The sequence below is a fragment of the Homo sapiens genome, chromosome 14, assembly GCF_000001405.40.
Source record: "Homo sapiens chromosome 14, GRCh38.p14 Primary Assembly".
Taxonomy (NCBI): Eukaryota; Metazoa; Chordata; class Mammalia; order Primates; family Hominidae; genus Homo; species Homo sapiens.
Window position 1 is genome coordinate 101493934 of NC_000014.9, and position 240917 is coordinate 101734850.

At 48.9% G+C, this 240917-nt stretch overlaps 1 protein-coding gene, 6 long non-coding RNA genes, 1 other non-coding gene and 1 pseudogene across 14 annotated transcripts, besides 24 other annotated features; 4 read left to right on the forward strand and 5 right to left on the reverse strand.

The window, feature by feature from the left end:
* Window positions 2076-2664: an enhancer, noted in NCBI's record as "H3K27ac-H3K4me1 hESC enhancer chr14:101962346-101962934 (GRCh37/hg19 assembly coordinates)". NCBI's record gives its function as "activates a minimal SCP1, AML or CMV promoter by ChIP-STARR-seq in primed H9 embryonic stem cells {active_cell/tissue: H9 hESC(primed)}" and the evidence as "EXISTENCE:reporter gene assay evidence [ECO:0000049][PMID:30033119]".
* Window positions 12968-13948: an enhancer, noted in NCBI's record as "H3K4me1 hESC enhancer chr14:101973238-101974218 (GRCh37/hg19 assembly coordinates)". NCBI's record gives its function as "activates a minimal SCP1, AML or CMV promoter by ChIP-STARR-seq in naive H9 embryonic stem cells {active_cell/tissue: H9 hESC(naive)}" and the evidence as "EXISTENCE:reporter gene assay evidence [ECO:0000049][PMID:30033119]".
* Window positions 27770-51733, reverse strand: LOC105370673 (uncharacterized). Of its 2 annotated transcripts, XR_944222.2 has the most exons (7): window positions 51181-51733; window positions 49950-50067; window positions 48255-48472; window positions 46030-46143; window positions 31084-31204; window positions 29286-29471; window positions 27770-28876 (listed from the first exon to the last, which is right to left on the reverse strand). It is a non-coding gene; the product is annotated as an uncharacterized LOC105370673 (long non-coding RNA). The 2 variants fall into 2 exon arrangements; XR_007064344.1 differs by having other exon boundaries at window positions 48255-50067.
* Window positions 28337-28868: an enhancer, noted in NCBI's record as "H3K4me1 hESC enhancer chr14:101988607-101989138 (GRCh37/hg19 assembly coordinates)". NCBI's record gives its function as "activates a minimal SCP1, AML or CMV promoter by ChIP-STARR-seq in naive and primed H9 embryonic stem cells {active_cell/tissue: H9 hESC(naive and primed)}" and the evidence as "EXISTENCE:reporter gene assay evidence [ECO:0000049][PMID:30033119]".
* Window positions 28869-29399: an enhancer, noted in NCBI's record as "H3K4me1 hESC enhancer chr14:101989139-101989669 (GRCh37/hg19 assembly coordinates)". NCBI's record gives its function as "activates a minimal SCP1, AML or CMV promoter by ChIP-STARR-seq in primed H9 embryonic stem cells {active_cell/tissue: H9 hESC(primed)}" and the evidence as "EXISTENCE:reporter gene assay evidence [ECO:0000049][PMID:30033119]".
* Window positions 31348-32181: an enhancer, noted in NCBI's record as "H3K4me1 hESC enhancer chr14:101991618-101992451 (GRCh37/hg19 assembly coordinates)". NCBI's record gives its function as "activates a minimal SCP1, AML or CMV promoter by ChIP-STARR-seq in primed H9 embryonic stem cells {active_cell/tissue: H9 hESC(primed)}" and the evidence as "EXISTENCE:reporter gene assay evidence [ECO:0000049][PMID:30033119]".
* Window positions 33848-34679: an enhancer, noted in NCBI's record as "H3K4me1 hESC enhancer chr14:101994118-101994949 (GRCh37/hg19 assembly coordinates)". NCBI's record gives its function as "activates a minimal SCP1, AML or CMV promoter by ChIP-STARR-seq in naive H9 embryonic stem cells {active_cell/tissue: H9 hESC(naive)}" and the evidence as "EXISTENCE:reporter gene assay evidence [ECO:0000049][PMID:30033119]".
* A 195-nt stretch (window positions 51734-51928) lies between the features above and the next one.
* On the forward strand, window positions 51929-54031 carry LOC105370674 (uncharacterized). The gene is made up of 3 exons (XR_944224.1): window positions 51929-52014; window positions 52527-52727; window positions 53145-54031. It is a non-coding gene; the product is annotated as an uncharacterized LOC105370674 (long non-coding RNA).
* Window positions 58288-66489, reverse strand: DIO3OS (DIO3 opposite strand upstream RNA). 6 transcript variants are annotated; one of them, NR_152589.1, is made up of 4 exons: window positions 66319-66489; window positions 64700-64901; window positions 63716-63886; window positions 63366-63561 (listed from the first exon to the last, which is right to left on the reverse strand). It is a non-coding gene; the product is annotated as a DIO3 opposite strand upstream RNA (long non-coding RNA). The 6 variants fall into 6 exon arrangements; NR_152593.1 differs by adding an exon at window positions 65867-66092 and having other exon boundaries at window positions 63366-63886; NR_152591.1 differs by having other exon boundaries at window positions 63366-63886.
* Window positions 58296-59495: an enhancer, noted in NCBI's record as "CDK7 strongly-dependent group 2 enhancer chr14:102018566-102019765 (GRCh37/hg19 assembly coordinates)". NCBI's record gives its function as "activates an origin of replication core promoter dependent on BRD2, BRD4, P300/CBP, MED14 and CDK7 cofactors, with strong dependence on CDK7, by STARR-seq in HCT116 cells {active_cell/tissue: HCT116}" and the evidence as "EXISTENCE:reporter gene assay evidence [ECO:0000049][PMID:35650434]".
* On the reverse strand, window positions 66354-66489 carry MIR1247 (microRNA 1247). Its single transcript, NR_031649.1, has one exon. It is a non-coding gene; the product is annotated as a microRNA 1247 (primary transcript).
* Window positions 66490-67561: 1072 nt separating this feature from the next.
* On the forward strand, window positions 67562-69519 carry DIO3 (iodothyronine deiodinase 3). Its single transcript, NM_001362.4, has one exon. It carries the CDS (start codon window positions 67564-67566, stop codon window positions 68476-68478), a length of 915 nt encoding a protein of 304 aa, NP_001353.4. The 5' UTR covers window positions 67562-67563; the 3' UTR covers window positions 68479-69519.
* A 3335-nt stretch (window positions 69520-72854) lies between these two features.
* LOC105370675 (uncharacterized) lies at window positions 72855-73911 on the reverse strand. Its single transcript, XR_944225.3, has 3 exons — window positions 73616-73911; window positions 73408-73481; window positions 72855-72917 (listed from the first exon to the last, which is right to left on the reverse strand). It is a non-coding gene; the product is annotated as an uncharacterized LOC105370675 (long non-coding RNA).
* Window positions 126205-127012: an enhancer, noted in NCBI's record as "H3K4me1 hESC enhancer chr14:102086475-102087282 (GRCh37/hg19 assembly coordinates)". NCBI's record gives its function as "activates a minimal SCP1, AML or CMV promoter by ChIP-STARR-seq in naive H9 embryonic stem cells {active_cell/tissue: H9 hESC(naive)}" and the evidence as "EXISTENCE:reporter gene assay evidence [ECO:0000049][PMID:30033119]".
* Window positions 128214-128770: an enhancer, noted in NCBI's record as "H3K4me1 hESC enhancer chr14:102088484-102089040 (GRCh37/hg19 assembly coordinates)". NCBI's record gives its function as "activates a minimal SCP1, AML or CMV promoter by ChIP-STARR-seq in naive H9 embryonic stem cells {active_cell/tissue: H9 hESC(naive)}" and the evidence as "EXISTENCE:reporter gene assay evidence [ECO:0000049][PMID:30033119]".
* Window positions 128771-129327: an enhancer, noted in NCBI's record as "H3K4me1 hESC enhancer chr14:102089041-102089597 (GRCh37/hg19 assembly coordinates)". NCBI's record gives its function as "activates a minimal SCP1, AML or CMV promoter by ChIP-STARR-seq in naive and primed H9 embryonic stem cells {active_cell/tissue: H9 hESC(naive and primed)}" and the evidence as "EXISTENCE:reporter gene assay evidence [ECO:0000049][PMID:30033119]".
* Window positions 129391-129904: an enhancer, noted in NCBI's record as "H3K4me1 hESC enhancer chr14:102089661-102090174 (GRCh37/hg19 assembly coordinates)". NCBI's record gives its function as "activates a minimal SCP1, AML or CMV promoter by ChIP-STARR-seq in primed H9 embryonic stem cells {active_cell/tissue: H9 hESC(primed)}" and the evidence as "EXISTENCE:reporter gene assay evidence [ECO:0000049][PMID:30033119]".
* Window positions 129905-130416: an enhancer, noted in NCBI's record as "H3K4me1 hESC enhancer chr14:102090175-102090686 (GRCh37/hg19 assembly coordinates)". NCBI's record gives its function as "activates a minimal SCP1, AML or CMV promoter by ChIP-STARR-seq in primed H9 embryonic stem cells {active_cell/tissue: H9 hESC(primed)}" and the evidence as "EXISTENCE:reporter gene assay evidence [ECO:0000049][PMID:30033119]".
* On the reverse strand, window positions 134416-237373 carry LINC02320 (long intergenic non-protein coding RNA 2320). Its single transcript, NR_184269.1, has 6 exons — window positions 237121-237373; window positions 141383-141555; window positions 140510-140746; window positions 138973-139182; window positions 138480-138653; window positions 134416-135471 (listed from the first exon to the last, which is right to left on the reverse strand). It is a non-coding gene; the product is annotated as a long intergenic non-protein coding RNA 2320 (long non-coding RNA).
* Window positions 172537-173036: an enhancer, noted in NCBI's record as "H3K4me1 hESC enhancer chr14:102132807-102133306 (GRCh37/hg19 assembly coordinates)". NCBI's record gives its function as "activates a minimal SCP1, AML or CMV promoter by ChIP-STARR-seq in primed H9 embryonic stem cells {active_cell/tissue: H9 hESC(primed)}" and the evidence as "EXISTENCE:reporter gene assay evidence [ECO:0000049][PMID:30033119]".
* Window positions 184004-184490, forward strand: RPL26P4 (ribosomal protein L26 pseudogene 4; annotated as a pseudogene).
* Window positions 195402-195565: a silencer, noted in NCBI's record as "fragment chr14:102155672-102155835 (GRCh37/hg19 assembly coordinates)". NCBI's record gives its function as "represses an EF-1alpha promoter that drives an FKBP-Casp9 reporter gene in an ReSE screen in both phorbol 12-myristate 13-acetate-treated (for megakaryocytic differentiation) and untreated K562 erythroleukemia cells {active_cell/tissue: K562 | K562(+PMA)}" and the evidence as "EXISTENCE:reporter gene assay evidence [ECO:0000049][PMID:32094911]".
* Window positions 211810-211869: a silencer, noted in NCBI's record as "silent region_6093". NCBI's record gives its function as "represses an Ori minimal core promoter by ATAC-STARR-seq in GM12878 lymphoblastoid cells {active_cell/tissue: GM12878}" and the evidence as "EXISTENCE:reporter gene assay evidence [ECO:0000049][PMID:35858748]".
* Window positions 211950-212069: a silencer, noted in NCBI's record as "silent region_6094". NCBI's record gives its function as "represses an Ori minimal core promoter by ATAC-STARR-seq in GM12878 lymphoblastoid cells {active_cell/tissue: GM12878}" and the evidence as "EXISTENCE:reporter gene assay evidence [ECO:0000049][PMID:35858748]".
* Window positions 212080-212349: a silencer, noted in NCBI's record as "silent region_6095". NCBI's record gives its function as "represses an Ori minimal core promoter by ATAC-STARR-seq in GM12878 lymphoblastoid cells {active_cell/tissue: GM12878}" and the evidence as "EXISTENCE:reporter gene assay evidence [ECO:0000049][PMID:35858748]".
* Window positions 213756-214526: an enhancer, noted in NCBI's record as "H3K4me1 hESC enhancer chr14:102174026-102174796 (GRCh37/hg19 assembly coordinates)". NCBI's record gives its function as "activates a minimal SCP1, AML or CMV promoter by ChIP-STARR-seq in naive H9 embryonic stem cells {active_cell/tissue: H9 hESC(naive)}" and the evidence as "EXISTENCE:reporter gene assay evidence [ECO:0000049][PMID:30033119]".
* Window positions 224511-224716: a silencer, noted in NCBI's record as "fragment chr14:102184781-102184986 (GRCh37/hg19 assembly coordinates)". NCBI's record gives its function as "represses an EF-1alpha promoter that drives an FKBP-Casp9 reporter gene in an ReSE screen in K562 erythroleukemia cells {active_cell/tissue: K562}" and the evidence as "EXISTENCE:reporter gene assay evidence [ECO:0000049][PMID:32094911]".
* Window positions 228303-229243: an enhancer, noted in NCBI's record as "H3K27ac hESC enhancer chr14:102188573-102189513 (GRCh37/hg19 assembly coordinates)". NCBI's record gives its function as "activates a minimal SCP1, AML or CMV promoter by ChIP-STARR-seq in naive H9 embryonic stem cells {active_cell/tissue: H9 hESC(naive)}" and the evidence as "EXISTENCE:reporter gene assay evidence [ECO:0000049][PMID:30033119]".
* Window positions 228463-228542: an enhancer, noted in NCBI's record as "active region_9042". NCBI's record gives its function as "activates an Ori minimal core promoter by ATAC-STARR-seq in GM12878 lymphoblastoid cells {active_cell/tissue: GM12878}" and the evidence as "EXISTENCE:reporter gene assay evidence [ECO:0000049][PMID:35858748]".
* On the forward strand, window positions 236504-238592 carry LINC00239 (long intergenic non-protein coding RNA 239). The gene is made up of 4 exons (NR_026774.1): window positions 236504-236554; window positions 237424-237535; window positions 237855-238043; window positions 238303-238592. It is a non-coding gene; the product is annotated as a long intergenic non-protein coding RNA 239 (long non-coding RNA).
* Window positions 236939-238138: an enhancer, noted in NCBI's record as "P300/CBP strongly-dependent group 1 enhancer chr14:102197209-102198408 (GRCh37/hg19 assembly coordinates)". NCBI's record gives its function as "activates an origin of replication core promoter dependent on BRD2, BRD4, P300/CBP, MED14 and CDK7 cofactors, with strong dependence on P300/CBP, by STARR-seq in HCT116 cells {active_cell/tissue: HCT116}" and the evidence as "EXISTENCE:reporter gene assay evidence [ECO:0000049][PMID:35650434]".
* Window positions 237181-237240: an enhancer, noted in NCBI's record as "active region_9043". NCBI's record gives its function as "activates an Ori minimal core promoter by ATAC-STARR-seq in GM12878 lymphoblastoid cells {active_cell/tissue: GM12878}" and the evidence as "EXISTENCE:reporter gene assay evidence [ECO:0000049][PMID:35858748]".
* Window positions 237971-238070: an enhancer, noted in NCBI's record as "active region_9044". NCBI's record gives its function as "activates an Ori minimal core promoter by ATAC-STARR-seq in GM12878 lymphoblastoid cells {active_cell/tissue: GM12878}" and the evidence as "EXISTENCE:reporter gene assay evidence [ECO:0000049][PMID:35858748]".
* Window positions 238593-240917: the final 2325 nt, after the last annotated feature.

Consider the following 240917-nt stretch of genomic DNA (forward strand, 5'->3'; position numbering starts at 1 on the left):
AGCACTGTGGAAATCAGTGTTGTGATTCATCAAAAAGTTGCATGATGAAACGCTGTCTCTACTAAAAATACAAAAATTAGCCAGGCATGGTGGCACATGCCTGTAATCCCAGCTACTCGGGAGGCTGAGGCAGGAGAACTGCTTGAACCTGGGAGGCAGAGGTTGCAGTGAGCCAAGATCGTGCCACTGCACTCCAGCCTGGGTGACAGAGCGAGACTCCATCTAAAAAAAAAACCTAGAATTACCTTGTCATACAGCAATTCCCAATACCCAAAAGAAAACATCAAACATCAGGGACTCAAATGAATACTTGCATGCTCATGTTATCACAGCAGCATTATTCGTAAGACTCAAAAGGTGGAAACAAACCCAATCAACGAAATGTGGTTTCTTCACACAATGGAGTGTTATCCAGCCCTAAAAGGAAATGAAATAATGACATGCACTGCCACACGGATAAATCCTAAGGAAATTATGTTCCGTGAAATAAGCCAATCAAAAAACGACAAATACTGTACAATTCCATTTATATGAGGGACCTAGAATAGTCAAATTCATAGAGACAGAAAGTAAAGCAGAGGTTACCAGGGGCTGGCAGGGGAGGCAGTAGTGGGCAGTTGGTTAATTGCACCGAGTTTCAGTTTGGGAAGATGGAAAGTTCTGGAAATGGATAGTAGGGATGGTTGCACACATTGCGAACATTCTTGATGCACACCTAAAAATGGTTAAAACTGAATTTTATGTTGTGCGTGTTTTACCACAATTTAATACAAAAGTAATGCAAAACACCCATGATGAAAAAAATCAAAATTTTAGATAAAGACAAGATGAGCGCCATGCTGAGCCATATTGGAGCCTAAGACCAAGGGGGACACCACTGAGACTGATTCTGTCTTTATTTAAAATTGTGATATTTTGGTCATTCTGGATTTCGATTCTTAAATACTGCAGTAACCTATGATTTTTCTAGATTACTGGGTTTAGTTTTGGGCCCAAGGCAAGTGCCTCACTCTCCTCACCCTCATTCTGGCCCTGAGGAATTCCGTTTCCAGCTACTGAAATTAGAAGTGCTCCTCAGTCCTCCCACAGAGCTGATCGCAGTCACTCCATCCCAGCAGGGCAGGCTGTAGGGAGGGGCGCTGGGTCAGGGCCAACCCCTTGCTCTCTGAATTCCCCACTGCAATCACTCCACAGAATAAAACCAAAGGCCTCCCGGAATACTACTCAGCCTTTAAAAACAAGGAAATTCTGACGCTTGCTACAACATGGATGAACCCTGAGGACGTTATGCCAAGTGAAATAAGCCAGACACAAATAGACAAATCCTGTAGATCCCATTTACACGAGGTACCTGGAGGGGTCAAATTCATGGAGCCATGTGGGGAACAGGGAATGGGAATTGTTGTTTGATGGGCAGAGCTTCCGTTTGGCAAGATAAAAAGTTCTGGAGTCAGATGGTGGGGATGATTGTACAACAATGTGAGGGTACTCAATGCCACACTTAAAAATGTTACAAAGGGGCTGGGCGCAGTGACTCATGCTTGTAATTCCAGCTCTTTGAGAGGCCAAGGCGGGAGAGTTGCTTGAGCCCAGGAGTTCAAGGCTGGCCTGGGCAACACAGTGAAACTCCATCTCTACAACAAATTTAAAAATGTATCTGGGCATGGTGGTACACACCTGTAGTCTCAGCTATTTGGGAAGCTGAGGTGGGAGGATCACTTGAGCTCAGGAGGGTGAGGCTGCAGTAAGCCATGATCACACCACTGCACTCCAGCCTGGTTAACAGAGTGAAACCCTGTCTCAAAAATAAAAAAGGTTAAAATAGTAACTGTTATGTATATTTTACCACAATTGTGTGTGTGTGTGTGTGCATGTGTGTGTGTGTGTATGTTAAAGAAAAAGGTAAAAGGCAAACAAACCAACAACAACAAAAACAAACCGAAAGACAGGCCCTGGTCCATGACTCTCCAAAGTGGTTTTGCAGAAGAAGCATTCACAGTGGAACCGCCTTTCTCTTTTACCCTCTGAGCTCCATGGGCCAAAGTCACTGTGTACCTGGCCCCACTTCATCTGGCCAGAGGCCACTGTTTGTAAAGCAGCAAAGATAAATATTTTCCACCAGTTTGGTTTTTAAAGTAATTATGTGTTTTGTTCCCCAAACACTTTTTCTAATCCTACGTTGTCAACCCTCCTTAATTCAGAAAATGCACCGGGACCACTCCTCAGGTCTCCCTGCGATTCAGTCACCAGTCACAGCTCTGCTGGGACCGCACACTGTCCCCCACACATGCCGCCCTTGACTGTTGTGACAAAGAGCTTCCAAGAGCATCAGCATAACAACAGCATGCAGAGGCTGCAGGGGTGAGTGGGCACCGATTTACACATCAGACAGTGGGTGCGCCCCAAGCCTCCACGTGACTAGCCAGGGTCCTGTTGCTGGCCAGGCCTTCCCCTGTGGAGTCTGGCCCCTCCTCCATCGCGCTGGACTTGTCCCCCTGCATCTTAACCACAGCCCATCAGGCCCCAGCCCCACGACAAGTAACGCAAGCAAATAGGAGTTCAGGGTGAGCCCCAGCCCTGTCCAGCCAGGACAGGCTGGCCCGCCGGGCCTGTTTGCTCCTCCCTGCAGATGAGGTTGGGGGTGTTCATGACGGGGGAGGGCAGAACCCCCTGATAACAGAGCTCTACTGGCCCGAGATGCTTCTGCAGAGCCGGCGTGGCACCGTGGCCAGCACCCACTCCCGGCGGGGGCTTCACCGAGCCCAGCCGTCCTTCCCAGCGGGCTCCACGCTTCTGCTTGGTATGCGGCAGGGGTCCGTGACAGGGTCCAGCCGCCTTCCCAGGCCATTCGAGTCAACTCCAGAAAGGCTTTTTGTTGTCATTACCACCCTCAGCCATTAGCAGGGGCAGTTTTTGTCTTCCCAAATGGGAAAGTATCTTTTGCTTTTCTCTTTTGACACTGACTATTTGGCCTAACGCAGGGACCAATTAAACTAATTAATCCCCAGGCACTGTGCCGATGGAGAAACTAGGCTCTCACACTTCAGATCACTCCAAAGGAAGTAATCTGATTGTTGCATCATTTGGGGACCCTTTGTACAGCTCTGACCTTTGTAACCCAGACCAGAGACCCCAGTCTTCCAAGTGGCCCCTCCCCAGGACTCCGGGGCTGTGTGTCTTGCATCTCCCCATCGGCCACCTCCTACCCCCACATTCAGGGGCCATCAGACCCTCCCACCTCACACATCCTCACCTAGGATACAAGCCAGGCAGCAGCTCCAAGGGGAACCGCTTGTCACTTCCATGAACAATTAGCACTTTCTCTAAGAAGAGGAAATAAAGAACCCCAAATACAGGGGGTGGGGGGCTGAAGCTGTGCAGCTCCTCAGACTGCAGAGGGAGAGCCGTCAGCTGAAAGGAGAGTGCTCAAGGTGAAGCTCAAAGGCCCCTGGAGTCCTCTAGCAAGGGCGGCTCAGCTCCTAGCTAACGGGTGCCTCGTCAAATGCATTTTCTTCATGGACAACAACAGAATTTCTTTGGCTCCGGCAGGGAAGAGCAGCTGTCCACACTGTTTATTCAAATACCATCCTGGCAATATTCCGATTTTTTTTCTCTCTCTCGTCCCTGCAGGATCTGAAACTATCAGTGGGGCAGTTGGAAGCACGTCTCTACACATGGTTTTCCAGGGTGGTATCTTTGCAGCACGCAGAAATCCTCTTCTGAAGAGTCCTTTGCTGTATTCCCCCGTGCCTCCCCACCCCCACCCTCCCACCCCCGCTAATGGGCATGTTTCCGTGAACACTGAAGACGAAAAACATGCGATTTTGAATGTGTCTCTTTCACGGTCACACATTTCTTTTTATTGTGCATCTTGGCTGAGCCACGCTTTAAAATTCCCAGCAACCGTTCCCAAGTCAGTTTTCAAAGAGTCTTGCACCTTTGACCCAATAAAAACCAGAGAGAACTGGACGAAGACTTGTGGCATGTCTCGGAAAGCATTTTGCTAATAAAAGTTTCATTTCTTTCCCTTTGATTTCCCATTGCTGCTTGGCGCCCTGGGCTTGCTGACCGAAGGTTCGCTCCACAGCCTTGCACACACTGTACATCTTGACAGGCACCGTGATCCAAGGAGAACTTTGCACAGTGCTGTGGCCGCAAGCACTGACAATGCGTAAAGCTGTGTTTCCCTGTTACTTTCAGAGGACCTGTCATTTTCAGGCCTCGATGCACCCCCGTGGGCCTGAACACCGCCCTCCTATTAGGTCTCTCTTGTTCAGTAACTCTCAGGGGCTCCCAGGCCTTCCAAATTAAGTCCAAGGCCTTCAAGAGGGTGTTCTGGGCCCCATCAGCATGCCCAGCCTTCCTGGCCAGCCTCATCCTCCAGCCCTCCCTATGTGTCCACACACTGGTCTGAGAGGCTACTCACCATCCAGCAAAGAGCCTGCACCTTTCTGGGCCTTTCCTCGTGGGTTTCCTTCCCACCTCGGCCCTCGCACCGTCTCCATCTCAGCCTGCTCACCTCCCACTCCACCCCACACACAGGAGTCTCCTGTTGCTGTCATAACACATCACTACGAACTTGGTTGCTTAAAACAACATACATTTAAGATCTCCCAGTTCTGGAAGTGAGGAGACTGGGATGGCCTCAGTGGGCGAAAATCAGTGTGAGCTGGACTGGTGGTTTCTGGAGGTGCCAGGGCAGAGTCCATCTCCTTGCCTTCTCCAGCTCTAGAGGCGCCTGCACTCCTTGGCTCATGGCCCCTTCCTCCATCCTCACGGCACATCACTGCCACCTCTGCACATCTACGGGCGCATCTCCTGCTCTCTGTGCCCCACCCCCACCCCCCCGCCTCTCTCTTTCCCTATGAGGACCTTGGGGGCAACACTGGACCTGTCAGAGGATCCAGGATTATCTTTCCATGCAAGATCTGTGGGCCCTGGTTCAGCCGAGCACAGCACACAAGCACCTGGTGAGCACCTTCCAGCTCACACCTGTTCACCTCCACGATCCCATCTTGATTTCCCAAAGCAACTTTTCCATTACCTAGACAAAATGTTTCATTCCGTGTTATGGGTAAAACCACTGAGGCCCACACAGCAGTAAACATCAGAGCAAGACAGGGCAGGAAAGTGAAGGCTCAGGGACCCCACAAGGATGGCCAGAGGGGCTTGTCAGTCTCACCCAGGGAGGCCTCGCTCCCAGGGTCAGGCCCAGCTGCTCTGATGCAGGCGTCCTGGCCCTCAAGGCGAATGGCCACAAATGCCCGGAGCAGGTCAGCAGCTCGTTCCCAGCTCTGGATTCCCAATTCTGAACGCAGTCATTTCACAGTTAGAATGAAGTCCTCACCTCCCTCCGCAGACCTGCCTCTTTCCCAGGAGCTGCCTAGTGAGAAAAAAAAAAAAAACTGGGCTGGAGGACAGAGGAGCCAGCAGACCTGGGTTGGAGCCCAGTTCCACCCCTCTGAAGCCACGTGGCCTTGGGCTGGAGCAGGACATTTAGTGTCCAAACAGCAGCACACGCTCCCGAAGGCCATGCACACGCACACGCACACGCACACGCACACGCACACACATACACTCACACTCAAGTGGCTGGACTTCTTTGAGCCCTAGATCCCTCCTCACCATGGAGTATGAGTGGACCAGCATGTACACATTCCAGGCCCTAGACCTAAAAGGAAGGGACAGGGGTATTGCCTCCACTTCCTTTTCTCAGCGTGGCCCTGACTGGAACGCGCATGGGATGGAGGGAGATGCAGCAACCATCTTACGCCGCGAGCTCAGAGTTCCTTGTTGAGGAGAGCAGTGCAGCAGGCTAGATGGCTTCCAGGCTCCCATGGTCTTGGTGTTGCCACATCATCCTGAACTCCTCGTGTTTCTAATGTTACGTGAGAGAGAAATACACTTCCATCATGTGCGAGCCCCTAGCTGGGGGGAGTCTTTGCTCTGCAGCCAAGCGCCTTTCTTGGCTATTACAGGTTTTGCCTCAACCAAACCAAAACTCCATGATGTGGGCTCCACAGACCAGGGCTTCCGTAGTCCAGGACACAGATTTTCTGAGGGACAGTTGTCGACCCTTGTTGCACCGTGGAAATCCTTTCATAGAAACATTCCCTGTGGTGCTTAGAAGTCAGACCACATCCTGACAGCCCTGGAACTCTAGAACTGGTTTTGAAAACTCAGAATGTAGGTGTGTGTTGGCTGCCACTTGCTTCTTTTAGGAAGTGATACAGGAGAGCTACAAAGATGGCTCTGTAGGAGATAAGAGGCAGGCTCCAACGTCTAAGCGCCTCCCATACACAGCTCTTAGCCGGGCAAGGGCAGCCAGCCCAGGAGCCATCATCTGTAGAGGTGCTGCTGTCCTCCCGCCCAAGCCTGCTGGTTCAACTCGCTACCCGGGAGTTACCATTAAATGAGCGAGAAGAAGATGGGCCAAGAACAGAGGCTTGGAAATAAAAAAATTAAAAAAAGACTTTTTAAGCACAAAAATCCAGCTCTAGACAAGATCTTTAGGTGAGTCCATGTGCAACATGGAACTGACCAGGTGCAAATAGACCAGGAGCCTATGACATTTTAGAGGACATTCTATTGCCAAATAAACCAGAAGTGTGGCTTTCAAAAGCGTGGGGTTTTTTGTTCTTGTTTTTTTTTACATTTCCCCCCACTAAAAAAATCCCTGGACTCCCCAAACCCACATAAGCCAGAAATGTGTGATGGAGGTTGAGCTGCTGATGCCCGCCCAGCTGGGCACAGTCATAGCCATGGACAGTGACTGTGGCCTTGGCCCTTCCTCTCTCTTCCAGGGCCTGTTTCTGTAGCAGTCCTGCTGCTCCTGTCCCAGCATCATCTATGAAGAGGGGCTGCAGACCACTGCCTTTTATGTTCAGAGTTTGTGGCTCCCTGCTCCCAAGGCACTGCCTCAGCCAGGATGAGGGGACTGCACGTCCCCCACAGATCCTGGACTCGGAGCTGGACACAGGGGAGGGACTGCAGGGCCAACCCCATGTCAAGGAGCTGAGTGTCTTTAGAGCCCAAAGAGAGGGTCTGTGTGTATATCGGGGCAGGGGGCCCAAGGGGGTGGACACGATGTAGATTGTTAGGCATCCCCCCATATCCATCTGGCCCTTCCTTCTTTAGTAACAGGACCCATGACATTTTATGAAGGCCCAGAACCATCCATAAGGTGATGTCCCCAGCCTCCCTTGAAGCTTGAGGTGACTGTGGATGGGATGGGATCTGGAACAAACAGCCCCTTAAGGAAAGAGCCACACATCCCAAGCTCTCTTCTCCCTTTTCTGCTGGCTACACAGTGGGACTGAAGGCAGACAGAGCCTTCTTCCTTCTCGAGCTACAAGGTGGGAGGTGCACCAGGGCAGCAGTGCTGTGATCAAAGGAGCCTGAGCCCCAAACTCCAAGGAGCTGCCGCTTCAGCCCTACACGACTCATGTCGGAAGAAAGAAGAGACCCTTCCTTGTTATGCTCAGAGTCGCACTGGGATCTCTGTTACGGCGGCCAGCCCCGTGATCTAACCAATACGGCAACAGTGTCTGCTACGCGTAGGTCCCAAAGCACAGGCTGGGGAGGGAGGGGACCCTGCGTGGTTTGAGGGTTTTTTGGGTTTTGTATATCTTTAACCAGGAATAAACTGTCGTGTGATTTCTGCCACTCCTTATGTCTCCCTCGCAGAGGACAAGGCTGCAGCGTCAGTCTCCATAGCGATGCAGGAGGCGCTCTGTGAAACTGACACAGGTTTACACACGGATGAAGTTACTGCTGCTGGAGCCCGACTCCCCCAGCTCTCACCTGCTGGGTGGATGATTTGCTTTTTGGGTTCGGTTCTTTCACGAAATACTGGACAAGCTGGGATCCTCAGATAATTGATTCATCTGTGCCTCACTTTTATCATCCATAGAAATGGAGCTCACAGCCGTTGCTGCCATTTGGGGTGGTGGCTGGAATGAAACGAGGTGGTGTGGGCCAGGCACTTGGCACAGGGCCTGGCACTCAGCTGGCTACCAGCACGGCCGAGTGCTCAGGGTCCCAGGAACCCCGAGTCAGAAAGCATCTGAGATGCTGCCATCTAGAAGCACCAGGGAGAGGCCTGATGGGGGGACCCAAGCCGAGCCTGGCAGCTACGGGGGGGAATAAGAAAAGCTTATCAGGGACATGCAAAGTCCGAGGTGCCAGAGGTGCCCGAGACGAGGTGAGGTGACCAAAAGAGAGGGGCCTGGAGACAGCAGTGTGCAGCCATGGAGGCTCAGGTACCTGTGAAGACATCAACTAGAAGGAGGCATCTAGGCTTGGATGGGAAGCAGAGAGGTCTCTGGCCAAGCCCTGGAAAGCAGTGGCATTGGGAAGAGGACGAGGAGCTGGACAGATGATGGAGCAGCAGCAAGGCAGGGCTGACCACATCCAGTCCCCTATTGGGGTCTCACAGTAGGGCCACTCGGATCTCCCCATCTTCAGCACCATTCCCTCCTGGGCCACGGGCTCCAGCAGAGCAGGAACCATGTCAGAGTTGTCATTCTATCTTCCAGGGTCTCTGTTCCTTCAGTAGCCTCCCCACCTGTCTCCCTGCCATGAAACACAGAAAGCGACCTCATCACTCCTCTGCGGAGAGCCCTCCAACAGCCCTGCACTGTGCAGTAGGTGCTTAGTAAATGCCTGGTGGGTGAGGGCTTGGCATGAAGTAGGTGCACAGTCTGCATCTGATGAATGAACATAGCAGGTGCTCAATAAATCCTCAGTGCACAGGAACCTGTCATGTAGTAGGTGCATAGTCTATGTCTGACAAATGAATGTAACAGGTACTCAATACATGCTCAGCAGACGAGGGCCTGGCACGCAGTGGGTCCTTGGGTCTCGTGCTCCGAGGGAATCCAGGGGCTCCGTGGCCTAGCTTACTCCACACTCCCCCCTGGAAACCTTGGTCCCCTGGCTTCTCCTTGGCCACCTCTGCCAGGATCTGGGTGTCCTCAGGAGACCCCGAGAAGCGGGTGCCACAGAACTGGGAGGCAGTGTTCCTTTCCGTCTTCCCATCGGGCTAAGACTCAAAACAAAACTGTCAGATTTCAGAACATTTCACAGCAGCAAAAATAACTGCACTTGGGGAAAAAACATGCAGACACTTCTCAAAGTCATCTAGTCGCTTCAACAATGTGCCAAAAGCTTCTGGAATTGACAGGTTCGGTTTGCCACGCACCAACTGCGCCTACCCCTGCCAGCCTCGTCTCCCTAGGCCCCCAAGCTCCTTGTGTGCCAAAGCCCCGGCACAGAAAAGGCATCCAGGGGGATGCCCAGGAGCCACCTTTGCCCGGCCCTACTAAGTGCTGATCCAAAGCCACGCCCAGGATCCATAAGCCACAGATGCCAAACCCAAGGTGGCTGCAGCAGGGACAGGAAAGAGGAGAGTAATGTGTGGATAGGCACCTGATTACCTGCCGGGCACTCCCTGTCTGCCCCCTCATTGGATCCTCACACCACCTTACGAAGAGGGTCTGCCCACTTTATAGACAGGCACTGGGGCTCAGGGAGAGTCCTCAGGGCAGAGGCAATTTCTTTCCCGCAGAGGAATTCTGGCCGGCCTCTTGCTCTTTTCTCTCCTCCTTCCAACCCAAGTTGGCTGACCCCACACCTGCCCAGCCGAGATCATCTCTCCCTGCCACCTGGGCAGCCTGGTGCGACGGCATGGTGATATTTGTGCACCGGATATGAGCAGAAGGACAATGTCCAGTGCCCCTGTTGTGCCCTCTCCTCCTCCCGGGGGCAGCAGGAGCTGGAACAGCATCTCAGGTCCAGTGGTGGAAGTCACACTGAGAGCTGCAGAGCCACAAGAGGGAAGGAGCCTGGGTTGCTGAGGCTGGGCCACTGTGCTGGAGGCCTGGATGGCACATCCCATCACCAAGGGTTAGGGACATGAACACTCAACCTAGGTCACACACCTGGCAACAGATTCGGCACAGCTGTCTCTGTGGTTCTGTATCAGGAGCCCGAGCAGGGCAACCTTGTTGGCCCCATGGAGGAGGCTGGACTGTATCCCAGGAGGATGGGGGCTACTGGACAGGAGGGCATTGAACAGGGCAGTGATTTGGTCCGACGTGTGTCTTTCAAAGCAACTGTGGCCGCTGTACCCAAGTGGATTGAAGGGGACGGTCGGGCCTCTGAAGAGTGAGAGACAGTGGTGCTTACAGCTGGGTGATGCCAGAGATGGAGAGAAGCAGAGAGATCCCAGACATGTTCTGGATACGGACACGACAGATGCAGAGGAGCGTGAGGAAGACCCCGGGGCTGAGCCCTAACCTTGGCTTGAGCAGCTGGGGCTGAGTTGGCGCCATGGACGTGGCAGCAGAGAACGCTAGTGGAAGGGCCAGCTGGGAGAGGCAGGTCAGCGCTCAGCTCGGGCGAGCTCAGTCCAAGATGCTGGGAGGTAACCAGGGGGCGATACCGAGTAGGCAGGTGGGTTTCAGAAGATGGTGTGGGGGTCTAGGGGGAACTCTCAGGCTATAGCTGGCAGTGAATACCGAGGGAGGCAATGGAGTCAGCTGAGAGGAAGAGTGCCACAGAGGCGTGTCTGGGCGGGCCTCTCACAGCGCCCACGCTTAGAGGTTGCTAGAAAGGGAGGGGGCCTCAAAAGAGCCTGTGGGGAGCAGCCAGAGAGGGAAAGGGAGGCCACATGAGTGTGGGAGCCAGAAGTCCCGAGAACAAGCCACCTCCTGTGTCAAGGCCGGAAGAAGAGGCCGCTGCATCCTCTTCAAGAGAGGCCACACCAGATCCGCTGAGAGTGCGGCCGCGGGGGAGGAGGGAGTCGGGGCCTGGCTGCAGAGGGTCTCGCAGACGGGGGGGACTCCGTGCACATCATCCCTTGGAGAGTTTTCCCCAAGACAGAATGGGGTGTGGAGAGCTGGCAGGAGGTTGGGGTCTGGGAGGGGGCATTGAGAGAGGAGGTGCAGGGACACGTGAGCGCCAGTGGAGCCCAAGGCTGCAGGCGGCTGGGGCCAACGCAGCTGGCCTTGTACAGGGCTTGGCTGATTTTCGGCCATCCTCCACTCTAGACCACTTTTTACTTCATATTTCTCTTAGATTCAATCCTAAATACTGCCACTTTTTAAACCTTGGCCTTTTTCTAGGCAATATTCTCAGTGAAATCAGATTTGCTAGGCTATTTTTTTTTTCTAATAAACGTGAAAACAAATATGTAACTATGCAAAAGGCCCATCCACGCACCTCAACGTGGCCTTGGGACCCACCAGGCCTACCTTACTTTGGGAACTCAGGAGGGAGGAGGGCGGCCAGCTCAGTCCCTGGTGTCAGGTGGCTGGGATGGCCTCCCGGCTCCATCCCTCACAGGCAGGTTACTGAAGGTCCCCAGGCCCCAGTCACTCATCTCCCTCCACAGCAGGCTTGGAGATGGAGGACAGCAATCCACAGACAGCCCTTGGCAGAGCCGGCAGCTGGCTGGCCTTGTGAGGTCTAGGCTCAACCAGGGTCGCCACCGTTACTGTTGCCTAAGATGCGGGAGAGCCGCGACCCCGGGGGTGGCCCCCACGGACAGTCACCGGACACCTGTGCTCTGCCAGCTCCACTCTGGCCAGGGTTGTGATATATTCAGCGAGGCTCTGGAATATATTACAAACCATGAACTGCAGAGCCTCCCATGCCAAACATGAGCATAGGCAGAACCAGAGTGTGGCCAGTCTACCCACCCCTGGGGAGATCCAAGAGTCTCAGAGGATCTAGCAGGGAGAGATGCTCCAAAGTGCAGACAGGCCCCGCCCTTCCGGGGGTGGGTGAGGGCTGTGGGTAAACAGCTTGGTACAGAGGCTGCCACCGGCACCCAGGAGAGGGTTCCAGCTTCCCCCGGGGCTGGGGACACACGTTGCTCCTGGGCTCTGTCTCCAAGTGAGAGGTTATATAACCATGGCCGTTGCAGCAGCCCCGCTGGCTGGGCCCTTGCTCCTCGCACGAGGGCTAGAAACAACCCTCCTGCCCCCTTTTCACCATTTTCTAATTTGGTCCTCTCTGAGCTACCAGGATCTGCAAATAAAACGTCACACTCCTTTTCTAAAGTGGCTTCCCGATTATCTCCTTTTACAGGTAGGAAACTGAGACAGAGAGAATCCCATGACCAAATTGTGGAGTAGGACCAAACTTTAAAGGACAATGAGTCCAATCTTCTCCCCATTTGACAGATGTGGAAACTGAGGCCCAGCAGGGCAGAGAACTAGATGCCATCACCCGGCAAGAAGAGGCCATGGCCTGTGTGGCTGCCAGAGGCTCAGGAAACTGTTCTCCTGGGACCTTGCTGTCCAGGCAATACCCCACTGCCATGCCACAGGGGCTGCTGGAGACCTCACTTCCCTCCCTCCTCTGTAAAGCGCCCCGCTCCTTGCACGGCAGACTGGCTGGGTGGTGGCTAACCGGGCAGAGCAGGAACCAGCTGAGCTCAGGTCAGAGGGCAGAGCTGGACTGGCCAGGCAATGTGTGTGATTCTACACTGGCTGAGCACTTCGCAAAGGGCACTGGATTCCAACTGACCGCAGGAGAGCCCAGGCCGGCCCCTCCTCCTCTACTCAGCACCAGGACCCAGCCAAGCCAGTGACCCAGAGGGGCTGGTCTTGTGCACAGATAAGAAGAGCCTGCGATTCGCAGGCTGGTCACCTGCCCCGGGACAAATTAGGCCCACAGGGCAAAGGTGAGCCCCTGCCCAGCCCTGCTCAAACGACTTCAAGTTCCAAACTCATCAGGTCCAAAGAGCAGACCCAAACATGCTTCTCTAAAAATGTGTTGAGAAAGAAGATTCTCTGTTCACACTGGCCCTCTGCCTGCTTCCACTTTGGGGTTCTGGGCAGACTTTTAGAAGCAAACTTCTCACCAATTACCAAGAGCAAAACAACTCCCAGAAGATCTGAGCCAGTGCCAGGCAGAGCAAGGAACAAACCCCTTTTGCAAAGAGTTTCCGCTCGGTCTCTGGAAATCCCAGGAGATGCCCCTCACATTGGCACCAGCTGCATCCACAGCCGACCAAGTCCCTCTCCACCCTGCCCCCGCCCACCCCAGCCCCTCGGCTGTCAGCAGCCAGCACCAGCTCCCCACGGACATGCAGGTCCAGCACCCCGCACTGAGCAGGCAGGGCAGCCACCCTGGGATGCAGTCGCCCCCCATCCCTCACAGTCACTGCAACTCTTGGGATTCTGGGCACCAGGGCCAGGGCTCCGCCCCACGCCATGCAAGGACGGCATGTATTCTGGGACACGGTCTTGGAGGAAGCCAGAGACTGACAAGGAGAGGAAGGCTCCAGAAGGCGAATCTTTCCTCATCTCCCATCACGCTGTTGCTGATCAATTAAAAGGAAGAACAGGAGGAACGCACTTCAGACGCGCTCTGCTTGTGGCTACGGCCAGGGAAGTGGGCCTCGCCGTGTCCCAGAATGATCCCAATACACTCAGAACGGGGCCTTTCTGGAGCAGATTGGAAAATCCCCCGGAGCGGGTGGGGGCCTTGCCAGCTGCTTGGGAAAATGTCTTTTCAAAGCTTAAGGCCGTCCTCTCCTCATTTCCCTCCCATTCAGGCTGTGAGCTGCGCAGCCCCGTGCCGCGGGAGGGAGGCAGGAGCCTCAGAGAGGAATCCAGCCTGTGCCCCTCACCTTTGCTCAAGGAGGCTCCACCCAGAGCTGGAGACAGTCCTGGCCAGAGACAGTGGCAATCTTGCAGGATAACAGAGGGCCGAGCACTGTGCTACAGGGACCAGAGGAGAGGTGCAAGATCCAGGAAGGCTTCCTGGAGGAGGTGGCTCCTAAGTGAGTAGGAGTAAGTCAGAAAATAAATGAGGGAAGGAAATCCCAGAGGGCAGGAGAAGAGGTGCAAAGGTCAACAGTGTGAGCAGAAGTGACTTGTGAGCAGGGCTGCGACACAGCATGTGTGGCAGTGAAGACAGAGTAGGCCGGCCCTAGCAGAGAGATGGCTGTAGGAAGAGTGGACAGGCAAACTTGGGGTGGGGCATCTGTGCCAGAGTGTGGGCTTTACCTGGAGAGCAGCGGGAGCCTTGGAGGGCTTCAAGTAGGAGGTGACACAGCCAGGGTTCATGTCTTGGAAAGGTTACTCTGGTAGCCACAGAGCACAGGGCAGAGTGGAGAGAGACAAGCCATGGGGGGGAGCCGGGAACATCCTTTCTGATTCACAGCTGAATATTCCCCACCCTCTCCACCTGGCCCCTTCACCAGCCTCACAGTCCCTGTGCTATGATTTTCCAACCTCTGAGCCTTCACATATGCTGTTCCTTCTGCCTTTCCTTGCTCTCTGACTGTAGGACAAATGCTCAGGGGTAGGCAGGATGGCCTCCTGGTTCACCTCCCTGTCCACCCCTCTTCTGGCAGCAGCCTGGCCATGCCCAGGTGTGACAACTCTCTGGTCGGGAGTCGAACTTCGACCTCCCTGCCAGGCTGGGAGCCCAAGAAGAGCAGGAATGTGCCTCTTCCCCCTGAATCCTGAGCCCTCAGGCAGAGTGAGGCATACGGGGAGTGGGGTCTCAAGAAAAGCTTGAAATGTTGGATGAAAGGGTGTCCCGGGAGGCCTGCATCTGAGGTCACTGTGAATCCACATGGCCTTGCCTCTAGCTCGCACCCAAACAGACCAGCCCATGGGGACGAGTTCAATTTGCCCATCCTGGGCAGGATGACAGAGACTGGCTGAGTTTCTATTAAACCATCTCCCTTTTCCCTATAGCCCAAAGCACCCTATGGCTGAGTGCCACCTGGTGCAATGCGCTCACCCCTTCAGCCTGACCCCTAACAATGACCCATAGGTCTGCTCTCACTCTCCCCCGCCTACCAGGGTGATGGAGACACCCAGTGGGGGCTCCAGGGCCCTAGGGGTGGTGGAGTGGAATTCCGTGGGAGCCACCCAGCGTCCCCATCTGGGAAAAGAATGTCCTCCCCCACCTCTGGGTGAGCTGAGTGGCAGCTCTCTGCTGCTGGCCCTCTCCAGAAGGTGACTCGGTTGAAGAGGGCTCCCTCACCCAAACCATGCCCCTTCCCAGCGGGGGCCAAAGCCAGTATCTGCCAGCAGGGGGGTCTCAAGGGCCCAGCCCTCCACCTTGGCCTGGGTCACTCTGGGTAGCCTTCCCAGCTGTAGAGCTCCCTGTGGGGTCATCTGAGGATCCCATAGAAACAGCACCATGGCCCGCCTTCACTCTCCCTCTGCCTGGCCCTGCCATGGGAATTGATGGCAGGTGGCCGTCAAGCCCATCACCACTTCGGAGTCTGCTTCCCGGGAAGCCCGGCCTGCGACGCATGGTGCCAGGAGTGGTCTAAGCATACAGCCATGGAAATGGGACTGGGGAGTTGATCACCCACCCCCTAGCTGGCTATGACCCCTATTGCTGGGTCCAGGTGGAGCACAGGAAGCTCTGGTGGGAGGAAGACCTGCAGTCACGGAAATGCTCACCAGGGCAGACGGGGCTGGTGTTTGGTGAAGGGGAGTGGGGGTGGTGAGATGCAGCCGGCATCTGGGGATACTTGGGGATCCGGGGAAACCGCAGCTGTAGGGAGAGGGGAATGGGATGTGGCTGTTGCACAGCTCAGTCAATGCTTGACTGGACGTGATTAACCAGCAAGGAGAGGCCACGTGTGGGGAAAGCCACCAGGCCCCCTTGGCAGGCCGCTGATCACAGGACTTAATCATACCAAAGGCCGAGTTTCCGCCCCAGGCAGTTCTGCTCTGCCAAGGTCAAGACCATGGTTGAGAACCATTAAGTCCCTGACACATGGGACAGTGACTTCTGAGTTGATGCAAATTCCCAGAATCCCCTGCACTCCTGGAGCCTACAAAAGTCGCCCACTTGTCCCTGCGAAGGGCAAACGTCACTGCTTGCAGAATTCTCCTCACTACAGGACAGCAGGCACCCCCTCAACACTCCCCTCCACCGACCCTCCTGGCCTGGAGGTCAGGGCGCAGCATAGCTCCTCCAGGATCACGGTGGAAAGGGGAGGGGACCGGACTGCAGAGGATTTGACACTTGGCCAGCACAGGACTGGATTCTGAGGTGCTGGCCACGGGAGTGGGACATAAAGTTGGATGAGGGAGTTTCTCGCTCTGGGAGCACTTTCCTAGGGTGTGGGATAGAACACCCTGGCGAGCAGCATGGGGGATGGTACAGACACACTGGCAGAATGGCACCGAGAAGCACGGAGAAAGTGGCAGCCCACACTAAGGGAGGTGTCGATGCCAGAATTGCTGTGGCAGATGGTGGGAGGATTGAGCAAAAGGTTCAGAGATGTGGGCGTGTTATCACGGGTACAACGCAGAAGGCCGAAACGTCCGCCGGACAGCTACTTTCCATGGGAGGACCTGGAAGATGCACCATTTACCAAAGTACCCAGGAAGGAACCAGCACCCCTGAGAAGCTCAGCAGCGGCTGTCCTGTATAAGCTGGGACTCACTGGGGAGATACCCTTTCAGCCAGGCTCACTGGCAGCAAAGAAGCTAAGAGGGTCCTGAAACAAGAGAGGGAAGAGGGCTGCGCTTCACCACTGAAGCCAGGGGAAACAACGACTGTAATGAGCAGCAAGGTCAGACTGGCAGCCGGGGGGCCATGCAAACAGTTAATCTAGCCAATAGAACATGGGCAAAATGGGTGGGCAGCCAATGAGAGTCAGGCACAGTCTGCACCATGAAAAGAAATCAAGAATGGGCCATCAGGATACTGAAGACAGTGGCCCCAATTAAAGGTCACAATTCTTGGCCCAATTTCTGATCCTGAGACAGTTTTTAGACCAGGATCCATTGACTGAAGGTGCAGCCAGTCCCCAGGAGGAAGGACCCTGGACCACCACACGTGTACGTGGTAGTAGCTCCCCGGATCTTCCCCGTATGAATCTAAGGCGACTTATCTGAGTATCTTTACACTGGGGAAGGGAGAATGCCCAACCATTTGGAGACTGTGGACACGGAGTTTAAAGTGACTCTGACACCAGAGACTGAATGATCCTGTTAGAATGAGGCCTGTGAAGCCTACATAATAAGTTGGGTCCTGACCCAGGTGGGGTCCCCATGAGTCCCTTGGGTCTGTGGACCTACCCAGTAGTTACTTCCCTGCTTCTTACAACCCTCACCTTGGCCTTGTCTGAAACTATCTTCCCCCACCTGGGTCAAGAGAGTAAACTAAAAATAACATCACTAACAGGGGAATGGCACAAATGAACATCATCTTTAAAGACCTAAAGGATGCAAGGGTGGTAGTCCCAGCATATCTCCATTTAATTTTCTGGCCTGGCTCCAGAAAAATCTGAGGGATCTTGAACAATGGCAGTAGATTAATACAAACTCAACAATGTAGTTGCCCCAACTGCAGTTTCTGTGCCAGATGCAATTTGTTAGCAGATTCATATGGCTTTGGGTGCATGGTATAGGGCCATTGCATTCTTTTTGAAAGAGGCTAGAAGACAATTTGCATTGACCTGGAATGGACAATAGTATACATTTACAGTCTTGTGATGGGGCTGTGTTCTTGCTCCCATCTCTGCCATGTTATAGATAAAGGTAACCCATAGGTAAGCCATGGAGGTGAGCAGAGTGCAAGCTGAGGCTGAAGGGAACTTAGACAGTAGAGAAGGAAGATAATGAAGGTCACTTGCAGCCCTAAGGCCAGCTGCAGCAGAAGGGCTAGAGTTTGTCCATTTACCTTCCTCTTCTGTGTTCCTGTTAGGAAGAGAGGCCACCAGAATCCTGAAGAAGTGGTCCCAGAAGGCATGTGAAGAGGTGATTCTGAGCAGTCAGGGCCAGCCTGTCGTGAATGCTGGTAGCTAGAAGGGCTAGTGCTGCCAGTCCACCACCCTCAGCTCTCAGGCCTCTGGGACTGAGTTGGCTGAAGAAAGCTGCACATGGCCATGCCTTCTCGGGGGGCAGCCCACATCCAGTGACTGGTCAGTGTGACAGCATAAAGGCCACCCCCTTCGGCCATACTTAGAACCATTCTGAAGGGCTGTCCCAGCTCCCGAGACCCCCATGGGGTTGCGGAGGCCTTGGTGAGACTTCATTGCAGCTCAGCCTCCCCCTCTGCAACATCTGCTTCCTTCCTTTCCTTCCTGGCCCAGAAAAGCCACTGCCAGCCCCTCACAGACCCGTCGGGTAAGACGGCACCAGCCTCATGGTTCTCATCACCCCCCACCCCGGCCCAGGTCCACCCCATGCCCCACAACCCCCTAGCGGCTGGATTTTCTCCCCCTGACTCACTGAGGTGTAAAGTGAACTGCCTGAGCCGAGCTGGGCAGCTCCTTGGCCAATTTCAGTGGCGTGTGCTGCATAAACATTCCCGCCACTAATGAAGGCCTCTGAAGAGGCCTGCTCCCGGGGGACCCCCGGCTTCCTGCTCCTCGGGTGTGGTGTGGGAACAGGAACATCTCTCGGGCGTCCTCATTGGGGGGCAGCTGGAGTCCACGGCAGCGGAGCAGGCCGTGGCTGAGCAGGCCAGGCAGTGGGGGCAGGCCAGGAGGAGAGCCATCCCAGGCCTCAGGAGTGCCAAGCCCACCGCATCCGCTCAGCCTGGCCACGCTGAGCAGCTGCCGTCCACCAGGCCCTGCGATGGGTGCAGGAGTTACAGGTGAGGAAGCCCAGGCTCAGGCCAGGGACCACCCAAGGTTACAGAGTGGGGAAATAAAGGACCTGAGACTGGAACCCGGGCCTGGCTGCTGATGGTGTTCCCTCCCCTGCAGCTCAGTGTGGCCGACAGGCCCCAGGTGGAGGACGGGACCTTCTCCACACACCTTCCCGATGCCCAGGGAAACCTGGTCTTAGGCGTCTGGGGCACTGCTAGCTGTGTGTGTGCCAGCATGTGTGATGCTGGTAATGCAGATCCCACACCTGGGGGTCCTGCCTGGATTATCCTTCCAAGCCCATCTGGGATACTGGAGTCCCTGCCTCCAGGAAGAAGCACGAGAGTCCACGAGCTTTAAAGGAAGCAAGGGATGCTCACCTCTGCCCACAGCTGTTGCTCTGCTGGTAAAAGGCTGTGACCTGAGTTTCCGTCCTCTGCCTTGGTCACCCCACAGGGCAGATGGTGTTGGGACCTCAGCTGTGCCATACTCCTCCTGGGTGATTGCAAGTAAGGGACTCTGCCTCTGTGGGGCTCAGTTCTCACCCAGGAGAGCCACCAGGGCTGCAAGGCACTCAGGTACCTACAAACACCTGCTGGTCAGGCGTTTGCACGTTAGACTCCTCATCTCTTAGACGGCCCCCATGTGGCCCGAATCTTCTTCCAAACTGCGCCACCTTTGCTGAGAGTTGGATGGGATGCACCTGGGAAGGCATCTGGATTCATCACATGGAGCAGGGGACCCTTTCAATCAGAGACCACTTCCAGAAAGGTGCGGAAGCAGCCACTGAGTGCTCTCCCGCTACCCGCCCCCGTGGGAATCTGGCTTTAAGCCTGGATCACAGTGAGGAGGGCCTTTGATCTTGTCTGGGGCCAGAATGGACTAGAACGTCCACATGCAGGGGACCCACAGCAACCCTGCAGGATGCGCCTCTCCCGGGATCTCATTCTCCCCAGTGAAAGCCTCTGAGGTGCTTGGGGCCTCAGAATGCAAGAGGGGCCTGGGAAGTTGGAGGGGATTAGGATTTGGGGCCTTGAATACCAGTCTGTGGAGTCTGCGCTTCTCATCGCCACCCCACCCTGGGTCAGCCTGCAGGAGCAGGCACCACAACGCCAGCCCTGCAAAGAGAGCACCCACTGAGCTGTAGGCCGTGTGGGGCCCCCAAACCCAGTCCCAGAGGTGAAGGACAAAGTAAGGTGAGGTCAAGCATGTCCCATGCTGCTGCTGTCTCCCTAGAGGGCCACCTATCGCCCTGAGATGGGCTCCAACCCTTTTTGCATCCAAATACTGTTCCTTTGTGGAGTGACGGTACCAGTCAAGGGTAGCTGGCATTTTGTTTTTGTTTTCAATGCTCTTAACTTGGCAAAATACGAACTTGGCACCCTACGACAGGAACTAAAGTTGATTTTTGAAATTTTAATTGTTTGCGAAATCCACGGGCCTGGGACTTCGTCTGAATCATCTCATTTTGTTCCTACAACAGAACCCACAGGATGGGGCACAGGGTGCCCACATTGCAAGTGAGGAGATGATGGGAGGGAAGGGCCTGCCAAGGTCTCACACCATGGGGGACGGGGGTGCGGCTGGAGCTCCCCTCCCTCCCTGACTCGGCCCCACCCCACTGCTCCCTCCTGTCCTAGGACCAGCCCCCACCCTCCTCAGATGGAGGCCTCTCTGGTCCCATGCGGCCAGCAGCAGATGGAAGGACAGACATCCTGGCATTGGCCTCCAATGTGGATCAGCCTGCCCTGACTGAGGGCTCCCCTGCACCTCCCTTAGCATGTGGCTGCCACAGTGAGACCCTCAGCCCCATTCCTGTCTCCCCTGGCAGGTTGGAAAGCCAGCCCCCAGAACAGGCACTGCGCAGACTCAGCGCTCCTGGCCCTGCCAGCCCACGGGCCCCCTCCATGTCCAGGCTCCAGCCCACAGACACGGAGGCTTGGCCTGGGGTAGTGAGCCCTGGGTCCTGGGCTGCCCTACCTGGGCTATAGGCAGCCCCACTAACCTGAAATGGCCTGGACAGACTAAAGGGTCTAACTGCAGTTACTCAATGAGAATGAGGACAAGTTGTTTGCTGTGGCTATGTGCCAAGGGCTCCAACTGAGGTCTTGCCTCTCCTCGAGAGACATCTGGGAAGGGAGAAAGCGTGTCTGCACCAGGCCCCTCAGGGGCAGCCCCATCCTCACCACTCCATGCTCTTCAGGGCAAGGGCGAGCTCACACTGGCCAACCTGCTCCCTCCAAGCTTTTCCAGTAAACACCAGACTCCACAGACTGGTATTCAAGACCCCAAATGCTACCCCCCTCCAACTTCCCAGGCCCCTCTTGCATTCTGAGGCCCAGCCAGATGCCACCATCCCCTTCACTCATGCTGTCCCCTGTGACCGGAGTGCCCCGCCTCCCCTCCCCCTCACTTACTGGGTCTGTTCACCCCGCCCGGTCCCAGAGTCAGCCCAGCAGCACTCCCACCTCCCTGGTGCCTCTCTGGTGCCCCCTCTGGAAGGTCTCTTCAAGCTCTGAATCATGGTGGCACCTTCTCAGAGGCTCCATGTTTTCCTCTGTAAAGCAGGCACGGCAGTAGTGCCTAGCTTGGAAGGCTGTTGTGCGGGCCAAATAGGCAAGACAGTAGATGTCAATCTCAGTGACTCATGCTTATTAGCTGCTCAGTAAATGGGGGGTTGATTGGGAACATGATCACTGCTCGTCCCCCTTGGCTGTGGGAGGTGCTCCCTTCTCCACCCACTCCGCAAGTGCTGGCCTTTCCTGGAGCTCTCTCTGTATCCACTGGCCTTCTTCCTCTGCCACTCTCCCTGAGCAATCTCACCCTTTTCATGGCCTTAGCCACCATCCATGTCTGTCCTCAGCAGCCTCTCTCCTGGGCTCTACAGTGGCGTGTCCAGCTGCATTCAGACACGTTCACCTGGATGACCCTTAAGGGCCTCGAGTCAGCATTTCCAACACAGACACGCTATCCATCCCTTCTGACCTGGCAGTCTCTGCTAGTTAGGTGCTACAATATTGTTTCCAACACCACTCTTGATACCAAATCCTGTATTCTTTAGGAATGCCTTTGGCTACAAATAACAGAAGTCTCAGTGAATAACGAGTGGCTTCAGCAGAGTGGTTTGTTTTTCTGGCATAACAAGGAGCCTGTGGGTCGGTGCTTGCTGGCATGGGTCTCCCGACCTGAGGCCGGGCCCTATTGGCTTCTTCTGGCCTTAGCTTCATTGTTTCAAGATGGCTGCCCCCGCTCCAAACATTCAAACAGTGTTCAAAGGCAGGAAGTAGGAAGAGGGGCGGGAAGGGCACTCCTCTTCACATAGCTTCTGTCTTGAGGGAAGACAAGTCTTCCCTAGAAGCCCCCAGTGAATGTCCCCATAGATCTCATCAGCCATAACTGGCTTACATGGCCACTCCTAGCTGCAAGGGAGTCTAGGAAGGCAGCATCCACAGTGGTGATCCGCACTGCCCTGTCACTCTTGCCAGAGACCTGTACCCTCCCCAGCCCCACCTGAACAGCCAGCACCCCCACTGCACTCTGCCTTCGCCCCCTCCTCAGCATCACTGATGCAGAGTTCCCCCCCCGCCACCCTTTTCTGACACACTCTGGGTCCCCTTCAGCTCTCTCCTGGCCCCCAGTCCACCTGCTCCAGTCCATGAAACAAGAAAAGTGATATTTTTCAAATCCAAACCTTTCCACAACCTCTGGCTTCTCTGGGAAAAGTTCAAGCTCCTTCATCTGTCTTCCAAGTCCTCCTGAATGGGCCCTGCTTATCCTTCCACCCTCACCTCCCACCATTCACCAATAACACCCAGACTTAGTATAGATCCCCCTTAAGCCAACCCTAGTCAGGGAATGGAGTGCTTGTGGTTTTGGTGGGCAGGGACCCCAGGAAGGGAGCAGGAAAGTTAGCCGGGCAGGAAGGAGCTAAGAAGAGCGTGCTGAAAAGCACCTCACCAGGTGGGGAACCCAAGCTGATCCCCGGTGCAGAACGCTCATGAGGGGCAAGGGAGCTGAGTACTTACTCTCCTCTCTCAAAGATCACTGGCCGACGGCTGCTTCTTGAGGGGCAGGGTGGGAGTGAATTCTCTGGTTCCTGTGACTTTCCAGACTGACTGCTCCCTCGGGCAAAGGGTGCAGACTCTTGCAGCAGGAGCGTGGGAGAGCTGGCCAGCCCACACCCCATGTGAGGCCAAAGGAGCACAACGGGCATGGGACAGCAGGTTCCCTCCCAGGGTACCCACCTCCTCCAGCATCCCCATGCTGCTGTTTGAGGCCCCACACCCCATCCAGTCTCTACCTGCCCCGCCAGGATGTTCCCCTCCCCGTCGGCCCCACCCACCTTCAACCCAGCCCAACCGAGCCTCACTCCTTCTCTGGGACCGAGAACTCACTTCTTCCCCCGGTGGAACCCCATTCCTGCCCAACCGCAGCCCAGTCCTGCCTTGAGCCCTGGGTCAGTCTTCAACCCCTGCCCCTGCTGCGGCTCTGGGCCTAGGGACTTTCCCCAGCTCCCTGGAAGGGGAAACAGAAGAAGGGAGGGAAATGGAGACCAGAAAACACTGCCCCTCCCAGGTGCTGGCTCCAGCAGGCAGAAGAGCAGAGACTTGAGGGTCACCCACTCCACTGCTGGGAGTTGGGGAGGGGAACTGGAGACTGTGGCACTGAGGAGGGGGAGGACAACTTGGCCAGGACAGACAGAAAGCCCAGCACCTCACTGCAGCGTAGGAGACGGCTGACCCAACAAGGAAGGAGCAAGGTCTCTGGAGCCACCAAGGCTGGGCTCAAACCCCTTCACCTTGCTGGGTCTCAGCCTCCTCGTTAGAATGGGTACAATCACCCCACATCATAGGCTGGCTGTGAGGAAGGCACAAACTCAGAAGGCCCAGGCAATGGCCAGCAAGCCAGGCTCAGCCCAGACCTTGGAGGGCCAAGAGACAGGCTGCCCCAGCCTTCCTGACACAGGTCCCCAAACAGGCTGGCCCACCCTGGCTGCATGCCTTGCTTCCAAATTGGAGCTCCCGTTCAGTGTGCAAGGCCAGGTCCAAATGTTGTCTGACTGGGGCTCCAGGCAGAAAGGGTTGCTTCCTGCTCAGGCCTCCTCTCTTCAGTTGTCCCGGGGGGTGCCGGGGTCCATATCCTCACCAGTCCACCCCCAAGACTGGCAGCTCCACCAGGCAAGCCTGCATCCCCACTCTCCCCCTGGGGCCCAGCACAGAGAGTGCTTTCTCTGCCAGTGTTCCAGCGGGGTCGGGTCCTCGGGCTCAGCAGCCCAGCCCACGTGTGAGTTCCGTCTCAGGGCTTCTCCTGCACAGACAGCCCCACCCCAACCCCAAAGGGCAGGACAGGGCTGAGGGCGTCCCAGATTCTGGGAGTTCAGGGACCACGGGCCCAGGGATCTGTCCCCTCGTGGGCCAGGGCTTCCAGGTGTGTCCTTTGGGCACATTCCAAGCCTGCTTCCCCAGATTCCCTCGGAATCCAAGCGACGGGAAGACCCTGAGAGGCCACCTGAAGGTGGGAAGGTGGAGGCACCAAGAGGGCAGGGAAGTGTCAGACGAGGCACGAAGAGGCCACACTCGGGCTGGAAGCTTCTCCCTCCAGCCCAGGAGCTCCCTCCTTCCCGCCTTCTCAGCCGGTGCCCTCGCTGAAGCAGAACCAGCCTTTCAAAGCTTCCTGGGCTGCAGGAAGGAGCCTGGGGCCTGGGGCCAAGGCCTGCAGCCATTCTCCTTCATTGAGCCTCAGTTTCTCCTTCAGGAAGTGGCCATCGGGGGCTCCTGGGAGACCTCCAAGCTTTAGCAGTACACACTGGGAGGGAGGTCGGTTAGAAAGGGCATGTGTGGCCTGGGGTGCCCTATGATGGAGAGGAGACCCTTCCCCAACTCTGTGTGTCCCAGGCCCATCTAACTGGCCCGTGGCCTCTGGGTGACGGAAGGCCAGTGGGGACAGGCGCAAGCACAGTGCAATGGAAGCAAGTTCCCAGGCCTCCTCCCCACTCCGAGGCCTCTTCCCCTGTGCCCATCCCTATCCCCTGGGGTTCAAGGGCTGATGGGGAAGGTGACTGAGGGCTGGAGAAGCTGCAAAGCCCAACCTCTTCTGACCTCTGCAGCCGGGTGGCGCCCGCGTATGGGCACGGGAAGGCCGCCAGTCTCACCAGCTGTGCCCTGGGGTGTGGGCCGCTGTACACCCGGCCCATGAGGCGGTCCGTGGGAGCAGCTACTTGGGCAGAGGTGGGGCTGGGAAAGCCCCAGGCTGTAGGCTGGGTTGGTGACAGGCGGCCCAGTGCCCAGGCCGAGGACAGGACACTGTGTTTTGATTATTTCCAGTTTCCTGACCCCCAAGTAGTGATTTAATGTTCCTGTTTACTCCGACGGTTAGAACAGGAGGCGGGACCACTAAGCCGGCCTCCCCTGGCGTCACCCCCAAGACTGCCAGTAGGAGTTTTGTGGCCAGAGGGAGCAGAGGATCCCAGGGGGTAGGCACGAGGCCTCTGCGTACATCAGGAACTCTTGCGATTGACTCAAAACTGAGCTTTGCATACAGCAGGTCCCGGGGAAGCATTGCAGATTGCAGGGTATGGCTGCCCACAGGAAGTGAGGCTGGGTGACCCGCCCCAGCAGGCCCGAGGGGCTCCCCCACTGTGGGGATCCAGGGCCACAGAGCTCTCCTGGCCTGGTTAAGGATGGCTTCACCCTGGACCTCCCTGACATTATCCAGGGCTTGGACTTCAGCCGGGCCCATCTCCCCCATGGCATCTGAGTGTCTGGAAGGCGCTGCTAGGCAGGCAGGGCCAGCAGCCCGTGGCTGGCTGGGAGGGACTCCAGAAGTCACAAGCCCAGCCCCTAGCTTCTGAAATCTTGGCACATGGGGCCGGCTCTGAAAACCACTGGAAATACAGTTTTTCATGGCATCCTCTGAGCATGCATCTACATACAGCAAGCAAAGGGTGTTCATGCGGGAAATGATGACCCATGGGTTTTTTTTTTAAACCAACATGAGTTTGTATCATTTGTTAGCAGAATATTAAAATGTCAATAGGTTTCAGCATAGGCATGTCCTACCCCACAAGGTCTATGCCTTTATTCAGAAAGCATCCACCTAGCAGGCACTGGGACCACGCAGACCCGTAAGAGGAAGGAGGGCGGCGAGGGAGGCGCGGAGGAAGGGCCTGGCTGGGAAAGCCCCTCTTGGAGAACCCCTGAGGGAGCTGCAAGGTGAGCACCCCAACCTCTGCCTTCAGCCCTGCCAGGTAGTGGGGCCAGAACAATCGCCGGCCCAGGCAGAAGTGAGGGGGCGAGGACGGTGCCTGCGTCTAGTGCTGCCACGACTCCCTCTTCCCCTCTGTCCACTACCGGGGTGACAGCGAGGTCATGGAAGGCAGATGTGGGGAGCCAAGAATCCCAACAGCATCGGGTCCCCTTGAGGATGACAGGGACCAACTTTTCTTTGCCATTTCCAGTCTTCAGTTGGCCTTGGACAGAGCCCAAGATCTCATGAGGAAGGAGCAGAGAGGCCTTTTGGTGTTGCTGCAAACATCATGGGGCCCAGAAAAAGACGTCACTGAGATCCTGGGACGGCAGCACTGGAAGGGCCTAGGACATCACAACCCCACCCTGCTCCATCTTGACCTCAGTTTCCCCATCACTGGAACCAAACATGAGCTCAGGCTCATGTCCCCGCAAGTCCCCAGTCACCCACCGTAACTGAGTGGGATGGAGACGGAGGGGTTCGTTTTGGGGGGCACCTTGAGAGGCCAGACATGACCAGGCCCTTCACGTACAGCGGGGCTGTTCCCCAACCTCCCACCTGGGACAGAGGCTGGTGGTGATGCCCCAGTTTGGCCTTCTTCACACCAGGAGTCACACAGATCTGGTGTCCAGCCCCTGCCCCATCACTTACAGCTGTGCGGCTTTGTGTAAGCACCTTGACCTCTCTGAGCCCGAGGCCACTGATGCGTGGAATGGGAATAAGTCATCACTAAGTGGACTTCAGAGTCTGCAGCGGCGCCCTAGATCACAGCGGCTCTGAGAAGGACTCAGAAACTGTGAAGGACGTGCACCTGGGAGGAATCCCAGCTACCAGGGCCGGGCTCGCCTTCCCTGAGCACGCAGTGATGTGAGGCGGGGGCTGGGGGTGCAGACCCAGCCTGGAAGCCCAGTCCTGCCGTTCGTTCGTCAGGTGTCTGCTCCTCTGAGTGCTCAGGGTGGGGCTAGAATGATACTGGAGACCAGCGCCAGGCCTGTGCCCCGCACACAGCAGGCGCTCGGGAAGTGCTCAACCAGAGCAGGCGCACGAGCAGAGCGGGCTTCAAGAAGCAGCCCAAACGCTACGCCCTGGAAACCTCCAGGCCCAAGAGGTCAGACCTGCAGAACCCAGGGAACCACGCAGCCCTAGCCGCAGCCCCACCTCAGGGTGACCCCTGGGCTGCCATTATGCCTGGAAACACTTGGACGGGTACCTAGCGGGGAGCTGTGGAGCTGTTTGTGGAAAGAAGTGAAACAATGGAAGCCAGCTCATTCTGAGCTGAGTCCCTTCTTCCAGAGTGGTGATTTAGAAGGAAAAAAACATTGCCCAAATCACAGCGGCAAAATCCTGCAATTGCCAGAGAAACAGAGGTCGGTGGCCAAGAAGGATTGCAACACAATGGCCTGGGAAGACGTTCACTCGTGCCAAGCCCTGAAGGACCGAAGCTCAGGGCACCTTCCTGGCTGCCTGGCCTGGCCCCGGGGCCTGGAACCTGGACCCCTCACCCTGGATGTTCAAGTTCTACCCCCAGGGATGGACAGCGTGCGACTAGGGTGGCCACAGGACTCCACAGTGTGCAAAGGGGTGCCCCGGGAGACTCCCGGAGCCTTTGAGCGTGGGGGTGGGGATGAGGACATCTAGAATCAGGAGGTGGGGGAGGGGCTCGGACAGGTTTCAGGGATGGCTAGGGAGCCAGCTGTCTGCCTCCACATTGGCACCAGCGGTCCAGAGCTGTGGGCAGGAAGCCTGGAGGAACTGAGAGGGGCGGGGGGCCCTGTTAGGAGACACGGGAGAAGGGAGGGAGCCGGGCATTGCATTCCTGGAAAGGGGCCCTTGGTCCATACCCCCCCAGACCCCCATGGCCCCAGCATTGTAGCCACAGCTCAGCCAGCCACCCCCGCCAGCCCTCCCACGGCAGGCCTTCCTGGCCATCCCCTGAACCGCGTGGGCCCGTGCTGCCAGGCTGCCCGGACTGGCCAGCTGAGCTAGGGATCATTTCCTGGACCCATTAATCACTGGATCGGGTTCCATGTCGGCAACAATAGCTCAACCCCAGGCCAGTTGGCCTCCGAGTCTGTCGACCCCCGCTCTGATGCCCCAGCTCTCCAGGTCTTGATCAAGGCGGTGGGGTTAAAAGTGGCCATCGTGACTGTGTGCTGCCCACTTACTGTGTGCAGGGCCTGGGAGATCCCAGAAGAGAATGAGGCCAGTGCCCAGTGAGGACCCGGGGGCTCATGTGGGACAGGGAGCTAGCAGGGATGTCTAACACACAGCAGCACCCACAGCTCGCAGGAGGGGCTGATACTCACCAACCCCACTCTGCCGTTACCTCCCTCCCCAAAACCCACATGTCTGATGCCCATGGCCCTCCACCAATAAAATACCGGAAAGGGAAAGGAAGGAAGAGGCTGCAAGTTCATCTGATGTCCAGACACTGGGTGTGGCAAGTTTCCCAGCAAGTGAGCTCACAGTTGGGAGTGGAAGCCCCCATCCTTCGGACCAAGGTCTTGAGAGCTGCAGCCTCAGGTGCCAGCCACGGCCATCACCCCTGCAGTCCACAGCTGCTGCCAGACAGTCTGAACTCCTGAGCGGAGTCTTGAGTCTCCGGGTGGGAGCAGAGCTGTTCTGGATGGCCAGTCTCTTCTAAGCAGGGTCTACAGAATCGTCCGTGGTGGGCAGTAGCCACTGTGGCAGGGCCTCCAGAGTGCAAGTGCTCAGATTTGTCCAGAAGCCCTGCCGGCCTCCAGAATCCTCAGGTGTGGAGGACATGGCATCTGCAGGCCTCGAAGGAGAGCAGGATGGAAGGGCAGGGGTTCCACTTCAGGTGTAAAGCACAGCCCAGGCAAAGCCAGGAGAAGGAGCTGTGCCCAGTTGAGAACCGGTGTTGTGGGCACACAGAGAGGGCTGCGGCTCGTGACAATGTGAGCAGTGGAGTCTGGGGCAGGGTCCCAGCGCCGTGGGCCCAGGAAGATCCCAGGAATGCTTGCACTATCCCGGAAGTGTTCCTTTGGGGCAGTGTGGGGTGGCAGGGCCTTCCTCCTAACAGGGCTGCCACCAGATATGTGCATGTCAGGCCTCAGTGCCCTTGTACTTGGGCACACGGAAGCCCAGAGAGACAAAGCATTTCCCCAAGGCCACCCAGGGCCCTCGCCACAGAACTGGTCCCCACATGTTCTCCCAGATAGACGCTGCAGCCATCTGACCTGGCCATCTTGCTCAGCTTGTCTGAGGGGCAGGATCTCACAGGCAACAACCACACAGTTAGCGACTAAGGCAGTCACCAGCCCCTGTGATGCCTCTGTGATACTTAGAGAAAGGCACCTCCCCCAGGAGGAGGTAGCCCCCCTGGGGCCCACAGGAATGTGGGGATGGGCTGCATCCAGTGCCCTCACCCCTGGCTCAGCACACCCCCACAGTAAGAATCCTGCCACGGTGGCGGCTGTATTTTAATGCTTACCATGCAGCAAGGCCTTGACGGTGCTTCCACAGGGCCCACCTGTGTACTGGATTCTGCTTGTTCAGGAGTGATTATATGAGCAAAGTTTGTCTCCCTGTAAGCAATGTGCAGGAGGATCCGGTTGTGTTTTGCTCAGCTGTGTATCCCAGCAACAAGTGTGCCCAGTAACAAACACTCCACAAACACCTATAGAACGAAGGGTCTCTTTTAGCCCTAATCAACCCCATTGTACAAATGAGGTTGGAGAGTTGACATGACTTGCCCCATTCATGCAGCTGCAAGTGGGGGGGCTGGAACTCCCAAAACCACCTCTTCCAGACCCACCTGAGATCCCTCTGCTGACGGGGGCAGCCTCCCAGCCAGCAAGAAAGAGAGCCCTGTTCTACCGTTGACTTGTGATGTCCCTACTCATCCCTGAGCCTCAGTTTCCCCTTCCATAATACAAGATGTTTCAGCCCAGTCATGTCCAATATCTTTTCCTGAGACTCTGCACTCTACAGTTTGAAACCGGAATACTAAACCTACAGCATGCATGCCCTAGCTTGTACCCTCCGTACTCATGGCAGACATCATCAATCAATCACCAATCAATCTTTCTCACTAAGCTCATATTAAACAACAGAATCCTTCTCCACATAGTGTACAGGGCAACCATTGGATCAAAAATGACACATAAGATAAAACCTCTCAGCTGGCCAACATGGTGAAACCCCATCTCTACTAAAAATACAAAAATTAGCCAGGCGTGGTGGTGCATGCCTGTAATCCCAGCTACTCAGGAGGCTGAGACAGGAGAATCACTTGAACCTGGGAGGTGGAGGTTGCAGTGAACTGAGATCGTGCCACTGCACGCCAGCCTGGGCAACAGAGCAAGACTGTCTCAAAAAAAAAAAAAAAAAAAAAAAAGATAAAACCTCTCTACCATCTCTGGCCTTCCCAAGGGAAGTCTCGGTGAATGGTGACTTCTGACTCCTGCTGGCAAGGAGCCCCAGGCTACACTGCATCCATGCCTGTCTCCCCATCAGACCCAGAGCCCCATGACCCAGCCACAAGACCCAGGCCCTGCATGCACCCTCAGAAAAGCTTGCCAAATTGTTGTCTCTGATGATTCCTTATTTCTGAGTGTGTTTAATGCTAACACCTCCTTAAGTATGAACTCAGATTTCATCTCGTCTGGAAATCCCCCTAAGATTTCCTCTCCTGTGTGAGTTAGGGATCCCTGTTGTGCCTCTTCTAACAGTCCTGCTCTCCTTCAGCTGATCAACAAACACACAGTGTTGTATTTAGGTCGGTGCAAAAATCATTGCGGTTTTTGCCATTAATTTTTTTTTTTTTTTTTTTTTTTTTTTTTTTTTGAGACGGAGTCTCGCTCTGTCGCCCAGGCCGGACTGCGGACTGCAGTGGCGCAATCTCGGCTCACTGCAAGCTCCGCTTCCCGGGTTCACGCCATTCTCCTGCCTCAGCCTCCCGAGTAGCTGGGACTACAGGCGCCCGCCACCGCGCCCGGCTAATTTTTTTTTTGTATTTTTAGTAGAGACGGGGTTTCACCTTGTTAGCCAGGATGGTCTCGATCTCCTGACCTCATGATCCACCCGCCTCGGCCTCCCAAAGTGCTGGGATTACAGGCGTGAGCCACCGCGCCCGGCCTTTGCCATTACTTTCAACGGCAAAAACCGCAATGAATTTTGCACCGACCTAAGTGTTTGAGTCTGTGAAGACACTGCGACCGTTCTCCAAGCCCAAAACCCAGGCTAGAGGAAGGTGAGTGAGCCTGCAGTGAGTGACGGGGCCGACTCACCTGCAAGCATGCATGGCTCATTCATTTATTCATTGACCAGGTGCGTGTTCCTGGGACACACAGGGATTCCACGCAGGCACCATCCTTGACCTCTGGAACTTACACGTTGGTGAGGAAGAGACTATTTAAGAAACAGTTATACATATAATTAAGTGGCCATAAGTATGAGACTGTTTAAGAAGGGGACTGCGAAGGGGTGGCTCCCTGAGGCTCTGATGTGTGGTCAGAGCCCACCTTCTTTCATCGGTCTTCTCAACCACCACTTTGCAGAGGCCCCAAGAGGGGAGCATGCCCAAGGGCCCCCAGCCGGGAAAGAGAGGCAGATGCGGGTACCCAGCCCCCAGCTTCTCTCTGCGGTCAGACCCCACACTCCCCCTCAAGGAGAAGCATCCGGCACCAAGCTGGGCTCCTCTGGGTCTGCCTCCAGCTGAGCTGGGGACCAGGAAGCCATCCCCTGGGAAACAAGGTGCCCTGTGGGTGGGAGTCAGCCCCAGGCTGCCGGTTCTGGTGGCAGGGCTGATTCCTTGTGCAAGGGTGACTTCAGCTCCATGAAGAGGGTGGGCAGGAGCTGGCGGGGGCAGGGGAGAGTCCCCACTCCAGCCACACCTCGCCAGCACAAAAAGGTTGGCAGAGGAGTCTCCCCCGGGCCCCTTCCACCAGTGCCACTGGGTTCGTGCTGCCGTTGCGGTGCAGGGAGGCGCAGCGAGCAGGTCTGACAGCTCCCCCACCCACCCCCCTGCCAAATTGTACTTAATTATAATGATAAATGATGGCAGGCATCCACGACCACATCGCAGAACATGACAAACACTCCACGTCGCCGAGCCAACAAGCCCCGCTCCCCCCACCGCCGTGTTTCTGAACAGGAGGCTGAGAGGGGGTTATCTGAGGCCACGGCTGGCTCCAACGGGGCCTGGCCCAGTCTGGACGCTGCCTGCCGGCTCAGGGTGGGCACTGCTGGGTAGCTGAGGGCCTGAACCCTCGCCCACCCCGTTGTCCCCGAGCATCACCTGCTCCTCCTAGCAAAGCTTGCCTCTGCGCATGAAAAAACAGCCCACCGCCCTCGGGGAGGAGCTGAGCGAACACACTCAGCAGCCACTTTCTGGAGCCACACTGCCCACACAGGCGTCACCAAGGGGACCCTGAAAGGCTCTGGGGAGGCCACAGAGAGCACCCAGGGTGGGCGAGGCCTAGGAGCTCCTCTCCCTGACCGCAGCAAGTCTTCCTCACTCCACAGGGGTCGTGAGCATTCCTGGTACTGCTGGATCGAGAAAGGCATTTATCTCCCCTGGGAGAAGTCCCTGATGTGGATTCCAGCTCTACGAGGTGGAGGAGGGAAGGGGCCTATGCCTTTCCTCCTGATCATTGCCGCAGGCAGGGCTCCGGGACAGCGTGCCGGGGTCCTGGTCCCACCATGTGGCTTTAACATGACTGACCGCCCAGTGCTCTGTGCGGGCGTGCGGCCTCATCCCCACCACTCCATCTGCGTGGTGAGCCTTGCAGCGTCTGAGAGACAATAATAATATGGCAGCTGCCGCGGAGGTGGCCCTTCAGCGGAGATGTGATGTGTCAGGCGGCGAACCAGCAGAGGAAGGGTGACCATGCAGATGGAGCCTGTGTTTAAGGGCTCAGGGTCAAAGACGGCCTCAAACACACACGGGCAGAAATCACCCGAGAGGGGAGGCTGAGTGGCAAGGGGCTGAAGAGGGGGCTTGCCAGGGAGGGGAGTGAGCCCAGGCAGGCCCCATGGGTGGCAGGTGGATGGCAGGAAGGAGCTGCCTCCATGCTGGGGAGGGACAAGAACCTGGCCTATGGAGATGGGAGCAGAGATGGCAGGTGGGGCCAGTGGAGGGCAGTCACAGGACTTGGGGACAGAGGGAGGTATAGCGGGAGGAGAAAGATCTGATTTGCACAACCAGGAGGATAGTGGTTCCACCCGAGAGATGGGGGTGGCCCAGAGAAGCCAGTCAGCAGGGTGTTTGGGCTTCCCAACCCCCGCCACCAGATATCTCAGCACAGGCACCCAAGGGGCAGCTGGGGACACGGGGCAGCCTGGCCTCAGCAGGGAGGCCTTGGAGCCAGCAGCATTCAGCACCTATCCATGTTCAAGTGTGGGCAAGGTGGCCCAGGCAAGGTGAAGGCAGCGAAGACCCAGAGGCCCCTGGGCCCAGCCCCTACAGGTCAGGAATGAACACCCCGAACAGAACCCCGCGCTCTCTGGAGTTCTGGGCTCAGGATGGGCCTGCCAGGGAGAAAGGAAACCAGAGCGTGAGGTCCCAGGCACCCGGAGAAGAGAAGGTTTCAGGAGGAGAGGTGTAGATAACCATACTGAAGGCCACTGAGAGGCCTGAGAAGGGACCCCTGGGTGGCAGGACAGAGGAGCCATGCCAGTCAGGGCCCATAGGAGACATTGGCCCACACAAATCAGGTGACATCAGGAACGCCTAGTAAAGAGGAGGGTCAGGAAGGTGTAAGGAGGGTGAGGGCAATGCAGGGCCTGCTTGTCTTCCAGGGTAGTGACAGCAGGCACAGCTCCTCCCCACCTAGGTAAAGAAGGATGAGGGGAGGGACAGTTACTGGAGGCTGGAACCCAAGGGTGGAATTGGGTGGAGAGGACCCCAGGAGGGTAGGTCCTTTGTTCAGGGGAGCAGCCAGCTCACAACACTCGGGCGGGGGGTGGGGGTGCTGGAGAATCAGTACCCCAACTCACTCTCTACCCTCAGTGTCTGGGCAAACCCAAGCGGAAGCCAGTGGGCCCGAGTGCCCTGCACCACCACGGGGCGACTGGGACCCCCTCAGGACACGGAACAGGTAGCAGGCCGTGTTCTTGGAGCGGTTCCCAGGGGGCACAGCAGCCATGGGCAGAAGCCTGCTGCAGGGAGGAACCCTGAGTGGAAGACCTCGAATGTAGATTCTTCCACAAAGAGGAGGAAGGAGCTAGTAGGAGCTGGGGAGGCGGAGAGTTGAGGGCAGGTTTTGCTTTTGTTTTCTAAGTGCCTGGAGAGCATGGATTCAGGAGCAGAGAGCAGGGACACAGTTGATTCAGAGAAGACGTGGGAGTTGGTGGAACTGACAGCGTGATGAGAGGGAGACGGATCGGGTGGGTCTGAACCCAGCGACCAGGCCACAGGGAGGGCCCAGGTGGGTGTGGTGGTTTGGCGGCAGGTGTGGCAGGGATGGTCTGCATCAGAGGGGAGTTTGCGCCCGCCGGCCCTGCCACCTAGCTCTGTGTACAGGAGGCTCAGGGCTTTCCCAGGGTGGGGTCCTGCCAGGTGGGAGTGGCAGTGAGAGAGCTGAGGACTGGCTCAGCGGGACCCGTCCAGAGGGACTTGACATGGCAGGGCTGGGTGGGAGGGAAACTCAGAGAAGGTAAGGGGGGACGGGGGGCTGAGGTGGCAAGAACCAGGTACAGGGCGTCCTGAGTTGGGGGTTGGGGTATGGCCAGGGGAATGTTGGGGGACCCAGGCTTTCAGAAGCAGAGCACGCTGGTGTTGATGGAGTGTGGTGTGTCATGAGAGGGATGGGGAGGCACACGGGAGGGCTGTGGGAGCCGCGGGGCCTAGGACTGAGAGGCCAGAGTGGTGACTGAGGCACCCACAGGGATGTGGAGACTTGGGGGACAGCCAATGCAGGGTGAGAAGGAAGACTGAGGCAGGGTGGGGGCAGGCTGTGGCTGGCAGAAGGGTGGTCACGAAGCCCCAGGGGAGAGGAAGGCAGGGGTGTGGGGGCTGGAGCCACAGGAAGGTGACCTGGGGAAGGAGGAAGAGGGGTGGGCCTCCCCAGAGGGGCCGGGAAGACGGTGTTGACTTGCAAGGGGGGATGGGGGGGCACATCCAGGCTCCCTGGGCATCCTCAGCCCACTGCACAGATGGGGAGACTGAGGCTCACAGAGGCAGAAGACGAGTGTCCACCCCCAAGGCCTAGACCTGCAGAACCCAGAAATGCCTCTCTGAGACCCCACTTCACACACAAGTCCCCCACTAGATTGTTTCTGCTCTTGTTGGTGGGGGAGGGAGAGGAACACTGGGGCAGGGGGCCAACCAAGGGCCTTTGGAAAGCCCTGCCTGCAGGACCCGGGGGTGGGGAGCATGGCAGGGGGCAAGCCCAGGCCTCGTGGGGGCAGAGAGGGGGGTGTGTCTGTGTGGAGGACAGAGCATGCTGGCTGGGCAGGTGATTGTGAACGCAGGGGTGCCCGGTGTCTTTTGGGAGGAGGTTGCAATTGTGTCTCCAGGCAGTGTGGGCAGCGGGAGGGGAGATGTGGGGGCACGTGGGGTCAGCTGCTGTGAGGGCTCTCTGCAGAGGGCATGGAGGGCCCAGGGTGGCCAGGGGCGCGGGGTGATCTGGGGTGCATCGGCAGCATGCACACACGTGAGCCTGCGTGTGGGAGGAGGGAGGATGCGGGTGGGTGGGAAGTAATTAGCTGGAGCCTGGTCTCCCTGTAGAGCCTGGACGCCAGCCCATGTCTGGCAGCCTCATCTCTGCCTGCACCGCCCCCCACCCCTCAGTCTTACTGTGGCTCCCCCATCTGCCCCAGAGCCCCTGGCAGCCCACCGGGGACAGTCAGGCAGTCCTCACTAGGGTCTTCCCATCACTGCCAGCTGGCATGGGGCAGGGGTCAGCACAGAGATGATGGAGGAGGGCAAGGGAGGCTTCTGGTTTATCTCTGAGGTTCACATCCCCACGCTGGCTCCTAGAAGGCACAGGGGCGCTACCCAACCAGCCCATGATGGTCCACATGAGAAGCCCATGGTGGAGGGAAGAGAAAGCACTAGCCCAAATCACAGAGCGTGTGGGAACAGAACCAGTTCTGCAGACCACCCCTACCCCACCCACACCTCTATGCTCAGGATCTTCTGGGGAATTCAAGCTCCTGGGCCAGCCTGGGGCAACAGCTGGGCTATCTGCCTCAGACTGGTCCTGCCTCTGCTCCTAAGGTCACCTAATGCTTACATCTGCCCCTCTGAGGCAGCTCCTCCCCTCTCACCAACCCCAAAGGCAGCTCCCACCCCTACCTACCTCACAAAAAACAAGGCAAACAAAGAGTTAAGAAAGGCAGGAAGGACTAACCCAGCCAACCAAGTGCAAAGCCGAATGCCCCAGGGAAACAGGAAAGGGGCCCCAGTTCTAGGGCTACAGGGAACGAGAGGTGGGCTCTTCCCCTGGCCCTGGCTCCCAGTTGTCCTGGAGCAAGCACGGGCCTCTGGATAGAGCCAGAGGTCATCTAGGACCTGGGAAGGTCATCTAGGACCTTATCTGCCCACACCCCTCCACTCCTTTCCACTCCATTCTATGTGATTAATATCAACTCAACAACTATTCAATGCAAGAAGCTAAGGTGCATCCCCAGCCATTTCTCCATCTTCCATCATCATACTGCCATCTGCCCATCTGCCCATCTGTCCCTACACACCTCAGTCCATCAATTCATTGGTCTCACCAACCAGCTGGTAAACATCCTGTGATTTATCCAAATGGGTCCATCCATCTCTCTGTCCATCCAGCCTCCCATTCCTGTATATAATTCTGTTCATTCATTGATACAGCCAACCACTGGTCCACTCAGCCATCTGTCAATTCATCCAGTCATCCTTGGATTCCTCCACCTACCGATCCATTATCCACCATCCACCCACAGTTGACTCATCTATCCATCCATCCATCCATCCATCCATCAGTAGATCCAGCCAGCCAGCTATCCAGCCACCCATGTGCCCATCCTGGGACCCTTCGCCCATTCAGTCATCCATGGGTCCAGACATCCATTCATCCACCCACTCACCCATCATGAACATCAAGCACTCGGGCCCCTTCAGAAGTCTGAGGAAGGCCAAAGCCCATTTTCTTCCTGGCCCCCTCAATTGCGGCTGACCCCAAACTGTGTGTCCTTTCCCATCGCCTCTAGGCTTGCTGTCTGTGTACAGAGGTTGTTCTGTGGGTTCAGCCTCGGCTTCCCTCCTGGCCTACCAGACAGAAACCAGGAACAGCAAGTGATCCCACAACCACTTCCAGTGAAGGTGGTGACACCGCCCTGCCCCTGGTCCCTCTGACCGTATCCATGCATGACGAGCAGGGGACCTCCAATCCTCAAAACCTCCTCCCCACTTTCTGTCCATGCCCTGGATCCCATTGTAATGGCATCACATCAGCAATCATCACCCTCATGTATGTGGCACTTACTTGGGCCAGACCCTGTTCCGAGCACTCTACACATATCTGCTTACTTGATCCTGGCCATCACCCAGTCGCCCAGTCATCCTGTGAGGCTGGCAGTGCTACTACCCCCATTTTACAGACAAGGTGCAGACAGGTTAAGAGATGACCAATGATGCTGGTGTTGACTGGGCCCTGCCTACATGCCCGGCTATACTATGCTTCACATACATCATCCACTTAATCCTGGTGGAAATGGGAGTCCCTATTGCTGTCCCCATTTTACAGCTGGGTTCACTGAGTCCCAGTGAGTCATCCCAGGTCACAGACCTGGAAAGCGGGGATGCCGGAATTTGAACACAGCTGTCTGACTCCAAAGCCCATGCGCTTCACCAGCCAGGTTCCTGCAGTTGCTGCTGCAGCTGATATGTGCCCTGGAAATGGGGTTGTGGGGAGGGTGGCTGAGAGCCCAGGAAGCATTGCCCATCCCATCTGCAGGGAACACAGGGGTCCATCGGACCCCGGGTTGGAGGGCTAGGGAGATCTGGGGTCAAAGCAGGAAGTAAAGCCAAGAGGGAGGGAGGTAAGACAGAGCCAGGGCAGAGCGAAGAAGGACACTGCCAGGGGCAGAGTGGTGACGGAGCCAAGGATCTAGCCAGGTGATGGGCAGAGGCCTCACAGAGGGTGGGGGCCCCACAGAGCCCCCTGGCTGGGTCAGGGTCTCAGAACTGAGTCAACTAATGGGCCTACTACAGGAGTAAGAAGTGCAAGACAGGCGCCGGCATTTTCAAAACCTGTTCCAGACCTGAGCACCGTTCGGGAGGTCTCATCAGAGCCCTACCTTGGGAGCAAACCCAGGCAGGGATGCCTCAGGTGGCATTCAGGAGGCACTCAGCAGTCACTGGGTACCACGGATGCCTGGCCTCCCCAGGGCTGTGGGCATCTGGAAGTTGCAATAATTAAATCCCTCCTGATTATTAAAACAAGACATAATACTGCAGAACCTTTTGGGAAATGAAGGAAAATGTGAAGAAGGAGAAAAACTCATCTGTGACTTGTGCCCAGGAACGCTGCAGGCTGCTGAGACGTGGCTGCTGGGATCTTAGGAAACGGCTCACTCAGAACCAGCCCGGAGACTCCGCCAGCCCAGAAATATGCTCGTTTCCCAGAGAGGGCTGTGTAGACACCTCCTCAGGAGAGGCAGTCTCCACCCAGGCCTCTGCTTTTCACATGCCCACTCATTCCTTCACAAACATTTATTAAGCACCTGCTGTGTGCTGGACTTTGGCCTGCCGGGGGATCTCCTGGCCAAGACAGGGGTGGGGATGGTGACAGGCATCGTGGTGAGTGGTGGCTTCCAAGCAAGCAGTTTCGAATCCCTGAGACCTCATACGGTAATGTTTTTGAAGGTGTGATTAAGTCAGGATCTTGAGGGTAAGAGGTGATCCTGACTTGTCGGAAAGGGGCCCTAAACACCGTCACCAGCATCCCTATGAGAGCCAGGCAGAGGGAGAAAGAACTGTGAAGACAGGCAGAGACTGGAGGGATGTGGCCACAAGCCAAGGAAGGCCAGCAGCCACCAAAAGCTGGAGGAGGCATCCTTATGGGTTCCCCTCCAAACCTACCAGGGTGAGCACAGTCTGCAGACACCTTGACTTGAGCCCAGTGAAACTGACTTTGGACTTCTGGCCTCCAGAACTGGAAAAGAACACATTTCTGTTGTTTTAAGCCTCTAAGTTTGTGAAGATTTGTTAGTGGTTGTAATAGTCAGGGTTCTCTAGAGAAACAGAACCATCAGGCTGTCTAGGGAGACAGGTTGAAAGAAATAGAAAGAGATTTATTGTAAGGAATTGGCTTTCCAGATTATGGAGACAGGCAAATCCTGAGATCTGCAGGCAAGCCAGGGACCCAGGATTGCCGATAGTGTGGTTTCCATCCAGAAGGCCAGCAGCCTCGAGACCCAGAGAGGCTGATGTTTCAGTTCAAATCCCCACCCCCACACTGGCTCCTAGAAGGCCCAGGGGCGCCGCCCCATCCAGCCCATGACAGCCAAGTCCAAAAGCAAGAAAAAGCCAATATCCCAGCTCAGAGACAGACAGGAAGCATTATCTCTTACTCAAGGGAAGGTTGGCCTTTTTGTTCTATTTAGATCTTCGGCAGATTGGAGGAGGCCCACTCACAATGAGGAGGGCAATCTACTGAGTCCATAGATTCAAATGGGAATCTCATCCAAAAACACCCTCACAAGCACCCCTGGAATAATGTTTGTGTGAATATCTGGGCACCCTGTGCCCTAGTCAAGTTGACACATAAAAACCAGCCATCAAAGCAGCTGAGGGAAACGAACACAGCTTCATGTGCCAGGATAAGGAGTTCTGCCTTGGTCCTGAGGACAATGGGGAGCCATAGAGGAGTATCCAGCAGGGGGTACACCAGGGTGAGGCTGGGCAGGAGGGAGATCCTGTGTGTCGTGGCTGAAAGAGAGATGGGGAGGACGCCCGGGCCTGACAGAAGGGTGGAGAGACTCTACATACATCTATCTAGGAGGTGGGATGAGCAGGTCTGTGTGGTGAGGGAGGGAGAGTGGGGGTGACATGCAGGTTCCTGGGGCAGGTGCAGGCAGATAGCACGGGAATTGTGGGTTTTGCTTTGCAGGGGTGACCAGGAAACCCACAGCATTCACCTCTCCACCCCACATCTGCACAGACACCCATCACGGGGATGTGCTAACCCGGCGAGTGTGGCCACCAGATACTGGCCCATGCGTCGGGACAGCCACCAGCCCCGGCCTAGGAGTGCTAGCCCTTGAGGGCGTGACCTTAGCCAAGGCCCAGATCACCTTAAAACTCAGGACTGGGGGTGGGGGGGGCACTGGGCCTGGGGGAGGAGAGGCTGAAAAGTGTCTTTTTTCCTGAAGAAGACAGAAATCCTCGCCTCACCTCAGCTGTAATAAGCTAATTTTCTCTTCTAAATGGGGCGTAATCAAATTCAGCCCCATAGCCTCATTTCCAGGCAACTTTATTCATTGTTATTTTTATTCCAAGAATTCCTTGGCATTTTCTGGGAGCCACTGAAGTGTTTAATAGCTGCCTAAGTAACGGCGTGCCCTCTTTGGAGCAAAACTGAGGAGCAAAGATTCCTAACTGGGGAGGTCCTGGAAGGACATGTGAGGTCAGCTGGCCCAGGTGTGGGAATGAGGCCAGGGTGGCAGGCGCCAAGGGGCACCTGGCTGGCTCAGTGGGCAGGACCCAGGCTGGGCCGGGGCCTCTAGGTGGTTCTGAAAAGCCTGAGAGCTTGGGCAGAGGAAGCAGTCAGGGGCCTCTGGGTTGGTAGGGAGATGAGGCAGAGGTGCCATACCTGCAATGCAGAAAGTAGGGGGGTCCTCAGAGCTCCCACTCTCCATGAAGACAGGGCTCCAGGGAACAGGGGGCTAGCATCTGCAGCTCTGAATCTCCATTAAGCCCAGCTTTGGGGACCACAGGCTTCTTGGGGTGGCCCCAGCCCCTAGCGAGGAGTCGCCAGGCCTTTCCCACGCCTTCTCAGAGGCCAGACCACAGCACAGGGTGGAGGAGACCCTGTCCTACTAAGAGTGGGACAAGGTCTGCACCTCCTCTGTGTCCAGGACAGGGACACCGGGCAGCAGCAGAGGGCCAAGGATGAGCAGACAGAACAGAGGCAGCACCAGAGTCCAGCAGGGAGGCAGCCACCATGGTCGGCAGGGTCTGGGCTGTGGTGGGGGGACAGGGGAAACTTCAAGGCAGACCACACAAAGGTGGCGAGTCCACCAGGCCGAGGGGACACTTGGATGTCCACAGCTTAGATACAGAGGAGGGGGCAGTGGGTGGCTGAGATGGACTAGAACTAGGCATCAGGGGAGGTTGATGGAACTTTGAGGAACCTGAGGAGGTTGGAAATGCTGGAGCCGAGAGCCGATGGGGCAAGAGGTTAGGGCTCACCTGGCTAGGGCTGCCCAGCCACTGCCAAACTCCATGTCCCCTGACCATCCCCTCTGACACCTGTGTCCAGAGACAGGGCGTCCACTGCCCCCAGGAGTATTTTTTAGCTTCTCCGGGTCCCCTCCATCCCCACTGCACTTGGCCACCAAGCCCTCCTGGGCACTGTAAGGAGCTGTGAGACCACGGTGGGTGCGGCCAGTATGGTTCTCATTCATGTTGCTTAAATCATTAACTGGCTCTTTTGTAAGAGTCATCTGACGTTCAGGAAGTCTTTTGATGCCTTTCAAAAGGCTTTTTTATAAGTGTTTCTAATCCTTTTCTCTTAAAAACAGGAAGTTACACTTTGCAACCCTAAACACCAGAAGGTCAGAATTTGGTTGGCGAGGCAGATGCCACAGGCTCCGGATGGCTGTTAAATCTGCCCAGCCCTGGCCCAGTTCTCGGACTGAAGACACAGACAGGGGCCCAGGAGGAAACGGCTGGGCCCAGACCACCTCGTGGGTGATGCCTCCCCAAGAGAAGATGTGGCACACAGGTCTTCTCCAGGGCCCCTCCCCAGACAACGGACCCCCCGCTGCCCAAGCCAGAAAGCCGGGTGTCGTCCTCAGAGTCCCGTCTTCCTCAGCCCCACCCCCTGCTGCTGCCCTTTCTACTCCCTAGATCTGGCCTCTCCCTCCCTGCCCACTGCCTGGAATGGTGCTCCAGGGCCTTCACTTGCCTGTACAGGGCCCCCCAGGACTGGGTGGGGGGCTGCTTCTCTCTCCTTCCTTCCCACCTTTCACTCTCAGCTCCAACCCCAAACCACACTGTGGTCGCCTGGCTATGCCGTACCCTCACACACGCTGTTCCTCTGCCTGGACACCCGGCCTCCGCTTTTCCATGCAGTGAACTCCTACTCACCCCTCAGGGGCCCCTCCTCTAGCAAGTCTTTCCTCTTCTAGACTCCCTTTCCCCTGGATCCCAGGGCCTAAGTGCCCTGCCCTGGGCCTCCTTAGGAAAGAAGGAGGGTTGTATCTACAGCCTCTGTGCCTTTCACATCTTCTCTTCAACATGTCTGTGGGAACTGAAGCAACCAGCTCAACTGATGAATCTTAGCAGGAAACTATCTCACCAAAAGAACTTGGCCTCCACTCCATCTGTGCCCACGCCACCCCCACCCCCAGAGACCAGCCACTCTTGGCCACATTCCCCAGGGCCAGGCCTGCTGCAGCACCTGCTGTGTAGCAACTCTGGTCCAGCCATCCTTTCCAGGGTGGTGGGAACCCAGCCCTGCCCTGGAAGAAGCAGCCCTTTCCCCTGTTGCAGGATCCAGGCAAGTGCTGGGGCATCCAGGTCAGCCAGGCCAGCAGGGAAAGGGGCTGGAGGATGCGCAGCTCTGCCGAGGACGGTGTTCAGTATGGACAGAGCTGCCCAAGGCAGTGAAAGGGGGCACCCCATGCCCAGAGGTGTGCCTGTCCTGCCCCATACACCAGAAACGCAGTAAGCATGCATGCCCTCGATAGGAGTTGGATTTGAAGAACTGCCAGCTCCCTTCCAACTCACGAGTTGATTACCTGTTCATTCATCAACAAGGAGGTGCTCAGCCCTGTTGTGATAGATCAGAAGTTGGACCTGGTGGCTGGGGAAACAGAGGTGGACCAGGGACAGTGCTGCCCTCCAGGAGCTCCCAGCCCATGGACTAACAGACCCAGAAATAAACGATCTGTCTAGAACGCTAAGCTCCATCTTGTTCACCACTGTACCCCACAATACTAGGCACAAGGGCTGGCATACAGTAGGTGCTCAACAAAGGTCTGCTGAATGACTAAGTGCTGTGATCGAGGCCCCACCAGGGGCTGAGGAGCCCCAACAGTATGTGGAGGAAGGAAGGTGAGGAGAGACCTCCTGGAGGTAAGGTCCCCAGGCTGAGCCCTTGGCATTCCCAGCTAATGGATCTGCTGGTCCAGGGCCAGCCAGGAGGCAAGGAAAGCAGGGTGCAGCCCCGAAGACACAGGTGGGCTGAGCAACATGACTGGGATTCTGTGGAGGGTGCTGGGAGACCCTGGGGTGCGGGGCCAAGGAGCAATGGGACCAGGTTTGTCTTGTGGAACAAGGATGGGCTGCAACATGTGGGAGACTCTGGGGCTGGGGACAAGGACAGCCCTGAGGGGATGCAGTGGGTTTGGCTGCATGTGGCAGGCCCAGAATGACAGTGGTTTAAAAAATAAGTTTACCTCTCACGGAGAAGTTTGAGCTGAAAGGTGCCCTCTGCTCCCCCAGGTCACAAGGGCCTGGCCTCGTTCCTGTTTCGGGGACTTCCCAGAGCGGGGCTCCTCCTGGGTGGGTAATCTGCTCCTACCCCATTGGACAGACAGAGTCACATGGCCACATCTAGCTGTAAGGGATGCTGGGAAAGGAATCTGCCAGGGCAGCCAGGTTCTGAGAGGAATTTTGTTGTTAGGGAAGGCGAGAGAGAGGCTGTTGAGGGACAACTGTCAGAGGCTGTATCATGGGCACTGATTAGGGAGCACCTCGTGCTTTCCCTCTGGAGGGGAAGCATGGGGCCTGGGCCGAGACTGGCCAGGATGGAAGGCCTCTAGAAGGTCCCTGAGTGGGGCTGGGGTGTGGTGGGGCTGCCCATGAGATGAGGAGCGCCAGAGCTGTGCAGGCAGCGTGGGATTTGGCAGAGGGAGGGCTGCGGGTTGCAGAGGTGAGTTGGGCCTTTTTGAGAGCGAACTGCCTAGGGAACAGCCCTTGGAGGTGTCCAGGTGAGGCTGAGGTGTGGGACCCACCTGCAGGCAGAGGGCTGTGCTAAGGGTGGCTGGGCCAGGAAAGGCTGGAGAGAGAGGGGACCCTCCGGGGTTCACAAGAAGGAGGGTAAAGTGCAAAGGGGCCTCCCGTAGCTCCAAGGAAGAGGCTGGGACCACTGCGAGAACGGGGAGGGAAACCGTCCCTGAAGACAGTTTCCAGGAGGACAGAGGAAGAGGTAGAGGCTGGGTGGGAGGGGCAGCAGTGTCCCCTTCTCAGTAAGTCCTCCTACAACCTGCCTGAGAGCTCCCTCTGGAAGAGGTGGGGAGGAAGACAGGAGGGGAGGCCCCCAGATGCAGGCCGGGAAGCAGAGCCATCGACCCACCTGAGAACAGCCAGCCCTTAGCCTGAGGGGCTGGGACAAGGTGTATAGCCTGGTTCACTCCTTGGGACCCCGAGACCCCACTCCCAAGCCTCAACATCCCAGGCCCCTCCCAGGTGACAGCTGGGCTGGGGAAGGGGTTCCAGATCAGCCATCTCTTTCTCAACTCATGGGGGAGGGGTGCTAACCCCCAAGTGGGATCCTGTACAAAGGCTTCATATCCACAATCTTATTTGACCCCACAACAATCCATCCTACAGAAGAGGAAACCGACGCCCAGAGTGGTAAAAGGCTGCCCACGGTGGCCCACTTAGGCAGTGTGGAACCCTTGGCCGGGTGGTGGCACGGGATGAACACTCCCATTCCCCTCTTAAAGTCAGGGAAGCAGAGGCTCAGATAGGTGCACAGCCTCCCTCCAGGTCACACAGCAGGTCAGGTCTATGCCAGTGCTGGCGCGGTCACCCCAGCCGCTGTCTTTCTAGCAGCACCCTAGCTCTGTGCCATGTGGCTGCCCCTCAATAACCAGGAGAACAGAGCAGCCTGGGTGAAAGGGAGGGCCGAGGGCTTCAGGATCCTTCAGGATCCCCCAGGGAAGCCCAGCTGGTCTGAGAACTCCATAGGGGTTCATCTGGGGACCAGAGAACTGGAGGGGGGCTGTGCACCTTCTTCTTTACCCTACTGCTCCACTCCCCTCCTGCCAACAATGCCATAGCCTGGGCTGCCTCCACCACTCCCCATGCAACTCTGGGGGCCTGGCCTGGCCACAGACCACCACTTCCTGGAAAGAGTAACTGTTCCTGGAAAGCTGGAACTGCTGCCTCCCCAGCCCAGGTCGCCTCAACAGTGTGCAGAGGTCAGCTCAACCGGCAGCCCCGGGCCCCTCTGGGATCCCTCACATTTCCAAGAAAATTGCAAAACACGTAAAGAACAAATGGTCCTCATATCCCTCCCTCAGTGGCTTAAAAAGGAGTACTGGGGATCCGGGAGAGAGCTGGGAAGATGCCACAGGAGGCTTCCTGATCCCCCAACCAAGTGCATCCCCAGGCATTCTGCAGCCAGGACACCCTGGGAGTGTGCAAGGTGGGCAGGGGAGGGCAGGGAGGAGGCAGCCAGCTCCGGGGGTGGGCACCTCCTTGGGGGAGGGTGGCTGAGACTCTGACGCACTGGAACCTTCCTGCAATGGAATAGACAGAGCCTGTTCCCACCCTCGGCTTCTACCTCTCCCAGCCACAGGCCAGCCTCAAAGGGCAGGAGCCAGGATCCATTTACCCTGCGGGGATGGGGGAGAGCAGCTCTCAAGGATGGCCTCTGTTCTGGGGCCTCCCCCTGTGTAAGCCCTTCCCCCTGAGGGCAGGCTGCACCCTGAGCTCCACGTCCCAAATGGGACTGGGCAACCGGACCAGAAACTCCCAGATGCTTAGGTACAGCACACGCCCTCGTGGAGCCTCCGTTTCCCCACCCGGATAGTCCAGAATTTCCCAAAAGGAAGTAACAAGACAATTTTGAAGGGTATCCAGAAAAAGTTGTTTTCTATTTCAATAGTTATTTATCTATATGGGTTGAGAAAAATACATACATAACTAACATATCAAACCCAGGGCTTCAGAACCTATCACGTAGGTCATCAGTATTTAAGTTTAAAAAGCAAGTTGATTTTTTTAAAAATTAAGCAAATATTCAAGTTGACGATACAAGAATACAACATAAATCAAGTTGTGAGACTCCGCTGACCTGTATTTGTTGAGCAACGACTAAAATCTCCCCATGTCTACGTCACTGTTATTTTGCATCTTGTCGTGGTAGCCAACCTGGTTGCCTGACTCACGCCAGAGACCACGCAGCAGCCTGAGGAAAGACGTTCAAAGCAGAGAGAACAAAGAACTGAGCCCTCTTGGAGCCTTGCGGCTCTGCATTTGCTGAAGATGCGGCCCTGGAGTGCTGCTGGTGGAGCACCTCGGAACAGGACAAGAGGGCTGAACAGGACAGGGCCAGGTGGTCCAGAGCCCACCAGCCTGGCCTGCCTGCCCCCTCCCTGTGGTGGCCCTTGAAGCGTCTATTCATTCTGTGAAACTGTCTGTGTCTGCAGAGGCTGGAAGCCCCCCAAGGGTGAAGCCTCCCAGCACTCACCAACAGCTGAGTGCTGTTATCAGCCTCCCAGCACTCAGCGCCCACCTGGCAGAAAAGGTCTCAATGGATCTCGCTGAATAAATGAAACAGGGAGTCTGGGGACCTGCGAGCTCTGCCTCCAAATACCCAGTGGGCAGAGGGTCAGCCATGTTTGGAGGGCACCAAAGAGAGCCAGGAGAGCCTGGGTAGCCAGGGATCGTGGGCTCTCTTCCCTCGGAAGTGTGGGAGCAGAGGCTGCCGGGGGCAGGGCTGGGAGCTGAGGCCGAGAGTTGCAGCTCACAGCACTGAGTAGGACCAGGGAGGAAGCAAGTGCGGGGAAGCGGCCCCAGGATGGGGTTGGGGCAAAGATGCTGCCACTATTACCTCCCCACTCTGGGGCTCCCATGAGATCTCCCTGTCTGTCCCTCCTCAGCCGCCAGGGCCTCTGGGGCCACAGGCTGGTTCAGCTCAGGGCAAACTACACCTGAGAATGAGCAGAGAGGCCATCCTCTCAGCTGGCGATCCTGGGCCCCAGTTGCCCTCAGGGGACCCGCTGCCCTGCCCCGGGCCCAGCTTGGCCATATTGTCTTCTATTGCTCAAGAAAAAATTGTCATCTTGGGCTGGGGGTGCTATCAGGCCCCCATAATCCATAGATTCAAGTCCAGAGCCCGGAGCAGGGCCTCTGGGGCCCTCCCAGTGAGCTGGCTGACCCCACCCTGCTCCTGGCCCACACTCCAGGCTCCAGACCCCAGACCCTCAATAGGTCCTCAGGGCTGCCCGAGGCCAGGCCCTGCTCCCAGGAACTCACAGAATCGAGGACAGAGCCTCACGCTTCAAATCATGCCGCACAGTAGGTGCCTGGAGAAGTTGGGGAGGGAGGTGAAAGGACCCTGCAGACGGCGGCTCCACGGCAGGGAATTCCTGGGAGTGCAGCTGGTCTGCACAGCTGGCTGGTGAGGCAGCGGGTGCAGGCTCCCCAAACACTGAGGGTGGGCACAAGGCTGGCAGAGCCGCACCTGCACTCCTCGACACACTGCTCTCAGCTAGGCCCTGCACTCCCCTCCGCAAGTTCCCTTCCAGCTCCTGACATGCTTATCCCTGCTCCCAATCACACAGAGCCATCTGATTGGCTTAGCTTGGTTGGTTGGTCTATTGGGCAGAGTCCAGCCCTCAAGTCAGGTGCCCATCCTCATCTACTCAGAGGCCTCCCCTAGCTCTCCGAAGAGCCCACATCTCCTGGGTGGTCAGGGTAGGTACCAGGCAGGTGAGGGCGTGGAGGGCGCAGTGAGTGGAGCTTCTCAGTGCCTGAGCTGGGCCAGAGCTGATTGACTTTGATTTCTAAAATGACACCCGGAGTGACACATCCGCAGTGGCAGAGGCAGACCTTGGTGAGCCTGGCAGGCATCTTTCAACTCCTCTGCTCCATGATGGAGTGGTTCTGGGTCTCAGCCAGCAGTACCTGTAGGTGGCCCCTGACTCCTGGCTTCTGAGTCCCTTCCCTCCCCTGCCCATCCTGGCCCCCAGCCCCTCCCCAGGCCAGCCCCCTCCTCCCAGCTGCAGCTAGTGCTTTCATTCACCCTCTGAGCATTCATTCACCCAGCCCTTTTTAGGTAAGAGGCTGGTTCCAGCCCTGAAGGAGAGGAGCCTCTCCCTGCCCCGTGGAAGGGCATTAGCAACAGCCATGTCCTAGCCCCTCCACCCGCTCAGCCTCCAGGCTGAGGCAGCCTGGCCAGGGAGTACTGACCACATCCACATCTGGCCATGGCCTTCCTCTTCCTAATGCCTCCCATGGCTCCCCATCACCCTCAGATAAGGCCAGACCCTGTGGCTAGACTTGTGTGTGCGTTACCTTCCATGGCCAAAGGGATTTTGCAGAGGTGAGTAAAGTAGGGATCTTGAGATGAGAGACGATCCTGGGTTATCTGGGTGGGCCCAGTGTCATCACAAGGCTCTATTCAGTGTGGAAAGGGAGGCAAGACAGCAGGAGTGGCGTCAGACTCCAGGGCGTCGCTGGCCTTGACATTGAAAGGGGGCCATGGGTCAAAGAACACAGGTGGCTTCTAGAAGCTGGAAAAGCAAGGGAATTGATCTCCTCTGGAGCTTCCAGAAGGAACACTGCCTTGCCAATCCACTGTGGACTTCAGACCTGCAGAACTGTAAGGTCATAAATTGGTGTTGTCTTAAGCCCATTTGTTTGAGGCAATTTGCTATTACAGCAACCATAGGCAACTCCTTGACGGGTCCCCAGGGCCTTTCTGATTCAGCCCTGCTGATGTCCCAGCCTTGGGCGAGCCCCTCCCCTCCCCCTTGCAGTGAGCTCCCTCGTCCCCGTTCCCGCTCCCGCTCCCCTACTTCCTGGGCTCACCGCACCTTTGGCCTTCGCTCAGGCGGTCTCCTTGGCCTGATACAACCCTTCCCAGGGCCTGGCCAGCAGCTCCTCCCCCACACACCCATCCCAATGTCTCCTCCTCAGGAAGGGCCCCCATCCGCTGAGGGCTTGGCAGTAACCATCCCCAGGCCCTGGATCACCACCCAAGACTCAAGTTCTGCCTCATCATGGGCCACGTGCCCACCCGGGTCAAGATGGGGTGAGGCCCCTTAACTGATGGCCCTGCCCTGATCTAAGGGCCAAGGGAAGGGCTAGAACTTCAGGAATGCAGAGTTAACAGGTGCCCCTGCCCTCTCTGGTCCACCTCCCAAGGCTCGGTCACCTCGTCAGAGTAAGTCTCGCACTGGCACCCCTGTGTGCCCTCACCCAGCTATGGGTTCCTGAAGGGTGGCTCCTGGGTCAGAGTGGGGCCTGTTGCAGTTTGGACTCCCCCAGAGCAAAACCTGAGACGAGGATGTGGGTGCAGGTAGTGAACCCAGGAAGCTCACATGAGAAAGTGAAGACGAGGAGGAGATGGGGGTGGGGGCGGAAAACCAAGAGAGGTGCACTAGGCAAGTGGGGCTCAGCCACTGAGGACCCTCACATGGGCCCACTCGGGCCCCTGGTGGCTGAGGGTGTCACCTGCTGACACAGACTGCCTGGCATGTTCCTGAGCAGGCTGGGCAGGGATGCGTCCAGAGGCAGGTGCTGGAGTGAACCAAGGACACCTTGCCAGGAATCGTCACCTGCAGCTGCAGGTCAGCTCAGAGGCTGAGGTCTCAGGAGGGGCATGAAACTCCCTGCAGGAAGACAAGGCCCTAAGTCGGGAACAAAAGAGGCTGGGAGTGTGGATTCCCTGAGCACACGCACCACAGACCCACAGAGGCCTCCAGAAAAGTCCCTACCCTCTCTGGGCCTCAATTTACCAGCTGTGAAAGGACCACCTCATATCCTCCCAGAAAAAGAAAGAGGAGAAAAGAATGATGGTGAAGATGAGAGACTGGAACTCTTGTGCACTAAGTTAGTGGGGATGTGAAATGATGTGGCCATTACAGGAAACAGTGTGGCAGCTCCTCAAAAAAGTAAAAATAGAATGAGCCTATGACCCCGCGATTCCATCTCTAGGTACATGCCCAAAGGAATCGAAAGCAGGCTCTGGAAGAAATACTTGCGCACTCATGTTCTCGGCAGCATCGTTCACAACAGCCAAAAGGTGGAAGCGACCCGAGTGTCCCCAACAGGTGAACAGATCAACAAAATGTGGTAAATCCATAAAATGGAATATTATTCAGGCCTGAAAAGGAAGGACATTCTGAGACATGCTGCAACACGGTTGAACCTTGAGGACATCAAGCGAAGTGAAACAGGCGAGTTACTAAAGGACCAATCCTGCAAGATCCCACTGATGAGAAGCACCTGACGTAGTCAGACTCATAGAGACAGGAAACGGAACGGTGCTCGCCGGGGGCTGGGGGAAGGGCAGAAGGGAGAGCTGGTGTTCAATGTTTCAGTCCTTCAGTTTTGTACAATGGAAAGAGTTCTGGAGATTGGTTATCCAATAATGTGAATACCCTTAGCACTACTGAGCTGCTACTTAAAAATGGCTAAGACAGTAGCCAGGCTCAATGCATAATCTGGTCACCCCAGCTACTCAGGAGGCTGAGGCAGAAGGATCTTTGAGCCCAGGAGTTCAAGCCCAGCCTGGGCAACATAGTGCTCATTGTTTTTATCTTAAAAAATGGATAAGACGGTAAATTTTATGTTACATGTATTTTACCACAATTAAAAATTTTAAAAAGGTAGTGGCTTTGAACTGCACTGTCCACTCAAACTAATTTTGTACAGTCAAGGAACTATCAGTTGATCACTGTATTACACCGAAGCTGAAGGGAACCCCATTCCCAAAGCAGGAGAAAGCAGGGCTGCCCAATTTGGAGTGGGGGTGTGTTAGTTCGTTTTGTGTTGCTATGAAGAAATACTGAGGCTGGGTAATTTATCAAGAAAAGAGGTTTATTTGGCTCATGGTTCTGCAGGCTGTACAAGCCTGGCCCCAGCATCTGCTTGGCTTCTGGGGAGGCCTCAGGAGGTTTTTACTCGTGGTGGAAGGCAGAGTGGGGAGCAGGCACACCACACGGTGAGAGAGGGAGCAAGAGAGGAGGAGGGGACGCCCGGCTCTTTTAAACAACTAGGTCTGCCACGAACTGATAGGGTGGGAACTCACTTATGACCGTGGAGAGGACGCCAAGCCTTTCGTGCGGGATCCACCCCCATGACCCAAACACCTCCCACCAGGCCCCGCCTCCAACACTGGGGAATCACATTTCAGCATGAGATTTGGAGGGAACACACATCCAAACCATATCAGGATGGGACCTCAGAGCCCACCTTCTCAGCCCCTCACTCTTACCTCCGCACCGGGTGACCCTTGGCACTTGGAACTCCCATCTCCACACCTCTCCAGCCCCTTCCAGGCAGGTGGGTCTTTGAATCGAGGGCTCCAAAGGTAGACAGATGCATCCTTTCCTGACTTTCCTGGCCAGAGTTGGAGGAGCCCTTTGTTCTCCCCTGGAGGTTTCCGAGGGATGAGGTCTGGCCCACAGAGCCAAGAGGTATGGGTACAGGGGAGATGAGGCAGATGGGGCAGTAGGTGGGACTCACCTGAAGGGGCAGCCGGGGCTAAGGGAGCACATGGGCAGCCTCTAGGGGCCCATCTTTCTGCAAAATTCAAAACTCCTAGAAGGGAAACCCCGCCTCCTCCTCTACAGCCATTTCCAGGGATTCCAAGGTCGTTCATTTAAGTGTAAGAAAAGTCCTGGTGGAAAATATTTGTTGTTACAAATGGAATGTTTCCATTTGGTTTCATTAAGTCCACCCCCTCCACCCCACCCCACTCCGGGGAAAGCTGGGGATTGCAAGGAAGAGGAGGGTGGAGGAAGAGGGGTGCTCCCAGTAAAGCCATTTCACCCGGAGAATTCAATCTGGAGAGGAACCAACGTGCAAGAGTGCCTCTGTCGCCATGCCCTTATGTGTGTGATGTCATCCGAGCCTCATTCTGCAAGGAGGACTGTCACCCCCATGTCACAGAAGAGGCATCAGGGCCACTGAGCCATTACTGACTTCCCCAGCATCCCACAGTTACGTGGCACGCCCAGCACTCAAACACACAGACACATCCCTCTGTGACTCCAGAGCACCACAGGCCCTAAAAAGCAGTCTCCACGCCGCGGCTCGCCAACCTCTGGTTAGTAACCACTTGATCATTCTGCAAACAGCTGATCAACTTCTCTATCTGGATCTATTTTAACTAGGATACATTTTGGCTACTGTAAGAAATGCCAAAATAACAGGATTAAACAGGACAGCGCCCCCCCACCCCCACCCCGCCCGCCCCCCGCATAGCAGGCTGAGCTTCAGCAGTCTAAAGCTAGCGTGGTGGTGACACGGGCACACAGGCTTTTTGCAGCTTGTTGCTCTGTGATCCTCAACACCCAGCTTCCCTTCCATAATCCCACGGCTGCCCCACTCCTGCCATCACCTCATTAATCCAACTGTGGGAACAGGGAGAAGAAGCGGGGGAAGGCACCTCTCTTCCCCCTAAGGTCAGGAACCCGAAGTTTCACAGGTCACTTCTTCTGCGTCATTGGCAAGGATTTGGTCAGATAACTACGTGTAGCTGCAAGGGAGGCTAAGAACTTGAATCTTTACATGAGCAGCCACGTGTCCAGCTCAAAGCTGGGATTTCTTTTACTTTAGAAAGAAGAGGAAAACGGATACTGGGGGCAGCCAGCAATCTCTGCCACTGGGACACAGTCTTCACCCCTTTGCCAGGACCATGGTGAGCCAAGGTCATGGGGAAAAGGTAACTGCCATCTGGCGGGGAGAGAGGTGATTGGATGAGGAATCGGAGGAGGCTTCCTGGGAGGTCCGACATTTCGGCTAAGCCTCGAAGGACAGGTAGGGCTTGGGAAGTTGAGATGAAAGGGAGCTCCAAGAGAAGGTGCAAGTAGCCAACTTGTATGGGTGGGAAATTCTAGCTCAGTGAGAGAGCCTGAACTTTGAGCCAGGAGACCCGAGTTCGAGTGCTGATGCACAGCCCACACAGCCGTGCACGGGTTTCCTGAGCCTCAGGTGGCTTCCTCACTAAACGGCTGGGGGTCCTCAGTACGTCCCCTTGCAGGCCTGCTGGGGGGGGCAGGCATGTGGCAGGGCAGCTGTGGCAACATTTCCCTGGGCGGCGGGGGTGTCAGTTCAGTGTCAAGCAGGGACAGGGGCTGGAGCTGAAAAGGGAAGCAGAGACCCCATCTGGAAGCCCTGAAGGCCAGGCCAAGCAGTCTGGATGTTTTTCAAAAGCTGCAGTCCGTTCCATGGTAGGGCAGCCCCGCAAGCAGAGAGCGACTCTAAAACATGAAGACATCTAGAAGACAGAGAGGAGGAGATGAGATCAGAGATGTAGAAACCCAAGAGGAGGCAGCTGCAAAGTTCCCAGGGAGACAGCATGGAGGGGATCAGGCCAGAGCCAAGGAGCCCTTCCATCCCAAGCAGGCAGTCAGGGAAGACTTCCTGGAGGAGGCAGCCCGAAGCTGTCCCAGCCAAAGCAAGAGCTGTTTAGAGCCCAGGGAGTGGGGCTGCGGGGAGGGTTTGCCCTGGAGGGGACCAGCCACAGAAGGAGGGACCAGCCAAAGCCAGGCCATGCCCAGGGACAGACAGGCCCCACCGCTGCCTCGAGATACCCCTACCCCAGCCAATGTGAGCACCTCACGGAGCACAGGCTGCACCTGGCACCACATCCCCATCCCAGTGAATCTTCCCAGTGACGTCACAAGGTGCAGATCCTTGCCCAATTAATGGAAGAAGAAGCTGGAGCCCAGAGAGGGTCGGCCACTTCACTGAGGCCACACAGCAAGGATTTGGGTCCGGCAGTCAGAACCAGTGTACCCAGCACTATTTGACCCTTCCTGGGGCCGGGGGTGTCATTCAGAAACACTCTGACATTATCGTCCTGGTCTCTGGAACAAGAACTGCTCTATCCACATCCCATCCACAGCCATCCCTTACAAGACAGGGACAGAGATGGAGTTACCCCATTGGACAGAAAAACAAACTGAGGCTCCAAGAGGTGAAGTCGCACGCGTGGGTCCGCGGCCCATCGGTGGCCGGCAGGACTTGAGTCCAGGTCCTTCTGACTCCGTGTCCTGATTCTCGGTGATTCTTGCTGAGGCCTTTCTCTCCCCTCCTACCCCTCCTCCCCCCCCCCACCATCGCTGTTTTCCTGGCTCCCTCTCAGGGAAAAGAACATGCTCTGAGTCTCTGTTTCCCTGGGAGAAATCCATTTTCAGAATCTGGAGGTGTTGAAATGTGTTCTTTTTTCCTCTCCAAAGAGCCCTTCTTGAGGACAGAGGTGCCCCCGGAATCCCTCCAAGGCCAGCACCGGCCGGGTGGGGGGTGGGGATGCTGCCTGTAGGGGCCAGGTCTCGGAGACCCTTATTCACCCAGGACAAGGAGCAGTGGGGGCACTTCAAGAGCTCAGAGCACACCCTGGCCCCCCAACCCAGGACCACCCGCCCTGGCCTCAGAAGACCCCACTTGCTATCCCTGCCTGGTTCCTGGCAACAGGCTTTGTGGCTCCCAGTAGCAGGGCAGTCACTGAGCCTGCCTGGTGGAGGTGTCCAGGGGAGGGTCCGTGGTCTCCACCAGACTGCCACCCTCCCCATGACAGCTGGGCTCCAATGGTCGCGGTCGCAGAAGTCTCTTGCTGTAAGGAGCCCAGCCCTCTCTGTGAGCATCTCCTAATGCGTGCGGAGCCAGGCCCTGGGGAGCACGGGCTGGTGGGTGCAGGGGCTGCTTGCCACGTGGGGAAGGAAGGAAAGAGGCTGGGAGGGGCAGGTGGGAAGGGGCACAAGTGGATGAGATAGAAGGGGAAGAGGGAAGGGAGGAAGAGACGGGGGAGGGCGGAGGGAAGGGAAGGGAGGAAAAGGCAAGGAAGGAGCTGGAGAGGGAAGAGGAGGCGGGGGGAGGAAAGGGAAGAAAGAAGGAAGAAGCAGGGAGAGAAAGAGAAGAGAGGGAAGGGAGGGGAGGAAAGGATGGGGGAGGGGAGGTGGTGGCTTGGTGTCCGCATACACCATCATCCTTCCTTCAGGCCCTCTCTCCCAGTGCACTCCCCTTACACTTGCCCAGATGCCTCCCTGCCCTTCCTCTTTCAAAATGCGCTCCAGCCTGGGGCCTGGGCAGCACCCCACCTGTCCTGGCCTCTCCACCCAGTGCTTGCATCTCCTGACCACAGCTTCCTGCAGCTGGACTAATCCCTCTCAGGGTTCCAGTCCCTTCCCCCAGGCTGCCCTCAGCTCCTCCAGGTCCCCACTGTACTCACCCCCAGTAGGGACCCCCAGGAGGCCTCGGTTCTCGGGAAGCAGTTCCTGGGTCTCCTAGAACCTATGTTCCAAAATTGTGAACCCGTGGATCCCACAGGCCTGGAAGGCCCATCAAGGCCAACCTACTCAGGACCCACTCCCCAGACCCCCACAGCGTCCCCGAGGAGGGACTCCCGGCCTCCATGTTCCGAAAGGAACGGACAGAGCTGGAGCTCAGGCACAGCGAGTCCATCGCCCCCAAGACTGCATCTCCGGGGACAGCCCCGAGCGCCCGGCACCTGCCTGGGGGATGACACAGGCCCCATCTGCCTAAGCGTGGTGCCCAGACCCTGGGACTGCAGCCTTTCCCATCCACGTGGGACATGTCCCAGCAAGCGGCAGCCTCCTCGTCCTTCAGGGTAAGTTCTCCAGGGCTCTCCAAGAGATTCTCCCTCAAATGCGCCACGTCCCTTCCCTCCTGAGGGACTTCCATGCTCCTGGCCTCCCAGCAGGTCTCCCTGAGAAAGCTCCTGGCCACCCTGAGATGCCGGGATTTTATCTCCAGGGCAACAGGAATCACTAGAGGACCTGAGGCGACAGCACCGTGGGAGAGATTTGGTTTGTGAGGCGAGGGAGGTTGTCACTAGAGACTGGGTCCGTGCCCGTGCTAGGGTCCCACACGCTGCTCCAGCTTGGCTCACAGCACTCCGGCCCAGCCACCGAGGACACCAGGGGACCCAGGGCCAGGATGTCCATGGTGGCCTCAGGGAGCCCCACTGCAGGTGGTCATGAGGCTATTCTGCCGCCCCCCACCCCACCCCCAGTGCGAACCCACAGAACCCTCTACATCCCCAAATGCATCACACTGAAACTCCAGCAGAGTGATTGCTGTACGGGTCATAAAACTACCTGTAGGAAGCAAGTCCCTGCAGAAGCCCCCAGTATCATCATCCTGTGCTGCTGGCCACAGGGGAGAGAATCAGGACCAGGCTGTGCACGGGTTTATAAGGACAGCCACACAGTCTTCTATGGGTTACAGCCCCACCTCCTCCCGGACCCTCAGTCAGTGCTCTGGGGCCAGCATCCAAGCCAGCCAGTCATTCCAGCACTCACCTCCCAGACCAATAGCCCACAGAATAGGCTCTAGTCTGGGTCATCAGAAAAGTGAAAGTGCTGCAGATGCCAAATGGATGGATGGATGGACCGGTGGGTGGATGCAAAGATGGATGGATGGATGGATGGATGGATGGATGGATGGATGGATGGACAGGTGGACGCAAAGACAAATGGATGGATGAATGGATGGATGGATGTACTGGTGGGTGGATGCAAAGATGGATGGATGGATGGATGGATGGATGGATGGATGGATGGATGGATGGTTGGATGAATGGACAGGTGGATGCAAAGACAAATGGATGGATGAATGGATGGATGGATGGACCGGTGGGTGGATGCAAAGATGGATGAATAGATGGATGGATGGATGGATGGATGGATGGATGGATGGATGGATGGACAGGTGGATGCAAAGACAAATGGATGGATGGATGGATGGATGGATGGATGGATGGATGGATGGATGCATGGACAGGTTGGTGGGTGGGTGGATAGATGGATGGATGGATGGATGGACGGATGGATGGATGGATGGATGGATGGACTGGTGGGTGTGTGGGTGCATGGGCGGATGGATGAACTGGTGGGTGGGTGGGTAAGTGGATGGGTGGAGGAATGGCCTGAAGGGTGGGTGGGTAGACATGCTATTCTACCTCTCCACCTCCTGGTTGGACTTTGGACACATGCTCCCCTCAAAGAGCCTTCATTCCACAGCTCTGCAAAGGGCACAGAGATCCCTACTGCAGGATTAACATGTGAAAACACACTAAGCTTAATATCTGGCACACAGTAGGGACTTAATTAAAGTTTGAAAACATCCCTGCTACTTCTGCCTGCCAGGCAGAGTAGTCTGTGCCCCCATCACTGTGCTCCTGAAAAATAACTCAGCATGGATTTTCCACAGTCATCCGGGTAACTCCATCTCCAGCATCTTGAACTGCTTAACTGCAACAGGCTCCTGTCCCAAATAAAACCACCCGCCCCTCCCAGGAACAGCCACCCCCTAGGAAGGGAAGGGAGACAAGGCTACAGAGCCCTGCTTCCAAGGGACCCCCTACTCCCACCCCAACCCTTCTGCCCACAGAATTACCCTGCAGACCAGCTCCCAGGCTCTTAGGGTGAGGCCATTAGAATCATGGAAAAGGGTTCACATCACATACCCATCCCCCAACCCTCAATCCCTGCACGCTCCACCCCCCACCTCCACTGAGGGGGGCTTGCAGAAGAGGAAGAGGCAAATAATTAGAGGCAGAGACTAGGCCTGTCCCCTCTTTCTCTCCATGGCTCACTCTCACCCTTACTCTGTCTCTCTACAAAGAGACTGAACCACAGCCCTGGGTGGTACCTTTCAAATCCCAAGTCCAGCCTCTATGGTACAGATGAGGCCACAGAGGCCCAGGGGGGCAGGACAGCACCCAAGTCTCCTGGCAGGACCATGGCCAAGAGGGATGCTGGGTCATTCCCTGGTTTGTCCCATACGTCTGTGCCCTTCGGAACACAAGAGACCTCTAGCCTCCCACCCTGTCCCTGAAGCTGCCTTCCTACGGCTATGGAGTCCACCAGCCTTGGCTGCGGTTGTGGTAAGTGACGTGGCAAGGATCTGTCTTTCCCTCAAGACAGGCCTAGGTCTGGTCCAGCTGGAGCACCCGGATGGTGGGTGACGAGCACATGATCACCATCAGAAGTCCCAGGGTGACGCCCTGGCTCACTCCCTGTGACAGATTGCAAAGAGCCCTAATCTTCACTTCTCCCTGCACCAGACCCTTGGCTGAGCAGCCTCACCGGGCCCTCTGCTCCCATGTGAGTGCTCCCCCATGACTGCCGTGAGCCCATGCGGGGTGAGCAGACACAGCACAGGCGGCTCCCTGCCGCTCATGTATGGGGGCTGCTTTCTTCATGTGCCTCTGCCATTGCGGTGAGATCAGGCCTGGGCGAGTCTGCAGATCAGAGGCGTGGAGCAGAGCAGAGCGGCCACCACCCCAGCCGGGTCCGCCAGGGAGCCTGCCCTCGCTGACCCCTGGACCCACTAAATCCCCCGGCACCTGAGAAACGAGCACTCATTGTTTCGTGTTTATTTGTTACCCAGCATTACAGTGACAAAGATGATGGACAGAGCCCTCAACTCACCAGGTAGCGCTACCTGCTCTGAGATGTGCCAGCACAACCCCTCATGCAACGGAGGCTGAGGGAGGCGAAGGCCTTGTTCAAGGTCACACTGGAAGTTGGTCCAAATCCAGAGGCCTCTTGGGACCTGCCCCCACGGTGAGCTGGCCTGGCAGACACAGGTGAGTCCAACTCTGCCCTGTCATCCTGGAGCCACAGTCTGGTGAGGAGGATTGAGTTGGGGAGGGGTAGGTATATTTGGGAATGTGAGGAGGAAGGGGCAGTTGTGCCAAGCCCTGAGGGATGAGATCAGTTTCTGCAGCTGGACAACGAAGAGCAGGAAGGCCCAGGCTTCTTGGTGGAAGGACCATCCTAGTCCACTCTGACCTCATAGCTACAAGTGCTACTGCATTCACAGCCCCTGACGCTGAGGCCAGGTGCATTTCGCCTGCCACCTTTCCATCAGGCCCGTAGGACACCTGCAAAGGAAAAGCAGGTAACTAAGAGCTGCAGCTTGAGCCCTGTGTGCTGCCCCACCCTCCATATCCGAAGCTCCCCATAAACCCATAAGGAGAGGCTACCATGACTCTTTCACAGATAAGCAAACTGTGGCCCAGAGAGGTTCCAGACACGCCCAAGGCCACATAGCCTCTAGGAAGCAGAGTCGGAATGTGAACCCCTGTCTGTGAGATTCCAAGCATCCCTCAGAAAGGCGTGGTCCTCGACTGGCGTTGGTGCCCTGGCACAGCCCAAGGGCCTTGGAAATGCCATTCTCAAGGTGTTTGCCCTAAAACAACGGCCAGAGAACTTCAGGCCCTGTGTCTGCCAACTACAAGGGCCTTGAACCTGTGGCCACAGTTGTAGACACTGTCACAGGCCCAGGCCGCAGCTTCTGCCATGCAGGTTCTGGCTGCCTTCTCCACCAAATGGGAAGTGCTTCCTGTCAGCAGCCGCCTTCCCCCCACCACTGTGAAATTCCCAAAGCAAAGCAAACAGCCATGATTCCCAGGATGCCGAGGCTCATGCCTCTGACCCCCAAATCCCGAACATCTCCTGAGGACCATGGGCACCTCCAACTTAGCATATGTGCCCAAAAAACTCAGCAGCCTCCCCCATAAACCTCCTCTTCTCCAGGGTTCCCTCCCCATTGTGCAAGCCAGAGGCCAGGTCCTGGTGTCCCCTCCTCTTGGCCTCCCCTCTCCCCACCTCTCCACCTCCCTTCCCTCACCAGGCAGGCTCCTTCTGCCCCCAGACTACCCTGGTGAAACACCTCTTGCTAACTTGTGAGTGTGAGTTGTGGGGTCAGACCTTAGCTATGCATCCATAGGCAAATCACTTCACCTCTCTGAGCCTCAGTTTTGTCATCTGTAAAATGGGGATGATAAAAGCCTCTCTATATCCTTAAAAGGTAGAATTTTCTGGCACACGTCATAACTTCTCAAGAAAGAGCAGCTTCTACTATTGTCACTATCCTTGCAGGGAGTGCAGTGAATGTGTGTGTATCTGCCAGCATCTCTCCTTCCCCATCCAATCCAGGATCTGCTCAGTTTCTGTGAATGGGGACTTTTCTCTCCCAGAGATGGGCACGAGACCCAGATCCGACCAAAGAGAGCCGACCCCCTCCCTCCTGTTTCCACCAGATTTCTGCCATGGGAAATGATGCTTTCTCATCTGGGGATGGCCAGGACAGGTGCTACAAGGACTCCATGAGCCAGAGCTTCTGGGGCCATCTCACCCATGTGCAGAGAAATCCACCTACAGTGACGTGGACGCAGCAGAAGGCAGGAGCTGACAGCCTGCGGGGCAAGGTGTTGGCTGCACCTGTTGAGTGCCTGGATACACCTGTTGAGTGCCTGGATGCAGCCGTGCCTGAAGGCATGGCTCCTCCTGGACTTTTCACTGACTGGAGCCAGTACATTCCTTCTTCGCTGAAGTTGGTGTGGATTAAGTTTCTGCCATGTGCAACCCTAAAGGGTCCTAACAAAACACATGAATGGGGGATAGGAACGTGCTTGGGACCAAGAGGTGTCACAGAGCTGGGCTTCTGTGATGGGGAAGCCCTGTGACTTGTTGACCTGGCAGGGCCCTGGTAGGAATTCTGTGGGAAAGGAGTGGCCAAAGGTGGTGGCCCCTGGCCATAGCTTGTGAAGTGCCCAGAAGCAGGAGTCGTGGCTCTGGCCCACGGTGCTGGCTTATGTTGGGGGCTCAGTGCCAGCCACTACTATTTCCCTACAGAGCACTCTGGTGCCCTGGGCACTATTCTAGGGGCTGTGCGGACGTGCCCCCACCTGTCCTCACAACACCCTCCCTAGGAGGTGGGCTCGGATGTGCCACCCATTTTACAGAAGACGAGATGGAGGCGCAGAGTTCAGGTAACTTGCCCGAAGCCACCCAGTGAGGATGTGGTGGCGTGGGCATGAAGCGGCACCTGTGCCGGGACACAGCCGCACAGGCACAGCCTCCTCTTGTCCTTCGCTGTCCCCCACCTGCTCAGAAGGTCCTGCAAATGACTCTTGTCCCCCTACGAGAAAAGAGCCCACAGTCTCCTACCCAGGCAGGTGCAGCTACCACAGGTCTGTTGCCAGGCGCCGGGCTTCAAAGGGGAGAGGCAAAGAACTGGAAGGCTGTCCCTCTGCCCATGGCCACCTCCTGAGATGCCTCCCAATTTGGCCCCACTTACCAAGTGTCCCTGCTACCTCCTGGAGCACCCCCATCCCACCCCGCCCCACCCTGCCCTGCCCCTGGGCCCTGCCAGGCTGGGGGGCTCCTCGGGGGCAAAAACATGCCTGACTCCTTGTGTGCCCAGAGCCCCTCCAGGACCAGTGCTTGAGTGGAGGAGGCCTCCCTAAAGGTCAAACGGTCCAGGAGGACACCTGCCACCACAACACAGCCCTGGGCCTGCAGTGTAGCATCATCAGTGAACACACCACCACGCACATCACCGTCACCTCTTGCAGGCATCTCCGAGCCACAGCCACAGCAATCGAGACTCCCTCTCCTCTCCGAGCTCTCTCCGTACACCTCGTCTCACTAACTTCACACAACCCTGGGACATCTGTGCTCTGAGGATCCCAAGCTTCAGGCTTCAGCCAGAGCCCTGCGTGCCTCCCAAGCAGAGGGGCTGGGTTTCCGACCTGGCGTGGCCATGCACAGGCATGCGTGTGGCTCCGCTGCACCGCCCGTGTTTATCTTCTGGACACCGGGAATCATAGCCAATCAGACTTTACCACCAGGGTAATCAGGGCAAAACCTGCAGCTGTTCCATGGCCCAAGCGGAGGACACTGCGGCTGTACTTTGTCCCCTTATGGGAAGTATATCCTTCCTCTTGTTTTATTTTTTCTTCTCACTTGTGGTATCTTCTGGCATTCCAAAGCTTCTTAGAGGAATCCTGAAATCCACTCTGGAACAAGGCTGGGTTTAAGTAAACAGACACACACACACACACACACACACACACACACACATACACATACACACACATACACACACATACACACACATACATACACATACACACATACACACGTACACACACGTACACACACATACACACATACACACATACACACACATACACATACACACATACACATACACACACATACACATACACACATACACACACATACACACACACATATACACACGTACACATACACACACACACGAACTCACACAGGCACACATATAGACTTTACACTTGCCCCTCATGTCATGGTGAACACAACACATTCAAACATTAGGCCCGCCTCTCCAGTGAAGAAACTGAGGCTCAGAGAAGCACATGGACCTGGGATGCCTATCTGCTGGTCGGTTGAACCCCACCTTTTTCCAGAGAGGATCACAGATGGAAAGGAGGGACTGACTCGCAAGGTGGCCCTCCAGCCAGCCTCAGGGCCCGGCTCAGAGCAAGATCTGTCTTGGCACAAGTAGCCCAGCATCCCAGTGCCCCACCCAGCTCCAGGCAGGACCCAGGCACCCACAGGCAACCTCTGGCAAGGCATCATCCTGTGCCCTGGGGTCTGGCTGAGCACCAGGGAGCACAGTAGCACTCATGCCAGGAACAAGTCAGAGCCCAGGCCGGGCTGGAGGGCCCTGAGCTGCGGCAGGAAGCGGGCAGGCGAAGGCGGTACTGGGTGGAAGTGGCAGAGCATGAGGCCAGGTAGGACCAGCACTGGGGCACCTTCGTCCTCAAGTGGGGCTCTCAGCAGCCGCAGAACAGCAGGTAGGGCCAGAATAGCGTCTCCTAGAACTTCCTAGGACCTTCTGGCGTGCAGAATGACCCATGGGGAAGGCACTGGAAAGTCACCACCCAACCCACTCCTGATGCAGACGAGACCTGAGGAAGGGGCCAGAGATGCACAGGGTCACACAGCAAGTAGCCAGGGCACTGCCTCCTAGGCCTTCTCCTCTCCTTGGCCGGGAGCCCCAGACCTTCTCCAACCCCCAAATGCTGCCAAACACCTCTGCTAGATCCAGGCCCTGGGGCCCTGACAAGCTGTCCTGGCTGGGATCCCAGCCTGCCCAGTCACCCCAGAGTCCCGCCACCTCCCCTGTGCCTGCCTCAAACTCCCAGAGGGATGGAGGTCTGCCATGTTGAGGACACCGCTCAGACCAGAGCTCTGGGTCCCTCAGCCATCTCCCACCCCATCCCCTGCAGGGTGTCCCCATGATCAACCTAGCCAAGTGTTTGGATAGAAGAATTCATTCTTAAAGTAAATGAGAAGGGTAAATACCTCCGTGGGAGGGCCCAGGTACCCGTGGGAAGACCTGTTTAGCCCAGAAAGGGAAACGGATTGGCCCAGTGACCAGGTGATGGGTGCATTCACCAGACACCACGCCCCAAGGGGACTTCCCAGGAAGTGTTGTCTGCTCACAGCGGCAGGTCCTGACCCACCGTGCTCAGCCCTGGCTGCCAACATGCCGCCCCAGCTCACTGCTGCAGGTGCGCAAAAGGACAGAGTGAAATACCCTGAGTTTCTCCCCAAACAAGGAGTTTTCAGTAAGTACACACCGCACTCATTTACTCCATTCACAAAGGTTTATTGGGTCCCTGCCTGGTGCTGGTTTGGGTTAGTCACTGTAGAGGATCCATCTGGGCCAGCCTGGGAGGGGCAGGTCTGGAGTCCGAGGCAGACACGAAACCGGGGGTGACACCCAGGGGCTGTGGAGGCTGCCATGCTGAGGACAGCTCTGGGAGGACCGCTGAAGAGGATGACTAGCGGGTGGGGAGTGGGGTTCAGCCATCTCCCGGGAGCTGGGAGGGCCCAGGTGGAGGTGAGGGCAGCAGAGGAGGAGGAGGAATGGGGGTCTCCAGGTAGAAAAAGGGAGCAGGGAATAGCATGAGTGGAAGCCCAGAGGAAGGAAAGTACCCGGAGGGTCTCTGTGCTTCAAGAGGCCAGTGGAGGGGACAGAGACAAACGGCCAGTGGTGAAGCAGGGCTGACACCCTGGCAGCAAGGACACTGAGGCACACACCTGCCATTCACCAGCACTCTCCTCCAGGTGTGCACCAGCTCCTGCCCGAAGCCTCAGGAGGTCCTCCTGCAGGGGAACACAGGGCCACCAGAACCCACCCCACCCCAGAGGGAAGTCTCAGTGACAGCCTCTCTGGGCCCTGGGAGCTGCTCTACTGGAATGGAGAGAGAGGCTGTACCCATTGCAAACCCGCCTACCACGCCCCGCACTGGGGCAGTGAGGTCCGGCGGGGGGGTCCGCACCAGGGTTCACCAAACCCTCCCTTTCAAGGGAAGACTGCCCCAGGAGGATGGGCTTGGGATCAGAAGGCCATCCAAAGGCCAGCCCTCCCCTGGCTCTGCCAGGGCCCTGCTGCCTGTCCCCTCCCCGCCTCTCTCCAAGTTGTTCCTGGACACCAAATGGACCCCATCCAACTTGTCCCTCCTTTTCTTTCCCCTGCCCGCCCCCTGCTGGAGTTGTAAGAGGGCAGGCAGAAAGGGAGGTGGGGGAGGCCCAGCCAGGCTGGGGGACAGGAGAAGCAGCCCCAGTTCTAACTCTGCTTCCCCCACAGCAGAGCCTGCCAGGCCCCCGAGGGCCGGGACCTCTGGGTGATGCCTGGCACTCCCCTAAGTCACAGGTGGAGCTGGGCCTTTGGCCAGTACTCTCCCTCCTGACCACTGGGATGGGACAAGACAGTAGGGGCAACAGGTAGGAAGGGCCAGGTCTAAGGTGAGCTGGGGGTGCAGCCCTAGAGAGAGGTAGGAAGGAGGGACAGGGGTTGCTCTGGAGGAGAGAGGGTTGCTCCAGAGGCAGAGGGAAAAGACAACTGGAGTGGGAGTCAGTGAGCCAGGTTCTGTGTTCCAAAGGCCAGCATTGCCTGGACCTTGGGTCTGTCCTCACCTGCATAAGAGGCTGCAGGAGCCAAATGGGCCTTCCAGCCTTGTCCAATATTATGGAGTCCCGAGGTGTGGAGTGTATTCTGTGGGCCCAAGAAACAGCAACAGATCCCCAGAACAGATGACAGCCCTAAAGAAAGGCTGCTTTCCTGAGCATCCCTGGGGCTAGAAAGAGTGTGGATCAGGTGCTTCCTATTGGGCTGGGCCTGCAGAGGGGACAAGAGGGGCCAGTCTTACAGCCACCCAGACCATACTTTCCACACACATGCACATGCGCACACACACTTGCACACACACACACACACTTGCACACATATGCATGCACATGCCACCAGATCTCAGCCAGCACAGAAAGGCTCTCCCAGCCTTAGGTGGCTTATGCATTTTCTGAAACTAACTGTGGGAAAAGGGCTTGGGGAACCATCCCATGTGCCTGCACCAAATGCTGTGTGGGTGGGGCAGGACACAAGCCCTACACTGACACCTCCCAGAAATCAGGGAATCAGAGCTTGAGAGATTGTCCAGTAAAAGTTGGAACCCTCAACACCCCTTGACTCTGCCCAGGAGGAGCAACCTCAGAAGCCCCCCCAAACCTCCTCTCAGAGACCTGCCGAGTAGGAGGCTTCTCTCTCTACTCTCCTCCCCGCAAAAAAGAGGCCAGAAAAGAGGATGATTGGCTAACTCAGAGGTGCCCTGATGGAGGGGAGCAAACAAGGGGACTTCCAAGGAGAATTCCCTAGCCCACCTGAAAGACCCCTACCCAGAGTGGTGAGGGGCAGCTTAGGAGCACTGACGCAAGGGGGAGAGACCAGGCTGGCTTCCCTCTACGTAGTAAGTTCCTGGGGTGTGCGCCCCTGCCCCAGACAGCAGAGAAATCGCCTGACTGGGAGATGGAGAAGAGGGGCCACCTTCTCATGCCACCCCGCCGCCAATCCTCCAGGCACACTCGGGCGCTTGACCTGCTGAAGCCTGTAGCCTCAGGTCCAGTGAGGAGCTCACGGGACAGAGGGCCCTACCAGAGCCACGAAAACCGGAGGGGGGGACCTCCGCCCAAGGCAGGCGTCTCTGCGCGCCCGCTGGGGCCCTGGTCCTGCAGTTGGCTTCTCCCGACACGTTCCTTCGCTGCCGAAAGCGATTCGCCCGCGCTCTACCGAGCCCAGCCAGCTCCTACCTCGGCCCGGGCGGCGAGCGCTGTCTCCGTCCCGAGAAGAAGTTTCGCGGCTGGTCCCGGGGCGGCAGGCGCACGGGACGCTGGCGGCGGCGGCGGCTTCCGACTTGGGCTCAGACCCCGCCGCTCCAGACAAGTCCCCGCGACTGCGACAGTGTCTCGGGCAGTTCAGCTCCCCAGACGGGAGACAGACCCTCGCGACCTGGTTCAGGCCTTGCCCTGGGGGACACTGCAGTCCAAGGCGAAAGGAGACTTGCTCCCGGCCTCTGGGTCCCTAGGTCAAGGCACCTCCCCGCCCCGCCGCCCCTGAGCCCAAGTCGCCAACCCCGCGCCGCGCGCAGCGAGGGATCAGAAGGTCTCGGACGCCGCGGCAGGGCCGGCCAGGGCCCCACGAGTTAGGGAGTTGCCCCGCACCCCTAAACGCTCAGCACCCATTTACGGTTGAAAGTACGCACTTGACGCGTCCGGGCGCCTCCGCGGTGAGTCGCGCCGCCGCTCTCGGGGTCCGCGAAGGTGGCTCAGTTCGGGCGCTCCAGTCTCGACGTTCCCGGGGTAGAGAGCAACGTCCGGGGACGAACGGGACGGGTGCGCCCAGCGGCCGGGGCTGCGCTGGGCGAGGCAAGCGGCGAGAGGGGAGCGCTCCGGCGTTCAGGCAACAGCTACCCCTAGTGGGAGAGCCGCCCGGGGCCGGCGCCGCCCCGCGCCCGCTGCCCCGCGCCCCACGCCCGTGGCGCCCCGCGCCCGGGTCGGCTGGGGGCGCAGGGCCGGCGCCGCTTTCCCCAGCTCTCCGGTCTCCGGCGCCCGGCGGTAACCCGCCCGCGGGCTCTGCCCTCCGCACCTCTCAGCCCGGCCCCGGCGGCCGCTGACCCAGGAACCGCGGCGCCCCGCTGGAACGAGATGGGACGGGGCGGGCGCGGCCAGGGCGGCGCGGGCTGGGGCGGCGCGCGGCAGCCTCGGGCAGCGGCGGGGGGCGCGGAGCGCGGTGTGCGTGGCGGGGCGGTGCGGGGGGCGGCCGTGTGCGAGGCGCGAGTGTGAGCGCGCGCGGGAGGCGGGCGGGCGGGCTCCGGCAGGCGAGCGGCGCCCGCGGGCGAGCCAGGAAGGCGGCGGGAACGCAAAGTTGCCTCCTCGCTGGCCCGCGTCCTCGGTGGGGCGGGAGCCGGGGCCACCGAAGCGGCGGCCGCGGACCCGGCCTCCCGCGGCACCTGGGCAGCGGCCCCGCACGAGCGGCAGCGGCGTGGGCGGCGTTGGCGGCGGCGCGCGGGAAGCGAACCGGAGCTCCGGCGCGGCTCGGCGGCCGCCGGGGAGCTCGGCTCAGGTGCGCGGCGAGGGGGGCGCGGGCCGGAGCCAGGCGGCGGGGACCAGGGCGGCGCGCAGCGCTCGCGCCAGCTGGAGGACCTCCCCAGCGGACGCCCAGGTCCCTGGTCGGGCTCCCGGTCCCCAGCGGCAGCGGCTGCCGGAGTCCCCCGCCCCCGAGAGCTGGCTGCGGGGCCCGGGCCCGCCCCCACCGGCCCCAGGCCCGGCCGCTCCGCCCTCCGCCCGCCTGCGCCCGCCCTCAGCCCAAGATTTCTAGGGCATTGGCCGCGCTGCTGGGTGATCCCTCCGGGCTCAAGTTGCAAGGGGGCGGGCCGGGCCGGAGGTGGAGTCTCCCGCCAATTGAAGCCTCCGCTATAAATTGAACTCCCTGCACTGCTGAAGCCCAGATGCCTCGCCAGGCCACGTCGCGGTTGGTGGTCGGAGAGGGCGAGGGGTCCCAGGGGGCTTCGGGGCCTGCAGCCACCATGCTCCGCTCCCTGCTGCTTCACTCCTTGAGGCTCTGCGCCCAGACCGCCTCGTGCCTCGTGCTCTTCCCGCGCTTCCTCGGCACGGCCTTCATGCTCTGGCTTCTCGATTTCTTGTGTATCCGCAAGCATTTCCTGGGCCGCCGCCGCCGGGGGCAGCCCGAGCCCGAAGTGGAGCTCAACAGTGAAGGCGAGGAGGTGCCTCCCGATGACCCGCCCATCTGCGTGTCCGACGACAACCGCCTGTGCACCCTGGCGTCGCTCAAGGCGGTGTGGCATGGCCAGAAGTTGGATTTCTTCAAGCAGGCGCACGAGGGCGGTCCGGCGCCCAACTCCGAGGTGGTTCTGCCCGACGGCTTCCAGAGCCAGCACATCCTCGACTACGCGCAAGGGAACCGCCCGCTGGTTCTCAATTTCGGCAGCTGCACCTGACCACCGTTCATGGCGCGCATGAGCGCCTTCCAGCGCCTGGTCACTAAGTACCAGCGCGACGTCGACTTCCTCATCATCTACATCGAGGAAGCGCACCCCTCCGACGGCTGGGTCACCACGGACTCTCCCTACATCATCCCACAGCACCGGAGCCTGGAGGACCGGGTCAGCGCAGCGAGGGTACTGCAGCAAGGTGCACCCGGCTGCGCTCTGGTCCTCGACACCATGGCCAACTCCAGCAGCTCGGCCTATGGCGCCTACTTCGAGCGTCTCTATGTCATCCAGAGTGGCACTATTATGTACCAGGGCGGCCGTGGCCCCGACGGCTACCAGGTCTCTGAGCTGCGCACTTGGTTGGAACGCTATGATGAGCAACTGCACGGCGCTCGGCCCCGGAGGGTGTAAACATCCAACGGACAATTGACTGAACTTGGTGGGCTGGGCCTTCGAGCCTTCGAAGCCCACGTGCAAGCGCCTCAAACCAAGTCACGCTTGGCGAGGCCCCAGTGACACTGATGTGCTGAGCCACCATTTCAGACTGAGTCTGCACCCTCAGCCACATGAACAATCTCCCCTACCTCCCTGGGACTCTGCTTCTGTAACTGTCTCATTCACACCTGCCTGGCTCACTGGAAATCCTCTTTTGAGCGCGGGATATGGCTTGCCCTTGTCCGTGTGCCCCCAGGACTTTGCCTCTACAGCATTTTCTTACACCCCCTCCCCAGCGTGCCCTCAGCCAAGTGCTTTGGCCCGGTGCTTCCCGCAGCTGCACAGAGACCTTGGCCACGCCCGCGCGCCCTGAGCGCAGCTGGGTTCCAGGAGACTCTCAGCTCAGCTGAGCTAGTTGCCTGGCACCCACCTGTCGCGCGCGGAGAGGGGGTTCCCTGTTGCTTTTGTGTCTGTTTCCTGTCCCTGGTAGGGGAAGTGATGTCGTGGATGGGGAGGGGTGGGCAGGGTAGTTTCCCCCGCTTGTTTTGGGTGCACAGGAGCCCCACTGCTGATGACGAACTATCTCTAACTGGTCTTGACCACGAGCTAGTTCTGAATTGCAGGGGCCTCAAAGCAGCACCTAAACCTTGAGGGGGAGGGTGCTCTGGGTTTCCGTGAGGTAACCACCTTAAATGGGAGGGAAGTTGGGGTGTCTGCTTTGGGACCAGAGGAAGATAGCTTGAGAGGCATTGGCGAGGTTCGCAGCGCCCCAGGGAGAGAGAAAAAGCTGAGACTCCTGGGGAATGACGTTGGGGTGATGGAGTCCGGGGAAAGAGAGGTGGGGGGAGAGCCTGAGGTCCCCAAGTGAGGGGAGTCCTAGGCAGAGCTGCTGATTGTGGGGCTGGGAGGTGGAGGGCCCCTGATTCGAAGGCCATTTGGTGAGTGTTTTGCTGGAAATATTTCCTGTATATAAACTTCTTTCAATCTACAATAATAAAGGCTTGAGGTAAACTGCTTTCTGGTTGCCTTTGGTCCCTTTATTTTCTTTTCCCTCTGAATAGCGGCAGGAATTAAACACAAATCCCTCCCTCGCGTCCCCATAGTGACCTTGGGAAGCGGGACGGGAAGGAGCCTAGGCTGGCAGGGGCGCTGGAGGAGGATGGAGGAGGAAGAGGGTCTGCGGCGGTGCCCGGGGCGCTCCTACAACCGCACGCACCCACCTGGACGGGGAACTTAGCTGCGGGAGAAGAGCGAGGTAGCGGAGCGCCGCGGGATCCTGGAAAGCGGCGGGAGAGGCAAGGGGGCCCTCTCTTGCTCCCGCGCGCGCACACACAGACCGAACAGATGCAGCTGCCCCTGCAGCCGCCGATCCAACTTAACTGAGTATCCGGCGGTGTGTGGAGGGGGTTGGGTGAGGTGGAGGGCGAGAGGGGCTTTGGACCCGGTACAGCCTGGCTCCCGACCGCTGCAGGCACCACTGCGCACCTGACTCCTCCCTGGCCCCCTTCCGGCACCTGCAACCTTGCCTCTTGCCCACCCGCTCCAGGCAGCTGAGGTCCGCTGGAGGCGCGCCTTGGCAGAGGGGCGCCCTCACTCCAGCTGCGGCTCCTACTGCCGGGCCAGCGTGCTGCTGGGTGCGCCCCCTGCCCAGGACCCCCCTCCTCCTGTCCCTCCTCCGCTTCCCCAAGCTCCAGTCAAACCCCACCACCCGCTCCGTGCTGGGAAGCAGAGGTGGGAGGCCGCTGGGATGAAGAGAGAGAGACCAGGGAGAGGTGAATGGTGGATTCCAGGGCTGGGGCGGGGATTCGGGGCCTTAGGCACAGGTCCCCTCTTGCAGTCACGGCCAGGGGCTCGCTCTCGCGCAATCCCCGCCCTCACTGTCTCGCCTGTTGCGCCCGGAGTGAGGGCGACCCGGGGGACGCGGGATTAGCTTAGCCCGCAGCCCCTGTGCCAGCGAAACCTTGAACATTAAGTGAAAGGTGGGGGACACAGTGAAAGCCGCTGAGGCGGGAGTGTACGGATCCAGGTGAGGGGACTGGGCACGGCAACTTCCCTGGCGCGCCAGGACAATGCCTGGGAACCCAGGATTGTCAGGGTCGCCGGGGGTGGGGGTGAGTAGTGTCGGTTTGCGCGCTTGGATGTGAGCGCGGGTGTACATGGCAGGGTTGGGTAGGGGTGCAGAGGGGCGCGGCAGGCAGGATGGAAGAGACGCCCCCGTTCAGCCAACGGCGTCCCTAATTCTGCGCCCAGCCCCCGCGCTGCTCCTCCGTAAAAACTTTTTGAAACTGACATCCTAAATTTGTGGATTTTTTTTTCCTTTAAAAGTATCTCAATTGAAAAATAACTTTAAAGAAAACTTTGGCACCCACGAAATTTCTGCATCTCCTCCCCACTACCACCAACCCCTACCTACCTCCGCGAACGCTCCTTCTCATCCCGAAACCGCCAGGAAGCAAAGGAGATCGCGGCAGGGACGCGGCCCGGCGCCTGGGAGAGTCCTCCCTGACCTCCCCGCACGCGCGGCTGGCCGGGACTGGAGCTTGGTGGCGCGGAGGGTGGCCTGGGACAGCGTCAGCCTCCCGGCCCAGCAGAGACCGCTCCAGCCGCTCCGCGTCCCTACCGGTGGCTTGGGGGTCCCCTTGGACGCGCCAAGCGACCTCTCCTACCCGGAAAGCCTGCGCCCCCTGGGCTTCCTGGAGCTTCCCAGATCGAAACTCCAAAAAGCGCTTTCGCGCCGCAGCGCCGGGACCTGCAGCGCCAGCCACTCCCCGCACGGGCCGCACTCGCTCTGGTCGCAGCTCCAGGGAAGTCCCACCACCCCCACTTTTTTTATTTCTCTCTTCTTCCTTCCCTTCCTCCCTGCTTCCCCTTCATCTTTCCTTTTCTTTCTCTCTTACTTTCCCCTCCTTCTTTTTCTGTTTCTTCCTTTCCTTTCTTCTTTCTCTCTTTTCCTTGAAAATGTCCCCTATGAAAGCAATGCAAGCTCATTGCCGATACAACAGAACTCCGAGAAGGAACTAAAACCAACCCAACTCTTCCTGCGTGTGGAGCCCCCTCACTCCACACTTGTCTCTCTGTGTCCCTCTCCCTCACACTTGCAAATACATATTTTGAAAACAAGGGCAGGGTGGTGTTATACTTTTGTAGCCTGCCAGTAACTTCTTAATCCCAGGGCGCCCCTTCTTTCCTGCACCCTTCTTTCCGTGTCCATAAATAAGTCTTGAATAGCCGCGCATCGCACTCAATTGGATGACCAGCAGGGGTCCATGTGTGGGCATCCCAGATGTTAGGGATGTTTCATTATTACAAACAAAGTCGGGGTCAGCAGCCTATGAGCGCAGCTCTGTACCCGGTTACCCCAGCTAGTAACGTGTCTTAAAGTGAAGCAGCTCCGACGAGAAGTATGTACACCTTTAAAGAGATCTGTTTTGCCGCATTTTGCTGAGCTGCCTTCAGGAAGCCTGTTTGACTTTTATTGTTTTGTATTTTCCCATTGCTCCCTCTCTCTCCCTTTATTTTTAAGTGAAAAATTACAAAGACAATAGTTGAATCCATCCTCCATATTAAATTTTAAAAACAGAAGAACACAGAGCAGAAAATGCAAACCCTCCCTCAGAGCAGGAGCTTTCAAACTATAAATCAGGGCCCAGCAGCGGGGCATGAAATCAATTTATCAGATCAAGTCAATAATCTGTCAATAATTGGAATCAAGTCAATAATCAAGTCAATAATTGGAAGAATGAAATAAAATAAACACAGTAAGAATAGCAGCGTACATTTCACCTAGGGTAGCTGGAGTTTCTGCAACTTTGGCTTCAGTTATACCTATCACGTGTGAGTGAGTGTGTGTGCATATGTGTATGTGGGAGTGTATGTGTGAGCATGTGTATGTGTGTGTACCAGGTGGTTGAAATGAAGCGTATTTCTCCTGAGGGATCAAAAATGTTTGCAAGCCACCACCTGATCATCCCCATTCCTCCCTCAACCAGGACAGCCCCTGGTGACTGTTGGGTGCGTTTCTCTCCAGATTCTATTTCACATATTGACCATCCAATATGTAATATTCTCAGATGAGAACAAGCACATTCTCAAACATATTTTCCCTAATTGCAATCATGCCACATAGTGTTTGATGACACCACCACCCCCCCACCCACACACACACACATACGTACTCTGTTCTCATGCCGTTCCTACCCTGGCCCCCTCACCTGTCAATCCATCTAATCTGAGCAGGTCTGCACCTGTAGGTTGATTTGTGCCTGGCACCATCTGGATGGCTGAGGCCCCTTGAGGAATGCTGGGATCAGTGGGGAACAGAGTGAGGAGACAGCCATTGCTGGTGTCGCAGTTGCCATCACCCTCACAATTAGTATCTTTTCAAGGTCCAGTGTGGCCTTAGCAGATGGTTTAGCCTTGAGCAAGGAGAGAGAGGAGGGGCATTAAAAGAGTTCATAGAAAGGGTCTTATTTGCCCCTCGAAGGCACAGGTGGCTCCCCAGGACGGCATAGATAGAAGGAAGGGCATCCCTGGCAGAGGGCACTGCCAGTGCAAAGCCCTGGAGGCCTGAAGGTGTATGTCATGTTCAGAAAGCAAGGAGTCCTCAGTGCGGCTACAAAGCAGGAGGGTGACAAGGGCAATGAAGAAGGGGAGAGGCAGAAAGGGGCCCAGCCAGCTTGAGAAGAGCTTTAGGCACCAGCTTGCAACTCTGCTGAGCCTTTGGGGACAGAAGCCTCTGACAGTAAGGTGGGGCAGGCAGTCAGATGGGGAGGAGCCATGGGAGGCCTGAGGATGGGGCTGGGGGCACATCCATCTACCCACCCCGATGGGGGTGGGCAGGTGCACTTTCAGGGCTCAGGCTGGCATCTCCACCTTCCATCCAGCAACTCTCCTCTAGGAACTTACCTGGAGGGAATAACCAAACTGGTGAGCAAAGGGGTGAAGAGGTACCAGGAGGTCCATGGCCCCCTCTGATCCACCTGCAGGGGAGCAAGAAGAGCAGGGAGTGACATTGGGGCACTTGCTCCGGGGGCCAGGGGCCAGGCAAGTGAATTATCAGGACGACCTGATTTGGTCATCCTAACACTCCTCTTACATGAATATGACCACTCACCCCATTTCATCGACGAAGACACTGAGGCTCAGCATGTTTGGAGTGAGCTGGGCAAGGCATCATGGTCTGACCTGTGTTCCTCCAAAGACTTTGTTCCCCAAAAGTCTTTGTTCCCCCAAAAGACATGTTGAAGTCCGCATTTTTGAGGAAATGCGGGTTGTTTGGAGATAGGGCCTGGAAAGAGGTGAGTACATTGAAATGAGGTCATTAGGGTGGGCCCTGATCCAATATGACTAGTGTCCCTAAAGAAGAGATCAGGATACAGACACACAAAGGAAAGACCATATAAGGACACAGTAAGAAGGTGGCCATCTACAAGCCAAGACAGACCTCAATAGAAACCATCCTGGCTGACATCTCGGTCTTGGATTTCCAGCCTCCAGAACTGTAAGAAAATTAATTTCTTTTGTTCAAGCCGCCCATCTGCGGTATGTTGCTATAGCATGCCCCAGCAAACCAATACGCAAGGTCATGTACTACAAAGTGTTTTTGACCATAGGCCCGTCTGACCCCAGTGTCTGGGGGTTTCACTTCAGGCTCCCCAGCATCCCTTGCAGAGGCTAAAACAACTCAGGACACTGAGATTTTGCAGTCTAGAGTGACAGGAAAACTCAGCTTATAGGACAACAGGCCTGAACCGGGGCAGTGAGTGTGTGCTCTTTTATAAATATCTGCAGAGACGCTCACACACATACAGCTCTAGAAAAATCTACCCCGAGGTATTCGCAGTAGTTGTCTTTGTGTGGGTGGGATTATGAGTGTTTTCTTACTTTCTTCTTGTTGCTTCTCTGTAGCCTGTGATTTTTCTGTAGTGAATGTGTATTCCTCTTATGGCAGAAAAATAAAACGCAAAACAGCAAAAACAGTGGCTTTGGTAAGTGGAATCCTGGAGGCGGGGAGGCCAGGCCATGAGGCAGACAGAGGTTCTGGCTGGAGATGGTGGGTTCTGGGCTAGGCCTTGGGTAGGAGATAGAGAGGTGGAGCCGGGGGAAGGGGAGAAGGAGCAGGGCAGTGCTATGGCAGTGAAAGGCTTGGGGGCACTGGGGGCATGGCAGGGGTAGGCCTGCTGAATAAAGTACAGGACACCCAGTTAAATCTGAATTTCAGATAAACAATTAATACAAAATGTTTTTAGTATAAGTATATCCCATGCAAGATCTGGGACACACTTGTGCTAAACAATGATTTGTTTTTCATCTGAAATTCACATTCAGCTGGACAGTCTGGATTGTTTGTTTATTTTTCTAAATATAACAGCCCTGAGCGGAGGAAGAGTGGACAATGGTATAATCTGAGGCCCTGGGAGGAGCGGTCTCAGAGCTCAAAGGATGGGTTGAGAACAATGAAACCATGGTCCCTGAGGTCTTCGGTTCCAATTTCCAGAAATAGTTGAATGCCTGTGGCCAGACAGAGGCCCCCAGACTCTCCAGAGACTGCATCTGATGACCTGGGGCTAAGGAAGAAATGACTATCAGCACAGCCAGCTACATAAGCTGCAGGGCTCAGTGCAAAATGAAAATGTGGGGTCCCTGTTCAAAAAGCAGGGGAGGGTGCCACTAAAGCTACCCCATATAAAGCCTTTTCCTTTCTTCCATGGCATCTCAACTCGTCATGGTGTTTATTTGCTATATAATTCATTACAAATAAAGAAAAAGTAACATTTTAAATTATGTGTTAGTCTGGGTTATTCAGTGAAACAGAGCTAATAGGAGATAGATAGACAGATTGATTGATTGATTGATTTCGATTTACTGCAAGGAATTGGCTCATAAATATGACCCCAAAAGCACAGGCAACAAAAGCAAAAATAGACAAAGGAGATTGCATCAAACTAAAAGGCAAAAGAAACAATCAACAGAGGGAGGAGGCAACCTAAGGAACGGGAGAAAATATCTGCAAACCATGCATCTGATGAGGGGTTTATCTCTGAAATAGACAAGAAACACAAACAAGTCAATAGCGACAAAACAAATAACCCCAGTTAAAGAAAGGGCAAAGGCTGAAGGTGGTGGCTCACCTGTAATTCCAGCTTTGGGTGGCTGAGGTAGGGGGATTCCTTGAGTTCAGGAGTTCAAGACCAGCCTGGGCAACATGGCAAGACCCCATCTCTAAAACAAAAAAAAATTAAATGGGCAAAGGACCTGAATAGACATCTTTCAAAAAGAAAACATACAGATAGCCAACAGATACAGCTGATCCTTGAACCATACAGGTTTGAATTGCAAAGGTCCACTTATCTGTAGATTATTTGCAATCAAACACAGGTCGAAACTACAGCATTTGCAGGATATGAAACCTGCATATACAGAGGGCAAACTTGATTTTTTGTATATGTGAGTTCCACAGGGCCAACTGATTTTGTAAATCTGTGAGTCCTGGACCCACTCCCCTGTGTACACAGAGGGGTGAGCATATGTGAAAAAAAAAATGCCCCACATCACTAATCATCAGGAAAATGCAAATCAAAACTACAATGAGCCATGACCTCACACCTGTTACAATCGCTGTCAAAAACCAAAAGAGATAACAAGCGTTGGGCCGGGCGCGGTGGCTCACACCTGTAATCCCAGCACTTTGTGAGGCCAAGGCGGGCAGATCACGAGGTCAGGAGATCGAGACCATCCTGGCTAACACGGTGAAACCCCGTCTCTACTAAAAATATAAAAAATTGGCCAGGCGTGGTGGCGGGCACCTGTAGTCCCAGCTACTTGGGAAGCTGAGGCAGGAGAATGGCATGAACCTGGGAGGTGGAGCTTGCAGTGAGCCGAGATCGCACCACTGCACTCCAGCCTGGGCGACAGAGCGAGACTCCGTCTCAAAAAAAGAAAAAAGAAAAAACCAATGTTGGCCAGAATATGGAGAAAAGATAAACCTTGCAACACTGTTGGTGGAAATGAAAATTGGTGTAAATTGGTGTAAACTGGTGTAGCCAATATTGAAAACTGTATGGAGGTTCCTCAAAATATTAAAAATAGACTACCATATAATCCAGCAATTCCACTTCCAGGTATATATCCAAAGGGAATGAAATCAGTGTGCCAAAAACAGCTCTGCACTCCCAGGTTCACTGCAGCACTGTTCACATTAGCCAAGATACAGAACCAGCCTAATTGAACATCACTGAATAAATAGATAAAGAAAATGTGATACATATATGTAACAGAATATTATTCAGCCATAAAAAAGAATGAAATCCTGTCACTTTTGACAACATGGATGAACCTAGAAGACATCATGTTAAGTGAATTAAGCCAGACACAGGAAGACGAATACTGCACAACCTTGCTTACATGTAGAATCTAAAAAAGTTGAACTCATCGAAGCAGAAGGTAGAAGAGTAGTTACCAGGAGCTGAGGGTGGTGGAGAAATTGGTAGATGTTTGCTTGTCCCTGGGCTAGACACTGTACAGGCAGCAGTGGATGCTCGCCACCACAGTGCACCAGTACTCAGGGAGGCCATGGCCAGGGCTGGGCAGAGGAAGATACCAGAGAGACGTAGCTGTGTATGCAAAGGCCAGGAAACTGCAAAACACATCATTCAGTCAGATATGTAATGCAGGTGTGTGCCTGTGTGTGATGTGTGTGTTATCTGTGTTCATGTGTATAATGTGCAAGTGTCTGCACATGTGTATGTGCTTTTGTGCATGTGCATATGTGATGATGCATGTGTGTCTGCATGTGTGTTTGTGTGAGGATGTGTCATGTCTAACGTGTACATGTCTGTGCACGTGTGTGTGAGAACGTATGGGGGTATACCACACAACGCCATCACTCTCTACAGCCTTGCTGAGCCCCTGATGCTCAGCAGGCATGTCCCTGTCCCCACTGCCATCCTAACAGAGCAGACAGGATAGCTGGAGAAAAAGAAATCAACAACACAGAAAGCCTGAGAGGTGGGAAACCCAAGGAGGGAGGTCAGGGAGGGCTTCCTGGAGGAGCTGTATCATGAAGAAGAATTGGGGGAAAACCTCCGGAATGGAAGAAATGTCATGTATGGTGCCTTGGCAGTGAGGGTCATCCTGGCAGGTGTGGGCAATGGCAGTGAAGTCCACGAGACCAGGGAGGGAGAGGGCATGGACAAAAGGTGACGCTGGAAGGCACTGTGTGGAGTTGACCCTTTACCTTGAAGGCCCAGGGGAGAGATAGGAAAGCGCCATACACATAAGCAGAGGGGGAAGGAGGAGGGTATCTGTGCTGAGGGGCTGCTGCTACATCATGATGGCCTAATCACCTGAAGGAAGATGCTGGGTTTCAGCTCTATCTGGGCCACAGCCCTGTGTTCTCTGGCCTGGACTTCCTCCTCCACTTTTTGGAACTACTGGGCCCAATCATGATGCTCTGGGCAGAGCTCAGGGCTGCCAAACACAGCAGTGAGGGCAACACCAGGCTCCAGCTCCACGTGCACAGCAGTGAGGGCAGCGCCAGGCTCCAGCTCCACGTGCACAGCAGTGAGGGCAGCGCCAGGCTCCAGCTCCAGGTGCACAGCAGTGAGGGCAGCGCCAGGCTCCAGCTCCACGTGCACAGCAGTGAGGGCAGCGCCAGGCTCCAGCTCCACGTGCACAGCAGTGAGGGCAGCGCCAGGCTCCAGCTCCACGTGCACAGCAGTGAGGGCAGCGCCAGGCTCCAGCTCCACGTGCACTGCAGTGAGGGCAGCGCCAGGCTCCAGCTCCACGTGCACAGCAGTGAGGGCAGCGCCAGGCTCCAGCTCCACGTGCACAGCAGTGAGGGCAGCGCCAGGCTCCAGCTCCACGTGCACAGCAGTGAGGGCAGCGCCAGGCTCCAGCTCCACGTGCACAGCAGTGAGGGCAGCGCCAGGCTCCAGCTCCACGTGCACAGCAGTGAGGGCAGCGCCAGGCTCCAGCTCCACGTGCACAGCAGTGAGGGCAGCGCCAGGCTCCAGCTCCACGTGCACAGCAGTGAGGGCAGTGCCAGGCTCCGACTCCATGTGCACAGCAGTGAGGGCAGCGCCAGGCTCCTGCTCCATATGCACAGCAGTGAGGACAGCACCAGGCTCCTGCTCCATGTGTACAGCAGTGAGGGCAGCGCCAGGCTCCAGCTCCACGTGCACAGCAGTGAGGGCAGTGCCAGGCTCCGACTCCATGTGCACAGCAGTGAGGGCAGCGCCCGGCTCCTGCTCCATATGCACAGCAGTGAGGACAGCACCAGGCTCCTGCTCCATGTGTACCGCAGGTCCCAGCCCCCCAGCACCCTCCCTGGGGAAAGCACTTGAGCCCTCTCTAACCACCCCTGCCTGTGGCTGCACCCCAACCTTCACAGCCATCCCTATGGGGACCCATCCTCCTCTAAGGGCAATACAGAACCAGAAACCACAATGCACTATTCTTGTATGGAATACACTGAAACCCCAGAGTAGATTCCACTTAAAAGTTCCACTGGTTGCAGGAGTTTGCATACTGTTGGTCTTCCCAGATTCATCGCTAAATCCAATGCAATTCCACACAAAATCCCAAGAGGGTTGTTTACAAGTATATCCCAGCATTCACATGAAAGAGTAGAACCAGGCATAGCCAGGAGAAATTTTGGAGAAGAAACAATTGGAGAGACATTATGCACCCACTCCTTCCTTTGACAAATATTTATTCAAGGCCTAAAATGAGCCAGTCATGATTCCTGCTCCACAGGAAACAGAACCAGCAAAGTCCCACCCAAATGGAGCTCACACTTAGCTTAGGGGAGAGTAATAATAAACACATAAGCTTTGGGTGTTAACAATAAGTCAACATCAAATAGTTTGAAGGTGTTATGAAGAAAAATAAGGTCAGCATTTTTGTTATTTATTCATATGCAATGGATCACCCCAAAACACAGTGGCTTAAACCAACAGCAATTATGTTATCATCACTTCTTGTAGCTCTGGAGGCTGACTGGGCTCTGCTGGGTGGTTCGTGCCCGAGGTTTCTCTCAAAGTTGCAGTCGGATGGCTGCTGGGCTGGTGTCATCTCAAGGGCTTCACGTTTCTGGTGGCTGTGGCCGGCTGTCAGCTGGGAACTCCCTAGGCCTGAAGCTGGAATACCCACATGGTATCTCTCCAGGTGATCTGGCGTCCTGACCACAGGTCAGCCTGCCCTCTATGTGAGCATCCCAAGAGAATCCACGTGTGGCGGTGTGACAACTAAGCCTCAGAAGTTACAGAGCATCACTTCAGAAAATTCCATTTGTCCAGGCAGTCACAGGGGTCTGCCTGGCTCCAGGGAGGGGACATGGACCCCCATTTGATAGAAGTCTCAAGGTCACACTGTGGAAAGAGCATGGGGAAAAAGAAAGATGGCAGCTGCCACCTTTGGAAAAAACATACTGCCAAGTCCAGCATAAGGGAACAGAGCGACTTAGAGTCAGAATGAGGAGGCCCAGCAACATGCAGGATATACAGGTAGACCACAGGATAGAGCAGAGCCTGCAGAGAGGCTTGTCAGCATGTGGGGGCACAGCGTGCAGTTGAGGGGCTGTCAGCCATCAGCGGGAATGGAGGGCTGCTCCGTAAATCTCGTGGGGACCAATGAGGAGAAAAGCACAGTGGAGGAGTGCCACGCAATCCTCAGAAATAAGTAGCTCATGGATAAAGATCTGAATATGAACAACAAACTGCTCTAACTCCTAGAAAAATACATAGAAGAGTATCTATGTGCTGCAAGAAGACACCACCTCACACCCATTAGGATGCTACTATATTTTTTAGAAAGGCAGAAGGTAAGTGTTGGGGAGGCTGTGGAGAAATGGAAGCCCTTATGCAGTTTGGTGGGAATGTAAAATGGTGTGATAGAAAAGAGTATGGAGGTTCCTCAAAACACTAAAAATAGACTTGCCATATGATCACGCAATTCTACTTCTGGGTATATACCCAAAAGAATTGAAAGCAGGGTTTTGAAGAGATATTTGTACACTCACGCTCATAGCAGCATTGTTCACAGTAGTTTAAATGTGGGAGCAACCTGATATGGTTTGAATGTCCTGCCCAAATCTCCTGATGAATTGTGATCCCCACTGTGATCCCCAGTGTTGAAGGTGGGACCTGGTGGGAGGGGTTTTGATCATGGGGGCGGACCCCTCATGGTTGGGTGATACCCTTGCAATAGTGAGTGAGTTCTCGTGAGACCTGGATGTTACAAAGTGTGGCATCACCTACCCCTCACTCTCTTTCTTGCTCCCGCTTTCACTATGTGAAATGTTTGCTGCTGGTTCACCTCCACCCGTGAGTAAAAGCTTTCTCAGACCTCCCCAGAAACAGATGCTGGCACTATGCTTCCTCTACAGCCTGCAGAACCAGGAGCCAATTAAACCTTTTTTCTTATAAATTGCCCAGTCTCAGTTATTTCTTTATAGCAATGCAAGCATGGCCTAACACACAATGCAAGTGTCCATTGACTGGTGAATGGATAAACAAAATGTGATCTGTCCATACAATGGAATATTATTAAGCCATGAAAAGGAATAAAATCCTGACACAAGCTGCAACACAGATGAATCCTGAAGACATTATGCTGAGTGAAATTAACCAGACACAAAAAGACAAATACAGTATGATTCTACTTATATGAGGTACTTAGAGTAGTCAAATTCACAGGAACAGAAAGTAGAATGCTGGTTGCTGTGGGTGGGGGCAGAGAGAGAAGGGAGAGTGGAGAGCGATTTAATGGGCATAGAGTTTCAGTTTTGTAAGATGAAGACAGTTCTGGGGATTTTTAATTTACCACAATTAAAAATTATGCATATACATGCATACATATATATATAATAAATTGTGTGTATATATAACAAATTGTACATGTATATACAATTTTTTAAAATAATGTATTCATGGTCTTACATAATCTCAGGATAGGGAAAATTGTCCTATTTAAAACAGGAAAAAAGCACTCATAAAGGAAATATTGCTATATGACCAAATTGACATTTTCTCTGGAACAGAAGATGCTGTCACAAAGCTGGGACATGCACTGTATTTACCCTGTCCCTGCACACCCGTGGTCACCTCTGCATCTCTCTGCCCTGTGAGACAGGTGGCCATGTGGACTCTCCAGCCACAGCTCTCTTCCTTGGGCCCTGTAGGAGGGCTTGGGACTTGACCAGCAGGAGCCCAGGCAGGAGGCTGTAGGACTGAGAAGGGCCAGGTGAGGAATCTTAGTCCCAGGACCCTGCAATAGCATCACGGGGGCTTGCATAAGACCAGCTAGGCAGCTTTCTGCACACAGCTCCATCTCCCTCCAGACCTGGGGATGGCAGGGCTGTGGCTCGGTGCCTGCTTGGGGAACTGCAGCAGCCCCTGTTGGTTTCTCAGCACCTTTGCCGTTAGTCCCTCTCTTAAACTCTCATCAAATACCCAATTTGAGGGTGCCAGTTGTTTCCCTGTTTGTTAGAAAGGGATAAGGCCAACACTGGAAGCATATTCCTGGCAACCGTAACCCATGGGAGGATATGCAGCCAGCCCTCCATATCTGCAGACACTTCTGCATCCTCAGAGTCAGCTAGCTGAGAATCAAAAATATTTTTTAAAATAAATAATAATAATAGGCCGGGTGCGGTGGCTCATGCTTGTAATCCCAACACTTTGGGAGGCCAAGGCAGGTGGATCACCTGAGGTCGGGAGTTCAAAACCACCCTGGCCAATGGAGTGAAACCCTGTCTCTACTAAAAATACAAAAATTAGCCAGGCATGATGGCATGCACCTGTAATCCCAGCTACTCGGGAGGTTGAGGCAGGAGAATGCTTGAGCCAGAGAGGCGGAGGTTACAGTGAGCCAAGATGGCACCAGTGCACTTCAGTCTGGGCGACAGAGTGAGATGTCATCTCCAAATAAATAATAATACAAGTTTGAAAAATACCCTTTAACAACTACACATGTAGCATTTACATTGCATTGTCTATTACAATCTAGAGATGATTTAAAGTACAGGGAGGATGTGCATAGGTTATAAGCAAATACCATGCCACTTTAGATCAAGGACTTGAGCATCTGTGGATATTGGTATCTGTGGGAGGCCGGGAACCAGTCCCCCAGGATACCAGGGATGTCTGCACACAGTGAATATCTACAACACAATAGAAAGATGACAGAGTGAAAACTGCTGATTGCCTAAATTGGAAAAGCGAGTGACCTACAAACACACATGAGGGGAGAGTCGCCATCTGCACTCAGCAAAGATGTCCCATCCTAATCCCCAGAAGCTATTTATGTGTCACCGCGTATGGCAAAAGCGACTTTGCCGATGTGACGAAGTGACTTTGAGATGAGGCAAGCATCCTGGATGACCTGGGTGGGCTCAGTGTCACCACAGAAGTCTCAACAGCAGAGGAAAGAGATGAAAAAACACTGCACTGCTGGCTTTGAAGATGGAGGAAGGAGACGTGAGCCAAGGAGAGAAGGTGTCTCAAGAAGCTGAGAAGGGAGAAGAGAAACATTCTTTCCTAAAGTCTTCAGGAGGGTACAGCCCTGCCAACACCTCGCTTTGCCCAGTGAGACCCGTGTCAGACATCTGGCCTCCAGAACTGTAAAAGAATACAGCATCTATGTTGCTTTAAGCCACCAAGTGGTGCTGATTTGTTTCAGCAGCAACAGGAAACTCACACACCTTCACTAGGACTCATGAAGAAGCAAACAAAAATGAAAATGGCACACATTCCACACCAAACAGGCGACACCGAAGGGTCCAAGACACGGAGAAGCTGGAGTGTGGGACAGGAGGCTCGCTTGGGAGAACAGCTTAGCAGCATTCCAGGACACTGGACGCACCCACAGCCATGACTTGATGAAGCTACTGTGAGCCCTGTAGCCCAGTGTGGGGGCTGGTCTCGGGGATGGCCCCCAGTAGCCACGCATGTGTGGGCCCCTCCCACGTTGGTGCTGGGTGAGCTTGTGACTTGCTTTAACCAGGGGAAGGCACAGCCTGGGTGTCTGGGTCCAGGCCATAGGGAGGCCTGGCGATTTCTGCTTTCATACTTCTGGGGGCCCAGAGCCCTGATGGATGGGCCAGCTACTCTGCTGGAAGGGCCACAGGGACAGGGAGAGAGGCCCAGCCATCCCAGCGTCCCGCTCAGCCTTCCACTCTAGCCGCCATCTGACTGTGAGTGAGACCAGCAGAAAAACAGCCTGCTGAGCCCAGTTAAGCCACAGAAGCAAGAGAAATAATCAACAGGTTGCTTTAAGCCACTGAGTTCTGAGTGGTCTGTTATGCAGCATTAGGAAATCAGAGAATCTGGACTGGGGACCTTCCCCAGGAGCACAAGGAGAATCCCTCCACTGGTGAGGCCCTGGAATGATATGCAAGGGGGGTGGGCCTAGGTGGATTCACCTATGATCTACAAAGCAGTGGACTCCTCACAGCAGCTAGGATGAAGGAGCTGGATCAACACGTCCCACCACGGGTGAGCCTTGGAGGTATCATGTGGCTATCGGATGACTCCATTTATGTGAAATTTCCAGCAGAGATAAATTCACAGAGACAGAAAGCAGATTGGTGGTTGTCTGAAGTGGGACTCCGGGTCGGGGGGCCAGTGTACTGCTTCATTGTATGAAGTCTCCTCTGTGGGTGCCAGAAATCTTTCAGAACTAGATAGAGGTGATGGTCACACCACGTTGTGAATGTGCTGGGTGCCTCTCAGGCATACACTCTAGAATGGTTAATTCTATGTTGTGTGAATTTTACCTCAATAAAAGAAAATTATGTGGAGTGGAAAAAGCCATTTGCAGGAGGATATGTGCAAACTGATGTGTATGAAAAAGTACTCAAATAATCTCAAATGGATTTATGGACGTACACAGTAAAAACATAAAAACATCTACAGGAAAGGTGGTAATCAACCTCAAAAGAGTGTCTCATCCAGGGAGAGAGCGGGGAATGAGTTCTGAAAGAGGTCGGGGCAACGGCGAGGGAGCGGGGTTCCAGCCGAATCAAATGTTTATTTCCTGTTTAAAAACCAAAAGCAAACATTGCTCTGCATTGAATCTGAGTAGTGGGCGTGGACGGGGTTATACTTTTCTGTATGTTTGAAATATATCATAATTTAGCATAAAAAACAGAGCCCAATCCCATTTCCCTGCCCTCCCAAAAAGGAGGCGCCCTGGCGCTGGCACGTTGTCAGGGTTCTCTGAGAGGCCCTTCCGTGGGAAGATCTCAGGCCCTGCTGGCCCAGGGTGGTGCACGGGGCCAAGGTTAGGGCAGGCAGGCTCGGAGGAACTCACCCCAGGAAAAGCTGACACATGGTGCTTTCTCCAGCTGGCCCCCTAAGTGAATCTTCACAGCCACACTCCAAAGAAGGCCTGATTATAACTCCCATTTCACAGATGGGGAAACTGAGGCATGGGCAGTGACATGACCCAAGTGGCAGGAGACAGAGCTGGGATTCCACCCCAGCCAGCTGAGCTCACAAGGACAGGCCTGACTGCGTTTACTACCCTGCCTGGCACCCCAGACAGTGTCCCACCTGAGTCCAAGTGATTGCACACGTCTGCCTGGGCTGCACCTGAAGTCCTAGGGGTTGGCACTTCCTTTTCAGAATATGTGCTGCCCTCACCAACCCACTGCCTGTGAGCCTCACTTCTACAGACTTCCAGCACCCACCCTCAGACGAGCCAAAGGAAGAGGAAATAACAGGTGAACCCCACAACCCCTGGGAGCCCCCAGAAAGGGTCTGAGGGCTCTGAAATTGGCTCAGTGATCACCTTTGACTCCTAGTCCAGACAGCTCTCCGCTATGACACCTGGGGTGCCTTGCACTCAGTGTCACCCACAGACATGTACAAGGGAGGGTTTTCAAGCCACTCCTCTGAACCTGGTGGAGAGCTACCGAGCTGTGAGCCTGGGAAGCCCCTGACACCACTGCACAGGCTCTGAGTAGCAAGTGCAGGGGACAAGCAGCTGCTGTCTCGCCACGCCTCAGTTGTCCTCCCCAGTGAAATGGGGGTGGTCCTGCCTGCCTCACTGGGTGTGTAAGGACTGAATGGGCTGGTACCTGCAAAAAGCTCCCGGGGCAGTACGTGGTAGCCGGCCTTGATATTTCCGGATGTTGCCATTACTGATCAGGAGAGGTCTGGGCTGGGCATTGGTGAAGCGTTTGCTCTCAACTTTACTGCCACCATCAGTGTGCTGAGCTCCTTCCCTCCTAGACTCAGTGCTCACATCGGTGCAAGGGGTGAATAGACAGCCTGGAGGCAGAAGAGCTGCCCAGACCCTGCCCTGAGGCTGAAAGCCCTTCCCTCTTCCTGGGCCAGCTGGGATCCCTGGAGAGCCTGATGTCCCTGGAGCCCCTGTCCCCTCTGCTGTGATCCCCAGCAGAGCCTCATGGGCAATCCCCCCAGCTGGCCCTGCCTGAGCTCCCTGGCTGTCCCCCAGCAAATGCCCACAGAGCCCTGTGAGGTAGGATTCCTTCAACGGGGTGTCCATAGGGCTCACACTGCCAGGAAACTGCAGAGGTGGGATTTAAGCTCAGGGCTACGGACCCCCGAAGCCCAACTCCTTCCCCCTCCTTGGGAAAGAGCACAGTTACCACTGCATTCAGGCTCTGGGGCCAGGTTGCCAAGGCTGAATCTTGTGCTACCACTTATGAACTGTGTGAGTAAGGAAGAGCTTGTTCTGTTGTGCCTGTGTCCGCATTTAAAAAAGGGGGCACAATAGTAGCACTGATATCAAAAAACAAAAGAATGATCTCATTCTTTTTCTGTGGCTGCATAGTATTCCATGGTGTATATGTGCCACATTTTCTTTATCCAGTCTATCATTGACAGGCATTTAGGTTGATTCTATGTCTTTGCTATTGCGAGTAGTGCTGCTATGAACATACGTGTGCATGTGTCTTTATTATAGAACAAATTTATATTCCTTAGGGTATGTACCCAGTAATAGGATTGCTGAATGGAATGGTATTTCTGTTTTTAGGTCTTTGAGGAATCGCCACACTTTCTTCCACAATGGTTAAACTAATTTACACTCCCAGCAACAGTGTGTAAGCGTTCCTTTTTCTCTGCAACCTCGCCAGCCTCTGTTATTTTTTGACTTTTTAATAATGGTCGTTCTGACTGGTGTGAGATGCCGTCTCACTGTGGTTTTGATTTGCGTTTCTCTAATGATCAGTGACCCTGAGCTTTTTTTCATATGATTGTTGGTCACGTGTATTTTTCTTTTGAAAAGTGTCTGTTCATGTCCTTTGCCCACTTTTTAATGGGTTGGGTTGGCTGTTTTTCTTGTAAATCTGTTTAAGTTCCTTATAGATGCTGGATATTAGACCTCTGTTGGATGCATGGTTTGCATAAATTTTCTCCCATTCTGTAGTTGTCTGTTCACTGTGTTGAGAGTTTCCTTTGCTGTGCAGAAGCTCTTTAATTAGATCCCATGTGTCAATTTTTGCTTTTGTTGCAATTGCTTTTGGTGTCTTCATCATGAAATCTTTGCCCATCCCTGTGTCCTGAATGGTATTGCCTAGGCTGTCCACCAGGATTTTTATAGTTTGGGGTTTTACATTTAAGTCGTTAATCCATCTTCAGTTAATTTTTGTATATGGTAGAAAGAAGGTGTCCAGTTTCAATCTTCTGCATATGGCTAGCCACTCATCCCAGAACCATTTATTGAACGGGGAGTCCTCTCCCCATTGCTTTTCACCAGGTTTGTCGAAGATCAGACAGTTGTAGGTGTGCAGCTTTATTTCTGGATTCTCTATTCTAGTCCATTGGTCTACGTGTCTGTGTTTGTACCAGTAATCGTCTTGTATTCTTTCAAATATTGTCCAGGCCACTTGAGAAGGAAAAGCAGCCAGTGGTCAGGAAGAGGGAGCTCAGCACAATTCCTAGAGTTATAAATTGTCTTTGGATGCCTGAGTAAAAAGGGGCTTAGAGAGAAATTTGTCCAAGACCCTCATGTTACAGGGGATGCCTGATGTCTGAATGCTGTTGTGACAGGGCCACCCAGCAGCCAGTGGTTGGAGCCGGGATGTGATACCCACTACAGCCTTCTCCTGCTACATCCCTGCAGCCCCCGGCTGGCGGCAAAGGCGAGCAGCAGCACTCGTAAAAGAAAAATTATAAATAAGTGGGACTTTCTAAAGCACACAGAGGCAGGAAGAAAGCAGAGCAGTCACCCGGGGGCTGTGTCACACAGAGTCTGGCATGCTGCGAGCCTGATACAAGTGGAAAGAGGTTCTCTGCAATGCTGGGCTGGAGCCATCCCTGCAAGGTTCTTTCCCCTTCCTCTTGGAGGGAAAAGGGCTTTTCTTTACCTAATGACTTTCTTTCCATAGCCATAACTTGGGAGAATGTACTTCCTGTCAACAGGCACATCAGCCTGGGGGCTTCTGGGGCTCCTTACACCCTGTGCCACACAGCAAGGACGGAAGCGTCTGATCAAGTGGCCAGCTGCAGAGAGCAGAGTCCTGGGCGAGACAGTGGGCTCCAAGCCGTGCCCTCAAGGGGTCGGCTCTCGGCGGTTTGGTAGCACTAGCTTCATCTGGAATCTCTCAGGGCCAACCTGGTTCTTCCCATGTGCCCTGGGTCCCTGCTCCACACCAAGCCCAAGGCCAGGATGTTGGACAGCACCGAGTCAGGCTGGAGGAGCTGGTCTAAGGGAAAAAGCTCCCTCAGTGCTATACAGAGAGAGGCCTCGGTCAGAGTGGTCTCTGCCTGGGATCCAGGTGGGCCAACACTGGATGGCTTTGGCCCATGAGACAGTGAGGGAAAACATGTCAGAGATGTGGAAGGAATAGGGCAGGCAAGAAATGGGGCTGCAGTTGGCGGGGTGGGGGGGGCGGGGGGCAGGGATTTTGGCAGAACAGAAAATGGGAGTCAGGTGGATCTGCGCTTGTTCAGAGCCCAGACCTGGCACCTGCCTGCTAAGGTGACTGTGAGTATTCATGGGAGAGAATGCAGGCAACGGGCTACACAGAACAAGTGCTCATGGAAGGCCAGCTGCTATCACTGTGGCAGAGGGCCTGCCTTGGCTTCTCAGCAAGATGTCCTGCCAAACCCATTAAAAGGCTTACTCTGGGCCGGGTGCAGTGGCTCATGCCTGTAATCCCAGCACTTTTGGTAGGCCAAGGTGGGAGGATTGCTTGAGCCCAGGAGTTGGAGACCAGCCTGAACAACAAAGTGAGATCCCCATCTCCATAAAAAAATCAAAAAATTAGCTCAGTGTGGTAGTGCACGCCTGTAGTCCCAGCTACTTGGGAGGCTGAGGCAGGAGGATGGCTTGAGCCCAGGAGGTCAGGCTGCAGTGAGCTGTGATCAGGCCACTGCACTCCAGCCTGGGCAACAGAGTGAGACCCTGTCTTAAAAAAAAAAAAAAAAAAAAAAAAAAAAAAAAAGGCCACTCTGACCACAGCAGGGATCTATCTGTGGCAAGTGGCAGGTGTCTCCACTGAGGCCCATGTGCCCAGTCACCACCTGGCCATCTAAGGGAAACTGAGTCAGGGAGCGCCAGAATGCCCAGAGAACCGTAGGAAACAGTGTAAGATTTACAAGGTCTAGGAATTTAGGGGATCCCCAGGACCCAAGGTAAGAGGATCAGTGGGAGGCCCTGGACTGACAGCTCCTGTCAATAGGGGAGGACCTGGGCCCTCCCAAAGTTGGGAGAGCTTGCAGCTGAGGGCTAGGGAACCAGGAGCCGCCACTCCCATCCCAAAACTGGGCTAGTCAGCAGACCCACCCCCATCCTTCAAACAGCCCTCCTCTGAGGCCGGGGTGACTTTCACCTGCCTACCTGTGGCTTCTTGTTTTCAAAAATTCAGAAGCAGCTCCTGGGGCCCACAGCAGACAAAGATGTCTGATTATTTAGATATAAGTGGATCTAAGACGTGGAGTTCAGAGCCTCGAAGAGTTTCCCTTTCATGCAGAGCAGACTCTGCGAGGGCACCACAGCCCCCCATTTCTGAGCACACCGCCCCCCATGCTCAGGTGCTGTCTCAGCATCACACGCAGACACACGCTACATGCCGACGTGCAAGCACAGACGACACACGGGCCAGGTGTGCGCACAATCAGGCACACACACACCTCCTACACACACGTGCACACACCCTCATGCACTCACACAAACCCTCACACCCGCACACACCACACAAACATGCACACACACACCCGGCCCCTTTTACTCAAAGCCACAGACTTCCACGCTCAGGTCCCGCACCTTCCCTCTCCTCTCCTTCCTCCCTAGCTTTCTGGAACAGAGCCTGGGGGCATCTGGATGAGGGTGTTGGGCCCTGAATTAGCAAATTGAATCCTCACATGAGAGGACCAAGAGTATCCAGAGCTCAGGGCGGAGTGGGGGAATGCTCCTTCCTTGACTAAAGGCAAAAATGCTGTGATACCCTTACAAGAACCAGAGCCGGTTCAGACCACTTCTCCCCAAATCAGATAACTTGGCTCAGGAAGCTCCACCCATCATTCCGTATGTCCATCCAAAAACCACAGTCCATGCATCCCGTCCCTCCCTCCTACCCAACCCAAAGTCCAGTGGGCTGCAGCAAACATTTCGATGACCCCCTCACTCCGGGCTGGGCCCTGGGACGGCCGTGGCAGGTCCCCAGTCTCGGTGTCCCCTTAGTTGGAAGCTCGGGGAGCCCTGCAGTGGCTGGACTGGGCCGCGGCTCAGCCATGTCTGCAGATCCGGGCGTCTGTACAGTCCTATGGGGGTCGATAAGGAAATGGGATGCTTTTCACATAAATATGATTTGCACATCCTGGGACTCCATCTGTGCAGCAAAACCCTTTCTCCCCGGAGGCTGGAGGGCGGGGCCGACGGGGCGGGCAGAGGTGGCGCAAACCAGCACCCGCGTTCCCCAGGAGAAACATTTTTATCGCTTCCGGAAATACGATCGAGCTGTCAAAGCTCATGAACTCCGCTAGTAAATTGTGAAACAGACGTCTCAGTTCTGTTCGGAGCCGCAGAAAACATGACAGCTGTAATCAATTAGGGTGGTTCCTGCCTCAAGCGCCGGCTGCCTCGGATTCCAACGGCTTTCCTGGCGGCTGTGAGCGCCTCGGGATGCAGACCCTGGCCCCGCGTCCTGCTCCCTGACTCCTCCGAGCTGGCGCCGTCCACGGGCTGGGGGCGATATGACAGCAGCCTTTCCGCCGTAGCCTGCAGGCCTGGCGCCCTGCGCGGAGGAAGAGGCCTCGCTCCGGGTACCCTCCCGGACGGCGAAAAGTCTCAGGGCACCCTCCGTTTCATTGGCCACAGCTGAGCCACGTGACTCACCAGAGCCAATCACCTGCCAGCAGGGTAGGAGGCTGCTGATTGGCCTGGACTGGTGGCGGGCAATCGCCATTACAGACACTTCCGTGGGCATCTAGTGCAGCTCGTTCCCCAAATCTGTGTCCTAAGCCGGACATTTTTTTGTTTGTTTGTTTGTTTTTTGAGACAGAGTCTCTCTCTGTCGCCCAGGCTGGAGTGCAGTGGCGCGATCTTGGCTCACTGCAAGCTCCTCCTCCCGGGTTCACGCCATTCTCCTGCCTCAGCCTCCCGAGTAGCTGGGACTACAGGCGCCCGCCACTGCGCCCGGCTAATTTTTTGTGTTTTTAGTAAAGACGGGGTTTCACCGTGGTCTCGATCTCCTGACCTCGTGATCCATCCGCCTCGGCCTCCCAAAGTTCTGGGATTACAGGCGTGAGCTACCGCGCCTAAGCCGGACATTTTAATGGAACTGGCTTTCATTTTACGTAGCACTGTCTCCCTCCTTCCCTCCCTTTCTCCCTCCCCTCTTTCCCTCCCTCCCTCCCTCCAACAATGAGCCCCCTTTCCTGTAGGAAATCACCACATTCAGTGTGGAGAAGGGGCCAGTCCCAGCCCCACCACAGGACTGGGCCCCTGACCCAGCCGCGGCTCCTCCGGCTTCCTGGGGATCGGCTAGATGGACCCTTGGGAGATCTCCTCATCTGCTGGGATCATAAACTGTAACAAAAATACAGTCCCAAGACCTTCTTGTCCCGTGCACGCAGGAAGCCAAGACAGAGGCACAGAGCCCCAGAAGATGGAAAAAGACACTGAGTCCCTGTAACACCCTGAGCTCCTAGACTCAACAGTACCTGAAACCAGAGCCACACACTGAGCTCCTCATTTTGGAAGCCTGTTTTTCTTTGTTTGTTTGTTTTTTCCTAAACTAGTCTGAGTTGTGTTTCTGTAATTTGCAATAGTCCATGAGATACATTGTGGCTATGCTTAGTCAATAGACATTTATTGAGTGCCTGTTGTACGGCAAGGTCCATGCTGGACACTGAGACCAATGAGTAAGACCCACTTTCCCCATCCAAGCAATTCCATCTCTTTCCTCTTTCAGTGGCAGACTCTAACTGCTCTGTCGCCGCTCTGCGCCAAGAATTATTCTTGACACTTTTCATACATTTTCTCACTTAATTTATTACAGCAGTGCAGCTGGACTGCCACATAGACCCTTGAACTTGCAGTCCAGTTGGGTAAAGAGGCAGATGTGTCAACCCCCAGTGGGAGAGCCTTGCTCACAACAGAGTAGTCACAACTCTGTAGGGCTGGTCAGTAGGGATGGTCTCAGAGCAGACCAGTGTTGATGGATGGCTGAGAGGTGTCCAGGGGATTATAAGGGCAGGCATTGGCCCCAAGCAGAGAAAGAGCAGACCCGAAACGGGAAACGTTGCAGAACATCTGTGATAATCTTGTAAAATCTGCATGGTCTCAGCTATAGACAGATGGACATATGCCCATGTGCACAGTGTGCCTATGCAGAGAGAAAAGATGGAAAGGAATGCAACAAAGTTTTCACTGGGGTTCTCCCTGGTGGGTGGAATTGCAGGTCCTTTTCATTTCATTTTCTAGGCTCTTCTGTATTTTCCAAGTGTTCTATAATAAGTTTTTAGAATAAGTAAAGCAGCCTGGGATCCACAGCACAGGGCAACACCTTGGGCAGCACCAGAGACCCTCTGGGGGCACCTCTTATTCCAGCCACAACTGCAGTCACAAGTTTCACATGAGCCTCCACTCACCTGCAGTTGGGGACACCTAACAGGGCCTCAGGAGGCCCCTTGTCTCTCCTCCTACCCCTCCCCGGGGTCTTCTCTATGGAAATCCACTTTGCATTACACATGTCAACCCAAAGTATCTTCCCAGCACAGTGTAACAGAGCTGGGGACACTTGCTCCCTCTCACATCAGGGCGGAGGATCCTAAGACATGGCCACAGCCTCCAGGAGAACTTGGTGGGCCAAGCAGCCAGTGCCCACAGTAGGGGCTCCCCTCCCTCCTCTGTTTCACCCCTGACCTCCACTACACCCCCTGGCCACTTCCCAAATAAAGCTGCACTCAAGCTCGGTCTCAGGCTCTGCCTTGGGGGTTCCTGCTCAAGGCACAGACCCCCGCCACCCCGTCACATGCCAGTGTCGTCCTAGCGTCTCTGCACAGTTGTGTCCAGGAGTCCCTGAAGGCAGCTCCGTAGAGAAGGAACCTCCCTGTCGTCCTGGGTAACAGGAAGTTATCTTGTGTCCAGAAAAGGTCATCAGGGAATTGTTCTGCCCCTGCCTATGCCAAGGCAGAAGGTGGGGGGATGGAGAGGGGCAGGTGAGCAAGGCCTGGACTCAACCCTGGAGCAGTTCTCCAGCTGAGGAGGGGTCAGAAGTGTTCCTGTCCACAACAGAGGTGCAGCTGATGTGACGCAGCCCCTGGGTGCATGGGTGAACTCTGCCCAAGGGGAGGTGTCCGAGTTGACCCATAAAAGCGAGTGAGCAGGACAGCATCCCAGAGAGGAGCGACATTCAGGGCAAAGGCCTAGGCGTGGGAGGAGGGCTGCCCAGGGCCTGCCTCTGCCCCGTTCTAAGAACAGCAGGCCTGGTACCTTTGGGCTGGGGACACAAGGTGGCTGCCTGGAGACCTGGGTTTAAACCTCACGATGAAGACTTTGTACGGTTCCTGCAAGCAACAGGAGCTCAAAAAGAGGGCTGGAGGAGCTCGAGGCAGGGGGATCCCTGGAGTTCAAAAGAATCCATAGGGATTATCCAGATTTGGGGGCCAGGCACTGGGCTCGGTAATGCGGCTGCTTAAGTAACGGGGATTTGCCGTTTTCCAAGAACACTAATACGATAAATGCTCTCGCAGCTAAAACCGTTCTCTGCGCTGTCTAATCGTGCTTTGACGACGCCAAAGGCCTTGGAGGCTCGCGCAGCATTTCAGGACTGCTGTAAATACCCATTGTTCCCGTACAGTGAGCGGCGGAGGAAAACATGCGTGTGTTGTCGGGGCTTTGTTGGCGGTGCTGGTTGCTTAGACTCGGATGAATGCTCCACCGCTCCGAGGGGGCGCGGGCAGGATTTAGAGGCGGCAGGGCTGGCTGGGGTTTCTTTCAAGCGCTTGCCAGCTATGGAGCCGTGGGCAAGCCCTGTCATTCCTGAGACTGACGCTGGGCTGGAGTTCTGACTGGCACCCCCACTCCCTTATTGATGTGTGACCTGGGATCACCCCACTACCCCAGGCCTCAGCTGCTGCTTCTGTAGAATGGGAACAGTAGTCCCAACAAAAGCCCCTGTCTCTAGAGAAGGGGACGTGAAAGAAAATAGCTATCCTTGTAAAAAGCCCGGGGGGTGCATTCTCCCAGCTGTGGTTATCAGTGTCTTTTGCAGGACACCACTGGAGTTCTCTGGGACACCTTAGCTGCTTCCACCACCTAGGACCTGGACCAAAATCCCTTCCTGGGCCTAAGGCAGTGTCGTAGACTGCACACTTGCCTGCCTGTCTGCCTTTCTTCCTTCCATTCTTTCTTTCCTTTTTGTTTTTTCACCTCAGTTACAGAAGGTGGCGTTAACCTGGTGCCTCAGCCTACAGCTCATGGGCATTACTGGTGCATGCACAGCCCCCTGCTCACTGCCTGGAGCCCCTTCCCCCTCCCTCCCCACAAGGGGTGGCCCTGCCCACGTGTCTGGTGTGCTCTGTTTTCATGGCATGTGCTCCACAGACTGGTTCTTGGTGTTTTGTCTGTATGCGGTTCCAATGTGCAGAAGCAGCGCTGTGTGGCAGCTCAGTGCTTTTCCTTGCACGTCTCCACTCGGCTGGCTGTTTCTCACATCCCTCGGTGCTGCAGTGTCTGTTTGGTCCTGGCTGCTGCTCAGTTTCCACGAGGCACATCCACCACCTCTCACCCCCCCCACTCCCACCCCCAGCAGCACCTCTGAGAGGGGCATCCTGGTACGTGCCCCTCACCATTAGAATACTTCCAGGAAAGGATTCCTGCACACAGGGTAGGCACGGGGGTCACTCACCTCGCGTCTCTACAGAATATCTGCGCCAGTCTGCAAGTACGAGAGGAGGCTCCGACCAGTCCTAGATCCCACGTCCCCACCAGCGCTGGCCTTCCTCTTTCAAAAGTGACATTTGCAATTATGAAAGAAGTAATCATTATTCTAGCTCACATTTAAAAGGGCTTACTATGTGCCAGGCACTCACATCAGCAGCACAACAGCCCCAAAAGGGAGGTGCTTTCCTCACCCCCATTTACAGCTGGGGAAATTAAGTTTTGGAAAGGTTAAGGGCCTTGTCCAGTGCTTCCAACCCATTTCTCTCTGCATTCCCGTGTTCCCAAGTCAGAGAAAATGACTGGGAGGAGAAGAGACCTTGCCCAAGGCCACAGGGGGGACTGGCCCCATAGCTGGGACAACATCCGCTGGCTGCCTGCCTGCCCCGACCATTTTCCTGTTTCTCAGAGCACATTGTCCAGGCCTGGTGGTGGGTGGGGGGAGGGATTAGAGCAGTGACGCACTGTACAGGACTTCAGCCTTGGTGGCAGGCTCCCATCTGCCCCCATCCGCACCCAGGGAGTGTGTGCCCCACACTCCATGCCCCTCCAGCTTAAAGATAATGGAGAAGCCACCTAGTTCCCATGCAAACCGCTTTCCCCTTGGAAAGAGTTGCATCCTTTTCTCTCTTTCAAGGGGAAAGCTTACAGCTCTGACACCAGCTGTGTGCCAGGAATGATTCCTGATACTTGTGCATTTTTTCACTTATTTGTAACAGCACAACAATGAAACCGACATTATTAGCTCCATTTCACAGACAAGGCTGCAGAGACTCAAAGGGGTGTCTGGGCTTACCCAAGGTCGTACAGCTGGCCTGTGGGATGTCATCAGGAAGAGCTGGGAGTGGGTGCCACAGAGTCCCCTAGAACCAAGCTGGCTTGTCTTCCCTTCAGGACCTAAACCGTGGTTGGAGGAGGCACTAAGGCTGGAGAGGCAGCACTTTACACCAGAGACCACCCAGCAATCAGGGGATCAGCTGGGAGGTGATGACTGGCCCCCTGGGAAATAGGGGAGGCCACAGGTGGGCTCCATCAGGGGCTGCCTCAGGGGACACAGAGGCCAGACTTCCAGAAGGCTGCCAGGCCTGCTTTCAAATCCCTGCCCCTCAGAAAACCCAGTACATCAGCCCAAGTGCACCAACACCCCAGCCTCTAGACCTGGGCCCCTAGATGCTTCCACCTGCCAAGGGAGAACCAGACACCTCCATGCACTTGTCCTGACTTGAGACTCCAAGAACAAAGCCAACTTGGGTTTGAGGTCTGTCAAAGGTGGCCTAAAGCTGTGGCTTAAGGTGTCTCCTGAGCCAGGACACTGGGGCACAGATACGTAATGGGGTCATGGCAGTGCTGTCTGCAAAAAGAGGACCTCAAACGCTCAGGCGTGGCTGTACAGGGTCCGGCCCTGACTTGGCTTCTCTGAGCTGTGATCTTGAGGCAGGCATTCAGAGGTCTGGGTCTCACCGTCCTCGCCTGTCTCATGGGGACACTCAGCCCTGCCCCAGGGTGCTTGTAAATGTGAAGTAACATCATGTGCATCATGGCAGCCAGCCCGGAGGGGGTCAGATTTGGGGGGATTTACTGAATGGCTTCTCTCTACCAGCCCCAGCACGTATCCCTGGGAACAAGGAGCATCAAGACTACATAATCCCCGTGTTCCTGGAATTCAGCCCAATCAGGAGGACAAATGGAAACCACACACCTCCACAGGCCCCGCCTGTCCAGGTCTGGGGACACAGTGAGGACATCGTCGAGGGCTTTGTCACGCCTGTGCTGCAGCTTGACCCTTTCTTCTGTTCAAACTCGCTCCTTCCCCCTTCTTTTCACAGGGGTTGACCCTAATAAACATCTTTCACCCCAAATCCACCTCAGCATCCACTTCCAGACAAACCAACCTGAAACAGTTGGCACCAGGAATGGCCCAGGAAAGTAGATGAAGAGGTGGCACCAAAGCTCCATCGCTGGTGGGAGATGTGGCACCGGCGCAGCGTGAGGGCTCCATTCGCTGTGTGAAGAACTGGGAGTGGCTGCCGGCAGGAGGGACGCTCTGACAAGAGTCCTGGACGGGGCACTGAAGATGCCTGGAGGCACAGGCGGTGTGTGGACGGCAGGACTGAGGCTGCTGCCGGGCACCACGATGCCCTCCAGACAGCGAGGAACTGCTGAGGGTGAGGAACAGGCAATGGGAAGCCGGTGTGAACCCAGAGGGCCTCTTTGAAGCCCTCACCTCCTGCCAGGGCAGAATAGAGGAGGTGAGGACCCAGGAGTCCGAATGGCTGAAGTTTGAAGAAGGCTACAGGCCCTGCCCAGGTAGGTCTGTTTTGCCAGACCTGGGAACAGGGACCCTGACATATGGGCCAGAGGCAGATGCTCCTGAAGACTCTGGCTTCCCAGGGCCCGGGACCTTCAGAGACTGCAGAGGCACCTCCTCTCAAGTGCCAGCCAGCACTCCCCTGTGCCAGAAGACAGTGCAGAGGGCAGCCCACCCTCCCCCACCACTAAGCCGATGGGCACGTGCTGAGCCTGCTAAGGCAGGAAGCAGACTATGCTCAAAGGAGCCACAGGACCCAGCCAGCATGTTCTGACCAGGGCCGAGGGCGCACAGCCAGGACTCCAGTGTGATCAGAGATGTGGAAAGTAAAACTAGCCAAGAGGAATCTGCTAATCTGTCCCTCTCTTCCAACACACACAACCCAGGGGATGGTGCAGACTCAAGTGTGGGTGGCTGCTGGGAGCCTTGGACATGATCAAAGCTGAAATGCCAGGATTGCCAGGCACACAGGAAGGAAACAACTCAAAGGCTCAGGGAAGTGGACACATTGGAATGGACACACCATGTCAGGCCAGAAGGCCACCAGGTGACCATTTTCCAGGAAAGTGCCTGGAAGACACATCATCTACAGAGACCTGAGGAGCACCTGCGTTGATCGCTATAACATTGATGGTGAATTGTCTGGAGGCCAGGGCTGATGTCAGGCGAGGCTCTTAAAAAACAAAGCTCACAGACAGCAATGGAATGGGGAGATCCATGTGCTAAAGGCTGGGGGCCCGATTCCCCAGGAGCTGGGACTTTGCCAGCATCACGATGACCAGCCAGAGTGTAGGGCAGCCACAGGAGCCCAACTTGCAGAGAGTCATGACCTCAGGGCCAGAGCAGAGAGAGGGACAAGGACATTTCTTAGGTTGTGCCAACAAAGGAAATCAAGTATGGATCAACCAAAGGCTGGGGGAGGTCACAGCAAGAAAAAAGTCACAATCTTTTGCCCAATTTCCTTACCTCAATCAAGTTTTAGATCCATAACTCACTGGCTGAAGAGGTAAGTGGGTTGCAAGAAGGGAAGACCCTACCATATCATAGCAACTATATATGGTAACATTTTTTTTTTTTTTTTTTTTGAGACAGAGTCTCGCTCTGTCGCCCAGGCTGGAGTGCAGTGGCGCAATCTTGGCTCACTGCAAGCTCCGCCTCCCGGGTTCGAGCCATTCTCCTGCCTCAGCCTCCGGAGTAGCTGGGACTACAGGCACCCGCCACCGCGCCCGGCTAATTTTTTGTATCTTTTAGTAGAGACAGGGTTTCACCGTGTTAGCCAGGACAGTCTCGATCCTCTGACCTCATGATCCGCCCGCCTCGGCCTCCCAAAGTGCTGGGATTACAGGCGTGAGCCACCGCGCCCGGCCTATATGGTAACATTTTGCCCAGCTTTTGCCCCAAAGGGGCTTATGGTCATTTAGTCAGCTAATAATGCAATGGCTAATAGTGCCAATAACCAAACATTCTGAGGTCTGTTGGAGACCAAACCTGAACTGACTTTGACACTAGAGACATGAGGCATCCATCCCCCTGGCCCTCATGGAGTGGGGGCTGATAGACATCAGGTCAGTGGTGGAGCCCTTTCCAAGAGCCACCTTACTATCAAGCCACTGAATCACTGGGTATTGATTTCTTTGACCCCCAAATGGATAGTTGGAACCAGCACACTTAACAATCGGTGCGATTCCCACCTTGGATCCTTGGTCTGTAGGGTGAGAGCTATTGAAATGGGGAAGGCCAAGTGGAAGCCTTTGAAACTAACTCCTCCTTGACCAGTATAATAAATCAGAAACAATAGCACATCCCAGGAAAGGGGGATGACAGAAATTAGCACCACCTTTAAGGAGATAAAGGGTGCAGGGGTGCTGGTTCCCATCATGTCTCTTTTTAACTCACCAAATTTAGCCTTTGCAAAACCTACAAGATCCTGGAGGGTGGTGTAAACTACCTCAGCTTCACTAAGGAGGAGCCTGGATCATATCACTGCACCGGAGGTGGTACCTTTGCTAGAGCAGATTACCGTGGCCTCAGAGATGTGGTATGCAGCCACTGGTTTGACAAATGCATTGTTTTCTATCCCAATCAAAAAGGAGGATCAGAAATAGTTCACATTCGCATGGAATGGAGAACAATATACATTTACAGTTAGCCCCAGGGCTGTGCCAGGTCTCCTGCCTTCTGTTATCATAAACGCAGGAGAGTCTGGATCATCTTGATGTCCCACAGAAAAGCATAGTGATCTGTTTCATCAATGACATCATGTTGATTGCAACAGATAAGCAAGAAGGAGCCAGACCACTAAAGGCCTTGGTAAGATCCATACGTTTCAGAAGGTGGGAGGTGAATTCCCTGAAGTCTCAGGGGTCTGCCATGTCTTTATCTTTTTTAGGGGTGTTGTGGTCAGGACATTCTTCCAAAGTGAAAGTCAAATTGTTGCAGCTTGCATCTCTTTACAAAGAAGGAAGGACAGTGCTGATGAGTTCAGGCTCTAGGGGGAGCATACCTCATACACCTAGTAATACTGCACCAGCCCATATCCTGGGTTAAGCACAGGCCACTAGCTTTGAGTGGGGCCCAGATTGGGAAAGGGCTCTGCAGCAGGTTCAAGCTGCCGTGCAAGCAGTCCTGTGGCTCAGGCCATAGGATGTGGCAGACTCTACTGGGGTGGAGGAATCTGCAGCAGGAAAAGATGTCATCAGAGTTTATGGTGAACTAAAGCAGGAGAATCACTACATCGGCCCCCGGGCTTCGGGGGCAAGGCCGTGCCATTTGCACTGGGAATTACACTTTTTGAGAACAATTCCCGGAGTGCCACTGGAGTGCCATTCTGTCTCTGCCTAATAGAGACAGAATGCCTGAGCAGATCATGCCAAGTGGCCATGCAGCTTCAACTGCCCACCATGAGTTCTGTAAGACCCAATGAGTCATAAGGCTGGGCAGGCCAGGCAGCAATCTGTCATGTGGAAGTGCTACATCCAGGATTTAGCAGAAGCAAGACCAGAGGGCACAAGCCTCACAGCAGGTCACCTGTGTCTCAGGGCTCCCAGCCCTCTCTCTCTGCCCAGGCCAGTGGCTGTGTGAAGCAGGAAATGCTTGAAGGTGGTTTACAAATGGGTCCATTCTGTTTGTGGACTCAAGCCAAAACAGATGACAGCTGCACTACACCCTTGTTTAAGATGGCCTCGAAAGACTGTAGTGAGGGAGAGTTCTCCCAGTGGGCAGAGCCTCAGGTGGCCATCCATTCTGTGTGGAAAGAGAAGCAGCCAGAAGTTAGAGAATCTATGGGCTCATAGGCAGCAACAAGAAGCCTGGCCAGTTGATTAGGATATTGGAAAGAAAAAAAATGGAAGATTAAGGACAAGAAATTCTGAGGTAGAGATGGGATGTACCTATGGGAGTAGATCAGGTAACACATGTTAATCCCACCAGAAAACCCCACCCGAAGAGAGGCCCTCAACAGCCAAGTCCTCTTGACAAGATGACCAGCCATTTGACAGCAGCCAACCTCTGTCCCTCATCCCCCTGCTGGTATCATGGTATCATGGTCAATGAAGTCATCACGGAGACCAAAATTGCAGGAGACACATGGGCCCAACCGCATGGACTCTCACTTATCAAACCTGACCTAGCTACTGCCAACCCGTAGAATATCCAACTTGGCTGCAGTAGAGACCATTGCCGACCCCCATGCGGCACCATTCTTGGAGGAAGCCAACCAGCCAGGTAGAGGCACCTTGACCACCTGGGCGCTTCCACTTTAGAAGGGTGCAGTGATCTGAATGCATGTCCCCCAACAACATTCATATGTTGAAATTCTAACCTCAAAGGGGATGATATAAGGAGGCAGGGACTTTGGGAGGTGATGAGGTCACAAGGGTGGAGCCCTCATGAATGGGATTAATGCCCTTGTTAAAGAGGCCCGAGAGAGGTCTCTGACCCCTTCTTCTACATGAGGTGACAGCGAGAAGATGGCTATCAATGAGGAACTGGCCCTCATCAGACACCAAATCTGCCAGCACCTTGATCTTGGACTTCCCAGCCTCCAGAACTGTGAGAAAGAAGTGTCTTTTGTTTATAAGCCACCCAATCTGTAGTAGTTTGTTATAGCAGCCCAAATGGACTAAGACACAGGGGTCAATGGTTTGTTTTCATCAGAAGAGACACCTACTTGGGTGTAGACTGGCCTTTCCTACCCTCAGCACCACCAACCAAAGCGAGAGCTTTTGTAGTGTTTGAGCCACCAGCATCAGACCCCACATAACATCGCTTCAGACCAGGGGACCACTTTGGAGCTAAAGAATTGTAGGAGAGAACCCAGGACCATGGGGCCCACTGGCCCTACCACAGAACACCCCATTCAGAAGCTGCAGGCCTGACCATGTTGACACTGCCAGCCAAAGGCTCCACTGAACACCAGAGGTTGACTGGCAATGCCAGCATGGTCAGGTTGCAGCTTCTGAATGGGGTGTTCCAGGGCAGGACTCTGTCGCATGGGGGTCGTCCTCCAGGATGAGCACATGCATTGTGTCTGCCTCTGACAGTGTATGCCTGACAGGCAGAACAAGCACGTGGGCCCAGGAGCCAAGGGACAGAAGCAGGAGGAATCCCCTTATCATCACTCATTGGCCCACTGGGAACTTACTGCTTCCATTTCCACACCTCTGCGTTCTGCAGAGTCAGGGATCCTCATTCCCCAAAATGACATCTTTCCACCAGGGGACACAGAAAGAGTCCCATTGAATTACAAGCTATGGCTGCAACCTGAGCAGTTGGACATCTCATGTCCACAGATCAGCAGGCAAGCAGCATGACCTGCCTTGGCAGGGGTCAGTGATGGATCAACAGGAAAAGGCAGGCTCCACAGTGGAGTCAGATAAAGCACATAGGTCTTGGCACTTCCTTGCCCAGTGGTGACTCTGAGTGGGTAAGGGTGACAGCCCTTGGCCCACCAAAGGTGTGCTGGCCAGGGCCTCAGGACCCTTGGGGAAGAGGGTCTGAGTCACGCCCCTGGCTAAGCCATGAAAGCCAGCAGTGCTGACACACAGCAAGAGGAGAATGGCAAGGGGAGATGATGACCTCCCTGAGGCCACCTGCAGTGCGGGGCTTTCCTGTGTCCAGGGAACTGCCCTCCTGCAAGATTCCCCCAGGAAGAGAGGTCAGCTGGGGCCCTGGAGGGGCTGGTCCCCAAGTAGACATGGGAAGTGGGTCTGAGTGGTGGAGGGAAGCAGACAGGAAGTGGGTCTGAGCGGTGGAGGGAAGCAGACAGGAAGTGGGTCTGAGCGGTGGAGGGAAGCAGACAGGAAGTGGGTCTGAGTGGCAGATGGGAAGCAGACAGGAAGTGGGTCTGAGTGGCAGATGGAAGCAGACAGGAAGTGGGTCTGAGCAGCAGACGGGAGCAGATGTCAAGATGTGAGAGGCCACATGCCCCTTCCAGGAAGGCCTTGTTGTCCAGCTGAGAGAGTGTGGTCATCAGAACGCCTGCAGCTGAAGCTCCTCCAGGCCCTGCCTCACTGCAGGGAGCTGCCTCTCCTGATGTCGGCTCTTCCTGGCAGTGAGTGAGCCAGTGCTCACTGTAAAGTCCTGGCCAGTCGGGCCCAGTAAGGGACACTCAGATGGGCAATACCCATTCTAGAGCAACCCCCAGTTCCACAGAGGGAACTGAGGGTTCCCTCAGGCCTGTGCTGCAGCTCAGCTTCTCCCCATGACCCATCCTGCTTCCTCCTCTTCCTTTCGCAGCTGCTGAGCCCTAGTCAACATCTCACGATGCAGGCTCTCACCGACTCATTGCCAGCTTTGGACAACCCGAGACACCAGCACTTTATCTAGTGATTTTAGGCAGGGGGAGGTGACACAATCAGGTCTGTGGTTTAGAAAACCCAGTCTGGCCCCCCGAGGAGGGTGCACAGGGAGGCAGCAAGAGGGCCTGCAGGAAGCCCAGGGGGTCACAGGAAGACACGGTGGGCTGGCCAGGCCGGAGGCAGGAGGGCAGAGAGGGGACACACTTGAGAGAGATGAGGGGTTTTTTTTCAACCTATTTCCATAGGTTTGGGGGGAACAGGTGTATTTGGTTACATGAGTAGGTTCTTTAGAGGTGATCTGTGAGATTTTCGTGCACCCATCACCCGAGCAGTATACACTGAACCAAATTTGTACTTTTATCCCTCACTCCCTTCCCACCCTCTCCCCCAGAGTCCCCAAAGTTCATTGTATCATTCTTTTTTTTTTTTTTTTTCCTTGAGATGGAGCCTCACTCTGTTGCTGGGCTGGAGTGCAATGGTGCAACCTCAACTCACTGCAACCTCCACCTCCTGGGTTCAACTGATTCTCGTGCTTCAGCCTCCCAAGTAGCTGGGATTACAAGCATGCACCACCACGCCCAGCTAACTTTTGTATCTTTAGTAGAGACGGGGTTTCACCATGTTGGCCAGGATGGTCTCAATCTCCTGACCTCGTGATCCGCCCGCCTCTGCCTCCCAAAGTGCTGGGATTACAGGCGTGAGCCACCGCGCCCGGCCTGTTGTATCATTCTTATGCCTTTGCATCCACATAGCTTAGCTCCCACATATGAGTGAGAACACAAGATGTTTGGTTTTCCATTCCTGAGTTAGTTCACTTAGAATAATCGTCTCCAATCCCATCCAGGTTGCTGCAAATGCCATTAATTCATTCCTTTTTATGGCTGACTGGTATTCCATTGTGTATATATACCACAGTTTCTTTATTCACTCATTGATTGATGGGCATTTGAGTTGGTTTCATATCTTTGCAATTGTGAACTGTGAGCTATAAACATGCGTGTGCAAGTTCTTTTACGAAAAAGACTTCTCTTCCTCTGGGTAGATACCCTGTGGTGGGATTGCTGGATCAAATGGAAGATCTACTTTTAGTTCTTTAAGGAATCTCCACGCTGTTTTCCATAGTGGTTGTACTAGTTTACATTCCCACCAACCATGTTCCCTTTAAGATAGATGAGGGTTTGAGTCAGGGGTCTAAGGGGATAGAGTGGGTGTGGAAGGAGAGAGAGATGGTAAGTCAGGTTTCTAACCTGGCTGGTGGGGTTCCATTGACAGAGGGGAGGGAACAGAGGGCAGGGCAAGCCAGGGCAGGTGATGAGCTCAGCCTGGTCGGACAACCTTGGAGGTTTTCAGGGGTCACCCAGGCAGAGATGGTCCGTGGGTCACTGGATCTGCAAGGCCAGGGCTCCTGTGTTTCGGCCGGGGAGGGGGCTTAGAGAGAAGGGAGACGGGTATAAGAGCCATGCTGTGGCCAGGCTCTCCCAGGCTCCAGTGTCAGAGAAGAAAGGAAGTGGGCACAGGACCAGGCCCTGGGGGAATCAGTGTTTGATGTCCAAGTCTGGGAAGAATCCCCTTCCTGCCAGACCCTGACTGGTGGACATAAGATACAGGGCACACTCAGATTCCCTTCACACCGCATGGGCCACTCAGTGGACAGTTGAGGAACTCCTGCCATGCTTCAGACTCCCTCAACCTTGATGTTTTCATAGAGAAGCTCCTCGAGGAGGCAGACGGCCTGTGTCATGGCGCATCCCTGCATCACGGTGTCCTCAGTGTGTTCTTGGAGGGCTCTGCTAGTATATTATTTCTGAGGGTGTGTTCAACATTCTGCATTGTTTGGATCCAGGAAGGACAAGACACCAGCGCTGTCAGTGAGGAAGAAGCTGGAGAGAGGTGTTCAGAGGCAGGTCTGCTCCCCATCCAGTGCTCTCCCACCCAAGACCCTCTCAACCTGCAGGTGTCCTTGATCCACCTCCAGCCCCAGGCCCCTGCCCAGCCTTCCTCCAGGGGTCTGGCTTTTCAGCAGAAGAACTGAAAGCAGTTCATGGTGGCCTGTTCAGTGAACTGAAAGTCAGAGGCAAGAGCTCAGACAGGTGGAGTCACAGATGCCACGTCCCCCACCCTTAAGGACAGGAAGCCAGAACACGGCCCTCTTTGCTCCTCCATGAAACCACAGGTTTGAGGTTTTCCATGTTCATGGATACCTTGAGATCTTTCAGAAGCAGGGGAGAGGAAACATCCACCAACACCCACCTGCCCCCTCTCCAGCGCCATCAAACAAGTCGCCAATGATAGGGAAAATTCACAAACACCAGGACATCCACCTGCCCCCTCTCCAGCGCCATCAAACAAGTCGCCGATGATAGGGAAAATTCACAAACACCAGGACATCCTGAGCCTTTCGAGAAAGTTGGGTTGCCCCCATTTCTGGGGTCCCCCCAGCCGAGAAAGAGCAAGTCTGAGGACACCCTACGGGAGGCCCTCAGCCTTGGGTAGAAACTGACCTGAAAGCATCTGCTGGGAGGCTGGGGAAGAAGGTCATCTGGAGGCCTGGATGGGGGTGCTCCATTCATCAGCACACCCAGTGAGGGAGGGGTCTGGGTGGGAGTAGGGAAGCAGTGGAGGAAATGTTTCTTCATTCCCACCACTGTGTGCAGGGCCCAGGCAGGCCCTCGCAGAGCTTACTCTCTAGAGCGTAGAGGAATTCAAGACTCACTGAGCTGCCAAGGGAAGTCAAGACTCACTCAGCTACCAAGAGCAGGAGGATTTCTGAGCCGAATCCCTGGTCCCATTCCTCAGCCCTGCACAGATGCCCACAGTGGGGATGGCTCCAGCTGGGAATGCACATCCTGGGTGCAGCTTTGCCAAATCCAGACTCACTTCTGCCAACATCGGTGCAGCACCCACCTACCAGCCTCTTCTGCACAGGGCCCTCCCTTCCTTCAATCCTCAGAAAAACCTGAGACGAGGACGAAATTTTTCGCATCTTGTCAATAAGCAGATGAGGCTCTCCTACTGTGTTCCCAAGCACTGAGGGCAGAAATAGAGTAAGAAGAATAAAGATGTAGATAAAGGAATAAGGGTGGAAAAGCGGTAAAAATACAATTCCTGAAACTGGGCTCCCATTTTGGCACTGAGCTCCCTAGCAGCCAAAGCAAAAAATGGATACGTGGTCTGTTATAAGATTCGCAACGTCCATGGGATGCAGCCATGCTTAGGGGAAGCAAGTGGCTGTCACTTGCCTGTGACCCCCCAGCCAGAGAGTGCAGAGAGTAGAGAGGAGCTCCAGGTCCCTGGAGCTCCAGACACTTGTCTGCTGCTTTGTTAAGCCCCTACACAGTGTCAGGCTCTTAGCCAGCACAAGCAAGTCAAGTAAAACCCTCCTTCCCCTGAATGTCCCCAGGCTACCTTCCTGGCACCTGGAGAACAGCATCCCAGCTGTTGGCTGCAGACCAGGTGTGTGAACATTTCTAGGTTGGGACAGAAAAAGAGAAAAGCTGTGCATGAGATTCCAAGCTGGGAAATGAAGATCGCCCTGTCAGCTCCTTGGCAGTCACCTGACTGTGGGGCAGGCAGGGCATCCAGGAGGCTTAGCCCAAACCTCTGTTGGCCCTGCTTTGGGGACTCTGCCCCAGGAAATGACCCACTAAAAGGAGAAAGATTATTAGCCCCAGATGGGGACAGCAGCGTCACTCACCACAGTGTAGTGGGGAAATTATCACAGCCCAGACAAACTGGAGGGGGCGTCCAAGTAAGCCCTGGCTTCCCACCTAGAGACCTGTGGCTCTCTGACGTGGCTCACATGTGGCCTGTGTGATGCAAGAAGATGTGTGTGCAGAGAGGTCCCCACTGCCACCGAGCAAAGGCAGCCACCTCCCCATCATGGTGAAGGCCCTGCCCACCCCCGTGGTGGCATCTGTGTGCACTCCCCCACTCTTCACTTCAAGGAAGCAGTGCAGCTTCGAAGGGGCTTTTCAGGACCCCTGTGATGCCTCCTTTCCTGCACAGCTGGCTGCCTCTGCCACCTTCCTCTATCCAAGGTCAGCATGGGCCTGGCTCCCAGAGGCTTGCAGCCCAAGCCCTCCCGTCTCGGGGCCTCTGTGCCATGTCCCTCCACCCCTGGTTCCCAGGCCTCTCACATGTGAACAGGAGTGCCCAGAGCAGAGCATCTGGCCGGGAGGACTCAGAGGGTGTGCAGGCCCATTACTGGAGTGGGACGCCATGGGGTGGCTGCAAGTTTGAGCAAAGCCTGAAGCCCAGCAAGTGGGGTACTCTGGGGTTAGAGGCTCCCAGGAGAGCTTAGAGCTGAGTGGAAAAGCTGCCGGGCCCTCTGTCCTCACGCACTGTCCTCCCAGGCTGCCCCCGCAAGTCCCGGCCCGCATGGTGCCCTGCCTAGAGCATGTCTTCCTTCAGGAGGCTGGGGATGCTCAGAGCTGCCAGGTGAGGCAGAGGAGATGGGAAGGGACCTCTGCAGGCACCTGCCTGGGCTCCCTCCAGAGGGTTTGATCTGCACCGCGATGCTGTGTAGGGGATCCTAGCCCTGTGACAGGCAGAGAAACAGGCTCAGAGAGCTGATGCAATGTGTCCAGGTCTGTGCAGGAGCAAGGGCAGAGGCTCCGGAGCCTAGGGGCAGCCTGGTACTTTCCACATTGCTGGTCCTGGGGTCAGACCACTGCTGAGTGAACCAAGGAGAGCCAGTGAGAGAGGCCCCCCTCGCCAGGCTGTCCAGGCTCCTGGTTCAGCCCTGTTGGGCACTTCCTAGCTGTGCACTCCTGACCAGTCCCCTCACCTCTCTGAGCCTTCTGGCCCATAAAATGAGGCCAAATGCCCCCTCCCCCGCTGTTGGAAAGTGAGTGGTCCCTCAGGGCAGGGGGCTTCACTCCTGAATTAGATGGCATAGAAAGTGAATGGACTCAGCAGGCAGGTGGTCTGGGTTCGAGTCCCAGCTCCGGCCCCTGGCAGCCCAGCAGTCTGGGAATGGGGATACAGTCTGCTAGGCCTCGGCAGGGCTGGCGCAGGAGCCTGTCCCACAGGCCCGCCCCATGTTTGGTGCTGGACCCGGGACTCCCCATCCGCGAGGAGCCTGGCACGGGACTGGCGCTTGTCAGCCCCTCATGTGGGTGTGCCTGCATCTGCGTCCCCACGTCGCACAGGATAGGGCTTATGCATGGCCTAGCTTGTCGTGTGAGGTTGACTGGCATGTCACAGGCACTGTCACAGATTCTCAGAGCCCAGGAGCACATCCCCTGAAGGACTCCTCAGCCGGGGCTGGGCTGGAAGCAGGGCCTGGAGAAGGTCAGAGAGGCCCCGCCCTCCTGGCACTCCCAGGGCAGGGGACGCAGCACAGAGCGGGTGCCGGTCAGCCAGGGAGGCCGGGACGGGACGCAGCACGAGGAGAACACTGCGCAAGGCAGGCCCGCAGTCAGTCAGGACAGCTGCCCAGAGTAGGTGGCGTTTGGGCCAGGCTTCGCAAGCTGTGTGGGGGTTCGCCCAGCAGAAGACGGGAGAGGGCGTTCCAGGCAGAAGGCTCAGCATGGCCCAAAGCACAGAGGCACGGCAATGTCCGGCGCATCTGCGCACCAGCAAGAGTCTGGGGTGGCTCATGGGACAGGCTCGAGGAGAGGGCACTGTAGGAGGCCCCTGGGGAGGGGCCCCATGGAGGGCCTCCAAGCTCCGAGGTGGGGCCGCCAGAAGGCCCGACTCTTCCTCCGAGGCCCACCTCTGCCGAGAAGCCCTCCATCTAGGGGCTCCTGCCTCTAGTCTCCATAGAAGAAGCAGAAGATCAACCCAAGAGTGAGGGAGGGAGGGAAGAGGAGGAGATGGAGGGGCTCTTGTCCCCATTTTACAGATGAGGACGCCGGGGATCTGAGAGACAGCGAGTCTGCAGGGACGTCCTAGGCCCAAGGTCACTCGAGTGCAGCTGTCATCTTCACTGTAAATGACTTTAAACGTGACCTCACAGGCCATGCTGTTGGGAGAGTTTCTGGTAGAAGCCAGTAAGGGAGGCAGAAAGAGCCGAGGGTGTTTAACCTGCAAGGCTAAGCAGATCTGACTTGTTCTCTGGGGCCCCTGTGGACAACGCCAGGGCTAGGGTGAGGGGTAGAGGAGTTATAGAGCAGACCTCAACTTAGCCAAAGGAAGAACTCTCTATTGGTGAAGAAGGAGCCAAAAGGCCACACATGGCCCCTGGAGGTATGACACCTTTGCCCTGGAGGAGGGAGAAATGAAGAGGGGTCTGGAGAAGAAGGGTCCAGGCAGTGGGAAGGCCTTATTTACACTCTTAGGTAGGGTAGAATGACCAGCGGGGTCTCACACCGGGGGACCTTGAGATTTTTAGCTTCCTTAGGCCAGCCCCAGGGACTTGGATCTCAGAGCTAGAGGGCAGGGGCCCCTGTGCCTGGTTCCCTTGCCGGCGGCCCAAATGGGACACCTGGCTAAGGAGCAGCGTGCAGCCTCGACGGAGAGGCCAGGAACAGGGGCGAGGACCCAGTGTCCACTCAGTCCTCCCACAGCTACAGCCCTGATCCAGAAACACTCTCCTAGGAGGGTCTCAGCCCTGGCCCTGATCTGCCAGCACCACCCACTCCCTGACCAAGAATCCTAAACTTCCTTCTCAACAGCTTTCCTCACCCCTTTCTTTCCCAGATGAGGTTGTAGCTGGAAGCCCACGGTTCAAGGCAGCTATGGGGCACTCCGGGGCCTGGGAGGGGAAGCGGGCCTTCCTCTGCCCTTTCCACAGGCCGTCCTTCTCCAGTAGGCAGAATGGAGCTGGATGTTTGAAATGGAAGGGAAACTGTGAGGGCTCTTAATCAGAAAACATTAAACTGGCCAGGTGTGGTGGCTCATACCTGTAGTCCCAGCACTTTGGAAGGCTGAGGAGAGAGGGTTGCTTGAGGCCAGGAGTTTGAGACCAGCCTGACAACATAGGCAGACCTCAATCTCTACAAAAAAAGAAAAAAAAATCAAAATTTGCTGGGCGTGGTGGCTACGCCTGTAGTCCTAGCTACCCGGGAAGCTGAGGCAGGAGCATCCCTTGAGCCCAGGAGTTCAAGACTGCAGTGAGCTATGATCGTGCCACCACACCACAGCCTGGATAACAGGGAGGAGACCTTGTCTCTTTAAAAAAAAAAAAAAATGAATAAAAAAAATTGTAAAGAAAACATAAAACCAGCTCCTCAATCAAAAAATACATTCGGTGGAGAAGGTATGAGGCCAATATAACCTTATGCTTTTACTCCTGAAATCCACTGCAGGATTCATGTCCCAAAATTCAAGAGTCCCTCCCACCAGAATTAAAATTTTAATTTCATTTACTCAACAAGCTGAATGACTGCAGGGTCTGAAGCTTCAAGCACACACCAGCAATGCCCATCCCATAGGTTAACAGGCAAACATGCCAATAAAAATAAAGCTGGAAGGAAGACCACAGCAGGATGGGTGACGATGGTGTCGCCTCTAGCCTGAGTGAATCCCCACAAACTACTCGAGAGTAGGAAGGGGTGCTCCTGGCAAGGTTAACTGCAGGGACAAAGGCCCAGAGTCAGGAACAAGCTCATTGTGCCCCTGGGAGGACCTGGCGGGAGCAGGAGAGGCAAGAAGGCAGATAGAAGAGGCAGAGAAAGTGGCTTCACGTCGGAAGTCAACACACAATCATGAGAGTGGGCCTTTCTCCTCCTTGGAGCAAAGAAAGTGGATGGAGGGAGGCACTGGGTGGGGGGACAGGGGTGCTGAGGTTTGGAGAAGGGAGGGGCCCGGGTGGGGAGGATAGAGGCAGAGGCGTGAATGAGACCCACACACACCCATTTCACACAAGATGGGGTGGGGGTGCCCCCAAGACTCTGCTACCGTGGGAGGGTGTGGGGGACCCAGAGTGTAGCTGGAGCTGGGCCTGGACCCTTCCCTCAGCATGAGGATGAGGGGCAGGGAGAAGACCCTGGTGGAGTCCCTGCTGTCCTCTCCCTCAGGAGGGGTGGTCTTGCAACACCCCCATCCCCAGTTTCCTACACCCAAATCTTCCTGCTCCTAGTGCCCAGCTCTCTGGCCCAGGCAGGACCAAGCTGGGCTGGCTTTATCCTCCAGACCTAGGAAGGAAGAAACAGCTGGGCTGCCCTCAGGCCTGGACACTACAGAGAGGCCAGAGCCCCATTTCACGGAGCTGAGGTGGCCATGGTGCTAGAGATGCAGGGTCCTGAGACTTCCAGCCACACGTGCTCCTCTACATCCTGCCTCCTCGACCTCCAGTCACCCACTAAGTACAGGCAGCCCTCAGACCAGTCCCCTCTCTGGTGCCTGCCTCTGGGACAGTGGCCCCCACGCTCTACATCGGAGCCTCCTCACCGGAGCCTCCTCACCACCCCTCTGGGCCTGTTCTCTTCATCTTTCCAGTCTGCCCTCCACCCACTGGTGACCAGCAGCTGCTTCCACCCATACCCTGAGCCAGGGCCCCGGCAGTGCCCCTAACTTCTCCTTTGGCCCTCAGCTCTAGTCACAAGGTCTTCCTGGTTCTATCCCACCACAACCCTCACTCTGGCCTGAAGACAATCTCTTGCCTGACCACATCTCCCGGAGCCCAGACACTCTCCTCAGTCCATCCTCCATCCTGTCTAAGTCGTATTCGTAACTAGCACTTTCATTTCACCTTGCACCTGCTCAAAAACCATCCATGGCTCCCTATTGCATCATATCCTGGCTTTCTGACTGTAGCACCTGCTGCTGTCTCTCATGGATCTTCTGGGAAACTTGACTTGTACATTATTCTCTGCACACATGTATTTCCCCAGGCTGTTCCCGCAGCCTAGAATGACTGTACTGTGTCCCATTCCCCACTAACTGGAGTTTATTTTTCAGAAGCCATCCAGATAATGTTCCTCAGTCTCCACTACCACTCACCCAAAGCTGGACACGGCACCTCCCTCAAGATTCTCACAGGTCTTACTGCACTTTCTTCTCACATCTGTGTAAGTGCTTAAAAGGTAGTGATTGCTCTATAAAGCGTAGCTATTATTGATAGCTAACTTTTTCAGAAGGGCTCTAGGGTTTTTCTTGTTGCTTTTTGTATTCTAGACATTAATCCCCGGTCAGTTTTACATGTTGCAAGTAGATTCTCCCATCTGTCGCCCACCTGTTACATTTGCCTATGACACAGATTTGGGAATTATTTGCAATTTAAAATAATTTTGATTAACATGTTAAAGCACTAATGGAACAAGTAGACAATATGCGATAATAGATGGATAAGGGAAGCAGAGAGATGGAAACTCTAAGAAAGGGTCAAAAGGAAATGCTAGGAGTGAAAAACACCATAACAAAAATGAAGACTATGTTTGATGGGCTCATCCACAGATGGGACATGGCCAACAAAAGGATTAATGTGCTTGAAAGTATGTCCATAGAAACTTCCCAAATTGAAAAATACAAAGAGAACAAAGCATCCAAGAACTGTGGGACGATTTCAAAAAGTGCAACAGTCTGGGTGAGTGGTTCACGCCTGTAATCCCAGCACTTTGGGAGGCCGAGGTGGGCAGATCACGAGTTCAGGAGTTCAAGACCAGCCTGGGCAACATGGTGAAATCCCATCTCTACTAAAAATACAAAAATTAGCCAGGCATGGTGGCACACGCTTGTAATCCCAGCTACTCAGGAGGCTGAGGCAGGAGAATTGCTTGAACCTGGGAGGCGGAGGTTGCAATGGGCTGAGATCATGCCACTGCACTCCAGCCTGGGTGACAGAGCGAAGCTCCATCTCAAAAAACAAACAAATGAACAAAGAAAAAAGTGCAACATACACATAATTACAATAACACAAGGAGAAGACAGAACGGAACGGAAGAAATATTCGAAGCAACAATGGCTGAGAACTTTCCAAAGTAAACCACAGATCTAGGAAGCTCAGAGGACACAAAGCAAGATAAATACTAAAAACAAAAACAAAACAAAAACAATCTACACTTAGGTATATAACTGTCAAGCTGGAGAAAAAAGATAAAATCCTAAAAGAAGCAAAAGGGAAAAGATACCTTACCTAAAAAGATAAGAATCCATCAGACTTCTCAGAAAGCAAGCAAGAGAGTGGAGTGAAATGTTTGAAGTATTGAAAGAAAAAAATCCACCAACCTGTCATTCTATATCTAGCAAAATGATCTTTCCAAAGTGAAGTAGAAACAAAAACTTTCTCAGACATATAAAAGTTAAAGATATTCATCACCAGCAGACCTACCTTGCCAGAAGTATCAAAAGTTTTTCAGGAAGGAGGAAAAATATATAAGTCAGAAACTCAAATCTACAATTTAAAAAAAAGTATCAGAGAAGGGTTTTTTAAAATAAAATAAAACATTTTGTTTTCTTATTCTTAATTAATCTTAACAGATAAATGTTTGTTAAAAGTAATAATAGTGCTATGGTTTCAAAGTTCCCACAAAGTTCATGTGTTGGAAACTTAATCCCCAAGACAACAGGATGGACTGGTGGGAACTTTAAGAATTAATTAGGTCCTGAGGGCTCTGCCCTCATCAATGGATTAACGCCATCATCACAGGAGTGGATTCTTGATAAAAGCGTGGATTCAGCCCCCTTCCTCCTGACCTTCCTCTCCTTCCTCCTCCACCTCTCCTCCTTCCTCCTCCACCTCTCCTCCTCCTCCTCCACCTCTCCTCCTTCCTCCTCCTTTTCTCCACCTCCTCCTCCTCCACCTCTCCTCCTCCTCCTTTTCTCCACCTCCTCCTCCTTCTTCACCTCTCCTCCTCCTCCTCCTCCACTTCCTCCTCTCCTCCACCTCTCCTCCTCCTCCACCTCTCCTCTTCCTCCACCTTTCCTTCTCCTCCACCTCTCCTCCTCCTCCTTTTCTCCACCTCCTCCTCCTCCTTCACCTCTCCTCCTCCTCCATCTCTCCTCCTCCTCCACTTCCTCCTCCTCTCCTCCACCTCTCCTCCTCCTCCACCTCTCCTCTTCCTCCACCTTTCCTCCTCCTCCACCTCTCCTCCTCTCCTCCGCCTCTCCTCCTCCTCCACCTCTCCTCCTCCTCCTCCTCCACCTCTCCTCCTCCTCTTCTCCACCTCCTCCTCCTTCACCTCTCCTCCTCCATCTCTCCTCCTCCTCCTCCACTTCCTCCTCCTCTCCTCCACCTCTCCTCTTCCTCCACCTCTCCTCTTCCTCCACCTCTCCTCCTCTCCTCCACCTCTCCTCTTCCTCCACCTCCTCCTCCTCTACTCCACCTCTCCTCCTCCTCCACCTCCTCCTCCTGTCCTCCACCTCTCCTCCTTCTCCTCTCCTCCTCCACCTCTCTTCCTTCTCCTACCTCTCCTCTCCTCCTCCACCTCTCTTCCTTCTCCTACCTCTCTCTGTCTCTCTCTCTCATTCTGTCTTGTGCATGTGCATGCTGTCTTGCCCTTCCACCTGTCACCTGGGATGACACAGCAAGAAGGCCCTCTCCTCAACCTTACACTTCTCAGCCTCCAAGACTGTAAGAAATAAATCTCTATTCTTTATAAATTATCCAGTCTCAGATATTATGTTATAGCAGCACAAAATGGACTAAGACAAGTAGTAATAAAGTATTTTGTGATCATAGCATACGGCTAAATGAAATTAATGATGGCAACTTTAAAAGAGGAGAAAGAAATTGTAGATATTCTTTTATAAGGTAGTTGCACTACATGTGAAGTAATATACTGCTAGTTGAAGGTGGACTTAAATTAGTTATACATGTAAATTGCAAACTCTAGGGAAACCAGTAAATAAATATCGGTTAAGTATAACCGATATGCCTAAGAGAGGAGAGAAAACAGAATAATTTTTAAACGCCTAATTAAAATGATAGAAAGCAGAAAAAGAGGGAAGAAGTAACAAGTGTAACAAATAGAAGGCAGTTATAAACAAGGTAGATATTAATTCAACCCTATCAATAATCACCTTGAATATGAATGCTCTAAGTATACCAATTGAGAGACAGATATTGGCAGAGTGGATTAGGAAGACAAGACTCAACTAAATGGTATCTATAAGAAACCCACTTTAAACATAATGACACATGTAAATTAAAAGCAAAATATCAATGAAAGTGAAAAAGCAAAGGGATAGAGAAAGATATATCATGGCAACAGAAGGAAAGCTGGAGTCCGAAGAAAGCTGTAGTTGCATTGTTAATTTCAGACACGTCAGGCTTCAAAGCAAAGAAAATTAACAGGAATGAAGAGGAGCACTGAATAATGACAAAAGGGTCAAATTCTTCAAGAAGATATAATAGTCCCTGATGTGTATGCTTTTAACAACAGCATGTCAAAATACATGAGACAAAAACTGCTAGAACTACATAGAGAAACACGCAAATCCACTAACACAGTTGGAGACTTCAGCGCCTCTCTTTCAGTAATTGACAAAGCATGTAGAAAATCAGTAAGGATATTTTTGACTTGAACAGCACTACCAATCAACTTGATCTAATTGACATTTCTAGAAAACTCCATGCAAGGATGATAGAATACACACTCTTCTCAAGTTCACATGAAACATACGCCCAGATAGACCATGCTCTGGATCATGAGACGCACCTTAACAAACTGAAAAGAATAGAAATCACACAAACTATTATCTCAGGCCACAGCAGAATTAAACAGAAAGTCAATAATAGAGATAAACTGGAAAATCCCAAAATATTTGGAGATAAAACGACACACTTCTAAATAACATATGGATCAAAAAAAGAAGTCTAGATAATTGTTTAATATTTTTAACTAAATGAAAATATAACTCAAAATTTGTGGATGCAGTGAAAGCAGTGCTTAGACATTTATGGCATTAAATGCATATATTAGAAAGGAAAAATCAAAAAGAAGGAAATCTCATCATTTGTGACAACACAGATAAACGTGGAAGGCATTATGTTAGATGAGATAAGCCAGACACAGAAAAATCTCCCTTATGTCTAGAATCTTAAAAAGTTGAACTCAGAGTTACCAGAATGGTGGTTACCAGGAACTGGGCAGGGAGTTGGGAGATGTTGGTCAAAGGATACAAAATTTCAGCTAGACAGGAGGAATAAGTTCCAGAGATCTATTGTACAACATGGTGACTATACTTAATAACAATGTATCATATTCTTGAAAATTGCTAAGAGCAGATTGTAAGTGTTCTCACCACAAGTAAATACGTGTAATAATGCATTTGTTAATTAGTTCAGTTTAATCATTCCACAGTGTGGACATATTTCAAAACTATTTATTGGATGTGATAAATAAGTAAATTTTATTTGTCAATGAAAAACCTAAAAATAATAAAATGTCTTTTAAAGATAAAGAAATGTAAAATCAGTAATCTAAACATCCATCTTAAGATAAGAAAGGAGCAATTTAAGCCTAAAGCAAGCAGAAGAAAAGAAGTAATAAAAATTAGAGACAAAAATCAATAGAATCAAAAACAGAAAAACAATAGAGAAAATCAGTGTAACCAAAAGCACGTTCTTTGAGTCAATAAAAATGATAAACCTCTAGCAAAGCTAACCAAGAAAAAGATGAGAGAAGATATAAATTACTAATATCAGAAATGAAAGAAAGTTAATCGCTATTGATCCCATGGACATCAAGAGGATAATAAAGGAGGCTATGAACAACTCTCTGCGGATAAATTTGATAACTTAGATGAAATGGACTAATTACTTGAAAGACCCAGATACCAAAACTTCACACAAGGAGAATAAGACTATTTAAGTAGGCCTGTCTATGAACGAAATTGAATCAATAATGACTTTCCAAAAGAGAAAGTAGCAGCCCCAGAGAGTCTTACTGGTAAATTGTATCAAACATTTAAGGAAGAAATGATACCAATTCTCTACAATCCCTTCTAGAAAATAGAAACAGAAGAAACACTTCCTAACTCATTCTGTGAAGCCAGCATTACCCTAATACCAAAATCAGATAAATACATGACAAGAAAGGAACGCAGCAGACCAGTACCTCTCATGAACATGAATGTAAAAATCTTCAATAAAAGACTATCAAATCGAGGCCAGGAGCAGTGGCTCACGCTTGTAATCCTAGCACTTTGGGAGACTGAGGCAGGCGGATCACGAGGTCAGGAGATCAAGACCATCCTGGCTGACATGGTGAAACCCCGTCTCTACTATTTCCGTCTCTACTAAAAATTAAAAAACAAATAAATAAAATAACTAAATTAGCCAGGCATGGTGGCAGACGCCTATAGTCCCAGCTACTCAGGAGGCTGAGGCAGGAGAATGGCTTGAACACTGGAGGCAGAGGTTGCAGTGAGCCAAGATCATGCCACTGCACTCCAGCCTGGGCAACAAAGCGAGACTCCATCTCGAAAAAAAAAAGACTGTCAAGTCAAATCTACTAATATATAAAAATAATTATAAACCATGACCAAATGGGATTATTTTCATGTATTCAAGACTGGTTCAACATTTGAAAATCAATTAATGTAATCTACCACATCAACAAGATAAGGAGCAAAACTCATATGTGCACATCAATAAATGCAGAAGAAGCGTTTGACAAAAATCCGACACTAATTCATGTAAAAAAAAAATTTCTCAGCAAACTAGGAATGCAGAAGAATTTCTCCAACTTGATAAAGAACATCTACAAAAACCTACAGTGAGTATCATGCTTAATAGTGAGAAACTGGGTGCTTTCTCTGTGAGACTAGGAACGAGGCAAAGATATTCCCTCTCACTGTTATTATTCAACATCATACTGACAGTCCAGCTATTGTAACCAGAAAAAGAAACAAAAATCATACAGATTTTGAAGGAAGCAATAAAACTGAATTTGTTCACAGTTGATGTGGTTAACTATAAAGAAAACCCCCAAAAAATCACATACATGTACACACACAAAATCTCCTGGAACTATAAGGAATTAGAGCAAAGTCAGGGGCTACAATGTTAATACACAAAAGTCAGCTGCTTTCCTATAAGCCAGCAATATGAAATTTAAAAACAATATCAATTACAACACCACCACCAACAAAATATTAGGTATAAGTCTAACAAAATATGTTCAGAATCTGGCCAGGTGCAGTGGCTCACACCTATAAACCTAGCATTTTGGGAGGCTGAGGCAGGCGCACTGCGCCCAGGAGTTCGAGGCCAGCCTGGGCAACATGGTGAAACCCCATCTCCACCAAAAATACAAAAAAAAAAAAAAAATAGCCAGGCATGGTGGTGCATGCCTGTAGTCCCAGCAACTCAAGAGGTTGAGGTGAAAGGATGACTTTAGCCCAGAGAGGTCGAGGCTGCAGTGACCCGTGATCCTGCCATTGCACTCCAGCCTGGGCGAGAGAGTGATACCCTGTCTAAAAAAAAAATTTTTTTTTAAATGTTCAGAATTTATATGTGAAAAACTATGAAACTCTGATTTTTCAAAATCAAAGAATATCTAATCAAGGAATATTGTGTTTAAGGATTGAAAGACTCAATATTTTGAGATGTCAGTTCTTCCCAATTTTATCTACAGATTCAATACAATCCCAAACAAAATCCCAGCAAGCTATTTTGTAGATATTGACAAACTGATTCTAAAGTTATATGAAAAGAAAAACGCCCACAGAAGCTAAAGCAATACGGAAGAAGAACAAAGTCGGAGAACTGACACTACCTGACATCAGGACTTATCATAAAGCTACAGTAATCAAGACAGCCTAGTATTGGTGAAAGAAAAGACAAACAGATCAATAGACCAGAATAGAAAACACAGAAATAGACCCACACAAATATAGACAGCTGCTCTTTACCAGAGGAGCAAAAGCAATTCAAAGGAGAAAGACGATCTTTCAATAAATGATGTGGAAAAATTGGACATCCGTATGCAAAAATAATAAGAATCTAGAAACAGATCTTATGCCTTTCACAAAAATTAATTCAAAATGGATTATAGCCCTAAATGTAAAATGCAAAGCTATAAAACTTCAGAAGAAAACAGCTGAAATCTGGGTGATCTCGGGTTTGATGATGAGTTTTTAGGTACAATATCAAAAGCATGACCCATGAAAAAAATTGGTAAGGTGAACTTCAGTAACACTGAAAATGACTGCTGTGTAAATGATACTGTTAAAAGAATGAAAACACAAGCCACAGACTCGGAGAAAATGTTCACAAAACACATAACTGATAAACAACTGGCATCCAAAATATACAAAGAACTCTTAAAACTCAACAGTAAGAAAACAACCCAATTGAAAAATGAGCAAAAATTCTGCATAGACATCCCATCAAAGAAGATCTGCATATGACAAATAAAAATATAAAAAGGTGGTCAATCACCTAAGGTCTGGAATTCAAGACCAACCTGGGCCAACATGGTGAAACCCCATCTCTACTGAAAATACAAAAGATTAGGTGGGCGTGGTAGTGGGTTCCTGTAATCCCAGCTACTCGGGAGGCTGAGGCAGGAGAATTGCTTGAACCTGGGAGGTGGACATTACAGTGAGCTGAGATCACGCCACTGTACTCCAGCCTGGGCAACAAGAGCAAAACTCCATCTCAAAAAATAAAAAATAATAAAAATAAAAATGAAAGATGGTCAAAATCTTTTGTCATTAGGAAATAGCAACTTGAAACAATGAGATACTACTACACACATACTAGAATTGCTAAAATCTAAAAACCTGACAGTACCAGTGCTGGTGAGGATGCAGAGAAACAGAAACTTCCATTCATTGCTCGAGGGAATGTAAAGTGGTACAGTCACTTTGGAATATAGTGTGGCAGTTTCTTACAAATCTAAACATAGTCTCACCATACGATCCAGCAATCACACTCATAAGTATTTACCCAACTGATTTGAAAACTTATGTTCACACAAAAACCTATATGAAAATGTTTACAGTGGCTTTATTCGTAATTGTCAAACACTGGAAACAACTGAGATATCCTTCGGCGGATGAATAGATGGATAAACTGTGGTACATCCATACAATGAAATATTATTCAGTGATAAAAATATATTGGCCATCAAGTCATTGAAAATGTGGAGGAACTTTAAATGCATATTGTGAAGTAAAATAAGCCAGTCTGAAAAGGCTACATACTGCAGGATTTAATTATATAACATTCTAGAACACACAAAACTCTGTAGCGACAATGAAAAGATCAGTAGTTTCCAGAGTTTCAGAGAGAAGGAGAGAGATGGAACGGGTAAAGCGTAAGGGTGGTGAAACTATTCCGCATGATCCTGTAATGGTGGACACGTGATGTTACTCATTGTTCAAACCCATAGAACTGGACAGCACGAAGAAGGAACCCTCGTCTATGCAAATTTTAAAAATCATTTAGGTCGGGGGATTCCAAGAGGGATGTAGTTGATAGCAACAGACTCTAAAGGTGTTATAAATGCATGAAACCACCCCAGTGAAGCGGAAGAGGGAAAAGATGGTGAGCCAAGTGACTCTGGAAATTAATGGAGACAAAAGGAACAGTGCATAAACCCTGTGCTCTAGTTGATGGTTGTTTGCAGTCGATAGATGGTGGTACCGGTTAATAGTTCTGATACCGCTGGACATGTATAATGGAATTGAACAATTAAGTAAATGGATGGTGGATGGTAGAATCCAGGTTTCTCCCCGTTGGAGTGGGAATTTACAGATAAGCAAGGAGAGGAGGTTAGAATGGCCCATGAGGTCAGGGATACGAGTTGGAGACATCACTATTGACTCACGTTTAGCTCAATATAGATACAGGTGGTTACATACAGAAGCATTTATAGATATGTTGATCTGTCAGCTGAGAGGGTCTAGAAGCAACCACACTCAATAGCAACAAGCAGGTCCGGCATCCAGACCTTAGTTTCCAATGCCATTCTGCAGTAGAACCACCCAGGGCTCCTTGGAGAAATGGCTGATTCTATGGCTGGGGCAGGAAATCTACAAAATGAGTATCTCGTAGTGCCAGAAATTGAGGAAGTGCTCAAAAATAAAACACAAAACCCCTTCATTGATGGGGGAATGTTAAAGGGACTCAGAAGTCAACTGTAAGTGCTCCCAGGGGCCAAAGCTGAAACGATTTGAGCAACAAAATCAGCTATTATTGGATTATAGCCCAAAGTATGAAATAAATATCTGTGAGTCCATGCTGATATAAGTAAATGATTAACTAAATAAATAAGTGGGGGAGAAGAGAAAAATCTCCCTTGCAGAGGAATTCCAAATAATGTATATAAATATTTCACCCTCAAGGAGGAGGAACATAAATCCCCTTCCTTAAGTTCGGGATGTGCATAGTGACATCCTTCTAAACAGTGTAGTACGGAAAAGGGGGAAACAGTAACTTTACAATGGAGAAAACTGATAAACATCTCAGCTGTGTGATCAGGGTCAATGAAGTCATGTTGATAGCATGTGCTCTTGATATGGTGTGATAAGAATGGCATTCTCATCTGGAAAAACCTCTGTGGTTTTTCCACCCAAAACCCATAAACCCAGCCTAATCATTGGAAAAACATCAGACAAATCCCAATTTGGGGGCACTCTGCAAAAGACCTGACCGGTACTCCTCAAAAGTGCCAAGGTCGTCAAAACAAGGACAGAGTAAGAAACTCTCATAGCCAAGAGAAGCCTGAAGAAACATGAGAAGTAAATGAGATAGGATCCTGGAAGAGGAGAAGCCACTGTGTCAAAGCTAACAAAATCTGGATAAAGTCTAGTACTTAGTGGTTGAAGATAACATACCAATATTGGTTCACTATATGTAACAAAATGAGAGAAGAGTCAGTGAACTTCAAAATACATCAACAGAAATGATCCAATCTGAAGAACAGAGAAATGGGATCAAAAAGAAATGAACAGAGCTTCAGGGACCTGTGCAGAAATATCAAAAGGCCAAACACAAATGTAATTGGAGCCACAAAAAGAGCAAGAAAAGAAAATGAGGGCCAGGTGTGATGGCTCATGCCCATAATCCCAGCACTTTGGGGGCTCAAAGTGAAATGACTGCATGAGGCCAGGAGTTTGAGACCAGCCCGGGCAACAGCAAGACCGCTGTCTCTACAAAAAATAAAAATAAAAAAATTATGCAGACATGGTGACACGTGCTAATAGTCCCAGTACTCAGGAAGCTGAGGTGGGAGGATCCCTTGAGCCCAGGAGTTCAAGGCTGCAGTGAGCTATGATCATGTCACTGCACTCCAGCCTTGGTGATAGAGCAAGACCCTGTCTCAGGACAGGAAAAAAAGGAAAAGAAAAGAAGGAAGGAAGGAAGGAAGGAAGGAAGGAAGGAAGGAAGGACGGACGGAAGGGAGGGAGGGAGGGAGGAAGGGAGGGAAAGGAAGGAAGATATTTAAAGAAATAATGCCCAAAATTTCCCAAATGTGATAAAGACAAAAATTTTAAGGATTCAAGAAGTTCAGGAGACCCCAAGGAGAATGAAAAAATGAAATAAAAACACATACTCATGCCCAAATAAAAACACAACAGTCAAATTTCAGAAAACTAAAGATAAACAGAAAATCATAAAAGCAGCCAGAGGAAACTACAATTACGTGTAGCAGAACAATTGAAATCACCACTGACTTCTCATCAGAAACTATGGAGACAAGAAGACAGTAGATCTTCAAAATATCAAAAGAAAAAGACTTTCAACTCAGAACTCTATAACCAAAGAAAATCGTCTTCAAGAATGAAGGTGAAATAAGAACACTTTGGATCCAAGAAAACCAAGAGAATTCATTCCTGTACTGCAAGAAATCCTAAAGGGAGCTTTTCAGGCTGGAAAGAAACGATACCAGATGGAAATGTCAATCTTCAGGAAGAATAAAGAGCCTGGAAAATGATAAATGATACATACCTAGTAAATATTAACACTTTCATTCTATTTCTTAAAAAGCAAACCCCATTTTCCTATGGAGTTTATAATGTATGTGGATATCTTACATATAACAACTATAACATAAAGGATATATATATATATACACACATATATATGGTTGCAAGATTTCTACATTTTACATGAAGTGGTAAAATATTCATTTAAGTAGACTGTCAAAAGTTAAGAATGTATTTTTAATCCCTAGAACAGCTACCAGAATTTTTTAAAATACGAGAAGGTATAGCTAAAAAATGCAATAGATAAAACAAAACCCTAAAAACCATTCCAATTCTTCAAAAGAAGACAGAAAAGAGAGTCAGAGGAACCAAAAACAAAGGAAATAATCAGAAAACACATAATAAAATGAAAGATATGAATGAACCAAACAACATAATAAAAAGACAGAGATTGTCAAAATGGATACAAAAGCAAGAACCAGCTATAAACCTATACAGGTGACGCCCTTTAAATATGAAGACAGGGAAGGCGCAGTGGCTCACACCTGTAATCGCAGCACCTTGGGAGGCCGAGGCGGGCAGATCACCTGAGGTCTGGAGTCCAAGACCAGCCTGGCCAACATGGTAAAACCCTGGCTCTACTAAAAATACAAAAATTAGCTAGGCATGGCAGCAGGCACCTGTAATCCCAGCTACTCAGGAGGCTGAGACAGGAGAATCTCTTGAACCCGGGAGGCAGAGGTTGCAGTGAGCCAAGATCACACCACTGCACTCCAGCCTGGGTGACAGAGCACCTTTATTTATTTATTTATTTATTTATTTTGTACACTTTGAAAGTGTAGTTCAAAGTGAATGGATGTGAATAGAGAGAGGGAAAAAAAGTAGTTGTAAAAAAGCTGGGGTCAGCCGGGCGTGGTGGCTCACACCTGTAATCCCACATTTTGGGAGGCCGAGGCAGGCAGATCACAAGGTCAGGAGATCGAGACCATCCTGGCTAACACAGTGAAACCCCGTCTCTACTAAAAATAGAAAAATTAGCTGGGTATGGTGGTGGGCACCTGCAGTCCCAGCTACTCGGGAGGCTGAGGCAAGAGAATGGCGTGAACCCGGGAGGCGGAGCTTGCAGTGAGCCGAGATCGCGCCACTGCACTCCAGCCTGGGCGACAGCACCAGACTCCATCTCAAAAAAAAAAAAAAAAAAAAAAAAGCTGGGGTCATTATCTTAATATCAGATAAAAGAGACTTCAAGAAAAAGGGTTTTATTCGTGATCATGAAGCCCAGCTCATAAAGATAAAATGGTTAATTCATCAGGAAAACATAAATATGTATTCATATAATAACAAAACCTAAAAATATATGAAGCCAAAATTAACAGAATTTAAAAGGGGAAACAGACAGCTCTTTGATCATCATTAAAGATGTTAACTCTACTCTTTTAGTAATTAATAGAATAATAGATTAAAAGTTCAGATATAAATGAAATAGTTGATCTGAATAACACTATCAACCACTTCAATTGATATTTATGGAATACTATATTCAACTACAGAGTCCACATTCTTTTAAAGGGCATTTCCAAAAATAGGCTATATTCTGAGCTATAAAACAAGGTTTAATAAGTACTGAAATCAGCCAGAGTACATCCGATAACAATGGAATTAAATCCAGTAATAATACAATATCTCAGAAACCCCCAAATGTTTTTAAACAACATACTTCTCAATAATCAATGGATCAAAGGAACCACAAAAACTGAATAATCATGAAAATACAGCATATCAAAATCAATGATATGCAGCTAAAACAGTGCTTGGGGGAAATGTATAACCCTCTAAGTGTATATAGAAAACAATAGAGAAAATTAACAAAGCCAAAATTTGGTTCTTTGAGAAGATGAACAAAATTGATTACCCCTTAGCTAGATTGATCATGAAAGAGAGAAAACACAAATCATCAATACCCAGATTTAGCAAGACATGGTCACTACAAATCCTGCAGACAACTTTACATGAACAAATTCAACAAGTGCTAGGAAATTGACAACTCCCTGAAAAATACACCTTACCAAAACTAACACAAGATGAAATAGAACACTTTAATAGCCCTATAATTAATTTAAAAACTGAATTTGTTAGCAAACCCTTCACATAAATAAAACTCCAGACTCAGATGTCTTCATTGGTGAACCATATCAAACACTGAAGGAGGAACACAGCCTCTTTGAAAAAATCAAGGATAAAGAGAACACTTCTCAAGTTATTTTATGAGACTAAAATAATCTTAATACCAAAACCTGACAAATACATTGCAAAATTGATAAATTTGCAGACAATTACAGTCCAATATCTCTCATGAAAACATAGACACAAAAAAATCTTAATGAATTATTAGCAAATAGAATCCAACAGTATATTTAAAAGAACAAAAGGACTTATCTCAGCAGTATAAAGTGTTTTAAGATTTGAAAATCAATATAATTTACCATATAAAAAGAAAGGAGAAAGTAAAAAACATATGATCAATTCAACACCCAACCCTGATAGCACTCTCAGAAAACTAAGAATAAAGAGAATCTTCCTTACCCAACAAAGGACATCTGAGAAAATGCTATGCTAACATCATACTAAATGCTGAAATATTGACACTGTCCTCCTAAGATAGACATTCTCACCACTTCTATTCAACATTATACTGGAGACCCTGGCATTGCAATCAGGAAAGAAAAACAGGATAAAAGGCACGAAAATTGAAGAAGATGCAGTAAAACTGTGTCTCCCTGCAGTCAAGAAGGGTGAGGCCAGAGGCTGAATGTGCCAGGATGCTGGAGCGTGGTCCAGGCAGAAAACTCTGGGGTGGAATAAACCAATGGGGCTAGGACACCTGGACCACAATGGGAAGGAGGGAGCCCCAGAGTGCCAGGTTCCCTCACTCGGGAGGCAAATCAGGGGACCGTGGGAAGAAGAAGACAGAGCCCAGGGCGGTGAGCTGCTGCCCCTGCTTCATCCTGTGCACGGCAGCAATGGGGCCACCTGCCCAGAGACCCCGAGTGTCACACTTGCTGGTGGGTAGAGAGGGCAGACAGGCCTGGCCTGAGGCCTGTCCAGGGCTGGAGGAGGACACAGAGCCCCTTGGCCAGTGGATCTGTGCTTGTTCTCAATAGTGGGACGGGCTAGACAGTCAGTGACTGGGACCACTGGAGTCAAGGGTGGGCGGGGGTGGCACACAGGACAGGCTCAGCCAGGGAGAGCTGTTAATTTGACCACGTAGCCCAGCAGTCCTACACCCCAACACCCCCATCCCACTTCCCCCACCCCCACACACACACACCTGTTCCCAGGTGTGCTCAAGCATCTTTGGAGGCTTCCTCTCAACTTGGATCCTCAAAAATCAGAGGCAGATGCTGAGACCCTTTTGGGGCTAGGACATACCTTCAAGAAGCTGGAAATGGGGGTGGCAGGCCTGGATTCAGAGGCAAAGACACAGCTTCCAGGGGAGGCGAGAGTCAGGGTCAGGCACAGGTCACAGGCCACACCCAAAGGCTTCAGGTCCAGGGCCCCTGGCTGCCCCGCCTCAGCCCTCCTCCCAGGCTCCTTCCCCAGTCTCCTCTGGCCACAGCACGCTTCCTCCAGATGTTCCAGCCACCTGGCTTAGACACTCCTGCTGCCCTCTGAGCCAGCATGAGACCGTCTGCAGTGCTGGCATCAAAAGACCCCAGAGTCAGGGAATGTGGAGGCTCAGAGTCAGGCCTGGGATGAGCTGGACCCCAGAGCCAGGGAACGTGGAGGCTCAGAGTCGGGCCTGGGATGAGCTGCCCTTGGCATGGGTCACCTGCCCCGAGACGCGGGTCACTGTGGCTGTGCTGTCTCCATTTCTGTGCAGGTCCCAGGCCCCAAAACACCTCAAAGGAAGGAGCCAGGGCCTACAGGCAGGAGATGCCAGGGAGCTCCGGGCCCTCAGGCAGGATGTGGATGGGAGACCTGGAGTTGGGGTCCCAGGTGGGAGTGGGGGTGGGGACCAGCCTGGGCCAGGCCCCAAGTCAGACACATGGGTTTCCATCCTGTCCCATTTCTTCAGGCAAAGGCTGAGGGTCCCCGTCAAGCTGTTAACACTGGAGTGGGAATTATCTTCTCAGACAAGCCAGTCCCCAGCTGGGCTCTGAGACAGAGAGCCCAGAAGCAAAGAGTGAAAGTCACCAGTCAGGACTGGGGTGCCTTGGGAGACGGCTGGAAATGTTCCCAGCGTCACCTCGTACACCCTCCACAAATAACTGTCCCGTCATCTGTCTCTGCTGCTGAGATTCCCCGCTGGGGCTTGGGAACATTTCCCCACTGTCTCTGACAGCCCTGGGCCTGCAAACCAGAGCCCCACTTGCAGGCCGCATGTCTGGCAAATCTCTTACCCTCTCTGAGGCCCCTCAGACTCTACCCAGCAGGGGCCCTGCCCCAGGCCCCACGTCTCGGGGAGCTCCAGCTTTGATGTGCCCTCCTCAAATTGTCTGAGACCCCTGTGGTGTCTGGGACAAGCCCTGACCTGGACTGTGGGGACCCTAGTTCCCCCTTCTCCCCATTTGGGGCGCTCTCTAACTCTACCCAACCACCACCCCACATGGGGTAAACCAGGTGTCCAGAGGTACCCTGGGAATGAACTAGGTCTGGGAGGGAGGCCTGGCAGGCCGGCCACTCGGCTGGAGGATCCACGCTTCTTTCGTGAGGTCACATGAGGCTGGGCCATCAGAACCGCACACGTGGGGTGGCACTCACCCATGTCAAACACAAGACAAGCTCAAGTCTCTGAGTCCACCACCAACACTTGGACTTGAGCCACAGCGTGAGCCTGAGTGCTGATTCCCGGGTGCTGACCTCTCTCTGTTCTGGCCAGGGTGCTGCTTCCAGTCCGTGGCACCCAAGAGGCATGATGGTGACTGGCGCTAACCGGGTAGCTCCGCTGCTGGCAGCCACACTCTCCACTGCTGCATGCCAGGTCAGCTGTCCTCCAGGGTGCTCAGAGGCCACTGTCCCCAGTGCCAAGGGGCCCCTCCATCCATGTCTTCCCTGCCTTCAGTTGGAGGCAGAATGTACCTTCAGTCTCAGGCTGAATGTACCAGGGTCGGATGTTCACTGCATGAATAAAATGACTCTTCTCGGTCACCCACTGGCCGTGCAGTGTGGGAAGGCAGGGCTCCATCAGCCCCAAGAGAGAACACAGGGAGAAGAGATGTTTACCTTCCTGCTACTTCCTAAAGGTAAATTTAACATGACCAGAAAACAAATTAGTTTCCATTTTCCCACATCCTCTGGGTACAACTTGCATTTGTGGTCATGTCAACAAAAAAGCCACAGACGGGTGCAGTGGCTCACGCCTGTAATCCAGCACTTGAGGAGGCTGAGGTGGGCCGATTGCTTGAGCTCAGGAGTTCGAGACCAGCCTGGGCAACATGGCAAAACCCCATCTCTACCAAAAATACAAAAATTAGCAGGGTGTGATGGTGCATGCCTGTGGTATCAGATACTTAGGAGGCTGAGGCAGGAGGACTGCTTAAGCCCAGAGGGCAGAGTTTGCAGTAAACTGAGATCATGCCACTGTAGTCCAGCCTGGGCAACAGAGAGAGAGATCCTGTCTCAAAAAATAAAAAGAGAGAGAGAGAGAGAAACCACAACGTTTGGAGCAACAACCCCAAAGCCAACCAGGAGGAGACCCACAGTCTCCCAGAGCCAACCAGGGGGAGCCCACCGTTCTCTGCATTGGCTGGACAGGCTCTCTCCTGCAGAGCCCCTTCCCTAGAATGCCCTTCCCCCTGTGCTGCTCGACCTGCTTCCTCCAGGCCTGGTTCTGCCATGGCCTTCTCCAGGAAGTTCCTTGTCACTCCCAGCAGGAAGGTAGAGCACTAGACGTCTTGCCCTCTCAAGGCCCGGCCCCAAGCCCCATCCCACCGTCACCTGAGGCATGTCTGAGCTGACTGCCCAGACTAAGAGGCCCAACAATGAGCGCCCAACCTGGAGTCAGAGGCCCAGGCTGTGTGACACTGGGCCCATTCCCTACCCATTCTGGACCCCAGCATCCTCACGGGCTGAGGAGAGACGAGACCCCTGCCCGGCAGGGCTCAAGAGAATCTGGGGAGCAGCGGGACCACCTGTCTCCACCGAAGCACCCGGCACCCGCTCAGGTGTTGGTATTACTCTCTCTCCCACCTGCTACATGCCAGAGCCGGGGCAGCCCAGGGAGGAGAGGACCCTGCCACAGTCCTCAGCTTGCTGCTGGGGCAAAAATCAACGAGACAATGACAGGAAGTGTGAAGAATGCTGGGCTTTCAGGGAGGGCTTCAGGCAGCCTGGGAAGGCTTCCAGGAAGAAGTGGCACGGAGCTCTGTTTCCTTGTAAGTTACCATTTCTTGGGTACTAGTGGCAGGCACTCGTTTATACCTCCAGCACCCCGTGAGGCAGGTACAGAAAGGATTACTCCCATTTTACAGATGGGGAAACTGAGGTTTAGTCCCACAGATGGTATACTCAGGGCCAGGTGCGGGGAGTGGGGGAGGTTTCAGGACAAGGGGAACAACAGTGTGGAGGCAGGAAGCAGCTGGGTGTTTTGGGGGCCGGACACTTTGGTGTGGCGAGAGCCTGGGTGGGAGACTAGGAGAGGTGAGAGCAGGAGCTACGGGAGGGCAGAGCCCTGGGGTCTAGTCCGCCTACCAGGGCCACAGGGAGCCATGGATGGTGCTAGGCAGGGAGGAACCTGGTCAGATGGGTGGGTTAGGAAGACGGTTCTGGATCTAAGAGGGAAATAGCTCAGGAGGCAGGGGAGAAGGTGTGAGGGAAAATGCAAGGGCCAGTGCAGGCCTGAGAGGCGCTTGTCTGGAGTCCAGGGGTCACTCCTGGCTCTCAGAGCAACGACAGTGGGGTGAGCAGCTTCCTGTGTTCCCAGCTCTGGGAAAAGCTTCTGCTTTCCGTCTCTAGGTCAGTGTCTTCTCCCAGCTCCAGATTCACATGGCCACCTGCCCGGCAGCCACCCCACCCATAAACAGTGAATGGGTGGTTAGCTCCTAACCTGGCCCCTCAAGCTCCTCATCTCCCCAGCCTGCTCCACCACCATCCTCCCCATCTCAGCACCTCCCTCCCTCCAGGGCTTAGGCACCTCCCTCCCTCCAGGGCTCAGACCCAGACCCTGGAGTCACCTTAGCTCCTGTCTGTCACCCCAGCACCTGGCCCACCATGCAGCTCTGCTGTCTCCTCCTATCCAGGTTTATCCCAAATCCAGCCGGTCCCCTCCATAGCCACAGCTCTGGTCTGAGCCACCACCCTGCTCTCCTGTGGATCACAGTAGGGGCCTCTCGGCAGGCAGCCCCAGCCCTCACCCCACATCCTGGTTCTCATGCAGCCAGAAGCACCCCGAAATCCTGCACTGAATCACCACCCTGCTCTGCTCCAAACCCACCAGGAAGGTCCAGCTCACTCTCAGTCCTCACCCACTGCCACACCTGGCCTGGCCCCAACCCTGCCCTGGCCTCATCTCCCACTGTCCACTTTCCCCTCCGCTGGCCTGAGCACTCCTCAAACTCACCAGGCAACTCCTGCCTCAGGGCCTGTGCGCTTGCTGTTCCTGGAATGTCCTCTCTTCTCTCTCTTCCCCCTCCCATCCCCAGGCACATTGTATGGTCCCTGTATTCATTCCATTTAAATATCTCCTCTCCAGCCTGGCTCCTGTGGGACCCCCCTTCCCGTTAGTCTCCATCCCGTCACCCAGATTTTCTCCGCAGCACTGCACCTTCACCCTGCATTCGGTCATGATCGCACTGCTCACTGTCTGCCTCCCTCTCTAGATTGTCAGCGCCCTGAGATCAGGATTCTGACCTTCTTGTTCACAACTGGAACCCCAGTGCCGAGAAGGGGCCTGCTGTGAGCAGGGCAGAGCATGTGCACCCACTGAGTGAGCGAGTGACCATTGCAGCCTCACTCCTGCGCTGCATTCCGCAGCATTCTTTCACATCCATGGTTTCCCCCGAGGCCCCTCAGGAACAAAGGCTCAGAGAGGGTGGGAGAAGTGTGCAGGGTCACACGTGCTTCCCCTCCTCCCTTTATGGGGTCCTGTGGAGGAAGGGGAGGCCTGACTGCACACTGCAGAGGCCAGGGCAGGGCAGAGAGACTCCCACGCATGCTACTCCAGGGATGGGGCCTGGAGGGAGGCTCCCGTGCGTGCTAGTCCAGGGCCTGTGGAGGAAGGAGACGCCTGACCTCACACTGCAGAGGCCGGGGCAGGGCAGGGAGATTCCTGTGCATGCTACTCTAGGGATGGGGCCTGGATTCTTCAGTGGGTCCCTGGGCAAGTCAGGCTCCCTAAATGCCCCACTGTAGGTGCCTGCAGTAACAAGAACAAGAAGGGCAGGGCATGCAGCAAAGCCACAAGGCACAGGCTGCGCACACCTACTGGCTGTGACCCTGAGCAAGTTACATAACTACTCTGTGCCTCAATGCTCTCATCTGTAAAGTGAGAGTAACAATTTCTGCCTACCTGACAGGGCTAAGGGAGGATTAAATGAACCAATATCTGAAAGTTCTCAGCATGATGCCTGGCCGATGAAAAAAACCTCAGAAAGTGTTAGTACTACTACTACTAATAATAATAATAAGCAATAACAATGAAGAGTTCATGGCCCCGTGACAGTGGTGCCTGGCACTGACCTCTGTGTTTGTTCTAATTCTCTCAAGACCCCTGAGAATAACTGCCACACAGATGTCAGCACAGGGGCTGGGCCTCCCTGCCCACTTTCTGCTTCCCAGAAAGTGGCCAACTTCCCCCTGGCCAACTATGCTTTCTAGCCAATATGTAAGTTATGGCTTTTCCTCTGTGGCTCAGCATAGGGAGCAGGGCAGGAGAAAGGCAGGGACTCCACCAAGGTCACACAAAGAGTGCCAGTGGGGCCTGGTCCACCCTTCTCAGGAAGGTCTGAGCTCCCTGTCCTGTGCTCCCATAATACCTAACCTTCACCTTGCAGATGAGTCACTGCAACTGTGCTTGCTCTTTAAGGTCTACCTTGCCTGTAAAAGCCAGAGCTGTTCATGCAAAATTTCCTGCACCTGGGCCTGAGTCAGAGTTGGTTCTCAACCAATATTTTTTAGTGGATGAGTAGGTAGGTGGATGGATGGATGATTGGATGGATGGATGGATGGATGGATGGATGGATGGATGCATGGATGCATGGACTGACAGATGGATAGGTGGATGGATGGTTAAGTAGGTGGGTGGATGGATGGATGGATGGATGGATGGATGGATGGATGGATGGATGGATAGATGGATGGATGCATGGATCGACAGATGGATAGGTGGATGTATGGTTAAGTGGGTGGGTGAATGGATGGATGGATGGATGGATAGATGAGTTCCAGTGTGAATGGATGGGTGGATGGATAGGTGGATGAGTCCTGAGATGAATGGATGGGTGGAGGGTAAGTGGATGAGTTCCAGAATGAATAGGTTTGTGGATGAGTTTGTGGATGGGTTGTGGCTGGGTAGACTTCAGAGACAGCACTCTCCTGGGACATATCATTGAGCCTTTCCCCATAATCTGAAACACAAGGAGGCTTCAATGGTGTGGGATCCAAATGGGATCCAAAAAAGATTCTAAAACCTTCTGAGTCAAGTGCATTTGGCCTCAGTGGGCCTCAGTCTATCCATCATGAAGTTGTGAGAAGAGGACCAGCCTGCCTGTGTTTCACGATTCCCGGGATGAACCCTCCTTAAAGGAGAGGTACAGTAGCACCTTGAAAAGGGTAAGTGCTGCAAAGACCTGGTTTAGAGGATAATGTTAGCCCTGCCAAGGGTACCAAGGGTGCAGCAGGGAGACACGCCCTGCCAGGCCTGTCCTGGGAGCATGCACGGGTTTGCCCTGGCAGGCATGCAGGTAGAGGGAGACAGCCGCCCTCAAGGCACTCATGCCCTCTAACCCAGTAATTCCACTTCTAAGAATGGACCCTAAGGAGGTAGTCAAGGATTTCCAGAGAGACTCACCTATGAGTGTGGTCATTGCAGGGTCAGAAAAGGGAAGATGTCCATGTAATAACAGACTTCAGCGTAAATAACTCATTTCTCTACACTGCAGGGCACTCCTCCACAGCGGAATATTACGCAGCTGTTCAAAGTGGGTTTTTGAAGAATGACTACATGGCATGGGAAACTCTTAAAAGATTACTGGAAAAAAATCAAGATAAGACAAACTGCACGTGGAGTAAGATCTCATGCCTATTGGGAGGAAGTCTCTTTCTGAGTATTTGCTTGGGAAAAAAGTCCTCAATAGGTATATACCAGAACGCCTGGTTATCTCTAGGTGGGGGGATTATAGCGTTTTTTCTTCCTAGTAATTTTCCATATTATCCAAATTGCATTTCAGGGGTGCAGGCCAGGGGGTGGCCCTGAGTGGGCCTCTGTCTCTGAACTTCCTTCCCTGGGGACCAAACAGGAAAACCCCCACCCTTCCCCTCCAGAAGGGAGGGATTCCTAAGGACAGAAGAGCTATGGAGGGAGGAAGTGCCCTGTCCAAGCCCTTTCAAACATCAGGATACATAAAACTCCAGGCCCTTACTGCCTGCATCTTATCTGAGAAGTGGGATTTTTGGAGCTATGTCATTGCCAGCTTTGCTGTCTCTCCGTGTTTTTTTCACCTTCCACTTTTTTTTTTTTTTTTTTTTTTGAGACGGAGTCTTGCTCTGTCGCTAGATTGGAGTGCAGTGGCACGATCTCGGCTCACTGCAATCTCTGCTTCCCGGGTTCAAGTGATTCTCCTGCCTCAGCCTCCCCAAACTCCCACTGGGACTACAGGCGCCTGCCGTCACGCCCAGCAAATTTTTTTTTTTTTTTTTTTTTTTTTTTTAGTAGAGACGTGTTTCACCATGTTGCCCAGGCTGGTCTCGAACTCCTGAGCTCAGGCAATCTGCCCGCCTCGGCCTCCCAAAGTGCTAGGATTACAGGCGTGAGCCACCGCTCCCGGCCTCACCTTCCACATTTTCTACAATGAACAAGAAGAACTTGGCAAGTCAAGAGAAGAAGCAAAGCCATAGAGAGCTAGCCAGGGGCGTTGGCCGGCTGTGGATCTGTCCAGACCCAGGCCGCCCTCCTACGCGGGCCTGCTGCAACCTGCGCTGGGGTTGAGGCAGGAACCAAGCTTGGGGCCAACCGACTGCGTGGGACGTGGCTCCCGGATCTGCCCCTCACCAGCTGAGGACACCGGAGCGTCTCTCTCCAGGACTCAGTTTCCCCATCTGTGAAGTGAGGATAGTCCCACCCCCCAGCTCAATGGATCCCTGCGGGAGGAGGGAATGCGAGGCTGGTTGTGGGTCGGGGGGCCTCTTTCCGATTCTTCCTGAAGAACCCTGCACAGAGGAGACGGGGGACTGGGAGGGGCCTGGGTCTCCGAGTGTGGGCACGGGGAGCTGAGGTCTTGCAGCTCCTGGGTCTGGGGCGCCGGGGTTCTGTGAGAGCCCCAGCTTCGTCACGTACGACTTCCTCTCCTCTAATTGAGGGAATTGCAGAAGCCCCGGAGGGCGGCTGGTTCAGAGACCGAAACAAAGGCAGGATCAGGACCCTGGATCAGAATGGGGTCCACGCGTGAGTCTCTGTAATTAACGCTCTGGTGTCTCAAATTACGAGAAAATATATAAAACATGTAATTGCTTCTGTATTTTGGACACTCATTAGGAGAATAATAAATGTTATTATTTATTAATATGGTAATGAATCATCTCGCTTTTAAAATTAAACATTAAACCGCTAACAAATTAAATGTAAATTATTAGGCCCCGAGTTGATGGAAAGAGTTCCCCGGGGAGGGGCCGCTGGGCTCCTTCTTTGCAGAAATGAGTGCGTCGCCCTTTAACTAGGCGCGGAGGCTGCGAGCGGTGCGGGGTGACCTGAGGACACCCGAAGACACGGGCGACTCGCGGGGACATCCTGCCCCCTGCCGGCCGCGAGCGGGACCGCAGCGGCCCGCGGGTAGCGTCCCGCCGCGGAGGTGGTTTTTCCTTGTGATCTTTCCAGAAGCAGTGAAGCCCTCTTGGGCACCCGCGCCCCTCGCCTGGCAGACAGCCACCCGCTCGCGCACGAACTCGCTGCACAGAGCTGTCAGGAGTGGGGCGTGTGGCCTGGAGCGAGGCTGCTCGCGTAGGCTGGGCCTGGGCTCCTGGCCGTGTTGTCACCGCCAATCCCCACACACGCAAGAGAAAGCAGCTTCTAGCCTCATCTCACACACGGGAAAGTGAGGCTCAGAGATGTGTGGCCTGGCCGGGGTGCACAGCCAGTATCCGGTGGGCCTGGGATGCCAGCCCAGCCTGCCAGGCCCCAGGGTGGCCATCATGGAGTGGGACTCCCGGGCTGGCCCCCCAGAGCCTGTTCCAGGCACGTGCATTTGAATTAATGGGGTTACTGTTTCCTGAGGGCTCTTGCCAGACACCAGCTACTTACTGCACGTGGTTGAGCCCAATCAAGTAGGCAGTGTGCCCTGTGCCCATCTTACGCACGAGCAGACTGAGGCACGGAGAGGCTTCAGCGACTTGCCCAGGTCAGCAGCAAGGAAGTAGGGGCAGGAGAGAGAAGTAGGTCTTGCTGAGTCTAGAGTTAGCTCTTGACCACTCCAGGCCAGACTGGGTTCTCCCTCCTTCCAGGAGGAGGGCAGGCAGCCCCATCTGTGCCCATCCCTGCGGTGCACAAAACAGTGCAGCTTCCGGGCCACTGGCTGTGTTTCTAGGGATCACCTGAGTTAAAGCAAGAAAAGGAATCATTATTTTTTTAACCAATACATGATTTGGGGCTTAGAGGTTGTTTGCAGTCACTCTTATGAAGAATGCTACAGCAGACACCGTGGGTTCAAGGTTATTTCCTTGGGAAAGACTTCCAGAAGTCAAACTGCTGGAACCAAAGGCTGGGACAGCAGGATTTTGGCATGCATGTTATTAGGATCCTTCTCGTATATGTGTCCCAGCTTGCACTCATCTGGGGAGGGACTCAGAAAAGAGGGCCTCCTCCCCTCACAACCAATAGCACCCTTGAGATGGCCCAGGCTGGCAGGGTTGGAAAAGTCCAGCTCATCTATGGTCCAGTTCTCTGGTGGGCACTGACCCTTGAGCCAGCCACACCCACACCCACACCCACACCCATGCCTGTGGGGATCAGAGGTCAATAGATGCAGCCTCCAATGGTCTGAGGCTCCCTGACTTTCCTCCCGCCTTCTCTCCGTGTGTAATCCCAGCCCAGGGCCACCCTTTGGTGGCAAACACAGACACCCCTGTGTCAGCCATACGTATTCAGCCAAGGCTTTATGAGTACCTTCCACTTAGGAACCCTCACTTCTGTCTCTGCCTTCCCTTGCGATTATGAGTCCCAGCAATGGCAGCTGAGCACTCAGGATGCCCACTCCTGGCTCTGACTTTACGTCACTTTCTCAACACGTTACAGGTGAAGAGCCTGCCAAGTGGCCGAGCCACGATTTGGCCCCAGAGCCCAAGTTCTGTTCTTTCCTTGGGTCTCTGCTGTCTGCCCAGGCCTGAGCATGGTCCCTCAGACAGGCTCAGGAAGTATTTGTGGATGAATCAATGAACGACCCCGTGAGGGCCTTTGCCTTTCTCCCCTGCCAGGCTGGGAGCCCCCAGAAGACAAGTGGGGTTGACCATGTGCCTGGAAGGAGTCACGGCTCCTCTCTAGACCGGAACTCCCCACTAGAGCGATGGGGTGCCACAGGGTATCCCAGCAGGCCCGGCAAGCACATCACAGGAGCGTGGAGAAGCGGGACCAGCCGTGCCCCCATCCCTGGGAGCCCTGCCCCCAGCCTTGTCTAAGGCCTCACTTGCCCCATATCTGGTTTGGGGAGCAGGTTTCTCACCCCAATATGATTCTGTTCTCTGCCCCCTCTGCCCTCCTACCCCACACATCCCAGCGTGGATGGACGAGACTTCGCCCCTGCCTCCTGCCCGGGCCCCTGCCATGGGAAGGGGACGCATTATTGCTCTCTCTCAGGGCTATTCAGACACCAACTAATTTATTTCCCTCCTGCCCCCTTCCTTATTGATCAATGCTTTAGCTGAGTGGCTGTTAAATGACTTGTTCCCATAGCAACCATCAGATACATGCTCGGATCTGATGTGTCTGTTTCCTGAGCCAGATCGCCTCCTAAGAGCTTGGAGAGAACAAATCTCCTTTCATATCCGTCGCTGTCTTCTGAAAGGCACAGGATATTGTTCAGAACAAGTCATTTTTTAAAACAATATTAAAAAAAGAACTAGGTTTTTCAACAGATATAAAGTTGTTTCATAAGGTGCATCATTCTTAAGAAGTATTAAATCAGATTTTAAAAGCTTTGACCAAGTTAATCTTTCTTCTGCCTACTTTTCCTTCTGCACAGGGGGAAGTATGGAAACGGTCTCTGCATAAAGATACTCTGCTGCATCATTTATAAAAAGAAAAATTGAAAACAGCCTAAAAGCACAATAGACGATTCAAATGATCTATGGTTCACATACCTGTGAGGGTTTTATAGAGATGCTGAAACGCTGCTTAGAAGAGAGAAACACACATGTCAACAACGTGAAGTGAAAAAAAAGAAACAAGATTAAAAACTGTGTCTGCACGGGTGAGCATAATGAATGGAAAACAAAGCTAAATTATGTAGAGGAAAAAATACTCAGGAAAACAAACACAGTGAAATGTTGACAGAAGTGTTTCTTGTTGGCAGAGCCATGGGATTTTCTTCCTTATTCACTTACTTAATACATATTTATTGAGCACCTACTACGAGCCCAGCCCTGTCTGAGGCATTAACAGCACAACTGCTATTTCTACTGCCTATATTTTCCCAAATGTGTTTAAAACTGTTTTAAAACTATGTATTTTTTTCTTATTTTTGTTTGTTTGTTTGTTTGTTCTGAGACAGGCTCAAGTGATCCTCCCACCTCAGCCTCCCCAGTAGCTGGGACTACAGGCGTGCACTACTACACCCCACTAATTTTTGTATTTTTTGTAGAAACAGGGTCTCGTTGTGCTGCCCAAGCTAGCCTCGAGCTCCGGGCCTCAAGCAATCCACCCACCTCAGCTTCCCAAGCTCTGGGATTACAGGTGTGAGCCACCGTGCCCAGCCAAGTATAATTTTTTTTAATGACAGGGTACATGTTTCACCTGCCACGTTGCCAACAAATAAACATAAGACGCTCTGTTGGTGAGGAGAGGATATAGGAACACCAGCCCCGCCTGGCAGAAGAATGAATGACCACGACCAATAAAGGACCAGTTATCAACACTTAAAACCGACATACTTTTTCCCAGCAATTCCACCTGTAGTCATTGTCCCTACTGGGATTCTCTCCCACCTTTGTCGTGGGATGTTTACGAAGCTTGTTTACCGTGGCATGTGACTGCTGGAACCCCGAATGGTCCTCGCCAGGGGATGGCTACCCAGATCGTGGTTCAGACTCAGGAAAACACTGAGCCCTGAGAAGAACGAGGCGATCTGCCAGTGTGTGGAACACTAAGCTGAGGTCCCTAAGGGACAGAGCAAGGCGGATCACTTGAGATCAGGAATTCGAGACCAGCCTGGCCAACATGGTGAAACCCTGTCTCTACTAAACATACAAAAATTAGCCGGGCGTGGTGGCGGGCACCTGTAATCCCAGCTCCTTGGGAGGCTGAAGCAGGAGAATCCCTTGAACCTGGGAGGTGGAGGTTGCAGTGAGCCGAGATCATGCCCAAGATCTCTGCTCTTCCCCCGTCTTGCCTTAGTGATCCTGGGCATGTCCCTTCACCTCTGCGGCCTCAGTTTCTCATCTGCACAGTGAAGATGCTGATGCCCGCCTGGCTGATGCCCGCCTGGCTGCTTCCTGGACAGATTTCCCAGGATGTGCTGTGTGACAGGCCTTCCACACAGGCCCTCAGGCACCTTTTCTTCTTCCTGAGATGGAAACAACAAAAAAGTTGGTGCATGGTCACCAGCGATCCCCAAACTACGACCTCTGCCCTCTTTTCCTGCAGACCCCTCAAAAATCACGAAAGGGGCCCTTGCAATAGGGGGTCTCTATGGACTCAAACAAAGGGCTTTCCCTGGGAGGGGCTGCCGGCCTTTGCCTATAACATGCGTGATGTAGTTTTTAAGACTAGCAAAAGCCCAGCCTGGCATTATCTAGCATTGAGGTACAGCGTCTCACGGAAAGTTCTTTTTTATTCCCCAGGCTGTCCCCTTCTCCTCCATTCCCGGATAAGCCTTCACTCACCTCTGCACCTCACCAGCATCCACTCAGAGAGACCCAGCCCCTCAAACCCAGCCAGCAGGGACCACGCTGCACATTAAGTTTGCTCAACTGCTCCAGGTTATTTGAAAACTTATGAAACCTTTTTCTTAAAAAAATCAAAGTCCCATTGTGAGAGGGAATCCAGTACTTTCTTAAAAGTACTAACTCAGCAGCTGCAGGAATCTTCCTGACCTAAAGAAAGAGGAAGGAGAAAAAACACAATCACCCCTGGCTTCTGACACGCATACTCCTGGCTGGATTCTAGATTAGAACAAAGGGGACATAGGTCACGGAGCCATTTCTGTGCCTAGACACCACCTTTGATTTTGCAGGGTGGCGCACCAGGGCTTAGCCACAAGGGGGTCGTGATTCAGTGGGTATGAACTCCAGTGGGGGAGTGCGGGGAGAGACAGCAGGCCAGTGGTCCTTCGGGGAAGATGCGGGAGGGGGTTCTTTTTTAATTTTTCTGGTCTGTTCCACATAACTGAATGCCAGGGACCCAACCTGGATGGGTAGGGGGTGCCAGGTGCAGACCTGACTCTGCACTAGGAAGGAATGCTTGTCACCACCGGCAGGCATGTGTGCTTCTCAGCCCGTCCCAGAGGACAATCCCGAACCACTGATCCAAAGCCTTAAAACCCTGCAGAACTTTTGACCCAGGCCCCACTGCTAGGAATGAATAACATAGTAAAGATAGGTGGGACGATTGAGCTACCAGCGTGTTTATGACTACCACGTTTTCAGCAGGTGAAGTGCAAAGTGCCTAATGTTCACAAGAGGGGCTGAGTTGAGCAAAAGCAAATTTCAGTTCAGCCATACCCTAAAATATGAATACAAATATTGCCGTGGCTAATACCATGAAAACTTGGTCTCATCAAACCGTCTAGCAGATTACAAGCACTCTGGACAGTATGTTACTATGCAGAGACATAGGAAAATGTCTACGAAGAAATACACCAAAATGTTAATGACAGTCATCTCTGAGTGACTTCTCTTTGTTAATATCTCTGCATGTTCTGATGTTTCCCACAATAAACTGATGTATCTTTTGTTGATTTCAGAGCGTGGCCTTGAGGATGTTCCTTCACCTCTCTGAGCTTCAGGCTCCTCACCTGTACAATGAAGACAGCACCTGCCTCATGGATTTGCTAATATATGCAAAATGCATAGCTTGCTGCCTGGAAGATAATAAGTACCCAAATGTTAGCTGTTTTTATTTTTCGCTCAATTTTCTACATATAAACATGTCATTGTGCTCCGTGCTGGGGATATGGCAGTGACAGCTAAACTCCAGAAGAGAAAGATTAAACCAACACTCACAGACGATTAATCCGCTGCCGTGAGGACCAATGATGTATTCATTACAGTTAGGGATGCTGTGGTGGGGGGCACGTTGAGAGCATTTATCAGGGGAACTTTGTTGAGAGTTTTGATCATTATCTTAAGAGCAACAGGAAGCCTGACATTGAAGGCTTCAAGCAGAGCTGTGAAATCAGAAGTTCATGGTTTAAGAACTCACCATATCCACACCGTGGACTGAGAGGGGCCCCAGGGAGGTGCCTTCCCAGGAGGCTGCTGTGGGGGTGCGAACCACGGAGGAAGTGCTGCCACGGCAGATGGGGCGAAGTGGACAGACCCCAGCCCCTTCAGGAGGTGCAGTTTGCAAAATCTGGACACAGTGATGCCTCGGAGGGGCTTGTGGCGGGATGGTCGGGTGACCCCAGACCTCTAGTCTGATGTAGTGCGCCGATGGTTCCTGGATACAGAGGACTCAGTGGGGAGCAGGTCTGGGGCGTTGCGGAGTGTGTCTAGGGGAGTGTGTCTGGGGACATGCTGGTTTTGGGTTGCCTGGGCGGGGGAGGAGGGTGTCCAAGGGGATGTCCTGGAAGCAGAGCAGTCTGTGGTCGCTTTGAACTCGGGATCCGCGAGACCCCAGGGGTTCACCTCCATTGCATCCGGGAGAGACACCGGTTAGGGGATGCAGGACTCCCCAGCGCTGGGAGCGCGAGGCCTATCTAAAGGCCAGACGTTCTCAGAGTCCGAGGCTCGGGTACAGGTGTTGCGCCTCCGACGTGGAGGGGCGCGGGGCTGGGAGCCCAAGCCAGGTGCGCGGGTGGCCTCGCTGGTACACGAGGCGGCTCGGTCTCAGAGGGTCAGTGGGGGCCGGACCCTCAGCGTTGGTGGCCGCTTTCCTCTAGGGTGGGCGTATGGCCGCCTCCCCCAGGCAGTCCTCCTGCCTTGCCCGCGAGGCCAGCTCAAAAGCCTTTATGCCCGGGCCGCCCGCCAGGGGCGCCCTTCCCAGCCCGCGCTCGCCCGCTCTGCCTCGCCCACGCTCGCCCCCACCCCTGCCCTGAGCCCTGCATCCCGGGAAGCCCCCTCTGCAGGTACTCACTAAACATCGTGGAATGAGGGAAACAGAGACCCGGAGAGAGGAGCGCGGGGAGAAGAGAGCCCACGATGTTCCCAGCCCTTCTCCCAGTGAGATCATGAGTCATTTTATGTTCCAGCGTCTATGCTTCAACACCTTCCAGATTTTCCTCCGTGAGCTGGCATCTCCTCCGTGAGCTGGTGGAGTCAGAAACCAGCATTTTTCTATCACTGTTTCTGAAGATGTGCTGAATACGAACCAAAGACCAGGGCGCTCCGGGGAGGGGACCGGGCGGGCTCTAGCTTTGCGAGGTGCCAGGGGGTGTTGGTAGGGGCCGTGCCTGCTGCTCCCCCAGCGTGGGGCGGTCCTGGCGGTTTTCTGCTTGCCTCCTGGGCTCCCAGACAGCTTCCTCCAGCCCAGCTTCCCTGGCCCTAGAAGGAGTAAGCAGGCAATCCCTGGGATTTGCTTAAACCACCCACACCCCCAAAAATGTGTGTCCCCCTTTACTGGGAACGTGTTTACAGCTGTGTTATGTGGGGGTGTGTCCCATGCCCAGCGTGGGCCCCTGGTGGTGAGTAGTGTTGGGTACAGCTGGGAGCCTGGACTCCACCTCAGCTCTGTCCCTGGTATGTCCAGGGCCATGCCCGAGCCTCCTTTTCCTTGAATGGGACTCACCAGGTACATCTCCAAAGGAGGTTGTGAGCATTAAGTATCCAGGACTTGCCAGGGTGCTGGCACACAGTAAGCGCTCAATAAGTGCTGGCTACTGTGAGAATAACGTGAAGGGAACTGGATGGGGTGCTGGGCCTTGCTTTCCCCAGTTGCCCATACTCTGGCCCTGTGTGGCTTCCTCCTTTGGCCCGGCCAGCGTGGATGTGGTTGAGGATGACATATGTCTGTGGAAGGCCAGCTGACAGGCTCTGGGACAGCCATGACAAGTTAATGAATTCCGCTGTGGTTACTAAGGCACATGTCTGGGCCACGAGGACTTCTGTCTGCCGCACTGACCTTTAAAAGAGCGCCTCTAATACCCACCAATCACTCATGCTCTGATTGAACATTCAGAAGATGAAACCTGTCTGAGCTGAGAGTGATCAGTCATCCCTGCCGCCCCGTCACTGTCACTCCTTTCTGAATCATAATAAAACTTTGCAAAACTCTTTGGTTCACTCAGCAGCCTTTGCTGTGAAGACGGGGGCACTTTCTGACATACCTGGCGGTGAGGGCCAGCCCCGTACGCTCCTTCACCCACCCCAGCCCACACCGGGCACCCCTTGTGGGGAGGGGGTTCCAGCCCTGCCTGCGTACATAGCCTTTATTTTAATCCTTTAATAACCTTCTCGTTCAGCTTTCCATCTATCCATTGAGAAAACATTTATCAAGGATCACCTCAGTTTAAATGTCTTTGGCCACAAGGAACATAAAACCTGTCTCAAGCTAAAACCATAAAAACATGGATCATTTCATCTAACAGGAAGTCTAGAAGTGGAATGGGGTTCAGGGTGTGTGGTAGCTGGGTGTGGTCCTCAAAGACCCTGGTGCCTTCCATCTCTCTGCTCTGTTTTCCTACCTCTCTACCTCAGCGCTGGCTTCAAATGCAAAATGGAACCAAGATGGTGGCCAGCACTCCACTGTAGCTGGCCCCGACACCTCTCTCAGTGACTCTTTCTCTTTGGGAGTAACGAATCCTAAATTCAGTCACTCTTATTCTGGCACCTAAGATTGTATGGGTAGCCCCTCTCCAGAGAGTGCCCTAGATGCTACACCCAGGGGCATGACCTTGACCTTCCCATCAATCAGCCAACAGTCAGATTTCATCTAGCTGCCAGCTTTTTTAGTGAAGTTCTTTATTCTGCAAAGATATTTAGTTTTCTTTTTGATTAGCTCTTATTTTAATTCCCGCCTTAGAGGTCTATATTTTGTTTCTTTATCTTAGTGGTAATGACTGTTAGTGTTAGGTGCTTCCAAATAAAGCATAATTGATTTTGTTAATTGATATTTACAATTAGCCAGTTCTGATTCCTTTTTTTTTTTTTTTTTGAGAGGGAGTCTTCCTCTGTTGCCCAGGCTGGAATGTAGTGCCATGATCTTGGCTCACTGCACTTCCTCCTCCTGGGTTCAAGTGATTCTCCTACCTCAGCCTCCCAAGTAGCTGGGTCTACCAGCGTGCGCCACCATGCTTGGCTAATTTTTGATATTTTTAGTAGATGAAGGGTTTCGCCATGTTGGCCAGGCTGGTCTTGAACTCCTGACCTCAAGTAATTTGCCCGCCTGGGCCTCCCAAAGTGCTGAGATTACAGGCGTGAGCCACCTCGCCCAGCCACCAGTCTGATTCTTAACAAAAGTTCATAATGAATTATTATTTCAGAAATTTAAATCAATTTGTTTTAGAAACTTAAAAACAATGGTTAGGTTTTTTGTTTTTGTTTTTGTTTTTGTTTTGAGACCGAGTCTCACTCTGTTGCCAGGCTGGAGTGCAGTCACATGATCTCGGCTCACTGCAACCTCCGCCTCCTAGATTCAAGCGATTCTCCCACCTCAGCTTCCTGAGTTACTGGGATTACAGGCCCCCGCCACCATGCCCAGCTAATTTTTGTATTTTTAGTAGAGACAGGGTTTCCCCATGTTGGCCAGGATGGTCTCGATATCTTGACCTCCCAAAGTGCTGGGATTAACAGGCATGAGTCACCACGCCCAGCCAGGTTTTTTTAAAATAGGAATTTAACATACTTTAAGCAAATCAATACATTAATGAGGGACTATCAGCATTTACAGCACCAGGAAATCTATCTTTTAAAAAGGTTCATTATTATACATGTGTGTAGATAATAGTCACATTGCATGCCATTTTCAGCAATTTAATTCCTGAATTAAATGAAAATCAACACTTTAATACATCCTATTTTATTTAGTCCATGCTTCAATTTTTTTATTTTTGTTTATTTTTAAACTTTTAATAATGCAGACAGCCTTTTTAAAATCAATCTTCAGAAGCTGTAAAGGCCTCTGGTCTCCTTAAGCATTTCATATCCAAATTGATGTACTTTTACAGATATTTTTATGTTCTCTGTAATTGACAATATTTTAATTAAGACTGGAAAGTTATAGTCACAAGACAACCAATAATTCCCCCCAAAAGTCTAAGTCGTTAGTTAGGCAACATAATGAGAACTATCACACATTGGGATTCGTGTGCTCCTGACAATTATCCCTTTTCTGCCTTAAAGTCTTATTTGGATGGGAGAATTATCCAGAGAGGCAAGGGCGCCAAGTGGCCGGCACCACCTCACCACGCAATGTGCTTTTTGCCCAGAAAAAAAAGCTGTGACCTTTTCTAAGCATCCACAAGCACGAATTAAGAAACAAAGTTCTTGGCTAAGATCGATTGCCCCAGTATCCGATGGAGCCCAAGGAGCTGGTTACAAGGTCCAGCGATTACAACCTAAAGCCGAAATGACTCACGTAATTGCAGAATCGCTCATTCTAACAGCCTGATTGGAAATTGTCAACACTGTGTCTGGGACTAATGAAGCAAAGGAAATGGAAAAGGTGACATTTTCAAATAATATTATTAGTAAACGAATTGACAACATGTCAGATGACAAAGATGACACCAATCCAAAGTCTTATTAAGTCAAAAGAAGTTTTCATTGCAGATTGATGAATCTATATATTAATACATTACTAATTGGGCTCAGTTAATAGCACTAATTCGAATCCCAAAAGAAAAAGGCTGGGGAGGACACTGTTTGTTCTTTTGAGTAGTCCCAAAACAAATTACTGGGAATGAACCATTCAAACTGGACAATTAATACTTCGAGACACATAGCTCATGGTGGAGGCCCTGCTGTGTTGCATACAGATGTGGCTGTAATGATGGAAGGAATAACAGCTCTCCACCAAGAGTTTGTTCTAGAAAACCCTGAGATGCCAGTAATGCATGGCATTATTCACAGCCTCTGGTATAGAAAGTTTGCGTGCAGATCTGACATCCACGTTAAATTACATGATCAAATGACTGACTCTAATAAAATCCAAGCTGTGACAGAACCGTCTGTTTCAATGTTATGTGAAAAAAAAAAGTGTCATCAGAATACTGGGCTCGGCTGTTCCATGCCAAAGTGGCTGTCCAAAGAATGAGACTTGTCGAGAGCTTAAGAGCTAAGAGAAGAAATGGGGGTGGAAAAGTGTAAATGATTCTCACTTAGCTTCTCACTCGGCTTCAAAAAATGATGTACTTAACTTGACATTTTTGAGCACCTGAATGAACTTAATTGGAAATTGCAAGGACTGTCAGGCCGAGCTGTCCTTCCACCATTCGGGCTATGAAAAGCCGTTTCAAATGTGCAAGAACCCAGGAAATATTGTACTCACAAGCCCTTCCCAAGAAAGCTACCAGAAGGCTGGTGGAGAACATTAAATATGTATAATTGTAGGTCTCAGACTAACAGAAAAACAGAGACCAGAGTAGAAGAATAATAGATAACTATTATATGTTCTGACAAAATAGAAATAATGAACTTAAAATGGGAGGAAAAAAAGAGAGAAAGGGGAAACAGAACAAACTCATGGATTGTCACATAAATAATAGGTGGCAGACAAAGGATGTCACTTCATGCTGACAAACCAAATACTATTAGTTTGCACTGTGTGAAACTGACAATATCTGACCATCTTTTCCCTACAAAAATGCTAATCCTATATTGCTCAAGCTAATTAAACATTACAAAGGATATTAGAATAAAGACAGTCACTCAATCAAAAACGCAAACATGTCTAAATTGCAAAAGAAATGTAAAAACAAAAACACACTACAATGTAGGTAAACCATGAAAATACTATGCTTAGTGAAATAAGTCAGGCATAAAATGACAAATGTCTGATTTCACTTATATAAAGTACTTAGAACAGGCAAATTCATAGAGACAGAAAATAGAATAGAGGTTACTATGAGCTGTGGGGAAAGGGGAGATGGGGAGTTATTGCTTAATGGGTACAGAGTTTCTGTTTGTGGTAATAAACTATTTTGGAAATAATGGTGATAGTTGCAAAACAACCTAAATGTACTTAACACCACTGAATTATACACTTAAAAATGGTTAAAATGATAAATTTTATATTATGTGTGTTTTACCATATGTTTGAAAACTAATGTAATAAACCAAAAACCACTGACTTGTACACTTTAAATGGGTGAATTGTATGGTATGTGAAGTAAATCTCAAAGCTGCTTTTTAAAAACATAACAACACAGAAATAAAGGAAGTTATGCTTTAAAAAAAATAAGAGCAAGGAAAACAGACAACATTAAATATTGAGAAAGAAACAATAAATATTATATACAATAACATAGTAGAATGGAGACCAGCATATCAGTTATAGCAGTAACATGAATAGGTTTAACTCACTTACTAAAAGAAAAAGATTTTCAAATTGGCTTACATAGCAAGCCAACACTCTAAACACAGAGATTTAGACTGAAAATGAGGAAAATGGCCACAAACAAGCAGGGATTTGACTCTGCTTATTTATGGCCATCATTTTTCAGACAAGGTAGAATTCAGGCCAGAAAGCATCAAGCGTGAAAAAGATGTTACATTATTAGGCCAGTGGAAATTGAACAGTTAAGAATACCTGTGTGGCAAGAAGCACAGCAACCACTTTATAAAGCAAAAGCTACAGGAAATATAAGAAGAAATAGACAAAAACATACTACTAATAGGAGACTTATACACTGCTCCTAGTCAAATGAACAACAACAAAAAAGCAAGGTTATGGAGTAACTGAACAGTATAATCAATAAGGAAGATCTTCTGGTTATGTGTAAAATTCATATCACAACAAACAAAGATATACCTTGTTCTCAGATATGCATAGAACATTCACCAAAATAAACACACACACAGATCACAATACTCTTCATAAAGTAGAAATTATACAAATAATCCTTGTTGGTTATAGTACATTAAAACTAGACATTAAAAACTAATTCAAAAAGCAAATTTTTTGCCTGAAAATTTAAAATCTCTCTCAAATAACTGTCAGCTGAAAGTTAAAATACAAATGGAAATTGCAGAGCTTTTTTTAAAAAAATATAATGGCAATGCTACATATCGGCATTTTGGGGATACTGTAAGATGGTTATCAAAGAAAAATTCATAACCTCAAATACTCATATCAGTAACAAAGATAAGTGAACTAACTTTCCAATTCAAAAAAATTAGAAAGTTAACAAAGTAAACCAAAAGAATGTGCAATAGGGAAATAACAGAGATAAAAGTAGCAGGAAGGTAAAATGATACAGCCAATTTGGGAAAACAGTCTGGCAGTTCCTCAAAAAGTTAAACAAAAAAAAAAAAAATTACCATATGACCCAACAATTCTGCTCCTAGGAATATACCCCAAAGAAATGAAAGCATATGTCCACACAGAAACTTGTACATGAATTATTCATGATGCCCAAAAGATAGAAACAACCCAAATGTCCTTCAATGGATGATGGATAAACAAAATGTGGTCTATCCATACAAGGGAACATCACTCAGCCATAAAAAGGAACAAAGTGCTGATACCTGCTACAACTTGGATGTACCTCAAGAATGTTAAGTGAAAGTAGCCAGACACACAAGGTCACATATTGCCTGGTTTCTTTTATGTGATATATGCAGATTAGACAAATCCACGGAAACAGAAAGCAGCTTTTCTAGGAAAGTACAATTTACCGAAATTGATCCCAGTAAAGATAAGAAGTTGAAGCCATCTAGTTCCAGAAAAGAAATAGAGAAAATTGTAAATATATGTAAAAAGAAATAGAATAAAACAGAAGCCAACAAAATTGGTTAACTATAAGAGTAGACACCTTAAATACAAATTTGTAAATGCTCACCTCCACTCATAGTAAGGGAAAGGAAAGAAAATGAGACTTCTCTGTACCTTTTTTAACTATTTTGACTTTTAAATCATGTTAATATATTATACATTTATAAAATAAAATTAAATAAGATTTGGGGGAACACACTGAAATCAACAGAAACAAGCGGAGATAACTGTATATCAGTTTGATATCATGACCGCATAGAAGAAAATGATAATAACTACAAACACTTTTTGAACACATCGATCTGTTTGTGTAGAAGAAGAACTTAAAGAAATCCTGGACTTTATTGAAAAATTTGCTGTTGGTAGTGGATTTGGGGCTGCAGTCCCTAAACTATTTTCTGTTCATTGTAAGATTGAGCAAAAAGTAAATATATGGATGTTATTGAAAAGCAGGGTTCTTTTGGAGAGAAGGGGGATTCAAAAATGAAACGGGAGGAGGGGAAGAACTTCAAGATGTTGGAATGACATTAGAAGTACTGGTATGAAATAATTTTTGAGTATTTACTTTTTATCTGTCTCCACTAAACTGTCCTAGAAGCTGTTTAATAGGCCTGGGGCAAGGGAAGTAAAAAATATTTGTGCCAGAAAGTAAGGAAGCACTCAAAACTGCTAGAGACATGTCAAAAGTTTTCAAGAACACTTGAAGAGGCTATCGTCTGGAAAATTTGTAAAAATGTTATCCTCAATGTACTATAATGCATTAAATTTTAAAAAGAAATTCTGAAGGGCAGTGGGATTCTGACTCTAGCCATGACAGAATGACTTGTAGAGCTAATCCTCTTACTGACAACAACTGCAAAAGATAGTTAAAACGGCCGGGCGCGGTGCCTCACGCCTGTAATCCCAGCACTTTGGGAGGCCAAGTTAGGCGGATCACGAGGTCAGGAGATCGAGACCATCCTGGCTAACACGGTGATACCCCGTCTCTACTAAAAATATAAAAAATTAGCCGGGAGTGTTGGTGGGCGCCTGTAGTCCCAGCTACTCGGGAGGCTGAGGCAGGAGAACGGCGTGAACCCGGGAGGCGGAGCTTGCAGTGAGCCGAGTAGAGATCGCGCTGCTGCACTCCAGCCTGGGGGACAGAGCGAGACTCTGTCTCAAAAAAAAAAAAAAAAAAGATACGTAAAACATATAAGACAATTATATGAAGGCATTAGAGACCAGCCAAGGCCAACAGAACTTGAAGGGTTATGAACACTGAGAGAAGGTAAGTACATGACATACATTTCACAAATATCCTCACATTTTCCATAAGGGCATTTTCTACTTCCCAATTCAGAAAAACAAAGTCCAAGAAGAAAGCAGAAGTCTTTGCAAGTTTAGGAGACAGAAGTTGGAGTTTAGAGCTGCCTAACCATCTGGGACTTAGGGGATAAAATTCTGAGGTGGTGGGAACCATGAGGAAGTAAGCATAAAACTCTCTGTACAATTCAAATTAGAGTTTTATAACTAGAGTGTTAAACGTAATCACCACAGTAACCACAAATAAAATAGCTAAATAATATACCAAAAAAATGGAAATGAGAAAGAAGTTTAAGTGTGTCGTCAAGACGAAAAAGAAACGAAGGTAATAAGGGACAAAAGAGCTACGAGGCTTAGAGAAAACAAATAGCAAATAACAAAATGACGGAAATAAGTTCTTCCTTCTTGGAAACTACTTTAAATGTAAATGGATTAAACTCTCCAATCAAAAGTGATTGGCAGAGTGGATTTAAAAAGCACGATCCAACTATATGCTGTCCACAAAAGGCTCACTTTCCATCCAAAGACAGAAATAGGCTGAAAGTGAAGAATGTAAAGATATTCCATGAAAATAATAACCAAAAGAGACCAGTAATAGCTATACTAATATCAGACAAAATAGATTTTAAATCAAAAAAGCTTATAAGAGACAGAAAAAGACTTATATATTAGTAAACCATTCCATACAGAAAGATGACATAAACAGTTATAAACATTTTCACAACTGGTATATAAAGCATCAAATATGTAGAGCAAAAACTGACAAAACTGAAGAAAGAAATAGATCTATAACAATAGTTGGACAATTCAATATCCCATTTTTAATAATGGATAGAACAATCAGACGGAAGATAAGTAAGGAAATATAGGACTTGAACAACACAATAAACCAATTAAATCTAATAGACATGTACAGAACACTGTGCCCAATAACAGTATACACATTCTTCTCAAGTGTTCACGAGATATGTTCCAGGATAAAATATATGTTAGACTACAAATTATGCCTTAATTAATTTTAAAAGATAAATATAATACAAAGTGTCTTCTCTGACCACAACAGAATGAAGTTAGTAATCAGTCACAAAAGGAAAACTGGAAATTTCAAAAATTTGTGGAAATTGAACAACACACTCTTAAACAGCCAATGGATCAAAGGAAAATAACAAGAGAAGTTAGAAAATACTTAGAGATGAATGAAAACAGAAACAAAACACACCAAAACGTATGTAACACAGCAAAATCAGTCCTAACAGAGAAATTTATACCTATAAATCTTCCTTTAAAAATTAAGAAAGATCTCATATCAACAACCTAAATTTACAACTTAAGGAACTAGAAAAATGAAAACAAACTAAGCCCAAAGCTAGCAGAATGAGGAAAATAATAAAGATTTAAAAATTTTTAAAGAAAAATAATAAAGAAAATCAACAAAACCAAAAGTTAGCTCCTCAAAAAGATCAACAAAATTGACAATTCTTTAGCTAGATAGACAAAAAAAAAAAGGAGGGAGAGCAAGAGCACTCAAATTATTGAAGTCAGAAATAATTTCTAAATTACTGGGAGTATTACTACAAATTCTACAGAAATAAATAGGATTGTAAGAGAGCACTATGAATAATTGTACATCAACAAGTTAGATAACCTAGATGATATAGACAAATGTCTAGAAACCCAAAACCTGACAAGACTAAAATGTGAGAAAATGGAAAATCTGAATAAACGTATAACTGGAAAGGAGATTTAAGCAGTAATTTAAAATCTTCTGACAAAGAAAAACTCTGGACATGATGGCTTCCTAAGTGAATTCTAAAAAACATTTAAAGATGAACAAATACCAATTCTTCTCAAACATTACTAAAAAATTGAAGAGAACACTCCCAAACTTATTCTATGAGGCCATCATATGCTGATATCAAAGCCAGACAAAGATACCACAAGAAAACTACAGACCAAGATTCCTTAGAAAATTATGCAAATTTCCTCAACAAAATACTAGCAAACTGAATTCAGCAACATATTAAAAGAATTATACAGCATAACCAAGTTGTATTTATTCCTGAAATGCAAAGACATTTCAACATATAAAAATCAATCAATATAATACACCACACTAACTAAAAGGGGGAAAAAAAGACACGGTCATCCTAACTGATATAGAAAAAGCCTTGTATAAAACTGAACACATTTTCATGTTAAAAACACTCAACAAGTCAGAAATTGAAGGAAATTGCCTTAATGTAATAAAATCCATATATGAAAAACCCACAGTAAACATCAAATTCAGTAGTGAAGGACTGAAAGCTTTTCCTCTAAGATCAGGAGTAAGGTAAGGATGCTACTGTTACCACTTCTATTCAACATAGTACTGGAAGTCCTAACTAGAACAACTGGGCAAGAAAAAAAGGAATCCAAATTGGAAATAAAGAGGCAAAATTATCCCTGTTCACAGATGAATTGTATGTAGAAAACTCTAAAGATTCCACCAAGAAAAATATCTATTATAGCACTAATAACAAATTCAGCAAAGTAACAGGATACAGGGTCAACAAGCAAAAATTAGGGCATTTCTGTACACTGTCATTGAACAATCCAAAAAGGAAATTAAGAAAATAATTTCATTAATGGCATCAAAAAGAGTAAAATTCTTAAGAATTAACTTAACCAAAGGATAAAAGATATGTACAATGAAAACTATAAAATATTGCTGAAAGGAATTAAAGAAGACATAAATAAGTGGAAAAACATCCCATGTTCATGGATTGGAAGGCTTAATGTTGTCAGGATGTCAGTACTACTCAAAATAATCTACAGATTCAAGGCAATCCTGATCAAAATCCCATTAATGTTTTTGCAGAAATAGAAAAAGTCATCCTACAATTTATGTGGAAGTTCAAGGGATCCCTAATAGCCAAAGCAATCCTGAAAGGAAAAAAAAGAACAACAAAGATGGAGGAATAACACTTCTTGATTTCAAAATTTGATACAAAGCTATAGTAATCAGAACAGAGTGGTACTGACATAAAGACAGACATGTAGACCAATGGAATAGAACAAAGAGTCCAAAAGCTTTGCATATATGGTCAAATTATTTTCTACAAGGATGCCAAGACCACTCAATGGGGTAAAGGCAGTCTTTTCAACAAGTGATGCTAGGAGAACTAGATACACACATGCAAAAGAATGAAGTTGAACCCTTACCTGAAACCACATACAAAAATTAACTCAAAATGGATTAAAGCCCTAAACATAAGACCTAAAATTATGAAACTCCTAGAAAAAACATAGGGCAAAATCTTCATAACATTGGATTTGGCAGTAATTTTTTGGATGTCATACCAAAAGTACAGGCAACAAAAGAAAAAAATAGAAAAAATTGACTTTATGAAAATTGAAAAATTTTATGCATCAAAAGACATAATCAACAGAGTAAAAAGAAAATCTACATTACAGAGAAAATACACAAAACTCTTTAAACTCAACACCAAAAAACAAACAACCTGATTCAAAATTGAGCAAGGATTTGAATAGACATTTCTCTAAGAAGTCCACAAATGGCCAATAAGCACAGGGAAAGATGTTCAGCATCACTAATCATTAGAGAAATGCAAGTCAAAGACCTCACACCCATTAGGATGGCTATTTAAAAAAAAAAAAAAAAAAAAAAAAACAGAAAATAAAAGTGTTGACAAGGATATAGAGTGATTAGAGCCTTTGTACACTGTTGGTGGGAATGCAAAATTATATAGCCACTGTGGAAAATAATATAGCTGTCCCTCAAAACATTAATAATAGAATTACCATTTGATCCAGCAATTCCACTTCTGGGTATATACCCAAAATAATTGGAAGTAGGTTCTCACAGAGATATTTTTACAGCCATACAAATAGTACCATTATTCACAATAGCTAAAACATGGTAGCAACTCAAGTGTTCATTGATTAATGAATGAATGAATGAATGAATGAATGAGCAAAATGCATTTTATATATTACTGGAATATTGTTTGACTTTTTAAAGAAAATAAATTCTGACATACGCCACAGCATGGATGAAGCTTGAGTGCATTGTACTAAGTGAAATAAACCAATCACACAAAGCCAGTCACAGACCATACCTTAGGAGTAAGGGGAAACTGAAATAGGCCAAACCTAACAGAGCTTAAAACTAATGCTCAGCAAGATCAAGGTGGCCTGTTACTCTGCATGCCAGAAGAAAAAGTTAGCTCTCTCAGGAGGAAAATAACGTTGTCCATAGTCTCTTCATATTTACACTTATAAGGGCTGACATCCAAACAAAAATTATGAAGCATGCTGAAAAGTGGGGCAGGGTTCTGGGAGGGTAACAAAATGGCTAAAAACCAAGAGATGAAAACAAACAATAGAAACAGACCCACAGGTGATTTAGATAGTTGATCTATCAGTGAAGAAATTTTAAAATAACTATGATTACTATGTTCAAGAAAACAGATAAATTCACTAAGGACTTGGAGTTTATAATCTTACAATATTCTAATGGGAATTCTAAAAATGAAAAATATTAGAAGAAAAAATTAATAGATGGTAGTAGGAGCAAAAGGAAAGAGAAAATCCAGATTGAATCACAGAAATAAAAAATCTAATGAGATTGGAGACTATTATTCTAAGTGAAGTAACTAAGGAATGGAAAACCAAATATCATAGGTTCTCACTGATATGTGGGAGCTGAGCTATGAGGATGCAAAGGCATAGGAATGATACAATGGACTTTGGGTACGTGGGGGTAAGAGTGGGAGGGGGACAAGGGATAAAAGACTACAAATGTGATACAATATATACTGCTCAGGTGATGGGTGCACCAAAATCTCACAAATCACCACGAAAGAACTTAGTCATGTAACCAAATAAAAACTGTACCTCAATAACTTATGGAAGAATAAAAAATAAAAAAACTAATGGAGAGAGTGTCTCATACACACAGAACAGACTGCAGCCTCAAGATATTCATAACCAGAGATGATTGAAACTAACTAGACCAACAACCCGCAACTGACCCAGTTCCTAATCAGTTCTTAATCCTATCTTCTTTGTGGCCTTGTCAAAAATTAGTTGATTGTACATGCTTAGGTTTATTTCTGGGCTCTCTATTCTATTCCATTGGTCTGTATGTGTTTTTTATACCAGTATTATACTGTTTTGATACTATTGCTTTGTAATATAATTTAAAATCAGGAAGTATGATGCCTCTGGCTCTGTTTTTCTTTATATATATACACACACACACACATACACACATATATGAAAAGAATATGTATACACACAGTTTTTTAGTTTTAATTGACAAATAATGATGGTGTATATTAATGGAGTACAATGTGATATTTTGTGACACGTATACATTGTGAAATGATAAAAATCAGGCTAACTAACATATCTGACATCTAACTTTTTTTTTTTTTTTGAGACAGGCTCTCACTCTTTCACCCAGGCTGGAGTGCAGTGGTGCAATCATGGCTTACCGCAGCCTCAACCTCCCAAGCTCAAGCAATACTCCTGCCTTAGCCTCCAGAGTAGCTGGGATTATAATGCCACCATGTCTGGCTATTTAAAAAAAAAATTGTAGTGTCTCACTGTGTTACCCAGGCTGGTCTCAAATTCCTGGGCTTAAGCAATCCTCCTGTCTCGGCCTCCAGAGTAGCTGGGACTACAGGCACATGTCACCATGGGTGGCTATATTTTTTTAATTTTTTTGTAGAGATGGGGTCTCACTGTGTTACCCAAGCTGGTCTCAAACTTCTGGACTCAAGCAATCCTTCCACCTCAGCCTCGCAAAGTTCTGGGATTACACGTGTGAGATGCCACACCCAGCCATTATCTTTCATTCTGTTAACGTGGTATATCACATTGATTGTTTTGCACATGTTAAAACAATTTTGCATCCCATGAAAGATCCCACTTGGTCATGGTATATACTCTTTTTGATGTGTTGTCGAATTTGGTTGGCTAGTATTTCATTGAGGAATTTTGCATCTATGTTCATCAGAGATATTGGAATGAGAAAGACAATCACTAACACTGAAATGATATCGATGTTGGGATTCTCCAACAAGGATTTAAAGTGGTTCATCATAATGTGCAATTATAAACATGCTTGAAACAGATGAAAACATATAAAGTCTCAACAAAGAAATAGAAAATATAAAGAAGAACCAAATGGAAATTCAAGGATTAGAAAGTATAATAAGCCAAAATGTAAGAACTCACTGAATGGGATCAACAGCATAATAGAGAGGACAGAGGGAAAAAAATCAGTGAACTTGAAGATAGAATAGAAATCAGTAAATCTTAACAGAGAGAAAATGGAATGAAAAATATGAATAGAACTTCAAGGACCTATGCAATGATAACAGAAGGTCTAATGGTCTAAGCGTTAGAGTTCCAGAAGAAAAAAAGAAAGAGGATGGGGCTAAAAACTATTGGAAGAAATAATGATGGAAACTTTCTCAAATTTGGCAAGAAACATAAATCTACAAATTAAAGGAGATCAAACTCCATACAGGATAAATGCAGAAAAATCCACACCAAAATGCATCATAATCAAACTTCAGAAAACTAACAACAAAGAAAAAAATCTTCACACACTGAGAAATGACACATAACCTACAGGGGAAAACCATTCGAATGACAGTGGATTTTTCATCAGAAACCATGGAGGCTATAAGGAAGTTATGTGATATTTTTCAAGAGAAAATAACTGTCAACCTTTAATTCTACATGGAGCAAAACTGTCCTTTAGGAATGAAAGAGAAACAAAACATTGTAACATGAAAGAAAACTAAGAGAATTTGATGCCAGAAGATCAACCCTAATGGGCTGGCCAAAGGAAGTTCTTGAAACAGAAAGTGATAAAAGAAGTAACCTTGGAACATCGGGGGGAGAAAAGGGAAGAATATAAGGAGCAAAAAATGGGTAAACACAAAAGAGTTTCCTTCTCTTTTGAGTTTTCTAATTTATATTTGATAGTCAAACCAAAAAGTATAACAGTGCCTGATGCAGACATCAATGAATAGAGAGAAAATGTTAAGGCAATTCTATTATAAACAGGGGAGGTAAAGAATGCAAAGGGAAGAAGGTTTTACATTTCACTCAAGCTAGTAAAATGTTGGCTCCGACAGATCTTTGTGGTATGAAATAGGTCTGTAACTTGATTGCAGTAGTGGTTACATGAATCTACATATGCCATAAAATGGTATAGAGCTATACACACACATGACACCAAATGTCAGTATCTTGGTTTTGATTTTGCACTATAATTATATAAAGTGTAACTATTGAAGAAATTGGATAAAGAGTGCATGGATCTCTCTGTGCTATCTTTGCAACTTACAGTAAATCTATAATTATTTCAAAATAAAAAGGTTTTTTTTAAAATATGAGGTAAAATAAAGACATTTTTAGAAAAAACAAAATCTAAATCATCACCAACAAACCAGCAATACAAGAAATACTTAAGCAAATTAATAGCCCCAGATGGGAACACAGAATCATGAAAAAGAATGAAGAGTATGGGAAAGAGTTAATAAGTGGGTAAATATGTATTTACATTATTTATAAATAATGTATGTCAACTATTTGAGACAAAAATATTAAGGTGCTATGTGATCATAAAAATGAAGCAAAAATATATGAAAATTAACATAAAGAGCAGAAGGGGAGCCAGGCACCGTGCACTCACCTGTATTCCCAGCTATTTGGGAGGCTGAGGCAGGAGGATAGCATAAGCCCAGGAGTTCCAGGCTATAGTGTGCTATGATCATGTCTGTGAATAGCCTCTGCACTCCAGCCTGGACAATGTAGTGAGACTCCATCTCTTTAAAAAAAAGTGAAAGGGGATAAATAAAGTTAAATTTTTGTAAGATTCTCGCACTCTTTGGGAAGTGATAAAAGCACTAACTTAAGGTAAACTATAATAAGTCAAGAATGCACATTGAAATCTTTTGTCTTTGGAATCCACTAAAAATGATATAAAAATGTCTGCCTAAAGATCTGATAGATCTAATGTACTGATTACTTCTATCTGATTACTTCTAAATAAGACAGGAAAAGTCAAATAAGGAACAAATAACAGCTGGAACACACAGAAGACATAGTAGTAGAATGGTAGACTTAAACCCAACTACATCAGTTAATTTTTATTAAATGTAATGAAATAAACATTGTCTGGATAAAAATCAACACCCAACTGCATGCTGTTTACCATGTCCGCACTTTATATATAAGGACTGAATGACACAGAAAGGTTGAAAGTGAAAGGATGGGAGAAGAAAAACCATGCTGTTGCTAACCAAAAGGAAACTGGAATGACTACAATATCACAGCACAAAGTTAACATTAAGGCCAGAAGTATTACTAGAAACAAAGGTATTCCATGATTATTAAAGAATCGATTCAACAGGAAAACATTAAAAATTCTAAAATAGGTCAAAGAAGAAATAGCAGGGGAAATTATAAAATACTTTGAAATGAAAATGAAGATACAACATACCAAACTCATGGGGTGCTTAGAGGAAAATGTATAGCTCTAAATCTATTTATAAAAAGAAAAAAGAAGTCAAATAACCTGCCACCTTAAGACACTGAAAAAAGAAACACAAACTAAGCCTAGAGCAAGCAGAAGAAAGACAATAAAGATTAAAGAAGAAACTAATGAAATGGAGATAGAAAATCAATAGAAAAAATATCAACAAAACCAAAAGTTAGTTCTTTGAAAAGATTAATAAAATTGGCAAATTCTTACTCGACTAGCCAAAGAAGGGATAAATTTCAAATTACTAAAATCAGAAATGAAAGAGAGTGCATGACTGTTAGCCTTAGTAGAAGTAAAAGAACTGTAAAGGAATACTACAAAAAACTATATGCCAATAAATTAGACACATTGGATAAAATTGAAATTTTTCTAAAAAGATGCAGACTAACAAAATAGACTACAGAAGAAATAGAAAATCTGACTAGACCTATAACAAGTTAGGAGATTTAATTAGTCATGAAAAAATGTCACCAACAAGGAAAAGCCAAGACTTAGGTGACTTCACTGGTGAATTCCACCAAACATTTAAAGAATTAGTGCCAATTCTTCACAAACTCTTTAGAAAAATAGAAGAGGAGAGAAAACTACCTAATTCATTCTATGAAATTAATATTCCCCTGATAACCAGAAAAATACATCACAAGATAAACAACTACAGACCCCTATATCTTGTGACTACAGATGCAAAATCCCTCCACAAAATACTAACAAACAAAATTCATCACCTAAAAAAAGGATCCCACCATAACCAAGTGGGATTTACCACAGGAATGCAAGGTTGATTTAATTAATTAATTAAGAAATTAATTGATATAAAACACCATATCAATAGAATTTTTAATAACACAAAAACTACAGTATTATCTCAATAGATGCAGGAAGACTGTTTGACAAAAATCCAGCACCCTTTCATGATTAAAAAAACACACACACACACACTTAACAAACTAGGAATAGAAGAGAACGTTTCATAGATACTCTTTGAGGGGTCCTCAATCTGACAAGCATCTATGAAAGCATCTATGAAAAACCCAACTCATACTATTGGCTAATATCACACTGAATGGTGAAAGGCTGGATGCTTTTCCCTAAGATCAGAAATGAGACAAGAATATTCACTCTTGTCACTTCTGTTTAACATAGCACAGGACATTGTAGCCAGGGAAACTAGGTAAGAAAAATAAATAAAAGGCATCCAGATTAGAAAGGAAGAAGTAAAACAATCTCTATTTGCAGATGACATGATCTCATATGTAGAAAATCTAAGGAATTCATTGAAAATTTGTCAGAACTAATAAATATCTCCAGCATCTTTAAGATTAACAGGGTTTAATTTGTGAATTATGTCTTTCATCAATTTTGAAAAAATTATTGAGCAGTATCACTTCAAACATCACTTCTTCCCCACCCCTCTCTAGGACTTCAACTAAATGTCATACCTTTCATTCTTTCTCACGTGCTTCTAATGTTCCTTCTATATTTTCCTCTTTTTTTCCCTCTATATGTTTCAATTTTAATACATTCTATTGGTCTGTTATCTATTTCATTAATTCTGTCATTGGCTTTGTCTAATTCTTTGTTAAATCCTTCTAGAGAGTTCTTATATTTCAGGTACTGTATTTTTTATTTATAGAATGCTTGTTTGATTCTTTTTATGGATTTCAATTCTCTCTTGAAATTCACCAACTTTTCACGGGTTTTCTCCATCTTCTTTCTGTTTTCTTGAGCATATTAATCATGGTTACCTTAAAACTGCTATCTGCTACCTCCAGTATCTAGATCAATTTTGATTCATTTTTTGTTGGGTTTTTGTCTTGGATCTCAGTTATTTATAATAGCTCTCTATTATAAATAATGTCCTCATCATTATACCTATACATGCCTATCATGTTTGGGCATTTGGGGTGGTCCTAGTTGGCTTGCTTCCACAGGGGTGACTTCTCCCTTTCTGCTTGATTTGCACCAAAGATGAGTCTTAGTTGCTGTCTAGTGCACAAGCAGTTTTTTCTGGCACCACTCTTCTCTTCTAAGACTGATTGTGGGAGGAGACTAGTGGCATGAACCAGATACAGTCAGGGGTCAGATGAATGACTGACCAGGAGGGTCTTCATCTAGAGACCATTCTCAGGATTTGGAAGATTGCTCCCCCTTTCTTATACGTGCATCTAGTCCGCATCAGTTTCCAAGTGTTTCTTTCATAAGACAATGCCAGGTGGCATTGTCTCCTGGAAATCCCTGGGTTGGAAATCCCCAGGTCAGGCTGCATCATGTTGCTAAGTGACATGTATTAGCCCTGTGAGATGCTTAAGTGGGCCTTATGGCTACCATTAATCTGATAGCCATGATATGCCTCTTACAGTATACTATAATCTTTGTTTAATATGATCTTATTTTTCTAGTTTAAGGTGGAAGAAGAGGTTATTGATTTGAGAATTATCACTGGTAATTTATGTTTATTGCTACAATTCCCCACCCCCACTGTGGTGCTTTTACAGCATCCCACAAATCTAATATGTTGTGTTTTTATTTGCATTAAGTTTCCAATATTTTCTAATGTCTGTTTTGATACCTTCTTTGATCTATGAATTATTTACAAGTATGTTGTTTAGTTTCCAATTATAAGGGGGTTTTCCAAGGATTCTTCTGCTACTGATTTCTAGTTTAATTCCACTGTGGTGAAACAGCACACAGACATTTCGCATTTCATTGCACTTTGCTTCATTGAGATTCACAGATCTTGTGTTGTTTACAAATTGAAGGTTTGTGGCAACCCTGCATCAAGCAACTCTATCAGCACAATTTTTCCAACTGCATGTGCTTGCTTCAAGTCTCTGTGTCACATTTCAGTAATCCTCACAATATTTCAGAATTTTTCATTATTATTATATCTATTTTGTTGACCTGTAATCAGCGATCTTTTATGTTACCATTTTAATTATTTTGGGGGCACCACAAACTGCATCCGTGTAAAACAGCGAACTTAATCGATAACTGTTGCGTGTTCTGACTGCTCCACCGACCAGCCATACTCCCATCTCTCCCCCTCTCCTTGTGTCGCTCTATTCCCTGAGACACAACAGTATTGAAATTCAGTCAATTAATAACCCTACAATGGCCTTTAAGTGTTCAAGGGACAGAAAGAATCACACATCTCTCATTTTAAATCAAAAGCTAGAAATAATTAAGCTTAGTGAGGAAGATATGTCAAAAACCGAGATAGGCTGAAACTTAGGCTCTTGCATCAGAAACAGCCAAGTTGTGGAGGCAAAGGAAAAGCTCATGAAAGAAACTGAAAGTGCTACTCCAGTGAACACACAAAGGATAAGACAGTGAAACAGGCTTATTGCTGATATGAAGAAAGTTTTAGTGTTGTGAGTAAATAAAACCAGCCACAACATTCCCTTAAGACAAAGCCTAATCCAGAGCAAAGCCCTACCTCTCTTCAATTTTATGAAGGCTGAGAGAGGTGAGGAAGCAGCAGAAGACAAGTTGGAAACCAGCAGAGGTTGGTTCATGAGGTATAAGGAAAGAAGCCATCTCCATAACATAAAAGTGCAAAGTGAGGCAGCAAGTGCTGATGTAGAAGCTGCAGCAAGTTATTCAGAAGACCTAGCTAAGATCATTAATGAAGGCAGCTAGATTAAACAACAGATTTTCAATGTAAATGAAACGGCCTTATATTGGCAGAAGATGCCATCTAGAACTTTCATAGCTACAGAAGAGAAGTCAATGCTGGCTTGAAACATCAAAGGACACGCTGACACTCTTGGCAGGGGCTAATGCAGCTGGTGACTTTGAGTTGAATCCGGTGTTCATTTACCATTCTGCAAATCCTAGGGAATTATGCTAAATCTACTCTGCATGTGTTCTCTAGATGGAACAACAAAACCTGGATGACAGCACGTTTACAGCATGGCTTACTGAATACTTTAAAGCCACTCTTGAGACCCATGCTCAAATTTCTCTCAAAATATTACTGTTCATGACAGTGCCTGTAGTCAACCAACAGCTCTGATGGAGGTGTACAAGGAGATTAATGTTTTTATGCCTGCTAGGACAACGTCCATTCTGCAGCCCATGAGTCAAAGCGTAATTCTGACTTTCAAGTCTTGTTATTTAAGAAACACGTTTCATAACACTATAGCTGCCGTAGGTATGCTTCCCCTGATGGAGCTAGGCAAAGTAAATTGAAAACTTTCTGGAAAGAATTCACAATTCTAGATGCCATTAAGAACATTTGTGATTCATGGGAAGAGGTCAAAATAGCAGCATTAACAGGAGTTTGGGCGGGCACAGTGGCTCGTGCTTGTAATCCCAGCATTTTGGGAGGCTGAGGAGGGCGGATGGCTTGAGTCCAGGAGTTTGAGACCAGCCTGGACAACATGGTAAAACCCCATCTCTACTAAAAATGCAAAAATTAGCTGGCTATGGTGCCGTGCACCTGTAGTCCCAGCTACTTTGGGGGCTGAGATGGGAGGATTACCTGAGCCCAGAAGTCGAGGCTGCAGTGAGCCAAGATCACACCACTGACCTCCAGCCTGGGTGACAAAGTGAGACCTTGTCTCAAAATAAAACAAGAGTTTGGAAGACGTTGGTCCCGACCCTCATGGATAACTTTGAGGGGTTCGAGACATCAGTAGAGGAAGGAACTGCAGATATGATAGAAATAGCAAGAGAACCAGAATTATAAGTGGAGCCTAAAGATGTGACTGGATTGCTACGATCTCATGAGAAAACTTGAACAGATGAGGAGTTGGTTCTTATGGCTGAGCAAATAAAGTGGTTTCTTGAAATGGAATAACTCCTGGTGAAGATGCTGTGAACACTGTTGAAATGACAACAGAGGATTTAGAATATTCCATAAACCCAGTTGATAAAACAGTGGCAGGCTTTGAGAGGACTGACTCCAATTTTGAAAGTTCTACTGTGGGTAAAATGCTGCCAAATAGCATCACAAGCTACAGAGAAATCTTTCATGAAAGGAAAAGTCCATCAATGTGACAAACTTCATTCTTGTTTCATATTAAGAAATTGGGCCAGGCACAATGGCTCATGCCTGTAATCCTAACACTTTGGGAGGCCAAGTGGGGAATATCACTTGAGGCCAGGAGTTCCAGACCAGCCTGGACAATAAAAAGAGACCTTGACTCTACAAAAAAATTAAAGAAATCAGCCAGACACAGTGGCACATGCCTGTAGTCCCAGTTACTCAGGAGGCTAAGGTGGGAGGATCCCTTGAACCCAGGAGTTTGAGGTTGCAGTGAACTATGATTGTGCCACTGCATGCTAGCCTGGGTAAAGAGTGAGACCCTATCTCAAAAAAAAAGAAAGAAAGAAATTGCCACAACCACTGCCAGTAACCACCACCCTGATCAGTCAACAGCCATCAACATCAAGGTAAGATCCTCCACCAGCAAAAAGACTATGACTTGCTGAAGGCTCAGATGATAGTTAGCATTTTTAGCAATGAAGTATTTTGAATTAAGATATGTACATTGCTTTTTAGATATCATGCTATTGCACACTTGAAAGCTACAGAATAGGGTAAACATACTTTTATTTGTTCAGGGAAACCAAAAAAATCATGTGACTCACTTTATTGCAATATCCATTTTATTGTGGTGATCTGGAACCAAACCCACAATACCTCAGAGGTATGCCTGTATTGATATGACTTGAATCATTTTAAATATGTTGAGATTTGTTTTATAGCTCACAATATAGTCAAATATGGTAAACATTCTGTATTTTTAAAAAAGTGTGTCCTCCTGTTGTTGAGTAGAGTGTCCTATAAATGTCAATTAGTTCAAGTTATCAATAGCATTGTTCAAGTTTTCATATTCATACTGACTTTCTATCTAATTGCTCTCAAAAATTATTGAAAAAGAGGTATTGAAATCTCTGATTTTCACTGTGTCTATTTCTCCTTCTGGTTCTATCAGATTTTCTTCATGCATTTTAGAGCTCTTTTGTTAGGTGCATTAACATTTAGAATTGTTTTTGTTCTCTTGGTGAATTGAAATCTTTATCATTATGAAATTGGCTTCCTAGCCATTTGTGGTGGCCCACACCTGTAATCCTAGCACTTTGGGAGGCTGGGGTGGGTGGAACACTTTGAGCTCAGGAGTTCAAGGTCAGCCTGGACAACATGGAGAAACCCTGTCTCTACAAAAAATACAAAAATGAGCCAGGCATGGTGGCTTATGCCTGTGGTCCCAGCTACTCAGGAGGCTAAGGTTGGAGGATCACTTGGCTCGGGAAGCGGAGGTTGCAGTGAGCCGAGATGGCAACACTGCACTCCAGCCTGGGTGACAGAGCGAGACCCTGTCTCAAAAAAAAAAAAAAAAAAAGAAAGAAAAGAAAAGAGGAGAGAGAGAGAGAGAGAAAGAAATTAGTGTCCTTATCCTTGGTAAAAATCTTCTGCCTTAAATCTTTTTTTATATTAATCCAGTTATTCCAGGCTTATTTTGAATAGTGTTAGCATGGCATACTGCTTTTCATTCTCTTACTTTTCATCTATTTCTGTATTTAAAGTGCATTTTGAGCCAGGTGTGGTAGTGCACGCCTGTAGTCCCAGTACTCAGGAGACTGAAGTGGGAGGATTGTTTGAGTCCAGGAGTTCAAGGCCAGCCTGGGCAACATAGTGAGAACCTGTCTTTAATTAATTAAAATTTTGAAATAATTGACTAAAAATAAAATAAAGTGCATTTTGTATAGACAGGAGATGCTTGGCTCACTTTTTTATCCAGCCTGTAACTTTTAATTGGAAGTTTAGATAATTTATATCTAATGTATTTATAATTTTGATTAGACTTAAGCTTATCCTGCTATTTGTTTTCCATTAGTTCTATCTGTTCTCTGTTATCTTTATCCTCTTTTCAGCCTTCTTTTGGATTACTTGAATATTTTTTATTATGTCGTTTTTATCTGCTTTTTTGGCTTGGTAGGTCTCATTGTTCTATTATTTTTGTGATTGCTTTAAGAATTACAGTATACATCTTTAATGTATCACAATCTACCTTTAATGATAGATATTATACCATTTCACGTCTAATATAGGAAACTTGCACTAGTACGCTTCTATTTTCTCCTTATGACCTTTGTGCTATTGTTGTCATACATTTTTCTTCTATAAATGTATAAAACCAACAATATGTTGTCATTCTTTTTATATTTAAGATGTGTAAACAATTTTTAAAATCTTACATATTTACCATGTAGTTACCATTTAAGATACTCTTCATTCTTTTGTGTATATCCATATTTCTACATGGTACAATTTTCCTTCTACTTGACATTTTCTTTAACATTTCCTGTAGTGCAGGTCTGTTGGTCATGAACTCCTTCAGCTTTTGTATTTCTAAAAACCTTTTAATTTTTACCCTCATTTTTAAAGATATTTTCACTAAGATAGAATTCTAGGTTGCAGGTTTTTTATTTTAGTACTTTAAAGATGTTGCTCCACTGTCTCTTTGCTTTTTCCTCACTGTTTCCAATAAGAAATGTGCTATTATTTTTATCTTTTTTCCTATGTACATAATTTCCCACCCCTGACCTCTGGCTGCTTTTTTTTTTCTTGTTTTTGGGGGGATGGGGCTTTGCCATGTTGCTGAGGCTGGTCTTGAACTCCTGGGCTCCAGCAATCCTCCCACCTCAACCTCCCAAGTAGCTGGGATTACAGATGTGCACTACCAAGGCTGGCTCTCCTCTGGCTGCTTTTAAGATTTTTCTCTTATCATCGATTTTGAGTAATTTGATTATGATGTGCTTTGGAATAGTTTTCCTTAGGTTTCTTGTGCTTGGACTTCGTTAAGTTTCTTAGGTGAGTTTACAGTTTTTATCAAACTTAGAAAAACATTTAGCTGTTATTGCTTCAAATATTTTTTCTGTTCCCTCTCTCTCTTCTCTTTGGAACTCCAATTATCCGTATTACTCATATATTAGACCACTTTGAATTTGTCCTACAGCTCACTGATGCTCTTTTATTTGGGTTTATTGTAAGTGAAATGTTGTATTGGTGCACAGTGTTCCATAAAATGAAAGGTTGCTATCTTTGTTCCTCTTAGAAAGAGAAAATACCCTATCAGATTCTCTGTCAGAGCTTGCCTCCAGCTTCTGCTAAAAGTGCTTCTCAGTATTAACTATTTTTCCAATTTCTTCCTTGTGGTAAAATACATATAACACAAAATTTACCATCTCAACAATTTTCAAGTATACAGTTCAGTGGTATTAAATACGTTTTCAATGTTGTGCAGCCATCCATCTCCAGAACTCTTTTCATTGTGTACAACTAAAACTCTATAACCATTAAACAGTAACTCCCCATTTCCACCTTCCTCTAGCCCCTGGCAACCACTATCCTATTTTCTGTCTCTGTGATTTTGACTACTCTAAGTACCTCATACAGGTGGAATCATACAGTATTTTTTTTGTATGATAGGCTTTGTGTGATGGGCTTATTTTGCTGAACATAATGTTCTCAAAGTTCATCCATTTTGTAGCATATATCAGAATTCCCTTCCTTTTTAAAGCCAAATAATAATCCATTATATGTATACAGTTGTTCATCCATATCCATGGGTTCTGCATGCATGGATTCAACCAACCACAGATAAAAATATTTGAAAACAATTGCGTATGTACTTAACATGCACAGACTTTTTCCTTGTCATTATTCCCTAAACAATACAGTATACCTATTTATATAATGTTTACATTATATTAGGTATTATAAGTAATCTAGAGATGATTTAAAGTACATGGGAGGAAGTGTATAAGTTGTATGCAAATAATACACTATTTTACATTGGGGACTTGAACATCTGTGGGTTTTTTTATCCACAGGAGGTCCTGGAACCAATCCCCCATGTATACCAACGGACAACCTTATACATTTTATTTCTTCATTCATCTATCAGTGGACACTTGGGTTGCTTCCACATTTCAGCTATTGTGAATAATGCTGCTATTAACATGGTTGTATAAACATTTCTTTGTGAATCTACTTTCAGTTATTTTAGATACATACCCAGAAGTGGAATTGCTGAATCAAATGGTAATTCTATTTTTAATGTTTTGACAGATTGCCATACTGTTTCCCACAGTGGCTGTACCATTTTACATTCCCACCAAGATGGTACAAGGGCTCTAATTTCTCCACATTCTTGCCAACACTTCTCATTTTGTGTTTTTTAAAATAGCCATGTAATGGGTGTGAGATGGTGTTTCATCATAATTTTGATTTGCATTTCCCCAATGATTAGTTACGTTGAGCATCTTTTCATGTGCTTATTGGCCATCTGTATATCTTCTTTAAAGTAATATCTATTTGAGTCCTTTGCCCATTTTTTGAAGCAGGTTGTTTGGTTTTGTTTGTCTTGAGTTTGAGGAGTTCTGTATATGTTCTGAACATTAATATCTTATCAAATATATGATTTGCAAAATAGCTGTTGATTGCCTCTTGATGCACACAATTTTTCAATTATTATAAAGTCTAATAAGTCTATGTTTTCTTTTGTTGCCTGTGCTTTTTGTGTCATATCCAAGAAATCACTGCTAAATTCAATGTCATGAAGATTTTGCCCTGTCTCTTTTAAGAGTCTTATAATTGTAGGCCTTACAAGTAGGTAATCCATTTCGAGTTAATTTTTGTATATAGTTTTAGGTAAGGATCTGACATAATTTGGATATTTGTTCCCTCTAAATCTAATACTAAAATGTGATCCTCGATGTTGGAGGTGAGACCTAGCGCGAGATGCTTGAGTCACGAGGGCAGATCCCTCATGAATGTCTTTGTGCCCTCCTCATGGTAATGAGTGAGCTCTTGCTCTATTAGTCACCATGAGATCTGATTGTTAAAAAGAGCCTGGCACTTTCTCCTCTCTCTCTTGCTCTCTCTCTTGTCATTTGACACACTAGCTCCTGTTTCCCTTCTGCCATGAGTAAAAACTTCCGTAGGTCTCACCAGAAGCAGAAGCTGGTGCCATGCTTCTGTATGAACTGCAGAGCCATAAGTCAAACCTCTTTTTTTTATAAATTACCCAGCCTCAGATATTCCTTTATAGCAATGCAAAACAGACTAATACAGAGTCCAACTTTATTCTACTGTATGTGACTATCCAGTTTTCCCAGCACCATTTGTTGAAAAGACAGCCTTTTCTCTACTGAGTGGTCTGACACCCTTGCTGAATCTAATTTGACCATATATGCAAGGGTCTCTTCCTAGGCTCTGTATTCTATTTCATTGGTCTTTATGTTTTTCTTTATGCCAGACTAAAGTGTTTTGATTACTGTAGCTTTGTAATAAGTTTTGAAAACAAGAAGTGAAATCAGGAGTGCTCCAGCTTTGTTTTCAGTATTGCTTTTTGTTTTCAGTATTGTTTTAGCTGTTGGGGTCCCTTGAGATTCCATACAAATTTTAGGATGGGTTTTTTCTACTTCTGCAAAAACATAATTGGGATTTTAATCAAGATTGCATTTAATCTGTAGATTATTTTGAGTAGTATTGACATCTTAACAATATTAATTCTTCCAGTCGTGAACACGGGATGTGCTTTTATTTATTTATGTCTTTAATTTCTTTCAGCAATATTTTGTAGTTTTCATTGTACAAGTCTTTCACTTCTTTGGTTAAGTTAATTCTTAAGTATTTTATTTTTTTCAATGCTATTACAAATGGAATTATTTTCTTAATTTTCTTTTTGGATTATTCAATGTTAGTGTATAGAAATGCAACTGATTTTTGCTTATTGACTTTGTATCCTGTTCTTTGCTGGGTTTATTAGTTCTAAAAGGTTTTTTGGTGGAATCTTTATGATTTTCTACCTATAAGACCATATCATATTGAAGCAGATCATTTTACTTCTTTTCTAATTTAAATTGTCTTACTTGTTTTTCTTGCTTAATTTCTCTGGCTAGGACTTCCAGTAACTACATTGAACAGAAATGACAAAATGAGCATCTTAACCTTATTCCAGATCTTAGATAAAAAGCTTTTAGTCTTTCACTATTGAGTATGACATTCACTGTGAGTTTTTTTGTATATGGATTTTATTATGTTGAGGTAATTTCCTTCTATTCCTAGTTTTTTATGTTTTTGTCATGAAAGCATGTTGAATTTTGTCCGGTGCTTTTTCTGGACCAATTGAGATGACCAGGTTGGGTTTTTCCCTTCATTCTGTTAATGTTGTGTATTATATTGATCAATTTTCATATGTTAAAGCATCCTTGCATTCTAGGAATAAATCCCACTTGGTCATGATGTATAATCTTTTTAATATGCTGCTGAATTCATTGTCAGTTCTGGCTTGGATTTAATTAATTTCTCTCCTCATTATAGGTTGTATTTTTCTGCTCTTTTGCATGCCTGTTAATTTTTGCTTAGATGACAAACATTGCAAATTTTATCTGATTAAGTGCTGGATATTTTCTCAGTCCTATAAAGAGCCTTCAACTTTGTTTTAGGATGCTGTTGAGGTCCTCAGAAATATTGTGATCCTTTTGGGTCTTCCTTTTAAGACTTGTTAGATAGACTAGAGCATTGCACAGTCTGGGTCTAATTACTTCCCACTCCTGAGGCAAAATCTTTCTGTGTGCTCTATCAATGCCCAATGAATACTTAAGGCTGTCCAGTATAGCTATTTGGAAATGGCACTATTCCCAGCCCAGTGTGAGCACTAAGTACTATTATCTCTAATCCTTTGGGTGGTTCTTTCCCCAGCCTCTGATAGTCCTCTCACATGCATGCACTGATCAACACCCAGCTAAATACTCAAGGGATACCCTGCTCAGATCTCTGGAGTTCTGTCTCTATGCAGCTCTCTCCTCTTAGGTCCTCTGTCCTGCTAACACTAGGAAGCACCTCGCCTTCCTCAGACTCTCAGCTCCATCTCCTCAACTCAGAGAGTCCACCAAGCTCCACCTAAGAAACTCCCAAGGCAGCAAGCTGGGGTAATAATAGGGTTTGCCCCATTTATTTCTCATGTCTCAAACATGACTATCCTTTGGTGCCTGATTCTCTCATCATTTCATATATTTTGTCCATTCTTTGGATGATTCAGGTGGTAGGATATATCTGATTCCTGTTTTTCGATGTTTATTAGTAGTCCCTGGCTATTCTTATTTAACGTGATTATTGATATATTTGGTTTAAAATATATTAGTAATTACTGACATATTTGGGTTTAATAATTCTTTACAGTCTTTCACTTGACCTATATGCCTTTTTCTCTTTGACTATCTACTTTTGAATGAATTATTTTTTTATTCCATTTTTGTTTGTCTGTTTTGAGATGGGATTTCACTCTGTTACCCAAGCAGGAATGCAGTGGCATAAAGATGTCTCACTGTATCTAACTCCTGGGCTCAAGCGACCCTCCTATCTCAGCCTCCCAAGTAGCTAGAACTACAGGCTTAGGCCACTACACCCAGCTAATTTTTAAAAAATTTTTTGTAGAGACAGGATCTCACTATGTTGCCCAAGCTGGTCTGGAACTCCTTGCCTCAAGCAGTCCTCCTGTCTTGGCCTCGCAAGGTGCTGGAGTTATAGGTGTAAGCCAATGCGACTGGCATTTATTTTTCCATTTTTTTATTCTATGAGCTTGAAAGTTATGCAATCTTGTATTATTCTTTTAATAGTTGCCTTAGAGGTTGATTATAACATGCTTCTGGACTTATTATGTCTAATAATAAATGATAATTTTATGAGAATGCAAAAATCTTACAATATTTTAACTCCATCTATTCTCTCACAAATTATAGGCCAAGTTGCCACACATTTTCATTCTATTCATATTTTTAACCCAACAAGATGTCATTGTCCTATGCTATGAATATTGATTTATTTTCTTTTATTTACTTATTTATCTATTTATTGAGACAGAGTCTCACTCTTGTTGCCCAGACTGGAGTGCAATGGTGCAAACTTGGCTCACTGCATCCTCCACCACATGGGTTCAAGCGATTCTCCTGCCTCAGCCTCCCAAGTAGCTGGGATTACAGACATTTGCCACCACGCCTGGCTAATTTTGTATTTTTAGTAGAGACAGGGTTTCACCATGTTGGTCAGGCTGGTCTCAAATTCCTGTCCTCAGGTGATCCACCTGCCTCAGCCTCCCAAATTGCTGGGATTACAGGAGTGAGCCACTGTGCCCGGCTGAATATTCATTTAGATTTCCCTATCTATTGACACTTTTAGTTGCACTTCATGCCTTCCTGCATCTCTGACCTCTTGCCTGGGTTCATCCTTTGACCTGAAGATACCTTTTAATATTTTCTTTTTTGTAAAACCCAATTGTATTGGTTCTGGAAGTATTCTCTTTAGTGTAGTTCTTCTCATGCCAAACATCTATATGAAGATATCTTTATCTTTAGTCTTGAAGAATATTTTCTTTTCATAGAAAATCCCAGTTTAGCAGCTATTTTTCTTGCAGCACTCTAAAAACATTGTTCTAATGCTGTTGACTTCCTTTATTTCTGTTGAAAATCAGCTATAAGCATAAGGAAAAGGGGTGGGCGTCCAGGACCCACCAAAGGTAGGCTCTGGGACCTCTCTTGCTTGGGGTGGGGACTAGTGGTCTTGGTGTAAGGGCAACCCAGAAGCATTCTAGCCTTCTTGAGTTGGAGAAGTAAAGTGCACCTTTGAATCATCACACTTCCTAAAACTGGATTAAGGCAACCATAGAGTTCTGGTGCCCCCTGGTGCCTGGCAGAGCCAACTTATCTCACACCTGGAGGGAGATCTCCTACATCTTGATGTATTTCTACAATAAGCCAATGAATGCCCTATCACACAATAAGCACATAAGGAGACAAGACAGACTCTGTAGGCAAACAAAACAGAATGGTCCACAGTCACCCAGATAACGGAATTATGATACACAGATCTCAAAATAAATATGCATTCTTTGTTTATGGAGGAAAAAGACAAGATTGAGAATTTTGGCAGAGATCTGAAAACTGTTAAAAAGAAAAAAAGAAGAAGAAGAAGAAGAAAGAAAAAAGAAAGTTACATCCAGTGCCTCTTAAGACCTGGGCAGACTCTTTGGTCGCCTTGTTCTGGAGCCCTTGGCTGTGTGTTGACCACCTCAGGGTTCCATAGCAAAATTCCACAGGCTGGGTGGCTTACATAACAGATTTTGCACAGTTCTGGAGGCTGAGAAGCCCAAAGTCAAAGTGTCGGCAGATTTAGTTCCTGGTGGGGGTCTTCTTGGGGGTTTGCAGATGGCCAGCTTCTTGCTGTGTCTGCACATGGTGGAGAGCCAGGGCTCTGGTCTTATTAGGGGTCTAATCCTATCATGGCGGCTCCACCCTCATGACCTCATCTGAGCCTAATTTCCTCCCACTGAGGGTTAGGGCTCCAACACGTGAATGTCGGAGGAACACAAACATTCGGTCCATAGCAGCCATCTGTTTTGCTTCCACCACCCCGCTGGTCACCAGTTCTGTGTGGGCACCGCCTGACTCCACAGGGAGTGGGCAGCGCATTTCACCCTAAGCCTGCGGTGGATGCCGCTTGTCTCCTACCTCGGGCCTTCCCTGTTGCCAACAAGGCGAGAAACACCCCAGGATTCGCTCAGTACCCACGCCTGTGCGATCCGGTAACCTGAGGTATTCATGCTCCACGGGGTGAACCCCTGATAAATGGGATTTGGCACTGACTGGTAAATAAATTATTCCCCATTCCTCCTCCCAAACAGAATGTGCTGAGAGTCTGTCATTTTACAGCCTCTTTTTTTTTTTTGTTTTGACAGGGTCTCCCTCTGTCGCCCAGGCTGGAGTGCAATGGCGCCATCTCAGGTCAATGCAAGCCAACTCTCGTGTTTGAGTGATTCTCCTGCCTCAGCCTCCTGAGTAGCTGGGATCACAGGCACCCGCCACCACTTCCGGCTAACTTTTGTATTTTTTTCAGTAGAGGTGGGGTTTCACCTTATTGGTCAGGCTGGTCTCCAATTCCTGACCTCAGGTGATCCGCCCGCCTCGGCCTCCCAAAGTGCTGGGATTACAGGCCTAAGCCACCACACCAGGCCGTTTTACAGCCTCTTAGAAAGTACGTCTCTGAGAAGTGGTCATCAGTCACACTTGTCTGCAGCCCTGTCTCTGCCGTATCTGTGTCTCTCCCCTTCTTCCTCACTGCGCCCCCTGGATTTCACTCTCTAATCAAACAGGAGCGCTGCCCTTGCTTCGCACTCTGCCTTCCAGGGGAATCTGTTACCTAGGGAGGCCATGAGGATGCACCACAGCTGGAGGGCTTCACACAGCAGGAATTCATTGTCCCAAAGTTCTGGAAGCCGAAGTGCAAAATCAAGAAGTCAGCCAGGCTGTGCTCCCTCTGCAGCGTCTAGGGAGAATTCTTCCTGCCTCTTCCAGCTTCCGGTGGATCCCAACATTCTTCAGCTTCTGGCGGACCCCAACATTCCTCAGCTTCTGGCCGCATCCCTCCCATCTCTGCCTCAATCTTCACGCGGCGTTATCACCTGCATGTTTCCCTGTCGTCTTCCCTGTATGTCTGTCTATCTATGTCCAAATTTCCCCTTTTTATAAGGAAGGACCCCAGTCATATGGAATTATGGTCCACCCTAATAACTTCATGTTGACGGACTACCTCTGTAAAGACCCAATTTCCAAATAAGGTCACATTCTGAGGCACTGGGGGTTGGGGTTTTGACATATCTTTTTGTAGAGGACACAATTCAATGAAATCCAATCACTAGGGAACGCTGGCTAAGACAAAAATAGAGTAAAAATCCCATAACTAAATAATAATAAAATAACTGAAATTACAAACTTAATTGATTAGCTTAATAGTGAGTTAGACTGGGCTAAAGATGGGCCGGGAGACAGAATCCAGAATAAAGCATGGAATAAAATAGGGAATTTGGGGGCATACTGAGGACAAAAACAAAAAGAATAGGGGAAAACCAAAAAAGCTGCTAAAAGAAAGAGAAGATAAAGAAGGACTGAGGCATATGTCGACCTTTTTCATATATGTAAAGAAAATACATGGGTGAGGGGGCAAAACGGTAATTGAACAATACATGTTAATGGAATCAAATTATAATGGAAGAGATAACACCCTAGAATTTACCCAAAGTGTTGAAAGAGATCAAGCACAGATTTAAGAAACTTTAAAAACCCGAGCAGAAAAAGTACAAGAAATGCATACCTGGATATAGCATGGTAGAACTGCAGAAAACTAAAGAAAAAGAGAAAATATCAAAAGCAGACTATAAAAGATATATTACTTTCCAAAAAAGCATCATTCAGCCTCTCAGTACCTCCCACACTGAATTGGCAGTTTCTTCTGAGAGGAGAAGCAACCCAAAATGGTTTGTCACGTCTGCCAAATTTGGGGCCAGTATTTCTTCACTATTTTATTATGTCCTAATACCTTCAAGTAGATTTCTTATTTAGCTTTTCTGGCTGTCTTCAAAAGAAGAGCTAAATTACCTACATTTCATGTTTACCAGAAGCTAAGGTGCAAATTAATTTTAATGCTTAAAATATCTAAATGATGGCATCCCCTATAAAAGTGTTCTAGGCCGAAATGATTTTACAAATTAGTTTTAGATTACATTCCAATAAGGATAATTTTTATGTTAGTCAAAGTATTCCAAGCCATAGAAAAAAATTAGAAATTTCCTCAATTCAATTTATGATGCTAACACACCTTAATATCAAAACTTTCTTAAGTTATTTCAAAAAATAAATGAACAGTTTTCATTTCTTATGATAGATGGAAAAAACAAATATATATTAAAATCATACACTATGGTCAAGTAGTTTTTATTCTAGGAAAAGAAAGATATGTCAATATAAGACACAGCCACACAGAGACTACACAGCTGCGTTCTCACTGGTGACAGAACCACTGCACACCACCAGCAAGCACCCTTCTACCTCCCTGTAGGGGAAGGTCTTTCCATAGTGAAATCAGTCTGTGAAGTCTGCAAGAGGTGACTCCATCAAATATGCAGACATCAATGAAAGGCAACAAGAAACATGTAAAACCAAGGAGATATATCACCAACAAAAGAACACAATAATCTCCCAAAACTGACCACAAATAAATGAAAAAAAGCCACTGCACTCCAGCCTGGGCGCAGAGCAAGACTCCATCTAAAAAAAAAAAAAAAAGAAAGAAATGAAAAAAAACTGACAAATAATTCAAAATTCAAAATAATTTAAGGAAGCTCAGCAAACTTCAAAAAATACAGAGAAGTAATTCAGTGAAATCAGAAGAACAATAAGCAACCAAAATGAGAAATGTAACAGAAAGATTGAAATTTTTTTTAAAAAAAAGCAAACAGAAATTCTGGCACAGAAGAATACAATGAATGAAATTTTAAAATGTAATAGAAAGCATCAGTGACAGAATGATCAAGCAGAAGAAAGAATCTGTGAACTTGAAGACAGATTATTTGAAAATATACAGTCAGAGGAGAAAAAAGAGTGAAAAAGAATGATGAAAACTTATGGGACTTTGGGGAGAGTATCAAAAGAGCAAATGTTCACATTATAGAAGTTCAAGAAGAAGAGAGAAATAAAGGGGAAGGAAACTTATTTAAAGAAATAATAGCAGAAAACCTTCCAAACCTGGGGAGCAATATAAATATCCAGGTACAAGAAGGTTAAAGATCTCCAATCTGATTCAATCAAAACAAGACTACTCCTGAGACATAATCAATTTGTCAAAAACCAAAGACAAAGAAAGGATCCTAAAAGCTGCAAAAGAAAAGAAACAAATCACATGTAAAGAAGTTCCAGTAAGGCTAACAGTGGATTTCTCAGCAGAAACCTTACAAACCAGGAGAGAGTGGGATGATATATTCAAAGTGCTGAAGGGAAAAAAAAAAACTTCCAACCAAAAATACTTTACCCAGAAAAGCTATTCTTCAGAGATAAAAGAGAGATAAAGACTTTCCCAGGCAAATTAAAGTTGAGGGAGTTTATCACCACCAGACCTGTCTTACAAGAAATGCTAAAGGGAGTTCTTCAAGCTGAACAAAAGTATGCTAATTAGTAGCACAAAAACATACAAAAGCAAAAACCTCAGTGGTAAAAGTACGTAGTACACAGTCAAATTCAGAATACTCTAACATTGTAATGGTGGTGTGTAAATTATTGTTAGTATATAGGTTAAAAGACAAAATTGTTTTAAAATATATTAATTTGCTAAAGGATATACCATATTAAAAGGTGCAAATTGTGACATCAATACATCAAATATGGGGAGGTGAAGTCTAGAGTTGTTGTACGCAAAGTTAAGTTTTTTATTAGCTTAAAACAGCCTATTATAAGATGTTTTATACAAAGCAAAAACCTATAGTAGATACACAAAAAAGAAAGAGAAAGAAATCAAAGCCTACCTCTAAAGAAAATCATCAAATCACAAAGGAGGACAGCAAGAGAGGAACAAAGAAATAAAAACTCCACAAAACAGCCATAAATAAGTTAACAAATGGCAGTAGTAAGTCCTTACCTATCAATAATTACCTTAAGTGGAAATAGATTAAAATATCCAATCAAAAAACAGAATGTTGTATGGGTTTTTTTTAAGGACCCAACTATATGCTGCCTACAAGAGACTCACTTAACCTAAAAAGACACACAGATTGAAAGTGAGAGGATGGAAAAAGATATTCATGCAAATGAAAACCAAAAGAGAAGCTATACTTATAACAGATAAAATAGAATTTAAGCCAAAAAACTGTAAATTGAGACAAAGAAGGTCATTATGTAATGATATAAAGGGATTGATACCTCAAGGAGATATAACAATTATGAATACATAGGTATCCAACATCAGACCACTTTAATATATAAAGCAAATATTAATAGATCCGAAGAGAGAGACAGACTGCAGTATGATAATAGTAGGGAATTTCAATGCTACACTCTCAACAATTCACAAATCATCCAGACAGAAAATCAATAAGGAAACATTGGCTTGAACTATACTTTAGATCAAATGAACCAAACAGACACATATTTTAGGTTGGTGCAAAAGTAATTGCATTAATGGCAAAAACCTCAATTACTTTTGCACCAACCTAAATAGAACTTTTCATTCAACAGCAGCAGAATACCCATTCTTCTCAAGAGCATACGCATGGAAAATTCTCTAGGATATATCATATGTTAGGCCACAAAACAAATCTTAACAAATTTATGAAGATTGGAACCATTTCAGACCCCAGTGGTATAAAACTAGAAATTAATAATAGAGGAAATTTTAGGAAATTCACAAACATGTGGAAATGAAACAACATGCTCCTAAACAAGGGGTCAAAGAAGAAATTAAAAGGAAAATTGTTTTAATATCTTAAGACAAAAGAAAATGGAAGTTCAACATACCAAAAGCAATCCTAAGAGCAACAAATGCCTACATCAAAAAAGAAAAGGAAAGATCCCAAATAAACAACCTCACATTACATGTCAAAGGACTAGAAAAAGAACAAACTATGCCCAAAGACAATAGAAGAAAGGAAATTAAGATAAAGATCAGAGCTGAAATAAGTGAAATAGACACTAGAAGAACAACAGAAAGATCAACAAGCAAAGATTTGTTTTTTGAAAAGAGGAATAAAATTGACAAACCTGTAGCTACAGTAAGAAAAAAGAGAAGACTAAAATAAATAAAATAACAAATGAAAGAGGATACATTACAACTGAATCACAGAAATACAAAGGACTAAAAGAGACTATTATGGGCTGGGCACAGTGGCTCAAACCTGTAATCCCAGAACTTTGGGAGGCCAAGGCAGGCAGATCACGATATGAAAAGATCGAGACAATCCTGGCTAACACTGTGAAACCCCATCTGTACTAAAAATACAAAAACAAAATTAGCCAGACGTGGTGGCAGGTGCCTGTAGTCCCAGCTACTCAGGAGGCTGAGGTGGGCGAATGGCATGAACCCAGGAGGCAGAGTTTGCAGTGAGCTGAGATCGTGCCACTGCACTCCAGCCTGAGCAACACAGCAAGACTCCATCAAAAAAAAAAAAGAGAGAGAGACTATTATGAACATTTGTAGGCCAACAAATTGGGTAACCTAGAAGAAATTAATAAATTTCCAGACATATACAATGTACCAAGACTAAATCATGAATAAATTAACAATCTGAACAGATTACTAATGAGTAAGGAGATTGAATCAGTAATAAAAAGTCTCACATTTGAGACTTTTCCATTGAGACCTGATGGTTTCAATGCTGAATTCTATCAAACATTTAAAGAACACTAATACTAATTCTCTTCAAACTATTCCAAAATATTGAAAAGGAGGGAATACTTCCAAACTCATTTTATAAGGCCAGCATTACCTTGATACCAAAGCCAACTAGGACACTACAGAAAAGAAAATTACAGGCCAACACCCCTGATGAACATAGATGCAAAAATCCATAATAAAATACTGGTAAACAGAATTCAACAACACATTGAAAGGATCATTCACCATGATCAACTGGAATTTATCCCCTGGGATGCAAGGGTGGTTCAACATATACAAATCAACAAGTGTGATATGTCATATTAACAGAATGAAGGACAAAGACATATGATCATCTCAATAGATGTAGAAAAGATATTTGACAAAATTCAACATCTTTCATCCTAAAAATTCTCAACAAATTAGACGTAGAAGAAACTTACCTTAACACAATAAAGCCCATATACACAAACCCATAGCTAACATCATTCTCAGTGGCAAAAAGTTGAAATCTTTTCCTCTAAGATCAGGAATAAGACAAGGATGCCCACCCTCACCAGTTCTATTCAACAGAGTACGGGAAGACCTAGCCAGAGCAATTAGGCAAGAGAAAGATGTAAAAAACCATTCAAATCAGAAAGGAAAAAGTTAAATTGTCTGTTTGCAGACTACATAATCCTCTATGTAGAAAATCCTAAAGATTCCACCAAAAAAACTCTTAGAACTAATAAATAAATTCTGTAAAATTGCAGCATACAAAGTAAACATACAAAAATAAATAGTGTTTCTAAACACTAACGAAAACTACCTGAAAAAGAAATCAAGAAAACAACCCCACTTACAACAGCTATAAAAAAAAATCCTTAGGAATAAATTTAACCCAGGGGATAAAAGATCTGTAAACTAAAAATTAAAACATTGATAAAAAATTAAAGACACAAACAAATGGAAAGATATTTACGTGTATGGATTTAAATAATTAATATTGTTAAAATAAGTGATCTACAGATTCATTGCAATTCCTATCAAAATTCCAATGAACTTTTTCACAGAAATAGAAAAAAATCCTAAAATGCACATAGAACCACAAAAATCACTGAATAGCCAAAGCAATCTTGAGCAAAAAGAACAAAGCTAGAGGCATCACACTATCTGATTTCAAAATCTACTAAAAAGTTATAGTATGGTAAACCCAGGGGATTTTTTAAAAATTAAAAAAATTAATTTTGTTTTACATTTTTTTAAAGTTATAGTAATCAAAACAGCATTTTGACAAAGAGTCCAATAAAACGCAATAAAGAAAGGACAGTCTCCTCGATAAATGCTGCTGGAAAAACTAGATATTGATATGCAGAAGAATGAAATTAGACCCTTGCCTCACACCATATACAAAAATGAATTCAAAGTGGATTCTTAAAGACTTAAACATAAAACTTAAAACTGTAAAACTACCATAAGAAAACATAGGGGGAAAGCTATATAATATTGGTCTGGGCAATGATTTTTTGGGTATGACCCCAAAAGCACAGGCAACAATAGCAAAAATAAACAAGTGGGACTATATCAAACTGTAAAGCTTTTGCACATCAAAAAAAGAAAGCAACCAACAGAGCTGGGAACCCAGAATATCTGAGACAGGTATTTAATAATTATAATTATGAAGTTTATTTTGCCAAGGTTGAGAATATCGGCCCATGTGACAGCCTTGGGAGGTCCTGACTATATGTGCCCAAGGTGGTCAGAGCACAGCTAGGTTTTATACATTTTAGTGTACATTGGTTCCATTCAGAAAGGCAGGACAACTCGAAGCAGGGAAGAGGCTTCCAGGTCACAGGTAGGTGAGAGACAAACGGTTGCTTTCTTTTGAGTTTCTGATTAGCCTTTCCAAAGTGGGCAATCAGATATGCATTTATCTCAGTGAGCAGAGGGATGACTTTGAATAGAATGGGAGGCAGGTTTGCCCTAAGCAGTTCCCAGCTTGACTTTACCCTTCAGCTTAGTGATTTCGGGGCCCCAAGATTTATTTTTCTTTCATATTTCCCCCCTTTTCTTTTTAAAATCTTTTAGAGAAAGCGTTTTAGAAGAAAATGAGTCTCTGGTCTCAGGTTTCATCTGATCTCTCATGGCTACGATGGTTTATTCCTAAATGGGTAGGTTCCAAGTTATTAGGAAAGCTCATTTTTAGCAGGTTGTAAACTCTCATGTCCTATGAAGAGAAAATAGGGGGAGGAAGGAAGAAAAACAACAATAAACAAAAGAACAATCCTGGAAAATCAATATAGGTCACATTACTCTAAAGTCCTTCAGCAAAGTCTCAGGATACAAAATCAATGTACAAAAATCACAAACATTCTTATACACCAATAACAGACAAACAGAGAGCCAAATCATGAGTGAACTCCCATTCACAATTGCTTCAAAGAGAATAAAATACTTAGGAATCCAACTTACAAGGGACGTGAAGGACCTCTTCAAGGAGAACTACAAACCACTGCTCAAGGAAATAAAAGAGGATACAAACAAATGGAAGAACATTCCATGCTCATGGGTAGGAAGAATCAATATCATGAAAATGGCCATACTGCCCAAGGTAATTTATAGATTCAATGCCATCCCCATCAAGCTACCAATGACTTTCTTCACAGAATTGGAAAAAAACTACTTTAAAGTTCATATGGAACCAAAAAAGAGCCTGCATCACCAAGTCAATCCTAAGCCAAAAGAACAAAGCTGGAGGCATCATGCTACCTGACTTCAAACTATACTACAAGGCTACAGTAACCAAAACAGCATGGTACTGGTACCAAAACAGAGATATAGATCAATGGAACAGAACAGAGCCCTCAGAAATAACGCCGCGTATCTACAACTATCTGATCTTTGACAAACCTGAGAAAAACAAGCAATGGGGAAAGGATTCCCTATTTAATAAATGGTGCTGAGAAAACTGGCTAGCCATATGTAGAAAGCTGAAACTGGATCCCTTCCTTACACCTTATACAAAAATGAATTCAAGATGGATTAAAGACTTAAATGTTAGACCTAGAACCATAAAAACCCTAGAAGAAAACCTAGGCATTACCATTCAGGACATAGGCATGGGCAAGGACTTCATGTCTAAAACACCAAAAGCAATGGCAACAAAAGCCAAAATTGACAAATGGGATCTAATTAAACTAAAGAGCTTCTGCACAGCAAAAGAAACTACCATCAGAGTGAACAGACAACCTACAAAATGGGAGAAAATTTTTGCAACCTACTCATCTGACAAAGGGCTAATATCCAGAATCTACAATGAACTCAAACAAATTTACAAGAAAAAAAACAAACAACCCCATCAAAAAGTGGGCAAAGGATATGAACAGACACTTCTCAAAAGAAGACATTTACGCAGCCAAAAGACACATGAAAAAATGTTCATCATCACTGGCCATCAGAGCAATGCAAATCAAAACCACAATGAGATACCATCTCACACCAGTTAGAATGGCAATCATTAAAAAGTCAGGAAACAACAGATGCTGGAGAGGATGTGGAGAAATAGGAACACTTTTACACTGTTGGTGGGACTGTAAACTAGTTCAACCATTGTGGAAGTCAGTGTGGCGATTCCTCAGGGATCTAGAACTAGAAATACCATTTGACCCAGCCATCCCATTACTGGGTATATACCCAAAGGACTATAAATCATGCTGCTATAAAGACACATGCACACGTATGTTTATTGCAGCACTATTCACAATAGCAAAGACTTGGAACCAACCCAAATGTCCAACAATGATAGACTGGATTAAGAAAGTGTGGCACATATACACCATGGAATACTATGCAGCCATAAAAAATGATGAGTTCATGTCCTTTGTAGGGACATGGTTGAAATTGGAAACCATCATTCTCAGTAAACTATTGCAAAGACAAAAAACCAAACACCGCATGTTCTCACTCATAGATGGGAATTGAACAATGAGAACACATGGACTCAGGAAGGGGAACATCACACTCTGGGGACTGTTGTGGGGTGGGGGGAGGGATAGCATTAGGAGATATACCTAATGCTAAATGACGAGTTAATGGGTGCAGCACACCAGCATGGCACATGTATACATATGTAACTAACCTGCACATTGTGCACATGTACCCTAAAACTTAAAGCATAATAATAATAAAAATAAATAAATAAAAAATAAAGTCCATACATCAATAGACAGGTATAAAAGTGGCTTATGTACGTAAAATGTTGCTGTTATTTTCTTCCAGAGATTAAGTTGTCTAGTGGCAGTTTGTAAGGCTTTAAGAAAGCACAGCTTAGTTTTCAGTGATTTTAAATTAGGAAAAATGGGGGAAATAAGGAAAAGAAAGAAGAAAAAAATTGAAAACATTATCTTGGAGATTTGTAGCCAGGAAAAATTAGAATTCAATCTAGACTGCAGAAAATAATAAAAATTGAAAAACATTAGGTAAGACTAGAATCTAACAACAGGTGTACCATAGTTTTTGAAACATAATTTTTCTCTCTCCAGTTTCCCATTTTTACTAAAGACAAATCATGTTATGATTGATTTGCCTTGTTATACTTGGCCAGATTATTTGTATAAAGTACAGCAAGAATAATGATTTTTCTCATAGGCTTTTTAAATTGGCTTTGATGGAGCTTTGTTCCATAGAAGGAATCTCAGATTAGCCTTTTTTAAAGTCGAGCCTAGCCACAGATTTGTACCATCAAATACCTATGAGTTGGGTGAATTCCTCTCCTCTTGAGATCCCAAGATAGCCTGGGGATCCTAGGCCTGTCAGAAAGTGACATTCTTACTTACCACAGGTCAGGAACCCTGTACGGGGACTATGTAGGTATGAGGTCAGTTTTCCTAAAGGGCTTTTATTGGCTCTATAAGTCAAGTTTGATTCCTTAAAGGAAAGCCTACCATTCCAGTCAAAGCCTTGGTAAAATAACCAGTTTCTCCAATTGTGTCCTATTACAAATGAAAACAGATTCTCATTGCACTTTTGCAAATAACTATATAGCCATAGGTTAAGAACACTCAGTTTCCAAATTCTGGAGAATCAGGTAGAAACAAATATGCTTCAAATTTTGTTCATAAAGTATATTTAATTGTTAAAAGCTGTTAATAGCTCAAAAGAAAAGTTTCCTTGACTCTGAAAAACAAAGGATCAGCAACATTTTAAGCAAAAAGTCAAAAAGACTACTTCAGTTTTCTATTAGTTCAGTCTATGCAGTTCTGCTTGATATTCATGAACATTTCAGCTTTCCAGGAGTCCTGAAAGGTTTTTCTCTATTGTGATGTCACCATCTCCAAAGTTATCAGAAACCTGCATTCAAAAGTGCCTGTTAGAATTTTATAGCTGATTGGGAGCGGGTAAGGATTCGGCGGGCAAGCGGGTGTAATCCACAGCTATCCGTGGTAGGGCATGGTAGCTTCCAACCGCGGGGACCCCAAGAGTCTCCCGTCAGCCGAGTAGCAGCCAGGAAGGAGAGGCTGGGATGGTTTTTTACCTGTTGTCCCTTAAATCAAGGGCCGCCGGGCCGAAGAGGGATAGAGGGACTGGGGATTTGGGGACTCGAAAACGAGCTGAGGGAAGGGAGCCTGTGGAAATAGACTGGAGTCTGGGTAGTGTCGTTTCCTAGAGAATGGTCTCGAAGTAACTTCTCGGTAAAGTCTTCACAGAACTTCCAGACCACACTTGCCCACTGGGAGGCTTTTAGGACCTGAGACGTGTGCAGGCTTTTCCAGCCAAAATGAAGTTTAATCCCTTTGTGACTTCCCACCGAAGCAAGAATCGCAAAAGGCATTTCAATGCACCTTCCCACATTCGAAGGAAGATTACGTCTTCCCCTCTTTCCAAAGAGCTGAGACAGAAGTACAACGTGCAATCCATGCCCATCTGAAAGGATGATGAAGTTCAGGTTGTACAAGGACACTATAAAGGTCAGCAAATTGGCAAAGTAGTCCAGGTTTACAGGAAGAAATATGTTATCTACATTGAACAGGTGCAGCGGGAAAAGGCTAATGGCACAACTGTCCACGCAGGCGTTCACCCCAGCAAGGTGGTTATCACTAGGCTAAAACTGGACAAAGACCGCAAAAAGATCCTTGAACGGAAAGCCAAATCTTGCCAAGTAGGAAAGGAAAAGGGCAAATACAAGGAAGAAACAATTGAGAAGATGCAGGAATAAAGTAATCTTATATACGAGCTTTGATTAAAACTTGAAACAAAGAAAAAAAAAGAATTTTATAGCTGATTATAAAACCACCTTCTAAAGAGGACCAAAATAAGACAATTGTCCACGGATGACAAAAGGTTTTAGGGCACCCATAGTCAAAGACACAATTGACAAGGAAGTTTGTTACCTCTGTGACATAAAATAATGTCACATAACAATTATGATTATTACTGATAATGTACACTGAGTCATATCAGAATTATAGGAGTTTCTCATAATTTTGGAACACATACCAATAACATATTTATACAAATATAAGCCAAAGAAAACCAAACACCATTTCATATTTGACAATACTTCCTGTGTACATTTTATACCAAATAAGCCAAATATGCCATTTTGTACTTTAGGGAATCTAATATCTTAAAGGATTAGTTAGATCAGAAAGAGACATAATTTATAATTTTATTTTGGAAAATGTGCCAAATATCAAAGGCTTAAAACATTTGATATCACTAAATAGGATCACAGGTCATTGTAAAATAAGTGATTCACTTAGAGTGATAACTCAAACATCTCAAAAAAAAAAAAAAAGCAAAAACCTTCATTCTTTGAGAGAGGATACTTAATTTTCCAAACAATAAGCCCTAATAAAGTCAGCATGAAGCCAATTAAATGTTTTTTAAAATTTTATAAGCAATCTATAAAATGTTCATCTGACCATAAGATATAATTTCATAAGCCTTTTATAACCTTTATTAAGGAGTCAGTTAATGCTTCAAGAAAAACTTGTTAATCTGACACAGGGGCCCATTTGCTGGTCTTGCATCAGTGGGCCTTTGACATTAATGTTTAAGTTCAGTTCAGAGAAACGGAACTTATTTTATCTCTCAAAATCAGCCCTTACAATCTCATACACCCACCTTTTCTGCAATAGTTCTGGGCCTTGAGGAGTTGAATAGTTTAGTTTCTGGCCCTGTCTCAGGAACGCAGTTTAATTTGATTGGCACTTTCTACCAGGCCTGAAGATGAGGCTTTAATTGTTGTCAGTGTTTAAGATTTACCAGGACTTGGCCGGGTGCGGTGGCTCACGCCTGTAATCCCAGCACTTTGGGAGGCCAAGGCAGGCGGATCACGAGGTCAGGAGATCAAGACCATCCTGGCTAACTCGGTGAAACCCCGTCTCTACTAAAAATACAAAAAATTAGCCGGGCGTGGTGGTAGGCACCTGTAGTCCCAGCTACTCAGGAGGCTGAGGCAGGAGAATGGCATGAACCTGGGAGGCAGAGCTTGCAGTGAGCAGAGACTGTGCCTACTGCACTCCAGCCTGGGCAACACAGCAAGACTCTGTCTCCAAAAAAAAAGATTTAGCAGGACTTCATGTCCTTTTTGGGCGAAGGAGTCAAAGCCCCACAACTCAATGTCACGAGGACTTTAAAAGCACATACAGAAAGATACACGGATGTAATAACCATAATTTTTTTTAAAAAAATTAATCTCAGTTTTTTTCTAAGCAAATCAAAACTTAATAATAATGGCATAGGAATTATTTTGATAAAACGTAAAAATCTGTTAGGCCAGTTACCAAGAGGCAAAATAAAAGACCTTCTGCAGTGCACTGAATATTATGTTGGAAGAAAACATTTTCTTTAGACCCTTAAGAAAACATTGTTAGCATCAGGCTACAACAAACAGAACCCAATACGAAAAAAACTTACATGAGCTGAAAAATGAGTTGAAGGACAGTGTTATTTTGCACTTTTTAAAAGGGGAGAGGAAACAAAAATGATGAGATGCAATAAAAGTTGAACTTTGGGTTATAATTTTTTTAAATTAAAATATCGGCCTGGCACGGTGGCTCATGCCTGTAATCCCAGCACTTTGGGAGGCCGAGGTGGGCAGATCACTTGAGGTCAGAACTTCAAGACCAGCTTGGCCAATATGGTGAAACCCCATCTCTACTAAAAATACAAAAAAATTAGCCGGGCACTGTGGCATGTGCCTGTAATCCCAGCTACTCAGGAGGCTGAGGCAGGAGAATTGCTTGAACCTGGGAGGCGGAGGTTGCAGTGAGCCAAGCACGCCACTGCACTCCAGCCTGGGCGACAGAGAAAGACTCCATCTCAAAAAAAAAAAAAAATTAAAATATCTTATAATTTATTAAGAGTAAATCAACCCCTTAAGAAAATTTCATTGTTCTAACCAATTATTTAATGTATAAGTGATTTTCTTTACATTAAACCCAATCTCTAGAAAGGTCATTATAATTTCCCTTTAGTTATAGACAACTTGATCATATAAAACTTTTTGGGTTCTTTTCTTGTTTTCTTTTAAAGCTTTTTCGGTATGTTTATTAGTTCATTTAATTAATTCTTTTTTTTATTTAAGTTCTGAGATACATGTGTAGAACGTGCAGGTTTGTCACATAGTATACATGTGCCATGGTGGTTTGCTGCACCTATCAACCCGTCATCTAGGTTTTAAGCCCTGTATGCATTAGGTATTTGTCCTAATGCTCTCCCTCCCCTTGCTCCCCAGCCCCCAACAGGCCCTGGTGTGTGATGTTTTCCTCCCTATGTCCATGTGTTCTCATTGTTCAACTTCCACTTACGAGTGAGAACATGGGGTGTTTGGTTTTTTGTTCCTGTGTTAGTTTGCTGAGAATGACACCTTCCAGCTTTATCCATGACCCTGCAATGGACATGAACTCATTTGAGGGTGTTTTTTTTTTAATAAATCCACTTATTGTGACTCACACAGACCACTCATGACATGTTTGGACTTTCTGATTTATCCTGAACACCCTCTTTTTTTTTTTTTTTTTTTTTTTTGAGACGGAGTCTCGCTCTGTCACCCAGTCTGGAGTGCAGTGGCGGGATCTCGGCTCACTGCAAGCTCCGCCTCCCAGGTTCACGCCATTCTCCTGCCTCAGCCTCCCAAGTAGCTGGGACTACAGGCGCCCGCCACTACGCCCGGCTAATTTTTTGTATTTTTAGTAGAGACGGGGTTTCACCGTTTTTAGCCGGGATGGTCTCGATCTCCTGACCTCGTGATCCGCCCGCCTCGGCCTCCCAAAGTGCTGGGATTACAGGTGTGAGCCACCGCGCCCGGCCAACACCCTCTTTCTTAAACAACCAGTCATTTTATTCTAGGACAAAATTTACCGTACGAGATTCTTTCTCGTATAAAATTATTTCTCTTTAAGCTTTCTTACCAAAAAAATACCTCTTTTTTCTATAACTTTCTTTACATCTCTCTTATTTCCTGGTTCCTTTTACCTTGTTTTATACATAACCTCTAAATAAGCTTTGAATTAGACAAAAACAATTCACCTTTTTAAAAGGACATTTTTTTAGAAAGCATGTTTTCCTACAATATATTTTTACTGGAAAATACCCAAATAATGAAATATCTACTGTTTAATTTAACTTTAGATTCTAAATTATGATTCTAAGTATGCCTATAGGTATTTATCCCATTAAATGTACCTAATTATTTTATTTTAATCATTTACCTAGATTATTTGTGAAAACTGTGAGAGTCGTCATTTAAACTTATGAAACCACTATAACTGAGACAGTGAAAAAGATCTGGCCTAACTTACTCCATCTTGCTTCTAACCTCCAAGCTATCCTTATTTATTCCTGGGCATAGGCCGAACTAACTTTGGGAGGAACTTAGTTTATAGTTTAGGTTTGAAACAAAGATGCTAACTGTCCTTTCCCAAAACAAATCTCCTTTCTGCCTGTGGACTAGGCTGCTAAAGCCACAAGATTAGAAGTTATGGTAATTTTACTAGATAATTCAAGATGACTATTTTCACTAAACCAATAACAATGTCTTATTTATTAAAAATTACACAAGCAAAGATCATTCAGTTTGGGGCTGAGTTTATAGTTTCGTAACCCTGATGCCAAATTTTGACACCTTATAGTATTTGGCAGGGATAAGTACGCAATTGCTTAATCAATAAATGCAAACAAAAATGTATGCTGGAAATTCTTAAGACATTTCTAATATTACTTTACCAATAATTTCAAAGCTAGCTTATTTATTAAAGATTTTACTTAAGTCATGTAAACTTGAAAAAGCATTTGACTAGTATTTCCTTTTTTCTGGTAAAGTATTTGATTTAAGTGCTTTTAGTTTCCTTTAAGCCAATTAATTAGAGCTCTTTTATATATTTTTAGTAGTGAAACGTGTACACAACACATAAATACATAAATGTATTAGGCATACCAATAGAAGTACATCTTATAGATTCCTAAGACCTTTTTTTTTCTTACCTTAGACTTTCAAACTCTTGATAACCTGTTTCATTACCCTGGCAGTTGTCAGGTAAATAGCCCTAAGTCTGCATATTGAAGGAAATAACTCTTAGAAGAAAAATCAAATGGCAAAATTTACATCTCAAGGTACAGAGAGAAAAAATCTGGTGGAGCTAGAGGGAGATTAAAGATGAATGCCAAATCAAACATGAAATTATAGAAATCTATGATAGGATTGTATAAGGAGACCAATTTTATTTAGGTGGGAACTACCTATCTTTTAACTAGATCTCTGAGCTCTGGGCAGAGCCCACACTGAATCCTGGGTCTCCAAAAAGGGAGAGTTGACGCTAGAACACGTGATGCTTTTACAGGACACTTAAAATTTTTTTCAGTCAAAGACATTTCTAAGTGTCTACACTACAGTCTTCCTTAAAAACCCAAGAGTAGCCTCTGTTACAATAGCTATTTTAGTCAAAAAATCAGGTAACACAATACAAAAGCAAGCAGTTTAAGAGCTGAGACAAACTTGTCTGTTTACACTCTTGGGATTCCATAAGGAAAAACAGGGAGCCTGGTGCCTTCCCCATTTTCTTTAAGGAAATCCAGGCTATTATAAACTATTTTAGGTCCCTCATGCAGCAGAACATGCAAGAGAAAGGAGAGACAGCAGAAGTAAATGGAGAAAATAGAATTAAATCAACTGAGAAGAAAAACCTTTGCTCAAAAAAAGACAAGGTCCTAGGAGAGGGAAAAAAACAAAAACATGAAAGCCTCTTAAACGCACACACACACACGCACACATATACACATGCACACACACACACATGCACACATACACACGTGCATACATGCACACATGCACATACAGGCACACGCATACACATACACACATGCACACATACACATACACACATGCACACACACACGCACACACATATACACATGCACACACATACACACATGCACACACATACACACACATGCACACACACACGCACACACATACACATGCACACATACACATGCACACATACAAACACACATGCATACATATACACATGCACACATACACATGCACACATACACACACACATGCATACATACACACACATCTTGGATGTTATCTTCAATTAAGCTGACTTTTAACCACTGAGCTCCTATTAAAAAAATCTTTTTAAACCTCATTACCATATTTTAGCTAGGACAAATTGCTGCTATTTCAGAAGTACAAGTATCAAACCAGAAAGGGCTTGATTTAGGAACCAAACCCAGGCTGTCATAGTGGAAAAAAAGAAGGCAGAACCTTAGCTATGAAACTGCAGCATGGGGCGACAGCCATCGCTCTTTCAGTTTGGACTGGCTAGCAAAAACATAGCCCTGTTGTGTAAATAAATAAAGCCCCTTAAGTGGCCAAAATAAAAAATCTTTCCTTTTTTTTTTTTTTTTTCCTTGTGCTGGCTATTTTTCTCTCCCCACCACATCACCTTTTGTGTGTGGGGGTGGGGGGTGGAATTTAGCCAGTTCAGAGGACCTGTTCCCCATAATTTGGAACTTTCCTTCAGATTTGATCAAGGAAAAACACCAAAACAAAAACAAAAACAAACAATAAAAAAAATTAAGTGAAACAAATAATCACACAATGTGTGTGATTACTGAGTGCTCAAATGGTAAGGAGAAATTAAGACCAGCTGGTTGTTAATCTTAACTTTAGCCAAAACAAACCTCCATTCAGTTACTTAGATAGGGATGGGTCTCAGGCGAAGACTGCTCTCTACCATCCTAGAAGCAGGAAAAAACTCAAAACTCATCTTCCCTGTTGGGAGTGAGTTCAAACTCCATAAAAAAGTTGCCTGCCTTCCATCGTGATGGAAGCAGGAAAAACTTGCCTTCCTTGTGCTGGAAGCAAGTAAAACTCCACAAAAGGAGTCGTACAGCAAAATAAAATTTAGATCTCGACCAAATTTTGGGAGATCAGGGATTTTCCGGAGGGGTTGCTTCCAGGCCTCAGCAAATTGTTCCATTGGTTTGAGCCATAAAGATAGCTCAAGCTGGTACCAAGCACGAATTGGAGATGTGTCAAACGTCAGGGGCACCTCCACTCAGAATCCCTTCGTGGTTACCAAAATGTGAACCCAGAATATCTGAGACAGGTCTCAGTTGATTTAGAAAGTTTACTCTGCCAGGGTTGAGGATGCACGCCTGTGACACAGCCTCAGGAGGTCCTGATGACATATGCCCAAGGTGGTCGGGGCACAGCTTGGTTTTACATATTTTAGGGAGACATGAGACATAAATCAATATATGTAGGATGTACATTGGTTCCATTCAGAAAGTCAGGACAACTCGAAGCAGGGAGGGGGCTTCCAGGTCACAGTTAGATGAGAGACAAACAGTTGCATTCTTTTTTTTTTTTTTTTTTTTAATTGAGACAGAGTCTCACTCTGTCGCCCAGGCTGGGGTGCAGTGGCGCAATCGCGGCTCACTGCAAGCTCCGCCCGCCGGGTTCACGCCACTCTCCTGCCTCAGCCTCTCCGAGTAGCTGGGACTACAGGCGCCCGCCACCACGCCCGGCTAATTTTTTGTATTTTTAGTAGAGACAGGGTTTCACCATGGTCTCTATCTCCTGACCTTGTGATCCGCCCGCCTCCGCCTCCCAAAGTGCTGGAATTACAAGCCTGAGCCACCGCGCCCAGCCGACGGTTGCATTCTTTTGAGTTTCTGATGAGCCTCTCCAAAGGAGGCAATCAGATATGCATTTATCTCAGTGAGCAGAGGGATGACTTCGAATAGAATGGGAGGCAGGTTTACCCTAAGCAGTTCCCAGCTTGACTTTTCCCTTTAGCTTAGTGATTTGGGGGCCCAAGATTTATTTTCCTTTTACAGAGTGAAGATATAATCTACAGAATGGGAGAATATATTTGCAAACCATACGTGTGGTAAGGGATTAAGATCCAAAATATATAAGAAACTCAACTCAATAGTAAGAAAACAACCTGATATGAAAATGGACAAAGGGCCTCAATAGACATTTCACAAAAGAAGACATACAAATGGCCAACAGGTGTATGAAAAAATGCTCAACATCACTAAACATCAGGAAAATGCAAATTAAAACCACAGTGAGATATCCCCTCACACCTGTTAGAATGGCTCTTATCGAAAATACAAAAGATAAATGTTGGCAAGGATGTGGAGAAAAGAGAAATCTTGTACACTGTTGTACAAGGTACAATATACAAGAATGTACATTTGGTACAACCATTATGGAAAACAGCATGGAAGTTCCTCAAAAAATTAAAAATAGAATTTCCATATGATCCAGCAATCCCAACATTGAGTATAAATCCAAAGGATATGAAATCAGTATGTCAAAGAGATATCTGCACTCCCATGTTCTACAGTATTACAAGAATCAAGTTAGGAATCAACCTAAGTGTCCATTGATAGATGAACAAATAAAATACAGTATGTGTACACAATGAAATATTATTCAGCTTTAAAAAGAATAAAATCCTGTCATTTGCAACAATGTGGATAAACTGAGAGGACATCACATTAAGTAAAATAAGCCAGGCACAGAAAGAAAAATACGTAATCTCACTTGTATATAGAGTGTAAAAAAGTCAAACTTATAGAAGCAGAGAGTAAAATAGCGGTTCCCAGATGCTGGAGGTTGGGGGATTGGGAAGATATTGGTCGCAGGACACAAAATTTCAGTGAAATAAGAGGAATAAGTTCAAGAGATCTATTGTACATCATGGTGACTACAGTTGATAACAATGTGTTATATACTTGCAAATCCCTAAGACAGTTGATTTTAAGTGTTCTCACCACACACAAAAAAAATGATAAGTATGTGGCATGATGCATATGTTCAATAATTTGATTTAGCCATTCCATAGTGTGTCACAACATCAGGTTGTACACCACAAATATATACAATTTCTACTTGTCAATTAAAAAATAAATAAAATATATTGACACAGGAAATATGTACTTAAGTTCCTTAAAAGTCTTTTTTTTTTCTTTTTTTGGAGATGGAGTCTCACTGTGTCACCCAGGCTGGAGTGCAGTGGCGCAATCTCGGCTCACTGCAACCTCTGCTTCCCATGTTCAAGCAATTCTCCTGCCTCAGCCTGCCAAGTAGCTGGGACTACAGGCACATGTCGCCACACCCGGCTAATTTTTTTGTATTTTAAGTAGAAACGGCGTTTCACTGTGTTGCCCAGGCTGGTCTCGAACTCCTGAGCTTAGGCAATCCACCCGCCTCAGCCTCCCAAAGTGCTAGGATTACAGGCATGAGCCACCGCATCCAACCTAAAAGTTTTAATTTATGCTACATTATTCAAAATAATAATATTTTCAAAACAAAAGAAAAAAATGTGTGCAAAATGTTTAAAGGAATAAAGGCCACTGTTACAACTAACAGAGATCACTGGGAAAATATCAATAAAAGGACCCATGAAAAGACTACAAGCAACAATTCCTCAGGTCCAGTGAGCACCATAAGCATCTGATCTTAAAGACCGAATCCTTCCAGCCAGTAGCTCTTTAGAGAAGTGGCTGATTCGAGGTGCAGGACAGGGGGTGCCCAACATAGGTCAGGGCATCTGTGCTAAAATCAAGGAAGAAGCCAAAGACTGGTTCTTGCCAAAAAGACATGGAAGCTGGCCGGGCATGGTGGCTCATGCCTGTAATCCCAGCACTTTGGGAGGCCGAGGCGGGTGGATCACCTGAGGTCAGGAGTTCAAGACCAGCCTGGTCAACATGGTGAAACCTCATCTCTACTAAAAATACAAAAATTAGCCGGGTGTGGTAGCATGCACCTGTAATCCCAGCTACTAGAGGGGCTAAGAGGCAGGAGAATCGCTGGAACCCAGGAGGTGGAGGTTGCAGTGAGCCAAGATCGCACCATTGCACTCCAGCCTGGTTAAAAGAGTGAGACTCTGTCTCAAAAAAAAAGACACAGAAGCCAGCTTGACACCACATTTGATGACAATTTGCATAAAGCAAAGTTCATCCGTAGTGGCATTCATAAAAAGAGAAAGAAAAAAACGGTGAGGAGCTTTTTGTGAAAGAATGCCAGTTAATTCACCTAGAAGTCACGGATTTAGAAAATCACAATTTTGCAACCACCAGTATAACAACTGATTCAGGTGAAGGTCATTAGTGAATAACAGCACCAGGTAAAATATGGTTGGATGGAGCAGAATCATCACTGCCCCACCTACTTGCCTCAGACTCTCCACTCACTATGCCCCAGGTGACTTCCCATTGCCATTTCAGCATCTCCACCCTGAGGGCATTTTGCCCACACATAGGGGAAGCGGAAGTGCCGGGCTATTAACAACCCTCTGAAACAGCTTGCGCCAATGACTGATGAAAGTTGGTGCATAAATATTTCGGCTCCCTTGGCCCTCCTCCAAGTGAGATAACTCTAAGGTGTGTGTGTTACACAACTTCCCAGCATCTCCCAACAGTGTTAAGCTCTGGTTTCCCTGTGGTGGCTGGCTTAATGACACAACTTTGATTGGCTGTATCCCCTTCCAGGTATCACTTCTTCACCCAAATAAACATCCTGCTCTCAAATTTTCATCTCAGGATCAACTTTGGGAAGGATGCAATCTACAACCTTGGTGTCAGTGACAGAGCAGAAGCACTGCCATCTTGGACAAACGCCACCATTTTAAATTCCAGCTCCCTTTCTAACCTCATGCATTTCAAGGAAATCACTTCTTTTCTAACAACAAGCAGCCAGAAAGAGCAGACGGTAAAACACAGATAAGACAGCTCAGGCAGGGAGAGAGAGGGGAAAGTCTCTTGGGTAACCACCAAGCTTCACACCCATACAATGGGACCCAGCAAAACAGTGGGTCCAAATAAGCACATTCCTTTCTTTTCAGGTGCACTAAGATAGGGAAGCTAAAAGTAAACTCGGGGGTATGCCTGCAGGTGCAGGAAGATGTATGGGAACAGACACAAAACTCTCCCTCCCAGATAAGCAAGACAAAGAGACACAGGACATTTCAAGCCTGTGATAAGCTCTCCCACCCTGAACCCTTAAATACTCTTAGTCTGTAAGAGAGACTGCTCCCAACCTAACTCGGCCAGAAGGCCCTCTCAGGTTTACTCTCTGAAATAAACCTGTCTTTGACTACTCAGCCACTTTTCATGTTTCTTTCTTCTTCAATTCTTACAGCCAGGAGTAGGAGGCAGATCCTCTAGTGGGACCCTGGAATGAGACCACTAGCCACAGGGCCGCTGGTGTTGAGAGGTGACAACGTGCTAGCAGCCGTCGCTTGCTCTAGGTGCCTCCTGGGCCTCGGCATCCACTCTGGCCATGCTCCAGGAGCTCTTCAGCCCGCCACTGCACTGTGGGGGCCCCTCTCTGGGCTGGCCGAGGCCGGAGCCGGCTCCCTCTGCTTGCCAGGAGGTGTGGAGGGAGAGGCACAGGCGGGAACCAGGGCTGCGCGCCGAGCTCGCGGGCCAGCACGAGTTCCAGGTGGGCGGGGCTCAGCAGGCCCCGCACTGGGAGTGGCCAGCCCACACCACCTGCCTGGGCAGTGAGGGGCTTAGCACCTGGGCCAGCAGCTGCGGAGGGTGCACCAGGTCCCCCAGCACTGCCAGCCTGCCCATGCTGTGCTCCAATTCACACCGGGCCTCAGCCGCCTCCCCACGGGGCAGGGCTCAGGACCTGCAGCCGGCCATGCCCAAGCCCCACCCCTCACCCCTGTGGGCTCCCCAGCGGCCCGAGCCACCTCAACGGTGCCACCTCCTGCTCCGGGGTGCCCGCCTGGTCCCATCGACTGCCCAAGGGATAAGGAGTGTGGGCCACAGTGCGGGACTGGCGGGCATCTCCGCCCACAGCTCTGGCGCAGGATCCACTAGGTGAAGCCAGCTGGGCTCCTGAGTGGGGTGGGGACTTGGAGAACTTTTATGTCTGGATGGAGGATTGTAAATGCACCAATCAGCACTCTGTGTCTAGCTCAGGGTTTGTGGATACGCCAATCAGCACTCTGTATCTAGCTAATCTGGTGGGGACTTGGAGAACTTTTATGTCTAGCTGGAGGATTGTAAATGCACCAATCAGCACCCTGTGTCTAGCTCAAGGTTTATAAACACACCAATCAGTGCTCTGTGTCTAGTTAATCTAGTGTGGACTTGGAGAACTTTTAGGTCTAGCTAGAGGATTGTAAATACACCAATCAGCACTCTGTCTAGCTCAGGGATTGTAAATGCACTGATTAGCAACCTGTCAAAACGGACCAATCAGCGCTCTATAAAGAGGACCAGTCAGTGCTCTATAAAACGGACCAATCAGCTCTCTGTAAAATGGACCAATCAGCAGGATGTGGGTGGGGTCAGATAAGGGAATAAAAGCAGGCTGCCCAAGACAGCAGCGCAACCTGTTCGGGTCCCATTCCACAGCGTGGAGGATTTGTTCTTTCACTCTTTGCAATACATCTTGCTGCTCGTTCTTCGGGTCCACAATGCCTTTAGGAGCTGTAACACTCACGTGAAGGTCTGCAGCTTCACTCCTGAGGCCAGCAAGACCACGAACCCACCAGGAGGAATGGACGACTCCAGACGCGCCACCTTAAGAGCTGTAACACTCACCATGAAGGTCTGCAACTTCACTCCTGAAGCCAGCAAGACCACGAACCCACCAGAAAGAAAAAACTCTGAACACATCCAAACATCAGAAGGAACAAACTCCGGACACACCATCTTTAAGAACTGTAACACTCACGGCGAGGGTCCACAGCTTCATTCTTGAAGTCAGTGAGACTAATAACCCACCAATTCTGGACACAGTGTGAGTGGGGTTGTCATCACCCTATGGGGCATGTCACAGCATTGCCATCACAAGCTGTCACATATGCTGAACTGGGAGAAGATACAGGGAAAAAAGGTTGTACCTTCCTGTATTAGTCAGTTCTTGCACTGCTATAAAGAAAGACCGGGTAATTTATAAAGAAAAGAGGTTTAATTGGCTCATGGTTCCACAGGCTGTACAGGAAGCATGGCTGGGGAAGTGAAGGGGAAGCAGGCACATCTTCACATGGTTGGAGCAGGAGGAAGAGAACGAAGGGGCAGGTGTTACCCACTTTTAGACAACCAAATCTCCTGAGGACTCACTCACTATCACAAGAACAGCAAGGGGGAAATCCACCCTGTGATCCAATTACCTCCCACCGAACCCCTCTGCCAACAATAGGGAGTACAATTCAACATGAGATTTGGGCGGGGACACAAATCCAAACCCTATCCATTCCCATTTGTGAAATGTCCGTAGCATGTGAAAGATGCCGAGGGAATGGGGAGTTTTAAGTGCGGTGGAGGTGTCTGTGTGCTGTGAAGTGCCTGAGATGTGAGGCAGGGGAGAAAATGATGGCTCAAGTCAACCAACCACTAACACATGGAATGACGTAAGAGGCAGAGGCCTCTATGAAAACGCAGAAAGTGACCTCTTCTCCTGTCGATGGAGGGCAAGACCTAATGCTGAGGGGGATAGAATTACAGAGAAGCCCAACCTCATATCCCTGGCAAATCTCTGCCACCTGCAAGGCTCTGCCAGGGGAGATGTGGGACCCTAAAACCAGGGAAAGAGACATCGGATGGGTGCATTTGGGAAATTTGAACACCCAGAGTCCCCCGTATCCTCCAGTCCTGTGGAAATCATGCACACCGCTTGTTAAAGGGTAGCTGCCTCCTTTCACCTAAAGCCCATTCCTGAGGCAAATGCTTTGCACGATGGTTCTTGCCTTCCTCAAGATCTGCACAGCTTCCTCCCCTAACAGCTTCTAGGACAATAAATAAGGTAAAGTCTCAACTTGGCCCATCTTAGATTGGCCCAGGAATCAGGTCAACTGTGGCAAAAAGCAAAACCAGCGAGATACGAGTGGTCATGGGAGTCTGAGATAATAAAATCCAAGACTAAGGGCCTCAAAAAGGCTGGATCCTGCAGCTTCACAATTGAGAGGCTAAATAATTCACCAAATTTAGAAAAGCAAAGTGGAATATCCTTCAACCTCATGGTGCTTAGGTGACAAAGACCTACTGGAGAAGGCCCCAGAGGACGAGTGAGAGTTGAAAACCTCCAGGAGTATAAGCCGACACTAACAAGCTGCAACCACTTTCTCCTGGGAGCACTTGCCAATCTGGGTGCAACTAAGGGCTAATAAAGACGCTTCTAGACAAAAAAGAAACCTAAGGGAATCTGTTGTCAGTACGGTCTGCATTAAAAGAAATAATAGAGTTCCTCAGATCGATGGAAATGATGCAAACCAAAACAACATGGAAACTCAGGCAGGAATGAAGAGCACTAGATAGAATGATTGTATGATCAAATCTACATGAATATTGACTGTGCCAGGCAAAACTAGAAATATTGTGTCGGGTTTAAAATCCATGCAGAAAGAAAATACGTTACAATAATAAAGCAAAAAGTGGGGAGGAATCATGGAGTTAAAAATATTGTGATGGATTGGCATTATTGGTGAAACGAAAGAGTAAACATCTGTACTAGATCACAAGTCAAGAATACGCACTGTGGCCAGTTGCAGTGGCTCACGCACTTTCGGAGGCCGAGGCGGGTGGATCACCTGAGGTCAGGAGTTCAAGACCAGCCTGACCAACATGGTGAAACCCCATCTCTACTAAAAATACAAAAAATTAGCTGGGCGTGGTGGCGGGCACCTGTAATCCCAGCTACTCGGGAAGCTGGGGCAGGAGAATCACTTGAACCCGAGAGGCAGAGGTTGCAGTGAGCTGAGATCGCACCATTGCACCATTGTCGCCTGGGTGACAAGATCAAGACTCTGTCTCAAAAAATATATATATGTGCTGTAATCTCTAGGGTAACTTTTAAAAGGCTAGTAAGAGAATATATAACTTACAAGCAAATAGAAGGAAAAATAGAATAATTGTAAAAATTGAAAAAAAGCCAGAGAGGAGAAAAAAGAACATAAAACAAGTGAGTAAAATACAAAATGAATAATCGTATCATAGATATAAACCTAACTATATTAGTAATCACAAGAAAAATATTAAGATTGTCAGACGTGATAAAGAAACAACCCAAACATACATTATGTAGAAGAGACACAGCCGAGCGCTATGGCCTGTAATCCCAGCAACTCAGGAGGTTGAGGTGAGAGGATAGCTTGAGGCCAGGAGTTTGAGACAAGCCTGGGCAACACTGCAAGACTCCATCTCTACAAAAAAAATTTCAGCCAGGTGTGGTGGCTCACACCTGTAATCCCAACACTTTGGGAGGCCAAGATGGGTGGATCACCTGAAGTCAGGAGTTTGAGACCAGCCTGGCCAATATGGTGAAACCCCACCTCTACTAAAAATACAAAAAATTAGCCAGGCGTGGCGGCGAGTGCCTGTAATCCCAGCTACTCGGGAGGCTGGGGCAGGAGAATCGCTTGAACCCAACAGGCGGAGGTTGCAGTGAGCCGAGATCGCACCATTGCACCATCATCGCCTAGGCGACAAGAGTGAGACTCCGTTTCAAAAAAAAAAAACAAGTGCTGTAATCTCTAGGGTAACTTTTAAAAGGCTAATAAGAGAATATATAACTTACAAGCAAATAGAAGGAAAAATAGAATAATTGTAAAAATTGGGAAAAAGCCAGAGAGGAGAAAAAAGAACATAAAACTGGTGAGTGAAATACAAAATGAATAATCATATCATAGATACAAACCTAAGTATATTAGTAATTACAAGAAAAAAATATTGTCAGACGTGATAAAGAAACATCCCAAACATACATTATGTAGAAGAGACACAGCCAAGAGCTACGGCCTGTAATCCCAGCAATTCAGGAGGCTGAGGCAAGAGGATAGCTTGAGGCCAGGAGTTTGAGACAAGCCTGGGCAACATAGCAAGACTCCATCTCTACAAAAAAACTTTCGGCCAGGCGCAGTGGCTCACACCTGTAATCCCAACACTTTGGGAGGCCGAGTGGGTGGATCACCTGAGGTCAGGAGTTCAAGACCAGCCTGGCCAACATGGTGAAACCCTGTTCCTACCAAAAATTCAAAAAATTAGCCAGACGTGGTGACACATGCCTGTAGTCCCAGCTACTCAGGAGGCTGAGGCAGGAGAATTGTTTGAACCCGGAAGGCAGAGGTTGCAGTGAGCCGAGATCAAGCCACTGTACTCCAGCCTGGGTGACAGAGCAAAACTCCATCTCAAAAGAAAAATTTTTTTCAATAATCTGGACATGGTGATACGTGCCTATAGTCCCAGTTTCTTGGAAGGCTGAGGTGGGAGGATTGCTTGAGTCCAGGAGTTTGAGGTTGCAGTGAGCTATGATTCTGCCCCTGCACTCCAGCCTGGGTGACAGAGCAAGGCCCTGTCTCTAAAAAAATAAGATGTACAACTTTAATGTAAATTTAAGATCACAAACAAGTTGAAAAAAAGGGGTGAGAAAAGGCCTAGTAGGCAAACACAAAATGGAAAGAGCAGGTACAACTATGCTAATACCAGATAAGATTTAAGGCAAGAACCATTACTAGAGGAAAAGAAGGACTTTTCACCAAAACAAAGAGGTCAATCCACCAAGAATATATCAACATCCTAAATCTAGAGGCCCTAAAGAACACAATTTGGAATAAGTGAAACAAAAATTGGCATAATTAGCAGGAAAAATAGACAAATTCATTATCAGAATATAAGATTTTAAAACTGCTGTAACGGCCAGGCGCAGTGGCTCACACCTGTAATCCCAGCACTTCAGGAGGCCGAGGCAAGTGGATCACTTGAGGTCAGGAGTTCAAGATCAGCCTGGGCAATGTGGTGAATCCCTGTCTACTAAAAATACAAAAAATTAGCTGGGCGTGGTAGCACATGCCTGTAGTCCAGCTACTCGGGAGGCTGAAGCACAAGAATTGCTCAAACCTGGGAGGTGGAGGCTGCAGTGAGCCAAGATCATGCCACTGCACTCTAGCCTGGGTGACAGAGCAAGATCCTGTCTCAAAAAAAAAAAACTGCTATAACTACCAAAACAAACCAAAAAATAAGTAAAGATATGAGAGCTAAGCAACAAATCAGCAAGCTTGACTTACATGACATGTATATGAAACTCTGCATGTTAGCCCTACTACCTAGGCACTGAACAGATGTCTATCTGCTGAAGGATGAATAAATAGTGTTCTACTTGCACAATGCAATAGTATTCAGCAATGAGAACCAACAAAATGCAACTACACACAATATGGACAAATCTCAAACCAATGGTATTGAGAGAAGAAGACAGAAGAGTACGTACAAAATTATTCTATTTATGAAAAGTTCAAACAGACAAAATTATTATATAATAATCTGTAGTGTTAGACATCTATAGAGAGATCACCCTTTGGGAGGTTTAAAAACCATAAGATGGCTTAAGTGGGGCCCCTGGTGGTTTGGTAATTATTATCTTTCTTGATCTGCATGCTGGTTACAGAAGTGTGTCTATTTAATAAAATCCATCAAACTGTACACCTGTATCTTGTGTAGCTTTATACATGTAACACTTGAACAAAAACTTTTTTAGATGGAGATGCTCTATATAATCCCTAGAATACTTCTTTGTAAAGAGTAATGGCTTCAAGAGAGGTGGCCTAATGTGATGGTTAGGAGCACACACTTCAGAGCTAGCATCTGTATTTGGAAACCTATATTCTGCCTGTCTAGCCATGTCACTATGGAAGATCTGAAACTCTGATTTCTTTCATCTCACAGCTTTTTACTACCTCAAACGTTGTTCAAAGATTAGGGTAAGTGATCTGAATGATACCATGCACATATTTGTTTATGTTAAAAGATAATTCTTTCTGCAACAAGTTTTGGATATTCCCAATAGGAAAAAGGGGAGGGAGGCTGGCAGGCATAGTGGCTCATGTCTGTAATCTCAGCACTTTGGGAGGCCGAGGTGGACATCAATGAACATCTAGGAAAACATGACATTACCAAATGAACTAAATAAGACACCAATGACCAATTCTAGAGTAACAGACATATATGACAGAGAATTAAAAATAGTTGTTTTGAGGAAACACAACAAAAGTCAAGATAACACAGAGAAGGAATTCAGAATCCTATCATAAATGTAACCAACAAATTGAAATAATTTTTAAAAATCAAGCAGAAATCCTGAAGCTGAAAAATTCAACTGACATACTGCAGAGTGCATCAGAGTCTCTCAAGAGCAGAATTGATCAAGCAGGAAGAATTAGTGAGCTTGAAGACAGGCTGTTTGAAAATAGTCAGAGGAGACAAAAGAAAAAAGAATAAAAAAGAATGAAGCATGCTTACAAGATGTAGAAGATAGCCTCAAAACGGAAAATCTAAGTTATTGACCTTAAAGAGGAAGTAGAGAGATTAGGATAGAAAGTTTACTCAAAGGGATAATAATAAAGAACTTTCCCAATCTACTGTAATATATCCATAGTCAAGTACAAGAAGGTTATAGAACACCAGGCCAATTTAGCCAAAATAAGACTACTTCAAGACATTTAATAATCAAACTCCCAAATGTGAAGGATAATGAAAGGATCCTAAAAGCAGCAAGAGAAAAGAAACAAATAACATACAAAGGAGCTCCAATACATCTGGTAGCAGACTTCCCAGTGGAAAACTTACAGGCCAGGAGAGAGTGGCATGACATATTTAAAGTGCTGAAGAAACTTTTATCTTGGATAGTAAATCCAGCAAAAATATCCTTCAAACATCAAGAAGAAATACTTTCCCAGGCAAACAAAAGCCAAGGGATGTCATCAATACCAGACCTGTCCTACAAGAAATGTTAAGGGGAGTTCTTCAATCTGAAAGAAGAGGACATTAACAATAAGAAATTATCTGAAGGTACAAAACTTATTGGTAATATTCTTAATATTGTACACAAACACACAGTATTATAACACTGTAATTATGGTATGTAAACTACTCATATCTTGAGTAGAAAGACAAAAAGATGAACCTATCAAAAATAATAACTACAACAACTTTTTAAGATACAGACAGTATAATAAAATATAAATAGAAAAAAAGTTTAAACGTAGGGGGGATGAAGTTAAAGTGTAGTTTTTATTCATTTTCTCTTTGCCTATTTGTTAGTTTGTTTTTGCAATTAGTGTTGTCATCAGTTTAAAATAACGGCTTTTAAGATGTTTTTTGCAAGCCTTATGGTAATCTCAAATCAAAACACCTACAACAGATACACAAAAATCAAGAAATTAAAACATACCACCAGAGAAAATCACCTTCACAAAAAGGAAGACAGGAAGGAAGAGAAGACCCCAAAACAACCAGAAAACAAGTAACAAAATGGCAGTAATAAGTCCTTACTTATCCATAACACCATTGAATGTAAATGGGCTAAACTCGTTAATCAAAACACACAGAGTAGCTGAATGGATTTTATAAAAACAAGACCCAATGATCTGTTGCCTACAAGAAACACACATAAGGACACATATAGACTGAAAATAAAGGGATGGAAAAAGATGTTCCATGCAAATGGAAACCAAAAAAAGGGTAGCAGTAGCTATACTTCTATCAGATTAAATAATATCAAGACAAAAATCTATAAAAAGAGATGAAGTTTACTATATAATGATAGGGGCAATGCAGCATGAGGATATAACAGTTGCAAATATATATACACCCCACACTGGAGCCTCAAGATATATAAAGCAAATATTATTAGATCTAAAGAGAGAGATAGACCCCAATACAATAATAGCTGGAGACTTTAATGCCCCACTTTCAGCATTGGACAGATCATCCAGAGAGAAAATCAACAAACAAACATCAGACTTAATCTGCACCATAGAACAGAAGAACCTAACAGATATTTACAGAACATATCATCCAATAGCTCCAGAATACACACTCTTCTCCTCAGCACATGGATCATGCTCAATGATAGACCATATGTTAGGTTACAAAACAAATCTTTAAAATTTCAAAGAAACTGAAATTATATCAAGTATATTCTCTGCCCACAATGGAACAAAACTAGAAATCAATAACAAGAGAAACTTTGGAAACTGTACAAACACATGGAAATTAAACAATATGTTCTTGAATGACCAGCAGGTCAATGAAGAAATTAAGATGAAAATTTAAAATTTTCTTGAAGAAATGACAATAGAAACACAACATACCAAAACCTATGGGATACAGCCAAAACAATACTCAAAGGAGGGTTTACAGCAATAAGCACCTACATCAAAAAAGCAGAAAAATTTCAAATAAACAACCTAATATTGCATCTTAAAGAACTGCAAAAGCAAGAGCAAACAAACCCAAAATTAGTAGAAGAAAGAAAGAATAAAAATCAGAGCAGAAATAAATGAAATTGAAATAAAAAATGTACAAAAGATCAATAAAACAAAAAGTTGGCTTTTTGAAAAGATAAACAAAACCAACAAACCCTTAACCAGACTAAGAAAAAAAGAAAGATGACCCAAATAAATAAAATCAGAGATGAAAAAGGAGACATTACACCTGATACCGCAGAAATTCAAAGGATGATTAGAGACTACTATGATCAACTATATGCCAATAAATTGAAAAACCTAGAAGAAATGGATAAGTTCCTAGACACATACAATCTACAAAGATTGAGCCATGAAGAAATCCAAAATGTGAATAGATCAATAACAAGTAATGAGATCAAAGCCGTAATAATAAAAAAAAAATCTCCGAGCAAAGCAAAACCCAGGACCCAATGGCTTCACTGCTAAATCTTACCAAACATTTAAAGAAGAACTAATACCAATCCTACTCAAAGTATTCCAAAAAACAGAGGAAGAGAGAATACTTCCAAACTCATTCTATGAGGCCAGTATTACCCTGATATGAAAACCAGACAAAGACACATGAAAAAAAGAAAATTACAGGCCAATATCCCCAATGAACATTGATGCGAAAATACTCAACACAATACCAGCAAACAAATTCAGCAGCACATTAAAAAGATCATTCATCATGACCAAGTGGGATTTATCCCAAGACTGCATGCATGGAACAACATACACAGGTCAATCGATGTGATAGATCATATCAGCATAATAAAGGAGAAAAACCATATGATCATTTCAACTGATGCTGAAAAAGCATTTGATAAAATTCCATATCCTTTCATGATTTGAAAAAAAAAACTCAAAAACTGGGTATAAAAGGCACATGCCTCAACACAATAAAAAGCATGGCTTTCATGTTGAGATATGTTCCTTCTATACCCAGTTTTTGCATCCTTCAACTTTCATATATAATATATATGTATATATATATATATATATATATATATATATATATATATATATATATATAAGTTGATCATACTAATATCATAGTGAATGCGGAAAAATGAAAGCCTTTTCTCTAAGATCTGGAACAAGACAAGGATGCCCACTTTCATCGCTGTTATTCAACATAGTACTGGAAGTCCTAGCTAGAGTAATCAGACAAAAGAAAGAAATAAAAGGCATTCAAAATGGAAAGGAAGAAGTGAAATTATTTTTATTTGCAGATAATATGATCTTATACTTGAAAAAAACGAAAGACTCCACCAAAAGGCTATTAGAACTGATAAACAAATTTAGTAAAGTTGCAGAATACAAAATCAACATACAAAAATCAGTAGCATTTTTATATGCTAACAGCAAACAATCTGAAAAAGAAATCAAGAAAGTAATCCCATTTACAATAGCTACAAATTAAACAAAATACCTAGGAATAAACTTAACCAAGGAAGTGAAAAATCTTTACAATAAAAACTTTTATGCAAGATATTGAAGAGGACACCAAAAAATGGAAAGATATTCCATGTTCATGGATTAGAAGAATCAATATTATTAAAATGTCCATGCTACCCAAAGCAATCTACAGATTCAGTGCAATCTCTATTAAAGTACTAATGAAATTCCTCACAGAAATAGAAAAAAAATCCTAAAATTTATATGGGACCACAAAAGGCCCAGAACAGTCAGAACCATCATGAGGAAAAAAAAAAAAAAAAAAAAACTGGAGGAATCCCATTACCTGATTTTAAATTATACTACAGAGCTATAGCAATGAAGTAACAAAAACAGGATGGTACTGACATAAAAACAGACACATAGACCAATGGAACAGAATAGAGAACCCAGAAATAAATCCATACAGCCACAGTGAACTCATTTTCAACAAAGCTTTCAAGAACATGTATTGAGAAAGGGATTGTCTCGTCAGTAAATTGTGCTGGGAAAACTGGATGTTCATATGCAGAAGAATGAAACCAGATCGCTCTCTCACCATACACAAAAATCAAATCAAAATGGATTAAAGACTTAAATCTAAAACCTGAAACTATGAAACTACTAAAAGAAAACATAGGAGAAACTCTCCAGGACATTGGTACGAACAAAGATTTCTTGAGTAATACTTCACAGGCACAGGCAACCGAAGCAAAAAATGGACAAATGGAATCACATTTTAAAAAATCACATCATTAAAAAGCTTCTGCATAGCAAAGGAAACTAGCAACAAAGTGAAGAGACAATCCACAGAATGAGAGAAAATATTTGCAAACTATCCATCTGACAAGGGATTAATAACCAGAATATATAAGGAGCTCAAACAATTCAATAGGAAAAAAAATCTAACAATTTGATTTAAAATGGGCAAAAGATTGAATAGACATTTCTCAAAAGAATACATCCAAATGGCAAACAGCTATGTGAACAGGTGCTCAACATCACTGATCATCAGGGAAACACAAATCAAAACTCCAATGAGACATCATCTCATACTAGTTAAAATAGCTTTTATCTAAAAGGCAGGAAATAATGAATGCTGGAGTGTTGAGAAAGGGAACCCTCGTACACTGTTGGTGGGAATGTAAATTAGTGCAGCCACTTGGAAAACAACATGGAGCTTCCTCAGAAAACTAAAAATAGACAGGGCGCAGTGGCTCCTGCCTGCAATCCCAGCACTTTGGGAGGCCAAGGCGGGTGGATCACCTGAGGTCAGGAGTTCGAGACCAGCGTGGCCAACACAACGAAACCCTGTCTCTACTAAAAATGCAAAAAATAGCCGGGCATGGCGGTGCGTGCCTGTGATCCCAGCTACTCAGGAGGCTGAGGCAGGAGAATCTCTTGAACCTGGGAGGTGGAGGTTGCAGTGAGCCAAGATCATACCACTGCACTCCACCCTGGGCAACAGAACGAGATTCCATCCCAAAAAAGAAAAAAATAATCAAAAAACAAAAAGAAAACTAAGAATAGAACTACCATAGGATCCAGCAATCCCACTGATAGGGATATACCTAAAAGAAAGTAAATCAGTAAATCAAAGAGATGTCTGCACTCTCATGCATTGCAGCACTATTCACAATATCCAAGATTTGGAACCGAGGTGTCCATCAACAAAAGAATAAATAAAATGTGGTACATATGCACAATGGAGTACTATTCAGCCATAGAAAAGAATGAGATTCTGTCATTTGCAACCACATGGATGGAAATGGAGGACATTATGTTAAGTAAAATAAGCCAGGCACAGAAAGACAAGCTTTACATGTTCTCACTCATTTGTGGGAGCTAAAAATTAAAACCATGGAATTCATGGAGATGAGAGTAGAATGATGGTTACTGGAGGCTGGGAAGGGTAGAAAGGGGTGGAGGGTAGGGACAGTTAAGGAGTACAAAGATATATTCAGATAGAATGAATAAGATATAGTATTTGATAGCACAACAGGGTGACTAAAGTCAACAATAATGTATTAAATATTTTTAAAATAACTAAAAGAGTATAATTGGATTGTTTGTAACACCAAAAAAATGATAAATGCTTGAAGTGATGAACACCCCATTTCCCCTGATGTGATTATTACAAATTGCATGCCTGTATCAAAATATCTCATGTACCGCATAGATACATACACTGCTATGTACCCACAAAAATTAAAAATAAAGATAAATGAATAAGATATAAAAAGCAATAGGGGAAACTGAATGAAGGGCATATGAGAAACTCTTTGTGTCATCTTTGCAACTTCTCTGTAAATCTAAAAAAAAAAATCAGAGTAATTCACTACTTGTGATGGTTAATTTTATGTATCAACTTGACTGAGCCACAGGTGGCTCAGATATTTAGCCAAACATTATTCTAAGTATGTCTGTGAGGGTGTTTCTGGATGAGATTAACATTTCAATCAGTAGACTGAGCACAACAGATTGCCCTCCCCAATGTGGGTGGACCTCACCCAATCAACTGAAGACTTAAGTAGAATAAAAAGATTGAGTAAGAGGGAATGCCTCCTACCAGACTTGTTGACCTGAGACATTGGTCTTGCAGGCTTTTGGGCTCAGAGAGAAACATAACTCTTCTTAGGTCTTGAGGCTGCTGGCCTTTGGATCAGCAGCTCTCCTGGTTCTCCACCTTGCCCACTGCAAATCTTGGGACTTCTCAGCCTCCATTATCACATGAGCCAATTCCTTATAGCAAATCTATATCTATCTAACTATCTATCTATCTATCTATCTATCTAATATGGTTTGGCTCTGTGTCCCTGCCCAAATCTCATCTTGTAGCCCTACCAGGGCACTGCCTAGTGGAGCTGTGAGAAGAGGGCCACCATCCTCCAGATCCCAGAATGGTAGATCTACTGACAGCTTGCACCATGTGCCTGGAAAAGCTGCAGACACTCAACACCAGCCCATGAAAGCAGCCAGGAGGGAGGCTGCACCCTGCAAAGGGGCGGAGCTGCTGAAGACTATGGGAACCTACCTCTTGCATCCACATGACCTGGATGTAAGACGTGGACTCAAAGGAGATCATTTTGGAGCTTTAAGATTTGACTGCCATGCTGGATTTTGGACTTGCATGGGGCCTGTAGCCTCTCTGTTTTGGCCAATTTCTCCCATTTGGAATGGTTGTATTTACCCAGTGCCTATACCTTCATTGTATCTAGGGGCAGAATGATATGGTTTGGCTCTGTGTCCCCACCAAAATCTCATATTGTAGCTCCCATAATTCCCACGTGTTGTGGGAGGTACGCAGTGGGAGATGATTGAATTATGGGGCAGGTCTTTCCCATGCTGTTTCATGATAGTGAATGAGTCTCATGAGATCTGATGGTTTTGAAAACAGGAGTTGTCCTGCACAAGCTCTCTCTCTTTGTTTGCTGCCATCCACATAAAATGTGACTTGCTCCTCCTTGCCTTCCTCCAGGATTGTGAGGCCTCCCCAGCCATGTGGAACAGTAAGTCCAATAAACCTCTTTCTTTTGTAAATTGCCCAGTCTCAGGTATGTCTTCATCAGCAGAATGAAAATAGACTAATTATCTATCTATCTATCTATCTATCTATCTACCTACCTATCTATATCTATCCACCTATACCTATATCTATCTATCTATATCTCTCTATCTACCTATCCTATTAGTTCTGTTTCTCTCTGAAAAACCCTAACTAATACACCATATTCACAGAAAGAAAAAAATGAGAAAACTCCCATGATTATCTCAATAGATGCAGAGAAGGCATTTAACAAAATTAATGATTAAAAACTCTTAGAAAACTAAGAATAAAATAACACTTCCATGATCTGAAAAAGAAGTCTACAGAAACCATCATAGGAATTGGTAAAATGTTGAAAGTTTTCTCCCTGAAACCAAGAACAAGACAAAGATGTCCATTATCACCACCTCTATTCAATATTGTATTGAAGGTCTTAGTCAGTGTAGAAGGACAAAGAATGGAGATGAAAGGCATCCACGTAGAAAAGAAAACTATAAAACTGTTATTATTTGCAAATAACATGATTGTGTTATTAGAAAATCCAAATGAACCTACCAATAAATGATTTTCAGTAATAAGTGCATTTAGCAGCATTGCCGTATACAAGGTCAATATACAAAAATCACTTGTATTTCTACATGCCAGCAACAAATGTTAGAAACTTAGAAAAGCTTTTGAAAAACATAAAACACTCTTAGGTGAATGAATATAATGAAAGATGTATAAGACTTCTATGCTGAAAACTACAAAACACTATTAAGGGAAATTAAACCCTAAATAAATAAAGAATATATACTATGTTAATCATTGAAAGGCTCATTATTTTTAGATGTGAAATTCTCCCCAAAATCATTTAAATATTTCATATAATCACATCCAATTCCCAGGAGAAGTCGCTTTTGGTGGAAAATGATAACCTAACTCTAAAATGTGTATGAAAATGCAAAGGCTGAGAATAACCAAGGTGATCCTGAAGAAGGAGGAGGCAGACGATGAGGATGAGAAGGAGAAAACTGAAGGTAATTAAGACACTGTGATATTGGTACAAAGGTAGAAATATAAACCAACAGAAAAAGAGTTTAGAAACTGATTCGAAAATATACAATCCCCTGATTTATGACAAGGACACAGGAGAACACTGGAGATGTGAGGGTCTTGTCAGTAAATGCTGGTGTTAATTGGATATATATTTGGGAAAAAAAAAAAAGGTATCTTCACCCCCTAACTCAAATCATGTCTAACAATTGAGGTAGGAGGTGGTATTAGACTCTGGAGGTGAGGCTCAGACACCAGACCAAATTGAGGACTAGCTAAAACAGGTCTAGGGCCAAAGCACCTCCACATAAGACACACCCACCAGTGTGCCACGCCAGTGTACCATTGCCATGGCAACACCAGGGATTTACCACCCCTTTCCGTAGCAACAACCTGATAACCCAGAAGTTACCGCTCTCATCCTAGAAATCTCTGTATAAACTACCCCTTAATTTGCATATAATTAAGCATGGGTATAAATATGAGTGCAGACCTGCCTCTGAGCTGCTGCTCTGGGCTCACTGTCTAAGGGGTGGCCCTGCTCTGCAAGGGGCAGTCCCTCTGCCACTGCTGTGCATTGCTGCTTCAATAAACGTTGCTGGCTAACACCACCAGCTCACCCTTGAATTCTTACCTGGAGGAAGCCAGGAACCCCCCAGGGCTAAGCCCCAATTTGGGGGCTTGCTTATCCTGTATCACAATCTATTCTAGACAGATTGTAGATGTAAATAGTAAAGATGTTTTTAGAAAAGTTTTCTCTTTTGTTTTCAATTGAGTTAGTTTCTGCTCTCATATGGTTTTTCTGTTTGTTTTTTGGTGGTTTTTGTTTTGTTTTGTTTTGTTTTGTTTTTGAGACAGGGTCTTGCTCTGTTGCCCAGGCTGGAGTGCGATGGCACGATCTCAGCTCACTGCAACTGCCGCCTCCTGGGTTCCAGTGATTCTCCTGCCTCAGCCACCTGAGTAGCTGGGGTTATAGGAGTGTGCCATCGTGCCCAACTAACTTGGGGTTTTTTTTTGTTTTTGTTTAAGACAGAGTCTCACTCTGTTGCCCAGGCTGGAGTGCAGTGGCACAATCTCGGCTCACTACAACCTCTGCCTCCAGGGTTGAAGTGATTCTCCTGCCTCAGCCACTCGAGTAGCTGGGATTACAGGCGCCCACCACCACACCTGGCTAATTTTTTTATTCTTAGTAGAGACGGGTTTTGCCATGTTGGCCAGGCTGGTCTCGAACTCCTGACCTCAGGTGATCCGCCCGCCTCGAGCCTCCCAAAGTGCTGGGATCACAGGCGTGAGCCACTGCATCCGGCCTTATATGTATTATGTCCTGCTTTCTGTTTGCTTTGGACTTCTGTTGCTCTTCTTTTCCTAGTTTCTTAATGTAGAAGCTTAGATATTTGATGAGAGACCTTTCTTTGTTTCTAATACAGAGCTTTAATGTTCTATCTTTAATGTTCTATATTTAATGCTGTAAATGCTTAAGGGGAAATTTATATAGAAGTGAAGTGTCACAATGTCTGAATATTACTTTCCAGTGGGTTGTGGGGGGAAGGTACATATATAAAAAGAGTGACAGAGAACGAACGTGACAAAAGAAGGCAAAATGTTAACGTGAAGAATTATGAGAGATTATTTGGGCATCTCATTTTTCCGTGGATTTGGACATTTTTGTCCAGTCCCCAGAGGTGACAGTGTGGCCTCTATGGCTGCCCCGTGCTCTGTGACCGGCGCATATTCACCACGGGTGAGCCCCTCGAGCTGGGCCCTGGGGAGAGAGAGGGCGGTGCCCAAGCCAGGACCCTGCGGGCCGGGGCTGGAGGAGGCGCAGGTCCCGGCGTCCATGTGCAGCCCTGCGGCCGGGGCGCGAGATCTCCCCGCAGGCGGCCGCTCCCCGCCAGGGGCTTCCGGGAGCAGCCGAAGCCTGAACCTGGACGAGCCGCGACCGCAGCCGGCGGGGGGTGCCGTCCTCCTCGCCCTCCCTGGAGCCCGGCCCTGGGCCCACGCCGTGCCCCGAGCCTCCTCTGCGGCCCGCCCCCAGTTCCCCCGGTCCGCCGCGGCCGGGCATGGGGAGGTGAAGGCCTCCGTGGGGTGACAGGGGGCGCGGGGCCGCTTGTCCCCAGCGCAGGAGGAGCCGGGACCCGACGCGCACCCTCCGGCCTGCTGGAGGCTGAGCCGCCGCAGGGAAAGCACGTGGGTGAAGGGCCCAGCGCGGCGGTTCCTTGAAAAAGCGGGAGCCTGGTCTCAGCTGGGGCCTGGGGCCTGCCCCGCCCATGCAGGGGTCGCGGGAGCAGGGGCTCGGCCTCCTTCCCAGGCCGTGGCGGCGCCGCCCCGGAGGCAGGGACAGGGGCGAGCTCCCGCTGAGCCGCACTTCCTGGGCGAGGCCGCTGCAGGCAGCGCCGGAGGCACGTGCCCCGAGGGCCTCCTCTTCTGCCCCAGCTTGACAGGCAGCCCTGGGAGGAGTGAGAAGCTGCTGGCGCCGGATTCCTGCCCCTAACTCCCTTCAGGAGGAAATTCATGAGGCCCAGGCCAAGAGAGGAGGCTTCCCGGCAAAAAGGGAAGGGCTGGGCAGGGGCAGCAGGAACCACGGCCCGAGGGGTGAGAGCTTCTGGGCTCTGAGAGCCTGACCCTGACTTCCCTTGGCCCGTGGACATGACCTCTCCAGGTCAGATTCCTCCTCCGCAGAATGGAGGGGATGGTACTGGCAGGAGGTTGTACCGACCTCGCAAGGCCATCTCGAGGGCTCGAGGAAAGGCCTACCACGCATGGCCCGTGGACAGAGCTGGTAAATATTGGCTGTCACTAAGTTCAAGGCCGCAGGGAACATGGCAGAGTGACCCAGGTGTCAGCACAGGCCTTGTGCATGAGGAAGCGCTAGGGGAAGGGAAGGAGACCTCTACACCCACTGCCTGCACACCCTGGGACAGGACTCCAGAAGTCCCCGCCCAAATCCCCCTCCATCTCCCCCTCTAACCTAAGCCCCAGGTGCTGTGCCGTATCCCCAGCACCCAGCACAGTGCCTGGCACACAGCATGACTGCCCACAGGGGCAGGGGCTGCAGAGAACCCGCAGGGATACAGCCGACCTGCAGGCCCAGTAACAACTAGGTTTTTAAAATCCAGAATGAGGCTCTGCGGTTCACCTGGAGACATGAAGACTGGGTCTGGCGCCACACACACACAGCAGGGTCTGTGGTCTCCGTTTCCAAGGCCCCCGAATCCCTGGCAGTCCCCAGCCCAGCTGCAGCAGGGACCAGCTTCCTTAGCTGGACCATGATCCCCCTCGAGCATTAGAGACAGGAGCTAGTTCTGAAGAGCCCGGGACAGGTGTAGTGAAGATGCCTGTCCCGTGAAATCCTCCCCTTTAATGAGGAGGCTGCCTACCGCCGGGGCCAAGGAACTGAAATGGAGCAAGAAGGGGCCGCAGGCAATTCACCACCAGCAGGGCCTGTGAGTCCTTGAGCCCCGCATAAAAAAGTATCCAGCTTGGCGCAATCTAAGGTGTAATTGTACCATTTGGTCACCAGAGGGCGCTCAATAATCATCTTTGCTTTTAGTATCGCAAATTACGCAGCAGAAAACTTCCTGCCCATTCAGCACACGCAAGCCACTGTTGCATGTTTCTTGTGTCAGCTCAAGTAATTCTCACAACCAGCCATGAAGTATTTGTTGTTGCCCTTACACAGCCGAAGAATCTGAGGTTCAGAGTATTTGAGTAATTTGGCTGAGGTCACACAGCAGTGACTCTTAGAGGCAGGACCAAGCCCAGGTCTTGTCTCCAGAGGCTGCACTGTGCACCCCCATACTGCTTCCTGTTCGACCTGTATGATACTGCATGCATTTAAGTTCATGTTCTAGCAAAATATCTCCCTGTATAAGGTGCCAAACTTTTATTTGAAGTGCTAGGGGTGCACACAGTGCAGCACAGAGGAAAGTCCTTTGTTTCGTCCCAGGAGTTTGGGTCTGACCCTGTAGCAGGGTGTGCTTGTGCCGGCTCACAAGCAGACTATTACAGTGCAGGGTGTGTAGTAGGACCCTCTGGGCTCCCTCATCCCCACCAGTGCTCACATGCTCCTGATCACCAAGGACAGCCGTCCTGGACCTCCCCAAGTCGTCATGCAGGCCATCTGGGAAGGGAATATGCCCAGGAGCTCCGCCTCTGAGCTGTTGGAAATGCATGCCCCAGGGTGGGCTCAGAGAGCAGGCAAACACACAGGGTATTGTCCAGGTGACGGAGGGGGTCCTGGGCCCTATCTGGGGGCTGCTGTAGGGTTAGCAGCTGAGAAAGGGCCTCACAGCTCTAGCCAAGGAGTCTTCCCTATTCACCCAAATCTGGAAGTTTCATATGGTTCTGGAGACCCGGCTCTGAGAGGACCCCAGCTCCAGAGGGCGGAGGCCACATTTGCATCCCCCGGCTTTGCAAAGCCCTGCCACATAGCAGTGGACTCCATACATACTCAGAGGTAAAGAGAGGGTGAGAAAGAGAAAGGGAAGGATGAAGGGAGGGAGGCTCAGACAGAGGGTGGAAGGGGCAAAGACCAGCGAGTCCATCTGGGCCCCACAAGTGGACCCAGGGAGCTGGCATGGGGCGTGGCTTGTGGAGGAGGGTGAGTCTGGACAGCAGCGGGCCACCTGTTTAGGCTTTGTCCCAGGAGTCTGGGTCTGACCCTGTAGCAGGGTGTGCTTGTGCCGGCTCACAAGCAGACTATTACATTTTCAGGAATTTTGCAGATCAGTTGTTAAGCACAGCCATTATTAAAGATTAAATTATATTCAAAAACAGGTAATAAATACTCAAAACTTTCTAACATTTTACTATACTTTATTGTTTTCTCTGCCGTTGAGGTTATTTCTGTGTGGTGCGTCTGTGTAGTAGAGCCTGTGTGACGATGTGCTATTGATCTCTTCCCCACGGCATAGTCAGTGACTTCAGATTGGTAGTTTGAAATTGGCCATGACAGGCAGATTTACACCATGGAAATTGGCAAACACTGCCAATCGGGGCTTTTTATCCAGAGCAGTCGTTAAACATTTACACGTAGTGCACTACTGTCCATAAGGGGCAGCATGGTCAGACTGCACTTTTAAAAGGTCTTGAGGGCAGGGGAACCAAGAGGCGTTCAAGTAAAGGAGTGAAGAATCAGAGCGTGACGTAGTTTAGCGACTTGGACCAGGACACGTTTGAAAGCCTAAGTACCTTAGAGGAGCCACTGGCTGACGTCCAGATGGCAGAAAGAAAGCCACCCCAAATCAGGCCCTCTCATTCAGTGCTGAGGAGCACGGTCTAGACGGCTGGTTCAACTTTTAAACACATGGGAAAATAATCCCCACTGGGACACAGCCCCGCCGCCCTGGATCCCAGCCTGCCCCAGGGTGTCTGTCTGCTGCTTCTGCCACCCTGCAGCTGCGCAAATGTTTGGGGAAGGGTCCTATCTGGAGGGGCCTCCTTTCACCGCCCAGATGCAGCAGGGCAAGCCTGGGCAGCTGTGTTGGACACCAGCCCCACGCTGCCTCCGTTGCCTTCATTCTCAGATGAGGAGGATGCAGGGAAACAGGGCAGGGGTGGGGGATGGGGGAGGGACAGAAGGCGAGGACTGCAGTTTTGGGGCATTTTCAACATCATTAGCCACGTCGAGTAGACGGCCGGAGGTGGGTGGGAGAGGTATTTGGGCATTGCTGGCACGCACGTAGGAGCTCCACAGGGGCCAGTGTAGGTAAAGGGAAGAACTGAGGTCGGAGAGGAGCTGAGAACATGTGGTGGGGGCATCGGTGGAGGCAAAGGGCCCCCCAAAACAGCTCGCTCCCTGGCTGGAGATGCTGTGCCAAACAGAAAGAGGAGGAGGACTTCATCGGAGGAGGCCAAGCTAGTGCCACCTAGCAGTGCCCTACACTTAGGTTCCAAAAGCTTGGTGTCTTGGGTTCTCAGGCACCATAGGCCACAGTGCTCACATATAAAGGGTATATGGAGGTTAAAAAAAAAAGCCTCTGTGACCAAACGGTCTCCTCACCAACACACAGCTCACAGCTGAGTTCTGCCTTAAATGCAATGAGGTCTGCCTGACCCCATAATCTCACATTGGCCCCAACTGGCCAACACCAGCCACCACGACCAATCCAGAACCTTTGCTAGACCAGCTGAGGCTGCAGGAGAGAGGTCCTGGCTTCAGCGAGAAGGAAATGAAGGATACATCAGCCCAAGATATATCCTAGGTGGACCAGCCAGGTCACCTAGGCCCTGCCTATAGCCCAGGCCGGCACACGGGACCTGTCCCTCTTCCTGTTGGTCAGCACAGGGATCCAGGAAGCGAGAAGTGGGGAGGTGGGGCCTTTTATGCAGTGACTGTGCCCACCGACCACACCTGCTGGCCACGCCTACTGCTAAACGCAGCCCAAACAGTGACTCAGCTTCCACCAATCCAATCAGCATCCGTTCCTCCATGGGAGGTGTTTGGAGAGGGAGTAGGCTCAGAGATGAGCTGAGGTCTGGAAGACTCCTCTCCAACAAACATCTCAGGGGAACCCAAACACCAAGAGGCAGGAGCACAGCTGCTCTGGCCAAAGGGAGGGCCTCAAGCCCACTTAGTCTTCACCTCACTAGGAGCCAGGGCACACTGCCTGTGAGAATGCTGGGAGCCCACTCACTCCTTAAAACCACACTGTGAGGCCAGATTCACTACCCTTCTTGTACAGAAGAAGAGACTGAGGTTCAGAGAGGCCCACTATACACCCAATGGCACACAGCTGTTGGGTAGCAGCCTCACTGGCCTCCTTCACTGGGCTTGTCCCCCTCCAGTGACTGCCTGGTTAGGGACACCAGGCATGAGGCTAGGACAGGCACCCCATGGATCAGCTCCACCTGCCTCTCAATGGCTCACCCAAAAAGATACCAGTAACTCAAAGGAAGGGGGTGCTGTGGTCTGAATGTGTTCCCCCAACATTTATGTGTTGAAATCCTAACTCCCAGGCGATGGTATTAAGAGGAAATTGGTACCAAGTGGGGGTGCTACTGTAACAAGTACCTAAAAATGTGGAAGCAGCTTTGGAACTGGAAGAGTTTGGGGGTACCTGCCAGAAAACGCCTACATTGCCATGAATGAACCATTAAGGGTGATTCTGGGGAGGGCTCAGAAAGACAAGAGACTTGGAATCCCACAGACCATGTTCCCCGGGGCCGCCTGTCCACCCCCCTCACTCAACCACCGGGCCATCCAGTGCTGGGGATGAGGAAACAGCCGGGCCCCTGCCTGCCTGTGGAGGCCCCATCTGGTCATCTGCTGTCACCCATGACGAAGTGCAAGGAGGTCTATGTTTGAATGTCCCAGAGGCCAGCCCAGCCACTCCACTGAGAATTTCACCCCTCCCAGGCGTCACCTCCCTTCCCAGCTTCATGTAGCTCCAGGACACAGGAAACAGCATTCCTCCTTTACCCTGTTGCCTCCACCCTCCACCACAACACAGACACCAGGCAGGCTCTTTCCAGCACTGTGTTCCCTGCAGAACCCCCTGCCACAGACCCACACTCATTCCCTGAAGGGAGGGAGGCAGGCAGAAGGGTGGCAGGAGGACCCCCCTGCACAGAGCTGCTGCCCCAGCTGCACGGCCAGAGAAGGGGGGCAGCCAGTGTGGGGAGGGGTGGCAGTCAAAGGAGTGCCACAGGGGAGCAGCAGCTGGGGCTGGGTCTAGACACTCAACAGAGGTTGACTGGAAGCTTCCACTGTGGCTAAGGGACAGCCACTCCTGCCTTGTCCCCTCACAGGTCAAGTCCTCAGAGGAAACACAGAGGACAGAACTCAGCACTTCCCAACTGCAATCTCACCCCACCCAGCGAGATCTCACCCCACCCAGCGAGATCTCACCCGACCCACCGATATCTCACCCCACCCACCGAGATCTCACCCCACCGAGATCTCACCCCACCGAGATCTCACCCCACCCACCATCATCTCTCCCCACCCACCGTCATCTCACCCCACCCACCGTCATCTCTCCCCACCCACCGTCATCTCACCCCACCCACCGTCATCTCACCCCACCCACCATCTCTCCCCCCCCACCGTCATCTCCCCCCCACCCACCATCTCTCCCCACCCACCGTCATCTCTCCCCACCCACCGTCATCTCTCCCCACCCACCGTCATCTCACCCCACCCACTGTCATCTCACCCCACCGAGATCTCACCCCACCCACTGTCATCTCACCCCACCCACTGTCATCTCACCCCACCCACCGAGATCTCACCCCACCCACCATCATCTCTCCCCACCCACCGTCATCTCATCCCACCCACCGTCATCTCTCCCCACCCACCGTCATCTCATCCCACCCACCGTCATCTCTCCCCACCCACCGTCATCTCATCCCACCCACCGTCATCTCTCCCCACCCACTGTCATCTCTCCCCACCCACCGTCATCTCACCCCACCCACCGTCATCTCACCCCACCCACTGTCATCTCTCCCCACCCACTGAGATCTCACCCCACCCGCCGTCATCTCACCCCACCCACTGTCATCTCTCCCCACCCACCAAGATCTCACCCCACCCACCGAGATCTCACCCCACCCACCGTCATTTCTCCCCACCCACTGTCATCTCTCCCGACCCACCGTCATCTCACCCCACCCACCGTCATCTCATCCCACCCACCGTCATCTCACCCCACCGTCATCTCACCCCACCCACCGTCATCTCACCCCACTGTCATCTCACCCCACCCACCATCATCTCACCCCACCCACCGTCATCTCACCCCACCCACCGTCATCTCTCCCCACCCACCGTCATCTCACCCCACCCACCGTCATCTCTCCCCACCCACCAAGATCTCACCCCACCCACCGTCATCTCTCCCCACCGTCATCTCACCCCACCCACCGTCATCTCACCCCACCCACCGTCATCTCTCCCCACCCACCGAGATCTCACCCCACCCACCGTCATCTCACCCCACCCACCGTCATCTCACCCCACCCACCGTCATCTCCCCCCACCCACTGTCATCTCTCCCCACCCACTGTCATCTCACCCCACCGAGATCTCTCCCCACCCACCGTCATCTCTCCCAACCCACTGTCATCTCACCCCACCCACTGTCATCTCACCCGAGATCTCACCCCACCCACCGTCATCTCCCCCCACCCACCGTCATCTCCCCCCACCCACTGTCATCTCTCCCAACCCACTGTCATCTCACCCGAGATCTCACCCCACCCACTGTCATCTCACCCCACCCACTGTCATCTCACCCCACCCACTGTCATCTCTCCCCACCGTCATCTCACCCCACCCGCTGTCATCTCACCCCACCCACTGTCATCTCTCCCCACCCACTGTCATCTCACCCCACCCACTGTCATCTCTCCCCACCCACTGTCATCTCACCCCACCCACTGTCATCTCACCCCACCCACCGTCATCTCTCCGGACCCACCGTCATCTCTCCCCACCCACCGTCATCTCATCCCACCCACCGTCATCTCTCCCCACCCACCGTCATCTCCCCCCACCCACCGTCATCTCCCCCCACCCACTGTCATCTCTCCCCACCCACCGTCATCTCACCCCACCCACCGTCATCTCACCCCACCCACCGTCATCTCACCCCACCCACTGTCATCCCACCCCACCCACTGTCATCTCACCCGAGATCTCACCCCACCCACTGTCATCTCACCCCACCCGCTGTCATCTCACCCCACCCACCGTCATCTCACCCCACCCACTGTCATCTCACCCCACCGAGATCTCACCCCACCCACCGTCATCTCTCCCCACCCACTGTCATCTCACCCCACCCACTGAGATCTCACCCAAGTATAATCTTGCAGCACCGCTTTTCTTTCTAATGTCTTGACAAGCAGGTGAGAAGATGCTGAGTGTTCTTGGTCCATTGCTGTGGCTACAAAGGCTGGTTCTAGTGTCTCACTGGCTGTCTCCTGCTCAAGCATGGTTTTAGCAGTTCCCTTCTTATCCCGGGCCATACTAGACCTACTGTCTTCCCTGGCTTGCACTATGCTATGGTTTGAATGTTTGTCTCCTTCCTCATGTTGAAATTTAACCCCCAATGTGGCAGTATTGGGAGGTGGGGCCTTTAAGAGGTGATTATGTCATATGTCCCCTTCCCTCATGAGTAGATTACTCCATTCAGCGAGTAATGGGCTAATGGATGTTCTTGGGAGTAGGACTTGTGGCTCTATAACAAGGAGAGAGAACTGAGCTTGCACACTCAGCCCCTCATCTTGTGATGCCCTGGGCTGCCTTGGGACTTTGCAGAAAGTCCCTGCTAGCATGAAGGCCCTCACCAGATGCAGCCTCTCAACCTTGGACTTCCCAGCCTTCAGGACTGTAAGAAATAAATCTTGTTTCTTTATTAATTACCCAGTTTCAGGTATTCTGTTATAAGCCACAGTAAATGGACTAAGACAGGCTGTGGTAACAAACTACCATTAAATGGGTGGCTTAAATAACAGATTTATTTCTTAGAGTTCTAGGGTCTGGGGAGTCCAAGATCAAGGTGCTGGTAGATCCCCTGTCTGATACGAGCTCACTTCCAGGTTTGTAGATAGCCACCTTCTCATTGTGTCCTACATGGCAGACAGCAGACAGAGGAGGAGCAAACTCCACTGTCTCTTCGTATAAGGGCACTAATCCCATTCATGAGGGCCACACCCTCATGACCTAATTACATCCCAAAGGCCCACCTCTGAATATCCTTGTGTTGAAGGTTAGGAATTCAACACATGAATTTGGGGGAGACAAACGTTTAGTCCATAACACCTATAACAACCAAGACACAGCTACCAGCCACATGTGGCTACTGAGCCAGTATGAATTGGGATGGGCTATAAAATGCAAAATATACACTGAAATGTAATGATTCTGTATAAAGGCTGGGTACAGTGGCTTAGGCCTATAATCCCAACAATTTGGGAGGCTGAGGTGGGAAGATCCCTTGAGACCAGCCTGGGCAACATAGGAAGACCCCATTTCTAGAAAAAAATTTCCCAGTCTGGGCAACATAGAGAGAACTTGTCTCTGTAGAAATTTTTAAAAATTAGCCAGGCATGGTGCAGGCACCTGTAGTCCCATCTACCCAGGAGGCTGAGGTGGAAGGATACCCTGAGCCTGGGAGGTCGAGGCTTCAGTAAGCTATGATCATGCCACTGCACTCCAGCCTGGGTTACAGAGTGAGCCTCTTCTCAATTTAAAAAAAAAAAAAAAAAAAAAAGATTTAGTAGGAAAAAAGGATGAAGGCAAAATATCTCATTAATAAGTTTTATTTTGATGGCATGTTGCGATGATAATATTTTGAGCATATCTTGGACTACATTAAATATATTACTAAAATCAATGTCATCTTTTTCTTTTTACTTTTGAAATGTGGGCACTAAGAATTTTTTAACACCTACGTGGTTCGCACTTGTGGCTCACATGACATCCCTATTGGGCAGAGCTAGTCCAGAGGATTCTGAGCCTTTGGCGCCAGTGCTTGGATCATCTGAGTTGTAGGCGCCCTCCCCTCATGCGTGCACAAGCAGTGAAGATCTTGATCTCACTCTTGGGTCGATGAGTTAAATGTGTGTGATACTACAGAGGGAGGCAGGCAGCCCAGGTGTTGCAGGGCTGTGAGTGGAAGCTTCGGGGGCATCTGCTTCTCTGTCTTGCAGGTCTTCAAGTGATTGTCCGGGAAAGTCTGGGGAGAGGTGGGGATACTGCAGTTGCAAACCCCAGTGCTGGAGGTGGGGCCTGGTGGGAGGTGACTGGATCTTGGGGCGGTTTCTCATGGTTTAACACCACCCACCTTGGTGCTCCTGCTTGGCCTCAGCCATAAGTCAAAGATCCCCAAGGCCTCCCCAGAGGCAGATGCTGCCATGCTTCCTGTATAGCCTGTGGAACCACGAGCCAATGACACCTGCTTCCTTTATAAATTACCCAGTCTCAGGTATTTCTTTATAGCAGTGCAAGAACGGACTACAGCACTCCAGTGCCGGCCTCTCTCCAAGGGCAGCTCCACTTCCAGCCTCCACTCTTGGGTCATCTGGGACCTGTGGACATTCACCCCAAGCGAAGCCAAGAGTCCCCTTTGGGATGAATAAATCCAATGGCTGACCAGGTGGTGACCTCCAGGCCTGGCAAAGCTGCCTCCCACGAAGCCCTATCTCCATATTGAGGATTGCAATTCCACATGAGATTTGGGCGGAGACAAAGATCCAAACCATATCATGGGTCAGAAACCTGAGTATGGAACAGGACGTGGCCAGTGAGGGCCGGTGGGGGGCAGCATGGAGAGTCACACTGGTGAGAACTCATCAAGGTCTGTCCACTGGGTCTGAGCAACACCCCCTGACCTGCCTGCCCCACCCCAAGCCAAGACGCCAACTGGAGGCTGCATCCCCTCCACTGCTGGCTGCAGTGTTGAAGATTGGGAGGCTCTCCCTCTTCCGCAGGCATAGAATTTCAAATTGACACAGACTGCAGTGGAACCGCTGACCCAGCACTAACCTCACCCATCCCAGCCCCTCGGCAGGCCTGCCAGCGGGTAGCTTCCTGCCCCAGTCACCCCTGCAGGACACCAGCTCTCCATTCCTCTGGCACCCGTGTCAACCTCTCGTTCCCACAGTGGCTGCCTTGGCTCATGCCTTCACATGTTTCTCCCTTGCACTCTCCCAGGCCCCTGACCCATCTCTGCACCTCTCAGCTCTCCTGCCGCTGCACCTGCCCACATTCCCGAGTCAGAGCCCCCTGCTGCGCACCGCCACCTGGGCAGCCTCTCAACAGGAGAGTTTAACCGACACCCAGCTCTGGGTGCACTCCTCAGCAGAGCCACCCTTGGCTCCCAGAATGCCCACCCTGTGACCCCTCTTCGGCTGGACTGCAAGGAGTCTCTGTGCCAACAAGGAAAAGGCGCCCCTGCTGGCTGCAGGACATGGGCTGTGGAGGGAAGTGTCTGACCCAGACAGTGCCCAGTTGTAATTATCTCATAACCCGCAGTCTTTACTTGTCTGACTTCCTTTTTAGACCATGGGAACTGCCAGGGCAGATCCCTAGACGCTCAATAAATGCATCTTTATTTAGAATGCACAGGTGCAGTTATCCAGCGGGCGCAGTGGAAGTGGGGATGCAGGAGGTGCCTGTGAATGGGCAGCCGGGGAGATTCTAATGTGGGCAGAGAGCGGAGAGGACCTGGGAAGGAAGGGAGGGGCCGCGGCACTGGGAGTCACAGGCCAGGCTGTCGCTTTGAGGGTCTGCACAGAGGGCAGGACCAGAGGAGACCACCCTGGGACTGCACAGAGCCGGCTTGAGGGTCCAGCCCCTTAAAGACAATCCTCTAGAGGCTGCAGAGTTTCCTCGAGCTGCCATAACAAAGCTCACAGGCTGTGTCCCCCAGCCACCCTTCACCCGCCGATTCCTGTGTTGAAGCCCTAACCCCCAGTACCTCAGAATGTGGCTGCATTTGGAGACTGGGCCTTTAAAAAGGTGATTGAGTTAAATTGAGGCCCTTAGGTTGGCCCTAATCCAACCCGGCTGACATCCTTTAAAAAAAAAAAAAAAAAGAGGTGATTCAGACACACAAAGAGCCACCAGGGATGTGTGAGTGCATAAAAATAGAGCATGTGAGGGTGCAGCGAGCAGGCGGCCGCCTGCAGACCAAGGAGAGAGGCCTCCAGAGAAATCAGCTCTGCCGGCATCTTTGTCTCAGACTTCTGACCTCCAGAACCGTGAGAGGACACATTTCTGTGGTTGAAGCCCTGCGTCTGTGAGATTTGTTACAGCAGCCCTTGCTGGCTAATATCATGGCTTGGACTAGACACGACCCCTTCACAGTTTTGGAGGTCAGAAGTCTGAGACCACGGTGCAGGCAGGGCTGTGCTCCCTCTGAGGGCGCTAGGAAGGGCCTGTTCCTGGCCTCCCTCAGAGCTTCTGCTGGTTCCTTGGCTTGGGGCAGCAGAACTCCAATCCACACGTGGCCCTCTCCCTGTGTGCGTGTCTGTGTCCAAATTTCCCCTTTTGGATAAAGACATCGGTCAGGTGGACTAGGACCCACCCTAATGACCACATCTTCACTTCAATACATCTGCAATGACCCTGTATCCAAATAAGTTCACATTCTGAGACGCTGGGAGTTACGACTCCAACACATGGATTTTGGCAGACACAATTCAACCTGTTACAGACTGGATTTCTCAGAGAAATTCCGGTGCTGAATCACTGGCCTCCAATGCGACCACATTCGAAGATAGGGCCATCAGGGAGGTAGCTAAGGTTATGAGGCCACGAGGGTGGGCCCTCAAGCCAATAGGGTTGGAGTCCTTATACCAAGAGGAAAGACACCAGAGACCACCCCCTCTCTAAGTGTGCACAGGGAAGAGGCCATGGGAGGATGCCGTGAGAAGGTGACACCCGCCGGCCAGGAAGAGAGGCCTTCCCAGAAACCAACCCCACGAGCGCCCTGATGTGGACTTCCAGCCTCCAAAACTGTGAGAAACAAGTTTCTGCTGTTTAAGCCACCCAGTCTGTGGCACTTCTTATGGCAGCCTAAGCAGAAGAAAATGCCACCCAGAGCCTTATCTATTAAATCGTTTGGTTGCAAATGACAGAAACTTAAATTAAACCACTTTAACCAGAGGAAAATTTCTAGCTGGGCATGGTGGCTCACACCTGTAATCCCAGCACTCTGGGAGGCCGAGGTGGGCAGATCCCTTGAGCTCAGGAGTTCGAGACCAGCTTTGGCAACATGGTGAAACCCCTGTCTGTACAAAAAATACCAAAAAATAGCTTGGTGTGCTGGCACATGCCTATAGTCTCAGCTACTCGGGAGGCTGAGGTAAGGGGATTGCTTGAGCCTTGGAGGTTGAGGCTGGAGCCAAGATTGTGGCAGAGTGAGACCTTGTGTCAATAAAAAGGAAAGGAAAGGAGAGGGGAGGAGAGGGGAGGAGAGGGGAGAGGAGGAGAGGGGAGGGGAGGGAAGGGGAAGGGAGGGGAGGAGGGGGAGGGCAGGGGAGCAGGGAAGGAGAAGGAAGGGGAAGGGAGGGGAGGAGAAGGGAGGGGAGGGGAGGGACCTAAGGAGGCATGTCACCTGAATGTCACGTGGAGTCCTGAGTAGAATCGTGGAACAGGAAGACGACATTAGGGAAAAACTAAGGGAATCTGAATAAAAGGTGGATTTAATATGTCAAAAATGGTGCTATAATGGTGACAAATGTACCATATGCTGTGAGGGGAGGGGAGGGGAGGGGAGGGGAGTAGGAAGGATTCTTAGCTCAAGAACTGAATAGGCCAAGCATAGATCTGGGCGCAGCAGTCTCCAGGGCTCTTCGGGCCCCACGTCTGTCTGTTTCTACGAATGCCTCTCCCAGCGGCCCTTTCCTCCCTGGGTTCTGTCCTGGAGTGACTCTCCAGCTGTGTGCCTGTCCGCTCAACAACTTCCATAGACAGGAAGCACTCCCTCCAGAAGCTCAGGGCTGTGTTGAGAGACTCACAGAGGCCAAGCAGCAGCTTACACAGGACACAGTGACAAGAGGACACAGTGACAATGAGACACAGGACACAGGACACAGTGACGACAGGACACAGTGACAACAGGGCACAGGACACAGAGATGATGGGACACAGGACACAGGGATGACGGGACACAGGACACAGTGGATCACAGGGGCCAGACATGAAACAGGGAACTCAGAAGGAACCCACAGAGATGACGAAGGACCCAGGAGGCCCCTGAAGGAGCTCTCAACGGCCTAGGCTGGGACAATTGGAGCCACAAAATAAAACAGTACTGGGTTATGACCCAAAGCAGAAAACAAATGTCCTTGAGTCTGTGGGGATACAGATCAATGACTGGATAAACACCTGAAGAGGGGAGAGGAGGTGAATCTCCCGCAGAAGAATTCCACCTAATGTATGCAGAAACACCTCCCTCAAGGAGGAGCAGCAGAACTCCCAGCTCGGGAGCGTGGGCTGCACTGACAGACGCATCCCAAGAGGACAGCACAGGGGCAGGCCAGGGGGAGGAGCTCCGTTTTTATTTTCAGGGGAAACCCTATGAACATGATCTCCGCCAGGTGGTCAAGGCCAGAATCAACAGGGATAAGTGGCGTTGATGGCACGGACCCTTGACCTTGATGTGATGAAATGGCCTCCCATAACCCCAGTCTAACCATGAGAACATCAGACAAATCCCAACTGAGGGACATCTTACAAAGCACTCGGCCACTTATCCTCAAAACTGTCACATTCAAACTGTCACCGTCGAGAGGAGCCTAGGGAGGCATGTCACCTGAATGTCACGTGGGGTCCTGAGTGGAATCGTGGAACAGGAAGAGGACATTAGGGAAAAACTAAGGGAATGTGAATAAAGTGTGGACTTAAGGTGTCAATAACGGTGCCGTAATGGTGACAGCTGTACCACATGCTGCGAGATGTTCGCAATCAGGGAGGTCATGTGAGAGGTACGGAACGCTCTGTACTAGCTTCACAATGATTCTGTGCCTCTAGAGCCGTCCTAAAAGAAAACGTTTATTTAACAGTATCAATTTTTTTTAAAGAGGGGGCCAGTTGGGGCCGAAAAGGAATGTTGGATACTCAAGAAATATGGATCTATTAAACCTCACATCAAAATACATTCTGAATTCCAGATGGATGTAAGATCCAAACATATATATTTTTAGCCCAGGCGCAGTGGCTCACGCTTATAATCCCAGCACTTTGGGAGGCTGAGGCAGGTGGATGGCTTGAGCCCAAGAATTCGAGACCAGCCTAGGCAACACGATAAGATTCTGTCTCTACCAAAAAATAAAAAATAATGCTAATAATTAGCCAGGCATGGTGGTGTGTGACTATTGTCCCAGCTACTTGGGAGGCTGAGGTGGGAGGATCACTTGAGACCAGGAGGTGGAGGGTGCAGTGAGCCGAGATCACACCACTGCACTCCAGCCTGGGCGACAGAGTGAGACCCTGACCCTATCTCTTTCTTTCTGTCTCTTCTCTCTCTCTCTGCAGATACATAGATAGATAGATAGATAGATAGATAGATAGATAGATAGATAGACAGACAGACAGAGACACACACACATATATGGAGATATATATATAAATAATATATTATATGTTTATATATAAATATATTTATTTATATATATATTATATATATAATATATATATTATATATATATAATATATATATAATATATATATATTATATATATATAATATATATATATGAAATCATGAAGGCTTCATGGCAGGAAAATAGGGTCTGGAGGCAGGGAACAGAAGGCCGATTCACACTTCAGCTATGACAGGAAACACCCTCTCCATAGGGCATACGCCTTAAATGACTGTGTAACTTTACTTTGATCTCTCCATTTACATCAGGAATACCCAAAGTAACCAGTGCAATCCTCTAGGGGGTATTTAAACTCCCAAAAATTCTGTAACTTGGCCCTTGAGCCCCTACGCTCAGGCCTGCCCCCACACTGTGGAGGGTTCTTCCGTTTTCAGTAAATCCCTTCCTTCCTTCCCTGCTTTGTTTGTGCGTTTTGTCCACTTCTTTGTTCAAGACACCAAGAACCTGGACACCTTCTACCGGTAATAAAGGTACTAAAGAGAAAATGGAGGTAAATACTTATATAATCTTAAAATAAAGAAGCTGGCTGGGCACAGTGGCTCACGCCTATAATCCCAACACTTTGGGAGGCTGCAGCAGAAGGATCACTTGAGCCCAGGAGTTTGAGAGCAGCCTGGGCAACATAATGAGACCGTGTCTCTACAAAAATAAAATAAAATAAAAATAAAGAAGTTCTTTCTACATATCACTCCAAAGACAAAAACCACAAAAGATAGCTTTAACTACAGAAAATACAATACTATACATATGGCCAATAAGAAAAATAAGATAGACACTAATAAAAATAGCAAATAATTATCTCATACTCGCTGTATTCCAGGCCCTGTTATAAGTACTGTATTAACTCATTTAATTCCCACAACAAACCTACAAGGTACTGCAAAGGCTCTGGTAGGTGAAGCAATGCACCCAAAGCTACAGAGCTAGGAAGCGGTGGGGCAGTGTGGCTACGCCTGTGCCCTGAACCACAAAAGTAACAGGCACACGGCTGACTGGGGAAAACGTGAGAACATTTTGTGAACCATATCCGAAAAGCAAAGATTATATCTTTATGACGGTAATATATATATGCACTCTTACCAATAAGAAAAAGACAAACATCTCAGTAGAAAAACAGGCAAAGGAAGTCATTCGCAAAGGCAATCCACAAAGGAAGTCATTCAGTCAATGCTTGTAAAAAAAAAAAAAAAAAAGTTCAACCTCAACAGTTAACAAAGAGATGCAAATTAAAACGGACATCTTCCCACCCCATCAAGCTGACTCATGCCAAAGAAATCAGTCTCCGGTCGCCAGTCTACGTAAAGCGAGCCTGGCACGTTGGGTTCTTAGGGAGGTACCACAGGATGTTTACGAGGGGCTTGCCTCGGCATCGGTGGAAGGAGGAGAGAGAAGCAGGATTGGACGAGGGAGAAGGCAAACTTCCATGCAGACCCAGTGATAGCCCCAAAGACCAAACAGTAGCCTCCAAGCTAGAGTGGCCCCGGGAGACCTTCCTGACTCGGGCAGAGGTGGTCCCCACATTGAGGAGTCGTTGAATGCAGTTGCCCAGGAAGAGTCCCGGCTTTGGACAGGGTGGCTCTTTGCAGCTGAACAGTCTCTGAAGGGACTGAGAGTTGAAGGCACCCCAAGCAGCTGGGGTAACAAGTCCTTCCCGGAAGGGGGATCTAGGTGGCTCATCACAGTGAAGACATACAAAAATGTTTATTAAAAGCCAGAGGCATGGTGGCTCATGCCTGTTATCCCAGCACTTTGGGAGGCTGAGGAAGGAGGATCAATTGAGCCCAGGAGTTCAAGACCAGCCTGGACAACATGGTGAAACCCTGTCTCTACAAAAGAAAAAAATTTAAAAATTAAAATTAAAATTAAAAGTCACTAACATTAAAGAAATGCAAATCAAAACTACAATGAGATACCAGCTCACATCCATTAAGATGTACCATAAAAAAAAAAAAAAAAACACAGAAAATAAGTGTTGGGGAAGATGAGGAGAAATTGGACCCCTTGTACACTGTTGGTGGGAATTACAGAGGTGCAGCTGCTGTAGAAACAATATGGGTGTAAGGATTAATACCGAGTGTCAGCCTGATTGGAATGAAGGATGGAAAGTATTGATCCTGGGTGTGTCTGTGAGGGTGTCGGCAAAGGAGATTAACTTTGAGTCAGGGGGTTGGTAGCGGCAGGCCCACCCTTAATCTGGGTGGGCACCATCTAATCAGCTGCCAGAGAGGCCAGAATATAAAGCAGGCAGAAGAATGTGAAAAGACTAGACTGGCCCAGCCTCCCAGCCTGCATCTTTCTGCTGTGCTGGATGCTTCCTGACCTCGAACATCGGAATCCAAGTTCCTCAGCTTTGGGACTCGGGCTGGCTTCCTTGCTCCTCAGCTTGAGACGGCCTATCGTGGGACCTTGTGATTGTGTGAGTTAATGCTCCTTAATAAACTATCCCATATATATATATATGTCCCATATATATATATAAACTATATATGTATATATAACTATATATGTATATATACAAACATATATGTATATGTATATATAACTATATGTGTATATAAACTATATATAAACTATATATATGTCCCATATACATACATATAAACTATCCTATATATATATCCCATATATATATCCTATATATATCCTATATATATATCCTCTATATATATCTTCTATATATATCCTCTCTATATATATCCTCTATATATATCCTCTATATATATCCTCTATATATATATATCCTCTATATACATATCCTCTATATATATATATCCTCTATATACATATCCTCTATATATATATATCCTCTATATACATATCCTCTATATATATATCTCCTCTATATATATCCTCTATATATATATCCTCTATATATATATCCTCTATATATATATATCCTCTATATATATATCCTCTATATATATATCCTCTATATATATATATCCTGTATATATATATATCCTTTATATATATCCTCTCTCTATATATATATCCTCTATATATATATCCTCTATATATATATATATCCTCTATATATATATATCCTCTATATATATATCCTCTATATATATATCCTCTATATATATATCCTCTATATATCCTCTACATATATCCTATATATTCTATATATATATCCTACATATATCCTATATATATATCCTACATATATCTCCTACATATCTCCTATATATATATCTCCTATCTATATATATCTCCTATTTTATGTCCTATATATATATCTCCTATCTATATGTCCTATATATATATATCTCCTATCCATATATATCCTGTATATATCTCCTATCCATATATATCCTGTATATATCTCCTATCCATATATATCCTGTATATATCTCCTATCCATATACCCTGTATATCTGCTATCCATATATACCCTATATATATCCTCTACATATATACCCTATATATATGTCCTCTACATATATACCCTATATATATGTCCTCTACATATATACCCTATATATATGTCCTCTACATATATACCCTATATATATGTCCTCTATATATATACCCTATATATCTGTCCTATATATGTCCTATATATATCTGTCCTATATATATGTCCTATATATATCCTATATATATGTCCTATATATATATCCTATGTATATGTCCTATATATACCCTATATATGTGTCCTATATATACCCTATATATGTGTCCTATATATATACCCTATATATGTGTCCTATATATATACCCTATATATGTGTCCTATATATATACCCTATATATGTGTCCTATATATATACCCTATATATATGTCCTATATATATATCCTATATATATATGTCCTATATATATATCCTATATATATGTCCTATATATATATCCTATATATATGTCCTATATATATATCCTATATATATGTCCTATATATATCCTATATATATATGTCCTATATATATCCTATATATACATGTCCTATATATATATCCTATATATACATGTCCTATATATATCCTATATATACATGTCCTATATATATCCTATATATATGTCCTGTATATATATCCTATATATATATGTCCTATATATATCCTATATATATGTCCTATATATATCCTATATATGTCCTATATATATATCCTATATATATATGTCCTATATATATATCCTATATATATATGTCCTATATATATATCCTATATATATATGTCCTATATATATATCCTATATATATATGTCCTATATATATATGTCCTATTAGTTCTGTCCCTCTAGAGAACCCTGACTAATACAATAGGTATCCCTCCAAAAATTAAAAATAGAATTTCTATAAGATCCAGCAATTCCACTTCTGAGTATATACCCTAAAGAATTAAAAGCAGGCAGTCAAAGAGATATTTGCACACCCATGTTCATAACAACAGCATTAACAATAGCTAAAACATGGAAGCAGCCCAAAGTGTCTGTGGGTGGATGAGTGGATACGTGAAAAGTAGCCCATCCAGACAAAGGAATATCACTCAGGCTTAAAAAAGGACATGTGGCTCACAACAGTAATCCCAGCACTTTGGGAGGCTGAGGCAGGTAGATCATGAGGTCAGCAGTTTGAGACCAGCCTGGCCAACATGGTGAAACCCCATCTCTACTAAAAAAAAAATACAAAAGTTAGCCGGATATGGTGGCGGGCACCTGTAATCCCAGCTACTTGGGAGGCTGAGGCAGAAGAATCATTTGAACTCGGGAGGCGGAGGTTGCAGTGAGCCCCAAGATTGCGCCACCGCACTCCAGCCTGGCAACAGAGTGAGACTCCATCTCAAAAAAAAAAAAAAAAGAAGAAGAAGAACTTTATGCAATCTGCTACAGTATGGGCGAACTTGGGGACACTGTGTCACAAAAAGACAAATACTAGATGATTCCCCTTACATGAGGCACCCAGAGTAGTCAAAAATATAGAGACAGAAGGGAGAATGGTGGGGACCAGGAGCTGGGAGGGGCAATGGGGAGTTAGCATTTAACGGGTATGGAATTTCCACTTTGCAAGATGAAAAGAGTTAACGGAGATGGCTGGTGATGTTTGCACATTACAAACTGTAGGCTTAAAAAGGGTTACGATGGTAAATGTTTTGTTATGTATATTTTACCACAACAAAAAAAAAATTGAAAAAAAGCAGTCATTGTGATATGCAGCCTATTTCTGCAGACTCCCTGACAGGGGTCAAATGGGGGTTAAAAGGCCGGACATGGTGGCTCACGCCTGTAATCCCAACACTTTGGGAGGCTCAGGCAGGTGGATTGATTGAGCTCAAAAGTTTGCGATCAGCCTAAGTAACACAGCAAGACCCCGACTCACAAAAACATTTTTAAAATTAGCCAGGCATGATGGCGTGCACCTGTGATCCCAGATATTTGGAAGCTGAGTCGGGAGAATCACTGGAGCCAGGGAGGTCAAGGCTGCAGTGAGCCGTGATCGTGCCACGGCACTCCAGCCTGGGCAACAAAGCAAGACACTGTCTGAAAAAAAGAAAGGGCGTTAGAGCTCTGAGTAATTCTGACAAGATCTCCATGCCTCCCTCCCCCAACTCACACCCTCAGCTCTCACATCCCTCCCCCTGTCTGCTGTGGAGACCTCCAGGACCTATCCCATGGTGCCCTATACCCAGCTATCTGCTACAGGAACTGGCTTGCACCAGCTTGCAAGAGCCCATTGTTAAATGTTTAAATATTCCACAAGCCTGCTGTTAAACCACTGGTAGCTTGAAATGAGCCATGGTGGGAGTATTTACACCATGGAAAGTGTCAAAGGCTACACGTCAGGCCAAAGAGTGCGAGTGCACTCTAACAGCCTCAGGGCACAGCTGCAAACGCTGTTCTCCTCATTCGCCAAAGACCCAGGACACCCAGGTCGTCACTTCACCCCAGGTCGTACTTCACCCCAGGCCCTAACCCCTGTAAGGCCATTCTCACCTGCTAATCCAACCCCACCTCCAGGCCTCCTTACTCCCAAAACCCTCACTGTTTCCTCTGGAGCTTGAGACACGCCGGGAGCCACAGCTCCTCCTTCCCACAGCTTCTCTCCACCTGCTTGCTCTGACTGGAACCCGGGCCCCTGGAGCATCCTCCGTTGCAGTTACTTCCAGATCAACCCCCACCTTCCCCAAACCCGCCAGCCTTGAAGCTGGTGCCATCACACTATGCTCTGTGCCGCCTGTCCTGTCTGGTTCTCTGCAGACCCTAGTCCCCTCCGTCTTGTTCCTACGCGACTCCTACTCCCGGTTCACTGTCACTCTTGCTAAATCCCTGTCCTAATTCTTGGCGATTTAAATCTCCACGGAGATGATCCTCCTCCTTCCCTGACCTTTGCTCCTCCAATGATCTTGCCTTCTACCCGTGCTCGGCCACCTCTCCCACGCTCCTTCTCTAGATCCCTACGTGCCATCCAACAGAGTGGCCACAAACCCCTCAAAATGAGCCTGGTCCAAAGTGAGAGGCACTGTCTGTGTAAATCACATGCGAGGTTTCAAAGTCGTAGTGTGGGAAAAAATGTAAAATACTTCACTAATAATTCTGAATGTTGATTACATGTTGAGGTGACATTTGGGATGCATTTGGGTTAAATAGAATATAATTGTACCTTCTTTACCTCATGTCCCACTCCCCTTCTTCCCATGTGGACTCCATAGTCCATTGTGCCACCCCTCTCTCCTGTGCACCTTCAGCCCCCTCACCTTTCTCTCATTTCCTCATACTCGCCTGGGAAAAACCTCCAACCTGCTCAATTACAACACAGTGCCAGCACCTGTTAAGCTGAACGAGGTTGAAGGAAAACACGCAAAGATTCTGACCCTCCACTCAGGTTTTGGCTTCCCCCATTTCAGCAGCGCTCCACCACCACCACCAATTGTTGATTTGTCCTCCCTATTGGAGCCAACCCATCATCTCCCATTATAATAATTCATTCATTAAAAAAATTAAAACTTGATCTCTGATATGGTTTGGCTGTGTCCCCAACCACATCTCATCTTGAATTGTGGTTACCATAATTCCCACTTGTCATGGGAGGGACCCGGTGGGAGGTAATTGAATCATGGGGGTGGTTACCCCCATGCTACTGTTCTCATGATAGTGAGTGAGTTCCCACGAGATCTGATGGTTCAATAAGGGGCTTTCCCCCTTTTTGCTCGGTACTTCTCCTTGCTGCTGCCATATGAAGATATGAAGAAGGACATATTTGCTTCCCCTTCTGCCATGACTGTAAGTTTCCTGAGGCCTCCCCAGCCATGCTGAACTGTCAGTCAATTAAACCTCTTTCCTTTGTAAATTACCCAGTCTCGGGTATGTCTTTATTGGCAACGTGAGAACGGACTAATAAAATCTCTCTCTCCCTTTCTGCTCTCCTTTATAGCAAGACTCTTTGGAAGTATCCATCTGGGCCAGAGTGCAGTGGCATACTCACAGCTCACTGCAGCCTCGATCTCCTGAGCCCAAGCAATTCTCGCACCTCAGCCTCTTAGTAGCTGGGACTACAGGTGTGCACCACCACTCCCCGCTAATTTGTAAAAATTTTTTGTAGGCCGGGCGCAATGTCTCATCCCTGTAATTGCAGCACTTTGGGAGGCCGAGGTGGGCGGATCACCTGAGGTCAGGAGTTGGAGACCAGCCTGGCCAACATGGTGAAACCTTGTCTCTAGTAAAATACAAAAAATTAGCCAGGTGTGTTGGCGGGCACCTGTAATCCCAGCTACTCAGGAGGCTGAATGAAGAGAATTGCTTGAACCTGGGAGGTGGAGGTTGCAGTGAGCTGAGGTTGCACCACTGCACTCCACCCTGGGCTACAGAGCGAGACTCTGTCAAAAAAAAAAAAAATTAAAAAAAAAATTTGTAGAGACAGAGTCTTGCTATGTTTCCCAGGTTGCTCTGGAACTCTTGGCCTCAAGCAATCCCTACCTCAACTTCCCAAAGTGCTGAGCTTATAGGTGTGAGCCCCTGCACCCAGCTGGAAGTATCTATTCTTATTATCTTCAATTTTTCTCCTCCCATTTTCTCTTGAACCTTTTCAATCAGTATTTGCCTCCTACCACCACATTGAAGCCCTCCAGTGGCTTCCCTATTTCATTTGGGATAAAATCCAAAGTCTTGGCCAGGTGCGGTGGCTCATGCCTGTAATCCCAACACTTTGGGAGGCCAAGGTGGGCAGATCACTTAAGCTCAGGAGTTCAAGACCAGCCTGGGCAACATGGTGAAACCCCATCTCTACAAAAAGTACAAAAATTAGCCATGTGTAGGGGCGCATGGCTGTAATCCCAACTACTTGAGGTGCTGAGGCAGGAGGATTGCGTGAACTTGGGAGGTCGAGGCTGTAGTGAGCCAAGATCATGCCACTGCACTCCAGCATGGGTGACAGAGCGAGACCTTGTCTCAAAAAAGAAAAATAAAGCCAGAGTCTTCGCAGTGCCCACAAGACCCTACGTGACCTGATCTCCCATGACTCATTGCTCCTCGACAGCCACCACTCCGTTCCATGGAGTAGCCCAGGCCAACTGCTCTGCAGCCAAACTCAGGGAAACTTGGAGAACATGTGTGGACCAGAGGACCCCTTCCTCCTGGCTACCAAAAGAACCCCCAAATCCTGCAGCCCACCAGCTGTGTGCCCAGACACAATCTGGAGTAGAGGAGTAGACAGTGGCAGCCATCAGAAGCCCCACTGGCCAAACACTTCAGCCTCAGAATGCTGAGCTGCTCAAAGAACTGGTTAAATGTTTGTATTAGACCAAGGTTACTAGAATGGATGTTTCTCCCCATTGTATTACCCAGCAGAGAGTACCTTTCAAGAAAGATCAGATTAATTAAGTAGGAAAATGAAGACACTCTATTTTCTTTGCACATCTGATGTATTGTGAGTGATTTTGTGACCCTGCTACGTGCACGCATATGCACAGAAAAAAAATATCTTAGAATGTAGACCAAAATATTAACAGTGGTTATGGATGAGTGATGGATGAGTGAACTAACTATAGATTTGGAAGGATATTGTCTGTTTTAAAAGAAAATGAACACTTTCACTCCCAAACAAGACGGAATGTAGAGACTGGATTTCCTCTCCTGCCTGAAAAAGTCAAAATAAATTGGACCAAATATATAAAACAAGAGTTCTCAAGACACTGGATGATATGGTTTTGCTATGTCCCCACCCAAATCTCATCTTGAATTGTAGCTCCCATAATTCCCATGTGTTGTGGGAGGGACCTGGTGGGAGATATTTGAATCATGGGGGTGGTTTCCCCCATACTGTTCTCGTGGTAGTGAACAAGTCTCACGAGATCTGATGGTTTTATAAGGGGTTTCCCTCTCCACTTGGTTCCATTCTCTCTTGTCCACCACCATATAAGATGTGCCTTTCACCTTCTGCCATGATTGTAAGGCTTCCCCAGGCCCGTGGAACTGTGAGTCCATTAAACCTATTAAACCTGTTTTTCCTTATAATTTACCCAGTCTCGGGTATGTCTTTATCAGCAGCATGAGGACAGACTAATACACTGGATATCAGGTAACTAGGCACAATGATTTCTGAGAATGTGGAAAATAAAGTGAGCCTGCAATTAACCCAGCTTCCTTTCTTGAGAGGGTTTCCAAGCTACAGTATGGACAAGGGTACCCAGGTGGGGCCTGGCAGGCTCTTCGAGTTGGGAAGACAGAGCTGAGAGTCCAGGGAGACTCTGGTCACAGGTAGGGGCAGGGGGGTGATGCTGAGAGCCCCTGGGGCATGCCTGCCCTCTACAAAGCTCGTGGTTGAATGCAGGGAGGTGGTCTGGGGGTGGACTTGGGCAATGGGGAGGCTGCATGGGTTAGAGCCAAGCTCTCCCCTCTTCCAGTCTGTCTGGGCCTCTGCAGCTCCCGGTAACTTTGCACTGATTCCAGAGACAGTGATTGCTCAGGTACCCAGGTCTGGGTGTAATTAAAAAAAAAACAAAACAACAACAACAACAACAACAACAACAAAAAACCAAACCTGGCTCTTGGTGCTTTCAGAGATGGCTCAGAGCAGGAATTCTCTAGCTTTGGGGTGCATCCTCAGAGGTGGGGGGGGGCTTGCTGAAAAGACAGGTGTATGGTCCCACCTCAGGCCTGCTGAACAGAAGCTCTGGAGCAGGCTCAGGAGTTTCTTTTCTAACAGGCTCCCCGAGAGATCCTAGCAAATGTTTGCACAACACTCACTTGGAAGCTATGTGACCAAAACCATGATCACAGGGTTGTCCCTGAACACGGTGGGGAAATAACCTCTCCCTTAAATCTCCCCTGCGTGGTGACTTAGGGGAGGAGCCGGAAGAGAGCAGTGCTTCACAATAAAAGGAAGAATTGCTTGAACGGAGGCGTTTCAGGCATGAGTCACAGGCCGGGTGTGGAAGAGGAAAGTGTGAAGCAAGGTAGGCTTCCCAGCACCCCTCCATGCACAGCAGGGGCTGGCCAGCCTCAGCCAGGCCAGATGGAGCCCTGGAGGGTGGGGCTGGCTGCCCAGCTAGAGTGTCTCCTTTTACTTCCAGCAGGAAAAAAAGGCCTCCTGTCAATAGCAGAATCATCTACGTTTTCCCTGCCTTCCTCACTTAAATGCTTTCGAGGAGTGGGAGGAAGAAATTGGAGGCTGGAATGAATACCCTTTGCCCTCCTCTGAAAGCAGCCTGGGAGGGGTGACGGGGTGTAGGAGCAGAGACTTCAAGTGGCCCCCACCTGCCAAACCATTCTCAGGGACAGGTACCAGCTGGGATGTTGGCAGCAGCCGCTCCCCTGCAAGGAGAACCTCCCACTTCCTGTCCCGCACACCTGCCTCATTGGAAAGTGACGCACCCACTGTTTGGCCTCGGCAGCCTGATGTTTCTCATCACACAGGAAGACGGTCATGCTACAGGAAGACCTCGGACTTTGCATCCAGCAGATGTGAGTTCAAATTCCAGCTTTGTAATTTGCAAGCTCAGAGGTGGATTTGCTGGGAAGCTAAACAAGCTTACCTGCAGAGCCCCCAGCTTGCATGGGCCCCTCCCAAGACCTTAACCTCATTTTGTATTCATAATTTTGTAGTCTTTTCCCTTCAAAAGGCAGCCCAAATTTAAAAGCATTAAGCCCCACAAGACCTGAGTCCACCTAGGAGGTGGGAGATATCCCTTGCAGCATGAGAATAATAATTACCACCTCGTAGGGTTGTTCTAGAGATTGTCAGACCGAGACCACGCCACACACCCAGAAGGCACCCAAGTCACAGAGCCTGATATTGTTCCTGGAGCGCCATTGCATCATCCTTGACCACAAGATCTGCGTCATTGGATTTGTCTCAAAAACTTGGGACTCTGGAGATAAAACCTCATTGCAAGGCTACCTTTGCCACTGTATCTTAGCAGCTTTTGAAGCAAAGCATTTCAATATTTAGACACTGTGTTTCTAATGGGTACTGGGATCAAAATAATAAAAACTCAGTCTGCAAAGGGAGAAGAATAGAAACCAGCAGATTTATTATTTCACAGAATGTTCCTCTCCTCTCAGGTAAACATGCCTAATAATATCTGCTTAACTAATGAGCACCCGCATTGTCAGTGGGGCCTTGACTCTGACGACGTAATGCATTTCTGTGCCATTGCACCCCCCACCCATCTCGGAGAGCATCTGAAAATTAAGTGGGGCAGATGTAATTATGCATCTAATATGCAAGGTACATGTGCATGTAGAAGTGTGCATTGTGTAAACAACTGTATCAAATCAACTGCATGTATCTGCTTGGCTCACGTCCTACAAGCACAATTTTCATTTTATTCCAGTTACTTCTTTTTTTTTTTTTTTTTTACAGAGTCTCACTGTGTTGCCCGGGCTGGAGTGCAGCAGCGCCATATTGGCTCACTGCAACCTCCGCCTCTCAGGTTCAAGCAATTCTCATGCCTCAGCCTCCCAAGTAGCTGGAATTACAGGCATGCGCCACCACACCCAGCTAATTTTTGTACTTTTAGTAGAGGTGGGGTTTCACCATGCGTTGGCTGGTCTCAAACTCCTCACTTCAGGTGATCTGCCCACCTTGGCCTCCCAAAGTCCTGGGATTACAGGCATCAGCCACCATGCCCGGCCTTCCAGTTACTTCTTGCTGGCTAATAAATCACCCCAGAACCAAGTGGCTTAAGACAGCCATGAGTGTTTTGTAACAAGCATTGGATGACTATTTCCCCCAGCCCTGGGGACTAACTAGGCTCAGCTTATCTGGGTCTTTCATCCAGTTGCAGTCAGTGGCTTGTGTTTGAGTCATCTGAAGGCTTCCTCACTCACACAGCTGGCATTGGTGTTGCCTGTTGGCTGGGATCCCAGCTGGGAGTGCTGGCCTCTGTGTGTGGACTGGGCTTCCTCCTAGCATGGCGGCTGTGTTCTGAGGCCCAGCGTCCTGAGAGAGGTGGGCAGAAGGTGTATTGCCTTTTACGGCCTAGTCTTGTCAGTCGTGTAAGTTTTACCAAACTCACAGGCCAGCCTGGTTTCAAGGAAGGGAACATAGTCCTACCTCTCAACAGGAGGACTATCATTGCCACATTGTAAAAAAGAGCATGCAGGATGGGAGGCCTTATTTTGGCCACCTTGGAAAGTGAAACCTGCCACACATACCTTCCAAGTATGAATAGTAAATCATTGTGTTTTCCTTAAACTTCATCTCTAAGGAGGCCTGCTGGATGATTATTTGTGAATCTAGTGGTCATCACTGTCTGTGTTATGAACTTACAATTAATGAGCATGCATTTTCTTGGACGATAATAATCCATAATTCTGACTTCTTACTATTCAGATTAATCTTCTTCCCACTTTCCCGGTAAGAGTGACTTTGCTGTATTTCGGGGCAGATTCATCCTCCAAGTTACCCTTGCTGCTCCTGAAGCTGAGCAGATTAGCTCCCCAGAAAATAGCATTTTCCCAGAGGTGCAGGTTGATTTTCTCACGTCCCTCTTTCCGCATGGGAAACAGACTGCAGTTGAGATTCACATGCAGCAGCCTTGGGCTATTTCGTTGAGAATCAAATCCGCAGAGATGTGGCATGAAAGGAAAGAAGGCGAGTGCACAGCATGCTCTGGGCTTTCAGGTCACTCAGTGCTCCTCGGAGCCGCACCAGACACAGAAGACAACACAGGCTCCACCTGGGGGACAGGTTCCACACGGTGTGGCCCAGCGTGACAGTGAGGGTTCCTCCCATAACCAGCACGGGGCTCTATGTAAGGCCATTCCCTCCCAAAGGAAACTCTTGCGAGATCATTTTTAAGGCTAGTTTCTAGTCTTCTAGCAACCGGGCTGGGTTAGAATTCATGCATTTTTTTAGACTTCCATCCTCAGCACTGAAGGCCCACTTCTGAGTGTGCTCCAAGCTGTGCCCAGGGCAGGGAGATGATTCAGACACAGCTGTGCCCTCCACAGGTCACAGGTGGGTGGAGAAGAGTCATCCCTGCCCACAGGGACAGTTGGTAACAGGGAAAAGGGAAGAACAGGGCTAAGGGAACCCAGGAAAAGCCCGAGTCAGGTGTTAGAGAAGCAAGCAGCCAGAGTGGGCTGAGGCGGGGGGACGCGGGGGGACGCAAGGGGACGTGGGGTGACGGGAGGCCTCCAGCAGGGGTGCAGCTGTGGAAACCCAAGGAGCGCTGCAAGCAACGTAACTAAGGCTGGGCGGGGAGGGGAAGAGATGAAGCTGAAGTCAGTGGAAACCAGATGGCCAAGGGCCTGGAGAGCCGAGCCAGGGGTGGAACTTCATCCTGAGGGCCGTGGCGAGCTACTAAAGGGATTTCAGGAGGGCAGTAATAC